General features: G+C 38.8%; 1 protein-coding gene and 1 pseudogene across 3 annotated transcripts; one reads left to right on the top strand and one right to left on the bottom strand.

Moving 5' to 3' along the window:
• Positions 1-56,325: 56,325 nt before the first annotated feature.
• Positions 56,326-180,655, bottom strand: NEDD4 (NEDD4 E3 ubiquitin protein ligase). Of its 3 annotated transcripts, XM_055319861.1 has the most exons (29): positions 180,415-180,655; positions 165,036-165,109; positions 154,727-154,805; positions 154,591-154,629; positions 135,977-136,030; positions 96,204-96,254; positions 94,701-94,762; positions 91,871-91,973; positions 87,200-87,366; positions 84,776-84,893; positions 84,517-84,684; positions 81,813-81,878; positions 79,121-79,240; positions 77,084-77,284; positions 75,120-75,200; positions 74,845-74,899; positions 74,690-74,748; positions 73,580-73,645; positions 69,025-69,254; positions 67,755-67,876; positions 67,592-67,662; positions 66,425-66,520; positions 66,021-66,094; positions 65,684-65,744; positions 63,199-63,258; positions 63,009-63,116; positions 62,304-62,400; positions 59,836-59,908; positions 56,334-59,310 (listed from the first exon to the last, which is right to left on the bottom strand). In XM_055319861.1, the coding sequence occupies exons 1-29, from the start codon at positions 180,457-180,459 to the stop codon at positions 59,208-59,210; spliced, it is 2,703 nt and encodes a 900-aa protein (XP_055175836.1). In that variant the 5' UTR covers positions 180,460-180,655; the 3' UTR covers positions 56,334-59,207. The 3 variants fall into 3 exon arrangements, with proteins under 3 accessions (XP_055175833.1, XP_055175834.1, XP_055175836.1); XM_055319858.1 differs by lacking the exons at positions 135,977-136,030; positions 154,591-154,629; positions 154,727-154,805; positions 165,036-165,109; positions 180,415-180,655 and adding an exon at positions 128,053-129,771 and having other exon boundaries at positions 56,326-59,310; XM_055319859.1 differs by lacking the exons at positions 77,084-77,284; positions 135,977-136,030; positions 154,591-154,629; ... (1 more) ...; positions 165,036-165,109; positions 180,415-180,655 and adding an exon at positions 128,053-129,774 and having other exon boundaries at positions 56,326-59,310.
• A 6,784-nt stretch (positions 180,656-187,439) lies between these two features.
• LOC129506187 (importin subunit alpha-1-like) lies at positions 187,440-198,414 on the top strand (annotated as a pseudogene).
• The last annotated feature ends 44,476 nt before the right edge of the window (positions 198,415-242,890 follow it).

Here is a 242,890-nt window from a genome sequence, read left to right as displayed (position 1 = left end):
ACTTTTCCCCTGATGGCCCCCGCCCATCCCCCGCCTTGCCTCGCACGCCGAGGCCCTGTGGAGGGAAACCGGCCTCTTCCCACTCCGGGGATGTGTCAGCCGGACTGGAGGCATCTCCCGGGGCTGAGCCCCACATCTGGGGACGGGCGGCTCTTGCCCTCCCCGCCCCCGGGCAGATACAGCCCTGGCTTAGAAACGCCTCCCGAAGGATTCGCCGAGCTGCTCCATTAATTACCTTTGGAGAGGACGTTTTATTATGTTGGCCAAGTTACTCGAGCTCTTTGATTCGTGAGAACGGTGCGCGCAGAAGGGCCCTGTCCTAACAGTTGAGGCGAGATCAGGGGATTTCTAGGTTCTCTGCGCTTGCCTGGGGGGAGCTGGGCTTTCATAGGATGCCTGGTCAGAAGTTCAACGGACCGGGAAAGACAGAAATGTTATTAATTTGTTCACATCCCTTAAAATTAAGGATAACAAGAGGAGTTAAAAGGTACATTTATTTTTTTAAAAAAATGCAGTCAGGTTGCTAAACATACATGGATCATAGCATTTCCATGTGGATTAGCATTCGCTAATCCAAAACTAAATCTGTGTGTGGCACATGATGAGGGCACAGGCTACAAGCTCTCCTTAATGAAAGCTGCTGACAGAAATCTAGCTTTTGTCACTGACATCCACACACTGCCTTCAGCATGCTCCCCAAATCCTCCTTATGAGAAAAAGGTTGGGGGGTGGTGCGAGGGAGACCAACCGTTTTAGAACATCTGCTGGGAGGGCAGCACTACCTTCCCCGGAAGCTTTCTCTAAGGATCAGCCTGTTTAACAATTCTAACCCATGTTCCAACAGTAATACCCTTGGCTATACTGCCTCCAAGACCTTACTTAAAATTTAGATGCATAGAATTGTTTCTAAGCGACAGAATAAAGGTTCATGGAAAGGGAAAAATGTTGAGGTAATACAATGAGATACTTGCAAGAATGTTTTGAATATCTGATAAATTTACACCGATTTACATGACGTTCGTAACTGTGCGCCTAAGCTAAATTCTCTAATTGTATGACATTCTTCTTCCTCTTGACTCCCCCTTCTCCCAGTTTCCTTTCAATTGACCCTAAGTGCTCATATTTCCTGCATAAGAATTGCTAATAAGATGCTTTTATACTCTCTTTCTTGGATAAATCAGTAGAATAAAGGCTGGGGGAGGGGAGAGATAAGCTAGAAAGCAGGGGAAGAACTTTCTTTTTTTAATTGCCACTTTGCCTTCCCTTTAGCATTTTAATTGATCATAGAAGCCTTTGATTCTTATAGGATGGCTTTGCATGTTGAGTTGCATTGGAGATAGCATTGCATCAAATATGAAATAAAATATGTGATGTGTATATGCATACATATATATAATGTGCTGAGATTAAACAATTCTATGGAACTTTTCTGATCCATTTACAATCTCATGTTAGGTGGTAATAGACTTACTCTGATGATGTAATTATACCATATTACATAAAATTTGCAGAATACCCAAGGTTACTCAGTAGTAAGTGTGGTAGCTGGGAACCAGAATTCATGTGTTCTGATTTGTTGTCCTTTCTACTATATAATCCTTTTGGCCTTTAATTTAAACTATTTTTTCCTTTTTTTCCCCTTAAATATTTATTTGAGGTGGGGAGGGGCAGAGGGAAAGGGAGAGAGAATCCTCAAGCAAACTCCCTGCTGAGTGTGGAGACCAACTTGGGGCTTGGTCTCAGTACCCCCTGAGATCTTGACCTGAGCCAAAATCAAGAGTTGGCCACTTAACTGACTGAGCAATCCAGGTGTCCCCTCTTTCTCTTTTATTTTTTTTTAACACATATATCCTGTTGACTCCAGAATTATAGCATACTTCTTTAAATAACACAGTACATATCTTCTTGGACAGGTATGTTTTCTTTCATGTATAATACTTATATCATGTACCAGGAATGTATAAACTACTTAAGGGCTCATTACACAGTTCTCAAATGCTCCATAGATTCCAGTATAGGATCTTACATTTGGTAGTAACCCTGTGGTGATGAAAGGCAGGTTTTTTTACTGTCTCACAGACTAGAGTTCAAACTTCAGTATTTTGTAGATAAGTTATTGTCTCAGATCTCATCTATTTAATGGGAATAAGTGTAATACCAGTGGGCTGCTATGATATAATGCGTGGAAAGTACCAGTGTGTAATAAGTAAAAATTCCCAAGAGTGATAAATCTTTGTCCTTTCAGAGTGGGGTTAATTTTTAAATATTTATGTTTTTAAGAGTCAAATCTGATTAATTTGTTTGGTGATTGCACTGATGGTGACTCTAATTATTTCTTTCAAAAGTTCCTAAATTGGTCCTGAAAGAGGTAGGAAGTGCCTAGTTGTTTGATCTCCCAAAGTTATCCCCTTGAAAGATAAATCTCATTGAGATAAACAACTATCTAAACTCTATTTCTATTTTGATTTCACATGCTAAAACAAGAACAATTACTTTTGGGCTGAAAAGACTAGAGCCTATGTAGTTGAGAACTGCAATCTGAGGGCAAGTTTAAAAAAAAAAAAGGAATTGGTGTTTCCTTAAGTAAATTCAAGTCACCTAACCCAACTTTGGGGGGGAAAATCCCATAACTTCACCCATTAAGTTATGAAGCTATACCAAATGAACTTCAAGCTCTCTGATCTCTGAACATCAATCTGGTTCCATGGAATCTTCTTATAACCTTGTGTATGTTTGTGAAACAAGAGCATAAGAAAAGAGTTGTTCAACTTTTCACTTAATATGTATTGAGCGCCCACTGTGTTGGTTAAAAGATTAGGCCCTGGACAAGCATCAAATGCTATGATTGTGTCATGATTTCAGAAACCACTCACCCATGAGCTTAATTTTTGCATTCAGAAACATTCTGAAATGGATTTTTTTAATAGGAGGGTGGTAACCATTTTGTGGAATTGTAAAATGGTGCAGCTGTTATGGAAAATGGTATGGAGGTTCCTCAAAAAATTAAAAATAGAATTACAATATGATCCAGCAATCCTATGTTCAGGTGTGTCTCCAAAGAAATGAAAATAGGATCTTGGATCTTTTTTTTTTTTGAAAATAGGATCTCGAGGAAATATTTGCACACCCATGTTCATTGCAACATTATTCACAATAAACAAAATGTGGAAGCAACCTAAATGCATCAAGAGATAAATGGATAAAGGAATGTTCCATATACAAAGTATGTGCTGGAATATTATTCAGCCCTAAAAAGGAGGTCCTACCATGTGCTATAACATGAATGACTCTTGAGGACATTATGCTGAGTGAAATAAGCCAATCACAAAAAGACAAATAATTACATGATTCCTCATTCATATATGAGGTGTCTAAAGTGATCAAACTCATAGAAACAGAACGAGGAATGGTGGTTGCCAGGGGCTATAGAAGGAAATGGAGTTGTGGTTCAATGAGAATGAAGTTTATAAAAGAAGAGAAAGTTCTAGAGCTCAGTTGTACAATAATGTACATATAGTTAACAATAACTTACTGTCCACTTAAAATTGTTAAGAATATATTATGTGGGATTTTCTTCACCACAATAAAAAAGAGTATTGTAAATGCATAGGAAAGGCAGTGGTGATGACAACAAGGCAGAAGCCCATGTTTCCTAAGAATACATATATCAAGGTAAGTCAAGGAAAATAGAAAAGCAAAACACATCTAGATTTCAACAAGACATCTGACCACCTACATCTCATTATATTCTTATGGAAAAATACTAATTGGCTGTTAAAGGGATTATGCAAAATCACATTTGATTGAAATATCTACTATCATTTGAGGGCTCCATATTGTCAACTTCCTTTCTGAAATCTTTTAAAATCTATTCTCCATTCACTATCTCCTGCAACTGGCCGTGTTCTAGCTCTCAGTACCTCTCACCTGAGCCATTGCAGTAGACTGGGCTCTCAACAGACTTCTCCCAATTCTTCTAATCTTTCCATGCTCTGATCCATTTTTATAATGACTATCAGATTAACTTGCCTGTGATCAAGCTTTTCTTCTGATCAAAAATTTTTCATTGCCCCCTCATTGCTTGTAAAACACCAAAATGTTCATTATATAACAAATGTCTTAATCCTAATGGCCCTTTGCTCTGGCCCAAACCAACCATTACAACTTTACAATCCATCTCTTCCTAAATGTATTCAACACTCAGGCCAAAGTGAATCAATCAAGTACTGTTGATTGCCCAATAGCACTTGAATTGTCCTGACTCTGAGCCTCTGCAGAAGCTCTTCCCTGAGCCTAAATATTCTTCACCCCACACTGTTTTGAGGGCCTTCTAAATTTTATCTATGTTTTCAGACAGCACAGATGTTATTTAGTCTAAAACCATACAGTATTTTTGTGGCATACGACATACATATTTTATCACTAGCATTTTAAGGGCACAAATCATGTATGACTCATCTGTGTATTCTTTAAAGTGAGAAAGACATTGGCCTTGCAATGAACAGGAACTGAATAGATATTTATTCACTGAAGAAATAATGAATTACTATGCTGAAATTTCTATTAAATAGGTGGAGAACAATTGGAGAAAGTTCTTCAGAGGAGTAGTGCTAAGTCCTGTACTTGGAGATGAACCTGTCTAGTCCACATTTACTATTATTGGCTTGCATTAAAATACAAAGGACATATTTATCTGAATTTGCATGTAAAACAATACCTGGCCAATAAGTTGCATGATAGAATGAAAATTTTTTGTATTCCTGATAGTGGTCTCAGAAGGTGGAAACTAAGAAGAGACTTTCTGGGGGGACTTTTTGGTGAAGATTTGTTACTAGTTATTAGTTACTAGAACAGAAAAGGGGAAACAGGAGCCAGGAGTAACTCATAAGACACCAGAACTGAATTGGTCATTCCAGGGCAGGAAAGGGGAGGTGATCAACGGTTGTGGTGGAAGAGAGCACAACATGTTCAGAACTGAGGCCAAGAGTATTGGGCATCCCCTTGCATATATACCAGCAATGGGAAGAGTCTCAGAGGAACTGCTGAGGGCTGACCACTCATTCAACAAAGTACTGAGCATCCAGTGTGTTCCAGGCACCAATAAATGTTGCAGATACAATTATAAAAAAAATTACGTAGGGGCACCTAGGTGGCTCAGTCTGTTAAGTATCTGCCTTTGGCTCAGGTCATGATTTCAGGATCTTGGAACTGAGCCCCGTCTTGGGCTCTCTGCTTATCAGTGAGTCTGCTTCCCCTTTTCCTCTGCCCCTCCCCCCTCGCTCGTGTGCGCACGCTCTCTCTCTCAAATACATAAATAAAATCTTTTAAAAAAAAGAAAATTATGTATATACTGAATATTGTGATAAAGTGCAATATTTGGGATACTTTGAGAACAGAGCTTAAGAAATATTTACCCCTATAGAAGGATGAGATGAGAAGGGAGAGAGCATGCTACCAAGAAGTATGAAGGGTCTCAGATTTTGCCCTGCTTCCAAGCGAACAAGTTAGCCCACTACCATTTTGTGGATACTGGTAAAAAACACAAAACTCCTGTGTCGGAGATGAAGGACAGTTATTACTCATGGCAATAGCAGTAGCCAAAGTACCAGCAATTTTGCGTCAGTTCCCTAAGCACACACAAATCCCACACAGTTTATATAGAAAGGGCCGGATGTCACTTAACATACAGTTGACTATGTTATGGGAGAGAAATTCTAAGCTTAAGAAACCCAAATCTTGGGATCCCTGGGTGGCTCAGCGGTTTGGCACCTGCCTTCAGCCCAGGGCCTAATCCTGGAGTCCTGGGATCGAGTCTCACATCGGGCTCCCTGCATGGAGCCTGCTTCTCCTTCTGCCTGTGTCTCTGCCTCTCTCTATCTGTGTCTCTCATGAATAAATAAATAAAATCTTAAAAAAAAAAGAAACCCAAATCTTAAAAAAAAAAAATTGCCCAAAACTTATAATGGGCAGTAATCATGCCTTGCCCTTGTCCCAGAGAGAGACACTGTCTTCCTCAGCTATTCACTATACCACTATCCTTGAAGAGACAGACCAGAACAAAGTGTAGCTGGTATCTCTCTTGCAAGCTGTTCTCTCTCGGGCAGAAATTCGAGAGAACCATGAAGAATTGTCTCCCAAAACATGCTTCACAGAGGAGCTGATATCTGTAGTAGATGTTGAGAGTGGGTAGAAGTTTTCTAGTTGGACTGGACTGTGGCTAGCCTTCCAAAGAGTAAAGTATGAATATGGCATTGAAGTATGAAAATTCAGGATATATTCAGGAAACCATGGGAAGGTCAGTATAGTTTGAGTACAGGTCACAGTGAAGAATGGGAGGAAGAGAGGCAGGGACATGTCCAAAGAAGCCTCATGCCATGCTTAGGAGCTTGAACTTTGTCTGGCAGGCCATGATTTCCCAAAGGCTTCCCTTTGGTCAATTGCCTATGGTGCACTCTTGCTATCTGCCTTGTGCCAGGCACTTTAGCAATTTTATCTCACGCAGTCTTCATAACTAGATAGGCTACGTATTGCTATCCTCATTTGGCAGATGAGCAGAGTCTTGGGGAGGCTAAGTAGCTTAATCTGGTTCACACAGCAGGTACACAACACAAGCATGATGCTCCTCCAAGTCTAGTTGACTCAGAGTCCTTGTTCTTAGAACCCTGAGTGTCCTGTGAAAAAGTTGAAGAGAGGGAGAAGTGATAGCAGGAGGCAGACAGATAAAACTACTGACAGGTTCTAACAAGAAAACGTCTATTAGCCAAGAGTTGCTTCTATATTTCTTATGCTCTGAAATGACACTACCCACTGGTTCTTACTGGCACACTTTCCATTCTCCTATCACAGTCTACCTGAGGCTACCACCTGTTTTCCTCCTTTGCATGGACCAGGAAACCTCAGGCAACTGGTATAGCTGAGGTGTGTGTGATGGGTGAGAAACATCTCCCTTGTTTTTAAAACAGCATGGAATTTAACTGAGATAAACTATCATTTTTTTGGCTAGTTTGATTCCACTTGATAAACAGGACTCAAAGCTGGGGCATAGAGAAACCTAACTTACCTGCAGTTTGTGAGAAAAAAGATATCAATCACAAGTGAGCCAAAAATGGGTGTAGTTGCAAACCTGTGCTGTGTTCATAGATATATATTGTCCAGGACAAGGAAGGTTTAGGTTTACTATATGCCACTTTGGTCATATTATATTCATCTCTGAATACCACATTTTATGAGTCAAAGTCTAGCATTCAGGCAGAGAAGAACCAAGAAGATGAAATATTTGGAAGCCAGAATAATAATATTATCAAAAGCAATAGCTAATCCTACTCTACAGAGAAAGGCGCAGCCTTGGAGAGGTTAAGAAAGTTGCTTAGAGTTATATAACCAATGAGTGATAATGCGGAATTCAAATGTGGACTTGTTGCTTCATGTGTATTTGTTTCTTTAACCACACCAAGAGCAGCATATTACTGGATTCATCATCTTTGATCCTGTTCAAAAGTCTATAGAGACTGGATTTAAGACTGACTGAGTTTTTGTTTCTGGAGTTCTATTGCAAAGCATTTAAGAAATAACAATCAAAAACATGTATGCATGAAAACATAGCAATGGGATGTCTAAATATAACTTTTGGCATCTAAACTTAATTATTCCCTCCTTTAGCAATGGGCTTGTCTTCATTTTTTTTAACATTTTATTTATTCACTTGAGAGAGAGAGAGAGAGAGAGAATCAGAAACAGAGCATGCATAGAAGGGAGGAGGCAGAGGGAGAGGGAGAAGCAAACTCCCCACTAAGCAGGGAGCCCGGTGGAGGGGGAGCTCGATCCCAGGACCCTCAGATCATGACCTGAGCCGACAGCAGACACTTAACTGACTCTGCCATTCAAGTATCCCTTGTCTTCAAATAAAGGTTCTATTTCTAGGGAGGCCTGGGTGGTGCAGTCGGTTAGGTGTCTGACATGGTTTGGACTTGGGTGGTGATCTCAGGGTCGTCAGATCCAGCCCCCTGTTGACTCTGAGCTCTGCTGGAGTCTGTTTGGGTTTCTCTCACCTCCCCCTCTGCCTCTCCTCCCCTCCCTGCTCTCTCTCTCTCTCTCTTACTAATGAATAAATCTTTTTTTAAAAGTCCTGCTTGTAGTGCTGCTTGATACAACTGAAGAAGGAGGAAAAAAAATAAGAAATGGGAAATTTGAGGTTGCTAAGGAGGAGTGTGGTTAAGATCTGTAAAGCAAAAGTAATAAGAAGAGGTGGAAAAATGATTAGAGCAAAGAAGTAAAAGTTGTGGAATACATTCACAGTATGATTGTGGGATTTAGAAATCCCGCACTTTCAAAACCGTCCTGCTGCAGATCTCCAGACCACTGAAGAGGGGAAGGTTTTTATTCATGCTCTGCTTAGTGGATGAGAAAAAGAGAAAAGTGGTGGCGAGGGAGGGAGCACTGTGTACTAAGATATTGGCCACAACACCTTCATGCTTCATTAGAGGCACTCCAGGGGTCTAAGGGTCTTCAGCACTCCATTTCTAGACACACCCATGCTAAGCTTTTATTTAGTACATTCATAAATCTTTTATGACTGTCCTCAACTAGTGCACCATGCCTCAACACCTTTACGTAGCACCTAGCAAAGTGCTTTGCACACAGTGGGCCAGGGGGTCCCCAAATTTTCAAAAGGAGGAATAAATTACTTTTCACTTTGTGTCCTGATGAGTAGAGTGGTGCTGATAATCTAGAGTCCATAGTTGGTATGCATGTGATGGGGCTGATGTGGAAGTAGGGAAAGATCACAGTTAGAAGCTTCTGAATTATATCCGCCCCACTCCCAATTCACCTGGCCAGTGTTCCAAGGCCCAAGCTTCAAGGAACACCAAGCTGTCTCCACTCCCTGCCATGGGAAATGTTGATGGCACACATGGAGAGATATAGTATCACTTTCTAGACTTTCTAGCACATAGTTTACTGAGTTAGGTTTCATGAACCAACAACTTTTTTTAAAAGATTTTTTAAAGTAAGTTCCGCATCCAATGTGGGGCTCGAACCTACAACCTTGAGATCAAGAATCGCATGCTTTATGGACTGAGCCAGCCAGGTGCCCCTGAACCAATAATTTACTTGATTAATTCCTGAAAGACCTCTGTAAATTGGTAAGTAATTTAATGTTTCATTGAAAATGAATTTTATATCACTGGGAAATTTGAAGTCTATCACTTTCAAGTCTATCACTACATACTGGCTTGCTATTTCTCCTGCTCCTATCATAAATAATAGCACTTAGTATTTAGTAAAACTTAGTATTTACTAATTGCCATTTAATGTGTGCTGGGTGGCCACAACCACGTGGTTCACCATCTTATCTGGGAGCTCATGAACCTGTAGATCCTTGACGAAGTCACATGTTTCCAGCTAACATACATTTATGTTTCTCTAGTTTATGAGTTGTATAGCTATCATTGCCAAAGGATAATACAATAGGTGAAGGTGATTAAAGGAGAAGAGTTTTAATAATTGGCCATTACAGTTAGAGAAGAAAAAGTAAATAAATGTAGGGATATATATCACCATACAAGTAGATTATAATTCTTTTGCTTTGGTTAGCATTTTTCACAAAATTTATATTCTGCAATTTCAAACTTCTCATTAAGACTAAGACTGATGACTTAAAATACTAGTTGCCCTATATTTATTTTTTTTAATACTGTCTGTCAATAAATACTCATTTTATAACATAGAGTAACTTTCATATGTAGCATTTTTTGGTGATAATGTGATCGTGAACAATGACTGAGTAGTTTGATATGTTCTTAGTTCAAAGTTCTCACACTAGTGAAGGAGGGTTCATTTCTTCTAAGTCTTAACAGCCTTTGAGAATGCAAAGCATCCTCTCCAGAGTGGAGAAAGGCTCTGTGATACACGAGGTAACAGCAATATGTACACTGTGCTGGAGAGATTGACTGGGTAGGAATGTGTTTAAGTAGAGGACAGGACAATGCAAGATAGGATATAATTTAAAATATTAATTTAAATGTTATTAAGGTAACACATGTAGATAGAATTAAAAGTCATGATGCAAATGAACAGTTCTGTGCACCTTGCCCCACCTTGTCAGAACCTCCACCTCCCTCCTCCAGTCTGGGCTGGTTTACTCCATCAGCCTGCTGCCTCGCTGTTGTCTTGGGACTCTCCTTCCTAGCTCTCCAGAGTTGGAGCCATGTTTTCTGGATCCCACATCATCTTCTTTCTTGCATATTCCTTTATTTTGTTAAAACATATTCTGTAGTAGATCTCCAAAAAAGGAGCTTGGAAGGTATTAATTTGAATCCTTGAATATTTGAAAATGTTTGTTTCACTCTTTGTGCTTGATTGATGGTATGGCAAGATACAGAATTCTTGAATGAAAATCATTATCCCTAAAAAAAAAAAAAAAAGAAGAAGAAGAAAAAAAAAGAAAATCATCATCCCAGGGTGCCTGGCTGGCTCAGTCAGTAGAGCATGTGACTCTTGATCTAGGGGTTGTGAGTTCAAGCCCCATGTTAGGTATAGAGGCTATTTAAAAATAAAACCTTTAACAGATGCCTGGGTGGCTCAGTCAGTTAAGTGTCCAGCTCTTGGTTTTGGCTCAGGTCCTGATCTCAGGATTATGAGATTGACCCCTGAGTTGGACTCTGCACGGGGTGTGAAGCTTGCTTAAGATTCTCTCTCTCCCTCTTCCTCTGCCCCTACCCCTTCTCTTTCTCTCTCTTTCTAAAAGAAAAGTTAAAAAAAAAAAAGGTAAATTATCACCCTTCAAAACGTTAAAAGCATCCATTGTCTTCTGTCATCATTTTGTACTGAGGAATCCTATAACCATTCTGACTTACAATTATTTGAATATGGGGGTTTCCCTCCTTTTCTGCATGTTTTAAGGATTATCTCTTTATCAAAGGTGTTCTGAAATTTCATCATGATATGCCTTGATATGGCTTATTTTTCATTTATCATTCCAACAACCAGTGGGGTCTGAGTTGTAAATTTCTTGAGAGCAAAAACTTTACTGACTTATATTAGCTTGCAAGGTTATCTGATCATGACTTCAGAAAAATTAGAAAATTGTATTTTGAATAGTCATTTTCAGTTGTTTGCCTAACTTATCCCAATTTAAATTTTTTTGTAATATGAAATTTCAAAAGTAGTGTTCTTTTCTAAAAAGTAAACCAAATACCATATAATAATGCCTTCCATGGGGATCCCTGGGTGGCGCAGCGGTTTGGCGCCTGCCTTTGGCCCAGGGCGCGGTCCTGGAGACCCGGGATCGAATCCCACGTCGGGCTCCCGGTGCATGGAGCCTGCTTCTCCCTCTGCCTGTGTCTCTGCCTCTCTCTCTCTCTCTCTGTGACTATCATAAATAAATAAAAATTTAAAAAAAAATAATAATGCCTTCCAGGACAGCCCTGGTGGCGCAGCGGTTTAGCACCGCCCACAGCCCAGGGTGTGATCCTGGAGACCCGGGATTGAGTCCCATGTCGGGCTCCCTGCATGAAGCCTGCTTCTCCCTCTGCCTGTGTCTCTGCCTCTCTCTCTCTCTCTCTCTCTCTCTGAATGAATAAAAAAATAAAATAAAATATTTTTAAAAATAATGCCTTCCATTCATACAATTTTTACAGTTTGTGAGGTGTTTTCACAACTTGATGTCATACAATATTTTATCAGCTATTTTATAAAAAAAGTTTTTTGAAGATATATCATAGAAACAGTGAACAAAAACTCATTTGACATTTTCCTTTTTCTATCTTTTAAAGAAACAATAGAAGTGTGTTTTCTTTGATCAGGGATCAATCTGGCATTTTCTTTGCCCCAGATAAATTAAAAGAACGGGTTAATGAAGAAAAGCTGAGTGGTAAAGAATGTAAGAAATGAGCTAGGTAATTTGCATGTAGAAATGGAAAAACCATAGAGAGAAAAAAGACAAAACCTCTAAACAACTTGATGACCTGAGAGAGGAACCAGGCTAGTGTATTAGAAGACATAGAAATTGAAACAAAATGTTATACTTTGCATACAAAGCTGACAAACGAGTCCAACTTTACAATTACATAAGGGCCCCACTTGCTGAGAAAAATGTAAGCAACAAATTCTCCACTTTAGATGCCAGAAAATCGGGAGAATTTCTGTGACAAATCTTTTCCTCAGTCTCTGATTTTACCACCAAATAAGTATCTTTTGGCTTCCCATCCAGTCTAAGAATAGAAATATATCTCTTACTTTTGTCTTCAGTCTAAGACTAGCTTCCGTGGCTTTCTACAGTATGTGAATGCTCATAAGGGTAGAACAAAAATTCAAAATTTTGTTAAAACCAGATTTGTTTCACTAAATTTTTTTTTTGCCTAATGTTTTTTTAAAGTTCAATAAAAATGCAAGTCTTAGACTACATTGACAAAAAAAATGCTCATTTTAACTCTTAAACTTCACTTGATTTGGTACCAAATATATACATGAAGCTCTTCCCAAATTTTTACTTTTATTTTTATAGTCATTGTAGTTCTTAAGAGTGAATTCTCTAATCTTGAGTCTAATGACTTGGTTTCAATTATTCCCATCATTTACTTAGTTTCCTAACATTGGGCAAGTTGCTCAATCTCCTGAACTTCAGTTTCACCACCTATAATATGTGGATGATAATTAGTATCTACATGACAGAGTTGTTAAGAGGACTAGATGAGATATCACATAAAAACGGCTTGGTAGAGTGCCTGGCATATAGTAAATAAATGCTCAATAAATGTAAACCATAATATGTTTGCATATATACTGTACAACTGGGTTCCATGTTCAAGTAAACACTTAATACTCCAAAAGAGTTCCAATTTGTTTTTTCAGTGAATATAAGGAGGCTTCTTGGCTTCCAAAGAGTCAGAAAAATATCTGATGCAATCTTTCCTCCAAATGAACTACCACAATCAATGCAAAGGTATCCAGTTCCATGTCTATGATGACCAAAAAGCTTCAAATTCACCTGCCCTATCAAATAGGGTTATACACCTATTTGTAGGGTATATACATATACCTTTTCCAGATGTCAATGATCAGTGTTACATCTAACAGTCATCTGATGTAGAAAGAATTTCACTAGACTCTGAAGTCATTTGTTAGATATTGGAAGCAACTATGACCAGATAAGAAGGTGTTGTGTATAAGGAAGGTGCTGAGCGGGTTATGACACGGATTTACCCAGTTTTGTTTCCTTACACTATTTTGATAGGCCGTATATTACTCATGATACATAACAATGGCTGGTTAAAGTTCCATGGTTTAACACAATAAAAGCTTATTTAATGCTATCCTATGTGCCCTGTAAATATTCATGGTTGGCGGATGAAGATCACATAGTCATTCAGGGACCCAGGTCCTTCCACCCTGTGGCTCTACACCATCAGACAGGACTTGAGTCCTCTGCTGGGGATTCTATACCTGGCCTTCAGACTGAGAAAGCGATAATAGAGGACTTTGCAGGAGGTATTTGTGGGGCACATAATTTCAGCCCTTGTTTCCATGGACAAGAACTCAGCCACATGTCTAATACAATGGAATTATAATCGTGTAATCTCTGCCATAGCCCAGTTCAGAAAGAAAGCCAACAAATACTCTGGAAACTATCAGAGAGTGTGAAGTCAACTAGGCACCATTGTCTGGTCAGAGAAAAATTCTTGGTATCTATGGTCAAAAAATGGTTTGACAAGAAGAATGGTTTCCAGGGGCAAATGCTTACCTTGTATGTGACATGGCTAAGTTCCTTAACCTTTCTGAACCTGAGCTTTCTGTCAGTAAATGGGAATCGTGTAGCATTTACTTTTTAAGGTCGCAAGGACTAACATAAAAAAACGTTTGTAGGGGCGCCTGGGTGATTCAGCTTGTTGGGCTAAACACCTGCCTTTGGCTTGGATCATGATCCTGGTATCCTGGGATCGAGCCCCACATTGGGCTCCCCTGCTGGTGGAAAGCCTGCTTCTCCCTCTCCTCGCTTGTGCTCTCTCTCTCTCAAATAAATAGATAAATAAAATCTCTTAAAGGAAAAGATGTTTGCAAAATCCCTAAAACATAATAAACACCTAACAAATGCAAGCTATCTATCATCATCATTATTACTATTATCAAGATACTTTACTAATATTCTTCTTAAAGTCCCTCTAGTTTCTTCCAAATTCTCTCATATTCTATGTTTTTATGGTTAGCTTCACTTTTGGGCATCAAAGTCTGTATCAGTTACCTATTGATGCATAACAGATTACCCCCAATTTAGTGTCCTAAAATAACAGTAAATATACTTCATCTTTACAGTTTCTGTCAATGTGTTACTTTTCTATGGCTGCTATAACAAATTCCACAAGCACAATAACTTAGAATGACACAGATCTATTATCTACCATCTCTGTAGTTTGGTATTCTAAAACTCATCTTGGGGGGCTAACACCAGGATGTTGGCAGGGCTGCCTTGCTTGGTGAAGACTCTAGGGAGAAGCTGTTTGTTTGCACTTTCCAGCTTCTAGAGGCTACCACATTCCTTTTCTCATGCCCTTTTCTCCATCTTTCAAGCCAGCATAGTGGTCGAATTCTCACACTGTTTCCCTCTGACCTCTTCTGCCTTCCTCTTCCATGTTTAAGGGGACATGGGATTACATTGTCCCACAGGGAAAATCCAGGATAATATCCCTATTTTAAAATCAGAACCTTAATCTACTACCTTGATTCCCCTTTGCCATGTAATATGATGTATTCACAGGACCTGGGAATTGTGACATGGGCATCTTGGAGAGATGGTCTTTATTTTATTACAGTCATTAGAAATTCAGTTGTATCTTACCTGATTTTAGTCAAGACATCAGCTGACTTGGAGGATGCACTTTCCAGGCAATTCATCAAGTTAATGTTGGTTCTTGGTGAAAGGCCTTGGTTCCTCCCTACATGGGCCTCTCTTCTACTACCTGCAAGGGTTCCAGATATGACTAACAACTCCCCCCAGAGTGAATGATCCAAGAAAGCAAAGCAGAAATGGCAATGTCTTTTATGAGCTAACTTCAGAAGTCATGCACCAATATTTCCGCCATATTCTATAGATCACACAGACGAACTCTGTTACCATGTCAGAGGAACTATATAAGTTGTGAATACCAGAAAGTGAGGCTAACTGGGACCATATTGGAGGCAGGCAATCACACTGCCACACCCTTCATTTGAAATCCCTTTTGACATCTCCTGCCACCACCACACTCCTGTTGCTTCTTCCGCCCTGTTTGGACTCAACAGGACCCTTCATTTTGTTCATGTGTTTGCAGGTCAGTTCCCCTTTCCTTCATTTTGAACTCATTGAAGTTGGGGGTTACCCTTGTTTGGTTCTGAATTCCACATCCAGTGCAGTACTGTTGAATTAAATTTAGTTGAGGAAAGAAAGTCTGAGGACCAGAACTTGAAGCAAACTCTACTCTTATAAGGGAAAATTGCTGAGTTTGGATGGTAACTTATTTGAATTTGAATACTAATCAGAGAAAATCTTGAGATAGTAAATCCCTTAAGTAATAAGATATCTTTACAGTAAATGTGAGAAACTTGAGGGCTGGGGGCAAAGCATGTCTTCTTTTGATTGCTCCCCTGCCTTGAATAAAATTGAAACTTGATGACTATGCTGAATACCTACAGTCTTTTTAATTGTCTATTTGGAAAAGGAGACTCCTCACTCTAAACAAGTTGCTCGTTCAACAGTTGACTGTATGATGAGAATAATTAAGGGTGATTGCCATATTTAGGTCCCCTATTTTTTCTCTCCAATTGTCTCTGTGCACCAGAGACTATTGACAATTCCTCCAAAGACAAGATTTATTTGAACCCCTAAAATTTAAGTTTCCAGCCACCCTGGGTTCTCTCCTTATTAAATAGCAGCATGAAAGATTACAGGGGCGCACACTGTGTTTATCCTGTGAGTGTCCATGTGAAATGTACTCAGTTTTCCAAACTGTGTATTGATCTAGACTCTTTAGAGAATTCTGTGTTAGTGAAAATTATTATAGCACCCTGTGTTAGTGAAAGTGATTTCAAATTAGACAGCTTGAATTTCTTAATAAAAGTCAAAGAGACTTTTGGTTAATATGAATTGAAAGGAAAGGGTCTGCCAGTTTCTGGCCAAAAGGTGACCCCTGAAAAGACATATTTGTTAGTTGTGAGTGACAGAGGTTACAGCGCCAGCCAGGACCATTTCTAAAGTGTTAAGCTGACCTTAGGTAACAAGGTCAGGAGGTCAGTAGAGGTCAGGATTGGTTGAGGAGAACCCTTCGCCTTTTGTGGAGAGCTTTTAAAAGGCTTCAGCTTTCTGTGCCTCCCTCTCTTCTTTCTGGACTCTCCCTGCATGGTTGTTTTCTGAAAGCCAGCATGATTTGAAAACTGACTCACTGGCTGACCTTTCCAGCCTCAGGGCACATGGACAGCCAGATGCTGGGGTTCAAGCCTCTTTCTGTTTGGTAGGGTGGCCAAAGCTACAAAGAGTGGACATGGGGTATCTCCTATCCCTCATGCTGACTGTAAGTAAAACATTTTGGGCACCTATCCCAAATACTAACACTGCTTTCAGCCCCAAACTACTTAAGAACCTTCATATAAGCTTCTGAGACTTTGCACATGGTGTATGCTCAGCATAGGGCTGTATTGGTTTCTTTGGCATCTTGCTTGCTTATTACTCATGTAGTACTTTGGACAATGATTTCTTATTAAAGAGACATTGTCTTTCCCCTTTCTGCACATTTTAAAGCGCATTTGGACAAACAGCTTTTAAAGAGAGCAATTCAGTGACTTGCTCACCTTTACCATAACTGACTCAGGGACATTTCCTCTTCATTAATGTCTCTCCGTCAATTTAAAAAGGAAATCAGCAAGACCTCACCATGAATTTTCTTTATCCCTTTACTTCCTCTTTACTTTTCTTTGGAAAGTCTGCTGGAATCTGGGTCTGACTTTTGAATATTTTCCAGGCTTCCAGCTATAGTGATCTCAGCTTCCTGAATCCACAGTTGGCTACAGCATCAGGGTGCTCCCAGATGAGGCTGATTGAATGGTTGAAAGTCAGAGCCTCCCCCTCAACCCACCTTTACACTCCCCCATACACCCCATGGTGTTTGCCTGTTGAGGACTTAGGCAGGCAGATGGGTGGTTCTGGCTGCCAGATGCTCACCTAGTTCCTTCTGCCTCCGTTTTAGGAGAAAATAAACAGGGGAGGAAGAGGAAATGATTGTGTTAATGATCATGGCCTCACAAAAATCTAGCATATATACTGGAGGAACAGAACATGGGAAGGAAAGGCCCTGAGCACTTGAGTGGGAAATTTGGATTTGTTTCCATCTGACTCAATTCAACAAATATTGATGAGTAAAATTCTGTAATGTGAGCAATGAGGATGCATAATGTAGGCCCACCTCTTCAGTGGAAGAGGAAGAAAAATATATACAAAACTTATGTACAACCAACATAAAGACATAGAAGCAATACTCATGGGAATTGAGAGGAGGAAGGGAGTCATTCTGATGGGAAGACTTTCAAAAGGCTATGTGTAGGGGGTAGCCATTTTAGCCTGGTCTTGAAAAATGGATATAATTTAATGAACAGATTTTGCTGGGGGTCGGGGGGGGGCGGGGAGAGCAGAGGTCAGGGAGCATATTCCAGGGAGGAGGAAGAGAAAACAGCTTGTAATAAATCCCAGAGGAGACAGCAGATATCAAGAGGTATACAGGTAGAAATTAGTGAGTAGCTTCTTGAACAATTAAATATTAGTGTGGAATCATCTTGAGGAAGAAAAATGTGAAATTATAATCACTACATGGAGAACAGGGAGAAAATTTAAAGACAAGATCATTCTGGAGGCTTAATTTAAAATTATTTTTGTTAAGAAAAAAATAATATATGTACATGGTAAGAAACACTGGCTCATACAGAACATCTTGGAGAAATCTTAGTAGTTATTTAGACATGATTGGGATTAGGGTAGAGGTTACAAAAGAGAAGATAATCTTCTACATGGAGTGATACTTCCTATATTTACAATTATTTTAGGGATAAAGAATAAAATTTCAATTAAAAGCTTCATACAAGGGATCCCTGGGTGGCGCAGCGGTTTAGCGCCTGCCTTTGGCCCAGGGCGCGATCCTGGAGACCCGGGATCGAATTCCACGTCGGACTCCTGGTGCATGGAGCCTGCTTCTCCCTCTGCCTGTGTCTCTGCCTCTCTCTCTCTCTCTCTGTGACTATCATACATAAATAAATTTAAAAAAAAAAGCTTCATACAAGGCCAAATGCTGAAATGGTGGTTGCTGTTACTATTTTGAAATTTTTTATGATGTTCATTGCTATTGTCATACTTACAGAAAAAATGAGACTTGAAAGTGCTTGACCCTGTGAAGAGAGGGAAGAAAACATCAAACATTACCTTAGGGAGTTAGTTAGAAAATGGAGGTTCCAATGGTACGTATTCATCCTCTCTGATGGTTGAGTAATATTCCATTGTGTGTGTGTGTGTGTATATATATATATATATACCATTTGCTTCGACATGGATGGAACTAGAGGGTATTATGCTAAGTGAAATAAGTCAATTGGAGAAAGACAATCACCATATGGTTTCACTCATATGTGGAATATAAGAAATAGTGAAAGGGACCATAAGGGAAAGGAGGGAAACTGAGTGGGGAAAAATTAGAGAGGAAGACAAACCATGAGAGATTCCTAACTCTGGGAAACAAAGGGCTGCAGAAGAGGAGGAGGGTTGGGGGTTGGGGTGACTAGGTGACAGGCACTAAGGAGGGCACTTGATGGGATGAGCCCTGGGTATTATATTATATATTTTGGCAAACTGAATTTAAATTTTAAAAAGAACAAAAAAGAAAAAGAAAAGAAAAGAAAATGGAGGTGCCAGGGGTACCTGGGTGGCTCAGTCAGTTAAGCTTCTGCCTTAGCTTAGGTCATGATCCCAGGGTCCTGAGATCAAGTCCCCACCTCATCCGGCTCCCTACTTAGTGGGGAACCTGTTTTTCCCTCTCTCTCCTTCTGCCCCTCCTTTCATTCTGCTTGTGTGCTCTCTCTCACTCTTTCTCAAATAAATAAAATCTTAAGAAAGAAAATAATAGAATAGAAAATAAAAGAAAAAAGAAAAAGACCATGGAGGTGCCAATGCATCAAGAGTGAGACTAGGATCTGGGACATTGAGTCCCCTGTGGACCCTTCCCTCCAGCCTGTGCTATAAGCTTGGCTCACTTCTTCAATCTTCAGAAACCACTGTTGTTTCCCTATCAATTTCCACTGCATCCTTCTAAGCCTGGGCCAATGCCAACCTCTTCCTTAAGACTGTTCTTTCCTGGGCAGCCCGGGTGGCTCAGTGGTTTAGGGCCTGCCTTCAGCCCAGGGTGTGATCCTGGAGACCTGGGATCGAATCCCACGTCAGGCTCCCTGCATGGAGCCAGCTTCTCCCTCTGCCTGTGTCTCTGCCTCTCTTGTCCCTCATGAATAAATAAGTAAAATCTTAAAAAAAAAAAAAAGACCATTCCCTCCCAACAGTGTTTACAACATGTTGCTTGTACTTTGCTTTTGTTTAAGATTGTATTTATTTATTTGAGAAGAGCGCTCACAGGCGCACCAGTTGAGGGGTGATGGGCAGAGAAGCAGATTCCCTGCTGAGCAGGGAGCCCAACTAGGTGCTGAGCAGCAGGCAGATGCTTCATGGACTGAGCCCCCCAGGCACCCCTCGGTTGCTTGTACTGTGAATATACACCTCTCAGCACGTCTGCCTCCCCCACTGGACTCTGGTGGGTGCCTTGCAATGAGTGGATGCCCAAGAAGCATTTATTGAGATAAAATGTGGCACATGGTGGGTTTAAAGTTTACTCAAGTTGAATTTTTAATGTAGGTATTGGAGATAGCCCCAAACCCCAGATGTACAAACAAAAGTAAAGTTACATTTCTGTAAATCCTATTGATTTTTCTCAGGGTGACAGAAATTTAGGGGGTCCCTCCTGCTTTCCCCTGGGACTAGATATAATTCCTGGAGGACTCAAAGAGAACCATATTGTTTTAGTCTTCCATCTACACAGTTCATGGCTGAGGTGTTCCTTATTCTTTGATTCTTCTCTGTGTCCCTCAGGCTCAAGGGAATTCATTCTACTACTCTGGGGCTGTGTGGGGCCAGCTGCTCAGACCCACTCTAGAGTGTACTCCCTCCTGTGTCTGCCAGAGGACTGGAGGGGGGATAAGTGTCCTCTGCTCTCACCCTCCCTACACCCCTCCCCCAGGCAAATTTAGAAAAGGCAGGAGGGACAAAATCTGCTTTTTCAGAGAGCTACTTGGTATGATTTTTTCTGTCTTCTTCCCCAGACTGGACTTGCCTCCTCCCAAAGCAGAAAATCTTCATCCTGGCTCAAGAGTGGGAAAACTCACTCTGATGTCAAAAGTTTTCCCTTCACTTAGTAAGGCACTGGATATCCTCTGGTCTAGCTACCCATTAAGGAAAGGGTGGAGGTTGGAACAGGAAATACTGGGGTGGGGGAATCATGAATATTTCAACCACCCAGGCATCTGGCAATGTGGGGCTCATGGTAGACAGAAGAGAAGCAGCAAGGTAGATTTGGGAATAAAAAACATAGAATGTTGATAATGGAAATTGAGAGTGAATCCATTTTCTCCTTGTGTGTCTTAAGGGGAAAAAGAAATCAATCAAGTCATTTTCTGAATTAAGCACTGTGCTAATTAGCCCTAAGGGACAGACAGGAAGCTTGCAATTTACTTATAAGAATCTTTTGTGATGTGGCCCCAGGGTCCCTCCATAGCCTTTTCCCACCACTGTCTTCCTTGACCACCCGCTTCTCAGCTCCACCCTTGGCCAGGCTGTTCCCTGAGGCTGGAATGTCTGTGGGGCTCTCTCCCTTCTCTTCCCCAGCCGGCCAACTCATCCTTAAAGGAGATCAAATTACTTCTCTTGAAAGCTTTCCTGATGCCTGCAGCAGTTTTCTCCTATAGCTCTCTCTCCAGACCAAGGTATTCCAGCAACCACTGACAGGGGACTAGCTGAGGGCAGGGACTGTCTATCCCCAGCAATTAGCACAGTGCTTGGCACATGGTGATTACTTAGCAATATTTGTTGACAGAATGGAGGGATTATATATACATTCAAGGAATTGCATATAATTCAAATCTACGGTGCTTATTCAAAACAGTAAAGACATCTGAGCAGTCAACAGTAGTAAACATTTGTTGTATGTTCTAAATATGAGGGGATCCCTGGGTGGCTCAGCGGTTTAGCGCCTGCCTTCGGCCTAGGGATCCCAGAATTGAGCCCCACATTGGGCTCCCTGCACAGAGCCTGCTTCTCCCTCTGCCTGTGTTCTCTGCCTCTCTCTCTCTCTCTCTCTGTCTCTCATGAATAAATAGTAATAAAATAAATAAGTTGCAACCCACCCTTCATTTTAAATAAATAAATAAATAAATAAATAAATAAATAAATAAATAAATAAATAAATAAATAAAAAGATTCCAAGCACTTTACCTTCCTACTGTTGTTTAGTCTGAGCCACAAACCTATGAAATAAGCACAACTTGTATTTCTGTTTTCAGATGAAGACACTGAGACCTGGAAAGGCCAAGTTATCTGCTTGGATTACTTGCCCAACCCTAAGACCAGTTGTCCAGCCTTGAGCAGGCTTCTTAATGTTTCCAGACTCCACAGTTTCCTCATGCTTGAAGTGAGGGTATCGGGCCCTGTGATCTGCAAGATCACTGGTGGTTTGGAAAACCTGGGATTTAATAGTCAGGAATGTGACTAAATTCAATGTGTGTCAATGGTGGAAGTGACAAGTGCAGGGCTTGAAGTGGAGAGAGAGGTATTCTGAAAGCAGATGCTGAGGGAAAGACCCAACTGGGAGGCAGAGGCAGTCACTATGTTCCCTTCTCACAGTGCAAGTGGTTGACTTGCCCCTCTTCTCCCTGCCACATGCCTTCCACACCGTTCCTTTAAAAAGCCGTTTCTTCTTTCTTTCTTTCTTCTTTCTTTCTTTCTTTCTTTCTTTCTTTCTTTCTTTCTTTCTTTCTTTCTTTCTAAGTTTTTATTTATTTCTTCTCAAGAGACACAGAGAAAGGCAGAGACATAGGCAGAGGGAGAAGCAGGCTCCCTGCAGGGAGCCTGAGGCAGGACTCGGTTCCAGGATCCCAGCATTGTGACCTGAGCTGAAGGCAGGTTCTCAACCCTTGAGCCACCCAGGTATCCCATGAAAAGCCCTTTCTGAAGTTTCTATAGTTTCTTTTCCTTTACTAAAGCTGCACTACATGCTACTCATTTCTCCTGCCTTTCCAAGGCAAGTGGGATGGATGCTGGGGGGGATCTGCTAAGGATGCAACCGCTAAGATGGTATTGGGCTCCTCATTCTCTAGATGCAGCCCAGGCCAGTCACATGGGGCCCCTCTGAGATGGCAAAGGGTGGCAGGTGACCAGAGCTAAGTAGGTTGTGGGGTGAAGAAATGCATCTCTGTCTCTGTTGGTTCCTTCAGTGTCCACACACCCAGTTCATGAATCCCACTCTTTCTACTTAGCATAGAGCTTGTGTTTCTCTCCCATCTTTCCCTCTACCTCTATCTAGTTTTAGTACTAACTACATTTTTGGCTTGGTGCAGTGATCTCCCTAATAGTCTCTTCTCTTTCTAGCTCATCTTACACCAAGCCGTCAGATTTATTTTAATCACAAGTCTGGCACCATGATGCCAGAGTCCCAACCTTCAGACCTTTCCCATTCTTTGTCCTTCATGTTCTGGTCCCAAGCCCTTTGTATTCTCACTTTCTACCATGTACAGAGCCACCACCCCACCTCATCTGTGTCTGTTGAAACTCCTCGGACCTAGTTCAAATGTCATGACTTTGATAAAGCTTACCCGAATATCCACACACTTAATCATCCAGAGCATATTTTGGTGCCTCTACTTTAGCAGAAGATCCTAACCAAACTTGAAGGTCACATTATTTTTGTAAATCTGCTTCCAACAAGTTGTAAGCTCTATGAAAGTAGGAATCGCATGTTTCCTATTTCCCACAGAGGCCAGTAGGCAATCTTCAGTTAATGGGCACTTGGTAGCTGCCGAACATGTGAAAGAACATAGAAATGTACAAAGGTGGAAAGCAGGTAGAAAGTAGAATGCATTCAGTGGGGTTGAGCATCATGAGCTAACACTGCCTACCTTCAACTAAGATAGGGAATGTGTAGAGTGCCTATTTTGCTGAAAGCCAGATATGATGGATATCTGCCAGAAAAAAGAATCCTGGTAGTGGTTCCTGTGCAGTTTTCTGCTCCTGGGCTTCCAATATGGTATGTCATGTTTGTCTGGATCCTCCAACCTCTTCCACATTGTAGGGAGGGATTTGTCCTGTGACCTCAGTTCTCTGAGAAGAATTATTGGTTCTTGGTTTATTTAGCATTTTTCTTTCTGTGTGGATGGGAGTGATGACCTCCAAGTTCCTCACACATGGGATCAGAAACTGAAAGTCTCTGTCAGGTCTACTTTGGATTAAGAAAGAGTCAGATGACTCCAATTTGAGAAGAGAACCCAGAGCACCTTTGGGTACTTGTGCAGTGGAAGTTGATCCCTCAAGAGTCCTGCCGTGCACGTGATTTAGTGTCAGCAATATCCAGGCTTAGAGTCTCTCCCCTCTCTACCTAATCTCCTAAGAAGGGACTCTAGGGGAAATTAGCCACCCCTGGAGCCATCAGCTATGGCCAAGGTCAGCGGGGCCACTCCTTAAATGGGTCTCTGTGAGCCTTGCAGAATCACAAGAAGCGCCTACCTCATGGTCAGAGATCCTTGTTTAAAAAGTTTGGCAGAAGAGAGAACAGGGCAGGAGGAAGAATAACCTCTGGAGGAGCCAAATGTTGGGTAAGAAGAAGAGCTATTACTGTCCAATCCCCAAAAGTTAGAAAATGAAATGAAAACACGACTTTAAAAAAATGTTATTGTTATCCTTAGGACAGTGTTTTGGAGGCTGAAGTGGGCAAAAGTGTAAATAACAAAGAAATTGATCTTAAATCCACTGATTTGGATCATACTTTTGAAGAACCAGCTTTTTGGAAAGAGGAAACAAGGTGACAGTTGAAAGGAGGCTATAAATTCCAAGGCTTGCTCTCTTTTCATGTTGGTGGAAACAGGAGGGTGTGATTGGAATTGAGTCAGGCTGGGAGGTGAGAGGAGGGGTCAAGTAAGCAAAGGTGAGGGTCGGTCGGGGGATGGGGGGGGTGCAGTCTTGGGGATAGGACAGGGCTCTGGTAGTCATGGCAGCTTCTGAGAGCAGGTTTGCTTCTGGCAGGATTTCAAAGATTAGGGAAGGCTTCAGGGCCAGAGCTTAGGTGGTAGTAGTGATTATGTGTTCAAATACAGGAAGGACCTCTCTCCCTCTGAGACCACAGGGAAGATAGAGTTTAGCTGTAAAGGCAAGCAATATGCGGACCAGCAGGGTGGCAAGGTGGCATGAGACTGCGCGCATAGCAGCAGCCTGACACTTTGATCTGTTATCTTCTTTCTTTCCAGGTGGGTATCTTCCTGAATTAGTTTTCTAGGCCTGCTCTAACAACGTATCCCAAACTGGATGTCTAAAACAATAGAAATTTACTGTCCCACAGTCCTAGAGGATAGAAGTCTGAAGCAGGCCTGGTTCCTTCTGAGGCTGCCAGGGAAAATCTGTCCCAGGCCTCTCTCCGAACTGCTGGTGGTATGTTGACATTCTTTGGTACCCCTGGCCTATAGATGCATCACTCCCGTCTCTGCCTTCACCCTCACATGGCATTTTCCCTGTGCCTTTACAAGGCCCAACTTCTTTTTTTTTTAATTTTTTTCAATTTTTTATTTATTTATGATAGTCACACAGAGAGAGAGAGAGAGAGAGAGAGAGAGAGAGAGAGAGAGGCAGAGACACAGGCAGAGGGAGAAGCAGGCTCCATGCACCGGGAGCCCGACGTGGGATTCGATCCCGGGTCTCCAGGATCGCGCCCTGGGCCAAAGGCAGGCGCCAAACCGCTGCGCCACCCAGGGATCCCACAAGGCCCAACTTCTTATAAGGACACTAACCATATCAGTTTAGGGGTCCATCCTACTCTAGTGTGAAGTCATCTTAACTCATGACATTTGCAAATACCCTACTTATGTAAGGTCTCATTCTGAGTTATGGGTTGTATTCTGAATCATTGTATTTTGGTTTTGGTGGGGGCGGGGGCGGGTACAATCAAAATGATCACAGTTCCCATGTTACAGATCAGCAGACTGAGGCTCCGAGAGGCTAAATGCATTGCCCATAGTCAGCTAGTGAGAGTCAGAATGAGGATTTGAACCATATCTCTCTACCTTCAAGGTTGAAATGCTCTCATCTTCTCTGTGAACAGAAAATGGGAAGTTTGAGAGAGAGAGAGAGAGAGAGAGAGAGAGAAGGTGGAAAAAAGGGAGGGAGGGAGAGACAGAAAGAGAGGGAGAGAGAGAAAGAGAGAGAGGTTAGCAGCAGTCTCTGTGGGAATTGAGCTTGAGAAGTCACAGGAGGGTTGTTGGCAAACGGCCAGATCTCAGTCGCGCTGGAGGACATAAAATTGTCGTGGTGGGGCTGCACAGTTGGATGTCAATTGATATGTTTTACTAACTCACAGTATTTACGCACGTTAAGATGGGAATTATAGTATTAGAATTTGAGAAATCCTGCTCCAATTTTTGAGGAACAACACATGAGCACTATTTTTAGAGCAGAAGGTCAGAATATAAAGGTAACGACAATAGCAATAACTAATTCTTCGAGAGTGCTTTATGGTGTATATAGGCGCTCCCCCTGTGCGGTACCTGTGGCCGTCCTTAATTTACTAACAAGGGAAGGGAGGCTCAGGAGAGTAATTACACGGCTTCCCCAGGACCTCCCAGCTGGTATGGAGAGGAATGGCCAGGGTTCTATCATGTCCTCTTTTCACTGAATCCCTTTAGATACTTCTTCACAGAGATGGTAGTGAGAGGAGCGGGAGCACAGCACAGTGAAAAAAGAGAAGCAGGACAAAGCCACGGTGGACACCATAAAGGGCACCATCAAAGGAACAACGGATCACACAGGGTGGGATCACAGAATCAGGGGAGAAAGAGGTGGAGATGAACAGCATCAGATGCTGGGGGCAGGTCAAGAGGATGAAGACTGAGAAAGTGTCTTTGAATTTGGAAATGAGTAGTTCCCCAGCAACCTCTTCAAGCTCTCAGAGCTTTCTGGAGAGCAGTGGGAGGAAGCTGGAGTGCAGGGGGTGGGGTGGAGGAAATGGGATGATGAGTGGCTCCATTTTTCATTCAGAAAGTTTGGCAGGGAAAGGGAAGAGAGAACAGGATCGTAGCTGGAGGGCACAGCAGGACCCAGCAAAGGTTTTTCCAAGGGGGAGGCAGGGGGACCTGCATGTCTGGAATACATCTGATTTCAAGGCTCACTTCTGCTTCCAGATGTGCAACAGTCGATGGTGAACACAATAACATCTCCATCTGTCAGCCGAGCTGTAGTCCTGCTTTCACGAAGGCTTCCATGTTTACTAACAGATGTTATTAATTCTGTTTGCATTGTAGTGGACAGTATATGGCCCGACACTTGTCAGAAGAGTCCCTGCACTGGATTTCTATCTACATTACCATCCCAAAACATTTATTACATAGTGGCCAAGAGCTCAGTTTTTGGTGTGAGACAGACCCGAGTGTGAACACTGGCTCTACTAGCTACGCAGCCTTGGGCCAGTTAGTACCCCTCTACCTCCATTTCCTCATCTAGAAGTCAGGGATCATATCTATCACCGAGAATTGTCAGCAGCATTAAATGAGCTAATTCATGCATTGTGCTTAACACAATGCCTGGAACATACTTAACACAAAGCCTGGCACATAAACACTCAATACATGGCAACTATTAGTGGTCTTGGGTGAAACAGTAAAAGCTGCTACTCCTGTTTTGTCCTTAAAATCAAAGTGGGGCATTTGCTTTTAGTTTTTGCACCTCCCCAGTGTACAGTGATTGCTCACAGTCTCCTTTTACCAGGATCTCCTTTAGATCAGAGACCAGGGGTGCTGAACTGGCTACACTCCACACCCCTCCCCCACTCATTCCTCTACTATCAGGTCAGTCTGTGTGTGGGAAAAGAGATCTGAGTCCTTTTCAAACAGATCTGGGATGAAGGGGGGAGGGGAAGGAGAGAGGAGAGAAGGAAGGACACCAAATGAAACTCTTTGATCTGGAAAAATACCCTCCAACACACACAGACAGACACACACACGGACAGACACACACACATGTGCGTGCATTTGGTTTCTATCCAGTTTGTGTCCACACGTCTTCCTTTCTGAGCCTCAAAGAACATTACTGAGGGTGTCTGTCTTTATAGATATTTTTTAGATACTTAAAAACCATAAAATCTAGATAAACCATCACAGATCCCCCTTAGCCCTTAAAATCACTAGGGTATTAGGTGCTTGGAAAAGTTACAGAATTATAAGAAATTTTTTTAACTTTGAGAAAAAAGCTATCCGTTTGCGGGAATGGGTGGTGTGAGAGGTGGAGGGCTGAAGAAAGGGCAGGCCTGCTGCATAGCTGCAGGCCAGACTGCCCCAGAACCCAGACAAATATAAACAAATATCCATGTCCACTGTGACTTTCTTTCAAGTTTTCTCGGCTCTTCACAAATACCACTTCTCCTTTGATCAAAGTTTCTTCTGAAGACCGAGGGGGAAAGATGGAACAGGCTTCCTGCTGCTCTCACCCCATTTTATCTCATGGAGACCCACTGCTGATTAGGAGAAGGCCACTTGGCCAAGGAGCCCACACATCTCTGCTCCTGGAATGTGCTCGCTACAGTACTCTCTGCTGTCACGGGAAGAGTGATTGCCTCTCCGGAGTGTGAAGATAAACAGATTTCTCTGTCTGCAAAGCCTGTTCCCAGCACCACCTACCCACCCCTGCTCTGGAAGGACCCTTGTGGGCATCCCCCCGCTTTAAAAACACCCCGAAACTATGACTGCTCTCCCCCCCAGTCTCTGTCTACAGTCACATGTGACTGTCATCTCAGGATCCCTGGGGAGGAGGCATGATTAGTACAACTCCTACTTTTCAGAGGAGGCAATATGGAGACAAACTGGTTAAAAAAAATAGGTGAGTAAACAGAGAAACGGGGGAAGAAAAGAGTATTAACACAGTAGTTCTCTGATGTCATTGTTGCCACCTGAGAACAGCTGTTAGACTTTTATACTAGGGTCCTCCAGGTTTCTTGCCAAAAGCTCTCTGGCTCCTCCTGTTTCTGTCACCTTGCAGCGGGCTGGGGACTCAGATCTTCATGGTGGTTACCTCATCTAAAGCCCCAGTGCATCTTCTTTGTTTATTTGCTGTGATTCTGTGGCAGGTGGGGATGTGAGTAGAGAGCAATTACTTCTGGAAGCAACTCAAATAGTCCTGTACTATGCACTTAATAATACTGCAGTAAAAATCTGACATGTGAGGATTCTCACCAGTGAATCATTGTGGGAGGTAGGAGTGAGCAGAGAGCAGCTTGGTTCCAAGAAGCCATGGGCCTGACTCTCAAAATATTTCTGGTGTTTCACCGCAAGAGCAATGAGCTTTGTTGTCAGGACGATGACAGTTACCTAACCGGCTCGATTTGCAAGCCCGGATTTAGCTTTTCAAAGTGAAGGCCCCACATGAATTGAAGGAAGAAACGCTGTCCCCTAATGGATTCACACATGCAGATCTCACGTCTGGTGGTGGGACCAAGCACAGAAAAGCACAGCCCTCAGGCCAGGTAGGAATTTTAAACCGATAACCTTAGCAGAAGAGCCTATTGGGTCAATAATCCCCCAGCAGCAGGTAACAAAGGCTGCTTGATGAGCTGCAGACAGAGCTCCCTGCCAGAGGCCCCTAATGGGCAGAAGTACACTCCCTGGTGTCTTCGTGCTTTTGTCCTAGAAAAACCTCTGCAGGCTCCACTGGTTCCCTTCTGGCGCCAGCTCCCCAGGCAGGTGAGGGAGGGAGGGAGCCCCACAGGAGAAGGGCTCCCCTCTCCCCTGGTAGTAGGAAAGCAGGTTGTGGAGGGCCAGAGGCAGGAGAGGGGGAAGGAGGTGAATCCAACTCCATCTTCTGCTTAGGGCTTGGGAGCTGGGGCCCTTGGCAATGGGCAAATGGATGTCCCCCAAGGATGGGAAATCTTCAGTACTCCCATTTTGGTTCCACAGGACAAGAAGGATGGGGTTTGGGGACCCCATCTCTATGGGCCCCTAAGAAAGGAACAGCTTTCCATCTGATCTCAGGCAAGAGAAGAGAGGCCCCACCCCTAGTCAGAGGTGTGCAAGCTCCATGCTGGAACAGGCTAGTCTGCCCTCTCTCCCTCCCATCAGTTCCCTACCCAGCACCCCAGCTGGTACTCATCCCCCAGGTCTCAGCTTGAATCTGTCTTCTTTGTGAGATCACTGTCTTCTCCTTCCTCTTCCTTAATCTCTTGATTCCATCACATGTGTGTCCGATTTGTGATGTTTGTATACTTGCCTCCCTCTAGACCTTTGGGCCCTTGAGGTCAGGATGATGTCTATCTGGCTGGCCTGCTTGGTGCATAGCAGCATCTCATTGAATGCTGAATTAATGGAGAAATGAATAAATGCATCACATCCAGGACATCTCCAAAGTGTCCCTTCCATTGTTCAAAAATGTGTCCCTTGGGATCCCTGGGTGGCTCAGTGGTTTAGCGCCTGCCTTTGGTCCAAGGTGTGATCCTGGAGACCCGGGATCGAGTCCTACATTGGGCTCCCTGCATGGAGCCTGCTTCTCCCTCTGCCTGTGTCTTTGCCTCTCTCTCTCTCTGTTTCTCATGAATAAATTAATAAAATCTTAAAAAAATATTTAAAAAAATGTGTCCCTCCTCTTCAACTGACATTCAGAGAGGGTCTTATAAGTGTCTGGTGCTGTGGCAGAGGACAAGGAGAACAGACACTAATACATACAACGCACACCACGTGCCAGGCACTCCACCAAGCCCTTCTCATTTACTCATCTAGACATCACAACTCTGTAAAATAAGCACAATCCTTACGATCCCCATTTTTCAGAGAAGGGATTTGAAGTTAGGTGGCTGCCTGAGGTCACACAGCTAATAAGTGGCAGAACTGGGATTAGGGAGGCACCTGAGTATCCCAGTGGGTTAAACATCTGCCTTTGGCTCAGGTCATGATCCTGGGGTCTGGCGATTGAGCACCACGTTGGGCTCCTGCTTCTCCCTCTCCTGCCCCTCCCTCCAGCTTGTGCACTCTCTCTCTAGCTCTGCTGTCTCTCTCTCTCAAATAAACAAATAAATATAATCTTTATTAAAAAGTGGGATTAGGACACTAGTCATACCGTCTCATCATTCTCTAGCAGCATTTGGGAGCTTCCTCCCTGAAGGTCGAGTTCAGAGGTGGTAAAGGAGTCCCATGGATACATTGCTAGCCAGGAAATTTTAGATAGGAACAAATATACCCATCTGCTTGGAAAAGCTGATTCCCACCTCTTTTTAGAGTAGGTTGTCATAAGTCAGAACCACAAATAGTTTGAGTATCCCTTGTCCTCAGACTTTATTTTTGAGAGAAAGGCAACGTTATGATAATTCACAATAAGGTGTAAAAGGCAGATGGCTTAATTTACTTAACTTCCAGAAAGGAGCTGTTGTGCTAACAAATGGATGATTTTAGGAGTGACCATGCACCATCCCTGGTGTGCTGTTGGATGTGGACATTGCATGCTGGGAGGGAGTTAGGAGGAAGGCAGAGGGTTGGTAGAGATGACTGTCTTAACAGTCAGGGAAACTAAAGATTTATTTATTTATTTATTTATTTATTTATTTATTTATTTATGTTTGTTTGTTTATGAGAGCACGGGAGCACACATGGGTGGGAGGGAGGCAGAGGGAAAGAAGTGTCAAGCAGACTCCCTCCTGAGCACAGAGCCTACCCATTGGGCTCAATCTCATGACTCATGAAATCATGACCCAAGCAGAAAACAAGAGTCAGATGCTTAACTGACTAAACCACCCAGTCACCTAATCAGTCAGGGAAGTTTAAATGCTCTGTTGAGTCTTGGGAAAACTTTGGAAGTTTTTGAACTAAGAAATGTCCATCCCCTTATTCATTCCTTTGAACAGAATTATAGCCACAGGTGCTACCGTGATGAATAATTCTTGCTCTGTGTACTCTCTTACACTGGTAGAGGAGACAAGTATGTAACCAAGTAACTATAACACAGCTGGACAAGTGTGCTAACAGAGCTGCCAAAGCACAAGATGGAGGGTTTACTCTGGGGGAGAGGTGAGGGCTGGGACACCCAGGAAGGCTTCCTGGAGAAAGAGACATCTGAAATCAGTCTGAATAGATGAACATGTGTTCAACAGGTAGAGACTGAGTTATAAGCGGGTGGAAGGCCACAAAAGGATATTTGAGGCACAAGGAAAAGCAGTAGCCCAGACATGGAAAATAATAAAGAATGACAGTCTTTTGAAGTTTTGATATAGAGTATTTGGAGAAATAGAGGTAGAGAAAGAGAGATGGTGGTATAATATAAAAAAGGAAGAAGAGAAAGGAGGTCAGAAAAGCTGTTGGGAGCCTGATGGTGAAGGGCCTTGCCTGCCTGCATCATGGCTGGAAGCTAATCCCAGCCTTTCTCCCATTGCTTTCCAAAGGATCACCAGTGCCCCTTGGGAGGATAGAAAACATTCCAGTGTGAAGGGGCCTGTGGTCTGTCCTCCAAAATGCTTAAGGAATCCTTGGATTAGACAAAATTAGTTTTATTTCACTTCCTGAATTTTCAGAGTTTAATGTATTCTTTTTTTTTTTTTTTATTCATGAGAGACACAGAGAGAGAGGCAGGGACACAGGCAGAGAGAGAAGCAGGCTCCATGTAGGGAGCCTGAGCCTGACGTGGGACTTGATCACCCTGACGTGGGCCTCCAGGATCACGCTTTGGCCTGAAGGCGGCGCTAAACCGCTGAGCCACCAGGGCTGCCTGAGTTTAATGTATTCTGAGAGGGTTTTTGTTTTTGTTTTGTTGTTAGCATGAAACAATGTTTTGTTGTATGAGACAAAATAATTTTTGTAAGAATTGATAAATCTTTAGTTTTGGTATATTAGGACTCTCCAGAGAAATAGAATCAACAGGAGTTGTGTGTGTGTACACACACATATCTATCTATAGAGATTGATTGATTATAGAGTTGACTTATACAACTGTGGGGGCTGCCAAGTCTGAAATTTGCAAACTAGCCAGGAGGCTAGAAATTCTGGCAGGAGTTGGTGTTGAAGTCTTGATTCTGGAGACAGAATTCCTTCCTGTTCTGGGTACCTCAGTCTTTTCTCTTAAGGCCTTCAACTGATCGGATGAGGCCCACCCATATTATGGAGAGTGATCTGCTTTCCTGAAATTAGTACTGATTTAAATGTATTTTTTTTTAATTTTTAAAAAAGATTTTATTTATTCATTAGAGACACACAGAGTGAGGCAGAGACACAGGCAGTGGGAGAAGCAGGCTCCATGTAGGGAGCCGGATGCCGGACTCGATCCCAGGACTCCAGGATCATACCCTGAGCTAAAGGCACATGCTCAACCACTGAGCCACCCAGGCATCCTTGATTTAAATGTTAATCTCATCTAAAAAATACCTTCATAGCACATCTACACTGGTGTTTGAGCAAGCGACAGGGCACCACAGCCAAGCCAGGTCGACACATACAATTAACCAGCATAAGCACCCATAAGGCACTAAACATTGCTCTGAACAGTGTGAACAACAGCAGTGAACTAAATGGATGAGATCCCTGCCCCCATGGAGCATATGTGCTTTTTTTTTTCCTTTTTAAAGATTTATTTGAGAGAGAGAGAGAGAGAAAGGAAGTGAGAGCATAAGCAAGGGGGCTGAGACAGAGGGAGAGAATGTCAAACAGACTGTGTGCAGAGCACAGAGCACAATGTGGGGCTTGTTCTCACAACCCTGAGATCACAACCTGAGCTGAAACTAGGAGTCAGATGCTCAACCAACTGCACCATCCAGGCACTCCTGGAGCTTATGTGCTTATAGAAAAGCCTGAATATCATTTTCAGAATGAGATGGGCATGGAAGGGGTAGGCAGGGGGGAGCAGGGGAGTTTGGGAGGCCAGAAAGGAGACTCTGATGATAGCATGAAGATATGCGGTAATTGTGTTAGGACTGGAGTGGGAGCAGAGAGCTTGGAGAGGCAGGGGCTGATGAAAGATCTCTTTTGGGGAAGAAATGAATGGTAAGTAAAATCATAGGAAGGACACCAACTCTATTTTGCAGAGAAGAAAACTCAGGTCTTGAGAGGTGATGTGACAAATTCAGGATTTCAGGACATGTGGTGACATTCCAGATACATGGCATTTCTCAACAGGTTTTTTTTTTTAATTTTTATTTTCTCCCCCTTTATTTTTTTTAATTTATTTATGATAGTCACACACAGAGAGAGAGAGGCAGAGACACAGGCAGAGGGAGAAGCAGGCTCCATGCACCGGGAGCCCGACGTGGGATTCGATCCTGGGTCTCTAGGATCGCGCCCTGGGCCAAAGGCAGGCGCCAAACCGCTGAGCCACCCTCTCAACAGGTTTTCATTGACATCCTGGGATACCCTGAATTACCGGTATGGTCCACATTTTAATCAACATGCACACGCGCACAGACACATACATGCATGCACGCTGAACATAGCCTATTGTGAAAAATCAGACCAAGATTTGAGCTGAATGGGTCAAATGATGGAATATAGAATCAATTACCTTTAACTTGAAAGAGGTGAGATGAAAGATCAGGTCACCTGGTTTCTGGAATATGTGAGAACTAGAGTAGACCCAGAACAAATCAGATTACAAAGAAGTAGAACAATCTCGGTTTGTTTTCTTGATGGCCCAGCACACCACTACAGGAGCAGCAGGAGTAGAGACCTTGGGGAAGGGCCTAGAGAGTCAGCAGTAAAACTTCACCATCAATAGGGAATGAGTCTTTCACATCAGCCAAGAGAAGCCCTGAAAGAGGCAGGCATTCAGGGCACACTTGCTTCCTCTTGAGCCCACCTGTGGTTCACACTGCTAGGAGAGGTTCTAACTTAATTACAATTAGCATTTGTTCTGGTTACATTTTGGAAATCTTTTCTATGGGAAAGCAGTGACATTTAGATATTTTAAAAATACTGGAGTGTGGACTGAACTCCTGTTACTCCAGGACAGCACCTGCCAGATCAGATACCATGTGTCCTTGGGCCACCAGCCTGCAACACTGCTGGATGTTCCTTGTCTCTCTCCTAAAACCTGGCGTGGAGTCAGACTGCCACTGTGGCTATTGTGTGCAGGTCCAGACCAAGCCCTGGCTGAATGTTGGGTATATTTAGAAAAGACTTCCACCATTCCATTCAGTCTGAGGCCAACCAGGATCTGTCTTTCTTCCTGGCTTGTCTTTCCAAGATGATGCTGAGCTAGCCCATCCTTCCCTGTCTACCTTCACATAGGTTCCTTTTCCCCAGGCTCAACATGGCCCAATCAAGCTGACTGTCAATAAAATCATATAACAGCTTGTGATTAGACACCAGTTGCAAGAGTAAAGTTCCCGACTACAGAGGACAGTGCAGTGACTGTGTAGTAAGGTTAGGGAAGACTTCAGAAAGTAGGTTGGAAACCAAATAGGGCCTAGTTGGTGAGAATTCAGCCCCATGAGATGCTTGGGATAACGATGATGACTATTTATAGAGCAATTGCTGGGTGCCAAACACTGTACTTAGTTAGCAGTTCACATATATCTCCTTCTTCATGGTGCACGTGGGCAACCAACACAGCTGTTTTGTTCACGGCTCGATCCCTGACATTCAGAATGGTTTCTTGCACATAGTGAGTGCTCAGTATATATGTACATAATACCTGAGAGATAAGCATTTTTGTTTTTCTGTCATAGTGGAAGGATTTAGGGGGAAAGAGAAAAAGCAACCTGCTAAATCCACAATGGTAGTCAAGACTCAGGCTCGGGTCCTGCTGATCTAGAGCTCTCACTCTTAACGACTGCATTGGAATCATCTGGGCACGAGAGAGGGCAGTGCTGAATACCCACAGCTTGTCACCTGGAACTAATGCCAGGACATACCTATCCTGTACTGTGGAAAATGAAATGGAATAATCAAAAGAGTTCAGCATAATTCTTACCCCCTTCCAAAACCACCCCTCATCACTGCCCCCTCCTCCTAGTCTATTCAGTGCCAAACCACCCAGAGGGCACACAGTTGCTACTCAATAATAATTATTTGAATACGTGTTTGTTCTGTTCGTTCCACACTGTTGTTTTTTTCTTGCATTTTTTGAATTGCTATTTAACTTGGTTGCATATACATCTGTTTGTCACATCTAGATTAGAAGCTAGTTCTCTGCTCTATTTTACCCCCTCTACTGCACCCAGGCCAGGGCTGAGTACATCGAAGGGTTTTACTAAGTCTAACATGAGTGAACAAGCTTGTTGTAAAACTCTCCATAGGCAAGGTTTTCAGAGTTCCCCAAGGTCTCCTCTTCTTTTTACAATTCTTTCAGTTGTTTCATTTGTATGACCCTAGGCTAGAGGCTGAGCAGGATGGGAGGATGAGAAAAAGCCTGGTTCCTGCCCTCAAAGGGTACACACATAGCAGGTGCCACAGATATGGTTATAAATACCATAACTCAAAATAGAAAGAGAGAGTTCCATTAGAGAAGCACAGATAAAGCTTAGTACAGCATGTCAGGGCAGGAAGAGATTGTTTCCAGCTGTTGAGATCAGGGAAGATGGCTTCCGGGATGTTCACTGTCTTATGCCACTCACCCCCATCAAAGAGAGGTGACCTCGGAAGACTTCAAAGGATACTGCTGACTGAGTGGATGACTAAGAACTGGAGAGCCTAGCCTGTCTGTGCCCCCTTAGAGTACTTTTGCATTTACTATTTACTGCAAAGTGGAAGCTTGTTTTAAAGGCTTGAATTGGCTGGAGAGAACTGAGAGAGAAGAGGATAGAAACACACCCCCTGGCTTTGGTAATCAAGTCAGAGGCAATTATGGAAAGAGAAGTCTATGAAGAGTGGCAAGAACAGAAGCTAGATCGCAAGGGTATCAGTTGGGAGAGTATAACGAGGAAATGAAGACATTCATGCATTTATTCAGCAAATATTTGAGTGCCAACAATGTGCCAGGCACTAGGACAGACACCGGGGATACAGAAATATGCAAAACCCATGTCCCTACGTTTGGGGACTAGCAGCCTATGATGCCTCTTTCAAGAAGATTGAAGAAATATTATATGTCAGTTGTAACTCAATAATTTTTAAAAAAGGAAGATTGGAGGTGCCATAAGGAAAATTAGGACGGTAGCACCACCAAGTAGTTGAGGGAGTGTGTGTTCTGTTTTGTTGTTTTGGTATGAAGGTGAGAGAGCCCAGGGTATGGTCTCAGGCTGAGGGGAGACAGAGATGACCAGTGCAGAAATGCCTGGGGGAGAGGTACCTAAAAAGCAAAATCCTAGAGAAGATGTGTGTAGAACACTGACATCATGCTGGCACTGTGCAAAGTACATCTTGTGAATGATCTCATTGGATCCTTATGATAACCCTCTGAGGCAGTTATTATTAGAGATGGGGACATTCAGGGGCAAGGTCTCACAGCAACTAGGTTGAAACAGAGATGTGAAGGTTCAACTTCAAAAGCCTCCAGAGGCTGTCCAGCACTTCATTGCTTTGAGGCCCACAAGACATTCAAATGAGTCTAAAACCTGCTTCAGCAGATTGACTTTGCAGTGTTTCCTTCCCAGCCTTCTGGCCACTGCTTATCTGAGCCTTTTGCAGTTTTGACCAGAGGAGACCATCTTCCCCCACTTCCGGCTGCCCTGAGTCCATCAGCAGTAATGTCCTGTGTGGATGGAACCCCGGTACCAAGGCTGAAGGCTCCTTCACCACCTCAGAGCCCGCCCTGCATCACTTATGGGGCTGTTGGTGTTTCCTCCAGCCGATCCTGGTACCCACTCTTCTAGCCCCTGCGTCCTGGTTCAGGCAGGTCCCCTCCTCCGACCCCAGTGCAGGTTCCTAACCTCAAGCCATGCTTAGCACACAGTAAGTCTACAGACTTGATTGACGAGTCACATTCTGCACTTCTAAAGCAAACCAAACTACGTGGAATATCATAAAAGCACAGGGCTGGTCAGACAAACCTAGGTTCCAGCTCCCCCTTCTAGTACCTAGAAGCACTGTGGCTCAGAACAAGTTAGTCCTTCTCTCTGAACTTGTTTCCTCTTCTCAGGACTGGGATAACAGAGCCTTCTTCGTACACTGTACTGAAGATTAAACGAGATAACTCATGTCATGTGTTAAATGTCTCCTTCATAGTGTGTTTCCAATAAATGTTGGTTTCTTCCCACCTTGCATGGATTTTTAATAAAGCACAACCCCTCACAAGAGCCTGCAGGATTGGTCCCCTAATCCCTATTTGATACTGTGGGGAAGTCTTGAAGAAGGAAATAAGACCTAAAGCATCTTTCAGTTTGCCAGAAATCTGTCTGGGTTTGCTTCTCAAAATAGAAAACTCTCTGCCTTTCGTGGGCTGTCACAAGAGGCATGAACACACTGGAAGCGTGACTTTAAAGCAACCAGGAGAAAGAAACTGCCTTTTCCAAGCCTGGGTGTGCTTTTGAGACATTTTTAAAAAGCCACTGCAGAATCTTCTAATAGAGTTCATTTGTTGGTAGAGTCATAAGATGCCTGGATAATTTTAGAGCAGGACTCATTCATTAGACCAGGAGAAAGCCAAAAGCTCAACAGGCAAATTCTCTTTCCATAAGCAACAAACAGATGAAACCATGATCGCCTTCTCACCCACATGCCACCTGCTCCCATTGTGCAGATGGTGTGGGGGCAAGAGCAGAAGGGAACGTTCTGGGACCTACCAACCCCTGCTTTCTCAACCCAGTGAAGCAACAATCCCCAGTGACGTCTGTATGACACTGCAGAGCCATCATTCTGACAACGCACTGGTCCCATTCCGCCTCTTAAACCTTGAAAGACCAAAAAGATGTGGGTTTGTAATGTAAATTTCAAAGCCACTTACAAAGTACTTGGTTAGTTAGTAATGAAGAAAAATGACTTGGCTTAACAAGATTTACACTACCATCAACAGACTTGACAGTGTGTGATAGGATTTCTCCAGCAATCTAAAATAATCGGTTTAGCTCTAATAAGAGAGACCAGGGAAGACACTGTTCTGCTTTCCCACAATCATCATCATCTTTTTTGGATGCTAAAAAAAAAATCTTTCATAGGATCTGAAAGTAATGTTTTCTTCTTCATAATGGATACATCCTAAATTTCTCTTAAGGTAGTACCAGAGAAGAGTTTTGACAACCTAACATTCGAAAGGTCACAACCAATCCGCAGGATAATCTGATTTAACGCACTAATTTTCCAGCCTCCATTCAAATAAATACGTGTGCAAAATAGATAAGACAAGCTAGAAGGAACGATCAGTTAATCTGGTTATGTGTTCACTTCTAAATCTAAAAGTTATTAGGAGGGAAAAGGCAGGATAACTATTTGAAAGTTAACTATTTCACAAAAAGCAATCTACCTTTCTCTTTTTTGTCCCCCTCACCTCTTTTCCATCTCCGTTCTCCCTTCTTCCCGTTCTTTAACTCTTGAGAAAAGTCAAAGGATGGAAGAGAGTGAAGGAATTTTCATCTTAAATTCACTTTACATATCCAGAACTGCCCTTGGGTAAAATTAGGAATTTGGCTCTGTTGGCCTTAAGTCCTTTTCCTGTCCTGCTCGCACTGCACAAGACTGATCCTGTTCACGTAACCCAAGAAGACTAGAAAACCACATTTTCTGGGCCGCTCCAGCCTGGCTGCTGCCAGAGATCTGAGGCTGCAGAATTCTATCTGTGATCTCCCGAGTGGCAATTAGGCAATTGCCAGCATAAGTGGCCATTTGTGCCCTCTGAATAGCATGCAAATGGCCGATGGTGGGTGCAATTCAATAGCACATGCTTAGTATCTGCAGTTTTACTTCGGAGCAAAGGCGAAGTTGGCTTCATCAGAGTTCTCTCTTTACCCCTTTCCTAAATATTGATGACTGTCCAAAGGAAGACAATTTTGATATGCCGGGAACAAGAGTGGAAAATCCAGTCTCATTTAGGAAACATCAGCACCATGATTTTAAAAGTCAGTTTAGAGGCAGCTGCTAAGCAGGCCAATTTTCAGGCTCTTTTTCAAAGCTGAGGGGAGATTAACAAATGGTCAACCCACATCTCTGCTGGAAACATGAATTAGTGGTGCCACCTCCTGGCAGAGACCACCTCCCACCTCCTAGTGAAGGCTGGGAGAGCCTGGCAGCCATTTTGTTTTGGGCACCAGAAGGTTCAGAGCTGGAAGAAATCACAGGGCTTCTTCTAGTCTGAACCACAAGAGGAAATTGAGGCCTGGAAAAGTGACATAAAATCAGTGGCAGAGCTGAGACAGAGGAACTCAATGAGCCATGTCTGTTGAATCCATACTAAGGGCTGATCACTGTACAAAGCACATTGTGTGCTCACAATAACTCTATGAGGTAGATGATATTCTCTCCCCTTTTCCAGGTGAGAGAAGTGAGGGCCAGAGAGTCTCACATGATGGCCAATCAATGACTGAGCTGCCCACTACCTACCACTACTTCCTAGCTGCCTTTCAGACATCTGGACATCATATGGGACAGATATTGAGCCCAGACTTCACTGTATCTGGAAAAAACGCTGCCACTGAACTACACATATTGTCCTATTCACTGGTTCTGGGAACCTGAATGGAAACAGGCCTGTCTGGGGAGGGGTCACTGGGAGTGGTGGAATGGGATCTCCAGAAGGCAAGTGTTTCCTGAGAAGTCAATCAGTAAATGACACTCATCAGACACCATGATTTTTGTAGATGTCAGGCCATCTTATGACTTGGAAAATAAGGTTCCTGTGTGGAACACAGCAGAAACCAAGCAGATACTTGTTAAATGAATTGTTCCAAAAGGGAATTTGGAGATCATCTCTCCATCTTACTCTTTCTTTCCCTTCCTCCACCTTCCTCCACACACAAACTCCTCTCCAGTTCCTTACTCAACTTGAATATCTCCAGGAAACTTAGTAGTTTCCATAAGTGCATATCATTAGGATTATTCCTGTTGAATTAGTTTGTCATCCAACAATTACACTCCATGATTCATTTTTTAAAAGTAATCTCTACCTCCAATGTGGAGCTCGAACTCATGACCCCTAAGATCAAAAGTCACATGCTCTGCTGACTGAGCCAGCTAGGCGCCCCTCCCTGATCTTATTTTTAACCCCTTGGGCAGCATAGGACCTATCTAGGTTGTCATCTATACAACAGTGATCAGGTTTCCACTGGGCTCTTCCCCTTTAAGTTAAATATCTTTGGTTTGGTTTAGAGATTTCCAAAAGGCCCACCTTTCTCATCACATTGTGTCCCCGGAACCCCAACCAGCCTCTGGGAAGATAGGCTCCTGAGGAGCAGGACTTCCTTCTCTTATATAGGCTCAGGAACACCCAGGCCCACTATGCCTACCCATGGACTTGTCATGTGAGGAAAAAAAAGAAAAAAAAAAAACACCCTATAAAGCCAGCTTTTTGTTGCTTTCAGCCGAACACTTTCCTAACTGACATTTAAGTACCTGCTTTGTACCTGGCTCTCTGCTGGCTACCTTACTAATGCCATCTCCAGTCATCAGGAGAATTCACTAACTATGCCCCACCCCTCACCCCAGCTTCCTCAGTGTCGCCACCTGTAACACAAGGGATCTGGACCTGGTCCTTTTGGTCCTAGGTGTCAATTCTACTGGCATCACCACCAATGGTCTTTCATGCCTACCCTGGAGTCCAAAAAACAGTGCTGGCATTTTTCTTCAATGATTTAGTCATAACTAATTTGCATAATATTTTCCTTCCTGGAAATATTTTTCATAATTGCTCTTGTTGGAGAAGAGAAAGAACAGGGTTTTACAGAATCTGTTCCTGCTGAGTTGGAGAATTGTTACTATTCCAAATCATTTCTCCCCTTCTCATTAATTCCTCAGGCCGGTTCAGACACCAGCCTCTATCACGTCAGCTCTGAGAGAGGGAATTGGGGGGTTGGTGGTGGCAAGGACTGTGCTATGGATTATTGCCCACTGGCCACCAGGCCCCAGGGGGAGGGACTACATGAAATACGTTGATTTCTGATGGGCCCAATACGTGTTGGTTACTCACTAGTGCCAGGACTTCTCCAGGGCTCTGTATGTTCTGAGCTGATAATGATGTCCAGTCAAGCCTACCCTGAGGAGTTGATAGGATTTTTGAACATTGTGAAGATCCTGTACATGTCAGGATCAATTTTAAGATCATGATAGCTCTTCTTTCCATATGATGATAGTTTTTATGACCAGTATTATTATCATTGCTTGTCACAATTCAGAGTTCATTGATGTGGGCAGTATCTTTACCCAAATACCTCCATGTGGCTGGAAACTGATTTGTGCAATTACTACATTTATCTGACCAAGCCGTATGCAGAGTTCAGAGCATCTAATTACTCTGGTACAAGAAGCATTTACTCTATTTCTAAAGGGGAAAAGCACACCTGGAGAGTAAGTGACAGTTGCCTAGCTCTATTAAAGACACCAGCATTTCTGACTTTTATTTCTAAATCTCTGAAAACCAACAGAAGGGTTAAAGCTGAAACTCTAATTCTAGCTCAGCTTCAGGGCTTGTGGCTGCCACTATGTTCTCGAGTTCCCCTGTGGGTAACGGAGGCAGGAACTGCTCCTGTGACTGCCACCGCATGGGAATAATCATCAAAAGAGAAAAGAGACAAAAATATTTTAATTGCCTTGTAACCTCTCCTTAGCTGTGAAACAAGGTGGCCTTTACAGCTGCCCCCCAGAGAGACTAAACACTAGGCCAGGACTGTTTTGAATGGAAAGCCATAAAGTCCAAGCATTTAAAAGGAGTGTTACTCTGTAATCACCGCTGCTATTTATAGAGCTTGCCCTGCTCCACAGGCTTAGGGCCGCACAGAGAACACCACTTGGCATCAGCCTTTACCAGCTGAGCTTGTGGAGATTGGGGGTAATGTCCTAGTGGGACCTGCAGTTGGAGGAAGTCTGAGTCCTGTGATACTGCAGACACTCAAACGAGGTTCTCAGGACAGGGACCAGAGCTTGAACCCAGGCTGGAGACTTCCACTGCACCAAGCCAGGCTGGAAGGAGGGTGAGCTGACCAGCCAATCCTACCACCTTTCTCCTCTCTCATACACAAAACTCCCAGAAGCTAGGATCTGTTCTCTTGGGAAAACACTTAACATTTTTGTTTTTATAATTAGAAGTTATCTCCTAACAAGAGTTGAGCATCTCTAGAGTTGTCTTGATTCGAGGATTTTGGGACCATCCTCTGAAGAGCTGGCTTCTGGCTCAGTCATTGGCTGGATGACAGGCATCTCCCATTCACACACTTTCTAATCCCTCATTCTTAAACATGAACAGAAATCCGAGGGTAACCAGACTGTTGGTCCAAATTACATGAATGAAAAAGTTCAACCAACAGAAAAATTGACTCCAGAGGAAACAAAGGTAATTCAGGGAACAGACTTTTTAAAAATTCTGTAAATAATACCCTCAGAAAAATGTGAGATGATATCATGTCCTTAAAACAAGAGCAGAGTGCTATTTTAAGAAGGAAAAATACAACAAAGAGGTCTTGGAAATTAATAATATGATTTATGAGATAGATATTTAATAGATGGAAATATAGATTTTAGAATATAGAAATACAGGAAATCTCCCAGAAAGTAAAATAAAACCAATATGGAAAATGCAAAGACACAAAAAGAAGACCCTAAGACACACACACACACACACACACACACACACACACACACACCAAAACACTATCAGAGAGAAAAAGAAAAGACATAGAAGGCCGATCAAGGAGGTCCAAACTCCTATCTTCTGAGTTTCTGAAAAAAGAATGAAGAATACGGAAGAAATTATGAAAGGAAGAATTAAAGAAAAATGTCTAATGCTGACAGAGAGAGGGGCAGAGAAATAGGCAAAGGGAGAAGTAGGCTCCCAGAAAGGAGTCCGGTGTGGGACTTGATCCCAGGATGCCAGGACAATGCCTAGAGCCAAAGGCAGATGCTCAACCACTGAGCCACCCAGGCACCCCTACTCAAAACCTTTCTTATGAATTTACTTAAAAATATGCTCTCGAATATAGAGGGAGCAAATTGAGGAAGAAGTAAGACCTAGGAAATACTGTAGCCCATCTTGGAAGGGGGCAAGGGACCCCAGAGGTTCCCTGAGCAAATAGTCCCAACCTGAGCAGGAAGCCAGGAATCCCTTCTCTTTCCCAGAAAAGAGATCCCTGGGAAAATAGGAACTTAATAAAATACTTAATTTAGGAACATTTTGGAAAATAACTAGGAGTATGATAAAGATAATTGGTGGAAAAAACAAAAAAGAAAGCTATTGAGAAATTCCAGGAAAACAGAAAGCTGCACAAAAAAAACTTTAATTATAGCGCATACACATTGTAAGTTAGTATGAACACTGTTTACCTGGTCACCACAATATGATGGTTGCTTACTGATTTTCAGCTGCTTGGTTTAACCAATGGATAGTACAAGGGAAACTCAAGGTTTCAGAACAAAATGAAACCATTATGAATCTTCAAAATGCAAAACTCAAAGTCAGATGAACAGGATTAAGAGAAAGGAAGGAGAGGAAGCCAGCTGGAAGAAAAAGTAGGGGCGCTGATAGGAAGCCAAGAATATTGTTTATAGTAGATGGAAGAAGAGAAAAATGTATTTTTTTAAAAACTTTTAAGATTTTATTTATGAGAGAGTGAGCGAGCAAGGAGAGGAGCAGAGGGAGAGGGACAAGCAGACTCTGGGCTGAGCGTGGAGCCAGACGCAGGGCTTGATGCCAGGACCCCGAGATCATGACTTGAGCTGAAACCAATAGTCTGACACTTAACTGGTTGAACCACCCAGGCACCTCCAAGTTTTTTTTTTTTATCTTAATTTCAGTGTGTTAACATACAGTGTTATATTAAATGCATCAATTTTATTTAAAATGTCTTAGTCCGGGATCCCTGGGTGGCGCAGCAGTTTAGCGCCTGCCTTTGGCCCAGGGCGCGATCCTGGAGACCCGGGATCGAATCCCACATCAGGCTCCCGGTGCATGGAGCCTGCTTCTCCCTCGCCTATGTCTGTCTCTCTCTCTCTCTCTGTGACTATCATAAATAAATAAATAAATAAAATTTAAAAAAAATAAATAAATAAAATGTCTTAGTCCATTTGGCTGCTATAACAAAATACCACAGTCTGGGGGATTATAAACAGCAGAAAATTATTACTTCCAGTTCCAGAGGCTGGAAGTCTGAGATCAAGTCCTCCAAACTTGAAACAATATTGCAGAGCATCTTCCAGCCTTCCCCCTTTTCTTTGTGGTGACTTCCTTCTCAGACCTTGAGAATTGTGACTTCTGGCATCTGCAATATGTTTACCTATTTGTTCAATCCTGGTATATACCTTCAGCAGTTCCAGAGTCACTAATCCAGGCCACTGTCAGAAACAAATAGAAGAATTGGGGGACAGCACTTACATACAGTGCCTCTAACCTTATAGTTTCTTTCTTTCTTTTTTTTTTTTTTAAGATTTTATTTATTCACTCATGAGAGACCAAGAGAGAGGGAGAGACAGAGACACAGGCAGAGGGAGAAGCAGGCTCCATGCAGGGAGCCTGACGTGGGACTCGATCCTGGGTCTCCAGGATCACACCCTGGGCTAAAGGTGGCACTAAACCGCTGAGCCACCCAGGCTGCCCTAACCTCACAGTTTCCTATCAAAATAGAGTTTTTGCCAAGTTACTTATTTTTCTTCATTGCTTCCTTTAGTGTATTCACTTTCAATTCGGTTAGGTTCATAATTTATAGTTTGTGTGCCACGTTGGGTTCCCACACATCCTGGTTGATTTTGAAGTTTGTTTGTTTTAAGATTTTATTTATTTGAGAGAGAGAGAGAGCGAGAGAGAGCGAGTGAGCTTGAGCAAGGGGAGGGGCATAAGGAGAAGCAGGCTCCTCACTGAGCAGGGAGTCTGCAGCAGGACTCCATCCCAGGACCCTGAGATCCTGAGCTGAGCTGAAGGCAGATGCTTAACTGGCTGAGCCACCCAGGCACCCCATCCTGGTTGAGTTTAGTTTTGGGTAGTATTTGAAACGTTACTATGGTTTCCAAAGAGAGAATGTTGCTCCCTCCTCATATCCACTACCCCATTCTAATTCCTCCCTTCTTTCACCCCCTTTCGCACCCTCCACCCCCGCTAGTGTACTTCTTAGGGCTGCCACTTTGTAAGTGCCACAAACTGAGTGGTTTAAAATGACAGAAACATATTGTCTCACAGTTCTGGAGGTTAGGAGTCTGAAGTGAAAGTGTCTGCAGGCCCGGGGCCCTTCTGAATCCTTCCTTGCCACTTCCCAGCGTTCCAGTGGTTTATGGGCAATCTTTTTGTTCCTTGGCTGGAAGGTCACCTTTACCACCACCTTCATCTCCACATGATGCTCCCCCTTGGTGTCTCTCTCCCCACGTGGCCATCTTCCTTAAAGGACACTAGTCCTTACATTGGCGTAGAGGCCCATCCTACTTCACTATGATCACTTCTTAACTAATTATGTTCGCAATGACCCTCTTCCCAAATAAAGTCACGTTCTGATGTACTGGAGATTAGGACTTCAGGAAAGCTTTTCGGGGCTGTGGGGAAGAAGGATGGGATCACAATTCAATCCACAACAGGAACTTTTCTAGTTTCTGGTTTCTCCTTCTGTACTTGTACAAGGGAAAAAAATACATATATATTTTTATATTCTTTCTTTCTTACATATCATATTATAGATGCTTTTTTACATGTTAGTTTTTCACTCAACAGTGTACCCAACAAATCCTTCCCTATCAATTTTATGGAGATCTCCATTCTTTTATAGAACTGCTTAGGGATCTCTGGGTGGCTCAGCGGTTTAGTGCCTGCCTTTGGCCGGGGGCGTGATCCTGGAGTCCCGGGATCAAGTCCCGTGTCGGGCTCCCTGCATGGAGCCGGCTTCTCCCTCTGCCTGTGTCTCTGCCTCTCTCTCTCTCTATCATGAATAAATAAATAAAATCTTAAAAAAAAGAACTGCTTGGTATTCTATTTTATAGATGAACTACTGTAGCTTACTCAGTCCCTTATGAGTCTGTCATTTTTCTTTTTTTAAATTTTACTTAAATTCTCGTTAACATACAGGGTAATATTAGCTTCAGGATTAGAATTCAGCGATTCATCACATATAACACCCAGTGCTCATCACAACAAATGTCTTCCTTAATACCCATCCCCCATCTAGCCCTTCCCCCTGCCCACCTCCCTCCATCACCCCTGGGTTTATTCTCTATAGTTAAGAGCCACTTACATTTGCTTCCCTCTTTTTCCCCTCCCCCTCTGATCATGTTTTGTTTCTTGAATTCCACATGAATGAAATCGTATGGTATTTATCTTTCTCTGACTTATTTCGATTAGCTTGAGACACTCTAGCTCCATCCATATCACTGCAAATGGCAAGATTTCATTCTTTTTTTGGCTAAGTAATAACCTTGTCTCCTATGAATGAGCATTTAGATTTGTAATTACCAGCTACAGTGCACTGGATAACCTTGTGTGCTTCTATTTTCACGTTGCTGGAAGTATGCCTGCAGGATAGTTTCCTAGGCGTGGTTGTTGCTGGGTCACATTGCGTTTGCAGTTCTGGTAGGTATTGCCTAATTTTCTCTGCAGTTTACATTCCAACTAGCACCATGTGGGAGTGCCTGTCACCCCACAGCCTACGGAGTGTATTGTCATTCGTTGTTTTTGCCAGTATCATAGGTAAGAAGTGGTTTCTCAGTGTTGTTTAATTTGCATTTCTCTAGTTATGGGTGAATCTGAACTTTTTTTTTCATGTTTGAAAAATACCTTCTCCATTTTTCTATTGTCCTTTGTCCCTTATTTAGCATTTTTATTGAGATGTAATTCATACACCAGAAAATTCATTCCTTTCAAGTACACAATTCAATGAGTCTAATAGATCCACAGAATTCTGCAACCATCAACACAATCTAACTTTAGGACATTTTCATCACCCCTAAAACAAACCTTGTTTCTACTCACTATTTTTCCCCACTCCAGGCATCCTGTGTAGACTAAGCCAGCCAGGGACCCCCACACTTTTCACTACAGAGGATTTATAGTATATTCTTATCTCTGGTTTTTTTCAAGTGTTTTCTGGCTATTTTTGCATTTCTGTTTTCCCCACGTGAACTTTAAATATCAACTTGCCTAAAAAAGCTTTTTGGTATTGCATTCAATATTTAAATTAACTTAGGAAAAAGGACATCTTTATAATGTTGAGTCATCCCACAAGAACAGGAGGTGTCTATTTGTTCAAGAATGGTTTTGTCAGGAGTGTCAAACTTTATTTTAAAATTGCTTTTCAAGGGGCACCCTGGGTGGCTCAGTGGTTTAGCACCGCCTATGGCCCAGGGTGTGGTCCTGGAGTACTGGGATCGAGTCCCGCATCGGGCTCCCTGCATGGAGCCTGCTTCTCCCTCTGCCTGTGTCTCTGCCTCTCTCTCTCTCTCTCTCTGTGCCTCTCATGAATAAATAAAGAAAATCTTTAAAAAAAATAAAATTGCTTTTCAATTACTGGAGGGCCTGTACTGAGTTCTTAGGAATGTGAGAACATGCAAACAGCATAGGCCACCTTCTATGCAATGTCTTAAGTGCTAATATGATTCACATAGTAAGTAATGTTTTAAAAACCTGCAGCCTGATTGACCAATGCCTTTGATGAAATTTTATCAATGTCAGCTGTAAAGGGATGCTTTGGGCAGCCAGGAAATGCCAGAAATACAGGATTATTTTCTTTCTTGGATCTTCCTTTCAGGGCTCTGCAGGGAGCCAGATCTTTCCCACCTAAACCATAAAATTTCTTGAGAAAGATAAACAGTTTCTCTCTTGAGGAGGGGGAGGGCAAGACTGATATAACCAATGGAGTCAATGATCTGAGACACAAAATTTCAGAATAGCATGGGGGAGAAAAAGTAAATTTTGTAGCCAAGACAGCAAAGCCCTTTGCTTTGTCACTGGATGTACTGCAGAGAGTTTACAAATATACACCCCCTCCTTCTTACTCTCACACACACTCACAGAGTGCACAGAATGACTGAAAAGAATTGATCAAGACACAGAGACAATGTCTGAGGGACAGAACAAAGATCCTGGCACAGCCACCCTTGCTAGAGGACCTTTAGCAAGTCCCCTGTGTAAGTGAAGAGTGATGTTCTAAGCCAAAAGCACCTGGATACATTAGATTTCTAATTAGTCATGTTTAGTCAGAAAATTTTATCCATTGCTAATACTTGTTATCTTAAGAATATTATTCACTACCAGTACCAGGTTGAGAACCTAAAAAGGTTATAGGAAAAAATGCAAATCTGGTTAGTTCCTATTGCCCGTTAGTCCCTGGCACAGGGACAGCCAGACTGCATCTCATTTATCTACACCTGTTCTACCTGGAAGGGAGGAAGGGCCACTGATATTCCCGATGCGGCGGTTGCCTCCAAGCCTCACCTGCGGGTCAGGTTCAGTGAGATTCAGGTGAGCTCATCAGGCCTAGATACAAAATTCTGAAATTCTATCAAGCCTGGGTCAGAGGACCACCCAAAGAGGCTGACCTCACTTCTAGATCGAAGTCTGCTCCTAATTTACTCTGTGACCAAAGGCAACCCCTTGCTGTGTTTTGTTTTACCTTTTTGATCTGTCAAATGAAAATAATGACACCTGCCCTACCCACTTTCCTGGCATTGAATAAAGTGAGACAATAAATGAGAAACACATTAAAGACAATTAAAAGCTATCTAAATGTAAGGGACTCTCTAGAGTGGTTCAGTAAGCTCTGTGTTCCAGCTATTTCCAGTGTCCTATTTAGGAAGAGAGGGAACAATTAGCTTTCAATCATTTGTCATGGGTTAAAAAAATATCCTCTCATACAACCGTGGTCAGAACAGTGGCTGAGTCACTGTTCTGACCACGGTTGTATGTATGTTAGATCATTTTAAAAGGGCTGAGAAATCAGTGTTCCACCGGTTGAAGAGATTTCCAAGTCCCCGTAACCTGGCCAACAGACTTCGGGATGAGGCCATCCCCACACAGCTGGCAGGGAGGCAGAGAAGATGAAGAGGTTGAGTCAGAGGGAAAAAGTTATTGTCACTCTGGAAAAGATTCTGACACAACTCACAGAAGTTGTGTCTGGTATATTTAACTAGGGAACCAGTATAATTAAAGAAACCTCACATTTATGTCTGTCCCTCTTGGTGTATGCATGCTTGTTCTCTGAGTTCATGCCCACGAATAGTAAGCATCTTCTGAGGAACTCAGTGCTTGGGAGTCATTTTGCAGCACAGAGATTTGTGAAATACGTCTACACAGAAGCCTCAAGTGAAATCTCAGGCAGCTGAAACCATTGAATGGTCCACACTGCAACTAACACCACCACCATTGCTCACAACAGGAACTCTGCCCCGGCTTTTTCTCTGGGTCTGAAGTTGATTTCAGGGAAACAGAGCCCAGGAAAAATTGGCTAGACTGGGAATATGGGTCTTTTAGGACCACAGCGTCTCATCTCTTGCCACTAGAGGACGTGTCCCTCTTCCGCACCTCTGTCAGTGTTGGAATAGATCTTATTTCAGTCATTTACACGCTACTATGAACAGGAATTTTTTGTCCCTTGTGCTATAATTTCAGTCTTCTGAGTATGGAAGTGGAAGGTCTTATTTGCTTAATTAAGATTTTAGTCATCAGCAAATGCGGGTGGGGGGCAAGTCCCATCGCCCTTGAGACTCACCACTCCTTCTGGGGATCCCAGCCTCCAGAGGGAACCAGGTTTAGTCACTTAGGTATTTGAGGGTCATTTGGGGCACACAAGTAGAAAGAAGGGGCTTTCATGCTCCCTCCAGAGCTGGCGGAGTGAGTGGCCTGCTGGCCCGGGGGGAGTGGCCAAGGCTTCCTCAGAGAAGCTCTTGTGACAACAGACTCCCTTCTGTCCCTGTCTGGTAGCCAGCTCCCCACCTCCTCTGTGCTCATCTAGGCTCCTCGGCTGCCCCCTCCCAGCCTCCACTTCCTCTCTCCCAAGCCTTCCCTAAGGTCTCAGAACCCATTCTCACCTACCTCCTCAGGGCCTCCCAGCAGTTTTAGTTCCTCCACCCACTCATGCTTCCTTGTGGATTTCTAGAGCTTTCCTCATCAGCCCAGTTATCCACAGGTGCTTGGGCTGGAGGGCCATAGCTCTAGCTTGCAGTGCCTGGATGCTAAAGTGCAGAAGACTGAGCAGGGGGAGGCAGAGACAGGGTCTCAAGTGGGAGCGAGCAAACTGAGATCTGGCCTGGAACAGGGAAGATTGGGAGTGGGAGCCCCAGTCATCAACAGGGCATCAGGCTACAAGTGTATGCACACGTGTGCATGGGGGAGGGGGTGGGGCATGCAGGGGAGAAGAGCTGTTGGCAATATTTACGGGTCCTGGAATACCTAACACAGAAGGAAGAAAGATCTAAAAACTGGATTTTGGTGAGAAAAACGCTACCAATTATATTGATTCTAATCTTCCCCCAATCATCCAAATGGATTCATTTATTCTATTAATTACAAAGTATAATACAATTATTGGAAGTGGTATTTGGTAATATGGATCAGCTTTCCTAGTTTACTGCACATGTAATAGGGTCTCTTCACAGGCTCACAGTTATTTGCCGATGACCGCCAAATCTCTACCCACTTTCAGATCCGCAGCTGCTGACCAAAGGCTCCCTGTGGTATCACCATGTGCAAAGTCCATAGTTCTCCCAATTCTGTTCCAGGGGCAGCATGAGACCCATCCAGTTGCCCCAGTGTGGATGTGAGAGTAGGTGCAGCCTAGACTCCTGTCTGCCATTCTTGTCCCTCCCTGCACAACAACTCAGGCCGCTGCAACCTCCTGCCTCTCACCATACCCACAACTCAACCCTGGGTTCAAATGCTTCTATCTCTCTCCTGTGTCACTGGAATGTTCTCCTGACTAGCACCTGCCCCTAAGTCTTTTTACCCTTAGGTAGAGCAAGCTTTCTGGAGTTTATGCCAAATCATACACTGTTGGCTTGGAATGGGATTCCTTAGCATTGAATATAAGGCCTTTTACAATCAAACCCCTATTTCTTCAGTCCAGTATAATCTCTGCTATTTTACTCATTGGGAGTAATTCATAATTCTCTCTGTTGAGTCCCTTGTTTTATTTCACCCTTTCTTTTCATGGGCCACACGCACTGCTGAAAATTAGAGGGTTGGTTCCAGTTCAAAGCCTTTGGCTGGACTGAGCTCTCTCAGCCAGAAGTCCTCCATCTGTAGTCTATTACTCTCCTGGTCGCATTTTGTTATTCTCCTTGCACCAGAAAAAACAAACAGATGTCTCTCCCACAGTCTCTGCCTTCCCTTCAATGTCAAAGGAGTTCTTTCCCAGGTGACCCCCTGCGACCCCGTGGAGTTCCCTTGTCTGCTGTGGCCTTACGCTCCCAGTTGTCCAATCTTATAGCGACCCCCAACTTTCTGGCTGTTTCTTTCTGATAAACCACCCCCTTCTCTGTCCCTGTCTTGGTGGTGATCTTCCAAGATTTCAGATGTAGAACTTCACCCGGGATGCTGGTTTCCAGCGATTACCCTATATTTGCTTCTGCCCACAGCTTCCATGGCCTTCAATCTGGGTCACCATTGAGGACAGCCTCAGCTGTACAAAGCAGTCTTGGTGTGATGTGGAGATCTCGTCTCCTTCCTCATAATTCACTTTGGATTTCTCCCAAGACATCCCTAGCAAGCAAACAATCTAAGTGGAAACTGTGCTTAGAGTGTGAACACAGTTCCCCTTTCAACCAGACTGCCATCCTTAAGCTCCTAAATATAAAATTTGGAATGGCCACACAGCAACTGCCTAGAATATTGCTTTGTTTTCAGCATTTAGCTCTCCCGGAGGAACTTCTTCCAAGTCTCTGGAGTTGCCTGGAGAAAGCCAGCTGATTTAGCACATTTTCAGGTGAGTCATGTCTAACTGCTTCTCAATTCTCTTATATCATGTGGAAGCATGACCTTGGCCCATTGATTCCAGTGCTTCCTATACAGTGGGAGCAGCCACAGATGGCTATTTGAAATGTGGCCAGTCTGGACTGAGATATGCTATAAGCATAAAATATATATTGCGTTATAAAGACTTAGCCCCCCCCGAATGAAAAGTATTTCATTAGCAATTTGATATTGCTTGCATCCTGAAATGATAATATTCTCTATATATACATATAGGTTAAATAAAATATATTATTACAATTAAACCTACATATCTTTTTACTTTTTAAAACATGCTACTAGAAAATTTAAAATTACACATCATCTGCATTATATTTCTACTGGACAGCGCCAGACAAGGACTTGGCTCTGGGTGAGGTCTTAAATGTCATAATATACTTTCCAAAGGCTTGTAGTGCTGCATGTTCCCCTTTCCCCACCCAGGCGATGCTTAAATTAGTAATTAGAGGTCTCGATGATAAGTCCTGAATTCCAATTCACATTGTTCCCAGATGGCAAGGGGGCAAGTATATAAATTGAGTCTCTGGGCAACCATAGTTATTCAGAGTCCCAGTAGTGACTGAGTTCACAGAGCTTTCTTTCTTTGCTTCTCACACTTTTTTTTTTTTGAAGAAGTAGACAAGGATAAAAGATTATTGAATTCCTCCTAGCTTAAAATCACACATCAACATGCATTCACAAGCATTACACCATTACATTAAACAGCAATACTATGAAAGCAAACCCAGTTGGCTGCAATCCATTCATCCCTGAGAGGCTGGGCATCCCTTTGGAGAGCCAAACATAAGCTAGCTCATTGTCATCAAGTCTGGAAGAATATTTATGCTACAGTTGGGCTAAGGCCCAGTGACTGAGTATTAACATAGCCATTAATCTGGATTGTGTTTTCAAGTCTAGCATCAGTGAAAATCCTGTTTATTTAAACTGGGATTATCTTTAGCTCACTGTGCTCATCACTTCTCTTTAATTTGAGAGAATATGCTTGTGTTTCTTATTTATAAAATATGTGTGTTAAAAGAAAAGCAATCCTGAGGAAGGCATGGGGTTTGCCTTCATAATAATCATTATGTTTCATAGGATAATGTAAATCTGAACCTAAATGATGAATTGAGCATACTCATGGTTGGCTTCCCAAGGAGAAAACACTCTGCTCTGGAGTTGGGTGACTTCACTCCTTTTGGTTATCAGGGTGTCTGCAGACCCCCTTGCCCTCTCTCCAGAGACCAAAAGCCCCCTCAATGATCAGCATCTCTGGACTGTGAACAGCCTTCTTCCCTTCTCAGCTCCATGTTGATACCAATCTCATCATCCTGAACATGATTTTACTGAGAATACCATCCCTTCAAACAAAACGAGCAGCTATGATTTTTAAAATTTCTTTTTATATATTAAGAAAGCTCCTAAGAATGAGCTGAAACTAATTTCAACAATCTAAACTTGATGCCACTGAAAAAAAGGAAACCAATGGCTCACCTGAGAGCACTGTTTGTGAATTTCCAGCTGCTGAAGTTGAATCTTACTGGTTGATACTAGCATCAGTTTATCGATCTGGCATTTCATTGACAATGAATGGAAAACAACTACTATAAAAATTAGATAAATTTCAGTTATTCAAGCTGTATCTCCATAAGCCTTTGCTATTCTTTACCTCATATGGGAGGCAGAATTTTTAGCAATTGCCTCCAACTGTTAAGTGCCCTATCCCTGCAAGCTGTGAATGTCAGATCTCACTCCTTGATTGTGTTATGCCTATGGCACAGTCAGCCTTCCAAAGGGAAGATTGTCCAGGGGGGCTTAATTGATTCGGGTGAGCCTTGAAAAGTAGGGAACTTTCTCCACCTGGTGGCAGAAGGGGCCATCAGGGAGATTCTAAGCTTGAGGATTCCACACACCATTATTGGCTTGGTGATGGAGGTGGCATCTAAAAGTTAAGAGTGGCCTCCTGCTGACAGCCAGCAAGAAAATGGAGACCTTAGACCTACAGCCACAAGGAATGGAGTACTGTCAATGACCTGAGGGAAATGGAAGCATTTAAGAACCCGGCTGGCTGACACCTTCATTTTGGCCTTGTGAGATCCTCAGCAGAGAACCCTGCTGAAGCCTATGTGGACTTCTGTCCTACTGGATTGAGATAATGAATGGGTACTGATTTTAGCTGCTAAGTTTGTGATAATTTGTAGTGCAGCAAAAGGAAACTAATACAGCATGGAAATTTGTTTGTTGGATCCCATAGCTTTCCTGATTCTGTTGTGGTTCATAATCCACTGAGTTTACAAACTGTGTGGCCTCAGGTGAATTGCTTGTCCTTCTTGAGCCTAATAAAACCTGCCTCACTGAGTTTTTATGAAGATTAAATGGGATCCTCGTAAAGTGTTTACTGCAGACCTTGGTGCTCAGCAGGATCTCAATCAAGCTCCCTCTCCGCATGTGTGTTTATATAGTTCCCAATGTCCCACTCAATAGAGAGCTCCCTGCATATTCTTGCACAGTGCCAGGGACACTGGAGGTGCTCAGAACATGTGGGCTGGGTTGTATACATAAACAATATTCATCAGATCATAGTCATCAAATATCTGTTTTGCACATGTTAAAAAGATGTGTATTAGTCTGACCTCAAGCTGTCCAAAAGTTTGTAGGAGAGAATTATGCAAACAAAACATTGGAATACAGTGCCATTCATGCTAGTATATCAAATGCTGAGGCCACAGCACCTTTCCATTGGTCCTAAAGCAGTAATTCTCAAGTGGTCATGACAGGTGAAAGCATGCCCGGCAAGCAGGCGCTGAGAAGGCTGCAGCAGTTAGAGGCTGGGAGGCCTGGTTTGGGTGGAGCACAGGGTGCCATAGTGGGCTCTGAGGGAAGGTGGAACTCTTACAGTAAGCTGAGGACACCGCATTTCATGCCAACAGATTGGGCTTCAAGCTTCCAGTCCTGGGGAACTTTCAGAGGTTCTTTGGCAGAATGACCAGATCAGATTTATGGACTAGAAACGAAACAGTGGTGTGGGATGGAGGGCCTGCTTTGGATATATTGCAGATGAAGAGACTGGAAGAACCAAACAGGCAGCTAATTTAGTGTTAATCTAACTTTCAAGAAAAAAACCCACAAATCTACTGGAGCCCTTTATTTGTAGTGAGGCCCCAAGAGTCTAACATTTAGCTTAATATCCTTTATAAGAGGAATGTGTCTGCCCTTGATGTGCTCAAAGCAAATGCCTTCCTGTACAAGGAGGCATGATGTGGGTTCATTTCTGCAGAGCTGGTTAGCCCTCAAGGGGCGGAAGTAGAGAGGTAAGTGGCCCGACTCCCAAGGATTAAAAGCTATGGTCTGGATTTTAGCACAAAGAGGGAACGGGAACGGAACCTTCCCAGGGCTGGCTTGAATTGGTTTAGGATTCCCTTCTAACTGGGAAACTTCCAGGTGTCTAGAAGAAAGAAAAAATACATATTTCTGAATTAATACTTGGAACACCTGCTTTCATAGAAACAAGTTTGTAAAAAATGGTTTGGTTACAAAGCTGGCTTCTAGACTGAGCAACGGCTTGTCTGAAATCCAGTCCACTTGTAACTTTGTTATTATATTATCTTCAGGATCTTTTACTAACAACCAGACTTTTAGAATATGACCTATTTGTAAAGCAGAGATGATCTGTGATTATGAATTTAATAATCATGCCAATTCATCAGATACAAATTCAAGATGGTATGAGAATTCCTTATGTGGCTGCAAAGGACCAGACCAGAGTTACCCAGAATACCTGCTTGGAAACATTTCTATTTAAAAAATGAATAATGGTGGGGCACTTGGTGGCATAGTTAAGTGATTGACTCTTGGTTTTGGCTCAAGTCATGATCTTGGGTTTGTGAGATTGAGCCCCGCATCTTGCTCCATGCAGAGCCTGCTTCAGACTCTCTTTCCCTCTCTCTGCCCCTCCCTGGCCTCATGTGGCTCTCTTCCCAAAATAAATAAATACATCTTAAAAAAAGAGAAAATTTAAAAAAAACAAACCACAGTTTTTGTTTTTATTAGAATAGAACTTTATTTGTGGCATCAAGATTTTTAAACATTATTTTATACTTTAAAGTATGCAATAAATTTGATACATTAATCTTGATATATATTTACCATACAAGAAGATTTTTTAAAACAATGTCAAATGGCTTATAATCAAAACAAATTGTGTTAAACTTGGTAATTCTGTAGGATCATTTCAGCATTATAAATAAAAAAATGAAAACATTCCATTTAAATTTGAGTTAGGGTGAAATGTGTTTGTTTTCCAATTTTATGTCTATGTTAAAGTTTGCTTGATTACAGAGAAAATATAGGTTAAAATTAAGTGCTTATAATTTCTAGAAAAATAGAACATCCTTGCTTTATGAAGATGACCCAATTCACTCTCTACCTGTAGAGTGCATTTGGGACACTTTTCTACCTGGGATGAGAGGCTGTGTGGCTTGATACAGGTACCCTGCAGACCATCAGCCACAACTGGAGATGAAGGGGATGATGGTCTGTTGCTGGGAGCTGGTGGCAGTGTCTGGTTTCATTAATATCTTGTTTTATATGAGTCACAGAACCATCCAAGTGAGTATCAGTCAGATGAAAAGCAAGTTTTATATTTTCTCAAACTCTGATCTGCTATATTTCACAGAAATGATAAACAATTATATGGCAAAATCCTGTGTGAACAAAAATAGTTTTCACATTAAGTTCTCTACAATGAGGACATTTCAAAATGCATTGGCCCATATTAATATTACTTTGCTGATGTGGAGAAAATGAATTCTGATGGCATATATAAACACACACATACATATATAGTCAACATCAGAGATGTTCCTACTTCTTTGTTAGCAGATATTTTATTTTTAAAGGAAGAGATTCTTCTTTGGGAGTGTAGCTAGTGTGCATACCTGATTTGATAAAATCTGATGGTCAACACAAAGCACAAAGCATCTTCTGGTCAACACAAAGCACAAAGCAGCTCTCTGAAACTTACAACAATCTTCCCTGACAATGAGAGTGGGTATGATTGTTCTTTGACTGATGAAAGAACAGGAGCCCAGAGAGGTTAAGTAAGTTGCTTCAGTTTAAACAGTTGGTAAGTGATAAAACTAGTACTCTATCCGGTGGTCTTGCCTGAATGCTAGTTAACACAGGTGAAAATAAAACACAGAGTGCACCAATCTGTGAATGACCTTCCCCAAGCCGTGCTGCAGAGGTGGTGTGTGGAAAGCAGTTTTGCTACTTTGTCACACTGGAGATCCTTACCAGTGCGATAAGTACCCATAGTGTCATACCCCACAAACTTAAACCAGTAATCAGAAGCACTTTTTACAACTCTCCGAGTGCTTGCTTCAGCAGCACATATACTAAAATTACAACTCTCTGAGTATACATATGTATTTAAGAAGATTTATAACATATATTTACAATTACTCCTCAATCACCAAGATGCCATATTAGAAACAGGTTTAACTTTTTGCAAGAGCGTTTTCTTGTAATCATTCTAATATATGTATGAAACATATAAATACAAGTCTTGGCACACTTCATCTTCACAGGTGTACAGAACACATTCCCTTTTGCCTCCTTCTGCTCACTGCTACTTTTGACTGTTTACAAACTCATTTACATATCTGTAACTTCCTTGAGGTGAGGACTGAGCTAGATTTCTTTGAAGCTGACAGCTCTCACCCCCAGGGCCTTGCACAGGGCTAGGCACACAGCAGGCATTCAGTACACATTTGTTGAATGCATGCACATGATTTCTACATACTTCAATTTGGTTAAAGTAGGATTCTACTTGTTGCATTTTTCCCAAAGAATTTTGGATTTATAGTAAAACATCATTTTCATAGTAAACAGTATTTTAAAAAAGCATAAGAAATGTGGGTAATAGGCTTAATACAAATTACTCATTACAACTGTTCTTTGGTTATGCTTAACAAATTATTTGGTTTTTTGACTAAAGAGAGATACTAAAAATATAAAAATGCAACTACAGAAATTAGCTTAATCTGTAAACATAATAAACTCTGTAAACATATATTTACTACATAATTGTGCAAGTATAAAGAATGACTAGTAAAAGCAGGTACTATACATTTAACTTAGTTCTTCAAGGCATATTTAGAAATACTGCTCTGTGAAGCTTTAGTGTAGTGTCTGAAGAAGGAATTCTTTTGCTTTAAACACGGAGGAGTAATGATTATGCCAGTGAACCATAAAGATATACAGGCAAAGGCAAAGGTGTTAATACTCTTCACACTGCGAATCTTAATTCGCTTCACACATCTTACAAACCACCTTGTTCAGTAATGCTACATATTAACAAAAGCCAAATACTTTTAAAATTAAGAAGTAAACAATTTTTTTTTTGCAAGGGAGTCAGTGGACGAAAAAGAAAGGTAATACATTTTCCAAGGTTTTTCCAAAAATCTGGGCAGTAAGGTGCAAGAGGCAGGTCTACAAAACAATAAATAGCTGTAGGCAGCATGAAATACATTGTAGTTTAATCAATATTAAGGTATTCTTTTCCAAATTTCAGTTTTCCTTCTCAAAAAGCATCCAACTTTTCACACAAGACATTTATCACAAATATTTCACAGTTATAATTTCAGTAGTTTAAGAAAGAACTGCCTGGCAAATACTGTAAAAGAGGTAAATGTTAAGGACAAAACTATTTCAGGCACAAGGGACTTAAATCCTAGAGTGGGAACTCTAAAGATAGAAACATCTGTGTGAATGCAACGTATTATTTAAAAGTGAATGAAATAACAGTAAGGTTGTCATACTGCTTCTAATACTTTTATCGGGTTTGTCTCCACTATCTGGGAAGAAACAAAGGCCAAGTTGTAGTAGTTCCCTGGAAAATTTTAAGTCAAGATTTTGCTTAGACAAAAGTGGCAGTGAAACACTCTAGGTTGTTACATGGAATCTAATCAACGCCATCAAAGCCTTGAGTGTTCTCAATTGCCATCTGCAGTTTATCCCATAATTCTTCAAATGATTCATAGGGTGGCAAGTCCAAGCGATTAAAGCTGAAAGAACAGAGAGGACCTGGTTACGACAGACATTGACAAAGCAAGTGCCATGGTGGCCAATGATAATGCTATTCGTGATGTGTTCAACAATACTAGAAGGCATTTTATCACCAAGGAAGAAGGAAGATACAGTACTGGGCTCTAGGCATGGACTCATCCCATGACATCTTGGTGCTGTCCTCTCTCACTCCCACTTTGACCTCCAAATGTCTGGGTTCCTCTGTTATTTTAACCTCCCAAAGGGTATGTTCTAGCTTCTCTTGGGATGACCCATCATTCATGTGATGGTGGGCCACACATGGTCCATGGGTGAGATGGGCCTCTCCACTGTTCAGTTTCCTGGTCTCCAAGCCCAGGCCTGCCAGGCAAAGACATACCTGATCTGCATTGTTTCTGCCTTCTTCTCCCCCCTCCTACATAGCTGCCACTGACACAGAGCAGGCTAGACCTTCTGTACCCAGACTGTTAGAGGAGCTTCACTCTCTGAAAATGTGTTCTCTAAGGGTCGAAAAAACTGCTTACCATGTATGGGCTCTTGGCAGCTTTTCCGGGGTACCCCACTGTTCAACTGTAAATGACTGTGGTCCATTTGAGCCTGCAAAGAAAAGAGTTGCTTTGGTCTCATTTATTCTTTATGGGAATCCCTAAAATTTCACAACTCATTTATTCCAGTGTAGAACTTAAACATACTAATCTATGAACATACTACTAATAGTGAACATACCACTAATGAACATACATACTAATATTAAACCTACTAATCTAGTTTCTTTAAACTCAAGAGAAAAGAAGGCTGTGGTGTCCTTGATGGCTTCATTTTCCAGCCACGTGATGAAGCTTCCTTCCTAGCAACTCATCCATGGTCACCATATCACTGGGCCTCTAGGGTACCAGAGCTCTAGGACTTTTGCTGTGTGCTAGCCCTGTGTCTCCACATGACCATCTCCTTCACAGGTACACAGAGAAAATAAATATTTTCTTTTTTTTTCAGTCCTGCTGAAAATAGCTTTAATTTTTTCTGATTATTTAGTCTCAGTGCAAGAAAATTGAGGCAATAGGGAAAAATATAATAAAGGGAATAAAAATCACCTCAAAGTCCACTCTCAAATCTGAGTAAACCTTCTATCATGGATCGTTGTGTGTGTGTATAAATGGAAGTTTGTGTGCAGGTAAGCATGTGATCCATGCTGCATTTTTCTTTTATTATGGACACTTTCAGAAACTTTCTTTTCTTTTTTTCAGAAACTTTTTTCTTTGAAGTCTGCACTTAGCTCTTCCTTCCCTCCAGTCTCAACATCCTCCAATCACTCAGGTAATCAGTGCTGACAACCCAATGCAGAACCTTCTATACTTTTCCCCATGTCTTATAGTCATACCTAATTATGTGTGTGAGTATAACTGCCAGAAGCAGCACTAAATATACTGGATATTCTTGATATTAGTTTTCTCAAAAAGCATTGTTTTTCACACATCACACATCATAATTACGTTCAGTTAAAATTTCAGTACTCTTGTCATTGTTTTCCATAACATGGGATCATACATATTTCCCTGCCTCTTGATTCTCTCACCTAAATAATCCATTGTGAACACTCCCTTTAAGTCAACCAAGACAAACCTTACACCCCTTTTATTGAATAGATAATACTGTATTATAATATTAACAGCTTGAAGTGACTTCTTTTTGAGAATGCATAAGAATTTGAATTATATTCTAATACTACCAAGTCTGGCCCCATGTATGGGATATTTCCCTCAAATTCCAAACAATTCATGAAACTAATGGATGGCTGTAGGCCCGGACTGCATAAAACGGGGACGTGGAGCTAGACATGGAAAGGGGTGTTCAGCCTGCCTTGATCTTTCCCTACTCTAACTGGCTAAAACATGGAAGAAGAAAAAGGAGAGGAAGTCACAGGAAACCACTGAAAAGACAAATGCAAAGAAATCCAGTTGGCACATTTATTAGGGCACAGCTCTTATCTCATTCTTCTCACTGAGCATGGTGACTCTAGGTGAGGAAGCAACAACTGCTTGACAGGTGCTGCAAACAGATACACATGGAACTTAAGGAGATCGGGTTTGCCAAGGAGATGGACGGAGCTGGTGATCCCATCAGACAGAAGCAGCTTTCTCTTTGCATGAAAAATTCAGCTCAGCAACTACTGAGGCTGCAGTTCTGACTTGTAGTTTCCAGAACAATTCTAAACTTCGCTGTTGCTCTGAGCAGGGCTCCAACCTGAGCTACACCTTCCCTGAAAGATGTATTCCTCTTAGTATCTTTAAAAGCAAGTAAATGTCATTCCAATAAATAGCTGATTTGAGAAAAGTTGATCCATATCAGAAACAGCAGGTTTGTTTGTTTTTTTCAAAACACACCTCTAAATATATCCACTAGAAAACAGTTTGGTAGGATATGCAGAATTTCACTTTATAGAAAGCTCCATTAATAGTAACTATTCTGAATATTGAAAGATATGTACAGTCTTGTCCCTAGTCCTGCACATACACACACACACACACACACACATACACACACACACACACACATTCCATGATCAAATAAGTTTTGAAACCCCTTTTTTTCATAGTAAAGGTTCTGAATGTATTTTCCTCAAATGTATTCTACTATAGAACTCTGTTTCCTGCTGAATACTTACTAACATTCTGTGGGATGTTACATGTTGCCCTAAACCATCACCCCACAGACAATGCTCTTTCTGTGATGGAATATGTAGCAGGAATCAAATTTAAAATTCAAGAATGGAAAGTAACTCGAGGCATTTCATGTTTTATCCTTTGGTATCTGATTAGAAGGTGTAAATATATTCTGGCCTGCTTCAGTGTATCTCAGTAAATCATTTAAAACCCTTAATTCTTTTTTATTAAGCCCAGTGTTTGTATAAATGAAAGAAGCTTGACAACTAATCAGCAATAAAAAAAACAAGTGGCATCACTCAATTTTTTAATGATCTGCAGCAAATCCTTACCATAGAGTTCAGCAAATCCATTCATAGGCACTCGAGATGTGCCAGTGACAAACTGAAGTAATCTTATTCTTTTTTCTGAATCCATCATTAGAACAGCCTGAATAAGAGAAAAACAGCATTTAGGTACATCCCTAGGAAAAAAAGTAACAGAACTATCTTGAAAAATATGTTATTAGAATTTAATTATGGTATTAATGATCCATTATTAAATTTACATATATCTGTTAGTTACATTTGTGTTTCTGGGTGGCTTACAGAATTCCTAAAAACACAGAGTAACTCTGGGATGAGATCACAGCCTAATAAAGTGACAAAAATATATTTTTGGATGTAACTCGTGGCTTTTTAAAAATTATATTTACTGATATTATTAACACACACATTTCTCAATTAGATGGAAAATAACATTTAAAGCAGCCATGCAGGAGGCCCAGAGAATGCACTGCAGGTGATTACAAGTTCTCTTGGACAGTTCTACTGCTGGTAAGGAACCAAGAGCCCACCAAGGCTGTTCCCATGACTTCCTACATTCTGAACACTGACTTATCACTTATCTATAAATATGCATGGAGGTTGCAACCATATCCGGAAGGTAGATGTATACAGTACATTACATTGTGTCTTATCTCTATGTGATCCATTAGTATAGTTAATATGACTGAATCTATTGAAAAGTAATTTACGGAAACAGAAGCTTTCAATTACCTTCCAGAACCACTGTATGACTTGATGATTCACACTGTAGCCATTCTTATATTTTGTGTGTTCTCTCCAGTCATTCACATCGACATCTCCCAATCCACACATAAGAAGCTACGTGATAAGAAATGTCAAACTACAGACAAGATAAATAATGGACACAAAAATCCTGTTTGAAAATAAGAGTATTTCTTACCTCTAGTTCATTTTCATCGAAAATTTTGATAAGATCCTGTGGTATTAGTTCAAAAAATCCCTAGGAGAAGGAATGTATTTTAAAAATTGGTTAGCAGATTCCATTGACAGCCCTCTACTTTAGCTCCTGGGTTGTTCTGGAGAAATCCCACATGCACATAGGTTCCTACCACCACCTAGTCTTGGGTTCTTAAGTTAACTGAGATTCCAGTATTGGCAAGAAAATGTACATGTCCATAATCTCTTCTTTCTCACTGATTCCTCACAATGGCTATTTTGAAACCTCTCCACACTTCCCAAGGCACTTCCTCCTCCTCCATGTTACCCCTTCTTTACAGCAGATAACTTTTATTTGAGAGAGAAAACAGAGGCGATTATGGAATTCCCTCAACCTTCTGCACGCATCTCCATGTACCAACTGCCACTGACATCATTGTGGTCTCCCTTCCCACTGTCAGAGACAGGTGCTATCTCCTCTCTGTGCCTCATCTGCTTCCCCAAAGGGCTCCTCTCACTAAATCTCCTTCTCTTTATTAGCTCACTACATGCATTTATACTTGTTTAAGCTTATCTACCTTAAAAATAACAAAAAAGGGGTTCTTGGTTGGCTCAGTGGTTGAGCATCTGCCTTCGGCCCATGTGATTCTGGGGTCCTGGGATCAAGTCCCATATCAGGCTATCCACAGGGAGCCTGCTTCTCCCTCTACCTATGTCTCTGCCTCTCTCTGTCTCTCTCTCATGAATAAATAAATAATTTAAAAACAACAACAAAAAAAGCAAAACCATCTTTCTTCTCTTTACCGCCAAGTTATTATACCTTACTGAAGCCACCTGCCCCTCTGCAGCTCTGACTCCACCCGCTGCCATCTGCCCTCTGTGCCCCTGCTTCCCTCAGGCTGTCCTGGGAAAAGTCAGAGACAGCTCTGTGCCTAACTCTGATAAACACTTCCTAGTTCTGTATCTTTTTTTACTTCTTTGCACTAGGATATTGTTGAAAACACCTTCGTTGTTGAAACTTTGTCTGCTGTGGATGATTTCTCTTTCATCTCTGTCTGCATTTGCTAATTTCCTTTGAAGTCTCCTTTTCTACCCACTGGTTCCTTCCATATTGCTGTTCCCACATCTCTATGGTGGCCATCCTCTTTCATTGTTCGTACCATTCTTTCCAATTTCCCATCTCACATAGTCCCCAGCTCCAGGACACAAAGGCAGATGATCCCCAAATTCATGCTGCCCTCCCCAGACCTCTATCCTTTAAAGCATCCTGAGCTACAGCTCTCCCTCATGAATCCCACTCAGATACACACACAGCTGTCTTCCCACCACTACCACCTTAGTTCCTGCCCTTACCTTTGCTCACCTGGATCACTGGAGTACCTTCTCCCTCACCCCTGCTGCTAGCCTTGTCCAGCTCTAACTCACTACATGCCACTTCCAGAATGATCTGACTAAAATGTAAGTTGAATCCTGGTGTTTTATCATAGAACAGCCTTTGATACCACCTTCCTTCCCCTCACTGGATTTTCACAAAAGAGTCAAATCCCACCTTTGTTTCCAGGTTAGCAAACAGGCCCTTCATAACCCAGTTCTGGTCAGCTCTCCAGCTCAGTTTTACCTCCTGCATCATCTTATGAACTGCTGGCATTTTCTCCAACATGTACACAGTCTTATGGACAGACTTCACACAGACCACTCATTCTGCTTGGAATTGCATGTAGCGGGCCAAACGCCCTAGGCCTTCCCTGTCCCTCCCTGCACCTTTCCTGCCCTGGTTTCCACCTCTCCACTGTGCTTACCAAGCACAGGCCTCTGTCCACCTCTTCAGATTCTCTGCCCCCTGTAACAGGACCTATGTCTTTCTGCCTTGTGCAGTACCAGATACAGAGTGAGTGCTGAATACTGGATAAATAAAAAAGTACATGATAAATATCTAACAGAAGGTTTTAAGTTGGTTTAAGACACAAGAGTGCACTGGCAACAGCCTAAATGTTCACTAACTGGGGAAGTTTAAAACCTTATGGATTTATGAGTAAACTGCAGCCACAAGGAAAAATAGTTGCGCATCTTGACACATAAAGATTTCCAATAAATATTTGATAAGACAAGAAAGCAAGTCACAAACTAACATGTATAGTGTGATCCCATGTGGGAAAATAAATGGCCTATTCCACTCTCCCTATAGCACCCTTGATCCTTGTTCATCTAATGTAACTTAAGATGGAGGAGGAAGAGGAGACATGACTGGGAAAAGATGAGAAGGATCCATGACCAGTGTGAAGGAGGATTGTCAATGTCAACTGAATGGGCTTCTTGAATGAGTTTTAACAGTGAACACCTATTCATTTAAATATTTTTTACTATAAAAATTAAAAGTTGTTTTTAAAAAGCAAGTCATCCATTAATTATCACATGTGATGACTCCAATACTTGAAACTCAAGAATTATACTTTGAAATTACAGAAGAACAAACAAAAGTAAATGAATACCTCTTTAAAAGCAGCCATTTGCTTCTGGATTCGGTTTACAAATCGCCACTGTATTACAAGACTAAAAAGAAACAAAATATTTCATCTTTTTCATATGAATGAAGAAAAAAAATTTAAAGTATATTTACTCCAGTTGGAAACAAAAAATAAAGACTAGGTAAGCCCAAAAGTGAATATGAATGGGTAATACAGCATTTTTACAGAAAGAGAATAAAGAACATTGAGACACTGGCTATGAAGGAAGAAGGTACAAAGAGTCTCCCAGAAAGAACTACAAAATTATTTCCAGTAAAGTATATACTAAACATAATAAAATACATACTAACAAAATACTTACTAAATATATTCCTTTTTGTTCTTATTGGTGACAACTATTTCTGATCCACCAATTTTCAATTCATGTTGATGTGTCTAAAATTAAGCATGATATCTTGATATGTTATTTTAGTGAAAAAAAATAAAATATACATATTATAGTTATACCAGAAACCCAGTATTTTAAATTAAATCCATTCACAAGCTAAGAAAACTTAAAATATTAGTTTTACTAAAATAAACATGGAATGAGTCAAATGTCAAAGAAAGCAAAAATTCTTGCTGAGACAGCTTTTGTTACTGGAAAATAAATTTTAAAATAGAGCACAGAAATGTGTCGAGGATATGTATTATTTAGCTTCTAGACTTGTTATAACATTTGTTTCACAATTTATGTACCATTTCAATTAATCAAAATTTACAAACCTGTCCAAAAAGTTCTTCATCTATGACAAACCTGAGGTCCAATTCTGTTGGATCATTTTCAAGAATCCATCTTAGTGAATTGTAATATTCACCATCCTAAATGGGGAAATTGCATATTTAAAATTTGTATAAAAAAGGACACCTGAACCTGCAAATAAAGTATGCTGAGAATCTGAATACGTGGACAAAAGATGAAAAGTAGTAGGACATCTTTTCTTATATTCCAACAAATATTATAAACAGAGTGGGATGACTAGTAAGTGAGAGTAAAAGATGGAGTGGTGGTTGCCTGACAGTTTGGAAATCTATCTCTATGGAGGTACAGATTTTATTATCCAGTTGAAGGGTCAACTAAAGTAGTTTCCAGATGAATACTAACCCCCATGGATACCCAGGAGCACCCAGCACCTTTCTCATATGGCCTCTTGAGACTTGAATGTTTAGGTAGCTATGAGCAGGTTGTTATTTATATCTGGCCCAAGTTAAAGAAAAATCTCAAATGAAATACAGAACCTCAATTAACCAACTCAAATAACTATGAAATTTTATGATTCATAAAGAATTATACCATCCACATTAATAATGTCACAAGAAAGGAATAAAAAATGTACTTGGTCCCCAGGAAGAGATCTTAGAATCCATGTGTACACATAGTCTATAAGGCTATTCAGCTCAGGCAGCAGGGCTACAGTCAGGGATTTAGTCCTTGGGTTCCACTTCTTTAGAATAGCCTAACCACAAGCCCTTGCCTCTGGACTGTCATTTTGCAAACATATGCCATTCATCATAAAAGATCATAATTCAAACATTGATAGTATACTGAAGTAATTAGGGAGAAATTTACTGATATCTATAGCATTCTGCATCAAAAAAGAAGATGGATTGATGGACACATGGGTGGACTGATGGATAGGTAGGTAATAAAGTAAGTATAGAAAAAAAATAGTATGGAATCTTGGTGGTGGATACACATATTGGTCCATTGTAAAATTTTAAAAATATTATTAAGCATTAGAAAATTTTTGTATTAGAATGTTGGGAAAAATGTTCATTTGTATTTGGGAACATTATAATCTATTAATTTCTTCATCATCAAATTTTAACTTTAAAATATCCGGTTGCTTGCTAAATCATGCTTTCTCTACATGATAAGGAAAAAAGACCTACCACCGATTCCATATCATGAAGTGTTATTGGTTTGTGTAGCATCATCTTGTAAAATGGGCGGATGAAGAAACCTTTCAAAAAAATCAAATATATTGAAAATGATTAACAAATGAAACAAATGAGATAATTATACTTAAAGAAAGTTTTTATGTTTAATACTAACCATCCAACAGTTTGCCATGATAAACTGCCATTCCAGCTACTCGGCCAATAAACTTGAAGTAAGAGAGGTGATCCTCGTTACACAATCCAGAGTTTGGATTTATCTGTAGGGTGTAATTATCCCTGTAAAGACAACCACATTTAAATGCTTCTCTCTATACTTCTATATAAAATTTTTATTTTATTTTTTAAAAGACTTTATTTATTTATTCGACAGAGAGCACGCATGCACATGCAGGGAGAGTGACAGAGGGAGCTGCAGAGGGAGAGGGAGAGGCAGGTTCCCCACTGAGTAGGGAGCTTGATGTGGGGCTCAATCCAAGGACTGGGGGATCATGACCTGAGCCAAAGGCAGATGCTTAACCAACTGAGCCACCCAGGTTACCTTCAAATAAAAATTTTAATATGACAAAACTATAAATTAGCTCCCTCTTTGGAAGTTGTTTACCTCTATTAGAACCATGTTAGACCCCTGGATTTAATGTTTTTAAAAATAGTCACTTCTGGGACTCCTGGGTGGTTCAGTGGTTGAGCATCTGCCTTCAGCTCAGGGAATGATCCTAGGGCCCTGGGATCCAGTCCCGCATCAGGCTCCCCACGGGGAGCCTGCTTCTCCCACTGCCTATATCTCTTCTTTCCTCTCTGTATCTCTCATGAATAGATAAAATAAAATCTTTTTTTTTAAAAAGCCATTTCTGTCAAAAGGTGGAAAACAACTCAAATGTTCAACAACCGATGATGAATATGCAAAATGTGGTGCTCCTTTACACAATGGGGTGTTACTCAGCTTCATACAGGAAGAAAATCCTGACATATGCCATGCCATGGATGAACCTTGAGGGCGTAGCTAATGAAATAAGTCAGTCACAAAAGGAAAATCCTGTACAATTCTACTTCTATGCAGAAGTACCTAAAGCAGTTAAATTCACCAAGATAGAAGGCAGAATGATGACTGCCCGGGAATAATGGAGTTAGTGTTTCATGGGTACAGTTTCAGTTTGGGATAATAAAAATGTTTTGGAGATGGACGGTGCTGGCAATTGCACAACAATGTAAATGTACTTAATACCACTGAGCTGCACACTTGAAATGGCTAAAATGGTTTTATGTTATGTATATTTTGCCACAATTTTTTTAAGAGTGTTTTGACACATTAGTTACAGTTTCCCTTTTCTGGCACATTGTAAGATACAGTTTCCTTGCATCATACAACTCTTTGTTAGTTTCAAAGCAGCGACTTTTTTCTGTATAGTCATTGTGAAACTACTTACGTAGCAGAATATTCAAACAACCCATAATAAGGGTTAAACATTTCCTTTGAGATCAGGAAAAACCATTCTCTAGCGACTCCTCCGTAATCTAATCCCTTTTCACCATCGAACTCAATCCACAGTCGAGCCTTGAGGAAATCCGCTCTCTTGACACCCATAATCCTCCTGTAAGAGTCCTCAAGGACAGTTGCACGGCGAAGTTTCATTTCAAATTTGTTTGGAATGTCGTTCTGAAAACCCAGAGAAGAGAAACCTACAGTTTAAATAATCAATTCAACATGTTGGCAACTTTATTTTTCATGAAAGTTAAAAAAAACCGTTGTGCTCTTCCCTGTGCCCAAGACCCTTTTTTAGGGAAAGCATGACTAGGAATATTGTCTAATATTTCTTTTATGGTACAAAAGAATTCACACATTTTCTCTAATCACATAATAATACAGACTTCTGATTCTTATACTAGAAGAAGCAGGTATTGATAGTGGCCATCATGCTCACATGAAGGCATTTCATGAACAGTCCTTCCCATGTTAAGTTCCAGTGAAGACTGTCCGATGGCCTACAGTGTAGCCAACACCTGCTCTTTGTTGCCTGTGTGTTGGTTTGGGGTTTTTCCCAACCTCCATCTTTCCTCCTTGGAGCCCATCCTGCTGTATTCCTTAATAGGTTCTAACATTTACAGACCATACCAGGCACTGTTCCCAGCATTTTAATGGGTTAACTCATTTACTTCTCATAAGAACATGAGGAAGAAGTGACTAATATACTTTCCATTTTATGGGGGAAGAAACTGAAGACAAAAATTAAGAGAGCCCCGAGCTCTCAAGTCTCGATTTTTTTGTACATCCTTTGCTTCTGTGACAAATGCAGGTAACTATGCTTTTAGACAGCTCTTATTGTAAATTTTATAAAAAGATGTCTGAATATTTTATTCTTGTTTTGTGTGCAATGTTCAAGTGTAAGATGGTAAGAGAAAATTTGGTCACTTCAAAAGAAGAAAAGAGGGTTACTTTTAAGAAGAAAAAATCAATTTCACTCTTAATATATTTAGGAAAAAAGGAAAGCCCTACAGAAACATAATAATATAAGCAGTTTTTTTTAATTTTTTTTTTTATTTATGATAGTCACAGAGAGAGACAGAGAGAGAGAGGCAGAGACACAGGCAGAGGGAGAAGCAGGCTCCATGCACCGGGAGCCCGATGTGGGATTCGATCCCGGGCCTCCAGGATCGCGCCCCGGGCCAAAGGCAGGCGCCAAACTGCTGCGCCACCCAGGGATCCCAATATAAGCAGTTTTTATAAAAAAAATAGAAGCATAACATAGGCAATTTCCTCTGCTGCTTATGCAATTAAAAACAAAGGCAAGATCAGAGAAAACCAATTTTAGACTAGACACTAGGATCCCGGGCTGCCAAGTGATCCCCCATATACTGGGGTCTGCTCTGGGCTAGGCCCCAGCTACGTAGCTACAGTAATGGAAGTGGGAGGAAAGGGAATAAAAATGTGGTATAAGATATGATTCCTCCCTCAAGGAGTTTATAATCTAGCTTGTGTGAGAAAAAAATATAAATGTTACTAATCCTGACATTTACAAGAGTAAGAGAATTGCTAATAATAAAGAAATAGGGCAGCCCGGGTGGCTCAGCGGTTTAGTGCCACCTTCAGCCCAGGGTGTGATCCTGGAGACCTGGGATCGAGTCCCAGGTCAGGCTCCCTGCATGGAGCCTGCTTCTCCCTCTGCCTGTGTCTCTGCCTGTTTCTCTCTTCTCTCTGTGTATTCTCATGAATAAATAAATAAAATCTTTAAAAAATAATAATAATAAAGATATAAGCAATGTTCTGTGGGGCCCAAAAGATTGAGTTGCAATTGCAAGTGAGGTGATCCAGGAGGCTTTAAAAGCAAGTCCTGACCTGGAGGAGAGGCAGGGGAAGAGCAGCAGGCTAAGGGAAGAGCATGGGGGGTGTGGAGGGGGGCTGGCTAACGTATTTAACGGTGAGAGGGTGTAGGAGGGAGGGAAGGGTTGCAGTGACAGGAGAAGGCTGAAAAGCAGTCTGGGGTCAGAGCAGAGGAAGGGTAGATGCAGCCTGGGGGGAGCTGTGGAATCAGACTGTTCTGGAGACTAATGGGGTGCTTTTAAGGAGAGGCAAGAGGCAGCTGGCCAGTTACAGACCCTGAAAGAGACCCTGTGAGAGAGGAATGGAAATGGAAGTGAAAGAGGGCAAGAGGAGCGACTTCCATGTTTGGGCTGGGGAGGGGACCAGGGCATGGATTCTGGGGTCAGGAGCCTTGTGTTCAGATATCAGCTCCCCCTCACATGATTTTCTAAGGCTTGATTTCCTCATCTGTCAATAATAATAGTCACCCCATGGAGCTGTTTCAGAATTTAAGGGCATAATGCATTTCATGTGCATCCTCAGTATCTGGCGTGTGGTGAGCTCAATACTGACTAGCCACCCTTATTCTTCACCAATGAGATGTTAAGGAGAAGGCAGAGGAAAAGGTTAAAGACAACTCAAGGTTTTGTAGCAGTTTTTAAACATTTTTATTTCTGTCTTGCTGTTCTGCTTTTTTGTTGTTATGTGTCTGAACATGGATGTTTTTAATCCTATCAGGGACTTTTTGATAAACTAAGGATGCAGGTTCTTAGCCTCTTCCCCATGCTCTTGAGTCTCTCCTTCTGGAACAAGTCCATGTTTCTTATACTTTCTTTCATGTTTTTATCTCTTTATATACCTTTGCTGCATTCTGGGTAACCTTCTCTTAATCACCCATAAATGTCATTTTGGTCAAGAACATGGACTCTGGGGGCAAATGGGTGGCTCTGTGGTTGAGCGTCTGCCTTTGGCTCAGGTCATGATCCTGGGGTCCTGGGACTGAGTCCTATATTGGGCTCCCAACAGGGAGCCTGCCTCTTCCTCTCCTATGTCTCTGTCTCTTTCTCTGTGTCTCTCATGAATAAATAAATGAAAATCTTTAACAAAAATAAAAAAAGAACATAGACTCTGGAGCTAGACCACTCTTTTGGCTTTGCCACTAATAACCATGGGACTTGATCACATCACCTAATCTCTCTGTGCCTCATTATCCTCACATATAAAATATGGTAAAAACAGTTACTTCCTTATACAGCTGGTATAGAGATTACATGAATACATGTAACTTGCTAAGAACAATGTCTGGTTTGCAGTGAGAGCTCCATAAATACTACTACTTTCACTGCAGTTTTTCTGTGCTGTGACCCGTTTAGGAGAGGCTTTGTTTCATATCTCTTGCTGCCTGGAAGACATTCACAACTGGATATTATAACATGTTTTTAAGTGTTCAGAATGGCAAATGGAGAAACTTATGCTTCTTTTTCACCAATAATATTTTCATTAAGGGTGAAGATATTTACCAGACCAATAGATCAACAAAGTCTTAAAATCCCAAAGAACTTTAAGAAGTAGAAAGCCAATTTCCAGAACAATTTTAACACGAAGCTACAACTGAGGATGAGTTTAAAAAGTTGCTTATAGGGATCCCTGGGTGGCGCAGCGGTTTGGCACCTGCCTTTGGCCCAGGGCGCAATCCTGGAGACCCGGGATTGAATCCCACATCGGGCTCCCGGTGCATGGAGCCTGCTTCTCCCTCTGCCTATGTCTCTGCCTCTCTCTCTCTCTCTCTGTGACTATCATAAATAAATTAAAAAAAATAAAAAATTAAAAAAAAGTTGCTTATAGTTTAGGCTTTCACTAAGGCACATAATATTTGCACTAAAAATCTATTTCATTTTTTGTTAAATTTTGGATGAAGAAAATTCTGTGGTAGCAGACCCACCATCTTGAATCTTTGGAAAAGCAGGCTTCCGGCTTAGGGATGCAAGAAAATGTAACCCAATATAGCCACCTAATGGTAGTATTCCTAAACTGCAGGGAAAGGGGAAAAGTATGAGCAAATTAGAAAGGCATTACAGAATGATCATCATCAACAGAAATGAAATAGATGGGCAGATGATGAGTTTAAGTTTCAAATATTAGATTTGTGGTGATGGAAAAAAATATTGTACACACATCTGATGAAGCAGAAGGATACAAGCAACAAGAACACTGGTACAATCACAGTTGTATTTTCAAATTATGCAGAGATATGTCATATTTGAAAGCTGTAAAGCATGAATAACTATCTCTAGAAAACAACAGTCCAAGCAGAAAAGGAATCTAGAGTCCTCCTACACAATCAGGCATGAGGCTGGGGGATAATCTCCAGAGCTTGTTCAGATTCAACCAAGCCCAAGCTCCACAAACCCCACTAGGAAACCAAGTGAGAGCTCTTTAAAAGCGAACTTTAATACTATTGTTTTATATTACAAGATATCTTGCAAAATAAGGAAAAACACAACATAACTGTGGTTTTTGATGATATAACACCAAGTAAAAAAAATAGCCACTTTTCCCTATAAGAAACTATTCAAAGTTGTTAAAATATAGAATAAATTCTCTATTACTTCTAAAAATGCATTTTCCACACTTTAAGTCTATATAACAATCATTCCTAAGAACTCAACGTAAATATAACTAACCTGCTTCTTCAACTTTCGTCGGAAGAACTCATACTTTCTTTTGTAATCCCTGGAGTAGGGCACTGCCTTGAGTTGAAAATTTTAGAAAAATAAAGAAGGTTTAGGTTGTTTTTATTCTGGAGCAATTTTAAAATCCCCTCTGAGTATTTTATGAACATAAGTTAAAGGCATTAAAAGAGAATATTTGGAAAGAAGAGTTTAATTTGAAGGAAAACAAATACAAAACTTAAAAAATTGTAATTTCTCTGTTTAAGATTAAATGGTATTCAGCAATTCCCATAACTGTAATTTTCATCATGCAATATTCTTGAAATGCAAAAAGCCAGAAACAGGAAATTTCTTCCAAGTAGCGAAATATTAGAAATGAAAATTTCCATTTCTAAACAGACTTTCAAAGTGATTTCTCCATTAAGGGAGCAATTTGAAAAATGTACTTTTTTCCTTGAACTCTGAGGAATTGCCTTTTTTACCCATTATTTTAAAAGACCAAACATGGAGACTGAAGAGTCATTTCAAAGAACTGGATCTTTAATTTTACTTGTTTTTGTGAATTAGAAAACAGTTAAATTCTCAAAAACAAAATACGGAACAAGTAGCTATCTAAAGAAGAAAATTATTTTTCCTACCATTAACCTGACTCAAGAGCAGTATAAACATCATACACTGTAACATTTATGCTTAAAGATGAGTATTTTATATGCCAGCATTTATAGTTATCTCTACCAAAAAGTTCAAGACAGGCCCCTGGAGTCCATTGGGTGCTTATCTACTTTTTTATCTGGTACATTCTTGGATCCTCTTTGATCTGCTGAGGATTGCCAACATTCTTTTTCAGGCAATGGCAAGTACCAGCCTGAGCCCAGCAGCCCACTGCCTTAGCATTTGACTATCTGGCTCACTAGTCTCCCAAGGCTATTGCAAGGGTAAGGACAATGAGTTTATATGCTCTTTTCAAATAATTGAGGCCTGGAGTGGGTGGGGTGAGGAGAGAACAGAATTGCAGATGTGCCTTCCTCTCAGGGTCTGTAGGATAATGCCCTTGACCATTCACCCTTGAAAAGACAGGTGAGAGGACAATGCCACCGATCACACGGACACAAAGAGACTTACTGGTCCAGTTATTGCTACATTTTGCAACCGAGGATCTTCCCATTGTGTTCTTTTTATATCTGAAGAGGGAGAGAAAAAAAAGGTGTTCTTTATTTTCCTGCACAATATTCAGTATTTCAAAAAAATAATATAATGAAAAATCACATTGCACATACTGTGATTTATGTAGAAGATTCTTCCATCTGTATGAGTTCTTTCTTCCCATCCTGGCTATAATGAAGAATGTATTTCAATTATTTTAGGAGAGAGTTTTATATGTATGGGTAGAAAAACGGCACTGGTTATATGGTTAATTTGCATATTTCATGCTTAATAGAAAGCAATACTCTTTAATAATAACATTACTTATAGTTGTTGAAGAACTACTTATTCCAAAATACAAAATGTTTGAGGTAGCCAAATTAGATTGCTAGCAATTCTATAAACTTACAGGTAAAGGCCCCAGATCATTGGAAGAATCCAGTGACATCTTTCCTCTTAGATGAGCTGGAATTTTCAGTCTTGGATCTTCCTTTTATGGTAAATAAAGAAAACAACACACACACACAAATCTTAAAATCAAGAAAGTCAATCTGTTACCATGTTTTCTAACATAATTGATATTTAAAATACTCTCTTTTAAAGTCTACTTTTGGGCACCGGAGTGGCTCAATGGCTGAGCATCCACCTTTGGCTAAGGTCATGACCATGATCCCGAGTCTGGGGATTGAGTCTCACATCAGGCTCCCTGCAGGGAGCCTGTTTCTCCCTCTGTCTATGTCTCTGCCTCTCTCTGTGTGTGTCTCTCATGAATGAATAAATAAAATCTTAAAAAATAAATAAAAAATAAAAGTTTACTTTTATTTCATTTGTTTTACCTGTGAAATAATAGTTTCCCTGTCTAAAACCCATCATTCCCAGGCTACAATATTCAGTTCTCAGGTCTCAGAGTAGGATCAGTTTTAACTCATCATCTGTTTCACAGAAACCATTCAGAGAATTATGCCTCACTTGTTAGGGACTGGGTCACTATATAGGGCTCTTCTCTAAATAAAAACTGCTTGAATGAACGGGACATTAAACTAGACCAATGTAATTTTTGAGACCTTGAATATACTTCTTGGCACTTAATGTGTTGATCTATTAACATTTTTTAAAGTTAGGGAGGTAAGCTTGAAAAGTTTATTATGGTCAATTCATTATTAGGTTCAATTCAAATTGTTGAAAAAAAAACAAAATTCAATTTGTTTGGATTCACATATATATATTATTGTTTCAATATATTTTTTTTAAAGATTTATTTATTCATTCATGATAGACATAGAGAGAGAGGCAGAGATACAGGCAGAGGGAGAAGCAGGCTCCATGCCGGGAGCCCGACGCGGGACTCGATCCCGGGACTCCAGGATCACGCCCTGGGCCAAACGCAGGCGCCAAACCGCTGAGCCACCCAGGGATCCCCTGTTTCAATATTACTTTATTAAATAATTTATTAAACTATTTTAGTTTTATTAAGGTACTTTGGTTTTCCTTTTTTAAGATTTCATTTATTTATTCATGAGAGACACAGAGAGAGGCAGAGACACAGGTAGAGGGAGAAGCAGGGTCGCTGAGGGGAGCCCAGTGTGGGACTTGATCCCAAGACCCCAGGATCATGACCTGAGCCAAAGGCAGATGCTCAGCCACTGAGCTACCCAGGCACCCACAACTTTGATCATTTATTTATTTATTTGTGACTTTGGTCTTTTATTATTTTTATTTTTTTTAAAGATTTTATTTATTTATTCATAGAGACACAGAGAGAGAGAAGGAGAGAGAGAGACAGGCAGAGGGAGAAGCAGGCTCCACGCAGGGAGCCCGACATGGGACTTGATCCTGGGTCTCCAGGATCACACCCCTGGCTGCAGGCGGCGCCAAACCACTGCGCCACTGGGGCTGCCCTGACTTTGGTCTTTTAAATGAATTAATCAAAATCTAGTCGTCTGCTGTTGATTTTTAGTAATTTTTCTATTAGTGGTGAACGAACTGCTCAACAACTTTTTTATCTTAAAATAAAAATAGTATTTAACTAGCCTCCCCAAAGTTGTTGGGTATTAAATAGGACATACATATATCTCTTTATATATATATCTTTATACATATAAGGGTAAAGGATTATTACAAATCTCTTCCTAAGTATTTATGTCTATGAGTTAAAAATAGGAGGTAAATGTATTTCAACAATCCCCAAAAATATTAAAAATAGGCATAAATATTTCATGAGTAGAAATAGTACTGTTAAGAATTCAGCATCTCTTTAAAAAATATGAGAAAATGCAGGTTATATTAATGTACATCTAAAGGTTACAGGGAACTATCCATATGTAAGAGTTAAGACTGTTGCTCGAAATTCAAACTGGACAGAATTAAAGTTACCCAGGTAGTGGTTTTGGTGTTGTGGTCAATAAAGAAAGGCCTCCCATTTGGCGCATGCCGGACTTCCCAGCCTTTAGGGAGGAATCCTTGCTCCATTTCAGCCGCCTGTGTCCCCTGCTGCGCTGACTCACTCACGGGGACCTGTGGTTGAGGACATGCCGCACTCTGGCTTGGCTGCAGCTGACTGGTCTCCACCGTGGCCTAGCACATTAATTAAGTCATGTTGTCACGTTTTATAGAGAACACACAAACAGCTGTGGTTAAAAGGTAACTTAACCTGCAAACAGAATACATACTTAGAAATAGACCTAAATAGACCTAAACATTGCAGACTCATTTTGTCAAACTTTGATTTTAAAATAACTTCTAATTTCTTAGCTAATTCTCTAGCGGTACGATGATGCTGGCTAACATCCAAGTCTGCAAGTAGATGCACAGGACTGAGGAAGCTAGGTCCGAGGTATCCAGCCCAATGGCAAGGGGAGCCACAGCGCCCCTCAAAGGAGGCTCTCTCTGCTTGGTCCCAAAGATGCAGAGTGTGGAATTCCCCATATGTAGAAGTGGTTTCATATGCTGGGCAAACAAAATGCATGGCTAATATATGCTGCAGAAATGGATCATTGAAATGTAATATATTTGTTTGAGGAAATATTAGGCAGTACTTAAAAACCCTGGATTGATATATAAAACAGCATGGATAGGATTTTAAAACAATGTTGAGCAAAAAAAGATTTAGAATTATATGGTAATGAAATTTCAAAATCTGAAACACAGGAACATAAACACTACTTTGCATCATTTTGGCTCTCTACGTAAGTGTATATAACAGAGCCTGGAAGAACTGTGCGAGGCCATGGCAAGAAGAGGAAGTCTGCAGTCCAGAAGAGGGCCCTCACCAGGACCCAAAATGCTGCACTCTGACTTCGGCCTTCCAGCCTCCAGAACTGTGATAAGTTTCTGCTGTTTAAGCCAAAAAAAAAAAAAAAGACTGGCAATAACACCCAACAGATAATGTGATAATGCTTCTCTCTGGGTAGTGGGACAAAATGCTGGACTAAAAGGAATTTAGTTTTATCTGTACTATTTTTTTATATATTTTTAAAAGATTTTATTTATTTGAGACAGAGAACAAGCATGAATGGGGGGAGGGGCCAAGGGAGAAGCAGAGGCCCCCTCAGTGGGGAGCCTAAGGGGGGGTGGGTAGAGTGGGGGCGCCTTTACCTCGAAACCCCAAGATCATGACCTGAGCCAAAGTTAGACACTTAACTGACTGAGCCACCCAGGCACTCCTGTAAGATTCTATTTTTAAAAATAAAATGTCTAGAAACAAATATGGTAATTTGTTAATGGTGGTAAATTCTGGGTGTTAAGAAAATGGGTATGTGTTCTATTGTTCTCTATACTTTCCAGTGTTAAAAAATTTCCCAGTAAGAGAAAGGGTGATAAGATAAAACAAACATTTTCCTCAACACTTAACAGGGAAATATCACAAAACGCACTCACTGTTGCCAAGGACAAAGTACTATCACGACAAACTTCTTTAATAGATTATCTTTTAGTGAAATAATGATCTTAACCATTCAAATGACAAAATTATCCAATTGACCAGATCATTTACTCTGTCCTTTTATTCCCAGTAGAATTTGTTTTACATGATAACAAGTGGTAATCATGAACTTTAGAGATCTGTAGGAAATGGGAGGCATCCAATGTCAGCAAACAATTAGAAGACACTAGCAGGGGCACCTGGGTGGCTCAGGTTAAGCATCTGCCTTGGGCTCAGGTCATGACCCTGGAGTCCCAGGATGGAGCCCTGAGTTGGGCTCCCTGCTTGATGGGGAGTCTGACCCTCATCCCTCACCCTGCTCATGCTCTTGCTCACTCTCTCTGTCTCTCAAATAAATAAATAAAATCTAAAGAAAAAAAAAGATGCTAGCAGCATCTGATATATACCACAAAGCGATGCAATAGCTTCCATAGGAATATGATGGCTTAAATTATGTAAGAAAACAAGTTAACAGATAGATTGCATGATACCTGTACAACGGGCTTTGTCCAGGTAGTAGTTCTGGAATTGTGATCTACATAATATGATCTTCCTCTTTCATCTTGTTTTTCCTCCCAACCTGGTGGTAATCCAGATGAAGTAGGCAAAAGCTAAAGTGAAGAATAACAGGAAAACTGAATGTTAATAAGAAACAATCTTTTTAACAATCCTGTTAAAGAAACAATCCTCTTTCACTGCCTTCTCTCTTTAAAATGAGATTTTTTAAAGTCCTATGTTGACGTATATGAAATGAAGTATACAACATTTCGCTTAAAGAAAAACCAGAACAGACCATACTGATGAGTGATACCAACATTAATAAAACATGACAACCACACACTAAATGCTTTAATACAGATCATGTCATTTAACATCCACACAAACCTTAATGAGATAATTGCTATTACTAGCTGGTTTTAATTTACAAGGAAACTGAAGCTTAGAAAATTGGGCTAATTTCCTAACAGATACATTGCTAATAGGGAGCTGAGATCTGAGCCAGGTCTAGTCTAACTACAGAATTTATTGCCCAGATGTGCGGACTCAAGAGTCACCCCTGCCTTCTTTCTGTAAGGGTGGGGGGGTTGTTACTTATGAGTTTATTACAAATGAACAAAGAGGTCTGGTTATTCCCAGGTTTACTTAAAGTTGTCCAGGTTTGGCCTTCCTTTTGTCTTTTGAACCAGACTAGACTCTTCAAGGTTTGGCCTGATTCCCCAACATGCTTTACACATAAAATCTATCACCACTGGTCTGTTCACCAGATACACCATCCCCTAGACACACAGGGGTAGATGTCCATTGCTGACAGTTTCAATGAGCTGTTAGTTTACAAAATAATGAAATTTAAAATTGCCCAGCTTTACAAATGTCTCACAGCTGGTGAGCAGACAAATGAAATATAGTAGATACGTCTACACAACAGAATATCATGAACTACTGAGACTGTGTACCAGCATAGTCAAATCTCAAAAACATTCTATTAAGTGAAAGAGGCCAGATATATCAAATTATAACACTGTATGGTTCCTATTCTATGAAATTTCTAGAAAAGGAAACACTGTAGCTAGAGAAGGCAAATGAGTAGTTACCTGGGGGCTGAAAGCAGGTGCTGTGATTGAGGGAACTTTCTGGGGCAGTGAAGGGTTCTTAAACTTGACTGTGGTGATGTTTGCACAACTGTATCGATTTACTAAAATTCATGTATTTGTACACATAAAAATGAGGGGATTTTATGGTATATAAATCATACCTCACAAAAACTGTTAGAAAGACTAATCATGAATTGAAAAGAAAAAGGTATGGAAACAGCTTTTTCAGTACATATAAAAACCAAAAATAAATGCATGTACTGATGAATATAAATCAACTCTAGACTCTACTGCTCCTGTGATGCACTTAAAATTGCTTCTTGGATGAATGCCTGTTCGTCAATCAGAAATGCCAACATCTTCCTTGTAAGAGGACATTACAAAGTACAGTGGAAGAAAACCACAGATCTCTGCTTAGGCAGGTTCCAGCTGAATGGAGGAGGCCAGGCATGTGGCAATAATGAGAGAAAGGATGGTGAGGGCAGTCTTTCTGTGGCATCTACTCTCTTGTAGATGGTCAATAGTGGCTGAGCCAATGGCACAGGTGGGTGCTGCCTCTTTCTTCAGTACAAGATTGTGTCCCTCTATTGGTGCAGGGCCACCTTTTTAGATGGATGAGCTACTATTTGGTTCAAGGAATGTTGAGTCTCTGCACCCCAATGCTGGAATTTCCATGAAAGCAAAAACAATCCCTACATTTCAAAATTAATGCATCAACTGCCATTCAAAATTACATGTGAAAAAAGGTGAGGAGACATTCTAAGTGGGAAAAGAGAATGCACACAGACGCAGAGAAGGGAGAGAGTCGGGAAAGGGGGCAGCTTATTTGGAAGAAAAAGCAGGGACAGGGTGAAAGGCAGCAGGAGCTCCTTGTGGGTGGATGAGAAGGAGGGTACGCTGAAGGGGTGAGGAGCCTGGGAGTTTTTGTTGGTTTAGAACACAAGTAGGGGCTGTGTAAAGAAGAGATAAACTCAAAGTAATGAGAGCTAAAACAGGAAGAGATGGGGATGGAAGACCCAAAGGGAGTCAAGAGTCCAGGCATGAGCTCCAGTCAAGGCTGTGGCGAGAAACCTTACTGGGAAGAAGGTAGAAGGGCTCAGCGGATGTGGACATGAGTCTAGCAGAACTCCATCCAATTGGCCACTGAGCTTGCCGACACCAGTGCACATCTGCCCAAATGACTGAGTCCTGATGTGACACTTCACGTATGGGGCAGACACTGCTGCTCGATGCCAGGGGCCAGTGTACAGAGCAGAGGCAACTGGACACCACTGTCTCGAATGAATGCTGCCTGTAGACCACCTCCAGCCAGCACAGTGCCTCAGTGGACAAGCCCAGGTATCCCCCACACTCAACAGTGCAGAGGCCTTGGTTTCTTACTATGGGAGAGGCAGTTCTCCCGTTTTGTCTCTGAAGGGTCCATCTACCCTCTCCCCCTCTCCTCTGAAACTCATCTCCGAGAACCCAGATTCTGTGCTGGATTGGTTCATTGCTAGGCAGTCAAATGTTCATATTCAGTGTTCAAAAAAAAAAAAAAAAGTTCTTGAATTTCCTATTTTTACTGACAATGTGGGGAGGGTATAAAACTCACCACAGGAAGTGTAGGCTGTTCCTCAAAAGTATAGGCTTGTAAGCTGCCTCTTCTGCTGGAATGATTCTTATAAAAAAACCAAAAAAAAAAAAAAAGAGTGACATTAGCTTTAGGTTTTTGATTTATGTTTGAAAGGCAGATAAGATAATGGGGGTGGGTATGACAGGGCAGAAGGAAGAGTGGCTAGGGAGGGCACTCACCTTCTCTAGATACCTCTGTGTGCCAGCACCTTCCCCCTTGTGACTCACCCTTCTCCCCTGGGTTTGAAGGTACCTCCTGGACACTCGCTCTTGAATGTCAAACAGATACCCCTCACTGTGCCCCCAAACTGGATTTGGTTTTCCCCTGTCCACACCCACCGAAACCTGTTTCTTGTTGGTACTCCTTGTTTCAGTGGGCAGCACTGAAGCCTGGCAGCTGCTCCCGTCAGGTATTGGGGTGGTCACCTTACTCCCACCCCACCCTCCCCATCCCTTACAGGCAGGTCATTCATCAGATCCTACTCATTCCGTTTCTTTACCTGTTCTAAAATATATTCTCCTTGCACTTAGTTCAAGTTGAGTTTTTTTTTTTTCAATTTTGAGTTTCCATCATTTGTCACTGTTACTGCAGTAACACCCTAACAGATTTCCCTGCTTTAAGTCCTATTTCCTTAAGCCCACTATCCATGCTGCACGCTGTAGCCAGAGAGCCAGAGAGCGTTTTCCAGTGCAGACCTGGTCACATCATTCTCCAGCTCAGAGCCCTTCTGTGATTTCTCACAACTACCAGCAGGAAGTCCATAGCACAGAACATAATGAGCTCCCTCACTTGGTTGCTCTTGACAGCTCCAGTGCTTCCCACTTCAACACCCACCCTCTGAACATTCTAGATGTTCCCCAGAAGTCCCCTATTCTTTTTTTCTCTGTGTTTTTATATGCATGCTGTTGTCACTATCTGAATTTTTTGATGGACATAGAAAATGTTTAGGATAATACATGCACAATCATCAATAGCAATTGAGGTAGCATATATTAGAGGTAAAAGGTATATATTATTTTATATACTTGAATACTGTTTGAATTTCTAATCATGACAATATAATACTTTAAAAATAAATAAAAATAGTAATTATTTTTTAAATTAACATGCACATGGTATGAAATTCAAGAGGTACACAAAGCATATGTCCTGCTCACTCTGTTCCTCTCTTTAGAGATGAGCAAGATTATCAGTTTCCTGTTTAGTCTTCAAGAAATGATACACATTTTTTTTGTATGTAGAAAATTTACATAAATGATAGCATATCAAACACATAACTCTAGGCACCTGGTTGGCCCAATTGGTTAAGCATCTGCCTTTGACTCAGGTCATGATCCCAGAGTCCTGGGATCGAGTCCTGCATCAGGCTCCCTGCTCAGTGGGGAGTCTGCTTCTTTCTCTACCCCTCCCTCTGCTCCTGTGCACACATTCTCTCTCTCACCTAAATAAATAAATAAATAAATAAATAAATAAATTAAAATAAAAATAAAATCCAAACACATTGCTCTGTGTCTTCCTGTTTTTCACTGGCCAACATGTCTTAGGGATTGTTCTACACAGCATATCCATTCAAAGTCACTTCATTCTTTTCATGGCTGCAGAGTATTTCATTGAATGTTATCTATTTCTCTGTTTAGACCAAGCATGTCAGTTCTTATTCTCACATGTGTGCTAGTGACAGGTGTGGTATAACGAGGAGGAAAAAAGCAACCCCTGACATGCAGGGCTTGGCCTGGCACCATCAGTAGAGATTAAGACAAATCAAGACCACTTTGTAATCATGCCTGAAGACAGAGAAAACATGAATACTGTTGAAGCCACAAAATACCAAATATCTCTCCATTCTGGGGAATGTGAGTGACTACTCCTTTTTAACAAATTATAGCTTTAGCCTTGCTATACATAAGATTTGAGACACCCAATCACAGAATCACCCCTGCTTTTTTTTTTTTAAGTAGGCACCACACCCAGCATGGAACACAATGTGGGGCCTGAACTCACTACCCAGAAATCAAGACTTGAGCTGAGATCAAGAGTCAGATGCTTAATCAAGGGTATGGGGCGCCACCTAGGCGCTCCACACTCTTGCTTCTTGACAGCATCCAATGGTTCCTTAAATCTTCCTCAAAATCACCTAACATGAACTCCAATCCTTCAAGTCTTTTTTAACATACTCTTACTGAGACACACATGGTGTGTGTTCTTGATGAAATGAGTAATAAACCCAATTTGTTTAATTGCAAGTGTATTCCTGGGGGTCTCTGGCTGGAAGGCACTGCACTGGTTTGTAATGGATATTTAGAGTCCAGTTACCACTTGGATTATCCATGACTTTGCTCCATACTATTAGTGGAAATATTTGAAAAAATAACCATACTGGAAAGTCTTAGAGTCCCTAAAACATTATTATATGCATTTAAGACAAAATTTTTTCATCACAAGAAAAAAAAAATTGTAGCTATGTGAGATAACGGACATTAACTAGACTTACCGTGATGATAATTTTGCTATAATATCTATCAAATCATTACGTTGCATACCTTAAACTAATCCAATGTTGTCAATTACATGTCAATAAAACCAGAAATAAAAGACAAAATTTTATGTAAATGTTGGATACCAAATGGAATAATATATAGAATATAAAATCCTGAAGCTACAACAAAATCTAAGGGCATCTTACTGAGCTGGATACTGGCTGGCTGGTGGCTGAGTTTCTACAAATTGTGAGTCTGGCATTCAATTCTTCTGCAATATGAGTCTGAACATCCAAGTTATTTGATGCTGGAGGTGATGGGAAGGCCTGATTGCTATACATGGTGGCTTCATCTTCTCTTATAATTTCCCAGCTCTAAAATAAACGGAATAATCGTAAGCCACACATACTTTTATCTACTGCTATAATATGTGTCTATGGACAAGAACAAGAAAATTACATCTACCTCGGAAGATTCTCGATTATCCACACTTTCTGTTTCCTCAGATATCTGCCGTCTGGTAGTAAATGCACGCTGTGCTTGCAGTTGCATGTTACCATTCTCAGCATCAGTTAGGTTGTCCCTGGATTAGAAATATAAAAGCTGTCACCCATGTCTGCAGATAGTTAAAATGATAGTCAAAGATGCTGTGACCATTTTTTTTTTCTGTGACCATTTTATAAAATACCTTAGATCAGAATTCACTGGTTTGGGCCAAAGGCTATTTCAATATGCATAGATTAAGTCATGGACACATTGGTATCTTCAGGGTACCTCATGGAATTAAGGTTTTATGAAAATGTGTGACACATCTGACTTTGATATTTTAGTTCATCACCATGCCTAGGGTAATATTTGGCATGTAAGGGCACTCAAAAATATTTGTTAAATAAATGAATATCTGAGAGTTTCATAAGTAATTTTAGTATATTATTATTTTGCCTGCTATTATATGAATAAAATTTAGAGTAGCTCTAGAGAGATTATAAAAAAGAAGCTTTAAGATTTACATATACAGCTTCAAGAACCAGACAGTAACATTTTCTGGAACTGATCTTAAGCCAAGACTAGAGTTCCCTATGCATGAACTTAGAGGACAAAATGAAATATCATGTAAGAAACATTGTAATTAAAAACTTAATAGGTTACAGATTAAATAGTATCTGTTTTTGATCATTTATAGAAATAGGCCTGGTCTGAAAAACGATAAAAATAAAAACATGACTGAGTTTAGGCAAGTTTAGTAAATCAGACTGAACACCATTACCCCACTGAGTATATTTTTCTAGCTATTTGAATTTAATATAACCAGATCATCAGATCAGATTTTATACAAATATTTAATAACAAAATTATTGTTAATTTATTTAATGCCATATAAGTCCAGGGTAGTCAAAAGACCAGCTCTTACTGCACTATTGCTGAAGAAGACTTAATTTTGACAGATGGTCATAGGGGAATACTTCAGATTTTTCTCACCTGAATACCTGATTTAGGCTAGCTGAAAGTGACATCAACCATAGTGAAAGAAATGTGAGTCCGTTCAAGTCAGGCTTGCTGTAATACTGAGGTATGCAGTAGGACAATTTTGTAGAGTTTCATAGTGTCTTCAGTTTTGCAATGTGTACAGGTCCCTACAGAGATTGATGCTTCTGTCCCATGAAGAACCAGCATCACTGATTTGGTTTGGAAGGATTTGAGAACAGAAAATATCTATGAAAGTGCTTAGGCTGTATCAGACACAAAATGCAAGAGCTAAAAATTAGAAATTAATGGACAAATAAAAATTTTAAGTCTCTGTCAAAAAGTAGACTAATGAAAGCCTTCATAAGGCTATAAGGGAGGAGAAATGGAAGGGTATTTGATAATAAATGTGAGTAATGGGACATATGTGTTTATTTATAAATATACAGTCTGATGATAATAAAAGAAAAATGTCACTGAGAAGACATAAATTAGAATACCTCAAAGGTCATTCTATCCTTGATCTGTGTGTACTGGAAATTATGTATGTATTGAACAGATTGGCAAATGAGTGTTTAACAAAAACCTTGTTATTCAGTCCTTTATATTTTACAGGTAACTTATATGTAAAAATAGTTTACTGTAGAAATTAACATTTTATTATATTTCAGTAACAAACTACAAAAATTTCCAAGAATTTCTAAACCAGTCTAAAGAGAAAAACACATCTTCTGTGGCTGCAAAATAATTTTTAAAAAGAAGCAATTAGAAGGGTGTCATTTGTGACTCAGATAATTTTGAATGTTATCAAATCATTTAATAAAAGAAATTGGGGATCCCTGGGTGGCGCAGCAGTTTGGCGCCTGCCTTTGGCCCAGGGCGCGATCCTGGAGACCTGGGATCGAGTCCCACATCGGGCTCCCGGTGCATGGAGCCTGCTTCTCCCTCTGCCTGTGTCTCTGCTTCTCTCTCTCTCTCTCTCTGTGACTATCATAAATAAATAAATTTTAAAAAATTTAAAAAATAAAAAAATAAATAAATAAAAAAAGAAATTGTTGGACAGCCTGGGTGGCTCAGTGGTTTAGTGCTGCCTTCAGCCCAGGGCATGATCCTGGAGACCCAGGATCGAGTCCCATGTCAGCCTCCCTGCATGGAGCCTGCTTCTCCCTCTGCCTGTCTCTGCCTCTCTTTCTCTCTGTGTCTCTCGTGAATAAATAAATAAAATATTAAAAAAAAAAAAGAAAAGAAAAAAGAAACTGTTAAGGTGGCATTTTAAAAGCCCTGGACCATAAAAATCCTCATATTTTTATAGCTTATGGGTTCCTATACAATTATGAATCCATTTGAGACACAACTAACTTCAAAATGAAAATTAGTGGTCAAAAGTGTATTCAGATTACAAATGTGAAAGCCACCAGCACATACTGAGCGGTTGGTCTTTTCCACTGTGTTCTTCTAGATTCATGGTTTACATAGTAGGTCCTTCCAAGAATATCCTGCCTCTCTTCCCATCCTGGAGGTAGAGGAGAAGGTTCTTGCTGCTGCTGCAAATGGCAGGCAGCATCCGGTTGGTCCAAAACAACCCAGCCAGGCTGAAAAACAGAGTGGTAACAATTAAGCTTATGCTTGATTTCTTTTTTACCTTATAAATTATGCTGGAGGAAATTTAAAAAGAAATTTAGCATATCCAGTTACAGAAATTATGCAAGGAAGAATCAACTTTTAAGACCATAATATGAACATATGATAATGAAGAGTTTTTTCGGCAAAATAATAATATTTAAATTTTGCTTGAAACTCTTAACATTTCTCAAAAAAGTTTTAAAATATAGCTAGTAGAAAAAAAACAGAAAAAAAATTATTTTTTTTTGAAGATTTTTATATTTTAGTAGTCTCTATATCCCATGTGGGGCTTGAACTCACAAACCTGAGATCAAGACCTAGTCTGAGATCAAGAGTTGGACACTTAATCCAATTGAGCCACCCAGGCACCCCTACATTACAGATTTTTGAAAATAATGGGACAAGGCAATTCTCAAGTTCAAATAGAAACACAAACGATCAACAATAACCAGGACAGTTCTAAAAACAGAAGAACGAGAGGTTAACTCTACTGAATAAAATATATTATACAGGGTGGCAATTAAAGCTGTACAGCATTGGGCACACACACACACATACACAGCTCAACAGAATGAATTAGAAAGCCCAGAATGACTCATGTTTATAGGACTTTAGGATGTGATAAAGACAGTTCAAATTTGTGGGGAAATAGGCAAATTACTTAGAAAAAAAATACGTGGGGTGCTACCTCACATGTTATACCAGGATATCACAGATTGAGCAATGTGTAAATGTTACAAAGTAAAACCAACATGTATTATTACAATAAAGCTCGGGGGATTTAAAAGGTATGTTCCAAGAGTGAGGAAGCCTTTAAGTATAAAGAAGACTGATAACTTTGATTACAAAATCCTCAAATTTGCATATGACAAAAACTTCCAAATCCAAGTAGAAAAAAGAATGACAAACTGGGAAATGTATTTGGTACCATAATAACAGGCAAAAAAGTAATTTCCTTAATACATATATAGTCCTTCGAGGCACTGGGTGGGGATCTAGTGTTGAAGGACTGGTGTGTGCCAGCCAGCTGATGGCTTAGAAGGTGGAAAAGAATTCTTTGATGTTGGAAGGCTAACTCTGAAAAGACAAGGGTCAGGGAAAAGAGCTGGGAAGGAAAGGAATGTTTTCTGGCAGTCCAGAGGAAAAGACAGGGGTTTCTGCAGCAAGGCTGATCTCTCTGGCTGGTCTGGTGGGAGGGTTATGGAGGGAGGCAGGACAGAAAGTGAAGCAGGCAGAGGGGGTAGGGAGAGAGTAAGACAAAAAATTCTTCTGGAAAAAAGGATCTGGATGGGAAGTAAATTCACCCCTTTCTTACTTATTTTTTTCCTTTTTACCTCTTCTACAGTACTGACATCTCTTTAATTTGGCCTCCTATTATTGCTCTATTTCTCTCCTTTCCCTTTATTGACTTACTTTCTCTCTCCATCTATGTTTACCTTCTTCTCTCTCTCTTTTTCATTCCTTTAAGTTATCATAATGAAGGACCTACATACCTAAAAATCAGTCTTGTATATGTTAAATTTTATTGCTGGTTTCGATTTTAAAAGTATATGAACTCAATTTTTATATTTCACCCTCCTGAAAAAAGGTTGTTTAAAAAATATGGTCATTGGTTTTTCTGTAGATTATTGAAATTTATTAATAAAAGGGTCCTCACTACTTCTGTAAAGGATTGTAAAAGTGCTTAGAGCTAGGAAAATAGTACCACAGATTATTTCTTTAAAATCTTCTTAAAGGGCAGCCCGGGTGGCTCAGCGGTTTAGCGCCGCCTTCAGGCCAGGGTGTGATCCTGGAGTCCCAGGATCGAGTCCCACATTGGGCTCCCTGCATGGAGCCTGCTTCTCTCTCTGCCTGTGTCTCTGCCTCTCTCTCTCTCTTTCTCTCTCTCTCTCTCTCTCTCTCTCTCTGTGTGTGTCTCTCATGAATAAATAAATAAAATCTTTTAAAAAAATCTTCTTAAAGATTTCTCTCTTAAAAGTCTCCTTAGTGAATTTATGCTACCTAAGTAAACCTGAGAAGGAGAAAAGCTAATTTAATTAAAGGCCTAATTTTTAAAAACCTGTTTAAAGTTCAAGGAAATACAGTTGTACCTTTAAATATTGTTTAGAAAGACTGAGTTTTCTTTTCTTTTTTTTTTTTGTATAGAATGCCTCCCTATGAAACATGTATCAAGCTAACCACACAAATCACAAAATAATTTTATAAATATCAATGAATGTCATTTAATTACTAATTTAATGGAGTCAAAGAGTATTAGAAAGAAACCATTCAGAGCTAAAACATATGTTATACATCAATCTCACAAAATACATACAACTAAATCTAAATTTGCAGAGGGTACAAAAATCAAATGTTAAATAATAATCTATTACAGCCAGACTTTGAAGTACTAAGGAATACAGATTGCCCCAAGAGCAAGCCTCTTTTGAAAATGACAATTGTTTTCTTTAAATAGTAAAATTTTGTATATTCAGTTACAAACTAGATGTCAAAGACAAGACTTCTCTGGTCATTAGCTACACAGAAGATAAATAAGCACAGATTCATGTGTTTGAATTCCTAGGGCCTTTCATAAATAAACTCCTACATGCTTACATCTCCTGAAATTATAAGGTGCATTCTGAGGGAATTCAAATATTGAGACCTGAGACCACAAAATGAAGCAAAGCAACTCTACCCACAGAAACTGAACTGTGAATAAGGTACCTGTGATATGTGTGTGTGGGCAAAACTTGGAGCAGGTTCCTAAATAATGAAACACTGTTAATTTTTTTTAAGTTACTAAATAAAGAATTTTCTTCCTTTATGGCAGGCATCCTTCATTGCAAACAGAATTCAATTATGCAAGATATCCTGTGCACCAAAATGCCAGGCAGAGAAACTTCAACCCAATAAATATCTAAAAATTTTTAAAAGTGATTATAATATGATAAATCAGATAAAAAGTAAAAAAGAAAAGGTACTCAAATAAGCAAATATAGACTTAAGAGAAGATATCAATTTTTTTGCTTGCCAAACTAAGGGCTAACTATATTCTGTGATTTAAAGAAAAAAGTTCTTTCCTTCTATTATTACAGATTTTCTCATAAAGTAAAATCTTATTCCCAGAGGGGCACCTGGGTGGCTAAGTGTCTGACGCTTGATCTCAGCTCAGGTCTTGATCACAGGGTTGTGAGTTCAAACCCCATGTTGGACTCCGTGCTGGGAGTGGAGCCTATTGAAAAAAATGCCCAGAAAGCTCTGTTGCAAAAGCACAGCTTGTTCTCAAGCTTTCTTTCTCAAGGTATGTGGGTGTATGAAGTCGAGGCCAGTGCTGGGGGAGGTTCCTCACCTTTACAGTTCTTCTGGAGGTTTAACCAGACCCTCAGCAAAATGGCATGACTATTAAAGAAGGCACACACAAGAAAACTCTGCAAAGCAAATTGGTACCAATATACTGTGTGCTTTCAGTAAATGTCGCTTTAATGGGAATGTCAAGAGACAGGTGTTTTTCTTCTGGAAGAAATCCTAGAGGTCATTTGGTAGAATACAGTCATTCTACAAATGAAGAGCCATGGTTCAGAGACCTTCGACAATTCACACAGTCACTTAGCTCATTAGTAGCACAGCTTGGGATGAGAATTCCAGTCTCCGAATCCCCATCCAATTCTATCCCAAACACATGCTCTCTGCCTCTTCCTCACTCACCCTCAACGCATGTAGCTCTGCCCAAATACTTGACTTGGGCTTTTTCTTATTCTGTCATCCATGAAAATTTTTTTTTAAAGATTTTATTTATTTATTCATGATAGTCACACAGAGAGAGACAGAGAGGCAGAGACACAGGCAGAGGGAGAAGCAGGCTCCATGCAGGGAGCCTGACGTGGGATTCAACCCCGGGTCTCCAGGATCGTGCCCCGGGCCAAAGGCAGGCGCCAAACCGCTGCGCCACCCAGGGATCCCCATGAAAATTGTTAAATTCTATTTGCCCCAAATAAATACAGCCTTTTATCAGATCATTTGAATTCTTTCCCTCTCTCATTCCCTCCTTACTTCTGAACCCTCTCAGCCTCCCCCCAACCATGAGCAGAAAAGTAGTCTTCTCAAAATTTCCATATTTAACTTACAAATAGTAAATTGTATTCTTACTTTAATGGAAAGGAATAGGACATGGTTTTAGAAAATTCTAAAAAAACGGAAAGAGTTAATGACTTAATTACAATAAATGCTTTCATTTATAAACATCATATTCTCTATTCACTAACCTTTAAGAATGCTATCAATAATGGCCATTCATTCTACAGAAATGTCCTTAGAAGTAAGAAATAAATGTTTAATGAACACTTGTGTAAAATACACAAATGCCCATGTAGTAAATAATTTTTATTGTGTACATTAACTTCATTGAATAAAGTTATTTTTTCTTCAAAGTATAGTAAAATAAGAAATGAGATATTTTCTTTTCAGTTGAATCAAAAATTTATAAAATCTCACCTCTAGTTCCTCGGCCTGTTCTGTGTTATCTTCTTCTGAGCCACTGGTTTTAGGTAAATAAGTCATTTTTAATCTCAGATAACCTTTAACTCTTGATTTGTGACTGTAGAAAACAAAATAATTATTCACAAAACTTTAAGAAGAAAAGCATTCATTTAACAAGAATTTACTGAATACCTACTAGCTACTAGAGGAGACCCAAAGACAAGCTTGAGGACAGAAGATATCTAGGCAAAGGAGTGAGTGGTGGAGAAAATTTAACAAATACAAATAAATGTTATGAAATAAATAAGACATGAAGGAAGTGTGACTGACAGATTTGGGAGGAGGAGAATAAGCATCTGAGTAGGTGCTAGCAGACTGGGGAGGATTTTGACACAGGTAAGTGAAGGGAAAAGCATATGAGTGGAGAAAAGAGTAAAAATGAGGGAACAGATGGGAAAGCTGGGGAAGAGTAAAGGAAATGGTCATGGTTGGGCTTGGCTGGCCTACAGGATACATAGGGGAGGTAGGGTTGATCCAGAGGATGAGGTCCATGTGAAACAAGAGAACTTTTGATGTTATTTTGCACACACTGGGAAGCCAGAGTACTTGGGGAGATAGAGAAAGGCATCCTCAGAGATATGCTTTGAGGATCCTAATCTCCTCAGACTGTAGAGGATGACAGAAAAGTGGAGAGCAAGACCTGGTGTCTGGAACTTACTGTCTTTCTTTGACAGCTGTTTGAATCTATCATACATTAATTTATCTATTCTATTTTCATAATGTATCTTGTATCACCTCTTTGAATAATGAGTTGTCCAAGCTAAAGGCTGCTGTCCATTGTATTAATACTTAAAAGAATTTAAATCTGTCTATTGCCGCCACCAAAGCTAGCATCTTACTTAAGAAATCCTTCCTTGTCCTCACTTTCTGTATAGATTGTTTGATGATTTTTATAGATATCAGCTATGTAACTCATTACCCTTTTCTTTCTTCTTTCTTTCTTTTCTTTTCTTTCTTCATCTCATTTATTCATGAGAGGCACAGAGAGAAAGGCAGAGACATAGGCAGAGGAAGAAGCAGTCTCCCTGTGGGGAGCCTGATGTGGGACTCGATCCTAGGACCCTGAGCCAAAAGGCAGGTGCTCAACCACTGAGCCACCCAGGTGCCTCTACCCTCTTTCTTTCTGGACAAAAAAAGTCCCACCTTTTATTCTATATTCAAGAGATACTCCCTTCCCCACCTACCCCACTTAATCTCTTAGGTGTTCCTTGTACAGTTCTCATGAATTTGCAAACTGTAGCTTTCCTGAGTGGGTCAACAGAATCCCTGATGCTATTTTCCAAGGCCACTAATATGGCTCATGTGTCCATTTTTAAGGGAGAGTGCACAATGACTTCTTGATATAACAGATGGATACAGAAAACTTGCTCAGAAAATGGTTTATACAAGAGTTTCTCTATAGTGATGTGTTTCATAGCTTTTTAAAAAAGATTTTATTCATTTATTTATTTTAGAGATAGAAAGAGCAAGAGTGAGATTCGGGGGAGGGGCAGAGGGAGAGGGACAAAAGACTCCCTGCTGAGCAGCGAGCTTCATTCAGGGCTTGATCCCAGGGCCCTGAGATCATGTCCCAAACCAAAATTCAGAGTCAGCTGCTTAGCTGACTGAGCCATCCAGGTGTCCCTCATGTCTTTTCAACTAGACAATAAGCCTGTGGGTTTGCACCTAATGGGGCAAAGTAGCATCAGAAAGTCTAAGAATATAGTACATTTTCTATTGATTTAAAGTTCTTTCTGCACTTGCAGTGATATCCAGTGCAGACAGAAGATGTAAATTATATATTTTTAAAGATAATGATACTAGGAAGCATTTGACAAGGTTAAAAAGCAGGCTACTAGGGCAATCAAATAAGAGAAGAAAATATTTATTTATTCTTGGTATGCACATGCCACAATCAGTCTAAAGTTAAAGGAAGATAAGATTTACATTCCAAGACTTCTACAGAAGTTAAATATATGACTTCTCTTATAGAAAAAAAATATTAAGAGAGCACTATCCCTTTTATTTTGCTTTAACAATTTATATTACAAAGAGTAATTAAATGTTTTAAATGAAAAATTTTACTAATTTCCCATTATATATCTTTCATTTTGTATTTTCTAGTTTTAAAAGCAAGACAAATACTATTGTATGGATATACAGATGTACTTCATTATTTTGACTTTGACTTTTTTGACAGTAAATCCATACATGTCCTCACTAGATTTTACTTGACTATGTGGTATAGATGGTCAAAAGGAGTTTTATTTGGAGTTTCATTTACAACTTAAGCTTAAAAATTTTAAGTTTAGGAAGATGGACTTATGAACATGCTATTTAGGTTTTAAATCCTAGTCACTGCTCATGTTATTTTCTCTAAATATTTGAGTTTTCTGAAATATTTTTAATTAATATATGCAAGACATAGTTAGGCTTTTCTGAAATTGGTTTTGTGTACATCAAATTGGATATTGCTTTTGGTGGAAGTAATGTTTGTGATTTTTAAAAGGATAGTAGGACAAAAGTACATATACTTTAAGATAAATAATAAAACAATAACACCTTCTAGTCTGATAAATATTAAGAGGACAAGTCTTTCCTAAAGGGGTATGAATACTTTTCTATATGTTCAGAATTTTTGGTGCTGTGCATATATTACTTTTTAATCAGAAACAACAGTAAAGCTTTAAAAATAATATTTAGAAGTAGCTTATTTACACAGGTTTAAACTTTGAATTTCAAAAGAGACTACTATAATATATCATGAGATTTTAAAAATTAATGTTATTATTTTATATTTACTGACCTTCTTGGGTGAAGAACAAAATCCTTAAACGTATATGGTCTCTCCATTCTTGGATTTTCTGTCTAGAATAAAACAGTGGGTTTTCAAGATACATCTATAACATCAAAAACATGTACTTTTAAGGAATATTCATGAACTATGATCTAAGCCATAAGTGAAATTAGAAGTGAGAAAAATGTGGCTTTAGCTCATTAAATGGATATGACTGGTAGCTTGACAGGCCTTTCACTTTCCTATACCATAGAACTTGTGGCAGCATCACATCTTAGTACCAAACAGGCTTAGCAGGTGCACTGTGCAGTCAATGGAGGGAAGAAGTGGAAACAAAGTAGAGTGGTTAGCATGTTGGCACCCAAAAGGAATATGGAATATATCTGATGCAAGCAGGTGGGCATGATTAGAGAGTAGAGGCCATTCTAGGAGAACATAAAAGTAAATAGCCTGGAATGTAAGATTGGATTAAATATATTATCAAAAGTTTGTGATCTCTAAAGACTTTGGAGAGCCAATAAATATCTCAAAAGATTGATATAGTAAAGAAGTATTACCTTTCTTATCAAATTCAACAGCCCTTTGCTTTTATTATTCTTTACTTCTCTCTTACGTTTTGCATTAACTACCCATTCAGTCTTAGAACTTTCCTTAAATTCTCATGGCATTATTTTACTTGTCAGGTTGTTCCTGGTTCTTCTTGTCTGTCTTCTCTGATTGATCCATACTGCCTGAGGTTCAATGTCTGGCCTTTGATGCTCTCATCTATCTTACTTGGACAGCCCATCATTCTCAGAGATTCTGCTGTTACCTCGATGTGGTAACTCTCAATCCTTCCAGTCTCTTCCTCTACACAATTGATTTTTATATTTCTGTTGGCTGCCCACTTTAGACTTCCATTTTTCCTGTTTTCTCCTGAAATTCATTATGGCTAAAAATGAATATATTCTTTTTCAAAACAAAATGGCTTTTCCTCCTACCTTTTCTACTTAAGACACCACCTGGATCTCCCAAATTCAATCTGTATTATCATTACTTTTTGTTCATTTTTTTTCTCAACCTCCATTTCAGAAACCTGGTCCAAGAATGTTTCATTATGAAATGATTCCTGAATCTTACTTTCCTTCATTGTTGTTATATGCTTGGTCCACATTCAGGTTTATGCCCATCACATTGTAAAGGATCTTAGGTTCTTTCTGTGAGACTAAGCTCTCCCCATTCTACTTATTCAGCAGATTATGTCCAAACTGATTTTCCTCAGACATGCTCTCCTTATGTCAACCAACCTCAGTAACTCTCTATTTCTTACTGGGGTTCATGTAAGGGAATCTTGAAAATAAAATTAAAATGGAAAATTGAGATGAGTTTTCATAAAATAATATGCTCAAGAATTAATAGCAGAATATATTTTACAAATCAAATATTTACATTTACTATCTTGTGCATCTGTAAGTATTTATTAGAAAAAAAAGAATAAACACAAAAATTAAAATCATAGACATCTCTACCAACCGGTAATGGATAAAGAGGAACATCCACTTGACCTAGGAAATCATCTCTTGTCTATAAGAAAAAGAATAAAAAGTAAGATTAGTAATGTGTTCAATGTTTTTAGAAAAAATTGGTAAGCTATTGCCATCATTCACAAAAAAATGTAGAAGTCTTTTTTTGTTTAATCCCATGCAATATCAATGGAAAATAAAAGGGAATATGGTACAATTTGTGGTAATGGTAGAATAGGGTATATTAGACCTATCCCTTTGCAGATAATAATTATATACTCTGAAAAAAACAGAAAAACTATTTGAAAGTACTATGGAGTTACCACAAACAAGCAGAAACTGAAGGGGAGTCAATCTTTGGAAGAAGAAACTTATTGCACAGGATTCAAATTTACATGGCTTTTTACCTAATAGTACTTCACAGTTCATATAGCAGTACAATTAGAACTCAAGCAGAAATCTAACATCTTACTCATTTGGGGAGTATGAAGACCTAGCTAGAGGTTAACAGAATAACTAGAAAGCGAGGGGGGACAATCTCTGAAAGAAAGAAGCCACAGAAATCCCTACAAATCTATACATAAACTCTACCCAAATTCTTAGCTGATTTCTGAACTGTATATATGAAAGGCAGCAGCTGGAACATTGAGCATAGATTTTAGCTGATGTTCACCTAAGAGGAGAGAGCATTGGATCTCAGCTAAGTCAACAACTTGCTAGAACAAAAGTCAACATTCTTCAGGGAAAGAGAGTAAAATTTACTGTCTCAATCAGGTACCACATACGCTGTCCAATACACAATAAAAAGTTACTAAACATGCAAAGAAACAGAAAAATGTGATCCAGCACCAGGAGGAAAAGTCCTTAATAGAAACTGGCCACAAGATAAGCCAGATCTTGGAATTAGCAGACAGAGAAATGAAAGCAGCTATGAAAAAGATGCTCAAGGACTTAAAAGGAAAATAAAGTCATAATGAATTGAATGGAGGGGGAATCTCAGTAGTGAAATGGAAACTATAAAACTGAATAAGGGCAGCCCCGGTGGCGCAGCGGTTTGGCGCCGCCTGCAGCCTGGGGTGTGATCCTGGAGACCCGGGATCGAGTCCCAAATTGGGTTCCCTGCATGGAGCCTGCTTCTCCCTCTGCCTGTGTCTCTGCCTCTCTCTCTCTGTGTCTATGAATAAATAAATAAAATCTTTAAAAAAACTGAATCAAATGTATATTTTGAAATATATATAGGACTAAAAAATATAACATCTGAATTAAGGATCACTAGATAGGCTTAACATATGATTAAACGTGACTGGAGAAAAGTTCTGTGAACTTTTAAGATATACCAATATAATTTATATAATATGAAAAGTAAAAAGGACTTATGGAAAAGTTTCATGCAATCTAACATATGTGTAACTGGTGTGCCAGAAATAGAGAAGAGGGAAGGGACAGGGGGAGAAAGAGAAAGAGAGAAAGGAAGAGTATAGGAGAAAAAAATATTGGAAGAAAAAAGTAGCCAGCTTCCCCAAACATTAATATCTTACATAACCATAGTACAATGATTAAAACCAGGAATACTATTTTTTAGAGGAAATAGTAATACTTTTATATATCTAATCTTTTATTCTTAAGTTTAAATCATAAATAAAAATCTATATACATAATGGTATCTGTCACCCATATTTATCAAAGTAGTTATAGTAACATAAAAACCTTGACCCTACCATGCAAGTTGCCAGAGCAAACAAGGGTTAACTGTTCAATAAACTACTTTCAGTATCCATCCACATACTCTTTTTTAAATTAAGATATAGTAAACATATAACATTATATTACTTTTAGGTATACGACATAATGAATCAGTATTTGTATATATTGCTAAATGATCACAAGTTTATTTAACATCTATCACCACACATATTTTTTTCCTCTTGTGATAGGAACTTACAAGATTTGCTCTCTTAGCTTCAAAATATTCAATATAGTATTACTTATAGTTGCCATACTGCACATTACACTCTCATTTTTTAACTGGAATTTTATACCTTTTGACTCCCCTTATCCATTTCACCCCCCTGACTCTGGAAACTACCAATTTGTTCTCTGTATTCAAGAGGCATTTTTTTTTTAAGATTACACAAATGAGTAAGATCATATGGTATTTGTCTTTGTCTGATTTATCTCACTTAGCATAATATCTTCAAGGTCTGTCCACATTGTTTTAAATGGCAAAATTTCACTCTTCTTTATGCTGAATAATATTTCATCATATATATATATATTCTCTCTCTCTCTCTCTATATATATATATATATATATATATATATCACTACATATTCTTTATCCATTCATCCACTGATGGACCCTGAACGTTGTTTCTATAGCTTGAATATTAAAAATGGTGCTGCAGTGAAATGGAGGTGCAGATATCTTTTCAAGTTAGTGTTGTCATTTTCTTTGGAAAAATACCCAGCTGGTATAATGTTTTCTTTGGAAATACACATCCTATTTCTTGTCTTTTTGATAATAGCCATTCTGACAGGTGTGTGGTGATATTTGATTATAGTTTTCATTTGCATTTCTTTGATGATGAGTGATGTTGAGCATCTTTCCATGGGTCTGTTGGCCATATGTATGTCTTCTTTGGGAAAATTTCTATTCAGATCCTCTCCTCATTTTCTAAATCAGATTGTTTATTTGTTTGCTATTGAATTGTATGAAAAACCAGGAATACTATTAGCTAATCTACAGACCTTACTCAAATTTCACCAATTATCCCATTAATTTTGCTCCAGGATCCAATTCAGGATCCCACAATGCACTTAGTTATCATACCTTCTTAATAATGTCCCTTAATCTGGAAAGTATCTCAGTCTCTTTGTCTTTCATAATCTTGACTCTTATGAAGAATAATGGCTAGTTATAGAATGCCCATCAATTTGTATTTGTGTATGTTTCTTCATGGTTGAATTTAGGTTATGCACTTTTTTTGCAAGATTACCATAAAGATGATATTGGAACCCTTCTCAGTGTATCATGTCAGTAGTCAATAAACACTGGAATCTTATACATTATGGACAGTTAAGAACCACTAAATATTTGAGGAAAGTCTATAACATGAAAAACAGAGACCTAACCCCCTCCCCCCATAAAAACCAAACAGAAAGGAGTCAGATGAATCAGAATAAATTCAGACTGTAAGAGAAATACTTCAGAAAAACTACAATTAACATTCTCAGAGGTAAGAGATGAAACATCTGTCAAACAGAATAGGAGGTTATAAAAAAGAAGCACTTAGGGAACAAAAAAGAGCTGTTGGGAATTCAAAATATAACTGAAATAAAAAGTTTAATATAGATTGGGAAATAGAGTTAAAGAAATTTCTCAGAAAGTAGAACTAAAAGACAAAAGAAAAGACTTATTCCCAAAACAAGGAAATTATAGGATGAATTTAAGTCCACATCTAAAAAATAGGCATTCCAGAGAGAAAAAGGGAAGAAATGATCAAAGAAATATTTTAATAAACTTCTCTTAAACTCAAGCAAATGAGTTTTGAGAGTGAAAGGTCCCAGTGAGAGTTAAGCAAAATCCATGAAAAAAAGATGCACAGCAAGGCACATCATTGTGACATTTCAGAGCACCAGAAATAAAGAAATTCTAAGCTTTTAGACTTGGAAAGACACAAAGCAGATTATACACAAAACTGAAAGACAAGTGAATAATGTCTTTTAAATTGTGGGAGAAAAATATTTCTTACATTGAATTCTATACCTAGCCAAAGTATCTTTTTTAATAATAAAGGTAGAATAAAGACATTTTCAAACACTGGTTTTCTTTGTAAGGTAACAGAGGATGTACCTCCACCAAAATAAGGGAGTACATTATGGTAAGGGAAGATGCAGGAGACTCTAGATGGGAGACAAGAAAAGAGGAGCCTCCAAATGATGGGGAAGGGAACTTTCAGAATAACTATAGTGTAAAATCTACAGAAAAACCAGCATATAACTGGAGCAGGAAGACAAATGGTTATAAAAAGGATGTTTCCAGAAGACCAGGAATAACCTTATCTACTTAATAGGCTTTTGTTAAAACTAAATAATATACATATACTGCTTTACATAATACCCAGAATGTGATAAGCATTAAATAAATGTTAGCTGTCGTATTTGAAATGCTGGATTTTGTAATGAAGCCCTGCTCCTTTTCCAGAAAAGTCTGTGGACATTTCAAACAGGTACATACAAAAAAGGAGTATAGCTCGAGACTGAAACCTAGCAAATTAGCTTAGTTTAGGGCCACATTTCTATTTTAGGGCATGAGCAAATAAGTTCTGAAATGGGCAAGTTAGCTTTTAGTTATACCTTCAAAGCTCTTCTATAGTATGGTTCTTTACTCCTGTTTTTATTTCAAGTAGATGTTATACTCTAAATTTGGTCTTTAAGAAGCTATAAATAAGAAAATAAAATACAACAAAATATAGTAAAATCCTAACCAGGGCTGACTGAGGAATAAAATATTTTGGTTAATTTAGTTTAGGTTTCGCCAAATAGAGAAATAAGTCACTTTTTTGGGGGGGAGGGTTGTCTTATTGAATAGCCTTGCCCTTAGTAACCTGAATAGAGAAAACGTTTGCCTGTTTGATAATTCATGATCTTGCAGTGCTTCAAAAACATGGTTGTGATCAATCACCACTGGAGTTAACACAGTTACTGAATAGAATTTCTCAAGCTGGGCACTATTGACAAAATGAGCCAGATAATTTTTTGTTGTTGTGGGGGCTGTTCTGAGCATTGAAGGATGTTAGCAACATTCTTGGATTTTACCCACTAGATATCAGTGGCACCCCTCCACCAGATGTGACAATCAAAACTGTCTCCTACCATTGCCACATGTCCCCTGGATGGCAAAACTGTCCCTGGTTGAAAGCCACTGCTAAAGAAGGTATAAAACAGAATGTCTCCAACAATGAGTAAAAGACCCTCCCTTTTCAAATAACACTTTTACTGAGATATAATTCATATAATATACAATTCATCCATTTAAAGTGCACAATCAACTTTAGAACATTTTTGTCACTCCAAAAAGAGTGACACCAGTCACCAGTCACTCCCTATTTCCTCCCTCTCTCTTTAGCCCCAGGCACCTATCAACTATCAACTACCTTCTGTCTCCATGGATTTGTCTATTCTAGACATTTCATATAAATGGAGTCATATAATAAATGGTCCTTTATCACTGGCTTCTTTCACTGATAATGTTTTCAAGGTTCATTCACATTGTAGCAAGTATTGGTATTTTATTCCTTTTTAAATTCTGAATATTATATTGTATGGATATATCATATTGTCTCTTTATCAGTTGGTTGACATTTGGGTTGTTACCATTTCTTAGCTATCATAAAAAATGCTGCTATGAACATTCACATACAAGTTTTTGTGCTGACATATGTTTTCATTTCTCTTGGGTGTATACTTAGGAATAAAATTACTGGGTCATGTATAACTCTGTTTAACCTTTTGAGGAACCACCATACTTTCCAAAGTGACTATACCATTTTATATTTCTATCACTACTATCTGAAGTTTCAAATTTCTCCATATCCTAAACAACATTTATTATTACCTGGGATCCCTGGGTGGCACAGCGGTTTGGCGCCTGCCTTTGGCCCAGGGCGCGATCCTGGAGACCCGGGATCGAATTTCACATCGGGCTCCCGGTGCATGGAGCCTGCTTCTCCCTCTGCCTGTGTCTCTGCCTCTCTCTCTCTCTCTCTGTGTGTGACTATCATAAATAAATAAATAAATAAATAAATAAATAAATAAATAAATAAAATTAAAAAAAAAACATTTATTATTACCTATCTTTTAGATATAGCCCTCCTAAAAAAAAAAATAGATATAGCCCTCCTAGCTGGTACGAAGCAATCTCTAATTGTGGTTCTGAAAAAAAAATTTTTTTAAATTAATTGTGGTTCTGTTTGCATTTCCCTGATGGCCAATGACGTTGAACATCTTTTCATGTACTTATTGTTCTACTTATATCTCAAAATCTCTTAACTTAGAAATCTTCCCTACAGATTCAGTTTCCATTGCAGAAGCAGTGCCTGTCATTATGGAAAGAAGGAAAACATCTTATTCAATATATTGCTCCATATTCCTTGCTCACTGATTGCATTTCGTGAACAAAAACATAGAGCAAAAATCCCACATAATGGAAATTTTCTTGTCTCAAGTAATTCTGGTATATAAAACATTTTAAAATTTCTTACATCTTCTTTCTTTCATACAAGTGATTTGAAATGAGTTTCTTCTACTTAAAATGAAATGGTCCCAAAGAAGTATATTTCTAATACTAGAAGAATGAACCAATTTTCCAAACTAAAAGTCAATATACATGGTCTGAGGAGATGGAGAATATGAAACTGGGAACTATCCTGGAAATTCTGGGACATATGGTTGCTATAAATATAGGACAATTAGAGGTTCTTTTTCCATTTACAAAGAAAAAGCAATAGTTTTAAATTCATTCCTATGAAGGCAAGTCAGTCTGTGATGTTCATTAATGTTTCTCTAGCCAACCAATTGTTCCAAATTCTGAATATCAAGCATTTCTTTGCAAGAGTTATTTCCTATATTTGAACTGCTTGCAGCTTACTTTGTAAAGCAAATTTGCATTTGGTAAAATATAAGTAATTTTAAAACACCTGAAATCTGAGTAAGATTTCAGAACAGCAGGTGATTTTAAACAAGACCATTTGTAGTGGGCACAGTTCTGTCAATAAATAATACTATCATAGCTTTGAAGAATACTGAATCCTTGCCTTTAGAAAGTTTTCATTAAACTGGAGTTAGAAATAATTTCCCAGGGCAAATCTACTGTATAAAGCAAAATAATAAAGGAAGACTCACTTCCTCACAATCAAAGCCAGACAACATAGCCAAAGTATTTTTTGCTGTAATATCCAACTTTTCTTTCAGTTATGTTTTTTAATCAGTGAAAATGAATTTTATACATGAATAAAAATAATTTTACATATGAGTAACTTTATATGTTAAATACAGCGTAGTTTCAGTTTGCAGACTTAACTATAAGCACTTTTTTTTTAATCAAGATGATCTTTTAATTTTAAAACAAAGGTAATGCATATGCAGGGTATAATATCAAAAGGAAAAAGTTTCCTAGCCTCCATCTAACTCTACACTTTGTTCTTCCAAGAAGCAGTAGCTATTTTTGTGTGTTTGGTATGTTTGGGTCTGAAACTATTCAGAGTTTCTTTTCACATACTGTTATGCATCTTGCTCTTTTTCTCTTCAATAATATCTCCATGACTTTGTCCTTTGTCCAATATCAGACCATGTAGAGGTGCTTTACGTTTTTTTTTTTTTAAGATTTTATTTATTTGAGAGACAGCACAGCGGGGGCGGGGGGAGCGGCAGAGGGAGAGGGAGAAGCAGGCAACCCATTGAGCAGGGAGCCAGATGTGGGGCTCAATCCCAGGACCCTGATCATGACCTGGGCCCAAGGCAGACTCTTTTTTTTTTTTTTTTTGTCCAAGGTAGACTCTTAACTAAATGAGCCACCCAGGTGCCCAAATGCTTTACCTCTTTAATGGCTGTATAGTATGCCATTGTATAGAATACAAAATTTACTTCACTAGTTCCCTATTGACAGATATTTCAGTTGTTTCTAACCTTTTGCCTGTTACAAACAATGCTTCAGTGAATAAACTTCTATTTTTTATATTGCATGTATAACTGACATAATTTTCATTTTGTGTAATAATAAAGACTACAGTAGATTAATCTGAACTAATCTGAAGTGGAAACAGATCTCAGTGACTGACTGGATGTTACAGAAGGGAACTGTGTCCAGAGTAAGCCAAAACCACATACCAATTTTCAAAGGTCAAAGATTCAAGATCAAAAGTGAGCATTTGAATTTTTACTCAGTGCCAATTAACCACTGTCTTCACACAGCTATATTCAAATTATCTATATGCAAATGTCATGATTCTTCTGTATAGATCACTAAAACTCTAAAAAAATTAATTGAAGGGCACCAAAAAAGAAACAATAAATTAATAGCTATAAAAATATTGAAACTGCAGGTGCTCGGTGGCTCAGTTGGTTGTGTCCAACTCTTGGTCTCAGCTCAGGTCTTGATCTCAGGGTTGTGAGTTCAAGGCCTGCATTGGGCTTCACACTGGGCATGGAGCCTACTTTAAAACTAACTAAATAAAAATAAATAAATAAATAAAAATGTTCAAACTGTTGTTAATCATATTTAAATTAAATCAAGAGAGCAAGAGATATTCCAGAGATGATAAAAGAGTAAAAAGCTCTGAAGCTGAGACAATAAAAGCCAAATTACCTCTTTGTGTAAGGTAGAATTTGAACTTTCATTCTATTATTTATGTTACGATAATAAATATTTTCCTGCTTTGAACACATGAAAAGTTGATATCCTGACACAGAGGTATTAGTGCATGTGAATATCTGAGAAAAATAAGTAAGACTTTTATGAATGGACCCATTTATAGCATTTTAAAAAATGAGGGACTATATATTTTCTGCTTCCAAAATTTTATAAAATAACTATTATTTTTAATGAACAACTTTTCTCTCAAAATCTATACTACATGGATTCATACATCTTAGATGTTACCAAAAAAAAATCATAAAAACGACTCTAACTTTAGCTTGTTTTCTAACATATGCTGATCTTGTTAACTAAAACTACATGTGTATAGCTTCTACCTTCCTACTTCCATACTGACTCACTCTATACTATGACCTGCTTATTTTAAACGTTTTTCTGGAAGTTCAAGATTTATTGATTCAATCTTTTTAGTATGTTGAGGGGAAAATGGTGTTAGCTAAATAAACAGTATAATCTGATCTAGGCTATAAAGTCATAGTGCTATGGAAACTGGATGTCTTTGCTTAAAGCAAACATTCAACATCCCATGCTTGTGATCTGCTCAGCCAGCCAGCCAGCCCGTCTGGTAGATTTAATTCTAAGACACAAGCTGTACTTGTTCTTTGACAATAGCTTCATACTGCTTGAAAATTTGGGTACATGTGTTCTACAGCCTTTAGCAACTCTCACATTTTTATTTTTATTTATTTTTATTTATTTTTAATTTTTTTATTATTTATTTATGATAGTCATACAGAGAGAAAGAGAGAGGCAGAGACATAGGCAGAGGGAGAAGCAGGCTCCATGTACCAGGAGCCTGACGTGGGATTCGATCCCGGGTCTCCAGGATCCCGTCCTGTGCCAAAGGCAGGTGCCAAACCGCTGGGCCACCCAGGGATCCCAACTCTCGCATTTTTAAAGGGATATTTACATAATAGACGGGGGAAGGAAGTCAAACCACTATCTGCATCAGTTTTGGCTTGAATTTGAATTTGGCCTCCTCTGAATTTCAGCTTCTTTGGAGATTTCCACTTGATAATCATCACAGACTTGTGAGAACTGACAATTTACCTGGACGCATTCCTCTATCTTTACAAGCTTTAAAGTTTAGCTTATAATTTACTGTCAGGATTTTCAAATACAAGCCATTTTTTACAAATATGCTACAGAGGAGAAGGAGTTTAAAGCAGACACGAACAGGAATCAGACCGTGTTATCAAACCTGAACAGGATTTTATATAATTATTTTCAAAATTAAGCTTTAGTATATCCAACATACTTTCATAAGAAATTTATATTGTATGCTCCTAAACTAAAGGACTAGAGGGACACCTGGGTGGCTTAGCCGCTTGATTGTCTGCCTTTGGCCCAGGGCATGATCCTGGGGTCCCAGGATTGAGTCCCACATTGTGTTCCCTGCATGGAGCCTGCTTCTCCCTCTGCCTGTGTCTCTGCTTCTTTCTCTTTGTCTCCCATGAATAAATAAATAAAATCTTAAACAACAACAACAACAACAACAACAACTAAAGGACTAGAGAAGGTAAGAAGAAAGTTTTGCATTTATTACAACTTTCGCCCCCACTTCACAAAAGGTGAAGGGCTCATCAATTTTCTCCATTATTTCAAATTGGTATTTCCAACCAAAAGGAAAGTTACAAACGACTAAACATATAGTTATAATTTAACTAGGAAATACCACTAGATAACTGATAAAAAGGGAAAGGCTCTTCCTTCCAGAGAGAAAAACATTCATTCTTGACTGAAAATAAAGACATAGACTCACTCTTCTGAGTGCCAATAAATTATGTACTACTTTTTTCTTTCTAGGAATGTCTGCCAAGCTAATAGGGAATATAGAAAAAGGTAAACTTTCAAAGAGATTGAAACTAATAATCTCTGGACAATTCTATCTGAAGTCTAAATGAGAAATTAGTAGACAGCTTCCACTGTTGAGCAAGATCTAATGACTTTAAGACCCAAAGGGCTATGTAAAATCTCAAACTTAAAAACGAGTGTGAGAAGATGAACTTTAAATCATCACTATAAAATGGATTTTTAAAAAGCCAGGGCAGCTGGGGAAGTAGTATAGAGGCTTCTGCTGCCAGTCTTCGTTTAGAGTTTCAAAAGATTCAGATTGAGTTCATCTACTCAATTGTTTTTCAAACTTAGGGCAGAGGGTCTGAGAATCTGCAGTTCTTCCCAGTCATCAGGTGATACTAATGCAACTGATCTAGTAGTCACACCTAGAGAACCAGATCCCTATTCAATTCAATTTCTAAAGAAAACCAGGAAGAGTAAACAATGATAACAGCTAAAAGAGAAAGAGCAGGACATCTCAGTTTATCTATTTTTATCCTGGTTACTTTTAAATGGATTGGTAGTTTGAAGATAACATACTATGTAAATTAAGACACTTCAAGATGACAGAACAGAACTCCTCTAAAAGAAGCAAAAGGAGTCAGGTTCTTGCATTTCTTTTTAGCTTGCAAAAATAAAAACATATTTCCTAATTATAACAATCCTCTTTTCAAAACTTTTGAAAACTTGCTATTGAATAAACATAATTTCTGCAGCGTGTTCTGAAGAATCAAAGATCTGCTGGATACTTAGATCAAAGGTGGTCACATGGGATCCCTGGGTGGCGCAGCGGTTTGGCGCCTGCCTTTGGCCCAGGGCACGATCCTGGAGACCCGGGATCGAATCCCACATCAGGCTCCCGGTGCATGGAGCCTGCTTCTCCCACTGCCTGTGTCTCTGCCTCTCTCTCTGTGTGTGTGACTATCATAAAATAAAAAAAAAAAAAAAAAAAAAAATTAAAAAAAAAAAACAAAAAAAACAAAGGTGGTCACATAATTGGGAAACATTTGGTTAAATAAAATTTATAAGTTTATTTCCTGTAGGACTTTAGGAACTTAACTTCACTAGCATGTATAGTGACATTCTAAGAAATACAGCATGTGGCACTACACAAACTTATTTCTCCATGGGATAGGGGTATATATGAGGTATCTTACAGACTGGTGAGAAACACATTTCAAAAATATTGGTCCAGAGGAAAAACTATAAATTCCTTAGCATGGGATGCTAGGCCTTTCTTAGCATTTCCAGTCTACCTTGCATCCTCATATATCAATAAAACCTATGAGTTTTATCACTGAACAAATCCTGTATTTCCTCCTTTCAAACTCACTTATGCTTCCCGGAAAGTTTTTTTTCTCTCTGCCTGTGTAAATCCTACTTATGAGGCCCAGATCAATGCCATTCTAATGAAACTTTTCTTGATGAGACTAAATTGCTAATTTCCTCTTCTATAATTCTACTTCCCTTGTATCTTTTAATATCTATATAATAGTTCTCTTCCACTCCAAAAAAATTATTAAAGCTTTTTTAAAAAAAATTGAAACGGCCTGACTTACTTTATGTTAATTAATCCTTCCTTTATAAAAACTAGCTATTTAGACCACAAGAAGTACTCTATGATGTGGAGAGAACTTACGTAATACTTCTAACATTGTGAAACCAAATTAGCAATGTGACAGGAAATGCTACAACACCCAAAGAAGATGGTATCAGATTTTCCTTTTTAGGCAACAGATTAAGTCCTGCTTGCCCATTTCAAGAGGGTTAGTATGTTGAACACCATTGGAGCAAAAATCAAAAGGGTTAAACGAGCTGTTCAACTCTCTGCAGTCTGTCCGCCTTCTTCAACTTTGAACTCAGTTTTTTGCCACCACTGTAATATTGGTCTATTGATTCCCTGCTGTTTCTCACTGCTTTGACTATGGCTATGTTCCTGGATCATTTACTGGCTTTTCAGCCTCAGAAAAAGGTTTTCAACCAATTTTCTTTGAGTTGTAAGCGGCTGTCTTCCTTATGAAAGAGTAGCGTAACCTCTTCCCTACACTGTTTCCAGCCTTCCAGTGACCATGAACCACTCTCCCATCCTTGGCCTATGGAATCCACCACTTGCAATCTCCACAGGCACATAGTTGGTAAATTTTTAAAGACAGGATATTTTGCATGAATCTATTATTCAGGTCTCACTAGATTACAGCTCTGATCTCCTATTAATACCATCCCCAAGTTTAACAAATAGATCCATGAGGTAAAATCCACACTTAGATTCAGATGAAACTACCCCATTTAATAGTTTAAATATAACCTAAGAATCTTTAGAAATGTTTAAAGGGAAAGATTAAAAATAATTCCTAAGTTTTGCCATATTGTACCAGGCCTACCAACATCTTGCTCATAGTAGGAAGTCATTATTTAGCTCATTCTTTGGTCAGTTGCTCCAGATTTTAGTTTAGTCATTTTTAAAGGTAACTGAATCTGAAATCTAAAAACCACTAAACTTCATACCAAATATGTTTCTTCAGTACATTAGCTAGCATTAGTGGGTCTGGAGAACACCAACAATTCAGGATTTATCAAAAGTTTTCTGACTACTTGAATGAGGTGATCCTCCTGCTAACTGTTAAGGCACGCAAGCCTTGAGGCTACAGTCATTTCAACTCTCTGATCCTTAGTTAATTTGACACCATTTTATATATTCTCTTTGTCTTGACTGGCCCATCACAAGTTGGGAAGATGTCTTCTATTCTTCTGTATTTCACGACAAAAAAAAACAAAAAAACAAAAAACAAAAAAAACTGCTTGCTGGAGTTTCAGTAATATTTACCCTAATCAACAAGTAAGTATTAAACAGAAACAAGGTATAGTGACTGACAAATACTTTCAAAGATTTATTGTCAGTAAAACGAATATATTAAGACCTGAAGGGACTGGCCCAAGAATATCTCTAAACAACAAAGAAAATAATATATTATCAAATGATTCCCAGTGTTTCTTCTCCTCCTCATCTTCCTCCTACCTCTCCCTCTCCTTTTCTTCCTCCTCTTTGTTCTTCTTCATTATTTGTAAACTTTGATAGAAGACTACTTATATACTGATAGAAAGAAATGCCTTCTCTTTTTTTTTTAAGATTTATTTATTTATGATAGACACACAGAGAGAGAGAGAGAGAGAGAAAGAGAGAGGCAGAGACACAGAAGGAGGGAGAAGCAGGCTCCATCCCGGGAGCCCGACGCAGGACTCGATCCCGGGACTCCAAGATTGTGCCCTGGGCCAAAGGCAGGTGCCAAACCACTGAGCCACCCAGGGATCCCCAGAAATGTCTTCTCTAATAATTTTTGCCTTTTGAAATAATCTTTTAAGTTTTTAGAGAAATATCTCAGAAAAAGAAACTGATTATTCTTATGATTTGATTACCTGATCATTTGATCAAATGTAAATTTAAACAGTGTTTAAAGTTTCCCCTAGGGTTGAAAACTCATATAATTTTTATTGAAGAATATAATGATCAATGAAAACAGGGGAGCGAGGGGCATGTGGGTTACTGTTGTTTAAGAAAATAAGAACTCAATGGATTCCTTTAAAACCAAAATTTCCTTGGTACCAGTGGAGAAAAATAATGTCACTGAGATGTGGCTCAACTCCTTCAGCTATTAAAGCTACCACGCACTGTTAGCTTTAGGCGCCTTCCTCCATAGACTGGAGCACTGTCAAAATTACAGGGGTATCAATGGCTTGAGGCTTAGAATGTAATGTTCTAGAGTTGTCCAACAGAACTTTCTGCAATAATGTAAATATTCTATATCTGTGCTGTCCAATGTGGCAGCCACTAGTTACTGGTGGCTACTGTAGTGGCTACTGACCACTTGAAATGTGTCTAGTACAGATGAAGTTCAGAATTTTAAAATTTGATTTCATTTAAATGAATTTAAATCTCCATAGTCATTGTTGTGCCCAAGATTGCGAATCCAAGAAACCACCAAGGAGCCGACACCGATGCAAACACACGAGGGTTTATTTACAAGCTCGAGTTTGGGTCCAAGTATACTCCACACAGCAGAGCAGGGGCTTGGACCCCAAAGTAGGTTACAGCTGGGTTTTTTATGGGCTGGTGTAGGGGATTTTCAGAAGGGGTGGAGGAATTTTTTCCATTCCAATATGGGGGAAAGGGTAGGGGAGTTTCTTAAGATCTGATATGGGATTCTCTGCCGAGGGCATTCTGAGCTTTATTGTCTTTCCGATATGGGATTCCCTGCCTAGGACATTCTGCAGTTTTTCCTGTAATGTTCAGCTCTTATTCCCAGGGGCCTAAGATGGCTGTACTTGTGCTAATGCTAAACTTGAGGTGGAATGGCTTTAATTTTTCTCGGCCTCCACACCATATGTGGTTACTGGCCACTGCATTGGACTGTGGAGTTTTAGCAAATTTTTTAGTGAGAAAATACTCTCTGTTTTTTTTTTTTTTACTTTTAGTTCTTTCCCAGCTATTCAGACATGTCCCCAAAGTTGACTACTCCCCATCATACTGTATTTAGAATCATGCCCACATTTTTAAAAATAAGGTTGGTTTATCATACCTAAGGAAAGGTTGAGTTAAACTTTGTTAAGTATGCCTTGGGGAAATAAGTCACCCTAAGAAAAGAAGGAGAAACTATTGCCCAGAGGGACACAGCAGTACCTGTGACAATGCCTGTATATACAAAGCTAGCAATAGCAGTGCTTAACTGGACTGGATTTGTTCAAGAGTATGTGATAGCCATCTCTTGGGAACCCCAGAAATAGTGAAGAGTATTTTACAGCTGCCAGGGATCTTTTGTGGATAGAAGGGCTAAATCAGTGAAATTTGGGTTATAACTGTTATTTTGTCTCCACTAGCAACTGTAGACTGATGAATCGTGGGAAAACTGGGGTTACATTTATTGGTACGCAGATTTGATGGGCTTCTATCAGTATAATATATATAAGCAGTTTTACCATCTGATAACATTTTTAAGTGACAATCCAGAATAACATCCAAAATAATTTTGGAAGGTTAAAAAAAAAATCTCAAGAGCCAAATACATACTTTCTTTCAGTGAAGTGAAGGATAACTATAAGAGGAATAATTTAAAACCCCACCAGATGCACAAAACTATTTATATGAATTAAATAAAATTGAGTTTTTGTGAGTATCCCAAAGATAATAACTATATAAATATGAAATTATAAAAGCTGAGTTACTTAGCTTTTACCCTATTGATAACTGCCAACCAAACATTTTAATATAAAGATACATGGGCACACACCAGGGTGTGTTTCCTTTAGTTAAAAACAATTTTAAAATATGGAGATAATAGAAGATCATTTGGGGGCAGCCCCGATGGCTCAGCAGTTTAGCGCCACCTTCAGCCCAGGGCGTGATCCTGGTGACCCGGGATCGAGTCCTGCATTGGGCTCCCTGCATGGAGCCTGCTTCTCCCTCTGCCTGTGTCTCTGTGTCTCTCTCTCTCTCTGTGTGTCTCTTGCGAATGAATGAATGAATGAATGAATGAATGAATAAAAAGGGGAAAAAAAAGATCATTTGGTTCCAAAAGATCAAAATAAAATAAAAACCAAGTTACAATGTGATTTTTACAAAGTATGGTATTTGGTGTTTTCAAATATTATAAACTCTGAGAAAATAATTTAAATGAAAACAGCGTTATTGATGAAACTGTAATATCTTAAAACAACTATTAATACTCTCTGAATAGGACCATATGTGTAAAAAAATAAAAAATTAATAATGCTCCACAACAGAAAGCATCAGGCCTAGATGGGCTCACTGGGAAATTCTACCAAACATTTAGGAAAGAAATTATATCAATTCTCTATAAACTCTTTCAAAAGAGGACAAAAGCAGAGGGGATGCTTCCTAATTCATTCTATGAAGCTAGAATTACCCTAAAACCAAAATTAGACAAAGACATTACAAGAAAGGAAAACAATAGACCATTATCTCTCATGAACATTGATACAAAAATCTTCAACAAAACATTAGCAAATTGAATCCAACAATGTATAAAAAGAATTTATGCCATAACCAAGTGGGATTTAGACCAGGTATGCAAAATTATTTCCATATTTGAATATCAATTATTATGATCCATCATATCAACAGGCTGAAGAAGAAAAAAATCACAAGATTTTATCAGTAGGCGCAGAAAAAACATTTCACAAAACCCAATGGCAAACCATGATAAAAGCATCCAGTAAACTAGGAATAGAAGGGAACTTCCTCAATTTGATAAGGGATATCTACAAAAAAACTTCCATCTGACATCATACTAATGAGTAAAAAAAAAAAAAAAAACCCCTAGAAGCTTTCCCACTAAGATCAGGAACAAAGCAAGGATGTCTTCACTCACCACCCCTTTCAATAATGTAGTGAAAGTCCTAGTTGATATAATAAGAAAAGGAAACAAAAAATATACAGATTTAGAAAGAAGAAATTAAACTGTCTTTTCAAATTATATTATTGTCTTTGTAGAAAATCCCAAAGATTTGACAAAAACAAAAAACAAAAAACAAAAACAAAAACCTCCTGGAACTAATCAGCAATTATTCCAAGGTCATAGGATAAAAGGTTAATAGAGAAAATTCAATTCCTTTCCCATATACTAGCTATTAACAAGTAAAACTTGAAATGGAAACCACGGTATCATTTACATTAGCATCCCCCAAACAGAAATACTTAAATATAAACCTAACAAAATACAAGATCTATTGAAAAAAAAAAAAAAAGAAAGAAAGAAAACAACCCCACAAGACTGATGCACGAGTTTAAAGAAAAACAAAATAGAGGAAGAAATACTCCATGTTCACAGATAGGAAGACTCAATATTGTCAAGACATTGGTTCTTTCCAACTTGATCTATGCAATCTTAATTTTAATGCAATCCCAATCAAAATCCTAGCAAGTTATTTTGTGAATTTCAAAAACTGATCTTAAAGTTTATATGGAGAGGCAAAATAATAGTCAATAAAATAGTGAAGAACAAGAACAAAATTGAAGAAATGACATTACCTCACTATTAAACTACAATAATCCAGACGGTGTGGTAATGGTCAAAGATAGGCAGAGTTCAATGGAAGAGGATAGAGAGCCCAGAGAGACTCACATAAATAGTCAACTGATTTTTTTGTTGCTGTTATTTTTTATTTAAATTCAATTTAATGGGCAGCCCAGGTGGCTCAGCAGTTTAGTGCCACCTTCAGCCCAGGGCCAGATCCTGGAGACCCGGGATCAAGTCCCATGTCAGGCTCCCTGCGTGGAGCCTCCTTCTCCCTCTGCCTGTGTTTCTGCCTCTCTCTCTCTCTCTGTCTTCCACGAATAAATAAATAAAATCTTTAAAAAAATGAAAAAAATTTAACTAACATATACTGTATTATTAGTTCCAGAGGTAGAATTTAGTGATTCATCAGTTGTATATAACACCCTGTGCTCATTACATCAAGTGCCTTCCTTTTTTTTTTTTTTAAAAAAGATTTTATTTATTTATTCATAGACACAGAGAGAGAGAGAGGCAGAGACACAGGCAGAGGGAGAAGCAAGCTCCATGCAGGGAGCCCGATGTGGGACTTGATCCCGGGTCTCCAGGATCACACCCCAGGCTGCAGGCAGCACCAAACCACTGCGCCACCGGGCTGCCCCATCAAGTGCCTTCCTTAATGCTCATTACCCAGTTACCCCATCCCCCAAGGTCAACAGATCTTAAACAAAGGAGGAAAGACAATACAATGGATAAAAGACGGTCTCTTCAACAAATGATACTGGGATGACTGGATATTCACATGCAAAAAAAAAAAAAGAATCTAAATACAGACATTATTTCCTTCATTAAAATTAACTCAAAATGGGTCACAGGCCTAAATATAAAATGTAAAACTATAAAACTCCTTCAATACTGAAGAAAATCTAGATAATCTTCTGTTTGGCAATGACCTTTAAAATACAATACCATGGTACCTGGGTGGCTCAGTGGTTGAGCATCTGCCTTTGACTCAGGTCATGATCCCAGGGTTCTGGGATCAAGTCCCACACCAGGCTCCCCACAGGGAGCCTGCCTCTCCCTCTGCTGTGTCTCTGCCTCTCTTTGTGTGTCTCATGAATAAATAAAATCTTTTTAAAAATATAATACAATACCAAAGATATGATCAATGAAAGAAATAATTGATAAGCTGGACTTCATTAAAATTAAAAATTTCTACTCTGCCAAAGACATCATCAAGAGAATGAAAACACAAATCACAGTCTAGAAAAAAATATTTGTAAAAGACATCTGATGAAGGACTATTATCCAAAATATACGAAGAAGGCTTATAAATTAACAATAAGAAAAAAAATCAACAATAAGAAAACAAATAACCTGACTAAAAAATGGGCCAAAGACTTTAACAGACCCCTCACCAAAGAAGATAGACAGATGGCATTTAGGTTCACTGCACACAGATATTTACAGCAGTAGAAAGATTATTGGTTGTCAGGGATTAGAGGATGGAGAGATGAAGAGGCAAAGCATGAAGTATTTTTAGGACAGTGAAACTAAGATACTCTTATGATGGTTAGATACATGCCATTATAAATTTATCCAAACCCATAGCATTTACACCACCAAGAGTGAACACTAAATTAAACTATTGACTCTGGATGATAACAATGTGTCAATGCAGATTCATTAACTATAACAAATGTGCCACTCTGGTGGAGGATATTGGTAATGGCAGAGGCTATATGTTTCAGAGTATGGAGGATACAGGAAATCCTGGGCCTTCTGCTCACTACTGCTGTGAACCTTAAACTGCTCTAAAAACTAAAATGTATTAAATAAAAACAACACCAATTGAGAGATTTGGAATTTTTTAGTTTAAAAACTAAAAACAAGGAACCTATAATCTTATGGCTAGAAGCTGACTCTATCAATGCCATAAAGTCAATAAAATAGAGTCTGAATCACTATTTTCAATTAGGGATAAAAAAAGTAATAGGGTGTCTTCTTTAGAACTACTAATTGTTGCATAAAGAGTGGCTTTATGGCCCACATAAAGGACTTTCTAGTTGCTAATTATCTCCTGTTAATTTTTATTTACTTCTTTCTTTTGTACATCTAGTATTGATGCAGCTTTTCTCCCCAAGAATATGCAAATCAAAATTGAGTATAAGATGGGATCCCTGGGTGGCGCAGCGGTTTGGCGCCTGCCTTGGCCCAGGGCGCGATCCTGGAGACCCGGGACCGAATCCCACGTCGGGCTCCCGGTGCATGGAGCCTGCTTCTCCCTCTGCCTGTGTCTCTACCTCTCTCTCTCTCTCTCTGTGTGACTATCATAAATTAAAAAAAAAAAAATTGAGTATAAGAAAAATAACTGTGCTTTAATTTGTAATAGGGCTCTGAAAAAACCATATTCCTTTCAAAATATATCTTGGTCTTTGATAGAGCCTTATGTAGAAGCACTTCCCCAGATTTCTAGTCTGTATTTTTGTACTATGGTTGAACCTTGAATAACATGGGTTTGAGCTGTGCAGGTCCACTTAAATGTGGATTTTTTTTAATAAATACAGTATACTGTAAATGTATTTTATTTTCCTTATAATTTTCTCAATAACATCTTTTCTCTAGCTTATTTAATTGTAAGAATATAGTATATATTACATATAATGTATAAAATATGTAACTGGCTGTTAATAGGCAAGGCTTCCAGTCAACTTTAAGTAATTGTTTTGGGGGAATCAAAAGTTGTATGTAGATTTTCAACTGCACTGTGGCTAGGGGGAGTAGCACCCATAGCCCCTACATTGTTCAAGGGTCAATGATTTTTTAAAAAGATTTTATTCATTTATTTTACAGAGAGAAAGCACGAGGAAGGGGCAGAGTGACAGGGAGAAAGTCTTAAGCAGACTCTGCTGAGCAGGGAGCCCAACACGGGGCTCAATCCCAGGACCCTGAGATCACGACCTGAACTGTAACCAAGAGTCAGCCGCTTAACTGACTGTACCACACAGGTGCCTCCAACAGTGTTTTTTAATATATTCTTTTGTGTATTTCCTATTACTTAACTGTTAACCTGGATTCTTAAATTTATATGATTCATTTTGTACATGTAAAACAATGATCATTATGTTATACATTATAGTACCTTAACACTTTACAATGTACCTTCATTGTACTCTGCCAAAATATTATAAGGTAGATAATAATAGCTCCTTTTAGCTCCCAACCTCCAACTACTGGCCAAACAGACATGAAATTTTCAGTCCTCTAGACAACTCTGCCAAGTTTCATAAATTTTGTACTTCTTCAACATGAAATTAAGACTTAGAGAAGCATAAGAGGAATTACTATAGCTAATTCATCATAGTCTACATTTTCATTCTATGCAGGGATGAAGAATGTCGGTATCCTAGATGTTTAAACCCTAAATGCGATTTGTGGTGATTTAAATTTGAAGTAAGGTGTAGTTTAGGTGATAAATTCCAGGTCCTAACGATAATCTTTTAGTTTTGGTTCCAAAGTGAAAGCCTCAATTTCATTGGTAACAAATATATTATCAAAAATTACCTGATTAAAGAAACAGAAAATCCCATGGTAAATAATTGACAGGCTCTACCTCAAAATGAAACAAATATCATAAAAGAGATAAAGAATTAGACAGACACAAGTTAAAGAAGTAGTTTCCATCTTGAGCCACATCATTACTAAAATGACCTCAATGACTTAGGTAGAGATCCAGTCAAGGGATCAGTGGTTTGGTGCCTCCCTTTGGCCCAGGGTGTGATCCTGGAGACCCGGGATCGAATCCCATGTCGGGCTCCCGGTGCATGGAGCCTGCTTCTCCCTCTGCCTGTGTCTCTGCCTCTCTCTCTCTTTCTGTGTGACTATCATAAAAAATAAAATTCAGAAAAAAATAATAAAAATAAAACACTAAATTTAAAAAAAAAAGAGAGATCCAGTCAAAACAGTTTAGAACTAGTGTCAATTTTGTTAAGTGTGAAACTGCACTGTAGTTTTTATATATTTAAAAGGTCCTTAATCCATTACAGATGGATTAAGGATGCACTCTGAAGTGTTTATGGTTAAAACTATATGATGCATGGGATTATTCTAAAAATAAATAAATAAATAAAAATTTTTAAAAATCCTGGAAAGAAAAAAGGAGGGGAAAAGATGGATGACATGATTGACAACATTGTTGATAACAGCTGAAACTGGGAGCTTACCAGGGGCTAACAAGATTGCTCATTGTCTTATTCTTTCTAATTTTGTAGGCTTAAAAATTTCCATAATAAAAAGTTTAAATGTAATTGAAAAAAAGATAGGCAGCTTATAATCATTTAGGTAATTTCTAACAGTTACTCATCAGATTGCATTCAACCCAAGTGGAAACTTTCCTTTAGACAACTATTTTTTTGTTTTTTTTTTTTAGACAACTATTATTATTTTTTCTTTCTGATCCTATTTTTACTTGAATAACTTGTCCTAAGAAGCTTTATCCTATAGATACCTCCTACTGAAGGGTGGGGTGAAAGACCTTGGCTAGTGATGTAGTATAAAAGTGTTTTATAATATATAATAAAGCTGAGTTTGAGTCCAAATATGATGTTTACTAAATTTATGTTGAGTAAATCATTTTAACTTTTTTGAGCTTGTTCCCATATTCCTAAATATGGAGAAACTCACTGTCTCAGAGAGTTTTTTGCAATAGGATACCTAATATGATGTTAACTGATTTACGCTTTCACAGATAGAGGGTTAAAAGTTTAAAAAAGAATATATCAAAATTTTCTCCAAGTTAAAAAAAATCATAAAGTTTCAAGTTCAAGTAACAGCAAACATCCAATATCACATCCCATTAGGAGGCCATGACCATACCTTTTTATTCTTGTCCTCTACCCAAACATATTTTTAGTAGGTCTATTCTCTTTCTCAGAGGGATAATCATGGGTATTACATTTAAATGGATTGCCAAGGGATCCCTGGGTGGCGCAGCGGTTTGGCGCCTGCCTTTGGCCCAGGGCGCGATCCTGGAGACCCGGGATCGAGTCCCACGTCGGGCTCCCGGTGCATGGAGCCTGCTTCTCCCTCTGCCTCTCTCTCTCTCTCTCTCTCTCTGTGTGTGTGTGTGACTATCATAAATAAATAAAAATTAAAAAAAATTAAATGGATTGCCAAGAATGTAAAACATTACGAGATATGTTAAGGAAACCACATATTCTACTACAAAGAATGTTTAATTTAGTCTTTCTAGGAGTATTTCACATCTAGAATACATACAATGTATATTCAGACAACAGGTATGAAAATCAGGTACCTCACTTACTATAAGTTATCAAGAGTACCTTAAAGATTTGGTAAGTAAATATCACTATTAAGGTGTGGTTTGACCAAGTGAACTAATTTGATTTAGGAACCTAAAGAAATCACCTTCACACATAATTTATCACTAACCATGACTATAGAGCATAACTGGGTGGGGCATCTGGGTGGCTCAGATGCTTAAGCATCCAACTCTTGATCTCAGCTCAGGTTTTGATTTCAGTCATGAAATCAAGCCCTTCATTAGGTTCTATGCAACTTAAAATTTTAAAAAAGAACATAACTGGGTAATCATTGGAAGTTTCTTCTGTGGGGGAAATAAACTGACCTCTGATACTGATAGTCAGAAGTCTCCCAACAATGAGGTCTATCAGTTTAAAAGCCCCACACAATTATACAGCAGCCTCCAGATCACTTAGTGGTGACTTACTCTCAAATGTGAAGAGACAGCCAGACACCTGAAGGAAAATGTCCAATAACAAAAGAGAAACAAAAAAAAGTAATAGTAAGATGATCCCTAAGAATCAGAGAATATGCAAGACTCAAAACAAATTTACATAACCAAAATTTTAACATTAAAGAGAAGGGGGAACTTATGAGAAGTCTTCCAGAAAGTAGAATAAGGAGGCAAAAAAACAGAAAACAGGATAGAAAAGTAAATTACAGGAGCAATCCAAGAGATGAAAACTTTGGCTCATAGGAATTCTAGGAAGAGAGAACACAGAGAAAAAAGGCAGAAAGGGAATCTTCAGAGAAATAACACCTGATTTTTAAAACAGGCACATGGGGGCAGCCTGGGTGGCTCAGTGGTTTAGCGCCACCTTTAGCCCAAGGCATGATCCTGGAGACCCTGATCGAGTCCCATGTCGGGCTCCCTGCATGGAACCTGCTTCTCCCACTACCTGTGTCTCTGTCTCTCTCTCTGTCTCTCATGAATAAATAAATTAAATCTTAAAAAAAAAAAATAAAACAGGCACATGTGTTATCTTGATAAAAATTTAAATTAGTTAAAAATTATATAGGTAATCACATATCTCAGAGCTTAGTTACTCACCTGCCTAATGTAGTTATATGGACATTATTATATATTATGTTGTACTGTACTTGAGTTGTGTGTGTGTGTGTGTGTGTGTATGTGTGTTTTAATAGATTATGCTGTCTTCTCATCTAAACTGTAAACTCTTCAAAGCCAGGAATAAGATTTGCCACTCACAGCAGGCACATATTCTATTACTAAATACTTGTTAAACTCATTTGCTTTGAACATGACTTTAGTTTCCACTAAGCTCTGTGACTCTTTAAGAGGGTTCAGTCTTTCAGCCTTGGTACAAAAGGTAAAGGTCATTCTTAGCTAAAACAGTGACTTGAAACTCCAGGAACAACTCTAAGAATCCAGTTCCTAACATTGTTTGCAATGAAAAAAATCATTCTACTAAACAATGATAAATTTAAAGCTGCTCAAATGGCCTTTGTTTAAATACCCTTAAAAGTTTTTGCCCATTCAATCTTCTTTTCAGAAAATTTGATCTGAGCCTCCATCCAGACACATAGTTCTATGGTACCAGTTAGTGGAATATGTAGGCTATGAATCAGACTCCACTGTGGAAACTAATCCTTGAGTCACGATCATAATATTCCATTGGCATCCACCCCAGGGACAAGGTATTCATTTAAGAGTGCTACTCTCTCATGCAAAGGATGAAGCATCAAGTAACTCCCACTCATCATTACAGTCATCCCTTAAATATCCTAGTTTGGTTATCTGTTTGAGCAAGACTGTCTGGTCACCCTCATCTATCAGGATTCTATAGTCATCTCTACCATTATAAAGGGTCCCCTAGTTTTGGTCATTAATTTAATAAATATTTATTAAGTGTCTGTTTTAAGCAAAGCACTATTCTAGATACTGAGATATAGCAGTGAGTAAGACAAAAAAAGTCCCTGATTTAGGGAATTATATCCTAGTCAAGGAGAGTTCAGAAGAGTTTACCCATTTGCTTAATCTGTTCTCTAGAATTCTCCTCTGATCAATTCTAGAAAATTTACATTTGCTTGTCTGCTTGCTTACCTTCTATCTCCCCATCTTTGACTATTTTTTTTTTTTGCTATATCCTTCCTTTTCCCCATTTCTTACCTGACATGTTTAATACCTTATTAGGCTCCTTGAAATTAGGCTAAGCCATAAGCAGCTACAAAGTCTACAAAAACCCAGCTACCAATAAGATTTCTTAAAAGTGCTCCATACGAAGGACAAGTCCTATGATTTTCATGTCCTGATTTATATTTGAGAAGTAATATATACTTTTAAGAGGCATTACAAAGTTGTATGTGACAGATTTCTAAATATTCTCCTTATAGAACTATCAAAAGGATAGTTCAAAAAAAAAGGATAGTTCATAAGTAAGCACTGATTATATAGGGTTTTTCAATTTATTACATAAGTCAGTGTAAGATTCAAAAATTCTTGTTAGTACCCTAATTGATGCTGCTACAGGAAGGTATACTGAAAAGGTTCAAAATGTTCACAAAGAGGAAGATATTTGAAAAAAGCAAAAATACTTAAGAAACATTAACATTTCAATTGTGTATTTTTCAAATCTCATGCTGAGAGGGGGAAAAATTAATGTAGGCAACAATTTTAAAAACAACATAGACCTCAGGACACCTGGGTGGCTCAGTGGTCAAGCATCTGCTTTTGGCTCAGGGTGTGATCCTGGGGTCCTGGGATCAAGTCCCACATCAGGCTCCCCACTGGGAGCCTGCTTCTCCCTATGCCTGTGTCTCTGCCTCTCTCTCTGGGTCTCTCATGAATAAATAAATAAAATCTTTAAAAAACAAAAAAACAACATAGATCAGAACTGCAGCCATTATAAATTTGAGAGATTCTCTTAAGTAAAACTGCAAATGTTATAGACTAGTATTTTCAAACTCTTAAATGAAACTAAAATGTAATCCTGGAAGTAATAGTCAGAATTCTGCAAGAATCATATTAAAGTTCTTCTATAAGGCAGGCAGGCAAACCTATTCTTGAATGTTTCTTGGTCCAAACAATATCTTCTATATTACATAGTCTCAATAAGTAATAATTCTAATGCCTAGGTAGATTTAAAATTCTTTGCAAATTATTTTGGCCCTGGGCACAGTATACTTATAGCTCTCCTGTATACAAAAGGGGGAAAGGACTCATTGGATGCTTCAATTATAGACTGTATTACTGTTCTCATAAAACAATGGTCTTCTCAAAGTGTGTTTGAGAAATTAGGAGCATTGATATGATTTAGGAGCTTGTTAAAAATATGGAACTCTCAGGTACCCCAGAGCTAAAAAACCAGAATCTGCATTTTAATAAGATCTCCAGGAGATATACATGGACATGAAAATTTGAGAATTACTAATCCAATTGACAATGTAAGGCATTTTCTGATCGCAATCTTCAAAACATTAGATGGCAGTTTGCCAACAAAAATTCAAAAGAGAAAGGGAAAAAAAGGAAGTAGTCCTGGATAATATTATTTTAGTGATATCATAAAATGTTATACTCAGATTTTATAAAAGGAACAAAAGATAAAAAAATCTGTTAAGAATGTTTCTGTATTTAACAAATGACTGAACTTAAGACTGTCTGCCGCACCCACCAATATCCTTGACATAAATTTCTTTTTGCTTGGTAATATATTAAGGTAAATCACACAACATGTCACCGTGTAATGGTTCTGTAATACAACTGAATCAAGAGAAAGCCATGTTCCCCCCATTTCCCACCCCCACAGATATCCTAGAGCCTAACTAGAAACATGGTGGATTTGCTTGGTCCAGATGGTCTTTGTTGTTACTAGCTCATGAATTGAAATACAAAGTACATAAACAAGCTATCTGCTTGTCCTTTCAAGTTCTCAGATCTGCTCTAGTTCTATCTAAGAAGTTTTGTTAAATCTCAGTGTAGGTAAAATTGCTTTTCAGTTGCTGCTCCCATGTTGGGACACATTTGCTCACCTCTTGTTTTGAAATGCTTTCTCACATTGCTAAGTGTCTGTCTTCATCTGACTCTAGTATTTGGGTCTCACTCATGACAAACAAAGAATACTGAACCACAGGCTTGAGCAATACTTCAGGTATTTCCTGGACATGCTGACAAGATCCTTGCTTCCCTTTCTTAGCACTCATTCACGCCTGCTAACCAGCCTGCTGACCTCAACACACAGGCTAGCCACACGCAGGAACTCTGCCCAGCACCTTCTACAGGCTTCTGGTCCTAACTTCTGGTATATCTTGTTTACCATCACCCAAATGCAGAGAGAGAGTGGGTCTAGAAGGTGGAGTCCTCACAACAGCTAGTGCACGGTAGGCTCCATATCCTGGAAGAAGCCTGTGACAGAAAGACAGAGATGCCTATTCTCCAAGTAGTTTGTAGCAACAGACCTTTAACCCTGACTTGCTTCCAGGGAAGCTCTGTTTTTGTTTCAACTTCTTTTTGGTGGTAGAGAGGGGGATGAGAAAGTTAAGAATAATGCTGTTCAAAATGAGCTGTGACTATTCAGAGGCAGTGTCAAATCTGTACCTTCTAATGTATTGTTTCTTTCATTTTGAATTACTGAATCTCCATTTTTGTTTCATTGCTTATACTCAGTAATTCTACAGTTCAAAGGTAAAAGAGAGAGCTATAAGTACCCTTTTCCTCCTAGAGAAAAGGCTGCAATATCTTCATGGATAGAGAATTTGTCTTGTGCATTTATATCCACCCAATACTGTGTCTTCTATACATCAATCATTAAATATATATTGTGCCCATGCTAACTCATGCCTATTTTATGATACAAATATTTCTGCTTCCTTATCTGTTTCATTTTTTTTTTCCTCAGCCAGGCTTTCATTCTATCCTCCTGAGCCCACTCTTGCTGAAGTCACCAAGGACCTCCTAATTGCCACATTGCAGATGCGTAGGTTCTGTAGTGCAGTATGTTGCCATCCTTGATTTTTCCCTTCCCTTGACTTCTGGGCCTCCCTGCTTTCCTGGCCTCTCTGCCCCTCCAGGGGCTCTTCTCTTAGTCTCTTGACTATCTCTGCTTTCAATGTCCCCTGAAAGTTGGTGGTCCCCAGAATTCCGATTTACCACCCTCTCCCATCTCACTTTTATGTTTTTTAGTTCATCCTTACCTAAAGCCTTGACTACACTGGTAACTCCCAAGCTACATTTCCAGCTCTCGCTTCTCTCCTAAGCCCTGATCCTGTATCTCCAACAGCCTTACTTGACAGCAGCAATACAGGGGGGGACCCTCTCAATACAGGAACCTAATAATGCATGATTTCTTCTTCACCCTCCCTTCTCTTGGATTCTCTAGCTTAGTTCATGACATCACTTTTCACACATCTAGCCTTGCATGTGCAGTGCAGTTGCTCATGCCTAGAGCAATAATTTTCAACAGGAGTCAATTTTGCCCTGTACGACCTTTGGCAATATCTGGAGACATTTTTTGATTGTCACAACTAGAAGAGAGTAGTGTTACAAGCATCTAGTGGGTGGAGGCCAAAGATGCTATTGAACATCCTAAGGCCCAGGACAGCACCTCCACAAGAAAAAGTATCCATCCCAAATGTCAATAGTGCTGAGATGGAGAATCTCTGCTCTAGAATATCCTCTTTGATTTCGCTGCCTGATGAACTCCAACTCACCAACTACCAAGACTCAGCTCAAATGTCACCACTTCTGTGAAGTCTTTCTCTACCAACTAGGTCCTCTCCTCCAGACAAGTATTCTTGCATCTTTCTCACTTTCTCATACACACTTCTATTTTAGCACATCACATATTAGACTGAATTTCTGTTTGTTTACCAGTGTATCCCTATTACTAGCATGGGAGTTCCCTCAAGTAGAGACCGTATTTTATTATCTTTTATTCCTAGGACTTGGGGTCAGTGCCTGGCAAATAGTAGGCACTCAAATGCATGCTAGATGAATGAATTAAAGAAATCATATCTACAGAGAAATCCAAACTATTTCTGAAACAAACAATTCAGCTCCCTGAACTACTCTGAAGCTAATATTATAGTTCCTCAGTTCTAAGAGATATGCATTTATAAGCATACATCTCTCACCAAATTTCTAGAACTAGACATTCACATTGCATCACAGTTTTAGAGTCAATATTTATATGTTATATTGGTTTTTATAGGAAAGATTAAGTGTTGCTCAAAATTAACCAAATGTCTCTAAATATTCTGCTCAAATTAATAGGGGCTGAGAAAATAATGGAACACTAAAACAAATATATATTTAAAACACTTATTTTAGGAAGAACAACTAAGTAATCTTTTGAAATGTATGATCTTGAGATTAGTGTTCAAGACTTTTGAAATAACTGAGATAGGGTTTTTAAAGTTCTACTACACTAGGCTTAAACAATTTACCTACCCAGAATGAAGAAACAGAAAATAAAGAAAAAACTTATAACAAAAAGAAAAAATGTAAAGCCAAACTTTTGGGTAAAAATGTGCATATATGTGAAGAATGGAGGACATGTACAAACCTGGGTAAAATGCTGAGGTATTTTAAATAACAGGATAACAAAATCTCTGAGTATCCTAATAACATAACATAGGAGATTTGGAGAATAGATAGGAAAAAATAAAATAACAATTGAGTAAACTGTTCCAGAAAGTTTAGAAATCTGAAGAGTAATTTTTGTAACTAGATAAAAACTACTTCTTGACTGAGATGACAAAATATTACACACAAGGTTAAAACATCAATTATCTACTTTCAGATCAAAAGTCATTAGCCTTTACAAAAGTAATATCGTATTTCAAAAAGTATATATAAGAAACATATGCCAGTTATTATTATGTTCTTTGATAGCAAATAAAACATCATCATGCAGACTACAGAGTCCCATTTTCATTCTAAGTTGTAAACACAGAACAGAGCCCTGTTGCAGATACAGGTAAAAGTTTTCACTAGATTTTAAAATATTAGCCATTAATGAGCTGTTACTATTGAGAGCTAGAAACTGGATTCTATGCTGCTAGAGACTAGTAGCTAAACATGTAAGAAAAGAATTCGTAGACTCTCAGTGCTTTAGAAACCAGGGTCCCTGACCAAAGCAGTGATTTAATTTCACGGCTGCTCGGTAGAGATAGCTGACATTACTAAATGCTACTCTAATATCAACTTGTTAAATGTGAATCCAGACTCAGCATATCAGAATACTAACCCAGACTAACTGGAGTCATGGGAAATATTTTGGGAGCTGTTTATTTATAAATGAGTTACAATATGCCACTATAATTAGATTAATATATAATTATTGATAAACACAGGATTATTTCTAAAACCCCCGTATTGTTGCCACTGCTAAGTTTAGGAAAAACAACATTAGGATTTTTCTTTTAAGACCAGCCCTTACCAATCAATTAGATCAATTTAGATCTAGTCTATGTTGAATTTAGTGGACACTCTACTGCTTACCGGTACTTTTATATGGAATTGCTCAATAAACATTAAACGGAGGAACAAATTAAAACTCTCCAGCAAACTACATATTTCTGAACTATTTATAATCCAATAGTCTACCAAAAAATAGAATCTGCACAAAGCTAGACATTTGGCTGTCACAAAAAAAATACTTAAGTTAGCTTACCTAAGTTAAATAAAACTGATAAAAGTATGTATTTTTAGCTATGCAAAAAGGCATTTAGTCACACTTTATTAAAAAACATTAAAAATACTTTTTTTTCAAAAGTATCATTAACAACAAACTATATAATATTACCACAAAATCAACTATTTCAAGGCTATGTCTACAAATATATTTACCTATAAATATTTCTAAGTTAATTATACATTTCAGATTAATTAATTCATTAAATGTAAAATAAATTTACAAGGTACATGTAATTCAGTTTGCAAATTATTAACATGTTTCTTTATAGTGTCATTTCATTGCTTTCTTTCAGGAGGCAAAACAGTTTCATGGATTATAATCTCCTAAAGCTGTTTTTTTTTAAGTTTCATAAATAAAATAATCCTAAAACATAGATCAGAATTTGAAATCTGATCTTTATTCATCTTCAGTAAAGTATTTGCTTGTATTAACATTTGGGCATTGGGTAACAATAATATTTACGAGATTTCGAAAGAGAGAAAACTAGCAATTACTTAATATTTTATTTACCTAAAGCTACACGTCCAGAAGTTTAAAAAAATTTTTTTAAATATAGATATTGAGTGTTATATGAACACAGATAAACAGATAAGGGTTTTTTTTCCTCCTAAAATACTATGTACTGTCATCCAGAATTGGTTTAGCCAGAAAAAAAAAAAAAATTAATTTCCTGGAATCTGGTGAGAACTTCCAAATACAGAAATTTTAAAAATCTACTTAAGTTCAAATACTTTGGAAAATCTATTTAAATTCAAATGCTTTGGAAAGGCTCAATTATATAAAAAAACTGCTTTGGTTAAGATACATTAGAGTTAAATGACTAATAAACAAAATTACCAAAATAACAAATTAATAAGGTAACTAGGAGTATTTGGGAAATGCTTAGCAATTGAAACCAAATTCAAAAAATATAAAATTTAGAATTCAATGCTGTTGAAAGACTAAGTTACATTTTAGAAGGTAGTCAACTGGTAGCTAAAGGAAAACTGGGTGGAAACAAAATTCCTGTGGTTAAGGGTATATACAGATGCAAATGCCAGTTATTTTTCCTGTGCTTTAAAACAGCAGCATAATAGTTTTTATCAATGTTCTACTAAATACGCATATTTTAGAGAAACATTTTCTCTGTGTTCATTTGTGAAAAGATTTTCACATTTTTATGTAGGCTTTTTATTGTTTAGTATTTTAAATAAGTATTCTATATTTTACCTATTTCACATTGATTAAGGAGGGGAGAATGCTTAAATGAACACTTTTGAAAGTAGGAATAAAATATGGAGTTAGACATTAAAATGCTACATTACTTGAAGAAAAAAAATATACCAAGGTAAAAATATTATGAAATAAATTATTATTTAAAGCTTGTTTTCATGCTACAGAAATGTTTCATGGCTTAAATCAGTTTAGAGAGTTTTTTTTTAATGCATATTTTTGACACTAGTAAAATAACAGAGAGTGAAAAACTATTGAGGGTTCCTCAGATTTACAAATACGAAGATTATGACTATAAAACACTTGCTAACTAAGTTCTAATATATTTCAACCAAATAGTTCATAAAGCTTTTCTAGTATAAATTAACAATTACCAAGACCAAAGGAAACTTACCTTACAAGAATGCTTTAAAGAATTAGATAGTTCATTTGTGAAATCTCTGTTACTGTCTCTTGATAAGTTATCAACTTTATCTTCATTTCCAGGTGCAAATTTTATGAGTAATTGTGATGGTCCCCCCTTAGAACAATTGTGCTTGAGGCTGGATAAACAGGAAACATTTGGGTAAGTTCCTCCCAATGAAACACTTCTCTGTAAAATAGCATGGTTTTTGTTTATCTGTAAATTTGGTCTTTCCAACTGTCCATTGATATTTATTTGGTAATCTAGGTGTGGAGAGGATGGTAAACATGCAGATGTCCTCTGCATAAGCTTAATGCACTCTGAATGAGAATTAAGCTTGATTTCTGACATCTCTGGTTTGCAATCACCACTTGCTGTTTCACAATCTAATGTAGTTGCTTTTTGTTGGGTGAAATGCACTGAAACACAAGAATACCCTTCAGACGACTTTTCACGGACGGTCTGATTCAGACTATCATTCGCAGTAACAATTTTCTTTTGTAATGAACCCTTCCTGTGAAGTGGTCGTATGTCTCTCACTTCTCCGGGAGTACAGATTGTTTTAGATAACCGAAGTCCATTGACAGCTGTTGAAAGAAATCCCTTAGTGCTACTACCATCTTCACTGTGGGCAATTTCACTAGGAGAAATAATAAATTGGTGTGAGGTTTGATAGGATCCTTTGCTTGGAAGAACGTCTGTACTTGTTGGAGAAGTCGGTGGGGTATTTAAAGGACTCCTAGGAAAAATGACTAAGGATGAACAACGTTTTAGTGGAATTTTCGAGTTCCTGGTCACTGGCAATTTCATAATTTCTAGTCCATGCTCCAAGTCATCCTGGACAAAAGGAACGGTACTTGGACTTCTAGAAAGAATGTCACATGGAGTAGTATTCCTGTTTGGCACACTTCTATTGGAGGTGCTGTCAGAAGATAAATTTCCACCAAAAAAAGTATCATCAGTTGGTGGAAAAGCATAACCACTGCTGTCACTGATGATACTGTTTGTGTAGGAACCACCACTTGTGATACTTGTGCATGATCCATAATCACTACCATTGCTGCTGTAAGACCCATTCTCACTGGTGGAAAAGTTACTGAGGCTCCCACTGTGAATGGCCGAACTGCTTACAAGGTTACCATCATTCACAGCATTCAGCTCATTATCAGCCACAGCATTGTTGTAAATGCCATCCTTAAAGACAGATGTAAATGAAGCATCATCACCATCAGCTAAGACATTGCCAGATTGAAGACATCCACTGTACCTTGTTGGTTGTAGTGAAATCTGCAGACAGCTGCTCTTTTTATTAACATTTTCAGGTGAAGGAACAGATGATCTTTCCTGAGAGTTAACGTTTTCCTGTATCAACGGAGCTAGTGCAGTCTGTCTAGGAGTCAGCTTCATTTGAACAACGTTAGACGTTGAAATCCGTGTTGGTCTTTTGAAGCACATGTGAACATTGCTATCCAAATCATCTCCGGAGGTTTCTGACAAAGGATAAGTATTGCTTCTTCTGGCTGCAAAGTGCAATCGTAAGCTTTGTGCCATTTGTTCTCATTTCCAAACATGTTAAGGGCTGAAAGTCATAACAAAGATCTCTGTCGGTAGACAGGCTAGAAGCAGCTGCACTGCATCGAAGGAAAAAATCATTTGTGGTGCCTAAAAGAGCTCTTAAGCAGTAGTCTTTATCCTAAGTAAAACCTTAGATACCAGATATCATAGAAAGAAAAAGACGACCCATTCCTGAGACTGACGTTTCCAAATATTTTGAATCGCTTGTAGTCAAAATGCCTTCACTTACAAAGCACTTGATTTCCAGCGCCCTTTAAGCTGAGCTCAGCTGCAGCGCACTGCCTCAAACACTGCCAACCTTGTTTCAATTATACCTTCTCCAATTTGCATGAATGAGTAACACAAGAACAACAATCTTCTAGCATTTCAAGTTGAAACAGTATTTTTTCACTCCTGCTCTACTAAATGAACATTTAACTATGTGAATCACGGAGTCTATACTTTCTCCAGCAGAGTTTGACCACTAATATTTTTACCCATAGGGATAAAATTACAGGAAGTTGGTAGGAATGAAACCCCATGTAATTGAGTATCAAATCAAGGATTGAATTTCCAAATAGTAGACAAACTAGGAATCTTGTCAAGTTAGTTAATGTAGAAAGGCATATATTCTGTTAATTTTTTTTTTTTAATGAGTGAATTCAAACAGTTATATAAGTTTGGAAGTACCAAAACTCTGGGGTGAATTAAAACTCAAGCATTAAATCAAATGGATAAATATTTTAGCTTCCAAAACACTACTTATAAAAAGTGAAAGCTTACGGATAGAAACACAAAATTAGCCTAGTAATACTATTGAAAAATTGAGCATAGGTCTGAGAAAGAAAAGTTTAAGAGAAGCTGTCACCAAGCATTTTCTTCTGTAATTTTAAGGCCTTTTCCAGCCAAGTAGTACAGTCTTTAAATGATGCCATTTATATTTTGACTATTAAAACTCTGCCAAGAAATAGCCTAAGCAAACATTCCATTAAAAATATATGCAGATTAGACAGAAAAACTATACCCCAATATAGTTTGAGCACACAAGATATTTTATTCCACTGTCTCTGCAATTCATTCACTTAAGAGAGTGTTGTGGTAAGTAAAGAAGTCTAAAAAGGATTTAACACATCAAATAAACATATCTCAATGCCAAATCTGTTCTGAAAACTCTAAGAGCTCTTTGCTGGCCCCTACTGGTGTGCTGAAACAATCCATTTAGCTGTTTGATACCTATAAAGAAATACAAACCATGCTGCATATTTCTTTGTATAAACAAAGTACATACTTGTTTACATTTTTGAGTACTAGCCTTGCCCTAGAGGTGGAATTACTTACTACTGCTGATAAAGCTCCCACAGTAGAGAACAGTAGACTGTTTGTCCTCCTAGAGGTTGTGATTTTGTATATATATTTTTTCTGCTTTGTATTTATTTAACCTTTACTTTATTTTCAGTTTACTAGGTAATAAAAGTTTAATATTTTAATTTCTCCCCTAAATGTCATAGACCAAGCTTGGTATTCTATTTGAAAGAAACAAATTTATTTTTAAATAATACTCTAGGGTATATTTAAACCCCTTACCTGAATTTTATAGCTGGAACTCCAGTAATAAATATATACTGGCTCATTCATAGGAAAGTAAAAAGTAAAACAGTTCAGTTGTTTACACCACATGGTACTACACCCAAGTTGTATTTTTCTAAGTAAGATTTTTTCTAAGTAAAAGTAAATATGTAAAACATATACTTGTACTTTGTTTAAAAGAGAAAACGCCTTAAGATAGATCTGTTCTTAATCATAATTTTCTAAACAGTATTTTAATCAATTAGGATATGATGAAATAGAAATATGGAACTTATGAAATTATATTTCTGACCAGGATGACATAGCACTAGGCTTTAGAATGTGTACAATAATTGTAAACTTAGCCATAAAATTATGCTATTTTGGTTTTATATAACCTACCTCTTTTACGATTTTACAGACTTCAGTAAACATTCCCTTATCAACCTCTCTCTTTATAGAAGAAAGAGCCTCAATCTTTTCACTTTGTCTTCAAGTGACTTCAACTTTTCTTCTTGAATTAAGTTACAGGTCTCATAACTCAAATAATGGAACACTTCTAACAGGCTGATTAATGAGATCTAATTGCTCATGCCTGTGGCCTAAAACTTTTAGTTAACAGGCAAAACTTTTCTGGTTGTTGATATAAAATAATAAGCCTCCGATATTTGGCTAGATAAATGTTTTCTCTTCGGTAAGCTTCACTGGAAACATCAGTTTTATGTGCCCTAACTAGATTTCAAGCTTCCAGAGTGTTAGAACCATAACTACAGATTTCTTCTGATCTTCCTGGGCTCATGGTGGGTACCACTGAGAAACACCACACACAGGAGGCTAAATGGATGGACAGAAATGCTTTCTTTCAGTGTTTTTTTTCCCCCAAACGTTGATCCAGCTATTACTTCTGAAGAAGTATCAAAAAGCACCCAGCCGCACAAGAAGGAATGATGATAGAAGGAGGGCCTTCTTTCAAGGAGGGCCTCAGCCAAGGAAAAGTAAGATTAGAGAATCACATGCACTTCCCAGCCAGCCAGTCTGAATTTTGGCTGTAGAAAGGCTGAAGAGTTTGTGTTACTGGCTCTGGCCCGGGATTGCACAGAACCTTTACCTGGTGGACCTGTACCACCATTAGAGCAGTTAAGTGGAGAACCTGGGGCAAAATGGAGCCCCTTAGCCAAAGATATTCCAAAAAAGGAGCATCAGCCTTAAACGTGAGTGAAGAGCTGGAGAGTGGTGACAGCCCTCACTTGGGAGTAATCTATGCAAGTCTTGTAGAATTTCACATTCTGGAATTAAATACATAATGCCTTAGGATCAGATTGGAGCTCAGGACCCCACATTCTGAGAGTTTGGTTATTGATTATATATACAGAAAATAATGTGATGATCTAAATGTCAGGGATCGACCCTGGATAGCCCTAATGATTGACTAGAACTTTGAAGGCCAAAGCCCACTGTGATGATTAATTGCATATATCAACTTGGCTAGGCTCTTTTGCCCAGCTATTTAGTCAAACAGCTGCCCAGATGTTGCTATGAAGGTATTTTTCAGATGTGATTAACATTTAAACCAGTAGATTTTGAGTAAAGCAGATTACCCTCCATGATGTGGTGGGCTTCATTAACAGCTAAAGGCCTTAAGAGCAAAGACAGGTTTCCTGAAGAAGAAACAATTCCATTTCATTCCACTTTCCATTACAACATAGAAACCTTGCCTAAGTTTCCAGCTTCCAGGCTTGCCTTACAGATTTCAGATTCAAGACTGTGACATCCACTCTTACCTGAATATTCAACCTGCTAGTCCCAGCACACAGACTTCAGACTTGCCAGCCTCCACAATCACATGAACCAATTCTTTAAATCAATCTTTCTCAACTTCTCTCCCCATCCCTCTCTCTCTTTCTTAATCTGTGTGTGTGTGTGTGTGTGTGTGTGTGTGTATCTCCTGTTGGTTTTGTTTCTCTGGAGAACTCTAATATGACCACTAAATTTAAGCACAGTATCTCCATTCAGAATATAGAATTAAAAAAAAAGAATATAGACTATAGGCATTTCCTAAAGTTTCAGAGGCTGGATGTGTGCAGGTGTATCTCTTAGGTCAGGGACAAAGAAGCACTAACTTTTTGAATTCATTTCAAGCCACATCATTCTGAAACGTGCCATTACTGTCATCACCACTACTATATCATCACCAAACTGCTAGTTTATAACCCTTAGGTCTTAAATTGATTAAACAAGAGGGACACAAGACTACTCTTTTTCAAAAAACAAATAACACTTATATTACAAATATTTTCCAGAGGACCAGAAATTGTTTCTGCTTAGAATTTCATCTGTGCTCTTCACCGAACATTTTCAAAGAGAAATTGCTAGGAAAAGGGTATGTTCTTAATTTGGTTTTGAATGCTATAGGGGAATAAATGTAAATGACATTTACACTAGCACAGGACATTTACTGCTATACAATCAAGCCTGTTACTCTACCAATGGCTTTAGTTTCTATAACATCTCAGGTGATATGTACTCTTCAATTACCTGCTAGGACTAACAACAAATCAGATGATTAGAATGACACACACTACCCTGTTCTAATTATTTCTTGTTTCCTTTTCCCAGTGAAGTGAACTTCTTGAGAAAAGCTATATTTCTAATGCAGAGCAGAGTATCCAACGTTGATACCCTAAAGGGCATGTTAACATGTCAGAAAGGAATATATTGAGTGATGATATTTTAATAAGTTCAAAAAAATGCAAAAGGAAACTATACTCAGGGATATATATATATACATGATAAACAAGTTTTTTCAAAGCAATGAGAAGCACAATATTCAGCAAAGCATTAAAATGTAATATTTTAAAAAATAAAGTAAGAATTTATATTATATTTGGAGGAAGAAAAGGAGATGCTGCTGGGGAGGGCAAAAGAAGGGTTGTAGATTTTGGTAATGTTCTAGTTTGTAAGTTGAATAATAAGTGCACAGATATTTGTCTTATTATTTAAAATAAGGATTTAGGGTGCGCCTGGATGGCTCAGTTGGTTAAGCATCTGCATTCAGCTCAGGTCATGATCCCAGAATTTCCATGCTGGGCTCCCTCTCAGCAGGGGAGTCTGCCTCTTGCTTCTCCTTTTCTCTATCCCTCTTCCTGCTTGCTCTTTTGCTTTCAAATTTTAAAAAAAATATTAGGGATCCCTGGGTGGCGCAGCGGTTTGGCGCCTGCCTTTGGCCCAGGGCGCGATCCTGGAGACTCGGGATCGAATCCCACGTCGGGCTCCCGGTGCATGGAGCCTGCTTCTCCCTCTGCCTGTGTCTCTGCCTCTCTCTCTCTCTCTGTGACTATCATAAATAAGTAAAAAAGAAAAAAAAAAAGAAAGGATTTATATTACATACACATTTTGTGTGTTTATTTCATGATTTAAAAAATACAAATACGGGGCAGCCCAGGTGGCTCAGCGGTTTAGCGCCACCTTCAGTCCAGGGTGTGTTCCTGGAGACCCAGAATCAAGTCTCACTTCAGGTTCCCTGCATGGAGCCTGCTTCTCCCTCTGCCTATGTGTCTGCCTCTCTCTTTCTCTCTGTGTCTCTCATGAATAAATAAATAAAATCTTTAAAAAAATAAAAATAAAAAATACAAATACTAAATTTCACATGGTCTCATCTAGAAGGGAAACAAATCTGTAGAGACAGAAGGGGAAAAAAATCTTTGTTCTATAGAAAAATAAAAAATACAAATAGAAAACCAAAGGCTCTGCACCTGACCATATCTGATAACCAAACATCAACATCTTTCATGTCACTCAGCCTCAAAAAGTTAGAGGCAGTTAGTAATGAAGTCACCTTTGGTGATAAAAAGCACTTTTGCTTATTATGATTGCTAATGACTAGATTTCATTTGCAGTATCTTCCATTACTAGTTATCATTTTTTGAGAAGGAAAAAATATGTTATGTAGTCCGACATTAAAAACAAATTTTAAAAATTCAGTTTATTTGTTAGCCAAAATGTGAATGATTGTTTCTTTGTTGGTGCTTCTGTTTAATAACTGATATGCCTTGAATACATAACAATATTCTTACACCTTCATGTTCAAATCTTACAGTTTTAAAAAATATATATAAGTTGCTAAGAAAAGGTTTTGAAATAGCATTCCTAAGAGACAAAATTAGGAAAAGGATAAGACTTCAAGATAGTTTTTAGGAAATCAGGAATTAGAACTACCATTTCACAAAAATAAAATAAATAAGGCTTAACTTTGCTTTTTCTTTTCTTTCTCTTTCTCTCTTTCCCTATGTTAAGAGCTGGCAGTCCTTTAGAGGACTTTATTAGTGTAACTGAGGACAGATGGTCTTCCTTTGTAGAAGGGTAGGGGAGGAGAGAGTGAATGGGGCAAAGAAATCCACTGCAGTGAGGAGGCACAGGTGTAGCCCTCTGGGAGAAGGCTCCCTGAGCCTGGGCATACCCACTACACCACCCCACCTCACGCTGGATGAGTGTGAGGGAAAGGCAAGACAAACAGGCCAGCTCTCCTGCCATTCGGTTAGGTCGTGCAAGAGGTCTTGAGTAAGACTGCAATCTGTTGAGAATTGACAAAAAGAGAGGTGCCTGGGAGGAAAGTGGAAGAATACAAAGTAGCACTAGGAAGGAGGAAAAAAAATTTTATCTACTTCTCCATTTTGCCCAGAGCCTCCATAACCATCCTTAGGTCATCTGCAACATCACAGATTCCCAGCTCACTACTTGATGCTGTAGTTGAGATATAACCTTGCTTCGTATTTCACACTAGTACAATGTAACTTACCAATCGATTTTCATCAAATACTTCAAAAAGAAGCCGGTGCTGCTGAGGATGGACCTAAGTAAGAAAAACACAACCTTTCTTTAAAAACAAATGGACAATCAACCCGGACTCTGAGAAATAAATAAATGCTTGAAATGTTGCCATTTCCTAATTCCTGCTATTTACAGACTATTTTAAATTACACGAGACACTTAATACAAAATCAGACCAGTCCTACATCACCATTTTCTAAGTTTTACCACAACAATGAAGTGGATTTGGGTGCTTATTTTTACATTTTTCTCTAAAATAGAATAAAAGAATGGAAAATAATATTTCAAAAAATTATTTAAATGTCTACATTAAAAATATAGGTTATATTTTAACTTGTTATTATCAACCTTATTTGCTGACTTCTTATTTATCAAGTTAGAACTACCCAAATTGGATACTGATTTTATGGAAACTGGTGTTCAGAATCCTTTTCAGTACTGACTTGATAAAACTGTGTTTTGCTTCTACCATATAAAGGATACTATCAGTCAAAAAAATATATACTGAGTTTTCACTTACAGGATGATTTTATTTATTTTATTTTTCAAAGCTGACCCTTCCACATCTGCTAAAATATTTCAGCATATGAAGTAAATGATACAAAAAGAAAAAAAGTAATTGTATTAACACACAAAAAAAGTATTTCATAGGAGAAAATATTGCATAGGACTACAGGTTCAATCCACAATATTTAGTGTTTACAATGAAGATGCAACTGTAATAAATATAAAAAGGCATTAAAATATATAAATACATACTATAATAATGTAAGAAGGAATTATTAAAAGCAAATGCAGTCTTTATTTTTTTCATTTATTGAGATTTTCCAGGGCCTGATAAAGAGCCAGATATGTAAGCATTCCAATGCCAACTCAAATCGTTGAAATTTTTTATATTAGGCAGCAACGTATGATAAACTTTTGTTAGATCAATTTTATTCAGATTTTCTACATCCTTACTAATTTTTCATTGTTTCTATTTTTCTTAGTATATTCTTAATATTGAGCCCATTTTTTCTTTATGTTTTTTAAAATTTTAATTCCAGTATAATTAACATACAGTGTATATTAATTTCAGGTGTACAACGTAGTGATTCAACACTTCCACACATTACTGAGTGCTCATCACAAGTGCACTCCTTAATTTTTTTTTTAAATTTTTATTCATTTATGATAGTCACAGAGAGAGAGAGAGGCAGAGACAAAGGCAGAGGGAGAAGCAGGCTCCATGCACTGGGAGCCCGATGTGGGATTCGATCCCGGGTCTCCAGGATCGCGCCCTGGGCCAAAGGCAGGCGCCAAACCGCTGCGCCACCCAGGGATCCCACAAGTGCACTCCTTAATCCTCTTTACCTATTTAACCCATCCCCGCACCCACTTCCCCCTTATAACCATCAGTTTGTTTTCTATATTTAAAAGTCTATTTTTCTGTTTGTTTCATTTTTTTCTTTGTTCATGTTTTGTTTCTTAAATTCCACATATGCGTGAAATCATATGGTATTTGTCTCTCTGATTCATTTATTCTGCTTAGCATTCTACCCTCTAGATCCATCCATGTTGTTGCAAATGGCAAGATTTTAGTTTTTGTTTATGGTGGAGTAATATTCTAATATATATATTATATACATATAATACACACACACACACACACACACACACACACCAGTCTTCTTTATCCATGCATCTATTGATGGACATTTGGGTTGCTTCCATATTTTGGCTATTGTAAATAATGATGCAGTAAACTTAGGGATGCATGTATCTTTTAGAACTAGTGTTTTCATATTCTTTGGGTAAACACCCAGAACTGGATCATATGGTCATTCTATTTTTACTTTGAGGAAACTTCACACTGTTTTCCACAGTGGCTGCATTAGTTTGCATTCTCATCAACAGTGTACAAGGGTTCTTTTTTTCCCACATCCTCACCAACATTTGTTGTCTCTTGTGTTTCTTATTTTAGCCATTCTGGTATCTCATCATGGTTTTGATTTGCATTTCCCTGATGATTAGTGATGTGGAGCATCTTTTCATGTGTCTGTTAGCCACAGCCTGATGACTTTTTTATATACGTATACTGTGTCATCATCACCTAGATCAAAATAGCAAATGCTCCATTCTATTTTATGTATTATTTTCTCTACAAATAGTGCCTTCTGGACTTGTTCAACATTGGCATTCTGAATATGTCTATCTAAAAATGGTTTCCTTACATCCAGAAACAACCAGAGGCCAACCTACTGGCAGTCATTGGATGGGCTTCTGGGAGAGGTCTTTAAATGAAGCTGACTCAGCTGAGAGAGATGTCCCTTCTGCCCTTGCATTTCTCTTCCTGCCTTGGTTAAGACAGCTGGCTCTCTTACAGTCACATTGTGACCATGGAGCAACAATGGGGATGGAAGCCCCAGTCAAGGGTGAGACACCATGGGAATAGAAAAGTAGTGTAAGACAATAATCTTTTCTAAGAAGATATAGAGGAATTTGGGGAGGAGATGAAACTTAATTATGGGAAGAATTTGAATAAGAAAATATACAGAACAGTCACAGCAAGGAGATCACATGAGGAAAGACATGGGGGCAGAATGAGCATGCTCTCAGGAGATCAAAGTGATAACATTTTTGTATTAGAAACTGGCAAAAAACTTTGATTACTTAGGCTACAGCAAGGCCGAGGATACTGAAATCCAGAAAAGAAGTTATGACTTGATAGGTAGGGAAGAAAATGAACCTTTTAAAGGAAAAATGACATGATGTAGATCATATGTAATATTATTTTGTCAGTGATACACAAAATAAATTGGGCTGGAGAGAAACCCTGGAGTCCATAGGGACTGTGGTTCTAGGGACTCAAGCATGAAGTGTGCATGAGAGCTTTGCCTGAGATGGTCTCAGTGAAAAAAGGAAGGGAGAAAGGCCATGAAAAACATTTTGAGGAAAAAAATCAAAAGTCTCAGTGTCTATCAAAGTACCTGGCAGATACTGTAGAAGTTTGACAAATATTGCTAAGAAAATAGGTATAATAGCTGATCTAATAAGGCCTCTGCTGTCCTGGTTTAGCATTTAATTTAGCTTCCTAACAGGATTTGCTACATCAACTATCGTATCTTTTTATTTTTCCTACTGTAAGTGGATTGACTTACCTAAAAGACTGTCTAGGCTATCTTTACTGATCTACTCAAAAGTTGTTCCCAATGGCCTAAACAATGAAATCCAAAGAGCACGGAATGATCCCTCATGATCTGAGTCCAATTTGCCTGTCCAGCCTTGTCTCCAACAACTGTCCACCTGCCAACCCAAATATACATATATACTGTGTTCTAATGACTTTAGAAACAGACAACTCACCACTTACTGTACTTCAGTACATGCTGAAGTCTCCACTTGAAACACCTTCTCTACTTTATGTTCAAGCCTTAGTTCAGATGTCAAATCCTCCTTAAAGCCTTACCACACCAGTCACTTGTACTTCTCTGTTTCGGCTATTACAACACTACAATCTTCCTTTTTATCAAAGTTAATAGAGGACATGTGCTATTTCCCTACTGAAATACCATAAATGACATATGATGTTGTTTCCTGTATCTGAGACACACAATAAGTGCAACAATACAATTTAACATGTGTGGTGAGAATACTAATTCAAAATGACAGCCTGAACATGAATATTTACCCTCCCCCTCCTGAGATCCCATTTAAGTAATAGTAAAGGAGTTCATAAGAGGTATAAAACCATTACAGCAAAGATAATGAGGGCCATCAGCAAGTGGGCAATTTCAACAACTCCCCATTGGATAGATGAGGTAGGGATGAAAGCAGTAAGCAGAGCAGAGGCTGAAAACTCAAAATAATGCAATCTCTCTAATGAGAATGCTCATATAACACTTGACCTCTGGATGGTCAGACACCCACATCATCAGCTTCTCTTTGCATCTGATTTCAGCTAGAGGTTTTACGAAAAGGCAACCACCAGTTTTAATATGTAAAACTTAAATGGACGCTAAAAATGTAACATGTAATTGCTGAATGTTTACGCCTTGTATGTATAGAATAGGTGATGTTTCCTATTGTATCACCTTTTAGTATGATTAGATTACCAAAGATCACAGAGGTACAAACAGAAAAACTGTCCCTAAAGGAAAAACAAATGATTTAGGAAATAACAGAAGACATTTTTAAAAAGTATAAATAGAAATATTTGAGAAAGTTCTGAATCCATAAAGCAAAACAGGAGACTATAAAGAGGGAACAAGTAGAGAACAAAGAGGCGTTGGAAATAAAAATGACCATTGAATTCAAATATAAACAACGTAAGGTAAATTTGCAAAGAATCTCTCAAAAGAACAATAAGCTAAATTGGAGAAAGTATGAGAGGAAATAAAAAAGGATTTTCTGAATCCTCAGAATTCAGTGAAAAAACTGAACCCTAGTGCCCTAAAGTAGAAGTTGAGAAAACTATGGCTGCTGGCCAAACCCAGCCAGCCACCTGCTTTTAATAATTTTTATTTTATTTAATTTATGATAGGCACACAGAGAGAGAGAGAGGCAGAGACATAGGCAGAGGGAGAAGCAGGCTCCATGCACCGGGAGCCCGACGTGGGATTCGATCCCGCATCTCCAGGATCGCGCCCTGAGCCAAAGGCAGGCGCTAAACCGCTGCGCCACCCAGGGATCCCTAGCCACCTGCTTTTAAAAAAAAAAAAAAATTAATTTTTTTTTATTTTTTGCTTTTTTTTTTAAACAGCCCATGAAATAGTAATATTTTAAAATTTTAAAATGGTTACATTTTAAGTGGATATATAAGGAGCTACATAATAGGCCCATAAACTAAAGTATTTACTATCTGTCTCTTTTATAAAAAAGTTGGCTAGGGGGACCTGGGTAGCTCAGTTGGTTAAGCATCTGACTTTGATCTCAGGGTCCTGGGATCAAGCCCCGCATCAGGGTCCCTTGTCAGTGGGAAGTCTGCTTCTTTCTCTCCCTCTGCCCCTCTCCCCCTGCTCTTGCACTCTCTCTCTCTCTCTCAAATAAATAAAACCTCCAAAAAAAAATAAGTTTTCTGACCCCTATATCTTAAGACATTTACTGTATATAACATAGTTAATTTCTCTCTGTATCTAGCATGGTACTGGGTAAGATCACCCTTGAAAGGCATGAGAAAACAGTCAGTCAAACCATTTTCTGTGTTCTCTGGTTCACATGAAGAATTCTGGTTGAGGAAGAATCAGTCTAGGTGACTGAATCCAACCAGTTGGAATCCTCAAATGATAATTTGGGAAGAAAATTATTAAAACAATTACTTACACAAATGTTCAGAGCTTTAAGGAACCAGTAGTCTTTAAATTGAAATGTTTATCAACGGCCCAACACAATGAATTTAGAACTGTACACACAAGGCATATCCCTGTGAAATTTTAAAACACTAGAATAACTATCAAATATTTCAGAGAAAGAGAAAAGAATCACCCCTAAAAGAATAAGAATCAGACTTTTCAGCAGCAGCATGATAGACAACAATGTTATCATGAAGCCATGCTTCCAAGCTGCTGCTGCTGCTTCTTCTTTTTTTTTTGGATGTCTTCAAGCTTCTGAGGAAAAATTATTTTCAACCTAGAATCCCATGAGGGACCAAACTACTGGCCAAACATAAGCTGGCTATTTATTCATCTGTCATGGCTTGAAGTCAGTTTGGAACATGGATGTGTGAGCTGTTCAGCGATATGGGAATAACGGTCAGCATAACAAACAGAAACAGTTAAAAAGTGGTTTCTCCTGGGAAGCGGGAATAGCAAGAGAGAGAGGGGCGCCAGAGTCTGTCATTTTCTATCATGAGCCCCTTTATGTGATCTCATTTTAAAGCTATGTGTGAATTTTTTTATGAGATAATTCTTAGAAATTTATTAGAAGTAAAGCTATGGTCACACAAAAAGAGTTTACAGGGTCATATTTACAGGAAAGGTGAAAGCAGAAGAAGCAAAAACTAAAATGCTAGTGATGGATTTTTTGGGGAAAAAATTAGCATGTAAGTCTATAAATGCAAAAAATGATAGAGAAAAAAAATTGCCAGAGGAGTAACCAAAAATTTGAAGAAGAATCAAAGTATTGGTAAATGTCGATTTAGTCTACAGTGTTCATAAGGAATCTGAAGTAATGTTCCCGGAAATTCTACTGGTGGATGCAGGGAAAAAAACAATGCAGGTACATTTCAAAAAGTAGCTTTATTGAGATATATTTCACAAACCATATGATTGACCCATTGAAAGCGTACAATTTAATGGTTTTTAATATTTTCATAAAGTGTGCAACTGTCATGATTTTAGAACATTTTCATCACCTCAAAAAGAAACCCCACGCCCATTAGCAGTCACTCCTAATTCCCCCTCAAGATCTCCAGTCTCAGACCACCTCCAATCTATTTTTTGTCTCTAGAGAATTCATCTATTCTAGACATTTAATGTAAGTGGAATTGTATAATATGTGGTCTTTTGTAATTGGCTTCTTGCTACTTTCTTGGGATTCACCCATGTTGTAGTATGCATCAGTACTTCATTTCTTCTTACAGCTGAAAAATACCCCATTGTTTGTATAAATCCCATTTTGTGCATCCATCCATTTGTTGATAGCCATTTGGGTTGTTTCTACTTTTTGACCATAATGATTAATGATGCTATGAACATTCACATACAAGTTTTTATGTGGATGTATGTCCTAAGTCCATTTTAAAATAACACTGTGTTAAATGTTAAATGAATTAGATAGGTATTTTTATTTTCTCTCTCTCTCTCTCTCTCTTTATTTATTTTATTTTATTTTTTTAAAGATTTATTTATTTATTTATGATAGACACAGAGAGAGAGGCAGAGACACAGGAGGAGAGAGAAGCAGGCTCCATGCCGGGAGCCCGACATGGGACTCGATCCCGGGACTCCAGGATCGCGCCCTGGGCCGAAGGCAGGTGCCAAACCGCTGAGCCACCCAGGGATCCCCTCTCTCTCTCTTTTTAGAGAGAAAGGGCAAGTGGGGGAGCAGAGGGAGAGAGACAATCTTAAGCAGGCTCCATGCCCAGCATGGAGCCCAAAACAGGGCTCGATCTCACAACACTGAGATCACGACTTGAGCTGAAATCAAGAGTCGGATGCTTAACTGACTGAGCTATCCAGGTGCCCCAGAAACGTATTTTGACAAGCATAAAGCATTATATAAATAGAAAGTATCTTGGCATTTTTATTTACATGTTTTATGTCTGCTTTCTCTATATAGTTATTTTCATCAACAAATATAAAAATATAGATACATGGTCATGGAAATATCCAAACAGTAAAAAAGATACAGTAAATTAAAATTTTCTTATTCTTGTCCCATCCTCAGAGAAAATACTGTGGTTTCTTAGGTCCTTCTAGAAATATTTTATGCAAATACCAGCATATGAGAAAGCATTTTTTTGTTTCTGTCTTTACACAAATAGATACATCATACAATGTTCTGTGCCTTTGCTCCTTCACTAGTATATTTTGAAACTAATACTCTTATTAATACATATACATGTTTCTTCTCAAATAGCTGATGAGGATTTCATTGTATGGCTGTACCATAATTTATTCAGTGCTTTATTAATGGGATGTCCCCCATTTCTTCTTCCTATCTAAAAGAATTCTGATTTTATTCAAATAGTGGATGATAATGACAATGTATGTCAGGGATAGATGGCCACTCCCCACCCCCAGGGGCTGAATCCTGATTCTTCTAAGCCTTGTAATTCCATTCTCCATACCAAAAACTGGGTTAGAAATAATAAATGACACAATTCTAGCCCCAAGAGGTAAGAATCTCAAAGTCTCCTGGAAGACCTTTCAGAAAGGATGCTTCCCTTTTTAAAAGAGATGCATGGGGGGAAAATGCTCCTTTTTCTACCTATGGATATCATTGTGTGAGGCTATGATGTTTGGAACTGCTGCAAGCATCTTGTGACCTGGAGAGAAAGCCAAGAGAATCCCAGAGAGGCTGGGTCACACATGACTGTTCAGCTGCTGTGGTCACCTACATTCCTCTATGTATGATTTTTATGATTAGAGATAATAAGTGTGCTTATTGGTTAAGCCAATATGAGTTGTTGCATCAATCTATTACTTGAAACCAAAAGCACCCTAAGTACACTTCATCAGAGGGGCTAAATTTCCTAATATCTCCCTGATACTTCCTAGAATCTGGTGTTTCCCCTTTCATAATGCTCAGTACACTGGCACTTATTTTGAGAAACATGTTCATTGGGGTCCACAGGAGACAGTGAGCTTTGTTGAGGGGCTGTGGGCATCTCAATAGCAAGCACCACCAAAGTACCTGGAAACAAATATAGAAAACTCTCTCTCAAACTCTCTCAAAACACCAATTTTGTGTGTGTATGTAGAGGTAGAAGAGTATAAATATATGGATAAAAACACATAGGAAATAATACCAGAAAATCGCACAGTGGCATTTTTATAGTAATTAAATTATAGCTGATTTTATTTCTCTTAAAACATATATAATTCATTATATATATATTTCATATATCAATAACTGTTTTATCCAAATTTCCAGAACCAGGGTCTCTACTAGGCAGGTAGAAAAAAAGAAAATTTTACCACTTTGAAAAGCCAACTATGACAAACAAGTAATATGCTCAGCAAAGGGGCTCCTCAGACTCAAGACACAGAGTTCACCCAGGATGGTATAGTATGCACAACAGAGAGGACCCTGTTTTCCCATATTTTTAGATCCGTGTTTCCCTACAGATCATATGCATGAACATAGATACATTATGTAAATACAGTTGGCCCTTGAACAATATGGGGGCCAGGGGTACAGTTGAAAATCTGTGTATAATGTTGAACTCCCCCAAAACTTAACTGCTAATAGTCTACTGTTAACCAGTGTCTTACAGATAAACATAAATCAAGATAGTGTGCTTATTGTTTATTGTGTATGTTATATATATTAAATACATTCTTAAAATAAGTTAGAGGAAAGAAAATATTATTAAGAAAATCATAAGGAAGAGAAATACACTTATAGTACTGTACCGTATTTATAAAAAAAGAAAAACAATCTGCCATTTAAGCGGATCCATGCAGTTCAAACCTGTGTTGTTCAAGGGTCCACTGTATCATATACTGAGTATGACTACTAAGGATACAAACCAAGTACCACAGGAATATGAGGAATGGAGTGAGCTTTTTCAGATGCTCATGCACTGTGTTCACACACAGAGTACACAATATACATCACACCTAATGTGCCCAATGTTCTTCGCTCCCATAACTTGCCTCCTTTAGTCTCATCTGAGCAGCTAACTCTAAGTGTAGATTTTACTACAATTTGCTATGAAGCATTAACTTCAATTTGGAGTCTTTCCTGTTTGTTAATCTACCAGTAACAGTTCTCCGCAAAAACTTTCTTTGAACTTCATGTTTTCTCAAAGATACATAAAGGCTCCCTTCAACTTCTGACCACAATTTCCATTTGGTTAAATGCCCAATAGCCAAGTTTTGACTGTAATGGATTACCTCAAAAGCTATTTTATGTGAATACATTCAATTGAAAACATTCTGTGCTATGTATAAATAATGATATAAATGACAAAGAGGAAAGTAGAGGACCACACATAATAATGTCCTTTGTACAGAAAATACTAAATCACCACGTGTTTTCAGTTCTTTTCTAGCTGTGATGAATTAGCATTGATCTAAACACAGATTTATCTAGTTGTTGTTGCAATAAATCTGCAAAGTTCTGATGGAAATAAATGTGGAGTCTATGATCCCAGAGTAAAGTCACACTGGCTAGAACATTTGGTAATAGTGAAGTTATGGTAAAAGAAACAATGAATAAAAGACAGTGAAAGAATATAAACCTGCTCTATCATTTACAAATGGCTTCTTTCTTATTTTTGTGTTAATACTTCTCACTTAAAGTAGTACCGATTTTCAAGCATCTTTTCTAAAAGAAAATCAAGATCATCAAAAATAGTAAGATTTTTAATTCCAATTTTAAATAATTCTGAATTTTAATTACAATTAAAATTCCTCTAACAGGGATCCCTGGGTGGCGCAGCGGTTTGGCGCCTGCCTTTGGCCCAGGGCGCGATCCTGGAGACCCCGGATCGAATCCCACATCAGGCTCCCGGTGCATGGAGCCTGCTTCTCCCTCTGCCTATGTCTCTGCACCCCCCCTCTCTGTGACTATCATAAATAAATAAAAATTAAAAAAAAATTCCTCTAACAGATATCTACATTTTCTCTTTCTACTCCTACTGGCTTTGATATAGTTTTGGCTTTTGGAGGATCTGTCCATTTAGCTAAGTTAAATTATTGCCATAAAGTTGTCCATGTTAACTTTTATTATTATTGTCTGTGGGATATATCTTTTATTCTTTTAAAAACTATTTATTTATTTTAGAGAGTAAGAGTGGGGGAGTGGGTAGAGGGAGAGAGAATCTCAAGCAGACTCCTGGCTGAGCTTGGAGTCTAAAGTGGGGCTTGATCTCACAACCCCAAGATCATGACCTGAGCTGAAACCAAGAGTCAGTCACTCAGCTGACTGTGCCACCCAGGAGCCCCTGTACCTTTCATTCTTCATAGTGAGTATTTGAGTTTTCTTTCTTATTTGGGCTAGCTATAGCATATCAATTATTATTCTTTTCAAAAAACTACCTTTGGTTTCATTTATTTTCTTGACTTTTTATCCATTCTCTATTTCACTGATTTCTATTCTTATTTTCTTCTACTTTTTTTCCTAGGGTAGATCACTCTTAAATCACTGATTTTAACATTTTTCTTTTGAATGTAAGCACTTAAAGGTGCAAATTTGTCTCTGAGCACTGAATTAGCTCATCCCATATTTTGATAATGTTATACTTTAATAATCAGTTAAGAGGGCTTGTAATTTTCCTTATGATTTCATTTTTGATCCATGGCTTATTTAAAATATATTGCTTAATTTCCAAATATTTGTGGATTTCCCAGGTATATTTATATTACTGAATTCTATTTTCAGAGAACATGTTGAATCTCAGGTCTTTTAAATGTATTCAAACTTGTTTATGGCCCAATATGTAGTCTATCTTGGTGAATGTTCCATAGGCATATAAAAACAATGTATATTCTTCAGGTATTAGATGTAGTCTTCTATACATACCAAATGGGTTGGTTGACAGTGTTGCTCAAATCTCTTACGTATTTACCGACATTTTTTTGGTCTAGTTGTTTTATCATTATTGAGAGAGGAGTGATAAAATCTTCAACTATTCCCTACATCTATCAATTTCTACTTTATAATTTTGAAGGTCTTTTATTAGGTATATGTTCCTGATGACTAAGACCTCTTATGTTCATGAAATGTCCCTCTTTATCTCTAGTAATACTTTTCATCCTAAAGTCTACTTATCTAACGTTATAGTACAGCCTTACCAGGGTTTGTTTGTTTGTTTGTTTGGGGCTTTTTCTTTTTTTATGGCTTAGTGTTTGGTCTTTTTTTGTCCTTTTACTTTTGACCTGTGTCTTTATAGTCAAAGTGTATCTATTAAGAACATATGGTTGAATCTTGGGTTTCTTTTTTTCCCCAGTATTTATTGAGATGGTTGGTTTTATGACCATCATCTTTCTTTTTTTTTTTTTGATCATCATCTTTCTATTTCTATTCTATTTCTCTTTTATTCCCTTTTATATTTTTTAAAAATTACTAATTATTTATTGATATTTCATTTTCTTTCCTTTACTAATTTTTTGCCTATAATTTTCCATTTTAATTTTTTAGTGGCTGCTTTGAGGATTACCGTATGCACCTTAAGTATCACAATTTTAACAGCCAGAGTTGAGCTATTTAGATCTCTTTCAAGAGAACCTGCATAGCTGATCAATAGCCTCCAAATAACCACACACCTTTGAATCTATCCAGTATGTTCTCCTGGCCTTCTCCCAAAGACTGGGCATAGCAGGGATCTAGAGCCTGGTCATTCATGCCTAACAGAAGATTTCCCTAACAGATAATCTTTCCTGGGAAAATCTTCATCGGCTTGGGTAAGAGTTTCTCAGAACCGTGCTGCAATGTGGGGCTCTTCCTACCAATCCTTTTCCCCCTCCCTGCACAAGTATTAGCCTGCATCATGATGAGAAGGCTCTTTCCATTTGTGCATCCTTCTTCTTTAACCTTCACAGGTGCTTCCCCAATAAACCTCTTGTGTATCTAATTCTGAGTGTCTGTTTCTTAGAGGGCCTAAGCCAACACAGATGGTATGAGTGGTGGGGTTTTAGGACCAGTCCACACTTACCTGCTGTCAAGAAGCTCCCCACCCTGAGAAGAAAGTGGGACACATATAGTCCCTGGCTTAAGGTAGTGGTCAATTCCTAAAGACTTCTCCAGTGGTGTACTGGGGAAATGTCCTGGCTGAAATTCAGCTTGTACTGAGTCCACTGGTTCTGTGGTTCCACCCAGTAGTCATTTCCCTGGTTTTCAATGTAAAATTGGCATTGACACACTGGAACTTGGATCCCCTCACTACCACCACCACCACGTTGAATCCATGGCTTATGGAATAAGAGCTACTCAAAGTGAGAAAGCCAAGTGGAAGCCTCTGAAACTGTTCTCCCTCTGGTCAAGGTAATACATCTAAAACATTGATTAGATATGACAATAAAAGCACAAGCAATAAAAGAAAAAATAAATTGAACATCCTCAAAATTAATAACTTTCGTGCTTCAAAGAATACCATCAATAAAATCAAAACAGACAACCCATGGAAAGGAAGAAAATTTTTGCAAATCATGTATCTGACAGGGACTTGTATCCAAAAATACAAAGAACTATGACAACTTAATAATAAAGATAAATAATCCAATTACAAAATGGGCAAAGAATCCAAACAGACATTTCTCCAAAGAAGATATACAAATGTTCAATAAACTCATGAAAAGATGTTCATTATCATTAGCCATCAGAGAAATACAAATCAAAACCATAGTGCGATACCATTTCACACTAGGAGGGCTGTAATAAAAACATAGATAACAACAAGTGTTATCAAGGATGTGGAGAAATCAAAACTCATATACTGCTGGTGAGAATGTAAAGTGGAAGCCACTTTGGAAAACAGTTTGGCATTTCCTCATATGACCCAGCAATCCTACTCCTAGGTATATACTTCCAAATGACAATATATATCCACATGCTATTTGTTATAGTTAAAAAGCAGAAACAACCCAAATGTCCATCAACTGATTTATGGATAAATAGAATGTGATTATCCATACAATAGAATATTATTTGGAAATAAAAATAAATGAAGTACTGATACATGCTGTAACATGGTTAAACCTTGGAAACATGCCAAGTGAAAGAAAACAGACACAAAAGACCACATACTGTGTGAAACCATTTACATGAAATGGTCAAAATAGGCAAACGAGTCAGAAAGTAGATTGGTGGTTGCCTGGGATGAGCAGGTGTTGGAGAAAAATGAAGAATGACAGATAATGGGCCTGGGTTTTTTTTTTTCAGGTTAATGAAAATGTTCTAAAAGTTGATTTTGTTGATGGTTGCACAACACTATAAATACATTAAGAACCATTGAATGGTACAATTCGAGAGGGTGAATTATATGTTATGTAAATTATATCTCAATAAAGCTGTTTAAAATACAAACAAAAATCTTGCAAACTGGTGGGAATGTCAAAGATTAATACCACTACTAAAGCTCTAAAGGATACAAGGGTGGTTCCTATAACAGGTTCATTTAATTCTCCAGTGTGGTCCTTGCAAAATCCAGATAGATTTTGGAGAATGACTATACATGCAAGCTCAACCAAATAACAGCCTCAATTGCCCGCTGGTTCCCAAACACAGGGAGTCCAGAGTGCTCTGGCAACAGCTGAAGACTGGTTTGATGGGACTCGCTATCTCCCTTGGACTGAGTGTGCTCCCTTTGGGAACTTAGACCTCTAACTCAGGAAAGCCCAGAGTTCTAGGCTGGAAAGCACATAGTCCTCCATTTTGTTTGGAAATGATGACAGGTGGGGCCACTCCTACTTCTAACTCCTTTCTGTTGCAAGGAGTTCATACCCAAGTCTCTGGTTTAGTGAATAAACTGGCCCCCCATCTTTGCAGACTCTTGTCTCCATACTGGTGCGTCAATTGTGCCTACTGTAGGCCATTCCAGTATTCTTTGAGGATCCGGCTTCTGGATGATGTGACAGGTGATATAACCAATGGATCCCATTGTCATGAGTTCATTCCTGCACTTCTTTAACTATGAATTGGGTCCCCTAGAGGGTTGAAATATGTGGATTTCTAACCCTATAAAACGTGCATCTGTAAGTCCCCAGTTTTGCTGGCTGATGTTCTGCAAACTGAAAAGGAAAACCCATACCAAGAAGTAATCTGAGAATGAATTACTGGCCCTTTCAGAATGGGAGGGACCCAATTTTGTAAACTTACCCCAAAATGGCTATGGTCGTGAGGGTTAATGTTTCACAGTTTTTTCTTATAAAATATTTGTCTGGTTTTGGTATCAGGGTAATGATGGCCTCATGAATGAATTGGGACATGTTCCCTTCTCTGTTTTCAGTAAGACACTGTGTAGGATTAGAATTATTTATTCCTTAAATGTGTGATAGAATTCAGCAGCAAAACCACCTGGGCCTGAAGTTTTCTTTGTTGGAAGGTTTTTAACTTCAAATGCAGCTTCTTTAAGAGTTATAGAACTTTTCAGGTAATTTATATCTTCTTAAAGTTCTGGTACTACATATCTTTAAAAAGAATTGGTTGGGGATGCCTGGGTGGTTCAATAGTTGAGCATCTACCTTTGGCTCAGGGTGTGATCCTGGGGTCTGGGATTGAGTCCCACATCAGGCTCCTTGAGGGGAGCCTGTTTCTCCCTCTGCCTGTGTCTCTCCCTCCCTCTCTCTCTCTTTCTGTGTCTCTCATGAATAAAATCTTTAAAAAAATAATAAAATTAAAAAAGGAATTGGTTGATTTCATCTAAGTTAATGAATTCAAGGGCACAGATTTGTTCATAGCATCCCTTACTATCCATTTAATATATGTAGGTTCTTGATGAATTTGCTGGTTTTTTTATTTATTACTATCTTTTTGGCTATATCTCTCCATTATTTTTCAGTAGTTGTACTAGGGATTACTTAACTTTTTGTGGATTACTTAAAGTGAATATTGAGCCACTTGAGGTAATATGTAGAAGCCCTACAACCAAAAAGTTCATCTTGTCCTCACTCCTTTATGTTATACCTGTGATAAGTACTTACTATACCTACATAAATACCACCAGTGTTAGAATTTTTGCTTTTAACAGCCATAAATATTTTAAGTTATGCAAGAGGGGAACATAATATATTATAATAACCAATATTTACTCTCTGTGTCGCTTTTTCATTCCTAAAGTTAAATTTACCTCAATATCATTTACTTTTAGCCCAGATAATTTCTTTTAGCATTTTCTATTTATTATTATTTATTTATTTATTTATTTGTTTGTTTGTTGGTTTGTTTATTTATTTATGATAGTCACAGAGAGAGAAAGAGAGAGAGAATGGCAGAGACATAGGCAGAGGGAGAAGCAGGCTCCATGCACTGGGAGCCCGACGTGGGATTTGATCCCGGGTCTCCAGGATCGTGCCCTGGGCCAAAGGCAGGCGCTAAACCGCTGCGCCACCCAGGGATCCCTAGCATTTTCTTTAGAGTACATCTATTGGAAATAAATTCTTATTTTTCCTCAGCTTAGAATACCTTTATAACTCTATCATTCCTGAAGGATATTTTTGTTAGGTATAGAACTTTGAGTTGACTGTTCTTTCTTCCTTTGTTACCTTAATTATATTGTTTCATCATAACATCTAAGGAGAAACCTTTTGCTATTTAAATCATTATTCCACTACCATTTTCCAAGCTTTCTTCAAAATTTCTCCATTACCTTTGGTTCCAGCAATTTGACTAGGATGTGTCTGAGCATGGTTTTCTTTGCATATACTCTGTGTTTTTCTTTAAGCTTCTTTAAGTAAAGATTTGAAAGTTTTTGGCCATTATCTCTTTCAATATTTTTTTCCACCAATGTCTTCTTCCTCTTCTGAGATTTCAATGACCCAACTATTAAACTCTTTTAATATTGTCCACAGATCCCTCAGTCTCTACTAATTTTTTTTTCCAATCTTTATTTTCTGTTCTTCAGATTGGATCATTTCTACTGCTTATCTTTAAGTTCAGTAATGCTTTTCACTGTCATCTTCATTCTGCTACTGAGCTTATTCTGTGATTTTAAAAATTTCAGATATGTTCTTAAATTCTAATATTTCTATTTCATCCTTTTTTACAGTTTTTATTCTCTACTGAGAATATCTATCTTCCCATTCATTTCAAGAGTGTTTACTTTTACATCATGGAGCATAACTATAATGGTTATAATAGATGCTTTAATATAGTATCAGCTGTTCTGCTAACTCCAATGTCTGCATTATTTTATGATTGGCACTTCTCTTCTTTTGAGGATTGGTCATACTGTTGTAGTTTGTTGTATGTAAAAAAAAATTTTATACACATTCTGAATATTCTCTTGTGAGACTTTACATCCTGCTGACATCCTTAATACCTTTACAGTTCTTTATAGCCATCAGGTTAAGCTCAATTCCTTATTACTGCAGCATGGCTAAAATTGGAGGTGTCCATTTTTTTTTTAATTCTTGAAAAATAACAATAGCTGAATACCTTTTTAATGTGATAAAAAATAAAAAGCTATGTTTAATGAAGAAAAGCTGGGTTAATTCCCATTATAATTGGAAACAAAACAAACATCCATCCCTATTACAGCTAAACATTATTTGATATGTGTAAGCCAATTATATTAGAAAGAAAAAAGAGTAAGAGGTACAGAATAACTTCAATACATTGAAAACACATATATGTCTAAGAAAAACACAATAAAATCAGTAAAATAATAATAAAAGTATAAATAAATAAAACACTCAGCCACTTGGGAATTTTAAAATTCTCTCCTAAGTAATATTTGTGCCAAAGAAACAATCAAAACCAGAGGTTACCAAATCTGGAATTTATTCTGGTGAAAGTAAGCCAGAAATTTAGCTTCATTTTCCCCCATATGACTATCCAGTTGACTCAATACCATTTCCTCCAGAATCCAAAATTCCCAAACTGATTTAAAATTCTGTTTTCATGCCATACTAAATAGAGTAAGGGAGATCTCCTTCTCTACACAAGAAAAACCAGAAGCACTCTAGTTGGTGCTGTTGGCTGGATCTTCAGTAACAGCTTCTCAGACATTTGCTTCAGCAATTTCTTCCCTTCCAATTCACTTTATTAAAACAAAACAAAACGTATAAAAAAAATCTTCAAATGTGGAATATAGAAGAGAGGCTTCTGTTTTTCTGACTGAAATCCACTGTGGCACCATACAAGCCTCCAGAGAGGCTGGTGTTTTGGGCATGGTCAGCTACATCAACCATTGCTGAGCATGTAAGTAGGATGGGATTAGATGAATGTGGCAACACAGAGGTCAGTGGTGATCTTAGTAAGAGCATTTTTTATTCCAACGATGCAGATGTCAGTTAGATTAGAGTGGGTTAAGAAATGCATTAGAGAAGCAGACATGATAGGGGGTAGGCAACTCTTTCAAGAAAGTTGATTATTTGTTCTCCTGAGTGGCTCAGTGGTTTAGTGCCTGCCTTCGGTGCAGGGCATGATCCTGGGGTCCCAGGATTGAGTCCCACCTATGTCTCTGCCTCTCTCTCTCTGTCTCTCATGAATGAATGAATGAATGAATGAATGAATGAATAAATAAATAAAATCTTTAACAAACAATAAAAAAATAAAGTTGATTATTCAGGTAAACAGAGAAGTCAGTCCAGAAGTAGGTCAAGGCAGGACCTTTAGAGGATGGAATGTACCAATGGGAATGATCCAGCAGAGAAAGGGAGATTACTATTTTGTATCTCTACCACTGCTGGGAAGTTGTTGGTTCTGGCATAAGCAAGGATTCTAACAAATAGGTACAAAGAGACGTTGTCAACTTGAGGGCCACCCTGAGGAATCTGAAATAACTGCTTATTTGGAGTCTGCTCTTATGTGTAGGGAGGAAGGGTGAGGGGAAAGGCAGGAATGTGAATGAAGGGTATATAAGAAGAAAAGAATTTATTTAGTGGTAGGCCCTCATCATCTCTTGTCCAGATCAGTCTATTTAATAAATGACTGGGGAAAGAGAAATATCACATGATCTTTAAGGGAAAACACCAAAATCTGCTAAACTAGAACAAGACTATTATACAGTCTCTAAATCAAAATTAAAGTATAATAAGATAATTCCAGGTTTACAGTTGCTTTTTACTTCTTTGTTACTTATATACATGTTTTTTTATAAGATAAATGGTTCTAGGACCATGTCATCAAGGGATAACTAGATTTAACTCTTTTAAAAATTTAAAAAATCTAGACAAATTCTTATATAAAATACATTTTAGAATATTATAAATGGTAACATCATTCTAACCTGAGAAAATCTGTTTGCTGTTTTATTGAAATAAAATAAATACTTACTCTGAATAATATTTCTTCATTCCATTTTGGATTCAAAGTCTAAAAGACAATAAACATAGTATAACTAATTTTTTTATATTTTGTCACAGAAAAATAAAGTATATTTAAAACTTTTTTGAATACTGCTAAGTCTAACCTTTTTAATGGTTTTCGTTTGCATACTTGTAAAAACTCCATTCATTGGGTCATATAGCGTCACTCTCACATAAGGATCACTGTTAAAATAAAAAATAATAATAATTGTTGCTTATTCCCAAACTCAGATTGCTCAATTATTAGCAATTCCTACAATTATTTCCTATGCTTAAAAGGAAGGGTTCCTTAGGCAGCAGTAATTATAGTAATTTTTGCATCTTGTTAAAAAGCTAAAGTACCATGTTAGTGAAATAAAGAATTGGAAAGAAAAAAAAAAAGAATTGGAAAGAAAACCTTTTAGTCCAACTTAATGATTTCTAACCTTTTTAGATTTTTGAAATTTTTTTCAATTTTTATTACCTTCTTTCTTTTTTGGGGTTAAGATAGTTAATTTAATGATTCTCAAGACTAGCTTTGCAAGACCTCAGGCTGTTCCAAGTTATCTCATGAGTGCAAAGACTTTTTATAAAATAAGATGGAGTGCTTTCAGTTTAAAATAATTGTGTGTCATATAACCCCTTCTACCAAGATACATGGAAAAGAAAAAAAATCTTGTGATATTTAAGTTTGCAAAGCAAAAGACTCTAGACACTACTCGTCTGTGGTCAAATTTCTCCCATTTCTAAATCTCCCAAATACTCATGATTCTCTACCACCAACTCCTCCTCCCACTTCTTCATACAACCTTACCTTTAATTGAAAATGGTAATTGAAAAAAATCAAAACCAACAGGCCACTCCTACATACTGGTTTTCATCATAACTCACCTTTGCACCTAACCTCAGTGATTCAGGTATTGTGCCCTGTTTGAGGCCAATTCCTCCTTGTGCAAGTTCCTCCCACCTATTCTGGAACCTTGCATCATCTGTTTTCACTTCTCCCTTTTATATTTTCAGTTTTCTTTTGACCTAAGTTTTTCTAATCATATAAGTACATTTTTAACCCTCTCTCCTTCCTCCAGCAGACTGAGCTAGATTGTCTTTCTTCCCATCCCAAATTTTCCAAGAAAATAATCTCCAATAATATTAATAACAATAACGACTCATACTTATAAAACAATTACTCTGTGCCAGGCACCATTCTAAGAGTTTATATATATTAACTCTTGGGATCCTTATAACTACCTATGAAATAGGTATGGTTATTGTCTTTATTTTGTACAGAGAGATAGCAACTCATCACAGACTATACAGCTAGTCAGTGCAAGAGCAAGAACTGACACTCAGGCACCTGGTTCCAGAGGCCATATAGCCAATCACTTGTCCCTTTCTTTATTTCCTCGGTTCCCACTGCTCTTGAAAGCCCCAGAATTTGGTTTCTACCTCTCCTTTTGACCCACTGCTCTGAAATTGCTCTCCAGAAGTCACCAATTTTGCTTAAACAATCAACACTCTCCAGGAACTTATTTTGTTGGTCCTCTCTATATTCGATGCTACTGATTACTTACTCTTTGAAACTAATCTCATTTGCTTTCATGATGCAACCCCTTTCTGGTTGTCCTCATTCTTTTTCTTTTTCTTTTTTTTTTTAAGATTTTATTCATTTACTCATGAGAGAGAGAGAGAGACACACACACACACACAGAGGCAGAGGGAGAAGCAGGCTCCATGCAGGGAGCCCAACGTGGGACTCGATCCCGGGTCTCCAGGGTCAGGCCCTGGGCTGAAGGCGGCGCTAAACCGCTGAGCCACCTGGGCTACCCCTGTCCTCATACTATTCTAACTGCTCCATCTCGGTCTCTTTTTTAGGCTCCTCTCCTGCAATCTACTAGTTAAATACTGAAATTCCCTAAAGTATTACCTTTGGCCTTTTGTTCTTTCAACATTTCCCTTCACAATATCATCTATGGTTTTAATAACTATGTACTCTCAAATATAAATATTAAATGTAAATATACATACATATCTTCAATCTTACCACCCAGCTAGACACTTTCACCTGGATAGTCCACAATGTCTGTTTCAGAGTTTTGTCACCCCCCCCCCCGTTTTTGCCTTTTTCCATGTTACTTATTCACAGTCAACTAGCTATATAAAGGGGGAAAAATGAATTGGCAGGAGTTTTGAGGGAAAATAGGGTATAGGTGGAAGGGTGGGGCTTAAATAGAAAATAATCTTACACATAGCTAGACAGAAGATTTGCAGATATGCTTTTAAAAAAATAGTATACTCTGAGGGTAACAGAGGAAGATAAAATCACCATGAATAAAACACACTAGCAACTTCTTATCATTGCATAACCCAAAACAGAAGTCTCAAAAAATGGTCTGCATTTTCTGTCATGATTTACAGATACTCATGAAATACGTATTTCCAACATGGAAAAATAAAGACTAACACTGAGTAACAGATGAATACAATGCAGAGGGAAATCATGTACATGACAACAGCTATCATCTGGTAGCAAAAATAGATTTATGCTGATGTTAATATCAAAATTAAAGACATTCAAATAAATTATGCCAATACATTAGGAATACATTATTCCTAATATCATAAGAAAAACTACTTATTGCTCTTACTCATAACTAAAAGGTCTGAGAAGAATTTTGCCCATTTTTTAACTGGCTGTTTTTATCATATTATTTTTGAGTTGTAAGAGGTCTTTATGTATTATGAATTAAAGGCTTCTATCAAATACATGTTTTGAAAATATCTTCTCCTAATCTATGGCTTGCCTTTTCCTATTTTACCTGTGTCTCTCAAACAAAAGTTCGTTTTGTTTTAAAGATTTTATTTATTTATTCATGAGAGTCACAGAGAGAAAGGCAGAAACATAGACAGAGGGAGGAGCAGGCTCCCCTCAGGGAACCTGATGCAGCACTCAATTCCAGCACCCCGGGATCATGCCCTGAGCCAAAGGTAGATAGATGTTCAACCACTGAGCCACTCAGGTGCCCCTCAAACAAAAGTATTTAATTATGATCAAGTCCATTTCAATATTTTTCTTCCTTTATGGTTCACACTCTCTAAGTCTCATTTAAGAAATCTATATGTAACCCAGTAGAGCACAGTTTTTCTCCTATGTGTCCTTGTAGAAGTTTTAGAATTTTAGCTCTTATTCATTTTCTAAATGATATGTGGTAGGAATGAGGTTCATTTTGTTCCATACAGATAACCCACTGTTCCAGTACAAAGATTATCCTTCTCTTGAATTATCCTTATGATTATCCTTAACACTTTTTGTTGAAAAGCAACCAGCCATATATATGTGTGCATGTGTTTCAAAACTTTTTCTTCTATTCCATTGAACAATATAGCTATTCTTATGCCAATGCTACTGTTTTGATTACTATAGCTGTACAGTAAGTTTTCAAATTAGGTAGCATAACTTCTCCAATTTTGTTCTTTTATGAAATTGTTTTGGTTTATCCTATGTCCTTGACTTTCTATAAAAATAATGGAATCAATTTATTAACTTCTCCAGAAAAACATGTTAGGACTTTGATCGGGATTGTGCCAAATCTAATTAATTTGAAGAAAGATAAAACTCTAACAAAATGAATGAATCTTCTAGTTCATGAACATATTTATCCATTGATTTAGATCTTTGATTTCCCTCAGCAATGTTTTGTGGTTTTCAGTGCATAGTTCCTGCAAATCTTTTGTTAGATTTATTTCTAAGTTTGTTTGTTTTTCAGTAGGCTACATGGCCATTGTAAAGCCCAACATGGGGCTTGAACTCCTGACCCTGAGATCAAGACCTGAGCTAAGATCAAGAATCAGATCCTTCCAACTGAGCCACCCAGGGGCCCCTCTGAGTTTTATTTTTATGTAAATGGATATTTTTAAAATTTATTTTCCAATTGTTCACTGATAGGACATAAAAATATAATTGATTTTGGTACACCGAATTTGTATCTTATGGCCTTGTACCCTATTAGGTCTAGCAGATATTTTTGTAGATTCTTTAAGGCTTTCCATGTACATGATCATGTTGTCTGCAAATAAAGATAGTTTTCTTCCTTTTCAGTCTCCATTTCTTCAATTTTTTCTCCTTGCTACATTATACAGCTAGGACATCCAGTACAGTGTTGAATTGACTGTAAGAGCACAAAACCTTGTCTTATTCCTGAATTTAAGTAGAAAACATTCAGGCTGTCACTATTCAGGTTTAGAATATTTCCACCTCTCCCTAGTCTAGTTTATTAGGAGTTTCTATCATGAATGGGTGCTGAATTTTGTCAGATGCTTTTTCGCTTTCATTGAAATGATCGTGTATTTTTCTTGTATTCTATTAATATGATGAACTACATTAGTTAATTTTTGGATGTTAAACCAATCTTACATTTTATTCCTAGCTTGCCGAGATTTTTTTTTTTTTACCATGAACAGACGTTGGGTTTTGCCAAATGTACTTTCTACTACTGAAGAATGTATTTTTTTCTTCTGTATATATTAATATGATGAATTACATTGATAGGTTTTTTTAAAAAAAAACAAAACAGAAAATTTATTGTGTGACTGTTGAAATCCTTAAGATGATCCAAATGCCCCAACAGAGTTTAGTTGTTCCTACATGGAATCCACACTTGAATCTGAAGAATATAATTTTTGGGTGCCTCATTCAACCAGTCCCAGTGGTATTTTATCTTTTAGCCTTAGCACCCCAGTTGCAGCTTCTCTTCTTCTTGGCAGGATAGCCATATTTGACTTCTGAAGGCCTTAGGGCCACAGTTGCGGCACACCGTGTATGTCTGTGATGCTTTCCAAATGATGACGTCCCCTTTGTTATCTTGTTTCTACAGCTGAGACCAAAGAGGCTAGAAGAGAAGGCACTTCTACTATAGCCTACACTGATTTATTTTTTTTTAAATGTTGCATAAACTTTATGTTCCTGGGAAAATGTCCACCTGGTCATATATTGTTATATACTGTTTGATTTAGGGAGATTCAAGTTACTTCTTCTGTGATTAATTTTGGTAATTTGTGTCTTCCAAGGATTTTCTCTATTTCATCTATGTTGTATATAATTCCTTATTGATATGAAGTTGTGCAGTGTTCCCTTTTTGTCTTTTTCAATTCCATAGGATGTATAGCAATACCTCTGCTTTCATGCCCATTATGGTAATTTGTACCTTCTCCCTTTTGTTTATGATCAATCTAGATGGAAGTTTAAAATTTTCATTGATCCCTTCAAAAAAGAAGCTTTTGACTGCAATGATTTTTTTCCTATCATTATGTATTTTCTATTTCACTAATTTCTGCCTTTCTGTATTTTCTTCCTTCTCCTTACTTAGGAACTAACTTGCTCTTCTTTTTCTAATTTCTTTTTTTTTAAGATTTATTTATTTATTTATTTATTTATTTATTTATTTACTTATTTATTTATTCATGAGAGACACAGGGAGAGAGAGAGAGAGGCAGAGACACAGGTAGAGGGAGAAGCAGGCTCCATGCAGGGAGCCCGACATGGGACTCAATCTGGGATCTCCAGGATCACACACTGGGCTGAAGGCGGTGCTAAACCACTGAGCCACCCAGGCTGCCCTTTTTCTAATTTCTTAAGATCAGAACTCAAATCATTCATTAGATTTTATTCCTTTTCTAAGGTAGGCATTTTAAAACTATACATTTTCCCTTAAGTATTACTCTAGCTGCATCCCACAAATTTTGATCTTGCTATATTTTCATCTACATTGTTCATTCTGTTCAAAATGTTTTCTAATTTCTCTTGTTGTTTCTTCTTTGACCCATAGATCATTTAGAAGAATACTGTTTTATTTCCAAATATTTGGGATTTTTCTAAATATCATGTAATTATTTATAACTTAATCCCACTGTTATCAGAGAATATCCTGTATATAATTTCAATGTTTTCAAAATTCCTGAGACTTGTCCTAATATGGTCTATGTCAGTGAATGTACCACATGCATTTGAAAAGAATGTGAATTTTGCAGTTGTTTGATTTATTGTTTTATGGCCCAACATATTACGGCTGGCAGGCTCTAGGGTGGCTCCTATTATCCCCACCTGCTAATGTCAGGTTGTGTTACCTTTTATGTTACCTCCTCTTAAATGTAGGAAGGACCTATGTATCCTAAACAATACATTATGGCAAAAGTGACAAATGCATGACATTTTATTATATAAAGTTATAATCCATCTATTCTTAAATTCCCTCCTTTGCTAGCATTGAAAAAGCATGCTGTTAGGTTGCAAGCTACCATATGAAGAAGGTCATGCGGCAAGGAGCTTAGGGTGGCTTCTGGCTGACAGCCAGCAAAACTGAAGCCCCAGTCTGGCAATCTGCAAGGAACTGAATGTTACCAACAACCACATAAGTTTGAAAGTGGATCCTTTCTCAAATAAGCCTCAGATAAGTCCACAGCCCTGGCCAATACTTTGATTGCAGTTCTATGAGACCCTGAAGCAGACAACACTGCTAAACCATGCAAGGATTCTGACCTACAGAAACTACGAGATAGTTTGTTCTTTTAAGCTAAGTTTGTGATAATCATAGTCATGCTTAAATAAATAATACATTTATGGGCTATGCTAGTGAATGTACTATGTCCATCTGAAAAGAATGTATATGTGCAGTTGTTAGAAATAGTGTTCCTTATGTTGAAGTTGCTCATAATATTGTACAAATGTACGTTTTTGTTGATCTTCTAACCTAGCTGTTTCATCGACTGCTGAGAGAGGTGTTAATGTCTCCAACTATGATTGTGGAATATTTTATTTATCTTTTTTATTTATCCTTTTAATTCTGTCTAGCTTTGCTTCATATATTTTCAAGTTCTGCTAACATGTATACATTTATGATTGTTTTATAATTTACTTATGATTTATGATTGTTATGACCTACTGGTTACTCTTTTATTGTTATGACATGTCTGCAAATACTTTCTGGTGTTGAAATCTACTTTATCAGATATTAATATATGACTTCAGTCTTTTTATGCTTACTATCTGCATGGCATATTTCTTTGGGTCTATTTTATTTCACCTTAGTTTTATCTTTATATTTGAAATTTATCTTTTATAAACAACATGTAATCAGGTCTTATTTTTCAATCCATTCTAACAATTTCTGTCTCCTACTTACCTTAGTCCACCAATGTTTTTTTTTTAAATATAATTACTTCTTTTTTTTTAATTTTTATTTATCTATGATAGTCACACACACACACACAGAGAGAGAGAGAGAGAGAGAGAGAGAGAGACATAGGCAGAGGGAGAGGGAGAAGCAGGCTCCATGCACCAGGAGCCCGACGTGGGATTCGAGCCCGGGTCTCCAGGATCGCGCCCTGGGCCAAAGGCAGGCGCTAAACCACTGCGCCACCCAGGGATCCCAGTCCACCAATGTTTAATGTTATTATTGATAAGGTTGGATTTAGGTCTACCAATTTATTATTGATTTTCTATTCTTTCCCTTCCCCTTTTTTTCCTTTTCTTTCTTTTTTTCTTCCTTCCTTTTTTTTTTTATCATTTAGATCATTTAGTCTTCCTTTTCTGGCCTTTAATTATTTTATTTTTTCAGGAATTTCATCTAAAAATATGACTATAATTCTTTACATTGTTTTCAGTGGTTTATCTAGGTATTACAAAGTGCACCCTTAATTTTTTGTTCCACTTACATTTAATGTTGTACCTACTAACCAGGTCCATAACTGTGTTGAGGAGACAGAGCTGGTGTATTAAATTAAGAATATGCAGATTAGGATCTGCAGAGTGAGGAGGAATAAACCACCCACATGGGGTTGACAGGTAGCTTCCTCAGCATCTGAACTCCCACTTTGGGGAAGTGAAAACCCCACGGTCATTTTGATTGAAGGCATTTTACTATTCCAACACAAAGGAAGTAAAGTCACAAGATTTGTTACTTACAGACCCAAGAAACAGAAGAAAATGGGGAGAAGCAATGGGCCATACAAGGGGCAGTCCTCCGCTACTGGGTCATGAGTGAAGAAGAGAAAGAACAGGGTGACAAGCACCTATTACTTATAAAGTGGTTGGGCGGAGGTCACTAACTTTTTGTGGGTTTAACTCTAAGTAGTTATTTTAAAAAGGTGCCCTGGGAAAAGCATAGCGGTAACTTGTGGCAGGAATCCCAAGCTCAGATCCTTATCTAAATGTCCAGACTCTGCATGTGAGCAGGGTTGTCATAATGTAAAATGTGTAGGCAGAAACTAAAAATAGTTGTTCTTTTTGTGAAAATAACCCACTGTCCTTTACACCATAGTTGTTATATATATTCCATCTACATATAATAAAAATCCTGCAAGTAATGTTATAAGTTGTGATTTAAACAGGCATGTTATGAAAACAAAAATCTTTTTCATATTACCAAATACCATTTCCTTATTCCTTTCTGAGGATCTGAGTTTCTGTTATCTATTATTTTTTAGTTTTTTAGTTGGAAGAATTTCCTTTATCTCTTCTTACAGGGCAAGTCTGCCAATGATAAAATCTCATAGTTCTCTTTTATCTGAAAATGTCATTATTTTGTCATCATCCTGAAGGATATTTTCACTGAATACAGAATTCTGGATTGACAGTTGTTATTCTATTCTTCCATTTTCTTCCGGCCTACATAGTTTCTTGAGACAAGTCAGCCCTTAACTGAATTGTAGTTCCTATGTATGTAATATGTTTCCTTCTCTTTCTTCTGTCGGGATTTTTCTTTATACTTGGCTTTCAACAGCTTGACTATGATGTCCTCAATGGTGGTTCTTAGTGTTATTCTGCTTGGGATTTTTGAATACTATATATTTATATCTTTTGTCAATTTTTTTAATTGGCCATTATTTCTTTTAAAAATGTTTTCCTGGGGCACCTGGGTGGCTCAGGGGTTGAGCGTCTGCCTTTGGCTCAGGTCGTGATCCTGGGGTCCTTGGATCGAGTCCCACATCAGGCTCCCTGAAGCGAGCTTGCTTCTCCCTCTGCCTGCTGCCTCTCTGTGTATCTCTCATGAATAAATAAATAAAATCTTTTAAAAAAATGTTTTCCTTATTCTTTCTCTATTCCTAGGACTCTAACTTCATGTATGTTAGACTGTCTAATATTATCTAACAAGTCCCTGAGTCACTGTTCATTTTAAAAAATTTTTTCTATCTTTGTCTCTCTATCTCTTCAGTAGGCTCCACACTTAGTGTGGCATCCAAGACAGGGCTTGAACTCCTCACCCTGAGATTGAGACCTGAGCTGAGATCAAGAGTTGGACACAACCAACTAAGCCACCCATGGGCCCTGTATCTCTTGTTTGCTAATTAGGAAATAATTTCTATTGACCTAATTTTAAGTTCAATTAAGTTTTCCTCTTCATCTGAATTCTATTAATTCCATTAATTCCATTCAATTTTTAATTTCAAATATTGTATTTTTCAGTTCTAGAATTTTCATTTTTTATGGTTTCTATCTCATTCTTGAGATTTCTAATCCTTAGTGGTACAATATGTGTCAAGTATTAAACATGTTTTTGAGCATATATTCCTTTTTCTATTAAGAATGTGTTCCATCTTCCTGATTCCTCATAGATCAATTAATTTTGGAGTATATCCTGGACATTATTAGTGTTAAATTGTAGAGACTATAGGTTAATTATCTTATTAGTTTTTTTTTTAATTTTCATTTATTTATGATAGTCACAGAGAGAGGGAGAGAGGCAGAGACACAGGCAGAGGGAGAAGCAGGCTCCATGCACCGGGAGCCCAACGTGGGATTCGATCCCGGATCTCCAGGATCGCGCCCTAGGCCAAAGGCAGGCGCTAAATCGCTGTGCCACCCAGGGATCCCTAATTATCTTATTTGGACAAGAACCATAACCACGTTTCTTAGGCAGCAACTCATATCTCTATTCAGATCTTTTTTCTTTAGCTAAGCTGTTTTGAATCTGCTATCACATGTGTTATTCAGGGTCAGGAAATATCCAGAGACAAGTTTGGGAATCTACTCTCTGGGTCTATTTCTTCCAGAATTCCCACCATTGCCATGTGGTAGTTCAGATACTGAGAAATCTACTGGAAATGTAATCATTCCACTTTGCACAATAATTTACATAATATTATTATTCAATTATTCATCTATTTAGAAAATATTGTCAACCAGCACAGTTTAAAATTACAACCCCGGGAAGCCTGGGTGGCTCAGTAGGTTAAATATTTGCCTTCAGCTCAGGTCATGATCCCAGGATCCTGGGATCAAGCCCGAGTCAGACTCCCCATTCAATGAGGAGTCTGCTTCTCTCTTTGCCCCTCCCCCTGTTTGTGCTCTGTTTCTCGTTCTGTATTCTCTCTCTCTCAAATAAAATCTTTAAAAATAATAATAAAATAAAATAAAATTACAACCCAACCTAATATACTTACCTAGCTCCCAAGATATCCTTTTTCGCAAGGCCTATTCCAGCTATAACTCTGACCCTCACAATTCGTGAATTTTCCTAAAATATAAAAAATTATGTATTATTTTCACATACTTTATAACATATCTAAGATACATACTTTTAAATATATACATATCAAATAAAGTAATCAGGATATTAAAATTACTTGGAAGACTCTTTTTCAATAATTAATTTGATTAAAAGCTACATAGGAGGGACCCCTGAGTGGCTCAGGTGTTGAGCTTCTGCCTTTGGCTCAGGGCATGATCCCACTGTCACAGGATCAAATCCCACAGCAGGCTCCCAGAAGGAAGCCTACTTCTCCTTCTGCCTATGTCTCTGCCTCTCTCTCTCTCTGTGTGTCTCATGAATAAATAAAATCTTAAAAAAAAAAAGCGCTACATAGGAGAAAATAAAAACTACATTGTTATTCCTAGATAACTTGATTATCTACAAAGAAAAGACAAAAAACCCTAGAGTTAAATTATTACATTAAGAACTTACCACTGCTTCCAAGAAAATCTATAGTCAAATTCTTAGTACTAATATCTATCATTGTTGCTATGTACACAATAACACAAAATGAAGAGTTTATAATCATTAGTAATAACTATTTATAAAGGTAATTATTATTTTTAGGTTTTAATTTAAATTCCAGTTAGTTAACATACAGTACATTAGTTTCAGATATACAATATAGTGACTCAACTCTTATACAAAACACCCAGTGCTTGCCACAAGCACAGGCCTTAATCCCCATCACCTGTTTAATCCTACCTCCCCTCTGGTAACCATTAGTTTGTTCTCTATAGTTAAGCATCTGTTTCTTGGTTTGCCTCTCTCTCTCTTTTTCACCCTGTGCTCATTCTTTTAAAAATCCCATTTAATAGATTATACATTAAATAAAAACATAGTATGTTGATACTGTAATATATCAAGTAGATATGCATTAAATAAAACCATAGTATATTGATACTGTAATATATCAAGTCTTAAATTTTCTGGATATCTTAATGCTATTATAAGGTTTTATATAAGAATGTCTTTTGAGATACATATTGAAATATTCAGGGATAAAGTGTGATAAAGTACAATTTACTCTTAAATCGCTCAGCAAAAAAAAAAATGTTGAATGTGAGTGTGTGTGTGTTTGTGTATGTACATAAAGGGAATAAGTAAAATGTTACCAATTTATGGATCTAGCTGAGGGGTATACAGGTGTTCATTATACTACTATTTTAACTGTGCTGTAGATTTTAAATCATTTGAAATTAAAAGATGAGTAAGAAAATATTATAAAACAGAATGTATATTTTAAAGAATTCCCAGTAAGCAAAACTATTAGCTGCAGAGAAACAGAATTAATAAAAAATGTAAAAAACTGTTACGGGTAAAATTTTAAAAAGTTATTGAAGAACAATTAAATAAATGAAGAAATTCACTATGTTCATGGATGGAAATATTCTATATTACTGTCTGTTTTCTCCAAAGTAACCTATAAATTCAATACAATTCCAACTCCCCCTACCCAGATTTTTTTCATGAGTATTAACAAATAATTGTAAAATTCATAGCGGGGCAGCCCAGGTGGCTCAGCGGTTTAGTGCCACTTTCAGCCCAGGGCGTGATCCTGGAGACCCGGAATCAAGTCCCACGTCAGGCTCCCTGCATGGAGCCTGCTTCTCCCTCTGCTTATGTCTCTGCCTCTCTCTCTCTCTCTCTCTCTCTCTCTCTCTCTCTCTCTCTCTCATGAATAAATAAAATGTTTAAAAAAATTCATAGGGAAGAGTAAAAATCAGTACAGAAGTAAATAACATTCAATCACTCTTATACTATATACAAAAACAAATTCCAGATACTTTAAGCCTTATAAACAAAAAAGAAAGCTTCAAAAATTTCCCAAGAAATTTTAGAATATTTCCATGACACTGAGGTAGGAAAGGACAAACCCTAATGGGAAAAGTGGCTAGATTTGACATTAGAATTATATATCCCTTATACGAGAAGAGATGCCATGAACAAAATGAGAAGGAGATAGACAAGGCGCAAGTATCTAAAATGTGTGCCATTGACAAATTATGATTATCCAGAACATATTTAAAAAAAACCTCCTAAAACCAATAAGTGAAATATAAACCCAATACAAGAAATCATAGAGAATGGACAGTAAACATATGAAAAGATCTTCAATCTCACCAGTAATCAGGGAGAACTCTAATATGCTGTTGGTGAAATTATAAATTGAAGAATCATTTTGAAGACACTTTTGGAAAATCTACTAAAGCTCTAAATCAATAATCCAGAAATTCCACTTTTAGGTCTATTCCCTAGATACACTCTCACTCATGTACTCAAGGACATAAGCACAGCAGTATTCACAGGAGCATTTACAAGATCAACAAATATGAAATAGATGTTGCCGAACAGATAGCAACATAATGGGTTCTATTATACAATCATTCCATCAGCAAGTAGTCATATTCCCTTGTGAGCAGAGACCTGAAAAGGAGAAAATATATATATCATGGAGTATTTATTTCAATCTCTCCTATTTCTAAATGCCCTACTTCTAAATGCTCCACCCTCATTCCTGGAGGTTTCACTGAATAAATATGATAATGGAAATATTCTATTAGCTCCAAAGCTCAGATGACAAATTCAGATAATACAAAAAACCTTACTAAAGATGCTCGATAAAATATGTTTCCTCTAGCCCCAAAGAAAACTAAATCCATAACTGATTTTGCAAGAAAGAATGGAAATACTCAGGTACAAGAATAAGATAGAATTAAAAATTAGGAAAATACATGAATTGAAATTTCAGTTTTCTGCAGAGACTCATTCCCAAAAATGTGAAGAGATTTGCAATCACCCTTTCTTCCTGGGAAAGTCCCACTGAATAAATAGACCCATTAAAGTATTCTATTAGTCTGTAGAGCCAAATTCTCATTTCCCAGTTGTCTGGGAAATGGCTGTACTTTATTAGATAGGTACAGATCACCAACACTGAATTCTGAAAATCAGAAGTCTTTTCTGTGATGACTTAATAAATAAATACAAACTTTTTCTAGTGGTAAAGTGTAATCAAAAGTGTTATGAGCAAATAATATTATTTGATAATTTCAACTTTTATAAACACAGACAGGTGTTTATAATTTATATATAAACCTAATTGAGGAAACAGATTACCATACCCCTCTTATTTATTTATTTATTTATTTATTTATTTATTTATTTATTCATTCATTCATTCATTCATTCATTCATGAGATACACAGAGAGAGAGAGGCAGAAACATAGCCAGAGGGAGAAGCAGATTCCCCAAGGGGAGCCTGATGTGGGATTTGATCCCAGGACCCTGGGACCATGCCCTGAGCCGAAGGCAGATGCTCAACCACTGAGCCACCCAGGCATCCCTACCATACCCCTCCTAAAAAGTTAATCCATATTGGTAGAACCTCTACTGAAAATATGCCCCAAAAGTCTCATGGAGAAAAATGTAACAAGCGTTAATTTTAAAAATTCCAGGGAATGACAAATTACTCACAATCATAAACACATTTAACTTTTAAACCTCCTTGCATTTCCTACCACAAATATCAGAATTAGTTATTTTGGATGTTGTGGTTAACTGATGTGAAGCTATATTGATTTAAGATTCTGTCATAAAATTAAGAAATGCCCTTTATTTTCATATTTGCATCCCTTCAGTGCATTTTATAAATTGCTAGAAAATTGCCAAAGTGGACTTTTGCAACCAAATCCATAAGCAGAAATCATAATATCTCATAGTATCTTTGAAACTGAGAAACATAAATGCAACAAGCGACTAAACTCTTCAATAATTTTGGAAACAAGATATTCAAAATACTGTTAATAGACACATGGAGCTCAAATGAGGAAAAAGAAAAGAAAATTAAGCATCTTCTCATTTTTCAAAATGGGAACACTATCTCCAAATAGATCACAGCTCTTCTCTAAAGCTTGAGACTTCCCCTTCCACTCCTAAGAAAGCTTTCTTGATTTATGAAAATGAAATAGAAAAGTTGCAAATCCTATGCAAAGATATGTGGCTTTTCTCAATGATAGTGTGAAACAAAATGGTAATGTGTTACCTATGCAGGAGGCTACAGTAATTAAAAGTGGCTTTCCAGGCCTGAGATTTCTCCACAATTCATGAAAACAGCTACTAACTGCTCCCTAATCTTCTATCAACTCCCCCAAATCCAGGAATAGGAAATGCAGAGCTTTAGATCTTTCCATCCTTTCCAAATTCTTAAAATTTTTGTTCCTCTCTTCATCCTTCTCCCACCCTTCTGTTGCCTCCCTCCCACACCTAACTCCCCCTTCACACCTCCAGGCTACCTGTGTTTACTTATCTCTGAGATTTTGCACAAGTTAGGCTCCCTCTGCCTGGAATAGTCTTCCCCATCCTCTCCCTACCCCTTCATTGTTAAAGTCCTCTATCATCTGAGCAGTCATTTAAAATGTATTATTAAGGGGCACCTGGGTGGCTCAGTCAGTTAAGGGTCTGCCTTCAGCTCACTCAGGTCATGACCCCAGGGTCCTGGGATTGAGCCCCGTGTCAGGATCTCTGTGCAGCAGGGAACCTGCTTCTCCCTCTCCTTGCCACTCCCCCTGCTTGTGCTCTTTCTCTCCCTATCAAATAAATAAAATATTTTAAAAAATGTATTATTATCTAATGACAAAATAATTATCATTTTTAATAATTATCATGTTACCTGGAGTGATATCTATTCTATGATAATTATAAAAATGTATGCTGATGAAGATTGAAAGGAAATATGCAAAAGTGATAACTTTTTAAAAAATGAAATAAAATAATAAGATGATAGGGCACCTGGCTGACTATATCAGATGAACACCAGACTCTCAGTTTCAGTTCAGGTCATGATCTCAGGGTCCTGAGATAGAGCCCCACGTCAAGCTCCATGCTTAGTAGGGAGTCTGCTTAAGATTCTCTCCCCTTCCCACTGCTCTCTCTCAAATAAATATATAAATACATCTTTTTAAAAAAATAATGAGATGATAAAGGCTTTTCTCAAATAAATATATAAATACATCCTTTTAAATACATAATGAGATGATAAAGGCTTTTGTTTTACTTCTTAAACTTTTTATAAATTTTAAGTTGTAGTTTAAGAAAAAAGTCTTGTCCTTTCTTCAAAGTCCAAATGCCACCTTTTCTAAAAAGCCTTCATAGTTTAAATGAATTTTCCCCTCTCTCTGTTAAAGGCCCATTTTTATAGCACTTATCACATATGGTCTTCTATCTGAAGAGACAAATGATATGTCTTTCTCCACTATTAAAACTGTGAGATTTTGAAGCTCAAGAAACTTATCTTTTCATTATCATTGTATTCTCTCTGTGGAACCCAGCAGAATACCTGGAACACAGCAGGTGCTGACAAATTCTTGATTAACCACAAAAGTTTCTGAAGTAGCTGAAAATAGGAAGAATGCACTTTATCTAAAGCAAGAAACGTTTGCACAAATGGTGAGCCCAGAACACTGGCTGCCAGATCTAAACTCACCAAACAGAAGATTGCAAGACTGCTCTCTGTGGAAGCTAAGTAACGAAGGGAGGGGGTAACCAAATGTTCTAAATATTTATATGTGAGAGTCCCACTGTGAAATGAAAGATTAAGATAACCTACCACGAAATACTCCAGTCAACAGTACCTGCCCACTATATAGAAGATGTAGGTCAGCAAATGAGGGAATAAATTAGGAAAGAGGAAGACAAAAGAATAAAGAAACAGTGGCTCCAACACAGAAAAGAGATCAAGAGAATTCTCACAATGATGGCAAATGGAAGCCTGCAGGTGATGACTACTCATCAGGTATAGAGTGCAAGCAGTTCAGAAGGAATGTGACATAGCAAGAGGCAGTTGCCAACAAGAATGAAGGGAATGGATAGCATTCATTATATATATATGTAATATATGTAAATATACATATATATAACCCTTACATTGAGTAGTTTTAAAACTCTGTCAGTTTGCAAATTTGTGACAAGTATGCACGAAATGAAAGCAAACAAAAAATGTGCAATAATTATAAACATGACATAAGGGTTCTGATGTAAATAATACTATATTCATGTAATGCAATAATATAATCACTGCATATTTATTTTAAAAACTATTAGAGTAGAAAGGATTAATTTTTGTCCTCTTTTTGCAACATGTTTTATAATTTATGGTGACCATATTTTCAAAACAAAAGACTGGACTGGCAGCTGCCTTATTCCTCTGGCATGTAAAGTTACTGGAAGCATTTTATAAAAATGTAAATGCTAGATCACCTGTATTGGAAAATACATGAAATGAGGATGGTCCTAGTAAAGGTGGAGTATATGACTGCTATACATTTGCTATGCATGTTCAAAATTCCTCGGGAGTGTTTCGCAGTAATAACCGTGATAAACTAGAATAATCAGAATCCTTGGACTTAAGAGACAGCTGTAATTCTCAAAGTGTGTTCTCCAATGGTATGAGCACCATATGGAAATTTATTAGAAACACACATTTTCAGGCCCCGTATCTACTAAATCAGACACTCTGTGGTGGGGCCAGTAGCCTGTGTTTTAAAATACTTCCCAGGTGATTCTTATGGACACTAAAGTTGAGACCCACAAGTAGACAGCATGAAGGTAAGAATGGGAAGTGCTATAGTTAATGCAGTTGTGGGACTATTCTCCTAGAAAACTATACCTTTATTTATTCAATCAGAACTACATAATTTCCAAAAAAGAACAACTCATCATGAGTTCCCATTTTAACACTACTCTTAAATTTGATAGCACCATATATGCTTCTTAATACATGAAATGCCTCTGGAGAGATACACATCAAGCTGATAACCTATATTGTGGAAAAGATATTTTCATAAGATTTGTAGATGAACATTCACAGTAGGTTTATTCATAGTAGGCAAAAGCTGAAAACAATAGATGTGTCTGTCAAAAGGAGAATGGATAAACATCTGGTATATTCATACAATGGAATACTACTCAGCAATAAAAAGAATGAGTTGCTTATACAAACAACCACATGGGCGACTGAAAAACATTACGTTAGACAAAAGGAGCCAGATACAAAAGAATACATACTGTATGATTCCATTTATATGAAGTTCCAGGACAGGCCAAACTAATTCATGGTGATAAAAGTTTGCCTCTGGAGAGTGAAGTGGGAAGTTGACTGGAAGAGGGCCCCAGGGGACATTCTGGAGTGAAGGAAATACTCTTTTTTAAAAAGACAAACAAACAAAAAAAGATTTATTTGAGAGAGAGAGAGAAAGCCTGAGCAGGAGAAGGAGCAGAGTGAAAGGGAGAAATAGACTCCCCGCTGAGCAGGGAGCCTGATGCAGGGCTCAATCCCAGGACCCTGAACTGAAGGCAGATGCTTAACCGACTGAGCCATCCAGGTACCCCTGGAGTGATGGAAATATTCTATACCTTAATTGAACTGTGTGTTACATGTGTGTTAAAAACCACAGTACATCAAAGTGTACATTTAAAATGTGCGCATTTCACTGTTTATAAATTTTACTTCACTCTCTCCCACCCACCAAAAATAAATAAATAAATAAGGACATTATCAGACAAAAACAAAAACCATGAGAGTTTATTGCCAGCAAACACTAAAAAAACTTCTACAGGATATACCTTAGGCAGAAAAAAGTGATCCTAGATGGAGAGCCAGAGATGTGACAAGAAATGAAGAAACAACAAATAGAGAAAAAGTTAAATATCTGAGGAACAGATATTAACTATAAAGAAGTGCTAGTGATGATGAAATGTGTGTGCACGTGCCCATGCATGTATTTCGTGAGTTTCCCTAGCCTGACTGCCTGGGCTCTGCTCTTCCTTCCTCTTCAGATTCATCTCCTGACACCACTATTTCAGCCTTCTTTCCATTCCTCTCCATCTTATCTTCTACACATGCAGTAGTTCTGTTTACCTGATAGGCTTTTTGCCCCACTCTTCACCTGACGACCTCCTATTCATCCTTAGGTTCAGATCAAAGGTGACTTCCTCATACTCTCTCCCCTCCTTCATATCATACGTGATGAACTAATTTTTCCCATTTTTTACTTTTATCTCACATCCGTTTTCCTTGACATTTATAAAATGTCTGTGTGATTATATATTTACTGTCCTTCTCTTCCTGTAGGCTATAAACTGGTGAAGTCTGTCATTCATTATTATCACCTCATGACCTGATCTAAATGCCTTACACATAGTAACTGTTCAACGAATATTCAAGCAAACACTGAATTCAAGTACTTCAGACATTCACCTAAAACCTATTAACAAAAAAAAGACATAAGATATGTAAGAAGGGTTACAAGTTAATTTTGGATATGTTATATTTGTCACCTTACGGAGAGTCTCTTCTGTTAAATTCTTTTATTTGGGCAACTATTTGCAGTAGGACGGTGGAAAGATCAAGTGTTTGGTATTAAAGAAATCTGAGATTCAAGCCTACATCTGCAACCTAATAGGACCCAGTCCTTGAGGAAATCACAATCTCAAATTCTCTATCTATAAAATGGAGATAACACTATCTACTTTTGAAAAACTGTTCCAATGATTACAACTGAAGTATGAGACCATATGACCTGCTGCTTGGCAATCTATATAGCAGGCAATCAATTAAAGACAGCTCTGATTATATTTAGGTTGACTCTTTCACCTTAAAGGAGGATATTTTCATTAAGGCATATTTATGTACTGACATGATCGTTTACATTCATTGCCAGTGTATCTCATATGGGGGAACTCAACATTTGAGTCAGGCCATGGGGTTATTCCTCAAGACTTTAGCAAAGTCTTATCATAACCTTTTTTCATTTGTTTGTGCTGTGTCTTTCTCCCTACATTTATTTCCAGACTTCTCCAATCTTCTCCCTTCATTTATCCTCTTAAAACTTTGATAGGATGTGCAAGGGAGCCAGCCTAAGAAGGGAGAGTAACACTGATGGCCAGAGAATTCAGTCAGTAGACAGTGCTTTCAGCAATTCAAATCAGCAATCACATTCTCTCAGTACTATGGAATATTCTTTAAAAAAAAAAAAAAAGACTTTTACTTATTCATGAAAGACACACAGAGAGAGGCAGAGACATAAGCAGAGGGAGAAGCAGGCTCCCTACAGGGAGCCTGATGTGGGACTTGATCCCAAGACCCCAGGATCACTACCTGAGTCAAAAGCAGACACTCAACCATTGAGCCACCCAGATGCCCCTACAGAATATTCTTTATACCGGACACAGCTAGGGAATGGGAGAATCAGCTGATGTAAATATCCTTCTCTGACAGATGTCAAATACCTATGCCAGATCACTGAGAGTGACAAGACTAGAATTCCGTCCTGGTCAAATTTGATTTTCCATGCCCTTGTTCACCCTAAATGATTTACAAGTGCCTTCCACTTCCAAGATTCTATTCTTACATGATAGATAAACTGCTAATAGTTAACTGTAGAAAAATATATACATATAGCCCCTTCTAATCTCTTCCTGGTGTAGAGGAGTCAGTGTCAGGCCCACCTTAGGGCAGGGTTTGGGGGGAGGAGGGAGTTTCACAGAGAAGCATGGTCAGCATGCTCACCAGCACGGGGCATAGAGGAAAAGGGAGGTCACATCCAGAGATGCACCAGTAGGCGCCCACTCGCCTGGGACAAAGGCAACTCTGCAGTATTCCTACTAAAGCTGAAAGTGAGGTGCACAAATGAGAGTAGATGCCTGCGTGGTTGGAAAATTAGTTACACCAAAAACATAAGTAAATAGATTGGGCAAATAAGTAAATATAACGAGAATAATAAAAGTCAGAAATTTAACTGGTAGAAAAGGTATTTATGGCTGGAAGGTACTCTGAGGCATTAGATTTGAATTTGAGAAATGATATGAATTAATGATCTTTAAATACATGTATACAGACTGTATTATGAAAAGAGGAATACATTTATGTGTGTGTACACACACATATATTTTTTAACTATTTGCTGAGATGGCTCAAGAGCAATAACATCCAATAATAATGAGCACACTGAGCACCCAGATCTTGGCTTCAAAAAGGCATTTTCTCCTAAATGGAACTAGTGTTCCTAGGAAAATGGCTGGTTCCAGACAGTGGTGGGCCAGGCAAAATACAAGAGCTGTCTGGAACATCTTCCGCTAGAAAGTATTGAAGTATTCAAAGAATGATGGAGACCTGTCACAGTAACCTAGAAACCCCCTTGAAAGGGCTTCCACTGACCAAACTGTGATAATTTTAGCAACAAAATATTTATTGATAGTAAATAATCACAACCCATTGAATAAGGTAGAATTCCACATATCCATTGCTGATGTAAATACATATATAAGAAAGGGAAAGCTCTTCTTACACAGAATGCCAATTAATAAAGATAGGAATTTAAAAAAATAGTGTTTGATTCAGGCAAAGTCATCAATGAATGCTCAGAGTGGTGGATGGAAATCTGAGAAATGAAGAGTTGACTACTGGCATAATCTCTGAAGACGTCTCCACAAAATACTAATGGATTTTTTTTAAGATTTATTTATTTATGAGAGAGAAAGAGAGAGAGAGAGAGAGAGAGAGAGAGAGAGGCAGAGACACAGGAAGAGGGAGAAGCAGGCTCCATGCAGGGAGCCCGATGCGGGACTCGATCCCAGGACTCCAGGATCGCACCCTGGGCCAAAGGCAGGCGCTAAAACGCTGAGCCACCCAGGGATCCCCACTAATGAATTATGATGGGGGAAATAGTGACATTACAAAAAAGAAACCTGGCTCTCGCCAAAATGATCAAGTAAGCAAGGTTATCATGGACAGTGATGGGACAAATCGCTATCATGTACTCCCTCTTATGATGCACTGAGAACACAGCTTCATCTCTGTGATTTCTGCCAAAAAAGCATGACTTCACATGACCCTGAGGAGGCAGTAAACCGACCCAGGTGGAGGAACATCCTACAGGTTGTATGGTCTGTACTCTATTTCCTGTCAAAGAACTGACAGAAAAAATAGACTGCCAAGACATGATAAGTACATGCAACCTATGCTCCTACGTGGGCTCTTGGACCAGAAAGGAAAAAGAGAAATTACTAAAACACCTGGCAAATATTGACAGGATCTGCAGATTGGATGGTAGTGTTTGTTGTACCAGTGTTGATTTTCTGGCTTAGAGGACTGGACAGCTGTTATGTAGAAGTGTTCTTGTTTTAGGTATTTAGAGGTGATGGGGCATTGTGTCTGCAGCTTTCCCTCAAATGATTTAGAAGTAAGACTAATGAGGGGTGCCTGGGTAGCTGAGTCAGTTAAGAGCCCGAGTCTTGATTTCAGCTCAGGTGGTGAATTCAGGGTGATGAGATCAAGCTCTGGGCTCAGCAGGGAGTCTGCTTGAGATTCTCTCTCCCCCTCCCTCTGCTCAGTTGTAGTCTCTCTCACTCTCTGAAATAAATAAATATTTTTTAAAAATAATTAAAATGGCAAAAAGGATTATGGATGAACTGTGGTGAAATGTCAAGAACAGGAAAACCTGCATGAGGAGGATCGGAGTTCTTTGCACTGTACTTTCAACTTTCCTGTTGGTTTAATAACTAAAAAGTAAATTGCTGCAAAACAAATTATTTTTTATCCACTTCTTTGGTCCTGTGGAAACCTATGAAAAATAGAATGATGCTGGAATTAAGGAGTTGCACAAAGGAAGTAAAGGCAAAATCAACATGTGAAAGTTTGAGACAGATGCTAATGCAGCTAGCTAGGCTTCAACTGTGCTTCTCCTTCCTTGTGTACAGTGAATAAAGGTTTGGGAACTGGGTTCCCAGGCTCAGTATGATGCCAGGACAGGCAAGGTCAGCTTCTGCTTGGCACTGGAAGATCTAGAAGTGTCAACATATGCACTTCTGTTACCCTGCTGCTTATGCGTTGTGGTAGCAGTCACCACCAAAGGCATCCCTTCTTCTACAGGTGCAAATTGTATTTCCTAACTAACAGTGAACACTCTCTTCTCTTTCCTTTTCCTTCCTTCTTTACCTTGTTTCAGTCAGGTTTCAGTTGTAGGCAACAGAAATCACTCTAGATGTTTTGAGAAGAAACAAGTTAATACAGGGAATTAGGCGCTTAGAAAATCACTGGAAGAGCTGTAGGGGCAGGCTGTAGACTAGGCCTCCAGAGAACCTGGAAACACCTCAAACTGGCCCACCCAGGAAATTGCCACTTCTGCCCCAGTCAGGAAGGTAGATAATCAGGAACCACCACCAGATCTGTAGGCTTTGCAAACATACCCTATCTAGTCATCAGGAAGCTGCCACCACTACTGGTTCTGCAACTTCCTATTGATCCTCACAAAACAAGTTACCAGATACCAAAACATTTTTGCAGGAAAAGTCAAGGTCTACGTGACTATGCTTGTCAGAAGAAAAAGCCAAAGAAACAAGAACTTATGCTCCACTTCATTTCTACTTTCCAAATCTCAAGTAAGTGCACTATACTGGGAAATCTATCTCAAAATCCATTTCCAGAATGCTAAGTGCCAGAAAGTATGAGAAACATATTGTTTAGCTTCCCAACCTCTGCAAAATAGGGAAGTCCACTGAAAAGAGGCTGGAAGGGATGCTGAATTCCAGTGTACATATCTACCACACTCCTCCTCACCAAAGGTTAGTGGGAGTTAGCCCCTATTGTTAATCCCAAGAGACTGTCAGCAAATCTGGTATAATTTATATTCACTACTTCCTTGGTTTGTTTCGCTTTAATGACAAAATTCTGCACATGAGGCCAGGACCATCTCTTACTAAAATACATTTATATGTGGAATAAGAACTAAAATTCACTGAAAAGTAATAGAGAAGAATTATGATCTAAACTTTGGCCTACTTCAATGAGCCACTAATATGCTCATACAGTGCGACTCAGTGGTTAAAAATATTGGTTAAATTATAACTCTCCAAGTATCTTGTAACCCATGTCTGTTCATTTTTCTTTTTGTTTTAGTTTCAAATTTAAAGTAAGCATCATCACTTTTTCCTGTGAGAGAAAAGCTACCTTATTTTTCATCAACAGAGGAGGGCTGCCTATTTCCGTCTGTGAGTTCTAGAAAATAATGTTCTTCTTCTAAAAAAGAAAAAAAGTGAGGGGGAGGTCTTCTAAACCTTCTAAACCATCACTTTGTGATGGACCAGAAAATAAATGACAGGAGCGATGAAATGGCCACCTCTACCAGAAAACAAGTGATTTTTATCTTTCCCACCAGATTCTGAGCTCCTCACAAAACAGGCAGGAACTGTTTTTTCTATCTGTATCCCTGGTGGCCAGCACACTGCATGATACAGAACAGACAGTTAATAAATGTCTGTTGAATAAATAACCGAGTGGAAGAAGTGGAAGACAACACTCCATCATCATGTCTCTCACCTTCCTATCTCACTCCCTTCCTCAATGTGGACAAAGTAGACAGATGGAACTGCAAGGAACTTTGAGTCACAGGACAACTGGCCCCCCATCATGCAAACAGAGTGGGCCCCAAGCCATGAAACTTCCCTAGAAGTACAAATCCCTCAGGATGCAAGTTCAGGAAAACCTCATTTCAAAAGGTGGAGTTTCTGGCCTTTAGCCCCAATTGCTTACTGACCACCCACTAACTGCCATAATTCGTTTTATTTCCGCTGGGCGGAAGGCTGATGTGAGAAGCAGATAACTGAAAACACAGAACCTGTACCAAAGAGAGAAGAGTGAACAATGCCTTTGGCAATATTCTATGATCAATTTGGCTTTGCTGGAAGGGAATGGGATGAGAAATCTGGAAATCAGGAGCTACCTCTGAGTAACAACAACCAAAAGGAAAGAAAGTCCAAGGCCAGCCCGATTGGGTTGGATGTCAGCTTGAGGTTATCTGCATTGAACAGCTTATCATAGCAAAGCAGGGAGACCTGACTGATAAGAAAGCTATCAGTGGTTCAACACCGCACTATTCTCCTCTGATCTCCTCCGCTGAACAATAATGGACTTTAGCAGGAATATCATCTTTAGCCATCACATACTGACTGTTGTTTCTGAGGGTCTATCAAGCTGCCACCATTTTTCCACCACCACTTTGCTTCTTTTCTGCTAGCAGTAACTAAGAAACAAGCTCTAATATTACATGATTAGTCTCAAAACACACTGAGATAATGCGCCGGCATAAATAAGTTGCCCGCTGTTTATATACAAAGAACTGCCAAGATGAATGTAAAAGACATTTTGTAAAAGACATTTGAAGATATCAAGTTACTAAGAGAAGGAACTACCCCAACACTGTCAGAAGATAAATTAAATTCAGGGTGATGTATTACATTTAATTGGGTCCCATAAGCCAGTCAACAAGAACGCCTAAATTTTATTTTTTTCCCCAAACTGAACTAGTCAACTGTTAGACTAGATAGCTTTTCATCTCCCACCCATTCCCATTTTTGAGACAATCATCAAGAATGTAGGGAAGCCACATCTCATTTAAAACGAACAACTCATTCCAAATGGCTTTTTTTTTAACTAAGTGTGAGGCATAACCAGCCTAAGTTATTTCGAGAAGAGACAACTTTGCCTTCTCAAATCTCAAATCACTGACTTTTCAAAGTGAACAGATGTGGGAAGTTCTTTAAAGTATGTATACTTTTTCAGCTTTATTTTTTAAATATCGCTGAAGACCGGTTGATATTTAAACACAGCATGAACTTGCCACACTTGACACAAACTGCCAAACACGAGGAGTAAAATCTATCTGCCCGCTGTCCCATGGCCATCTCCAGCTAGAGGGTTAAAAACGATTTCAGATTAAAAAAAAAAAAAAAAATCAAAACAGCTAATGACAATTCACTTGGAAGTCTTCCTGTCAAAGTCCATGAGGTCAAGTCCAGCGGGCCTCCGCCAGCGCAGGCGGATCAACAGCCGGGATGCTGACCTGCAGGGAAACCGCCGCCCTCCCGGGGCTCCCGCACCCCGCACCCCGCACCCCGCACCCCGGACAGGGGGTGGCAGGAAGGGGCCCCGCGCACCCACGCCGCTCGCTGCCCAGCGCCCCTCCCCTGCACTTCCTGAAGGAAACTGGAGGAAGGCGGCGGCTCCGGGAGGAGAGGGGTGTGGAGTCCACAGGCTGGGAAGAGAATGCGGCTCGCGGAGGCTGAGGCAGGCGCCCCCCCACCCCCACCCCCACCCGCGCGCCAGGCCGCCCCAGGTCCGCACGCCGCCCTGCGCGCTCCCGGGGCTCGTGCGGGGGCAGCGGGGGCCGACAGCCGACCCTCTGGCCGCTGAGCCGCGCGAAGGGGAGCCCGCCCCGCAGCCCTTCGGCCCCCGCACCTCGTCCTCCGGGAGCCCGAAGACCTCCACCGCGCAAGTTGCCATTTCCGAACGGTTCCAGCAAACCGGACGCGCTCGCCCCCGCCCCGGAGTGGGAACCGTAGTGAGGAGGAGGAGAAGAGGGAGGAGGCGGGAGGAGGTGGAGGAAGAGGAGGCGGCGCTCCCCCAGCGGCCGCAGCGCCCCCTCCGGCCAGTGCTCGCCAGGGGCTCGAGGAAGCGCGGCGGGAAAGGGCCGGCGGCGCGCGTGCGGGGGCGCGGGGGTGGGGGCGCGTGCGGCGGGAAGAGCGCGCGTGGCGGGGGCGCGCGCGGCGGGGCGCGCGGGGACTCGGGGAGGAGGCGGGCGCGTGGCGCGGCTCGGGGCGTGGGGGCGCGCGTGCGGGGGGCGCGTGCGTGGAGGGCTCGGGGAGGAGGCGCGCGTGGCGGGGGCGCGCGTGGCGGGGGCGCGCGTGGCGGGGGCGCGCGTGGCGGGGGCGCGCGTGGCGGGGGCGCGCGTGGCGGGGGCGCGGGCCTGAGCGAGCCGTGCGGCCCGGGCGTCGCGCGGAGCTAGGCTGGGAGGCGGGGCTCGGCCTCCCGTCCCCTGGGAAGCACAGCTGCGGGTTTCCCCAGCAACAAGTCTCAGATCCGCTGCAGAGCGCGGCCTCTAACCAGACGCCTGGGATCAGGAGCGCTTAATCCACCTTCACCACAAGTCAGATCTGAGCGCGCTCCCGTGGCTTAGGCTGCGGATGCCACCTGAAGCTGGGCCTTGGGACCTCGAGAGGGAAAGCCCCGCGGAGCGAGGCCGCGAATGGGGAGGCCCGAAGGGATCTCCTCGTTCTTGGACTCGATCTGAAATTCTCTCCTTGTGATTTTTCAACACTGTGCCAATTCATAAGCGATTTCCTGTCGTACGGTCTGCCCTTAAAGCCTACCCGTAACGTCCAGCCGCCAGCCTTCACCCTCTGAACCTGCTTAGCTAAGCCTTGGCCTGCAGCGCCAGAAAACGAAGAAAAGAGAAGGAGTACAACTAGGACCCCCTCTGCTGCAGAACAGTCATGCGTATTTTATAGTCATGTCTGATGGATTTTATAGATCCCTACTCACAGGAAGACTTTGGTGTTGAATAACCGATCTAACAAGGGTAACATGATGAAAGATACTTTAATGTGGGCTGCTCTCTGAGGCATACCAAAAAAAAAAAAAAGTGTTCTTTGAAAGTTCTCCTTTAATCCTTTCTCAGTTAATATCTGCTGGCTGCCTCTCCTCTAACACTAGATTTTTGAGATCTTTAAGGTTAATTTTTTCCTCCTTCCATTCTAACCCCCCTGGACCTCCTCCATTGCCACTGGCATGGTTTCAACGACACTCCTTGCAGAGCTCTCAGACTCAGAGCTCAGTAGTGCAAGATGCGTTACTATTTAATTTTCTGTAACATGTTCCTAGGTTGAGCTTCCTGTCTGCTCAAGTGGTTAGAAGGCTTAGTCCTAATCACTGCTCTTCCTCAACCCTCTTTTTGCTGTAGTTGATTCTACATTCCAGCAGGCAGTTGTAATGCTACGTCACCTCAGAAATGGAGGGAATGGCACAGTCCTCATCCCTCCACGCTGGCATTAGTAGAAAGGTTTTTTTCCCCTCTCTGGTCTCTAATTGTAGACATCTGTATCCATTAGAATGACGACTGGCTGTTAGTAATAGTAACCCAAACAAACAGAATTTAAGGATAGATGTTATATTGTCTTATATTAAAAAGGCTACTTTGCTCCACAAAGGCATCAGAAATTCAGGCTCTGTAAAGCAGGGTGCTTTGCCATTTATAGGTGTGGTCCTCAGGCTCCAATGACTACATCCCTGCTCCAGGCAACAGGACAGAAGAAGGAATCAAGAAGGAAGTTCAGGTCTCATGTTTGTCTTTTTAAAAAGGCTTAAATTCATAGAACAGAACTGAGTCACATAGCTGTATCTAAATACAGGTAGGCTGGCAAGCACAGGCTTTTCTAGGGAGCCTTGTTGGGTCTTTGTTACTAGGGAGTAAAGGGACGGATACAGGGGAGAAACTAGCAGTGTCTGTCCTAGCATTTTTGCCCTCTGGCATTCACAGAGAGGTCAGCACTCCCAATCTGTTTCTGGTCTTCAGGCCACAGAATTTTAGACTCAAAAATGGAAAACCCTCAGGCCCTCTGACATCTCTCATGTGCTGCTGGCCCTCTGCATCATCTGCTTTGGGCACTCAAGCTGCCACTGGAATGCAGTGGGGATGACAGGTACCACTTTTGATGTGGAATGCCTGGGTGGTGCACTGGTTGAGTGTCTGCCTTTGGCTCAGGTTGTGATCCCAGGATCCTGGGATGGAGTCCCATATCAGGCTCCCTGTGGGGAGCCAGCTTCTCCCTCTGCCTGTGTCTCTCCTGTGTCTCTGCCTCTTGTGAATAAATAAATAAAATCTTTTAAAAAATAAGTAAATAAAATAAATAAATAAATAAATAAATAAATAAATAAATAAATAAAGCTTTTAATGTAAGATTGTACCTAGGATATAGGTCACCTCTGCTCTTAGAGTCCACAAATCTGGGGATTTGTCATTCTCCAATCTTGAGAGAAAAACCCAAGTGCTAGAAAGGTGTTCTTCTTGGAGATAGTCACTGTGTCCAGTATTATCTAATAAAACTTTGTTATGAAGGAAATCTATATCTACACTACCAATATGGTAGCCTTGGTTATTGAGCACGTAAAAATGTGGCTAATACAACTAAGGAATAATTTTACAGTTAAACTTAAATGTTTATTTGTAACTGCCATATATTATGCAGCACAAGAAATGAGTCAAAATGAGTCTAAACATGCCCTAAATTGTAGACATTTTTAAAAATTAAATCTTGAGTACATACAAAAGATTATAAAAATATATAAGGTATGAAGAATGAAAATAAACAGTAATCTACTCATCCCCCACTATAAGAAAAAGAATTTTACCAACAACTTTTTTGCAGGTTTTGTGCCCTTTTCTCCCCCCACCAAGAGATAACTACTGTTCTGAATTCTATGTTTACTGTTTTCTTCTGTTTTTTAAATTGTTTCACCAGATGGGAATGTATTCCTAATTGATATGTTGTTCATTTTTGTGTCTTTGAACTTTATGTAAATGGGATCATAAAGTGACTTGCATTTTCCTACCATTCTACTTTGTGCGATTAATTCATGCTGGATGGTCGTAGTAGTTAATTTATTTTCACTGCTGTGTTATGTGCCATTGAATGACTCTACCACAATTAAATCATTCTTCTGTTGTCAGACATTGGGGGAACAGAGATTTTTGAGTTTTGTTTTTAATTTGTAAACACCTCTTATTATATGATTTAGCTGTTTTGAAATGTTTGTAGGACATTGTTTAGATAAATGACAGTGGTGTCTCTGAAATTTAATGATGGTTCAAAATTTTTGTATAAGTTGAGGGGCTTAGAACTCAGTAGAGTATGAGACTCTTGACCATGGAGTCATGAGTTGAACCGGGCATAGAGAGTACTTTAAAAAATTGTATCAGTTGAGATAAATTAAGCATCAGATTACTAAGCTTTTTCCAAAAGTTTATTACATTCAGGGACAAAATTATCAATTTATGGTGTTAAAAAACTGACCCCATTATGCCTTTTTTTTTTTTAACAAAGTAAATTCTAAACGTTTTCTCTCACTGAAACCCAGAGGCAGCATGGTGTTTCTTGTTTTAACTTTCTCTTTCATGCGTTTGAGGTTGATGGGCAGCAAGTCAACAAAGTACTCCTCAAAGGATCAAGAAAAAAATATCTTTATATTTTCAACTTTTCTGTAAGTTTGAGATTGTTTCAGATTTTTAAAAATGAAATGTTGGTTAAAAATACATAAAGGTCTCTGATGAAAGAACTAGTGCTCTTTGGAGAAATTGCTGATTCTAGTACAGGGGCAGGAAAGGTACGACATGAGCCTGGAGCAGATTTAGTGCCAGAAAATAAAGAACGGCTGAGGAAAAAAAAAAAAAAAATCAACCCCACAATGATGGAGGTATGTCCAAGATCTCCCAATAGCCAAAGCTGGAACCATTGGAGCAACAAAGTAAAGTAGTATTGAATTCTATACAAAGTATAAAAGAAATATACACAAGTCCATATTGATATAAGTGATTAAATAAATAGAGGAGAAGGCACAGTTTTATGTAGAATTCCAAATAATGTATGTAGATTCTAAAGGAGGGGGAGCATAACCCCCCTGCTGCATTGTGGGCTAAGCTTAATGACTTTCTCCCAAGCAAGACAATATGGAAAAGGGGGAAAAGTTGAAAAACCTGACAAACACAACCTCTGCCAGGTGGTCAAGGTCAACATCACTAGTGATAAGTCATGTTATACATATCATGAACATGGTACTTTACTTCTGTGAGACCAAAGACCTATAATCTCAGTCTACTGAGGAGAAAAAGCTGACAATCTGCAAATGCCTGATCATTATTCCTCAAAACTGTTAAGGTCCATCAAAAACAAGGGAAGAGGGGATCCCTGGGTGGCTCAGCGGTTTGGCGCCTGCCTTTGGCTGGGGGTGCGGTCCTGGAGTCCTGGGATCGAGTTCTGCGTCGTGCTCCTGGTGGGGAGCCTGCTTCTCCCTCTGCCTGCTTCTCCCTCTGCTTGAGTCGCTGCCCCCCCACCTCTATGTCTATCATAAATAAATAAATAAATCTTAAAAAAAAAAAAAAAAAAAAAACAAGGGAAGAGGGCAGCCTGGGTGGTTCAGTGATTTAGTGTCGCCTTCAGGTCGTGATCCTGGAGACCCGGGATCAAGTCCCACGTCAGGCTCCCTGCATGGAGCCTGCTTCTCCCTCTGCCTGTGTCTCTGTCTCTCTCTCTCTCTTTCTCTCTCTCTCTTTCTGTGTGTCTCTCATAAATAAATAAAATATTAAAAAAAAAAACAAGGGAAGAGGAGCATAAAGAGACAGGATAACTAAATGTAATAATGTGATATCCTGAGTGAGATTCTGGAATATAAAAAGGAACATTAGGTAAAAACTAAGAAAATCTGAATAAAGTGGAAAGTTTAGTTCATAACAATGGATCAGTATTTGCTTATTAATTGCAATAAATGTACCATAGTAACGCAGGACGTTGATAGCAGGGGAAACTGGAATGTAGGGTATGTAGGAACTCTCTGTACTACCTTCACAATTTTTTTTTATAAACTTAAACTGTCCTAAAAAAATTAAGTTTATTTAAAAATAAAGAAATGAATCAATAAGTAGATCCTAAAGTCTTTCAAAAATTTTTACAATTTTTGCCACCATAGTTTGCAAATATTTTGTTATATTTATTCCAAAATACTTTATATTTTTCCTTGTTATTTTGAGAATAGTGCCTTTTAAAAATATTACATAGCCTAACAGCTTATTGCTGGTTCATTATGTCTAAAATACTTCATTTCTCTTTCATGTAGACATTTGTTAACATCTTTGAATTTTGTTTCTTCCATTCTAACCTCTTGCATTTCTTTTTCTTATCTGAGTGTCCTGTCTAATAATTGGATAGACATGGTGATAACATGTATAACTGACATATTTCTGGTGTTAAAGGGAATGATACTTGCTGTATGGTTTCTGTTTTTGTTCTCCCTTTTTGTTTTGTTTTGTTTGCTGTCCTTTCTTTGGTGAAGAAATTCATTTCTATTTCTAATTCAATAATAAAATTACTGGTCATAAATGGACATTGGATTTTATTTAATAATGTCTTCTATATCTCTTGAGATGATCTTATTTTAAGTTTTTTAGTATGTTAAATTTTGGTAAGTTATGGCAATTATGATAAATTTTAGGCATCATGATATAGTCTTGGCAGATTTCAACTTAATCAAATGATTATTTTTCTTTTCTCTCATTGTCTCATGAGTACCAAGAGCTTACTTATGGTCATGGCAGTGGAGGAGGGTGTCTGGTTTCCTCCTGTTGTCCCTCTATATGTAGCAGTCACTAGTTTACCTGCCATTCTTTGGTTGTTGCCCCATCTCTGAGGGCTCTTCTTGTTCAACTGGCCCTCTCTTTTCCACCTTCTTTTAGCATTGTGGAAACTTCCACATGCTACTCCCCTACTAGTGTGGAGACAGAAATGTTGGGGTCTGGACTCCAACCCACTGTCAAATCACACCATACTGTCATTTCTACTACAGCTACTGCTTCTAGGCTATGTCAGTGTGAGAACTATCTGAGGTTTCCCATCTCATGGGGCTCCTGACAGGACGTGGGGCACACCACAGTTTCTCTTAGGTCCTCCATTATTGGGGAATTCTAGAATTGCCTCCTACTGATAGCTTAGCAGGGAGGATATAGGCAGGGAGTAAGGTCTTTTCTCAGAGACATTCATCTACACATTGTTGTCACTTCCAAATCTCTTGAGAGTAGGATAATGGGCTGCTTCATCATCATTCCTTCTACCTAAATTAGTATTAATGGCATCAGCTTTGACTCTTGGTAGTCAAAATGTAGACTTTTGAGGCTCAAAAAACTTTTTTCTCGACCTATTTTCTCTACTAGGAGATTCAAAGCTCTATTTTGAAACTCAGAAACTGAGCATTGACTCATCTCTCTTTTCATTTCTGTAGTAACAGCCCTCCCTGAGGGCAGTAAATACAAAAGGCACTCACTGCTGCCTGGGTGTGGGGAGAGGAAGGGAGCCAGGATATTCCAGGGATAATACGTAGTTATCAACAATAGAATTTCACAATAATACTGTGCCACAGCTTCCACACCCTTAGCTCTTTTGTAAGCTTCATACATGTATTTCTCACTAGCTAAGTCTGCCTGAATATCATGAAGAAACCTCAAACTTAATAGATCCCAAACTCAAATCATTTTTGTCCTGTATTCTCTGACTCTGGAAATGGCATTACTATCTATCCAGTCACAAAGGCTAGAAACTTCTGAGTATCCCCAAATTTTTATCCCTCACTACTTCTCCCCTCTACCCCATCAGTTTGTTATACAGTAGAAACTCTTCTCCCCCCAACCTCAGAGGGTTTTTGCCCCCATCTTATTGGAATCTATGACTAATGTTAGTGTACCCATCATTCTCCGATTATTGGCCCAAACAGGTAGGTGACTCTGTCTTTCTTGAGCAACTTTGTATCTTCTGAGACAAAGGTTTCAGCATGCTGTCAAGCAGCAATGTCCTGGACTCAGTTCCGGCTGGCTCCCGAGGACCAATTGTGTACATCTCTATCCAGCTATAGATTCATGAAGTCATGTTGGTAGTTTAAAATTAACCACAGGGTGATGGGGCACCTGGATGGCTCAGTCGGTTGAGCCTCTGCCTTCAGCTCAGGTCATGATCTCAGGATCCTGGGATTGAGCCCTGCATCAAGCTCCCTACTCAGTGGGGAGTCTGCTCCTCCTTCCTCTTCCCTTCCCCCTGCCTGTGCTTTCCATCTCTTTCTCTCTAATAAATAAATAAAATCCCTAAAAAAAAAAAAATACAATTAACTACAGGGTGAGTATTTACACCACAGAAACTGGCCAACACTGTAAACAAGAGTAATTTTTTTTCTTGGAGAGCCAGTGATTAAACATTTACCAATATACTACTGACATTATGGAACATGAGCAAGGGCCTGAGAAGACAAAACAGGGAAGGGGGTTAAACCAATGCAGTGGCTTTTGAGTTACTGAGTTTGATTAATATTGCTCAGTTGATTTGGGGCACATTCTCACTAAGGACAACCAAAGAACCATGTAGAATATACCTCAGAACTACCCTCCAGGAAAGAAGTATCTATACACTGATTGCCATCCTCTACCTCTGAGGCAGAGAGAAGTTGCCTCATGGGGTGTTAATCCTCTTATTTCCAGACTTGTCAGTGTGTAGAATGGGTAAGTTCTTGCAGGCATCTCAAGCAACAGTGGCAGTGAAACCCAAGTGCAGAAAGCACGTGATATGTTAAACAGCTGAAGTGGATTGCTGTCTGATTACATCTCTCTATGGCTGGTTGCTGCCGCAAGGACTGAAGTAAAGGTTAGGCAAGAGGATATGAGGCGCAGTGCAAGAGGAATCCGACACAAGGGTCAGTAGGATAAGATGCAGCTCCCACTACAGTAACTGGTCTCAGGGCATTAATTAATATTCGCTATCTCTCTCCCAAACCACCCAGTCTGGATTTCCCCCACCCTTGGCCAGCACTTCAGTAAGTCTGGGTTGTTGCCTGCTGGTGACTCAGATTTTTGTCCCCAGGGGATATGAACCATCAGTTGTATTAACCTTATTGGGACATGGTTGCTATAATAGCCCATTTACAGTTATCACTGGATGTGCAAGTACTCAGACATGCTCCAGTGAACCCCCAGAGTTCCACACATACCCTTTCTTAACTTTCTTGTGTTGACCACAACTAGCTCTGCATGATAATCATCTAATCCCTCTATCTCCTACTCTTTTGTTTTATTATGGATCCACTAGCATGAGAGGCTCAGAATGACTAAGTGATAATCAGAATTTCAGTTATAGTGGGACCTTTACTGTATCTCCTAGAAGAAGCATACCCCCACTTCAGGAACTAGGACTTCTTGTTAGAAGAGTCTAGCCTACTTTTACTCTTTGGGTCTTAGATTTGGAGTCTAGCTATGAGGAACACAACACCATATATCAGCCCATTGTAGTATGTCCACAGGCTTGTGTTCTTCTAGACCCCTAACATTTTTATAAACATAGCTTCATGATAATATTGACTATTGTGGGGCAGCCCAAGTGGCTCAGCAGTTTAGCACCACCTTCAGCCCAGGGCCTGATCCTGGAGACCCCAGATCAAGTCCCGCATCAGGCTCCCTGCATGGAGTCTGCTTCTCCCTCTGCCTGTGTCTCTGCCTCTCTCTCTCTCTCTCTCCCCCTGTGTGTGTGTGTGTCTCATGAATAAATAAATAAAATCTTTTTTTAAAAATATCGACTATTGTCATCCCTGAGCTACAAAAGGTAACCAGTGAGCCAAAAGTTGTCAGTAGCCCCCTTATCAGTGCATTCGTTGTTGTCTTGTGAAGTGTCCTCTTACGGAACAGAGGTGGGTGGTGAGTTCTCTACCTCCACGTTATAAATCCATCTAGTATTCCTCCCTCCCTGAACCTTCTGAGGGTAAGTTCTGAGGAATTGTGGAAAATAAGGCTGGGTATGTTGGGTGGGTGGGGACATGTTTTTTTTTTTTTTTAAGATTTTATTTATTCACTCGAGAGAGAGAGATTGAGAGGCAGAGACACAGGAAAAGGGAGAAGCTAAACCGCAGAGCCACCCGGGCTGCCCATTGGGTCTTGTCTTCAGCATGATCGGCCTTAGAGCTGCAGGAGATTCAGGTCTCTTTAAATGCTGCTGTGGAAGTTTTGTGACTCACTATGCTTGAACTTTGCTCATGCTGTCTTTCTGCCTACAATGCCCTTCTGCTTCACCTTTCTTTCACTAGAAGGCAGTTACTCATTTTTTAAGATCCCCCTCAAATGTCATCTCTCCCTAAAGTCTCTCACAATTCCAACAGATTCAGTTGCTCTGTTTTCTGTGTAATCAGAGCCTTTTATTTTTACCTTTTTTTTTAGTTTAATCAACTCTCATTCTTTTAAAAAATTGTTCATACCTTTTTACAATACCAAACACTGTGTCTTATAAATTGTCTTCTAGAGCTCCCTGAATTAGTCTGGGAGTTCCTTGAATATAGGATTTGTGTGTACCTTGCCATTGGATACATAGTAGCCAGGCAACTGCTACATGTTAAATGAATGAAAGTTATTTCCCAGCAATGGGGGAAATGCGTATGTAATACTCATATTTTAACCTTATACAATATTTATGGGTTTTATTTTTTTCTGACCGTTCATGATTCAGTTCTATTATAGATAAGCCATGTCCACACCATTCATACTGTGCATTTTGACCAAACATTGTTGGGTTTTTTTACTCCCAAATATAAAATAAACTTAAAAATAACATTCAGTTTTAGTTATTAATCATGTTTGAGCAATAAACTGAAAAGAGGATTTAGAAAAAATGTTATTACTACAACCTACAGCTTTATGGTCTTTCTACAATGACTTGAACTTCTAATTAAAATGAGTAACATTTAGGACTTTAAATGATATTTGCCTGAATTACTAAAAAGATAGAAAGGTAACAATTTGAACTGCAAAATGTTTTATATTAGTACCTGGAAAATAAAAGACAGTCAGTTCTACTATTCTAATTATTATTCTAATTATTCTAATAATTCTACTATTCTAATTATTATTCTAATTATTCTAATAATTATTCTAATTATTATTTGTCAGTTCTACTATTCTAATTATTCTTAAATCTGAATTAGAGAATTTATCTATAAAAATGATTTTGAGGGTACCTGGGTGCCTCAGTTGGTTAAGTGTCTGACCCTTGATTTTGGCTCAGGTCATGATCTCAATGTTGTAAGATTGGCTCAAATCATGATCTCAGGGTTGTGAGATTGACCTCGGCTCTGTGCTGGGGATAGAGCCTGCTTAAGGTTCTCTCCCTCCTTTCTGTCTCCCAACCCCCACTCTCTCTCTCCAAAAAAAAAAAAAAAAAAAAAAAAGTGATTTTGAATTAAACATTTAGGAAATTTATTTTATTTATAATATGTAGAGTAAAAGTATTACAAATGAGAGTTTCTACATTATTATTTGAAATTATTCAAATGTATGAATAAAAATAACACTACCTCCATATAAGACCAAGAAGACAATTTGGCAAGCAACTAGAAGCACAATATTTTATTTAAAAAGTGAAAATGATCTTATCAGTAATATGGTGTGTGTTTCTGTGTGTGTGCATGTGTGGGAGTGTAATTTTGTTTTCTTTATGTCACATTTCTGAGACAAAGAAGTCACTTCTAAGTTACATTCATGGCCTCAAGTGGGTAAAGTATTGAATAAACTATCTTCAAATATTCATACCAAATATAGATTAACATTCCAGTTTTGTTATTAAGAGATGGTGAGTGAAATGGCTTGAGGGTTTTGCAGAAAACCACTTATAAATTCAGCTAAAGGTCTTATCTATCTGCACAGACTTGTTTAGGTTTTAGTTGAAGAGGCTCACATGCCAGTAAATAATTTGCAAGCAATTTACTAAATAAATTTGTTGCATTTCAATTCTTCCTCCTTCTCTTGACTCATGTTTGAGACCAAAAATAAAATAACTTCTTCTAAGAAGATATTTTTGAGATTAAAACACTATAGCTGTCTAGTATGCAGTGAAAGTACAAAAAACAACTTGGCATCTCTAATTGGAAATAATTAAAAAATAACAGAATTTTAGAACAGGAAGGTATGTCCCTGATTGCATATGTTAAATGATGGATACTGTTTTGAAGGACAAAAACTATTTATTGCAGAATAAATTTAAAAATACAGACTGGAAAAGTAATGGTCTTTTCTTTTCTCTTTGTTCCACAATTGAGCTTTTTGGATCAATCTTATGCATAGAAATATGTTCCCTTTTAAAAAAAAAGATTTTTATTTATTCACTTGAGAGAGAGAGAAACAGAGAGAGGGAGAGCAGGGGAGAGGCAGGGACAGAGAGAAGCAGACTCCTCAATGAGCAGGGAGCTTGTCAGGGGGCTCAATCCCAGGACCCTGGGATCATGATCTGAGCTGAAGGCAGACACTTAACCAACTGAGCCATCCAGATGCCCCGAAAAATATGCCCTTTTTATGTGAAAAACTCATAGGAAATAATGTGAAATTTAAACAAATAAATTAATAACACTAGAGGAATATTTAAATTAAATATGGCATATTGATACTCTATATTTCCACAAATATAAATGTAAGCAACACTATGGATTATAAGACAAAGTGTTGAAGGGAAAGAAAAAGGAAGTTGTGGTTTACTATTTATCATCCAAATAGCTCTGGACGCTGGTTACTTGTGGCACAGAGGGGAGGATACAGGGATTTAAGGATTTGGTCAAAGGGGCTTTAGCCTTGTCTATGATATGTTAATTTTTTTAAAGAAAAATTTTTAATTTATTTTTTATATTATATTATAATTAGTTAAAATATGATAAATGGAGATAATGAATGGAAAATATTAACTACTTAACCAAAATTATTCCTGATTCTTATTTGATGATAATATTGTAAGAAAATAATTTTAGAATTACTAAGAAACAAAAGGCTTTTTAGAAGAGCTTAAATTTCTTATTGAAATGAGGAACCAAAGTGCTGCTTCACAATGGCCCCAGGACATTGTCACTTAAAAAGATGGAAGCAAGGCACTGCCGCCCACAGCCCAGGGCGTGATCCTGAAGATCCTGGATGAAGTCCCACATCAGGCTCTCTGTATGATGCCTGCTTCTCCCTCTGCCTGTGTCTCTGCCTCTCTCTCTCTCTCTCTCTGTCTCTATGAATAAACAAATAAAATCTTTAAAAAAAAAAAAAAAGATGGAAGCAAGAGAGGAAGAGAGGGGCACCTGAGTGGCTCAGTGGTTGAGCATCTGCTTTTGGCTCAGATCAGAGGCCTGGGATCAAGTCCCACATCAGACTCTTTGCAGGGAGTCTGCTTCTCCCTCTGCCTATGTCTCAGGATCTTTAATAAATAAATAAATAAATAAATAAATAAATAAATAAATAAATAAATAAATAAATAAATAAAATATTTTTAAAAAGAGAGAGAGGAAGAGAGAAATATGTATGTATGTATGTATGTATTTAGAGGGTGGGGGTGGGAGTGGGTGGTGATGAGCAGACTGGGAGGAGGAGAGGGAGAGAATCCCAAGCAGGCTTCACACCCAGCACAGAGCCCCACCTGGCACTTGATCTCACAACCCTGAGAATATGACCTGAGCCGAAATCAAGAGTCAGAGGCCTAACAGACTAAGGTACCCAGGAGCCCTAAAAGAGGAGTATTTAAATGAAAACTGTTGTAAAGTATGTATCATTTGTTTTTCACTGTCCAGTGGATCTTCCTTAGGAAAGCTTCCATTACTCCCACTTTATATAATTCTGAAAGACTGCCAATCACAAGTTCCCACGTTCCATACAATGATGAGAATATGGTCCAGGCTAGGCCAACCAAACTCTCTCTGGGGAATTTAAATTTTAAATGTAGAATCTAACAGATGACTTAAAAAATAAAAATTTGAAAAAACAGACAACCTGATAGGATACTTAAATACTACAGGAAGTATTTAAAATACTTAAACAGGCACTTCACAATGAAATATATCTAGTGGTGCCAGGTGTCTCAGTTGGTTAAGTGGCCAACTCTTGATTTGGGCTCAGGGCATGATCTCAGGAATCCGGGGATCAAACCTGCTTGAGGATTCTCTCTCCCACTTTTTCTGCCCCACTCATGCTTTATCTAACCTAATAAATCTTAAAAAAAAAATCCTTTAAAAAAGAAAGATATCTGAGTATGATCCAAAGAGCATATGAAAAGAAGGTGCATCACATCACTAGTCATAAAGGAGCTGCACACAATGAGATAATACTATTCACTCACCAGAAAGAGGAATAATTATATATATTTAAAGATTTTATTTATTTATTTATTCATGAGACACACACACACACACACAGAGGCAGAGACATAGACAGAGGGAGAAACAGACTCCATGCAGAGAACCTGATGTGGTACTCGATCCCGGGACTCCAAGATCACATCCTGAGCCAAAGGCAGATGCTCAACCGCTGAGCCACCCAGGCATCCCAAAAGAAATAATTATTAAATGCACAACCAAGTGTCAGCAAGATATGGAACAACTGCAACTCTAATCCTCTACTGGTGGGAATGTAAATTGTACAGCCTCTTTGGAAAGCTATTTGGCAATATTTACTAAATCTGAATATACCCTTACTTTATCACCCAGCAATTTCACTCTTAGAGAATGAAAACATGTGGGAACCCAAAGACATGTGCAAAAACATTCATTTATAGCTTTATTTCCAATGTCTCCAAATTGGAAACAACCCAAACGTCCATTGGGAGTATAGTATTCATTGAAGTAATATATAATAATCCTAACAAGCTACTTACCATGATGCAACAAGAAGGATACAGTATACTCATAGACATAATATTGAGCAAAATAAACGAGACAGTAAATGATACCATTTAAATAAAGTCCAAAGATAGTCACAACACATTTGTGTGATAAAATCAGAATAGTGGGTACTTTTGAGGGATATTGATTGGGGGAAGATATGAGGGAGGTCTCTAGAACACTGATAAATAATGTCCTGTATTTTGATCTATGTGTTAGTTACATGTTCACATGGTAAAGATTCATTGAGCTGTACACTTAGGATCTGTGTAGTTATATATGTCACACTTCAATTTTAAAAGTATGTAAAATAAAATCTCTAGCAAAGACACACACAGATGTATGGCAGTTAGAGCCTAGTTGTCCCAAGGCTGACCTCTAAAATTCTGTCAGTGAGCTCCCATCTCTGATGTCTCCAGACTTCCAAAGTTGCTCTAGTTTCTCTCCTTCTGAAGAATAGGTTAAGTTCTTTTTTTCTTAATTCTCTGGATCCTTATAATAAATTCCTTTCCCTCTTTTTCTTGACACACTAAGAGCTGATTTCTTACTGAGCCCCAACTTGAATTGCCAGGAAAAATGTTGGTATTATTCTTAAGGTAAATAGTAATGTTTAAAACAAGACACAAATTCCTCATAGGTAAAGTGGCCAAAAAACATTCTTCTTATAAATGATAGAGCCTAAGTGAGTGCATTGGAATGTTTGGCTACAAGTGAGGATTTTATATAACTGGCCTCTGTACTATAAGGGAATGCCATCTAACTTAATCATAATGAAATCTAGATCTAACAACAGAATTAAAGAAAAATATCCACACGGGCAAGAGAACCTAGAGCTGGGCTTTTTGCGGGTTTTTGTGTGTATGTGTTTTGCCAATTACTACTCCTGAGCACACTGGCTTGAACATGATTAACTGATCCTTAATATTTCTTAGTGCAAACAAGGTCAGAATTTTAAACAGGAATGTGGGGGATCCCTGGGTGGCCCAGTGGTTGAGTGCCTGCCTTCGGCCTGGGGCGTGACGTCGGCTCCCTGCATGGAGCCTGCTTCTCCCTCTGCCTGTGTTTCTGCCTCCCTCTCTCTCTGTGTCTCTCATGAGTGAATAAATAAAATCTTTAAAAATAAAATAAAATAAAAATAAACATAAATGTTTAAAATTGCTAATTAACAAGGACAATTCTGTTCAAAAGGGTGGATTCTGTTATAAGAAAGTCCTTTTTGTTCTGCTCAATACCTTGATAAGTTTGGGTATACAAAATGAGCCTAGAGCAAAGTTTGGGATTGAAAAATTGAATTGTTCTGCATGTAGAGGCAGAATAAATTGGAATTCCTGGTATACTCATTGAATGTAGGGGGTTGAGGAAAGAAAGAAAAAGATGACATGCACTGGGGAGAAATGAGCAGGAAAAAATATCCCTTAGTTTGCCCACTTTAAGAATAAGAGTATTTAGCATTCCTCGAAATTGCAATTTTACAATGTCAGCACCATATCTGTCCCCCCAAAATATTCAAACAAGATTACTAATAATGTTGTGTATGCGTGTTTCAAATAAAGGAGTTGTGTTTCACATAAAAGTTGGTTATGATGTTTAATAGACAGCATACAGCTCCATGTACCCTAGAGAACAAGATGACCATAAACTGAACCGTTGCCAGTGATAGACATAGGAACCTGAATATATCTAGAAATTCTGGAAAGAAATCTAGAGGAGTGCTTTGTGTTTCTACAGATCCTGGAATAATGGGTTCCAGACATTCTTGGCATAATCTCATGGACAAGGAAACTCCAATTAACACATGGCTTACACAAGACTTTACAAAAGCTAAGAAATAACAAAAGGGGAGTAAACACACCACGTAACACTAAAATGGACTTTCTGGTTATGATTTGCTAACCAGGACTCCCAGTCCTCTATGTCCAGTTAAATCCATCTTAGATATATTGTTCAGGAGACTATACCTGTTTCAGCTAAGAGACTGTCTAGTCCAAATAACAGAAAACCGACTCCAAAGCTTAAACTGTGAAGTTGGCTCACATAACCAGAAGTCTCACATAAGCACATAGTCAGGCTTCAGGTACAATATGATCAAGACTTTTACCCTATTTTCCTGCCGTTCTCCTCAGCTCCATCCTCTTCCAATTTTTAGGTTCTATTATCAGACTAACTTCTCTTAAATCACAGACTGGCTGCCAATAGGCTTCTTAACCTACATTAAATATGGATGAGTAAGATTGACTTTTCCATCAGTATCACTCAAATAAAAGGAAGAAGTTTCCTAAAAGCTTCAATAATTCAAATTTCATTTGTCAAACACAATCTTCAGGCTGATCTGTGCTGGATGTTTTGAGGGTAGCTGACCTTCCGGCCATGTAAGCTTTCTCCCTTTGTCTCATAACCTTGTCCACCAAAGTGAATGTTAATTCACCAGTTGCCTACCTTAAAAGATTCAAGAACAAGGGGAAAGACAGTATGGAAACAAGGCAGTACCGAATAGAAGTTGATGTGGAGCAGAGTAAGGCTAAGAAGGATAACCAGATGCTGAGAAGGAGAAATACAAACTCATTTCCTGATGATGTGACTTCTCTACCGCAGGAAAACCGCAACAACCAGGGCACTATGAATTGGTCTGTTGATGACATTGTCAAGGGGATAAATAGCAATAATTTGGAAAGCCAGTTCCAGGCTACTCAATCCGCCAGGAAACTACTTTCTAGGGAAAAACAGACCCCCATACACTGCATAATCCAGGCTGCTTTGATTCCAAAAATCATAGCAGCCTTTGTGTCCTTCTTGGGCAGAACTGATTGTAGTCCTATTCAGTTTGAATCTGCTTGGGGCCTCACTAACACTGCTTCCGGAACATCAGAACAGACCAAGGTTGTGGTAGATGGAGATGCTATCCCTGCATTCACTTCTCTGTTAGCATCATCCCATGCCCACATCAGCAAACAAGATGGGCTCTAGGAAACACTGCAGGTGATGTTTCAGTTTTTCAAGACTTGGTTATTAAGTATGGTACAGTTGACCCACTGTTGGTGCTCCTTGCAGTTCCTGATATGTCATCTTTAGCTTATGGTTACTTATGTAACCTTACTTGGACACTTTTAAACCTTTGTCGGAACAAGAATCCTGCACTCCCATTGGATGCTGTTAAGCAGATTCTTCCAACCTTAATTCATCTCCCACATCGTTACGATCCAAAAGTATTAGCAGATACCTACTGGGCCATTTCCTATCTTACTGATGGTCCAAATGAATGGATTGAAATGGTTGTGAAAACAGGAGTTGTGCCCCAACTTGTGAAGCTTCTAGGAGCTACTGAATTGCCCATTGTGACTCCTGTGCTAAGAGCCATAGGAAATATTGTCACTGGGATAGATGAACAGACTCAGGTTGTAATAGATGCAGGAGCACTTGCTATCTTTCCCAGCTGGCTAATAAACCCCAAAACTAGTATTCAGAAGGAAGCTGTCTGCACAATGTCAAATATCACAGCTGGCCACCAGGACAAGATATATTAAGTTGTGAATCATGGATTAGTTCCATTACTAATCAGTGTTCTAAGGCAGACTTTGAAACGAAAGGAAGCTGTATGGGCTGTGCAACCAACTATAAGCGGTGGAACAGTTGAACAGATTGTATACCTCATTCATTGTGGCATAATAGAAATATTGATGAACCTCTTAACTTCAAAAGATACCAAAATTATTCTGCTTTTTCTGGATACCATTTCAAACATCTTTCAGGTGAAACTGAGAAACTTAGTATAATGATTGAAGAATGTGGAGGTTTAGGCAAAATTGAAGCTCTATAAAACCATGAAAATGAGTCTGTGTATGAAGCTTCATGAAACTTGATTGAGAAGTATTTCTCAAAAAAAAAAAAAAAGAAGTATTTCTCTGTAAGGAAGATCAGAATTTTGTGCCAGAAACTACCTCTGAAAGCTATACATTCCAAGTTCAAGATGGCACTCCTCAGAACTTTAACTTTTAGATTGTACAGCTGAGGCAGAAAGTTGTTTGTATGTGGTTTATTTTGTAGAAGTTTGTCTTACTGTTGCTCTACTAAGAACTCTTTTATCATTTAAAAAAAGATTTTATTTATTTATTCATGAGAGATAGAAAGAGAGGCAGAGACATAGGCGGAGGGAGAAGCAGGCTCCATGCAGGGAGCCAGATGTGGGACTCGATCCCGGACCCCAGGATCACACCCGAGTCAAAGGCAGATGCTCAACAGTTGAGCCACCCAGGAGTCCCAATAAGAACTCTTTTAAAATGTATTTTGTTATTGTAGCACAGTGAAACTATACTTGACCAATTCCAAACTGTACAAACCATATGAAGCGCCTCCTCTCAGTGGGTTTCTTATTTCTATGTGGAATCTTGTATCTTGCAGTATCCTGTAAATAAAGATTAACAAATTTTTTATTCATTTGTCACCATTGGTACATTCCCATTCCTAAACGGTTTGCTGGCCAGAGACAGGATTACCATAAGTAGCTTACCTTAACCAGTCCTTACTTTGTGAGCCAAGAATGGAGTCAGCTTTCTTCAAGTCACAAAGGCCATATTGGATAAGGACCAGTACTAGAACAAAACTGGAGATCAATGAGAAAGAAAGACTGGCAAATGGAGGGATCCCTGGGTGGCGCAGCGGTTTAGCGCCTGCCTTTGGCCCAGGGCGCAATCCTGGAGACCCGGGATCAAATCCCACGTCGGGCTCCCGGTGCATGGAGCCTGCTTCTCCCTCTGCCTGTGTCTCTGCCTCTCTCTCTCTCTGTGACTATCATAAATAAATAAAAATTTAAAAAATGTAAAAAAAAAAAAAAAAGACTGGCAAATGGATCATGGGTAGGCACCGAGAATATCCACTGTGTATACTTTCTTACCTTCCTTAAATTCCTGTACTATTCTTCCCCTTGCTTTTTGTAATCCAATCACACTGACCTTTCAGATCTTCAACATCTTTGTCCCTTCTCATTCATTCTTCTAAGGTCTTTACTCAGGTTATTTTCTCTCTGTCTTCTTTTTAAGGTTTTATTTATTTATGAGAGTGGGGGAAGGGGAGGAGGGAGAGAATCCTAAGTAGACTCCATGCTGAACACAGAGCCCAATGTGGGGGTCAGTCTCACAATCCTGAGATCATGACTTGAGCTGAAACCAAGAGTAGGAGACCTAACTTACTGAGCCACCCTCTCAGGCTATTCTCTTCACCTAGAAGTCTCTTCTCCCACCTCATTCTTGGTTAAATAAACTCATCTGTCTGTCTCCCCTTAAAAGTCACTCCTTTGGCAAAGCCTACCCTCAGTCTCATACTAGCTCCCATGCTGCTTCTTCCAACTTGAACTTAAGCAAAAAGAGAATACAAGCAGTTCCTCTTATTCATGGTAGTGATGTTCTACATTCTATAAAGCTGCCACAAACACTGAATAGTGATTACTGAACCATTGCTCTTAGGGATAAGCCTTTAGGTTCCAGAGAGTTCTGATCACAACATTTTCATTAACCAATCAATACATTTTCTTGTGTTATGTGTGTCTCTGTTTAAAGACACTTTACTAGGGTGCCTGGGTGGCTCAGTCAGGCCTGCCTTTGGCTCAGGTGATTATCTGGGGGTCCTGGGATCAAGCCCCACATCACGCTCCCTTCTTGGCAGGAAGTCTGCTTCTCCCTCTCCCTCTACTGCTCTCCCCCTCTCCCTTGTGATCTCTGCACTCTAGTGCTCTCTCTCTCTCGATAAAACAAAATATAATAAAATATAAAATAAAATTAAAAAATAAAGACACTTTACTTAATGTATATTGTTAATTTACTGACATAGAATTCAGCCTACAGCACTGTAACTGATTTGCCTAAAAACTGCAAAAATATGCATTTTCTCCATTAGGTACATTACAACCTTCTGGCACTTAGGAACACTACCCCAAACTTCAGCACTCCCCTTGTGGGCCATTTTTAAGCAGTGACATCACCCACAAAAAGCACAAAAATGGGAAAAACATGGTACTACTGACATTAAAATAGGCATAGAGATCAATGGAAAAGAATAGAGAGTCCAGAAGTAAACTTACACTTTTATAGTCAATTAATCTATGACAAAGGAAACAAGAATATTCAATTGGAAAAAGACAGTCTCTTCAACAAATGGTGTTGGGAAAAATGTACAGCTGTATGCAAAAGAATGAAACCAGACCACTTTCTTACACCATACGCAAAAATAAACTCAAATGTATTAAAGACCTAACTGTGAGACCTGAAACCATAAAATTCCTAAAAGAAAACATAGGCAATAGTTTCACTGACATCAGATGAAGAAACATTTTTCTAGATGTGTCTCCTGTGGCACAGGAAACAAAAGCAAAATTAAACTATTGAGACTACACAAAAATAAAAACTTTTGCACAGTGAAGGAAACCAACGAAACAAAAAGGCAACCTGAATGACAGAAGATATTTGCAAATGATATTGCTGTAAGGAATTGATATACAAAATATATAAAGAACTTATACAACTCAACACCAAAGCAAACACATAAATAAATAAATAATCCAATTAAAAACCAGGTGGGGGATCCCTGGGTGGCGCAGCGGTTTGGCGCCTGCCTTTGGCCCAGGGCGCGATCCTGGAGACCCGGGATCGAGTCCCACATCGGGCTCCCGGTGCATGGAGCCTGCTTCTGCCTCTGCCTCTCTCTTTCTCTCTCTGTGACTATCATAAATAAATAAAAATTAAAAAAAAAACAGGTGGAAGACCTGAATAGTATTTTTTCCAAAGACAATATATATAGGTAGCCAACAAACAAATGAAAAGATGCTGAGCATCACTCATCAGCAGGGAAATCAAAATCATATTAAGATATCATGGGGATCCCTGGGTGGCGCAGCAGTTTGACGCCTGCCTTTGGCCCAGGGCATGATCCTGGAGTTCTGGGATGGAGTCCCATGTCGGTCTCCCTGCGTGGAGCCTGCTTCTCCCTCTGCCTGTGTCTCTGTCTCTCTCTCTGTGTCTCTCATGAATAAATAAATAAAATATTAAAATAAACAAACAAACAAATAAATAAATAAATTTACTTAAAAAAATAAGATATCACCTTATACCTGTCAGAATGGATAAAAAATGAAAAAAAAAACCCATGAGAAACAACAAACACCGGTTATTTGTTATGAAGAAAAAGGAACCCTAGTGAACTATTGATGGGAATGTAAGCTGGTGTCATGACTGTGGAAAACAGTACGGCAGTGATTTCACAAAAAGTTAAAAAAAGAATTACCAGATGATCCAATAATTCCACTATTGGGTACTTACCTTAAGAAAACAAACACACACACACACAAAAAAAAAAAAAAAAAAAAAACAAAGAAAAAAAGAAAAAGAAAAAGAAAACAAAAACACTAATTTGAAAAGATATATGCACCCCTATATTTATTGCATAATTATTTACAATAGCCAAGATATAGAAGCAACCCCTATCTATAGAAGATACAGATGAATGAATAAAAAAGATGTGGTATATATACAATGGAATACTACTCAGCCATAAAAAAGAATGAGATCTCACCGTTTCCAACAACATGGAGGGATCTAGGTCTAATAATAAGAGAAATAAGTGAATTAGAGAAGGATGAATACCATATGATTTCCCTCATGGGTGGAATTTAAAAAAAAACAAAACAAAGAGAAAAAATAGACTCAGAGAACAAACTAAGCTAGTAGTTGCTGGGGGGGGAGGGCAAGTAGGGGAATGGGTGAAATAGATAAAGGGGATTTAGAGTATACTTATCTTGTTGACACTGAGAAATGTATAGAATTGTTGAATCATATTGTACACTTGAAACTGATGTAATACTGCACCTTAATACTGTGTGTTGAATTAAGAAACAATTTTAAAAATGAAACAAACAAAAAATTCATAGAACCAAATAGATCTTGACAAGGACATTTGTTTACAGTTTGAGAGCTGAAATAAGAAGGCAGAATGTGTCCCTTGTTTGACCTCAGCTGGGAACAACCTTATCAGGCAATACAAACCTTTTTAACATTCTGCACATGTAAGTGTGAAGTATTGATTTAGGCATTACAAATAATTTTTAGCAAGTAGGCAAATTTGTAAATAAAAAAATCTGTGAGTAGTGATGATCAACTGTATATTGCTTGATAAACTTGGAAAGTCCAAGAAAGTGAATATGTCAGGCATGATTGGATCTAAGAGTTCTAGGTCTCCATCTCTCTCTCTCCATCCATCTCCTGCCTTTTCTTGGCTTCATTCCTGAAAAGCTCTCTCTACCTGGTAGCACAATAGCTGCTAGTAATTCCAAGTACATAATACACTCAGTTTACCCACAAACTAAACAAAAAACAAACAAAACCTTTATCTCCCATGCACTATGTAGTTAATCTAAGGGATGATTCTACTTGGCCCTTCTTGCACCTGTTCCCTCTTTCTGGCTGGAGGGAGTGTGTCAGCCTCACCTGACCCACATGGATGAGTCTCCTCACTGGGAAGGGCAGCTCTGTGATTGAAAGAAAGAAAATGGGCTCAGGTGGGTAAAATCAATAGGAGTTAATTATAGTTGAGACATTTTTAGAATTCTCTGCAATGAAAAAATAGTCTTTTAAAAATATAATGTTTAAGAAGGATAATTTTAAAAATAATAGATATAGTCACTTAGCACACTACCTGATGTGTGTTCCACATGAGGCAGGCACAGTTCCAAGCACTTACATTATTAACCCCTGAGATAGGTCTTATTTTCATTCCATTTCATATATGAGGGAACTGAGGCACAGAGGATAAAGAAGCATTCCCAAGGCTACATGGCTAGTAGGCAGTGGAGCCAGGATTCGAACCTAGCCAGTTTTTCATCTACCATACTATGTTATATCTCATAAAAATCAGAAAAGAATGCAGAGACAACTATACATCTGGATCAAGTATATCTTGATATTTTGTCACTTTTACTTTAGAGCATTTCCTTTAAAATGTACAGCCAAAGATTGCTCTGGCAATTTCTTTCCCATCTCCCCTTCCAGAAGCAACCCCTACCTATGAATGTTTTCTACTTGGAATACATGTGAATGCATCCATTAAGAATATATCAATTATTCTGTTTCCAAAATACATATGTGTATCATAGTTTCCAAATTCTTTTGCATCTTGCTTTTTAATTTAGCATTATTATTTTTTAAAGTGTCTAAGTTCATACACGTAACTCAGATCTATTCATTTTGTCTGCGGTTTATTATTCCACTGTGTGGATAAATGAGAATTTATCCTCTTCACCCAAGGGAGAATTAGAGTGACTTTGCCAGGTTTTATGAATCTACTATCTTAACTACTATAATTTCATACTGCATCTTGTCATCCTCGATGTAGTGCAAGTCCCCCTCAAAATATATCTACTGTCCTTAGGCCTTTACTCTTCCACCTGAATTTTAGGGCTTTTTTTTCTCAGATTACATCACAAACCTGGTTATGGGTTCGAGTTTGATTGGAATTATATTGAATGTGTAGGTTAATTTGTGGCAAATTGACACCTTAAGAGGGTTAAGTATTCCCACTTGGGGACATGACAAACCTTTGCATTTACTTAGGACTTCTTTAAATTCAATAAAGATTTAAAATTGTATCAATAAATATCTTGCAATGTTGGATTTATTTATACCTATCTAACTTGGTTGCCTCTGTGAATGGTGTCACTTTAATAACATTTTCAAATTGTTTGTTGCTGTGCTGTGGGGGTGCAATGCATTTTGTGTATTGAGCTTAAATTAACCTCGTTAGGCTCTCATAAGTTACAACACTGTCTTGGATTTTCTGTGTAGATAATCATAACATCTATGAATAATTACCTTTTGCTTTTCCCTTCCAATCTTTATACCTATTTTTTTCTTGTCATCTTCTTACTACATTAGCTGGGTCTGTTAAGATAATTTTGAATAGGAGCGATGATGTTGAGTATGAGCCTTCTTATGTCCTTTGAAATATTATTTCTAATATCTCACCATAAAATATGGTATGTGCTATACATTTTTTATAGTTATGTTTTATAAAGGTAAGCCAAGTTTCCTATTCTTAGTGCCTAACAAGGATTTTTACTTACCACTTTTAAATTTAATAATTGGATTTAAAAATATATTTTTAAAATCACCTTGAGGGGGGCACCTGGATGGCTCAGTCAGTTAAGTGGCTGCCTTCAGCTAGAGTCAAGACCCTGGGGTCCTGGGGACCACACTCAGCCCATCAGGCTCCCTGCTCAGCAGGGAGTCTGCTTTTCCCTCTCCCTCTGCCCCTCCCCCTTCTTATGCTCTTTCTCTCTCCTCCTTTCTCCCTCTCTCTCTCAAATAAATAGATGAAATCTTTTTAAAAATTTTGTCTTGAGATTTTTTTCTCATCCTTTGCTTATTTCCTACCAACCAGATCACAGACTATTCAGGTGGCTACTAACAGGAGTAAACATTTCTCACTTAGAATGAATTTGTAGAAAAACTCCTTTTCTCCTGCATCTTTAAAAGGATCATAGTGTTTTTGTCCTTTAATCCACTGATTTGGTGAATGTCATTAACACACTTTCCTTGCATTTCTAGGACAAATTCTATTTGATCTAGAGTAAATGTAGTCATCCTTAACTATTTTGTCTTTCATAATCCACATTGAATACATTAAATCTATCTGCAGACCCAAATGGCTCTTCCTTCAAAATATATCCTTAATCTAACCACTTGTAATTATCTCTGCCATTGGAATTAAAGTCATCATCACTTGTTGAATCATTGATCCATTCCCGTTCTCACTGCCTCTACACTTGCATCTCTGCGGTTGATTTTCAAACTGCAACTATAATGATCCTTTTGAAATGTAAATCAGATTATGCCCTTCCTCTGCCCAACACTTCAGAAGACTTCCCATTTTCCTTAGCATGAACACTACAGTTCCTTCAATAGCCCATATCTCCTACTACTCTCCCTTGCTCCTATATCCTCCAGATCAGCCCCATCGGTTTCCTCGCTGTTCCTTGAATACACCAGGTGCACTCCCACCTCAGAGCTTTTGTACTAACTGATTCCTCTGCCTCCACCTGGGAAATTCCCTCCCACAAATGTGTACATATATCTCTATGGCTATATATATACTAATACATACACACTAATACACTAATAGACACTATACATCTATATCCACATATACTAACATCCACACATATACTAATAGTTGTCTACATACATACATGTCTACACATAGATGCCTACATACAGGTCTGCCTAGATGTGTATGTCTACATATATTCCCTCAGCTCTCAGGGTTTTGCCCAGATGACACCTTTTGAGTGAGATGTTTCTGATACTATGGAAAACTGCAATCATGCTCCTTTTTCCTTTACTTCCTTCCTTGCTTTTTCTCCAGAGCAGTAATTGCCATATGACATACTATGTATTTGCTTATTTGTTTATTATGTTTCTCCCGCATTAGAATATTAGCTTCATGATGGCAGAGATGTTTGCCTGTTTTGTTCCCTGTTATATCTCCAGGGCTTATAGCAGTGCCTGTACATACCAGTCACTCAGTAAATATTAAATGAAGGGGCTATTGTTTTATTCATGGTTTGCCTCAAAATCTGCCTCCATCTCCCCCCATGGTTGGATTCAGATTATGAGTATTTTATTTAGGATTTGGGGAGCTATGTTTCTTACAGTTATCAATGCCTCTTCACCTTATCTACCTCAAAATAGACTTTTAGTAGTTTACTTACTTTTGTTAAATCAGTAAGTGTAAAGAAATGCACAACGTTATTTTAATTTGCATTATTTACTTACCAGAAATGTGAATATTAGTTTACTCTGTATTTCTTCCTGTAATGAGCTGTTAGTTAATGTCCTTAAAAATGAGTTAATACATGAAGAATGCTTTGACTATACTGGCATATAGTAAGTTCTGAATTAATGTTACTTGTTCTCATTATTACTGTTAAAATATTTTATTCTTGTTACTATAAGTATCCCTGGACCTAAAGAGGCTGGATTTAGCCCATGGATTTTTACCAAATTCCTTCTTTCTCCATTTATTTTTAACACATATTTTTAGAGCAGTTTTAGGTTCACAGTAAAATTGAGCAGAAGGTACAGAGATTTCCAATATGCCCTCTGCCCCCACATACTCATTTATGCATTATCAACATTCCCCACTGGAATGGTACATTCATTACAATTGGCAAACCTACACTGATGTGTCAGTATCAGGCAAAGTCCATAGTTCACATTAGGGTCCATTCTTAGTGTTGTACATTCGATGAGTTTGGACAAATGTACAATGATATATAGCCACCATTATAGTATCATATAGAGTAGTTTTACTTCCCTAAAAATCCTCTGTGTTCCTCCTATTCATCCCTTCTCCCTAACTACTGGCAACTAGAGATCTTTTTATTGTCTTCACAGTTTTGCCTTCTCCGGGAGGTCCTATAGTTGGAATCATACAAGATGTACCCTTTTCATATTGGCTTCGTTCACTTAGTAATTAATACACATTTAAGTTTCTGCATGTACACTACAGTCCTTTCAATGGCCCACATGTATTTTCATGTTTTGCATGGCTTGATAGCTCATTTCTTTTTAATAATACCCCACTGTCTGCATGTACCACAGTTTATTTATCTATTCACCTGCTGAAGAACATCTTGGTTGCTTCTAAGTTTTGACATTTGTGAATAAAGCTGCTATAAACATTCATGTACACGTTTTTGTGTAGACGTAAGTTTTTATTTCCTTTGGGAAGGGACCAAGGAGCATGACTGCTGGATCCAATGATGAATATGTTTAGTTTTGTAAGAAACCACCAAACTATCTTCCCAAGTGGCTATCCTATCTTGTATTTCCACCAGCAATGAACCAGGATTCCTGTTGCTCCACAATATCATCAGCATTAGCTGTTGTCAGTGTTCTGGATTTTGGTCAATTTCATATTTGTCTCATTTTAATTTACATTTCCCTGATGATGACATACGTTGTGGAACATCTATTCATATACTTAATATGCCATTTATATCTCTTCTTTGGTGAGGGTCTGTTAAGGTCTTTGCCCATTTTCTAGTAATTTTCTTATTGTTGAGTTTAGGAGTTACTTATTTGTATATTTATTTGTATATTTTGGGTAAGACCTTTATCAGATATTTTTTGTAAATATTTTCATACTTAATGGCAACTTCTTCATCAATGTTTCAAATACCATCCCTTCTTACCTATGGAACATTGTTTCAGCAAATCTCTCTAATGCAGGAGAGCATTAGATTTCCTTCTTTACTGTTTTTTCCCATCAGCATACAAAATGCCATTAATATCTCCCAATTACAAAAAAGAAACTTCAACAAGGAAATACTCTTGATCACACTTTGGTCTCCTGAACTTTCACTTTCTCTCTACTGTAAATTTTACAAAAAACCTGTCTAAACTTGTCTCCTCTCACCTTCTTTTTTCCAAATCTCTTTTGTAGTAATGGATTTTTTCAGACAGCATATAGACTTTGGAACAAAAATTAAAATAATAAAAATTTAATAAAAAGTTCAAAATATATGGGGAAATAGTGAAATAAGATTAACAAAATATTGATAATTATTGAGGCTGTGTAACAAGTCCCTGAAGGCTTATTATACTATTCTTTTTATTTTTATATGTTTGAATTTTTTCCATAATAAAATATTAAAGAAAAAATATGTATTGAAGTTTTTCTTCCACGCTTGACCCATCTAACTCATTTCCTTATTCCTCTACAAGTTGATTACTTTTATTGGTTTCTTTCAGTGCAGGTACAAGTAGAAAATGAATGCATACTCTTTACCTTCCTTTGTTACACACAAGATCACATGCCTCATACATGTTTCTGCAATTTGCATAGACTTGTGTGTGTGTGTATGTATTTCTAGTATCTTCCTAAATCTGTTGATCCTGCCCTCATTTCACAATTAATGTGCTGGGTAGTGGAGATGAACATTTTGAGACTGGTCAAGTAACAGAAAGTACATTTTTTAAGCATTCAGTGGTTTGTAGTTCACACTTTCCGGCATATAAAAGATCAGGTCAGGGGGCACCTGGGTGGCTTAGTGGTTGAGCGTCTGTCTTTGGCTCAGGTCATGATCCCAGGTTTCTGGGATGGAGTCCTGAATCAGGCTCCCTGGAGGAAGCCTGCTTCTACCTCTGCCTATGTCTCTGCTTCTCTGTGTTTCTCATGAATAAATAAATAAAATCTTTCAAAAAAATATCAGGTCAGAAGGAACAAGTCCCCATCTTGGAACCAATGGTACCATCCTATTAAACTGATTGCTCCTGGTTAGCTATACTAAGAAGCCTGATCCTTAGTATACCTGCCTAGAGATTTATTACTTCCCTACTTCCTCCTGGTTCTCAAAGTCTTCTTTTCCTGTGCCTTCCTGGGTTGTGTGAGATTATACTGGCTCAAGTTCCCTTATGGAAATGTGCTTCCTATGTTCCCAACAGATTGTCCAGTGTTTCAGGGCAGGCTCCTGTCTGTCTGTGGCTCCTTGCCATCCCTCTCTGCCACTCATTACTCTCATATTCCTTCCAGACACAGTCCTGTTCTTATATTGCCCATGTGGTCTTTAAGAACTCTACTCCTCACTGCAGATTGAATGTGAGGATGAGATGTGAAGCCCCTAATGCTCAAGAGCTGGCCTTATGTTCAGCTCAGCCTTGGCATTCCTCTGTTGAATATAAATATTGTTGTCACAGAACAATAATAACAGACAAGGCCATTCTGTGACCAGAATGGGTCAAGATAGAAACAAGACTATGTTATGATCATGTTTGTACACAGACAAGAACACGAACATTGTCCAAATGACAAAAGTGACCAACCAAACATGTCTTGGCTAATAGGAGTGACTGATACTTCTTTATCAATTATGGCTTTAGCTTTATTCTAGTCTTCCTCCTTCTATAAAAGATTCGTTAAGATACCTAATTATAGGATAGGTCCTGCTTTCTGACAGCCTCCAATCCAAAGCAAACTCCCACTTCTTTAAACTATTCCTAAAGTTATCTACTGAAAGCCCAAATCCGGGATTCCTGGGTGGCGCAGCGGTTTGGCGCCTGCCTTTGGCCCAGGGCACCATCCTGGAGACCCGGGATCGAATCCCACGTCGGGCTCCCGGTGCATGGAGCCTACTTCTCCCTCTGCCTGTGTCTCTGCCTCTCTCTCTCTCTCTCTCTCTATCATAAATAAATAAAAATTAAAAAAAAGAAAGCCCAAATCCTGTAGTCTTTTCAAGCAACTGTAGTTACTAAGATACACACCATAGTATGCTGTTTCCCTCACCCTTGCTAGGAGCAATAAACCCCTGTTCTGCTTCAGGGGCATTCTTACTAGTCTTTGGCTGGAAAGCATTAATCTCAGCAACCATGATTCAACATTAAGGGTCTTAAGGACCACCCAGGATGGAGTGAAAGTGGTAGACATTTTTTGAAGACCTAAACTGCACTGTGTTTCCTACAGTTACTCTTATCTCTGGCTCCTGCCTCACCAGTAGGGGCCTATAGCAGGGCTCAGAGACGAGCTGCAGTGCCTATACACCTGTCCATTGGTGGACACTTAGGTTGTTTCTATGGTTGGCTATTGTGAATAATGATGCAGTGAACATGGGTGTGCATGTATCTCTTTGAGCTGGTGTTTTCATTTCCTTTGGACATACACCCAGAAATGGGATTGTTGGGTCATATGATAGCTGTATTTTTTATTTTTTTGAGGAAACTCCATACTATTTTCCATGGTGGCTGCACCAATTTACATTCCCACCAATAGTGCACAAGGGTCCCATTTTCTCCACAGCCTCACCAACACTTGTTATCTCTTGTCTTTTTGATAATAGCTATTCTAACGGGTGTTAGATTGTATTTCATTGTGGCTTTGATTTGCATTTCCCTGATGTCCTTTGCACAGTGATGTGCATCTTTTCACATACTTGTTGCCTGTGTATATGTCTTCTTTGGGAAACTGTCTACTTAAGTCCTTTGCCCATTTTTAGAAATGGGATTATTTGGGTTTCTTTTCCTATTGACTTGTATGAATTCATTGAATATTTTGGATATTAACACTTAGCAGATAGATGGTTTGAAAATATTTTCTACCACTCTGTAGGTTGCCTTTTTATTTTGCTGATTATTTCTTTTTCTGTGTAGAACATTTTTAGTTTGATGTAGTCCCACTTGTTTCTTTTTCTTTTGTTGTTTGTGCTTTGGGTGTCATATACAAAAAGTCTTTGGCAAAAGCAATGTTAAGGAGTTTTTCCCCTATGTGTCCTTTCTAGAAATTTGACAGTTTCAGGTCTTATATAAATCTTAAATCCATTTTGAGTTATTTTTGTGAGTACTATAAGATAAGGGTCCAACTTCATTCTTTTGCATGTAGTTATCCAGTTTTCCTGGCACCATTTACTGAGGAGAATATCCTTTCCCCATTGAGTCCTCTTGGCTCCCTTGTCAACTATTAATTGATCAAACTATTTCCATTCTGAAAGAATAAAATGGCAGTACAGGCTGAAAATATAGAAGGAAAAAAATGAAAAACTGGCCCTGAGATGGCTTTCAAATATGAAAAGGAACATCTATCCTAATCTAGCATTCCATGGCTGACAACAGCAAAGTATGTGTTTAGAGAAAATATAGTCATCTAAACTCAAGTGAAAGAGACTGGTTTGGCTAACTAACTCATTATAGAGCTGTCCTCAATGAATTTATGTTTTGGAGAAATAGGTAATTAAGTGGAGCATATACATTCATAAATAATATATCATCTTTATTTTAGAAACTGCATGTTCAGGCAAGTATTTCCCCTTCCTTCCTTCCTCCCTCCCTCTTTTCCTTTCTTTTTTTCATGAGAGACACAGAGGGAAGGCAGAGACACAGGCAGAGGGAGAAGCAGGCTCCTTGAAGGGAGCCCAATATTGCACTCGATCTCGGGACTCCAGGATAATGCCCTGAGCCAAAGGCAGAAACTCAACCGCTGAGCCATCCAGGTGTCCCCAGGCAAGCATTTCTAATCTAAATTCAACATTAAAAATTTTTCACAAGGGCACCTGCGTAGTTCAGGTGGTTAAGCATCTGACTCTTGATTTCAGCTCAGGTCATGACCTCGGGGTTGTGAGATGGAGCCCCAGCCAGATACAGGGCTCCACGCTCAGCATGGAGGATTCTTTTCCTCTCGCTCCACCCCATCCCCACTACAACTCTAAACACTCTCTCTGAAAAATAAAAAAAAGTGCACACTTGAGGTTGGAGAGTTAAACTTTGTCATAGCTCACATGTATAACTTAAATAAGAAGTGGGGAGGGGGATCCCTGAGTGGCGCAGCGGTTTGGCGCCTGCCTTTGGCCCAGGGCGCGATCCTGGAGACCCAGGATCGAATCCCACGTCGGGCTCCTGGTGCATGGAGCCTGCTTCTCCCTCTGCCTGTGTCTCTGCCTCTCTCTCTCTCTCTCTCTCTCTGTGTGTGTGACTATCATAAAAAAAAAAAAAAATTAAAAAAAAAAAAAAAGAAGTGGGGAGGGATTTATGGAAAATCATAATTAAAAGTTTTACCACACAGTAGAGTTCTTTTTAAAAAATTACAATGCAGGGGCACCTGGCTGGCTCAGTCAGTAGAGAATGCAACTCTTAATCTCTGGGGTCATGAGTTTGAGCCCATGGTGGGCACAGAGCTTACTTAAAAAAAAACAGAAAATACAACTTAATGAAACTGCATATATATGTGTGTGTGTGTGTGTGTGTGTGTGTGTATTTATAGATCATTGATTTAAAGTCTTATTCTTTCTTGCCTACCTTCTTTCCTTTTTTTTTTTTTTTTGACTCCTTTATCAGCTAGTTTACATAGGGCTAGTTTGCCAAAGAGCTGGCTTCTACATCTTGCATAAATTATACTATTTGTACATTTAAAAAAGACAATTTAAACTCCCAGGTGATTCATTATTTTGTTAGTTCTATCATATACAGTCTTCTAGAATGATAAAAAGATTGAGGGTTTTACAATTAGCTTCAGCTGTTGGGAATAATGAGCTATCTTCCTTATCCCCAGGAAGGGTGTGAACCAGAGAACAGCTACGCAGGTTAGGCTGGTGGTTTCCTTCATTTAGATGCTACAGTGCATCCTAGCTCCAGAGGAAAAGTGCATTCTGGGATGGAGAATGTGATAAATTTTCTGGCTTCTCTGAGGTCAGTCTTCCAACAGGAGTTATTTTGCTTGAAGTTTTGTTTCCAAAACATGTAGACATTAATTCTTGGATATAAAATTCTAAACACAAAAGTCAAAAATTATGAGGGATTTTTGAAGCAATCATTCTTCATAGCTTTTTTTTCCTCTTGACTAGCATGGATAATTTGGAGTTAATTGTAGAGTTGATACTTAGGAAGTAAATCCCACATGATTTTCAGGTTAAAGGTGAGAAAAAGGGATCCCTGGGTGGCGCAGCGGTTTGGCGCCTGCCTTTGGCCCAGGGCGCGATCCTGGAGACACAGGATCGAATCCCACATCGGGCTCCCGGTGCATGGAGCCTGCTTCTCCCTCTGCCTGTGTCTCTGCGCCTCTCTCTCTCTCTGACTATCATAAATAAATAAAAAATTAAAAAAAAAAATAAAGGTGAGAAAAAAAAAGGAGAAAGGGCAGTTCCTGTTCTTTGATGAAACATTTTATTCCATCTGCAGAAGTAACTGTAGCTCACACACATGACTCACGTTGAAACAGCAGACTAACATAGAAAGTGCATCACGTGCTGGCAAGCAGTGTGAGATGACCGGTGGTTATCTCATTGGGCTGATGCAATCCTGGTATTTCCTGAATTGAAATACAATTTAGAACCGGAGGGAGAGGCCTTGGCTGTTTCGACCTTACCTGATTTTGCTTTATTATTTTTTTTAAAGCATTTGTCTGTTTTTTTACATGTGAAGTAATAATTGCTAACAATTACACTAAGTTAGACACTCCTCTAAATGTTTTACTCTTTTTACTTCTATGAGGTAGGCTTCCCATTTTACAGATAAGGCAACTGAGATTCAAAAATCCTATGTAATTGCTTTAGGTCACACAAAAGAAAACGTAGAACTCTTTTTTTTTTTCAAAGATTTTATTTGTTTATTCATGAGACAAACACAGAGAGAGGCAGAGACACAGGCAAAGAGAGAAGCAGGCTCCCTGCAGGGAGCCCATGCAGGACTCTATCCCAGGACTCTGGCATCATGGCATAAGCTGAAGGCAGATGCTCAACTGCTGAGCCATCCAGGTACCCAAAATGTAGGACTCTTCTTTTCAAAACCTCTTTTTGAGCATCTTTGCCTTCAATGGTCTGGTTGTGTTTAAGTCTTCCAGGAAGCCCCATTCTTGAAAAGACCATGCACACTGTAAGCTGTGACAAACATGATATTGACACCTTGGTAAACTTGGTGCTGTGTTTATCCATTTTTAACTGTGAAATCAGAACTTTCTTTTCTTTTAATTGTATTAGAATTTTATTCTTCTAACAGATGATTGTTTCAGACTACTTTTAGTACTTTAAGACTGTCTTTAGTGTTTTACCAGAAAAAGGTCACCATCTAAGACCTCCCCACCTTTTTAGGATTTAAAGAATATAATTTACTTATTATTTGGGGTTTTAAGATTATCTTCAGAAAAAAGGAAATGACAAAGTCTTAATAATCTTTTATGGCTTATTATTTTTTTCTGGATTAAAAACCAATATTTATATAAACAAGAGGTCAGAAAATAAAACAGACAAGGACTATGCTGGTTTGATGATTAACTTTAGCTCTACAAAATTCAAAATCTGTATGTCCTGCACTTCATATAGGAATGGAAGCAAACATGTAACAGTTCTGGAGGCCATATTAATGATGGATTCTATTTGGCCTTAGATATTTTGGTGTAACCATTCTACCTGGTAACTACACTAATCTAAACTATATGCACCTACTGGCAATTCACTAGGAAGGCAAGGAGCACAAAGCAAGTATAGCTTGATTGTTCAAGCTATACCTCCTTTACTTCTGAAACAGAGTTCAAGTGTTGTTCTCATATGTTCCTGGAGTTACTAGAATGTTTCAAAGGTCAAAGTCAAGTTCCTTGACCTCACCCATAGTGCAAGGTTATTGTCCTTTAGAGCCTTTGGCAAGTGCTACTTCAAAGTTCCTTTCTTACCTATCAATACTTACCTCTGTTTAAAAAATGACATGTCATTTCTAACTAATGGAAGATAGACAGAACTCCTCTATTAGAACTCTTATATTAGAATATAAATTCTGATTAAATGCCAAGTATGAATTCTAATCACATATATACAAAGAATCCAGCACAATTGATGCTTCACTTATTGCTTATTTCAAGACAAATTCATATCTCTCCCCATTTCATGACATGTTTAAATGTAATCAGTAAACTTACAATTGTAAGATGTAATACCCATAGATGAGGCTACTGATGGGAAGTGAGCCCATTTGCTCCACAGAACCCTGGAAATACTCAGGGATTAAAGTGCTAAGTACCTCAGAAGGAAGAGAGGGTAAGGTGTTTGAGTGAGCATGTGTGTATTTGTGTGTGTGTGTGTACGTGTGTGTGTGTAAGGAACAAAGGCAGGGGGATTGCTTGAAAGTCTGTATAAGTAATAGTCAGATTCCTAGGTTATCATCCACACTTCATTTAGTCAAATTCCCCCACCCTCCTACACTTAACAACAAAGGAAGAGGATTTTTGTTTTTGTTATATGCCTTTAATAATTAAACAATATTTTGAAACTGTGAACTAATACTACTTTGAGGAATGAGATATAATATGCAGTTAGTAAATTAGACTATTTTCAGTGGATAATTTGGAAAGTGGAACTTTAACTAAACACATTATAAGTAAAATAACCGTGTTTCCTTTCAGAGGATTACCCTTTATAAGAATACATCTAATACAGGAGCTAACTCTTTAATGAAAGATGAAAAGATTTCCCAGTAAGGTAAACTCTGTGAAGACATTAGAACCCAGAGAAGGAAAGTAGAAGATTACCTTTAGTTGATGCACCTACTCTTTTTAAATTGCCTGGATATCTTTACAGTAAGTGGTTATATATACCTAGAAATTCAAATGCTTTATTATGAAAGAATGTTGTTGAGCTATAGCCTAAGGAGATCAATTTAAAACTGTAGAATATCATGTAGAATATCAAGTGAAGCATCAATTGTGCTGGATTCTTTGTATATATGTGACTAGAATTCATACTTTGCATTTTGCATCAAGTATTTGATAAATACATTATTTCTTCATTAACTGTACAGGGTAGAAAGATTCTTTAAAAAATGTTTTAAAAACACATTATCTCCTCATCAATATTATGTTATGTCCCTGGCAGAAATCAAGACCAGTTACAGATACTAAATGGAGAAAATCTATAGGGTCAGGAGACATAGTTCAGGGCTTTATTACCTGGTTATTCAGTACAAAGTGTTATTTAAAGACCCCTTTGAAGAAAAATGGATAGTTCTTCTTAGAATCTTCTGCTCAAGGAGCAACTAAACATTATGACTGAAGTAGAGATCCAAAGAGACAGTCTGGTAAATAAAATAAGTCAAATATATTCCATTTCCTCATAAATTTACCAAAACAAATTTAATTCAATTGATTTCCCTATAAAAATGATCTTCCAGTTTAAGTAGGGATTCTTATATCACATTATAAAGAGATCTTAACTAAATCAGAATAACCAAATGTGATGAAGAAATCTCTAAGTCAAGAAAGCCTTTAAACCATGACTCTAACACCATCTTTTTATAGTGGCTTTGCAAGACATGTTAGTAAAAAAGTAGTTTATCAATTTTTTTAAGTATGTTCCACACCCAGTATAGAACCCAATGCAGGTCTTGAACTCATGACCCCAAGATCAAGACCTTAGCTGAGGTCAAGAGTTGGATGCTTAACTGACTGAGCCACTCAGGGACCCCTCATCAAATATTTTCTAAAGTCATGTTGTCATTCTTGAAGAAATAGAAAGGATCAAAACAAAGCTATACAATCAGCAATAATTTCAAAATATAACAATATCTCAGCATGTCTGTAAGGTATACTGAGATAGTACTTGGAGATTTTAATCTTGAATTTGTCTCTGAAAATCATTCTACACTTCACTGGTTGGGTAATGACATTCATTGGTCAATGAGGACAGACACTACCTACAAAGAAATAAATAAAATGATTTAATTAAAGGGCTGCAAGGATTTTTAAATTCACACCTGGCAAAAGAGTCTGAAATTGCAGCAATTTGGATTTGTATGAACCAAGCCTTTGACAAAGAAATGGCTGTTTTGGATTCAAAGAGGGCTTGGTTCCAAAGTTTGAACTAGATTGGAGGATCAGAGTTAGGCTTTATAAAAAGTAACCATAGAGTAGAGAACAATACACTATGACTCATGGGCAGTTTTTCATGCCCCAGACAAGAAAATCAAAGAAATTTCCCCCGGCAAAGAGAGAGAGAAATCAGAGAAAGAGGGGAAGGAGAGCCAGAGAGCTAAAATGTCCAAAGGGGCCACTCCCAGCTCCTCTGGGAGCAGTCAGACCTGTGGTGGGGGGACAGATTGATGGAACTGGGTTCAGCAAACAGAGCAGAAGGAGCTATGCCTCACTTCCCATATGAGACCCTGAAATGACACCCTTGCAGAGGGCCCACACCACCATACGTAGCTTCAGTACAGTAGATATGGTACTGTGATATGCTTGGTAGATGAAGAGAGCCTGAGTTGCTGCTGTCCCATGACCTGGACAAGATCCATGTTCCCAAGTACAACTGGAGCCCCAGGTACACAGACCAGCTGTGCTAAGTGGAGGTACACACAGGATAACGGATGGGAGAAAGGAAAGAACATGCTATATTTAAAATTTCTTTCTTGGACTCTGAATAGTTAAAACAAAAAAACTTGAATCTATTTTCAGAAAGATAAAGACATGAAGCATTAAGCAAAATCATAAAGCGAGGTAGGCCATACAAGCAGAGGCTTAAGGGATATTTGATAAGACTTGGCTTTGGGAAAAGAGACAAGATGTTATAGCTAGGCTTGAAAGAGAGTCCATTGCTAGTGACATGGAAGCTGAGAAGACCTGGGGTATGCTGGGGAGTCAGAGAAAAAATAAGGGGAGGTCACATTGGTCTGGGGAGAGCATTGGCTAAGAGCCTTTTCTCAGCCACAAGCCAAAGAGGATGCTGCCTCCAGCAGGGAGAAGAGGGCTTTGGGTTGAAGAATCAGCCCACACTTTGTGTTGTTCTCAAGGAAAGACAACAACTTGTCTTGGTCATGTGAAGTGAGAGCCACAATGTACAATCCTATTGGCCATGGGGGGGTCATACATACAGACTATGACAAACATGATGCCCAGGGATGTGTAATGTACGTCCTGTACCCCTCTACTTAGGGGCTCTAAAGGCTTCCTGAAGCTTGCCTCTCATCAGGGAGGTATGTCTACATCATAGCTCAAGGCCCTGAGAACTGGAGGTCAGTGGGAGAATAATGGAAGGCCATCGATGAAGGAATGTGAGAATTTTACTTAGGACCAACATCATCACCAAGGAACACCTACAGGGCTTCCAGAGAAAGATACAATACAGACTCTACACAGAAGCCTTTTAGGAGTGGGCATGTCTAAATGAGAGTAAATGTCTCTGTGGGGACTGTGGATAATTCACCAAGAGAAGAAATGAATTTGGAATTTTGCATGCTACTTGGAAATTGTAAATGAATATTTGTGTCCTTTCCAAAAATGATAGATATTGCCCAAGGGTTCTTAACTCATGAAAATGGCATTCATTGCCTTTGGGGAAGGCCTATTTGACTAAAACAAAGAAGTCTATTGAAGGGCTGAAAGGTAGTGTATGTATGAGTGCACGCATGCACACATGCGCAAGACACATATGTGTCCATGCATGTGTGTCTGTATTCTCTGTGTGAGTGTGGAGTCTGCATACTTGAGCTCAGAGTAGACACAATTGCCTGAAACCCTGCATGTTTTAATATGTTCGAAGTTTCTGGTCATAATGACTCAGATGGAAAGAAATGTAACTTTTCTTAATTGTCAATAAAAATAGAAAGAGCCCCTGATTTCTACAAATGGTGGGAAACATTTCATTCTGCCCTTTTAGGGTAACTCAGACATCTCCAGTTTGAAAGTTCATCTCTTTTGCAAAAACAGCTGAAATGTCACAGAGTATCTTACCCCTAAATATGCCACTTTGGCATAAGGATTATTTTGAACAATAATCCTTATGCCAAAGGATAGACAATTAAGAGGCAGATACAAGAAAAGCTCCCCCTTCCCTCCTCCTATTTGCCCAAAAGCAGAACATGCATTTATAAAGGTGTCACTCTTCCTGTCCTTCCAGAAAGGACAAAAGCTCATCTCTGGAGACTTCAGACCCTGTCAGCCTGGCGATGTCGCCAGAAGAATCTATATAACAAACTTTACTACCTAGCCTTTATCTACCATTAGGTACCCAGATATTTGCCTCCACAATTTGCTACCCCTAGAGACTAAATGTCCTTTCCCTGTGTCTTGTCACTTCTCTAAAATTTTTTCTTCCTTTGCTAAGATACTATACAAATTCAAGTTCTAACCAAACCTTTGAGTTGCTGGGGAAGGGGCCTCCCATGTATTCCACACGTGATACACATGTGATAAACTGTTTTCTCTTGTTAGTCTGTTTCTTTTTATAGAAGTCCTAGCCAAGAACTCAGATGGGCAAAAGAATTATTTTTCCTCCCCTTTAAACCCAATTCAGGATTCAAATTTAGTTGATTCAAAGTCAAACTCCATATTTAGGCTTTTCTAAAACTTCCTATGCTTTGTCTGCAGGGCTTTGCCCTGAGTGTCGGTGGCAGGTGGCACAAGCGAGTGTTACATTGTGGAGAGGAGTGTCTGGCCCACCTGCAGATCTGCTGGCCTTTGCACCCTGCTGACCAAAGCAATGCCTTACTTAGCTAAGGTGTCTTATTCTCTGCTGTGTGGGCAGCTGGTCATCACCTGCTTGGATCACTTGCTATGTGGTCCTGTCAGAACCTGCTTGGAAGCCAGGAGTACTTCCTAGGCCTCTCTGCTCCCGGTGTATGCTATCCTCAACTGGAATCCAGTCATTTCCCCAGGAACGTCCTCTCAGCAGTTCTGCAGCCCACACAGAGGCCATGGCCTCTGGTTCTTGTCCAGGACACACCCAAACCCAGAAAACCCACAGAAAGCCACAATCACAGATTGTTTCTGTGCCTAAGCACCTCACCCCACCATTTTGCTTTATTGTCATTCCTGTGTTGATGTGGAACATTCTCTAGGGTGGCATCCTTTCAAATTTTCACACAGAATATAGCATCTGAGCCTCCTGCTCTAGAAATCTCAAGTTTGAGGTTCTTTATCCCCATCTATACACCATACTCCCTCCTCAGCCTTTTCTCCAAGCTCCTCTTTCCAAGCCAGGAAGGATTTTTATTGCCTTTTTGTGTGACAGAAATTTGCCCTGACCTCATGTCCTAAACCCTATGGTTTATATTAAAAACTCTAAACTTAGCCCCCATGCTTTGGTTTAGAGATTGAAAGAATGTTTTAGAGTTTAAAAAACAAAACAAAGCAGAAGAGAACCTTGTTCTATTTCAAATGGCTGGCCTTTGTAGCTGGTGTGTGGATCATCGCCTGTTTGCCCTGCCCTGCCCCTATCCCTTCTCTGGTCTGGGCTCCCCACCCACCCTTCCCTATAGGCCCTCAGGGCAGATGGTTCTGGCTGGGTCCTCCCTGAGCCACACTGGCAGGAGGTGGGGCTAGGGTAGGAAGGGAGAAGTCTATTTCTCTCTGCCCCAGCAGTATCTCTAGCAGGAGGTACCTTAGTCCACTGTGGACCTAGCTCACTGCAGGAACAGTTTCCTTCTCTGTCTCCAGTCTTGCTGATAGTCATTGCTGGGTAACTTCACCTCTCTTTGGTTTGTCAGTTTCTCCATCTCCTGTGAATCCAGTTACCTATGTTAACTTCTCCTCTGTTGTAAATCCTTAGGGGGGCAGTTTCTGTTTTCCTATTTAGACCCTGACTGCACACCCAGCTTTAGAAACACTTGCTTTTGCAATGGGCTTCAAGAGTTAATAACTCTTTAAATTCCTGCTATAAAAATCCTAAACCTTCTGAAGACAGTGGAGGCTAAATTAGGGGTGAATCATGGTCAAAGAAGCTCAAAAATAAGAAATGGATTCATGTATTTTTGTAAGCTTTTATTTATTTTATTTGAGAGAGAGAGAAAGCAGCAGAGGGAGAAGGAGAAGCAGGTTCAGCAGGGAGCCTAAAATGAGGCTTGATCCCAGGATCATGACCAGAGCTCAAGGCAGATGCTTAACTGGCTGAGCCACCCAGGCACCCCACATTCACATGTTTTAAAATATCTCACCAGCAAAGCATGCACAGTTACTGCATTTATTGTATTGCTACTTGAATAGACATTTTTGCTGTCCTCATATACTCATGGGGCAAAGTTCTCAGGTATTCTCATAGTCATATGATCTTTGTTGGGTCCTACACTATTACTCTTACCTCTCACTTACAAAAGGTTACACCCCATTCAGTAGCTAGTCACACAACTCACTTGACTTAATGAGGTAATGGCACATATTCTCAGTTGTACACAATTATTTTTATATACTAAACAAAAAGTGGATATATGAAAATTTCAGAACACCAGTAAATCTGCAGATCCAAATGGGCAGACGCAAAGATCACACAAATCAAATATCTGTGGGGCCAGAGAGGAAACGTAAGTGAAAAAGTAGATCCTGTGTATTACATAAGGGAGTAATGAAAACTAGACGGTAGTTATGTTAATGAACAGAGAAGTGGTCTCTACCCAGATCCAGCTGATTATCCCATGTTAAAATGGGAAACTCTTGCTATGAAATTTTACAGTATTTGAAGAGAAGCCAGAAATCTACATCGCATATGAAAATCGCATGATTTGTAAAGTAATATTAACTAACTCAAAACGTTTTAAATTGTGCAAATTAAAAAAAAAACAACATGTCTTGTGCTAGATAGGACCTCAACTCACCTAACTGGACATTATACTTTGGAACAATTTATATTATGCATTCAAATATGCTGTCTGAACTCAAAAATATTTGTGGATATTTTAGAATAACCTCCATAATGTGGCTTACTCTTTTGAATATTCTCACTCATGTGAAATATACATTCTTTAGTGGAAGGTCAAGTTTTTGAAAATAGCCAGAATAATAATAATTACATGGATACCTTGTATAAACAGAGAAAAAGTGGAGCTAGTAAATTTGGGTTTACTTTTTGTCACTTTTACTACCCTCATACATATTTATTTGTCACCTCTTTGAGTTTAAAAAATATCTCTGGTATTCTCATTGCAACCATCCGAGATCAAGTAATGAACTCTAGTAAACCATTCCAATAACTTCCCATTTCTCTGGGCTCCCAGGCTTTCTTATATGCATCTTCTTATAGAGCAGCTAACATGTACCTAGCACAATGCTAGGGACTCAAAGAAAAACTGTAAAAAAAATCTCTGCCCTCAAGAAATTCACATTCTAGACATTCTAGTAGATATGAGGGTTGTGTCTTTGGAGAAGAAGGAGTCTCAACTCTGCCTGAAGGAGGGAATAGAGATGGACAGAAGCTGATTCATTGACTGGAACCTCAAGGAAACTGGGCCCTGCCATCCCAATCACTGATTCAATTAGTTACAATCTCCTCCTCTCCATGTTTAAAACAATAGAGCCTTATATTTCAAGTTTTATCTTTGCCAAGAAAACTGTCCTATTTGGTGTTCTGTGAACACGTTACCATGCTTTTCTGCCTCTGTGTTTACTTATGCAGCACTCTCCATGTTCCTGCTGAAACACTATTTGAACTTCAAAACTCAACTACTACTTCATCCGAAAATCTTCTGCTAAATTTGAGTTAATTCTTTCGAGTTTTACAGAACTTCTTGTCTGTATTTTTATATTTACATTCTGCTTTGATATACAGATTCTTGAGTTCTTGTCTCATTCCTACTAAACAACAGGGATATTTTGGGCATCATCCGAGTCTTATTTTTGATCATCTGCATGACCTACCTAGCATTAAGCTTTGCACAATGTAGGCACTGGAAATTTCTTGTATTGGTGAGAAGGTGAGTTCTCCATCTAGTGGTAAAACTGAAAAATTGCATGCAACTTTTGTCTTAGGTAACACAATTATGATATCAAAAAAAAGAGGGCCTCATTGATATTACAGATTGCTTCAGCTTTAATCTATATTGAGGAATGAACTGTGTTACTTCTCTTTTTTTTATTATAAATTAATTTTTATTGGTGTTCAATTTACCAACATACAGAATAACACCCAGTGCTCATCCCGTCAAGTGTCCCCCTCAGTGCCCGTCACCCATTCACCCCCACCCCCCGCCCTCCTCCCCCTCCACCACCCCTAGTTCATTTCCCAGAGTTAGAAGTCTTTATGTTCTGTCTCCCTTTCTGATATTTCTCACACATTTCTTCTCCCTTCCCTTATATTCCCTTTCACTATTATTCATATTCCCAAAATGAATGAGAACATACACTGTTTGTCCTTCTCCGGTTACTGTGGCCAAGTTCAAAAAGGGTGTTGCCTGAGTTCTCCTCCGGGATCTCGATGGAATCCTGTCTCACATTTAGATCTTTCATCTATTTTGAGTTTATCTTTGTGTATGGTGCAAGAGAGTGGTCCAGCCTCATTCTTCTGCATGTGGACGTCCAATATTCCCAGCACCATTCATCGAAGAGACCGTCCTTCCTCCAGTGGATCGTCCTTCCTCCTTTATCGTATATTAGTTGACCATAAAGTTCAGGGTCCACTTCTGGGTTCTCTGTTCTGTTCCATTGATCTATATGTCTGTTTTTGTGCCAGCACCACACTGTCCCGATGAACACAGCTCCGTAGTACAACCTGAAATCTGGCATTGTGATGCCCCCAGATATGGTTTTCTTTTTTAAAATTCCCCTGGCTGTTTGGGGTCCCCTCTGACTCCACACAAATCCCAAAATAATTCGTTCCAAGTCTCCGAAGAAAGTCCATGGTACCTTGATAGGGATTGCACTATACGTGCAAACCGCCCTGGGTAACATTGACATTTTCACAATATTAATTCTGCCAATCCATGAGCATGGAATATTTTTCCATCTCTTTGTGTCTTCCTCAATTTCTTTCAGAAGTGTTCTATAGTTTTTAGGGTATATTTTGAGAACCATTTGAATGGTAAATGGTTCTCCAACCTTTTATTTTCAGGTTGTAGGTGTCCTTCTGTCTAAAATGAGTCTCTTGTAGACAGCAAATAGATGGGTCCTGCTTTTTTATCCAGTCTGAAACCCTGTGCCTTTTGATGGGGTCATTAAGCCCGTTCACGTTCAGAGTTACTATTGACAGATATGAGTTTAGTGTCATCATGATATCTATTTAGTCCTTGTTTTTGTGGATTGTTCCACTGAACTTCTTCTTAAAGGGGAATTTTAAGAGTCCCCCTTAAAATTTCTTGCAGAGCTGGTTTGGAGGTCACATATTCTTTCAGTTCCTGCCTGTCTTGGAAGCTCTTTATCTCTCCTTCCATTTTGAATGAGAGCCTTGCTGGATAAAGTATTCTTGGTTGCATGTTCTTCTCATTTAGGACCCTGAATATATCCTGCCAGCCCTTTCTGGCCTGCCAGGTCTCTGTGGAGAGGTCTGCTGTTACCCTAATATTCCTCCCCATGAAAGTCAGGGACTTCTTGTCTCTTGCTGCTTTAAGGATCTTCTCTTTATCTTTGGAATTTGCAAGCTTCACTATTAAATGTCGAGGTGTTGAACGGTTTTTATTGATTTTAGGGGGGGATCTTTCTATTTCCTGGATCTGAATGCCTGTTTCCCTTCCCAGATTGGGAAAGTTTTCAGCTAGGATTTGTTCAAATACATATTCTGGCCCTCTGGCCCTTTCGGCGCCCTCGGGAACCCCAATTAAACGTAGGTTTTTCTTCCTTAGGTTGTCATTTATTTCCCTTAATCTGTCTTCATGGACCCTTAATTGTTTATCTCTTTTTTCCTCAGTTTCCCTCTTTGCCATTAACTTGTCTTCTATGTCACTCACTCGTTCTTCCACCTCGTTAACCCTCGTCGTTAGGACTTCTAGTTTGGATTGCATCTCATTCAATTGATTTTTAATTTCTGCCTGATTGGATCTAAATTCTGCAGTCATGAAGTCTCGTGAGTCCTTAATGCTTTTTTCTAGAGCCACCAGTAGCTGTAGAATAGTGCTTCTGAATTGGCTTTCTGACATTGAATTGTAATCCAGATTTTGTAACTCTGTGGGAGAGAGGGCTGTTTGTGATTCTTTCTTTTGAGGTTAGGTTTTCCTTCTAGTCATTTTGCTCAGTGCAGAGTGGCCAAAAACAAGTTGTATTGGAACACGGGGGAGTATCACTGGTCCGTCTAGCTGGTCTTCTGGGGGAGGGGCCTGCTGTGCTGATTTTCAGGTGTTAGCACTTGGGGGAGCTGCTCTGCCCCTGCCTGCTGCCGGGCTCAGCGGGGGTTGTTTACCCCGTGGGGCCCCAGGAGGAACAGCCGCAGTTGCTATGGCAACTCTGGAAGCCTGGATTCAGCCTCCGCAGGAACTACGGGGCTCGGGCTCTCGGTTCTCCGTCTGCAGGGCCTGGAGGCTCCGGGGCGGGGCCGCTGATCCGCTCAGCTCGGGGCAGGAGCGTCCTCGCTGTCCTGGGCCCTCCCGGCCTCTGCCTGTCCCGGGGGAGGCCGGATCCTGGGCTGTGTCCCGGCGCCCTGTGCTCCGGCGCCTGCGCTGGTGGATTCGCGCTCCCGCCCCGCAGCCCCCTCCGCGGAGCCGCCGCCCGAGCCCCTCCGAGCTGCTCCGGTCGGTCCCTCCGTGCGCGCTGCAGCCCTTAGGGAGCTCGGCCGCACTCTCCTGCGCTCGCAGGTGTCTGTTAGTGTCCCCGGGAGCCCGAGGGCATCCCCGCCCTCCTGGGTCCTGCTCCAACTCCCTGCGAGCCCCTTTCCGCCCGGGAAGGTTGGTGCAGCTCCTGCTCCTCCGGGACGGGGCTCTCCTGTCCTGGGGACACTCGCCCCGGCCTCAGCCCGGCTCCTCGCGGGGCCCCTCCCCCTCGGAGGCCTTTTGTTCCTTTATTTCTTTTTCCCCGTCTTCCTACCTTGATAGAAGCGCGGACTCTTCTCACTGTAGCATTCCAGCTGGTCTCTCTTTACATCTCAGGCCGAATTCGTAAATTTTCAGGATGGTTTGAAGGTTATCTAGGTAATTTGGTGGGGACAGGCGATTTGGGGACCCTGCTCTTCCGCCATCTTGCCCCTCCCCCCCTGTTACTTCTCAAGCAGACATAAAGCTCTCTTATAGAATGCTTGATCAAAACATTCAAATCAAAATAAAATCAAACATCAACATCAAAACAAAAAGAATTTGTCCAACAAATTTCTCTAGATGATACAAGGTGATACAAAGAATCATACAGATCACTTTATTTTATTTTATTTTATTTTTTATTTTTATTTTTATTTATGATAGTCACAGAGAGAGAGAGAGAGAGGCAGAGACACAGGCAGAGGGAGAAGCAGGCTCCATGCACCGGGAGCCCGATGTGGGATTCGATCCCGGGTCTCCGGGAAAGCGCCCTGGGCCAAAGGCAGGCGCGAAACCGCTGCGCCACCCAGGGATCCCCATACAGATCACTTTAAATGAGTACATTTTCTTTATTAAATCTAGATAAGTGTCACCATTGCTTTCTGACCCATGACATAAATATCTGAATAAATTCAGATAATCTCAGACTCTTTTAGTTAGCAAACTTGTATTTGCGACAATTTGTGAGCTAAAGGATTCTCTACAAGTTCTAGTTCTCAGTATGATTCTAACTATTAATCATTCAAGGACAGGTCCAGAAAAGTTAAAGTTAACACTCTGAAATGTAGGTTTTTATAGAAGTTTTTAGAGCAGGACTTCTAGTAGATCAGGACCTACCAAATGATCCAGAGGTTTTATTTGACAGTTTGAAGCTGCTTTCATGACGCTTTCTCCTTATTCTCTTTTCTCCAGGTTTAACAGGATTTCAGGAGAGAACAGCTCTTATCAGCAATGGTGTCCACAAGGGGTGATCTTGAGACCTGAGAAAATGTTTGGTAACTCATATAACAGTTTGAAAACACTACTTTAGCATTTATATCTTTCTTTTAAAATAGGCTTTCTAAAAACAAGGAAAAAAGAAAGTTAGGTTCATTTTGACATTAGGGCTAAAATAAAATGATGATATAATGCTTTCATGAGATTAATTTTTAAATGTCATATATTTTATTATATAGATATTCATTCTAGTTCTGCTCTATTTAGCACTTATAATTCCCAAGCAAAAATGTCTAGGATTTTACTATAATTTTTGTGATATGGTGACAGATTTAAAAAAAACATTTTTCAGCTCTTCTCATCAGTAAGTTCTTTTTTTTAAATATTTTCATGCATCAAGTTTTTTTAAATTTTATTTATTTATTCATGAGAGACACACACACACACACAGAGAGAGAGAGAGAGAGAGAGAGAGAGAGAGGAACAGACACAGGCAGAGGGAGAAGCAGGCCCCATTCCATGTAGGGAGCCTGATGTGGGACCCGATCCTGGGTCCCCAGGACCACACCTGGGACTGAAGGTGGCACTAAGCCACTGAGCCACCCGGGCTGCCCTCATCAGTAAGTTCTATGCTAGTTCCCCATCTCTTGAATCTGGATTCACTATTTGACTTGCTTTGAACAAGGGGAGGGGAGAGGCACTGAAGACTGTGTTATCAATGGCCAATGATTTAAACAATCATGCCTACAAAATGTCTAAAATCTCATAAAATGACTAATCTATGGGTCCAGGGGTGCCTGGGTGGCTCACTCAGTTAAGTGGCTGCCTTCAGCTCAGGTCATGATCTTGGGGTCCTGGGATCAAGCCCCATATCAGGCTCTCTGCTCAGTGAAGAGTCTGCTTCTCCATTTCCCTCTGTACTCTCTCTCAAGTAAATAATTAAGATCTTTAAAAAATAATTAAATGAAACAGACTATGGGTTCAAAGAGCCTCTAGTTTGGTGAACATTTCCATGTGTCAAGAGGGTATACATCTCAATTTCATGAGACAGAAGTTCTGTCTCCTGACAGAGTCCTGCTCAAGACTCTTCCAGACCTCTTCCTTTGGCTGTTACTGATAATAAACTAGTAATAGTAAGCAAAGTATGTCCTTGCATTCTGTGAGCCATTATACAAAATTATCAAACCTGAGGAGGGGTCATAGGAACTCCCAATTTGCAGCCAACTTGGAAGGAATTATGTATATCTTGGGGATGCACTGCTTGTGATTGACATTTGGAGGTGGGGGCAGCCTTGTGGGATTGAGCCCTTAGCCTCTGGGGTCTGTGGTAACTCTAGGTAGACAGTTTCAGAATTGAATTAAACCATGGGTCACCCACTGGACATCCACAGAGCATTGGAGAATTGCTTGGCATGGAAAACCTTCACACTTGGTGTCGGAAGAGCTATAACTAGAAAAAGTAGTTTTCTTTAGCCAGGCATCTTTCAGCTCTTTATCTGGGTAGCTGAACATCTTTCCATGTGGCTTGGGGCTCCAAGAGGACAAAATGAAAGCTGCAGTCTTGTAAGTCCTGGCATAGTGTCCTTCTGTTGCATTTTATTTGTCAAAACAAGCCACAAAGCCAGTCCAGATTCAAAGGGAGAGAAAATAGACTCCATGTCTCCATGTGGGGAACAGAAAAACCATCTTTAATCTTTAATCAGCCACAGTCTATCTTATGGCCATAAATTATTTGCATTTCTCCCACATGCAAAATACATTAATCTCCTCCCCAAATCTCCCAAAGTCTCATCCAACATGGCAGCAGGTCAGTGTTCAGAATTTCACCATCTGGATTAGGTGTAGATGTAAATGAGTAGTGTAGGTGTGGCCTTTTTCTATCTGGAACTTTGTGAACTAAAAAATTCCAGTTATCTGCCCTCTCCCTCATTAGCCCCCAAACACAATGGTGAGAGAGGGATAACAGCAATTGACACCATTCCCAGGGGAGGAAACTGAAGGCACATGGTTGCTTGAGTCCTTAACAATTCCAAAATCCAGCCACATACACGTTGCCAGTGTCTCTGATCCAGGCACTGTTACTTGATTAGGGCCTGCTTCTGTTCCCAGCTACTATTCTTGGCTGTTGGCTCTGTCCTCAGATATCTTTTTCCTTTTCCATTAGAACTGGTGCATGTTTACAGCTGAGTAATTTGTCAGTCTGCCTCTTGAGCATGAAAATTTAGGGGCCCAGAAGTCTTCATTTCAAATCATCTTTGTTCCTTTAGTCTAAGTGTGTATAATTCCTTTAAAAATGCTGTGATTTTCTGTACATTAAATTATAATCTACTTCATAAGACAAAAGTCACTTCCTCATTGGAGACAGGCTTTCTCTACTTTGGGCTGTGAAGTCTTAAAATAGGTCTTACAATTACGTTCTCAACTTGGTCTCGACTATGGTCACATTTTGCTGGGAACGCCCTCAGGCCATTTCTTGCTCTGAAAAACCCTGTGGGGGAGGAGGGCGGGGGAACAGTGGGAGAAGCTGAGAAAAAGAGTTTTATTTCCCAACCCAGGAAGCCCATGGTTGCAAAAATTTTCTCTATTTTCTGCTTGAAAACTGAACTGCTCCTTCTGTTCATGTCTCCTTCTATGTTTTATCATAGTCAGTGAAAAGAAGCAAGTTAGCCCATTTGGCACTCTACCTGGAAATATCCTTAGGCCAGATCCACAAGTTCATTAAGTACATGTCCTATCTTCCATGTCACTGTAGCCTTGCTCCACTAATTGTTCAATCAAAAAACACAAGTAGGGACACCTGGGTGGTTGAGTAACAGACTCTTGGTTTTGGTTCAGGTCATCATTTCAGGGTCCTGGGATTGAGCCCTGTGTCAGGCTGCACGCTCAGTGAGGAGTCTGGACTCCATTTGAGGATTCTCTCCCTCTGCATCTCCCCCTACTGTGCTCTCTGTCTCTCTCTCAAATAAATAAATAAATCTTAACACACACACACACACACACACACACACAAATCTATTTTTCCAGCCTTTAATCACAATTTTCTCCCTGCTTTTGCCACACTTTTAGCCTTTCACTGTGGCTGTCTCAAAATCACTGTTTCAGATTTCTGTCAACAGCACCCCACCTCCAGGAACTACTTTGTTTCAGTTACCTATTATCATGTAATAAGCCATCCCCAAATGCAAAAACCAATACCAATGATCTATCATTTCTCATGATTTGGTGGGTTAACTGCAGTTCTGTGGCTGTATTCACCTAGGAGCTTGCTGTGTGCACAGTGCACTTGTTCTTCAAAGTATGTCTCCATGTGCCTCCTATCATTTGGTGGTCAAGCCTAAGTCACTTTTCAGCAGAGAGCCTTCTAAGAGGACAAACCCCAACATGCAAGTACTTATCAAGTTTCCTTCCATTGCACTTGCTAATGTCCTATTGGCTAAAGCAAGTCATGCAATAAAGTCCAGAGTCAATGTGGTACATCATACCATGGCCATGAATATTGAAAGGCATGATTTTTGAGAGGGGTCACTGTCTACCATATTCTCCAACTTTATGTCTTCCCTTGTTCACTATGCTGAACTTATTACTGTGTACCTTGTGTTCCCTGACACAGAAATCTCTTCCTTGCCTCAGATTCTTTGTTTTGATTTTTTCTACCTGGACTACTTTATCTTCTCCTCAAACTGCTGTTTTTTTTATATTCTTCTAGTATCAGCTGAAATATCACACCTCCCCCTACCTAGGCATTATCATATTACCTTGTTCCTTTCTTTCTTCCTGTCTAAAATGATAGTGAGTTTTCTAAAGTGTTCACTTTTTTCCTCCCCCTACCAAAATATTAGATTGTGTGTGTGTGTGTGTGTGTGTGTGGCGGGGGGGGGGGTCTTGTCTACTTTGTTCACAGCTTGTATTCCCACCACTCCAAATAGGCTGAGCACATCATTAAGTACTTAATAAGTTTTTCTGAATCTTTATAAACACATGGGTGGATGAATAAATGAAGTAACTGAATCTTAGTGAAAAGGAATTTATAAGTGAATATATTTTTACAGAAAATATATCAAAATTTTAAACATCTGTTAACTACTAAAAACCAGGAGTGATCCAAAGAAGTCTTCTTTGATAACTGGATTTTAGGGGATCCCTGGGTGGCACAGCGGTTTGGCGCCTGCCTTTGGCCCAGGGCGTGATCCTGGAGACCCGGGATCGAATCCCACGTCGGGCTCCCGGTGCATGGAGCCTGCTTCTCCCTCTGCCTGTGTCTCTGCCTCTCTCTCTCTCTATCTGTGTGTGACTATCATAAATGATAACTGGATTTTAATATTCATTTTATAGTTTGCTGAAGTATTTAAAATAAGTGATACATTTGGAATTTGCTTCAAAATAATCTGGAGGATATGGAGAAATAGGTTGGGGGTACAGATGAAGTGAGATTGTGAATTGATACTTATTTAAATTGGGTTAGTGGTACATGAAAGTTTATTATACTGTTCTCTTAGCTTATATATTTGTTTGAACTTTCCATCATAAAAAGTTTTAAAATTACATGTAGACTATTAAGGGAGTGAAGACCATTAGAAAGGTCGTAAAAAATTTTCACAACTGTGAATTAATTTATTTATACTTCCACTTTTCCTACTTTTTTAAAAGAGAGGTTTCTATCCTCATAGAAGGGGGGCATTTTTAAATATCATCTAGAAATGTCATTGGCTACATAATTTATTATTTAGATATTGCGTTTAACCTGTAATAGACCTCATTTTAAGATATTTTTGGAACTTTGCACACAGAACAGATTTCTATAAAGCAAATCATTTCCCCATTGATTTTTTTTTTTCAGTTTTGAAGGAATGCTCTCCTACCTATTGTTGATTCCCTTTCTGCTAACTAGAGGTCAAGGGAGGAGATGGGAAGTACAGAAGCTCATGTAAGCACTGGCATTTTGCCTTGATCTGCAGCTCAAGGCAGGTATCTGATGCAACAAATTTTTCTGTTCTGTGCCTGGATCAAGAGTAACCAGGGAGAACAGGAAATTTGCTCCAACAGATGCCATCCTCAAGCTGACAGTCACTTTGCTAGGGCCTGATATCTGCTCATCTGTTGGCAGAATTCAATAAATAAGAGACTTTAAATTATTATATATCTTCCATACAAGTTTTAATATAGGGGAATATAAAAGAAATGTGTCTTTGTCTCAGGTATGAAGGAGCCTGAAGACTTAATTAAAGAGCTCAAGAACAAGTCTGTGCTTAAAACATTATCTGATATTTTCCACCCAGAACTAGAAGGAAACCAATATAAGGTTACAGACTGCCATATACTGAGCATTCATTTGACAAAAGGGGCATAGGGCCAAAATCATCTAGCTTACAGAGCCTACTCACAAATGAGCCATGGAACTGAAGATGTAGTTGTCTGGACAGAAGACCAGGTGGCTGGTTCCAGACAGAGCAGGATGTTGCTCTTCTACTAAAGACCCTCAAATGTATTACCAGGTAAATCCATTCAGGAAGACCATTCTGTTGGGCATCTCTGCCTCTGGAATAGAGATAAGGAAATAAACATAAATTTGTTTTAATGGAAGTCTCTTTGCTAGGATTTGTCCTCACCCACCACTCACATACAGCCTTCATACAATGCTGTCTAATTACAAAGGAGGAAAGGTCAAGTCACAGAAATGGAGGGAAGAAACCTAGGGAAAGAGGGGCATATCAGGCGATGGTGCTTTTGGGTTAAGTAACAGTGGGCTGTAAGTGTGGGTTGCTTCTTCTAGTGTTACCTTCCCAGGCAGCTGCATGTTCTACGGTAGGCCCTGAATTTGTAGCAGAAAAAGTGCTGGTCCAGAGGCCTAGTGGCCAGGCTATTGGTCTGGACTTACTAATTTCCAAAGTCTGCCTTCCCATCTGAACAAGGAGGGAAACTTCTACCTTCTCTGAGATATCAAGTTCTATAGGTCCAGGAATCAATAAATAAGTGGCAAGATAAAAACTTATAGACTACTGGAGAGGTGCAAAATAAGGCAGGTTTGTAGTTAGGGCCTCTGGAGAACCAGGGCTTTCTTCAGGTAGGTAGCAGATCTTTGAGAAAGTACTTCCCTACTTTGCAATTGTATTCAAAACCCCACCCTGATGTTGGCTTTTTCGAATAAATTGAATGAAGGTGTCTACCACAGTACTCAATGAATGTAAGTCTCCTGCTCCCTTCCTATAGATGAAAACCACCTTCCCACTGTAGGACTACCTTACCGGACAAGAAAGAGAAATGCTACTGATTTGCAATGCAAGCATAGGTCTATGTCAAGACTTTTAAAAAGGAGCTTATTAAAAATTTTTAAAAATATATTTGTGTAACATAATTTCCCAAAGACTATAATAGACACCAGTTACCAAATAAAAAATAAAAATATAGAAATATATTTTATTATAATTCAGTTAGATGTGAGGATGTTAGCACTTACAGATTCACACAATAAACTAGTAGCTTAAACAAAGATTCATTTAATGCAAATATTTGGCATCCTGCCAGAAAGACCATAAGGCTATTGTCAAATCAGTTAAATTTCTTTTACGAGCAGTAAGGGTGGCCATCTGCTATGGTTGGCAAAGAAATGAACCTATTTCAAAATGTAAACACATCTCAGTCTTCCTGCCCTACAGATCTCAAAGCAAGCATCTTGACTAAAGACAATTTGGATTATTTAGTATTCAATTAAAAGGATATCCAATGTCTTTAAACAAGCAAGATATTATTATTAGATAATAAATGTTCTATTACTTGCTATTATAAAGGACGACAATTTCTTAGCTTGATAGTTTTTGTGTCTTCTTGAGAAATTCTATGTCCATTCAATTCAGCAAACAAAGATAGAACTGCTACAAGTCACTGGGCATAGAGTTTTGAGGCATACAATGAAAGGGGCCTTTAAAGAGCCTTGGATTTAGTGGGGGGAATTGAATATACACATTTGCCCATAGAAGGCAGAGTACTACCAGAGTCCTCAATCCTGTGCCAGACGGGTCTTCTTATTTTATAGGAAGGGGTGGCAAAGTCGTCCCCCTCAGATGGCAGTTGAGGTGGACTTTGAAGGAAAGTATGACTCTTATTGTAAAAAACAATTAGAGAAATCTGAGCAAGATTTAGAGGCCTAGGAGTGTGTGCTCTGTTCAGGAAACACCAAGTAGTTCTGTTTGACTAGATACATTTTGTAAGATGGAGCTCAAAAATTTGTGTGGGAACAATAGTGAGCATCTATTATGTTTTTTGTCTGGGTTTGACTCCCTTCTTCTGGAAACAGCACCCTGATTTTCCTTTAGAGAAACTATACCTGCCCTCTTTTTCAGCTCATGCAATTTGAAGGAGCTGATTATGCAGTGCTGTGAATACCATCCAAGGGAGCTTGGACATAAAGTTATATATTTTAAATATCTTATTTAATAGAATGAAGAAACATAAAAATCTTCTTAAATGAAAAATGCTCAAACATATACAGAAGTAAAACTAAACAACACAGTAAGTCTCTATAACCTCATATCCAGACTAAACAATCATCAAGATTTTATCATTCGTCTTCTATCCTCTTCTCTTTTACTGAAGTATTTCAAAGTAAATCCTGAACATCCTGGGTTTTCACTTCTACATATTTTAGCATGCATCTCTAAAGAGTATGAACATTATCTTACAAACAAAATGCCATAATCATACCTTATGATTCCTTTGGATCAATTAATACCCACTCCACACTAAAATTTCCCTGATTATCTTGGGGTGACTGGGTGGCCCAGTTGATTAAGAGTCCAACTCTTGATCTCAGCTCAGGTCTAGATCTCAAGGTCATGAGTTCAGGTCCTGTGTTGGGCTCCCCAACTATCTCAAACATGTCTCTTTAAGCTGTTTTGTTTGAATCATGTTCTAAACAAGGTCTACACGTGGCATGTGGTTTTTTATAGCTCATAAGTCCATTTTAATTCACAGCAGCCCTCCTCATTCCACTTTTTTTCTCTTTATGCCATTGACTTGTTGAGGAAACCATGTCAGTTTTCCCTTAGAATGTTCTCAATTCTGGATTGGTCTGGTTGCTTCCCTGTGGTGGTGTTTCTCTATCTCCTGTATTTCTTATAAATGGAAGTTACCTGATGTCTGCTTGCCCCACATTTATTAATAGTAACCCTAAGATTGATTAGTGTATTCAGGTGACAACGGCCTGATCCTTCCATTATAAGAGTTCTTATCTATCTACTACCTATTCATTTCATTCATTGATGATCTTTCCCTGAATCTTCTATTTCACTAGGGATTGTAAAGTGGTAATTTACTAATTTTATCACTCTTTCCACACTTATTACCTGGGATATTTCACTACAGAAACATTTTTTTCTGGGTCATGTAGAGCTATTAGGTTATCTTAAATACAGTTGATAGGGGAAAGGCAAATTTCCTTAAAATTGTCAATTTTTAACAAGTAGAACTTGAAAAAAATTAAACCACAAAATATAACACAGATACAGAAAACCACATAAAATAAATTAATACTTTAATTAATTATGGTAAGCAAATACCCTTGTAACCATCACCTGGAAGAGGAAATAGAACTTTGGTGGCCATCTCAGAGATTCTCTTTGTGTCCCTTACTCTGATTTTTATGGTAATCACTTCCTTGCTCTTCTTTATATTTTATGATTTAAGTGTGCATCCCTAAATACTATAGTTTCATCTGTTTTTTATTTAATATCAACTTTCATATGACTTTTTAAAAATGTCTTTTTATTTTTTTATTTTTATTTATTTTTATTTTTTTTAAATGTCTTTTTAAATCTACAAGTTCTCCTTCCCTTTTTTTTTTCTGTAGAATTTATTTGTCAAAGAAACTTGACAGAACTGTAGGGTTTCCTAGACTCTAGGTTTTACTGATTGCATCCCCATGATACAGTGTTTCATAATTTATGTACTTCCTGTAAATTGGTAATTGGGTATAGAAACTTGATTAGATTTCAGTTTAATTAGAAAAAAAAGATTTCAGTTTGATGTTTAGAGGCAAGACTACTTCATTGTGGGTTGTGTTCTTCTGCTCTTCTGAGGCACATAATGTCTGTTTGTCCTTTTTTGTGATGTTAGTAGCCATTGATGCCTACTGTTTAGATCATTTCAATTCATTAGGGAGTGCAAAATGATGCTTTTCAATTTCATCACTCCTTTCTCATTTTGTTAGCTGGAATATTCCTCTATAGAGCAACTCCTCCTCATCTATTATTTGGTTATCCACTGGTACAGCTCACATAGGAAAGGCAGAATAATATTTGATTCTTTCCCTTTACCCAACTTTAAAAATAGAGATTGGTTGACTATCATCTTTAAAAAGAGGTAAGTTAATTTTTTTTAGGATCATTAAAACTCATAGATTGAAACAGATTTTAAATGTTTCAATCCATTGAAATGATTATCTGTATTGAACAGTTATCTCATCTTTGGCCAGTGGCAGCTTCTTCAAGTTGGCTCCTCAGTCCTTTTGATATGGCCTCAGTAGTCTTTGATAGCTTCCTTGCTATTTTATGGCAAGATATTCCATGAATTCATTCTGATACTTCCAATTCCAAGTCAGGACTCAATTGTTATTACTTAACGTCTTCTCAGGCACCAGAAAACTATAGAATTAGACTATCACAGTTATTATTTACATTGCCTTGCATTACACAACAGTCTCAGCAAAATCGCCCATTCTGCCACCACCAGTATTATTTCAAAAGTTAAAAAATTGTTTGCATATACCCCCTCCATTTTCTACAGTTGTATTTTATCAACATTTTCAGACATATATTCATCGTATATTCTCTCTAACCCTCATGTAGTCTTCATTTTACAAATAAATGGCTAATGCTCACCACTGGTCCTTAGGTCAATGTCTCTCTAATCATCTGAATGTCTGAAGTTTGTTCTCCAGTAGATTCTTTAGGCAATGTGCAAGGAAACAATATCGAATGCTCATATCTGCACAGTTTTCCCAACAAAAGATGCTGTCACACATTTTTTGGAAACCTGATAGGTGAGAAGTGGTAATGATATAGTATTTCGGTTTTTATTTATTAATTTGGCATAGTTTTATTTTGTATTTCTCTTTTTATGAGATGGTTGAACTTTTTTTTTTATGCTTAAGAAGCATTTCTTTTTCTGTGAGTTGTCTCTTCATATCTTTTTCCACTTTTCTACTTGGTTGTTGGTTTCCCTCCTCCTTCTTTTAGGAGCTCTTTCCTAATATTAGGGTTATTACCCCTTCTTATGTGATATGGGTTACAAATATCTCTTCCTACAATGTTTTTGTTAGATTTTGCTTATGGAATTTTTGCATATGATTCTATAATATGTTTAAAATCTTGTATGGTTATTCCCTCAAACATTGCTTTTTTTTGTCAGATTATTTTTGTGAGTATAATTATGTTCTCATTTTAAATGTATATCTGACTTACCTAGTTCCAGAAAATAATCATTGTCATTTTTGTTGGGATCATGTTAAATTTAACAATTAACTTAGGGAGAATTGATTATTTTATGTCTTTCCATCTAAGAACATAGTCTCTCATCTTATTTGCTCTGGTCTACCTTGTATCTTTCACTAAAAGTGTTGTAAAATTTTTCCTTATATAAATTTTGCATGTTTCTTATTAAGTTCATACCTGGATATATAAACTTTTTGGTTGCTACCAGAGTAAGGGTCTTTCTTTGCATTGTATCTTTTACAATGATTATATATATGAAGAATATTAACTTGTGAATATCAAAGGCTTTTGAGTTACAGATTTCTATGGTGACATTCTTTAGAAATTTTTAGAGAAGTAAGAGAATTAAGTATTTTAAGTAAGAAATGATTCATATATCAGAGCAGGATCAGGAAGGAGAGGAAGGAACAGAGAGATATGTACCTCAAAGGTTTAGGACTAGGAACTAATTTGATATTGAGGAGAGTTTGAAGGAAACGGCACATGAGGTTTCAGCTGGGTGACTGCAATGATGATAATATTAACAGATAATAGGAAGAGGTGAAGGTTGGGAGCAGAGAGAATGAATTTCAAATTGGAGACATTTAGACTTAGAAATTCAAAGTAAAATCTGAAAATTTAGATTTGGAAGCTATTGGGTAGAGCTGTAGGAGTATTTGAAATGACCAAGGAGAGAGAGTAAAAAGAGAATACCCAATTATAGAACATCAAAGGATTTCTTTCTTTCTTTCTTTTTTTTTTTTTTTTAAAGATCTTACTCATTTATTCATGAGAGACACACACACACACACAGAGAGAGAGGCAGAGACACAGGCGGAGGGAGAAGCAGGCTCCATGCAGGGAGCCCGATGTGGGACTCAATCCTGGGTCTCCAGGATCACGCCCTGGACCAAAGGCAGGCGCCAAACCGCTGAGCCACCCGGGCTGCCCAAGGATTTCTATATTAAATAATAGGCTGTAAAAGCTGACCCCTGAAAGAAACCAAGAATAGAGTTTGGGGAGGAAGTGAATCAGAATACAGTCATAGAAACAAAAGGACAGTGTCACTGGGTTTACTAATTACAGAATCACCAGTAATTTTCGAGACAGTCCTTTCAGAACTCTTCAGAGAGTGAGGTAAGATTGTGAAAAATTAAGTGAAGAGATCATAGTGAATTAGGGGCGGACTTGTGAAGAATATTTAAACTATGTGTATTTCTGTTTTTTTTTTTAAAGATTTTATTTATTTATTCATGAGAGGCACAGAGAAAGCCAGAGACATAGGCAGAGGGAAAAGCAGGCTCCTTGCAGGGAGCCTGATGTGGGACTCAATCCCTTGACCCCGGGATCACACCCTGAGCCGAAAGCAGACGCTCAACCACGGAGCCACACTGGTGTCCCAAAACCTGTGTGTATTTCAAACATGTGAAATCTAAATACAAGAGGTCTCATGATGTAATGTTTTAAATAATCTATGTAGATACCAGTCAAGGGAATGTGTGCAGATGACAACAGGTTGGTCTAAATTTTACTGTTATTTCTTGCTATGGCCAGATACCTAAATACAAAGTTCAGCCCTCTGAATATACATTCTTTTTTTTTTAATTTATTTATTTATGATAGTCACAGAGAGAGAGAGAGGGAGAGAGGCAGAGACACAGGCAGAGGGAGAAGCAGGCTCCATGCACCGGGAGCCCAACGTGGGATTCGATCCCGGGTCTCCAGGATCGCGCCCTGGGCCAAAGGCAGGCGCCAAACCGCTGCGGCACCCAGGGATCCCTGGATATACATTCTTATTTTAACTCCTGATGGATGTGGGTTTGTAGCTTCAAGTGCCACACATAACACTTAAGTGCTAAAAAGAATTTTTCCCTCTCCTAGATAAATGTATTTATGTAAGCACTTATAACAATCTTTATAGCTTATAGGGCTTACAAAATATTGTTATATCCTACTGAACTTCATAAAAGTTGCCAGAAAGTAACCAGGATAGTGATCATTATTCTTAATGAAGTATAGAAAAGGGAAAAGAATGATAGAACCAGGTCTAGATCTCAGATGTTCTTGACTCCTAGCCTCTGGGTATATGCTAAGAGTTAACTGAAGGAAATGCTTCTTCTAGGTATTTTAAGCAGAAAAAGACTTAATGAAGAGAATTAGATGCTTAGTATAATCTTTAGGCTGTGCCTCAAGAAATCACTCCCAGAACAACATGGTGGTTGACCATTAAGGGGACGAGTTCATACCTGGAATCACTGCAAAGATCAGGGAGCCAGACCAGGAAGTTCACGGATTCTGCTGCTGCTACCATCACTGCCACCATTCGACTGCATCTTGACATTCACGGAACTGGTGACTTGGCAATGGAATGTGGATCCTTGATAGGTGAGCATCTCAAGAATGAATTCAAGAACACCGCTATTGAAAGACTTTGTCACTGTGAGCTTGTTTGCAAGGAAGTCACTGAAAGCAAGGAAGGTAGCTTCTGCTTCATCTTCATCCTCCAGATCTTTCAGGAATGTACCTGACAGATGGAATGTAATTCATATCCAGAACCTAAGCTGTGAAGAAGTCAAGAAAATGCAGTTTTTGGCTTCCCAGGATCTGCTTATTATAAGAGACTGGAACAAAAATTGTGCAAGCCAGTCCACAATATTTGCCATAGAAAAGTCTTTGTTCAAGATATTGGCAAAAATAATAAACAGTCAAGAACCCTGTGGCCCACCACTGGAAAATGCTCTCCAGATGGCCATCATAACTCATATTAGAATAACTTGCCCAAGTTATAAATGGCAGAGCTGAGACCTAAGATCAGGTCTGAAACCAATGAACAGAATGTTGTAATGCCTTCGACTCTGATTCATTAATTCTCTTCAATTGTTTGAGCAATCTGTAATCCACCTAATTTTATCTATTTTTGGACTGCTATAAACGAGTATTCAAGTGCTGTGCTAAAACCATGTAATTCTTTAAGATCCTTTCATAACTTACCAGTTCCAATGAAAGAGATGCAGTTTGCCATTCTTGAGGGGAACTCATGATGGTTTAGTGATCCTCAAGCTAATCTAACAGTTCCCACTGCTGCTGAAAACCTTCTGTGGCTATACTGAGTTATAATTTGGATTTTTGTTCTGACAAAACAGTCAAAATAACTGACTTAAACCAGGAAGAAATTTCTCTCTCCTGTAAAACATTCAGTGGCAAGCAGGGCAGGGCAGGACTATTTCCCTCACTGTCATCAGGGCTTCCGGCTCCTTCTGTATTGTTACTGAACCAGCCCTAGTGTGTGGCTATTTACCTCAAAGACCAAGGGAGTTAAAACTAGAGTTCTAACCTCACAAGTGCATTCCAGCCAGCAGGGAGGAAGGAGGGCAAGTACATTTCAAAGAAACTTGCATACAAATCTTTTGATGACATCCTTTTGGTTGAGAACTTTGTAAGTGGTTCCACTTAACTAGAAGTGAAGCTGGTAAATGTAGTGTTTCATGCACAGGGCTAGGAGAATGCTGTTAGTGGCCAAAAGCAGTCTCCGTTATAGTGACCTCATTGCATCCTGCAACCCTGTTCATTTGCACCTTCATTATGTCGTAAAAATCTCAAAATGTCTTCTCTAACAACTGGCACAGAGACTGACATATTTTAGTCGCTTTATTATTTATTCAACAAACAGCCTGGTTCCTATGTCCTGATGAAATTTTAAAAGTGGTTTAAAAAAATAATTAGGTTTACCTCTAAGAAATATACTTGCAAAATTTAGTGTAAAACCCAATTTTGTATTTAAATCTTATTTCTCCATCGACTTCCAATATATTAGGGCACGTATTTCCATGATGGGAAGGGAGGAAAAGGAACTCAAAACAATTTGGGGGAAAGTTACAAAATACAAGTAAACTCCCAAAGCAACAAAGTGAAAAGGAAGTATAAGAGATAGAAGGATTGAAGGTTTAAGAGAAATAAAATCCACACAAAAATCAAACCTAATTCTAAATTTTAAGATAGAAGAAAATTTTCAAAAAATCACCAAATCAAACTACTACAGTAGGAGTTAGAACAAATATTTAAGTATAGTATAGTTCTTACTCTTAAGAAAGAGTTCTTAATAACATTATATGGTTAAGCACTAGCCTTTGGAATCCAATTATAATCCTGGCTCTTCCTGTTATTAGCTGTTATCCCTACCAGTTAATCCCCAAGCTAACATTTCACTTGAAAAATGGTATTCTTTCAGAATTATTCCAATGAGGAAATGAGAACACATGCAAAACACTTAATAGGTCTAGTGCAAGGAAATATTCTATACATAGTAGTATTGCCAATCTCATGATACATCTTATTTTTAAAATTTTTCCCTTCTCTCCAAAATTAAGTTACTTAGAAATCTATCTGAAAAATTGTAGTCTTTTTGTTTTTCCCTTTCTTCCTCGGATGCAGACTGTAGCTCCAGAGCTGGTCATATACATATTTTTAAAAATCTCAGATTATATTAATAAATGATCCCATTCTAGTTATTTAAAAATCATATATAGCAATGGACAGCAAAATCAATCTCTACTTCATATATTTAACAAAAAAATTTTGGTCTGCTATCACGATAATAGGTACTTAGGCAATTTGCATTTATGATATCAGTAATACCGGATTCTTTATATTCAGAGAGGAAATGCAGGAGACCAGTTAAGAGTTTATACCAGTAAACAGAGATTTCTAAACGTAGTCCTTACTATGAAACTTTTGCCCCGTTCTTAGCTCCTCAGCATGTGAATTCTTACTTCGTTTCTTCTATAAAGCATATTGTATTGGGATATATATATATATATATATATATATATATATATATATAAAAGCGGTACTTTTCAAAGAATGTATAATTACAAGACTGTAAGCCCCTCAAAAGTGGGAACAAGATCTCGATGTCTTAGTGTCTCTCTTAGGTTATGGAACTCATTTTAGGTGAATGACTACAGATGGGCCCTTCTTCTAGCTATAAAGGATGAATCAAGAATCTACAGCTGATTGGCTTTCAGGTGGACCTCTATGTTTTGTCCAAAGGGGCTAAAGAGGGGCTGGAGGGTAAGGAGGGAGCGCCTAATGGAAGATTCTGGTTAAGGATTTTTTTTCTCTTTGATAAAGGGCTGGGAGCTGCCCTTACCATCTTGTTTGGGATGTATGAAGATCTAAAACTTGGAGCTGTGATAGCCATCTTGTGACCACGATGAGACAGACACAGAAAAGCAAAGCTGGGCAGCTAAGGCGGCCCAGCGGTTTAGTGCCGTCTTCAGACCAGGGCAAGACCAGGGCGTGATGCTGGCGACAAGGGATCAAGTCCCACATCAGGCTCCCTGCATGGAGCCTGCTTCTCCCTCTGCCTGTGTCTCTGCCTCTCTCCTTCTCCCTCTGTCTCTCATGAATAAATGAATAAAATCTTAAAAAAAAAAAAAAAGCAAAGCTGAAGATGATGCAACAGAAACAGAGGAAAAGTTAATAACACTGAGCTAACCGAACATTGAGCCTGACCTGTCTTCGAAATTAAGCTAAATGTCTTTATGGCTTAAGCTAGTGTTATTTTTTTGTAATGTGAAGCCCAAAGCACCTCAGATACTATACAGTGTTTTTCCTCCAGATTTTCTTATTGGTTCACTGTAAACATTGGCCGATTTACCTGCTTTTATTTAAAAAAGTTTTTTAGTCATTGAGAATCCTAACACACCTATTTTAAAGTTAACATCCAGGTAATTCATTACTTTTAAGTGCTGATTATCTTTCTTAGGGTTAGTTTTGTTTTCTTCAAGTACTTTATTACTCTGTAGGAGTTGAAATTTTTTACCTGCTCACTTCTGATTCCATCCATACCTACAGCTCAGGTTCTGGTTT

The sequence above is a fragment of the Nyctereutes procyonoides genome, unplaced genomic scaffold (assembly GCF_905146905.1).
Source record: "Nyctereutes procyonoides isolate TBG_1078 unplaced genomic scaffold, NYPRO_anot_genome, whole genome shotgun sequence".
Classification (NCBI taxonomy): Eukaryota; Metazoa; Chordata; class Mammalia; order Carnivora; family Canidae; genus Nyctereutes; species Nyctereutes procyonoides.
This window is presented reverse-complemented; position numbering and strand designations above follow the sequence as displayed.

Coding starts and splice junctions, on each gene's coding strand:
- NEDD4 (XM_055319858.1), bottom strand. CDS start 129,612: ATGGCACAAAGCTTACGATTGCACTTTGCAGCCAGAAGAAGCAATACT. Junction 74,900..75,119: donor ATGATCTGGGGCCTTTACCT/GTAAGTTTATAG, acceptor TCTTCATTATAG/CCAGGATGGGAAGAAAGAAC. Junction 63,259..65,683: donor AAATGGCTGCTTTTAAAGAG/GTATTCATTTAC, acceptor TCCTTCTCCTAG/GGATTTTTTGAACTAATACC.